General features: G+C 43.2%; 14 protein-coding genes across 27 annotated transcripts; 7 read left to right on the top strand and 7 right to left on the bottom strand.

Annotated features, from left to right (window-relative positions):
* Positions 1 to 39,886: 39,886 nt before the first annotated feature.
* cd248a (CD248 molecule, endosialin a) lies at positions 39,887 to 43,690 on the top strand. Its single transcript, XM_040182474.2, has one exon. It carries the CDS (start codon positions 40,100 to 40,102, stop codon positions 42,323 to 42,325), a length of 2,226 nt encoding a protein of 741 aa, XP_040038408.2. The 5' UTR covers positions 39,887 to 40,099; the 3' UTR covers positions 42,326 to 43,690.
* Positions 43,691 to 62,579: 18,889 nt separating this feature from the next.
* LOC144410345 (uncharacterized) lies at positions 62,580 to 68,600 on the bottom strand. The gene is made up of 4 exons (XM_078106540.1): positions 68,327 to 68,600; positions 68,128 to 68,189; positions 62,800 to 62,877; positions 62,580 to 62,694 (listed from the first exon to the last, which is right to left on the bottom strand). Exons 1-4 carry the CDS (start codon positions 68,483 to 68,485, stop codon positions 62,685 to 62,687), a joined length of 309 nt encoding a protein of 102 aa, XP_077962666.1. The 5' UTR covers positions 68,486 to 68,600; the 3' UTR covers positions 62,580 to 62,684.
* Positions 68,601 to 86,458: 17,858 nt separating this feature from the next.
* On the bottom strand, positions 86,459 to 88,813 carry sstr1b (somatostatin receptor 1b). The gene has a single exon (XM_040182831.2). The coding sequence runs from the start codon at positions 88,631 to 88,633 to the stop codon at positions 87,527 to 87,529; it is 1,107 nt and encodes a 368-aa protein (XP_040038765.2). The 5' UTR covers positions 88,634 to 88,813; the 3' UTR covers positions 86,459 to 87,526.
* A 27,873-nt stretch (positions 88,814 to 116,686) lies between these two features.
* Positions 116,687 to 123,162, bottom strand: znf16l (zinc finger protein 16 like). The gene is made up of 3 exons (XM_040181916.2): positions 121,270 to 123,162; positions 120,514 to 120,720; positions 116,687 to 119,666 (listed from the first exon to the last, which is right to left on the bottom strand). The coding sequence occupies exons 1-3, from the start codon at positions 121,994 to 121,996 to the stop codon at positions 118,963 to 118,965; spliced, it is 1,638 nt and encodes a 545-aa protein (XP_040037850.2). The 5' UTR covers positions 121,997 to 123,162; the 3' UTR covers positions 116,687 to 118,962.
* A 1,668-nt stretch (positions 123,163 to 124,830) lies between these two features.
* sh3tc1 (SH3 domain and tetratricopeptide repeats 1) lies at positions 124,831 to 141,952 on the top strand. The gene is made up of 19 exons (XM_040181915.2): positions 124,831 to 125,027; positions 125,318 to 125,389; positions 126,942 to 127,072; positions 127,447 to 127,552; positions 128,047 to 128,187; positions 129,637 to 129,835; positions 129,921 to 129,997; positions 130,548 to 130,743; positions 130,829 to 130,959; positions 131,451 to 131,489; positions 131,583 to 132,944; positions 133,471 to 133,611; positions 136,817 to 137,038; positions 137,125 to 137,305; positions 137,720 to 137,870; positions 138,294 to 138,416; positions 138,824 to 138,974; positions 139,388 to 139,584; positions 140,081 to 141,952. Exons 1-19 carry the CDS (start codon positions 124,922 to 124,924, stop codon positions 140,330 to 140,332), a joined length of 3,978 nt encoding a protein of 1,325 aa, XP_040037849.2. The 5' UTR covers positions 124,831 to 124,921; the 3' UTR covers positions 140,333 to 141,952.
* Positions 141,953 to 145,885: 3,933 nt separating this feature from the next.
* On the top strand, positions 145,886 to 158,890 carry htra3b (HtrA serine peptidase 3b). The gene is made up of 10 exons (XM_040181807.2): positions 145,886 to 146,694; positions 150,441 to 150,540; positions 151,827 to 151,959; positions 152,594 to 152,683; positions 156,087 to 156,281; positions 156,402 to 156,434; positions 156,670 to 156,784; positions 156,875 to 156,932; positions 157,435 to 157,530; positions 157,625 to 158,890. Exons 1-10 carry the CDS (start codon positions 146,280 to 146,282, stop codon positions 157,791 to 157,793), a joined length of 1,404 nt encoding a protein of 467 aa, XP_040037741.2. The 5' UTR covers positions 145,886 to 146,279; the 3' UTR covers positions 157,794 to 158,890.
* Positions 158,891 to 162,452: 3,562 nt separating this feature from the next.
* On the bottom strand, positions 162,453 to 176,717 carry acox3 (acyl-CoA oxidase 3, pristanoyl). Of its 2 annotated transcripts, none has more exons than XM_040181808.2 (19): positions 176,535 to 176,717; positions 175,637 to 175,800; positions 175,184 to 175,281; positions 174,615 to 174,750; positions 173,659 to 173,733; positions 173,481 to 173,570; positions 173,259 to 173,402; positions 172,731 to 172,819; positions 171,143 to 171,239; positions 169,920 to 170,102; positions 169,680 to 169,802; positions 169,469 to 169,589; positions 169,278 to 169,400; positions 167,864 to 167,977; positions 167,619 to 167,734; positions 166,050 to 166,224; positions 165,900 to 165,967; positions 165,661 to 165,747; positions 162,453 to 163,629 (listed from the first exon to the last, which is right to left on the bottom strand). In XM_040181808.2, the coding sequence occupies exons 2-19, from the start codon at positions 175,754 to 175,756 to the stop codon at positions 163,510 to 163,512; spliced, it is 2,079 nt and encodes a 692-aa protein (XP_040037742.2). In that variant the 5' UTR covers positions 175,757 to 175,800; positions 176,535 to 176,717; the 3' UTR covers positions 162,453 to 163,509. The 2 variants fall into 2 exon arrangements, with proteins under 2 accessions (XP_040037742.2, XP_077961865.1); XM_078105739.1 differs by having other exon boundaries at positions 175,119 to 175,281; positions 176,535 to 176,640.
* A 5,675-nt stretch (positions 176,718 to 182,392) lies between these two features.
* Positions 182,393 to 212,846, bottom strand: nat16 (N-acetyltransferase 16). Of its 2 annotated transcripts, XM_040180453.2 has the most exons (6): positions 212,625 to 212,822; positions 199,364 to 199,549; positions 193,530 to 193,755; positions 191,868 to 192,092; positions 191,371 to 191,711; positions 182,393 to 191,157 (listed from the first exon to the last, which is right to left on the bottom strand). In XM_040180453.2, exons 2-6 carry the CDS (start codon positions 199,417 to 199,419, stop codon positions 190,929 to 190,931), a joined length of 1,077 nt encoding a protein of 358 aa, XP_040036387.1. In that variant the 5' UTR covers positions 199,420 to 199,549; positions 212,625 to 212,822; the 3' UTR covers positions 182,393 to 190,928. The 2 variants fall into 2 exon arrangements, with proteins under 2 accessions (XP_040036387.1, XP_040036388.1); XM_040180454.2 differs by lacking the exon at positions 199,364 to 199,549 and having other exon boundaries at positions 212,625 to 212,846.
* Positions 212,847 to 216,051: 3,205 nt separating this feature from the next.
* Positions 216,052 to 235,010, top strand: mtm1 (myotubularin 1). Of its 4 annotated transcripts, none has more exons than XM_078105737.1 (17): positions 216,056 to 216,179; positions 217,113 to 217,202; positions 222,558 to 222,639; positions 223,406 to 223,478; positions 223,855 to 223,949; positions 224,691 to 224,801; positions 225,003 to 225,104; positions 225,728 to 225,811; positions 225,980 to 226,129; positions 227,317 to 227,502; positions 227,615 to 227,797; positions 227,916 to 228,071; positions 228,213 to 228,260; positions 228,399 to 228,491; positions 229,478 to 229,591; positions 229,678 to 229,854; positions 230,416 to 235,010. In XM_078105737.1, exons 3-17 carry the CDS (start codon positions 222,583 to 222,585, stop codon positions 230,596 to 230,598), a joined length of 1,812 nt encoding a protein of 603 aa, XP_077961863.1. In that variant the 5' UTR covers positions 216,056 to 216,179; positions 217,113 to 217,202; positions 222,558 to 222,582; the 3' UTR covers positions 230,599 to 235,010. The 4 variants fall into 4 exon arrangements, with proteins under 4 accessions (XP_040039027.2, XP_040039024.2, XP_077961863.1 ...); XM_040183091.2 differs by having other exon boundaries at positions 230,413 to 235,010; XM_040183093.2 differs by lacking the exon at positions 217,113 to 217,202 and having other exon boundaries at positions 216,052 to 216,179.
* Positions 235,011 to 235,673: 663 nt separating this feature from the next.
* On the top strand, positions 235,674 to 248,213 carry mtmr1a (myotubularin related protein 1a). Of its 4 annotated transcripts, XM_040183086.2 has the most exons (19): positions 235,678 to 236,021; positions 237,267 to 237,369; positions 237,487 to 237,510; positions 240,180 to 240,248; positions 240,947 to 241,034; positions 241,300 to 241,394; positions 241,527 to 241,634; positions 241,715 to 241,813; positions 242,335 to 242,418; positions 243,004 to 243,153; positions 243,586 to 243,774; positions 243,873 to 244,058; positions 244,136 to 244,294; positions 244,387 to 244,434; positions 244,738 to 244,830; positions 245,829 to 245,942; positions 246,023 to 246,066; positions 246,144 to 246,276; positions 246,941 to 248,213. In XM_040183086.2, the coding sequence occupies exons 1-19, from the start codon at positions 235,915 to 235,917 to the stop codon at positions 247,100 to 247,102; spliced, it is 2,055 nt and encodes a 684-aa protein (XP_040039020.2). In that variant the 5' UTR covers positions 235,678 to 235,914; the 3' UTR covers positions 247,103 to 248,213. The 4 variants fall into 4 exon arrangements, with proteins under 4 accessions (XP_040039022.2, XP_040039020.2, XP_040039021.2 ...); XM_040183088.2 differs by lacking the exon at positions 240,180 to 240,248 and having other exon boundaries at positions 235,674 to 236,021; XM_040183087.2 differs by lacking the exon at positions 237,487 to 237,510 and having other exon boundaries at positions 235,680 to 236,021.
* Positions 248,214 to 248,222: 9 nt separating this feature from the next.
* cd99l2 (CD99 molecule-like 2) lies at positions 248,223 to 260,426 on the bottom strand. Of its 2 annotated transcripts, XM_040183094.2 has the most exons (10): positions 260,192 to 260,420; positions 257,769 to 257,819; positions 257,496 to 257,543; positions 257,117 to 257,218; positions 255,437 to 255,517; positions 253,979 to 254,047; positions 253,833 to 253,886; positions 253,603 to 253,722; positions 252,902 to 252,967; positions 248,223 to 252,784 (listed from the first exon to the last, which is right to left on the bottom strand). In XM_040183094.2, the coding sequence occupies exons 1-10, from the start codon at positions 260,250 to 260,252 to the stop codon at positions 252,723 to 252,725; spliced, it is 714 nt and encodes a 237-aa protein (XP_040039028.2). In that variant the 5' UTR covers positions 260,253 to 260,420; the 3' UTR covers positions 248,223 to 252,722. The 2 variants fall into 2 exon arrangements, with proteins under 2 accessions (XP_040039028.2, XP_040039029.2); XM_040183095.2 differs by lacking the exon at positions 255,437 to 255,517 and having other exon boundaries at positions 260,192 to 260,426.
* A 1,167-nt stretch (positions 260,427 to 261,593) lies between these two features.
* LOC120822191 (arrestin red cell) lies at positions 261,594 to 272,210 on the top strand. 4 transcript variants are annotated; one of them, XM_040181649.2, is made up of 14 exons: positions 261,594 to 261,753; positions 265,199 to 265,229; positions 265,439 to 265,499; positions 265,841 to 265,885; positions 265,963 to 266,159; positions 268,064 to 268,191; positions 268,305 to 268,440; positions 268,551 to 268,635; positions 268,801 to 268,873; positions 269,491 to 269,628; positions 269,743 to 269,826; positions 270,085 to 270,161; positions 270,256 to 270,310; positions 270,618 to 272,210. In XM_040181649.2, the coding sequence occupies exons 1-14, from the start codon at positions 261,731 to 261,733 to the stop codon at positions 270,706 to 270,708; spliced, it is 1,224 nt and encodes a 407-aa protein (XP_040037583.2). In that variant the 5' UTR covers positions 261,594 to 261,730; the 3' UTR covers positions 270,709 to 272,210. The 4 variants fall into 4 exon arrangements, with proteins under 4 accessions (XP_040037583.2, XP_077961861.1, XP_040037582.2 ...); XM_040181648.2 differs by lacking the exon at positions 261,594 to 261,753 and adding an exon at positions 261,784 to 262,268; XM_078105735.1 differs by having other exon boundaries at positions 269,491 to 269,826.
* med11 (mediator complex subunit 11) lies at positions 272,075 to 275,014 on the bottom strand. Its single transcript, XM_040181763.2, has 3 exons — positions 274,554 to 275,014; positions 274,253 to 274,383; positions 272,075 to 274,130 (listed from the first exon to the last, which is right to left on the bottom strand). Exons 1-3 carry the CDS (start codon positions 274,621 to 274,623, stop codon positions 273,954 to 273,956), a joined length of 378 nt encoding a protein of 125 aa, XP_040037697.2. The 5' UTR covers positions 274,624 to 275,014; the 3' UTR covers positions 272,075 to 273,953.
* On the top strand, positions 274,851 to 286,241 carry pelp1 (proline, glutamate and leucine rich protein 1). Of its 2 annotated transcripts, none has more exons than XM_040181762.2 (19): positions 274,851 to 275,025; positions 275,210 to 275,274; positions 276,432 to 276,537; positions 276,640 to 276,789; positions 277,059 to 277,130; positions 277,245 to 277,304; positions 277,415 to 277,571; positions 278,352 to 278,484; positions 278,584 to 278,671; positions 278,840 to 278,928; positions 279,008 to 279,121; positions 279,198 to 279,348; positions 279,824 to 279,977; positions 280,082 to 280,137; positions 280,232 to 280,365; positions 281,380 to 281,482; positions 281,822 to 283,432; positions 284,669 to 284,962; positions 285,606 to 286,241. In XM_040181762.2, the coding sequence occupies exons 1-19, from the start codon at positions 274,885 to 274,887 to the stop codon at positions 285,696 to 285,698; spliced, it is 3,771 nt and encodes a 1,256-aa protein (XP_040037696.2). In that variant the 5' UTR covers positions 274,851 to 274,884; the 3' UTR covers positions 285,699 to 286,241. The 2 variants fall into 2 exon arrangements, with proteins under 2 accessions (XP_040037696.2, XP_040037695.2); XM_040181761.2 differs by having other exon boundaries at positions 284,669 to 284,974.
* The last annotated feature ends 861 nt before the right edge of the window (positions 286,242 to 287,102 follow it).

Below are 287,102 nucleotides of genomic sequence, written 5' to 3'. Positions count from 1 at the left end.
CAGAAGACGAGACTTTCCTCAACAATGACACAGGATGATAACTTAATCCACCGGGTCTCAGAAACCACGGAGGAAGCTTTAACAGAGAACCAGCATTCCATTGCTGCAACATGTCAGCTTTCTGCACAGCGCTGAATGGCCTCTGTAAGTAGTGTGTCCCAGTGGAACTACCAGAGGGGGCCAAATCATAAAATATTTTATTTTATTTTGTTCCTATTTTTATTTTTATTTTATTCCTTGTACACCGTGTCTTGTCGTCCATTGTCGTACTGTCTGCTGTTACGCACCAACCGCCAAGTCAAATTCCTTGTATGTCTGACATATGGCAATAAATGTTTCCTGATTCCTGATCCTGGGCATACATAAAACCATTAATATATCCATTGCCACATGTACAAATAACAGGCATAACAGGATGAAGCATAAAAATGCACTGCGCACCAGCCACTGTTGATAGAATGAACACCACCCGCAGTCTGGACAAACGCGTAACAGCCGAATTCTTTCACACGGACATTCAAACCATCATTTCAGCTTTGTCTCTGTTGTATATGGGAACTACAAATCCTACAAAAAGTCTTTATTCTGGCTTAGAATTTTTTTGACTACGCGTGTTAACATAAATGGTAAATGGACAGCGCTTTCCTAGTCTTCCGACCACTCAAAGCGCTTTAACACTTGCTGTCATTCACCCATTCCCACAGTGATGACAGGAGCTGCCACACACAGTCCCACCTGCCCATCAGTAACTAGCATTCACACACTGTAGTCACAGCTACAGGAGCCATGTTGGGGTTCAGGGTTCCTGCGATTGAACCGCCAATCCTATGAGTGGAGGACGACTCACCCGCTCTCCACTCACCCACACGCCAACATAAGAACAAAGCCGGATACAAAATTACGTAATTACCGTCTCTGACCACAGAACAGCTGCTGAGCGGTGGTGATGTGTTCATCTCTGGGTAGTGTACCTTGTCTCTGGACGGGGATCAGGAACAGGGGGTTGGCGATGCCGAGGGGCCGGATAGCAGTAGTGTGAGAGGAGACAGTCAGCTGTGGTATAAAAAGATGTCTCTACTTTGGGCAGAGCGGCAACAACGTGGACTTTTTCCCATATCTTGGAGACACATGCGTTCATTCAGAGAGATTAAATAAAAGAGATAAAATATGTTTCTAATCATCATACAATAACAAAACGCCATGATTCTGGGAAAAATGAACTATGACTATTAGATTTATTTGCGTTCCTGTTTGATATTCTCCTTTGACGTATTTTCCTTTTTTTTTTCATGATGTTCCTTTGGAACAGATCATCTCCTATGATTCATCTTTTGAGATAACAAGCCTCCCACCTCTCACATAAGTGAGTTGGAAGACTTCCACTAGTCAGTCCAATATTGCACTAATGTCTCCTTATACAACAGCCTTCTGGTCTCATGGGAAATGAAACATTGTATAGCAGGTTAGTCGGAGTGTCCTTCACAGACACTTGAATTCACTGCAGCGTGGAAGGAAATATATCTTCTACTGAAACAAGGTCGGTCGAGTTTTCAGAGCAGAGGGAATCAGGGCTTGGTGTTTCAAGTACTTTGTTTTCCTGTGGTTCATCACTGTGTTTTCAATTCATCCAAGCCAATTATATTTGGTTGTAAACAGTCCTTAGTATTAGGTTATGTCCACTCATTGTATTCTACAACACACTCCACAATCAAAATGAGTACAGCTGATGGAAGGGCTCTTCTGTTTTGCTTGTCAGACGGCAACAAAGCGTTGCTTTCATTAGACATCTGAGTTTTAAGCCTTGGTGATTCTTTAAATCAACCGTCCCAATGCTGACATAGATTTCTTATATTCTTTGAAGAGTTTTTTCATGACAAACTAACATTTAGAATACCCCTCAAAATCCTCAATTTTCTACAGCCATATACATCAGTGTGGTGCTCTGGACACCCAAAACCTGCTTCACAGAAGAAGTTCTGTCTGGTGGTGCGATGTCACTATTTTTGGTGCAGACACTCGTGACCCTCGCAGATGCAGTAAGGAAAAATCTAGTTTCACAATGGGATCTGCGCAGGCACCTCACCAATACCACTGGTGCTCAGGGTGATGGCGATGACGTGTTGCTGTATGGTAATTGGCCACGTTCTTCAGTTTGCTGCAAGGGGAGTGTGTACTCTTGGAGTGACGGGCCTTGTGTTTTATAGGATGAGTGCGCATTCTGTTGGGGCTGTGGAAGAATGTGCTGAAGGATCAATGGGCTAAACCCCTCATTGGTACCTGACAGTGGCAGACTCACATCTGACACTTTGTTGAGAAACAAATCTTGTGTGTTGGACATTGACCAACTGTGTTACCACAATGTTTTTATAAGGCATTGTTTGATTGTTTAAAAGAATAATCAGATGATTGTGCATATATATTTTTTCTTTTACAATTAATACAATGAAATTCTATTATTTTGCATGAAGAGGTAAAGTTGCTTAGCTCATTCATTGCTTCCTTTGGCAAGTCGGGAGCAAATCTGGGACATTTATAATGTTCTTTCCTAGAATGAGAAAATGAGAGTGGGGTTTGCAGTAGATGTGACTTTGCTATATGTGTGTTAGTGAAAAGAAGAAGATAATTAAGCATTCTTAAAAACATGCTTCATGTTATGTTCTCAATCAGCTATCTTTACAACAATCACAAAGTAAATATTTTGCATTATTCAAAGCAGACAATAAGAGTACAATGATTTTTTCCCAACTACTTCAATATGTGTGTTTTGTTTGAATAACCATTTTGTACAGCATAACAATGATGTTTAAAGATCAATTGTCCAAATCCCTGCCAAATTAAAGATAAATGAAATGATGTTTTAATAGGTTTAAAATGATCATTTAATAGGTGATTTTCTGCAAACTGGTAGTGATGTCATTAATCCTGCTGGCACATACACGTGTTAAACTGAGAGACAAGGTACCTGGGCCCCCTTGTGCTTAATCTGTGCCCTGCTAATTTGTTTTTGTGTGCATTTCAGTGGTCAGCACCATGAGAGGAGGATCTGCCCACTCGTTTCCATAGTTACTCTCATAATTATTAGCAAACTGAGATCAGCCAAGAGTTGCTTTTCGATGGCGAGCATGAAGAGGTCTGGCACGCTGACTTCCTCAGACGCATGGAATCTCCTTCAGCTCCGTAGCGGTTATCATTCATCATGTCCGCTGCTGGCCTGATAGCTGTGACATCTTTATAACACAAGCTCCTACACCTGATATAACAGCATGTCAGCTTGGTGTGTGTGTGTGTGCGTGTATTTGATTTGTTAGTCATGCTGCTTTGGTATTTATTACCAATTGTTTATTGCTGTTTACAAAATGGCAGCTGAACAAAGAAAGGTCCTTAATACTGCAGCGTCTTTGTAAGTATGACTGAGTGATTAAGAGCGCCACTGAATTTCAGATGGGCTCCTAGCAGTGGCACACTCTGACTAATGGCCATCTCTGGAAACGTTTTGTAGGAGGCTGGCTTGTGCTATCTCATCTCCAAGCTCTCTTTTTTGTTCTTCCCACCGTTTTTCATTCCTCCTGTAGCCCGGTACTGATGGAAAGGCAGTGTGGTACTAGGCACCACTTTGAGTAATATGTTTTTCTCGGTATCTTGTGGACACAGTCTTCGACATTGTGTACAGGGCCTTTAACAGCCTCCCTTTGAACTTCATCTGTGTGTTTCATCCTCACTCTTCTCTTATTTTGCTTTCATCTTTCCATCCTTCTGGAGTCTTGTTGTCCTTCTCATCCTCTTAGCACCAGACTTTACTGGCCCAGATCTCCTGATATTAAATCCAGGATAAAAGCTCTATATATTCCCATTACAATTGCACATACATTAGACCTCATCCGTGCAAACTCTAATGCATACATAAGGTGCCATCCAAAAACATGCTTTTAAGAACCCTCTATTAGGCCTTTCAGACATTCAAGTAGCACAACACACACTTCCCTTTTCATTCAATTATCTTCTAAAAATAATCAATTCCTTTCCTCAGTAGTATGACATTGCCTCAAAAGATGGAGCAGACTGTGTCAGCATCTGACAAGCAAGAGACAAAGTGGACAATTTTCTCTCTACAGTTGTGTATTGTTGACAAAATAATCGCATTACAAGGCCCACCTCAGCCCCTCTGAGATACAGTAAGAGGGGGCTAAGGAAGAAAACTGAACTCCAGCACCTCTATTAAATACACCTCAAGGTCAGATTGTTTCTGTTATGAATATCAAGCAGTTTCAACTTCATCAGGAATCTATTTCAACCAAATGAAACAAAAACATTTATTTCACCAAATTCTAAAATGCCTGCCACGGTTCCATGGCCTTGTGTGCGTTAGCTCTGATGAGCAGTCCCTCTTCTGCGTTGATAATGGGAATGCTCACGTCTTTAAGGTGAGACCTTCCTTTCAAATGCTTCTGATGTGGAACGTTCTCGTTTACAAGTATGTTTTTTATTCTGAAGACATTTGGGAGCTCAATGAAATTGTTCTCAGACGAACCGCTGACTTCCAGACCGGACACGATCAACAGGAGTGTGAACAGGCCTTTCATCACCCATCGTTCTCAGTAAGATGCTGGTTCTCCTCCCGCTGGCTTCAAGTTGGTTCAGTAATGTCTCTGTGCAGAAGCAGTCTGTACTTCCTGGATCAAGGAAGGCGTTGACCATTTCCACGGTTTTGTTTCCTTTTGTTGTTTTGACTCGGACAGGAACAATTGAGAGTATGCACTCTTCTTCGCCGGCCCCAGTGACTCCACACATTTTATTTTCTGCACATACCATTGCACTAATAACTGCAAAGTCCAAACTGTTGCAGCTTTGCTTTTTTGTTCGATTGCACCGTCTTGTCATGTGCACGATTGTTGGATGCAAAGAAGAGCATACCTGACAGCACAGCCTTTCTCTGCAGCTCTTGCTCATATGTCCATGCTTTAAACAGCTGAAAAACAGTCCTTTGCCGTCAGGGTAGGGTAGGAAGGCAGGACTCAAACTTTAATAGTCAAAAACTCCAACAAACTGCCAACAGGATAAAAACACACACGAACCGGGGGGAAAAAAAAGGCAGGCAGGAAAGCAGAACATCCGAACAGGGCCATCCGTGACCAGAGACAATGACGCCACCAGTGACAAACAACACACACTGCTTAAATACACAAGGGAGGTGCAGGTGATTGGACACAGGTGGAAACAATCCGACAATCACAGGGGATGACAGGACCAGGCAGGAAGTGAAGCTACCCAGGAACACGAGTGGCAGAAAACTACAAAATAAGACAGGAAGTGCACCACACCGTGACACTTTGCCACGCAAAGAACTCTATTTTGTCTTTGTGTGGCTTCCCTATCAACCCTTTACACAAGTCTAAGCTGTGTGGTCCTTTACAAAACATGCATGTTTTGTCGTAAAAGCATCTGATACGTCTTGCATTCTCTTCCCACTGTCCTCTGCAGTGTCTTCTACCTTGTGGTCAATGTGCATTTTGTATTGCGTAGTGAATGTTTTCTTGCTTCTCTAATCCTGTATCTTAGCCTCTGCGTGCACCCTTGGAGCTGATTTATTTGATTGGTAATCCCTTATATCCCCAAATATTGGATGCATAGCGATTTTTGCTTGTCGGATAAAACCATCAAGCTTTTTAAAGTTGATTTTTCTGTTTCTGCTGTTCCTGAATGTGACAAGCTATTTGCCTCCATCATTCTCTCAGCTTGTAAGGCAGACCACGGCTTTCATATTGGCAGAACAATTCATTTCTTTCATGTGGCTAATGTCCGTCATGGCGTTGTAGCATTCAGTAAGGAAAAGTGTGAACGTGTTTAACGATTCCCTGTCTTCTGGTTTGATAGGAGCCAAATTTAATGCTTTGTCTATGTAGGCCACAGCGAGTTTATATTAATTTCCAAACTGTTCTTTGAGAAGCTGCTTGGCCGTGTTGTATCCTTGTGGAGACAGCTTCTAATTCAATCAGGAGAGACTTCAGAGAGACTGAACTTTTAACAATGATTTATTAAGACTAGCCAAAGTATTAAAAGTGCAAAGTTCTCCAGTGTGCTTGGACTCCACCCAGCCGTAGGATAGACCAGGGGCCGGGATGTCGAGATCAGATGAGGCATATCCCCCTTTGGGAGTCCCGACACTGGTGGTGGTGGTAGAGAATAGGTTGCCAGATTCCCCTGCTGAAGGTGAGGTGTCAGCGGTGGTGGTGGGTTGCGTCTGGTGCTTGCTGAAATGACAACTGACCGCAACAGAGATGAGTACAGCTTTTAACGTTAACAGCCCTGACACGATTGGTTCACTGAACTGTGCCTTTGGGGGCTGACCACTAGTAAACTTCTCCAAATAGTAGAGCCGATCCTTGTTGCTATCAAGTGCGGTCCTCTACACTCAAAAAATAAGTCACTGGAAGAACTCAATTTATTTGTGTGCAGGATTTCCATCCAATAAATATGTGTAGCCACAACTCAATCTAAGAACCCTATTAAGACACATGAAACATAATGTAGTTCAAGCGTTTTTAATGCAAATGCTCAGATTTGAGAAGTCAGAACGTACCATCCAATACAACAAATACAAAATCTCATCAGGAAATTAATTAACAAAAGTCCAACAATGAAGTGCATTGTGTATTTCCATTATTGACAATGTAAATGAATGTCAACCTCAAAATCCAGATCCAAACCGCATTCCTTACACCTCCGCATGCAGAATTCTATGAAGGAGAACAGGATAATTAGCACACATAAACTAAACAAATGATAGTGAAAAAGCATTGAGCATAAAGACTGTTACTGACTATCTTACAGAGGTTTCCTCCAGAGCCTTGGTGATGCTGAGCAAACTATAAAATACGAGATACATTTATTAGAGAAGTGAAATGCTGGAATACTCCAAATTTCACAGGGAAGTCAATGTTTTAAAAAACTTGAACTAAATGAACTTACCTTAATCAAATACAATCATAATTGTACATTGGTATTGTTCTATTACAGTTGCAGAATTACAGTGGTTTTACAATATTGTCATTACTTTATTGATTACAGTTTCAGAATCATGGCTGTATTCTGGTGTACACTATATGCATTTTATTAATTTTATGAACCGGGTGGTCAGTCTATTTCTAATATCCTACAATACGCAAACGAATGACAGTAATCCCCACAACAGTCTGATTAATCAAACATGAAAATGCAACAAGCAACACACTACAAATTTGGCTCCTACAGGAAGGTTTGTTTAAATGGGACATATCAGAAGAAACTTACTGTCAGTATTGTGCGCACAAGCATCCTACCAACCCACAAACTTTGAAATAAGACAGCGGTATATTTTTCTAGCAAGCCAAGAGATGGGCTTGTTGCGACAGACGCTAAATAGACCGTTTAACCGATGGCTGATTGCAAACTTCCATATTTGTACAGTTCAAATAAAAGTGTCTAGCGCTAGTTAAATGTTAAATAAACCATGGAATTACAACCATAGACAGGTATGAACATAGACTATAAGTAAATGGTAAAAATGCTCTTACAATAAGCTTTTTTCACTAAATGATTCACATCCATTCGTACACTGATGGCTGGAGTCACACGGTGACAACTGCCCATCAGTAACTAACATTCACACCATACACAGAGCGTAGTCACAGCTAGAGGACACCTTTGAGGTTAAGTGTCTTGAGGAAGGACACCTTGACACTGGCAAAGCCGGGGATCCAACCGCCGATGCTGATTGAAGGACGACCGTTCTCTCCAGAGCCACAATCACCACGTGTAAGTGTTGGACCCAATCATTGTGATCTTAACCATTGGTTCACAGAATACCATCACCCCTTATGAACTTCATACAAAACCACCATACGTCAATAATAGAGATTTTAAAAATAACACCATTTTCAGTTTTTTTACGTTTCGTTACAAATGTAATATTTCCCTAAAAAGAAGAGAGCAACAGCACTGAAACAAACATCCTAAAGAAACATCTTTAATATGCTTTTAATGGTCGGCCCTGATGAGGAAAAGCTGGCTCTGGCTCCTCCCTCACTCACAAGGGAGACGCTACAATACACATCTGCTTTTTCTCCGAGATGCTCAGATTCTGCTGTGGTTTGGCCTCTTTGTTCAGAAAGCCCCCCCTCTGCCATCCATCACTGTGATTATGCAAGTCGAGGCATTTTGGTCGTAATGACTCACACTAATGAAAGTAGAGGAACCATTATGGATAACAAAAAGGCACAGCTAGCTCCTGGATCTGTTCCAATTGGTAAAAACCTGCGGATGTCACCTTCTTATTCTGTTTTGAAGAACTGGTTTGGTGCTTGAAATATTGTTGTGGAGCAGAGGTTTTTTGGAGTGGACAAAACAGCTTTTAGCCGAATCTAAGAGGTGTTTGTTTCACAGTAGTTAACAGTGGACCACACATGATGTCGATGAATCATGGTTATCAAATGTCCTAAAATTCTAAATCTCAATGTACCTTGCACACAGACCAAACCCTGACTTCTCTCTTTCTAACTCTAGTGCACTGACCGCCTGAGACCAAATCTTCCCCACAGCCACGGTGGTCCTGGGATCCCAACGCACTGTGGGGAACGGACAGGCAAATAGAGAAAAGCCTAACAAATACACAAGATCACAGCTGAACAAATACAGAAAGAGGCAGGTGTAGCTTCAGGTGTTCTAAAACTCAGTCCTTAGTGACAACAGTGGCTGTGACACAAAGCCGGGGAGGCCATTAAGACACTTCAAAACTCGAAGCACCAAAATGTCGCAATTAGTGCCAGAGATTCAACGTGTTCTCTGAGTCATAGCTCATTCAAATATGATTACACACACACACCCTGCACGTATTTTGAAAATCAGTGCAACTGACATATGAGAGGGTTAGACTTCAACAACAATAACAATTCAATAACAATCACCAATATTTGGAAAAGGCCCTTTACCTGAGAATCCTCATTTAGTATCATAATTATGGGAATGTTGCAAACATGAACTGGTGGTATCTATCTTCTCATACTTTTACTGGTGCTGTACAGTTTGGGATATCAATAAAACCGTTTTCATAGTTTTGCTGAGAAGCGCAATCGATTTTTTAAAATCTAAACCTAAAAATGTCCATGACTGTGATCACATATGAACTGGCTCAAATGATGGCGCAAATTGAATGTTTCTAAACTAAATAAGTTCCAACATTGAAAGACATTTCACTGCACATGTTTTTGAGAAATTAAAGGGAAAATCAGCTCAAATAACTCATATTTCATATCTCATATTTTAACTGTCATTGCAAATAAAAGGTTTGCGAAAATTGTTGAAAGTAGTCAGAAAGTACAAACATAAGCTTTTCCCACGCTCCGTAAATGATGTGAGACTAATCTAATATAACAGAGGAAGCCAGTTTGTGTTGATCCTCAGCTACGTCCGCGACTCTCGTCTGATGGGATCTCCATGGGATTTTGTGCTTCCCGTTCTCCTCTCTGCCCCCCAGGGTGACCGGTACAGCTTGTTCCCACTCAGACAGAGCAAAAGCAGCTATCTATACACATGACTACTGGTGATTCAGAGCAGAGGAGTTTTACCCCAAAGTGGCTTCGGGAGCAAGTGAGGTCAATTTCTCACAGAATGAAGAGGACACCCTTTTCTCTTCCTCTCTTCATCATCCTCTTCCCAAAAGGGCAGCCTCTTTTGCTCTCTGCCTTCGTCTTTCCCTCCGTCTGGATGGAAAACACTGCTGATGAACGGACATGGCCCGTCATCTGACGTTTTGTTTTGTACTCCCTCCCTCCCCTTTGGCGTGTCATAAACCTAAATATCCTGCATATTTTCTCTGCGGAAAATCCAAGTCCCAAGAGCCTTGCAGTGGATCAGAGAGGCAGAAAATGCGGCAAAATGAACCGGACGTAGTCTTAGGTTGAGTGATCTTTTTCCACATTTATGATTTAGGGGCAGTGACTGCTAGGAGGGAAATGAGTCTAGCTCCGCAGCTGTCTCTTCTGACTTAACTTGGGGACCATATTTGAAAAGTCGTATAGCTAAGCTGCTATCGATTATCTGTCAAACGATATATAATCATCTCAGCATTATCTCCAGGGCTGTTGAGCCCACATGATTTCAGGCCTTAGTATGCAGCTTGTGTAGATGAATAACATTTCCCTGATATCCCTTTGACTCATTACTTAGTCTACAATGAAATACATCATGAATAATCACTACTAATAATTATCAAATTTGGACGTTATGGAATACAGCTGATAGGTTGATCCTGATGTTCTGAGGCAACCTTTGGCATCTGTACAAGACACACCAGGCTTTCAACTGACTCCAATGCAAACAAGTGTGTAGCATTATTAGTCAGTCAAAGTAAGTGACGTAGTATGAAGAGTGTGAAAATCTGTATAGGATGGGTGGGAACTACGGGACTTACAACCAGGAGACCACTTTTCATGTGGACTTCTGTTCTTTTAATAACGCCAGTTACGCAAAATGTAAGAAACATACGCCCGACGTCCGATAGTAGGACTAACTTAATTACCCATTTAATTTTCTTGCGTAGCTAACCTCTAAAAACTAAATACATCTATGTTGTCAAGTGCATGCATAATATGGAAAATGGACTGTACTTGCTTTGCTAGTCTTCCAACCACTCAAAGCACTTTAACACTACATGACATCATACACTGATGACAGGAGAACCATACACAGTGATACCTGCCCATCAGTAACTAACATTCACACACTGTAGTTGCACCTACAGGAGCAATGTTGGGTTAAGTGTCTTGCCCAAGGACACATCGACATGCGGGTTAGCAGAGCCTGGGATTGAACCGAAAACCCTCTGATTGGAGGACGACCGTGCTCCCCACTCACCCACAGTCGCCCTATAATAGCAAAGAGCTTTTCAAAATGGGACCTTTGTTCATTATCAGGATCAGGAAACATTTATCTTTATACTAACAGTATAAAGATTAAATCCTATAATGAGATAGAAATATACTTCCATTGATGTGCCTGTAATATAATTGCATTTTTGAAATTGAAGATTTCTGATTCTGACATCAAATCTGGTACACATTTGTCAATTAGAAACATTTACACTACGTTTGAAATGAAATAATATCATCAATGACTCTCAAACACACACATGAAAAAGAGCTGGTCTGCTGTGCATACTAATACCTCATCCAGAATATCTCAAATTACTGTATAATCCTCAATCTGTCAACCTTTTTTTGCTTATTCCTTATGTTGTCTACAACCCAGATGTCAAGCAAACATCCGACTTCTACATGAGTCCATGTCAGTCCTCTCCCACTCATCTTAACCTGTCCTTGCCCACAATCCCCTGTGTTTTGGTTCACTTCCTGCAGCTGGGTCGGATTATGTTTTCAGTAACTAAGTGCTTCCAGATAGAAATACATAGAATAATAACAAAGAAAAACCCTGGAGCGGATATTTGCTTGATCAAAATGCTGCCTCTATGAATGCTTGGGACACAAAATGCAAAATTGCCAGCAAAATACCTACACAGCATAACAATGAGGCAAGGGTCACTCTAAGACCGTAAAATATTTCTCAAACGCGTTCCTTTAACCTGGTTAACACTAAATTTTATAAATGCTATTATAAGGGGGCACAATTTCGTGCCCAGATGCCTGCCAGCTGCCAAATATGAGTTTTCTATTCAACAAGAACATATTAGGGTTATTTGTATTGGCTGGATTGTACTAATAAAGATAAAAAATGTCCCTGAGGTTCAAGGCTAAAGTTTAATTTTGGTGTTGTTGTTGTTTATGGCGCCGTGGATACAACTCAGCTGGAGCCAGAGGAATGCTAAAAATACACTGGTGGTGAGAGAATGCAGCTCCCATGGACTGAGATACACAGAAATACAGACATATATGGCATTAAAATACTATATCCTTTCACATTGTTTTTCTAGTGACTCATACAGCCAACCAACTCTGCTTCACCCCTCTCCTCATGGTCTAACCCCTTACTTCCTGTTGTATTTTGGGGAACTCTCAAGGAGCGTGAGAATGCTATCGGGACCGGCGCTTCACCCAGCAGCATTTGAAGCAACATACACACACATAGCTTCAAACAAATCTGACACAGGCCTTGAGATTCATTAGGATTTATTCAAGATTCCATAGCTTAAATCTTATTTCATACATGCTCTGTTCAGACCAAAGACAAAAAGCTTTTATGTCATATGTTGTAAGGCTTTTAAAAATAACAGTTTCCTAACCACTATGGCTAATAGTTTCGTTGTGTATGTGGCATGCCGGGGGGGACGACTTAAAGACATTGAGTCGGCTCACAGGGTCACTGGGACTGTGAGTCAGGACAGCTGCACAGCTGTCAGTCATCAGGCCTGAAGTCAAATAATGTCTCCCAGAAAACCTTCTGAAAGGAAGTTGTTGTGGGGGCCTGAAGGTGGGGTGATAAAGCAGACCCTAGATTGGCCAATTTAAAGTGCGATTTAATGACTCAACCTCCCTGGGGTTTTTTACACTGTAAACATCTCCCATAGTTCTCCCACAACCAAGCTGGCTCACATTCAGGGCTCCCACGCCACCACCCCACAGAGCCGTCTGCCCACTCTGGCAAACGTATGACTTTGCAGTGAAGTTCTCATACAGGCTCTGGATTGGAGCCGCACCACAGTCTGGTTCAATTAGTGGTTGACAAGGTTACGGCTGGGCGCAGTGTTGGTTGTGTTCTGTGGGTGTCAGGAAATCGCTGGTCTCCGTTATGTTCTGTCAGTTTAGGGGCTAAAGGTTTGACCACAACCCCCCCTACACACACACACACACACACACACACACACACAAAGCCTACGTCAGTAACAGTGATACTAAAGTTGTAAAGAGTAAGAATGGTGCATTACATCATGGAAATATCTTAGTACGGGCAAACCAGGCACGGGCCAAGGGGCCCAATGTGCCAGCGGCCTTTGTCTCCAGAACGTCGCTCAAAGCGACTTTTACGAACCAGAAAGAAAGCCAAAACAGAATTACTGAATCCGGAGTTCAAAGACTACATAGAGCTGCAACGAGACATAAAGGAAAGGGACAAAACAACTAGAAAGACCAAAACAGCTTGAAAGAGACACACGGTGACCATGAAAAGGGGCAAGTTACAAAGAAATGCAACAACTATAAAGAGGTATAATAAAATACCAAAGAGATAAAACAATTATAAAATGACCAGAGACAAAAACAAATATCAACAATTCATCCGAAAACATTTACAAAGCAAGAACAAAACGCAGCTATTAAATCCCGGCCTTTTTGTCTCCATTTGCTAAATGCCACCACAAATTTAGTAAAAGCGTAAAAGCAACATTTAGAAAGCCCAATCGTTTGTCTTTCAGGGAATCAACTCAGAAGGCGGTCTCGGTTGCGTACAAAAGAACAGCCTGCTTTGATCATTTCAATCTTTTCTCTTGTTATTACTCTGAGGATAAACATGTATGAATTCATGCCTCTAATGCCGTTTCCTGGATTAGATGCTATGCACAGTAGATTGTTGTTATTCAAGCAGTCTCCAGCCCAGTTTCTTTTCCCTCGTCCCGAGCCATCACTCAAGGAGCTCTGAGCTGACAATCTGCTTTAAGAAGGGCAGCAAACAATATGGACAATTTAAATGTGACAACTTAAAAGATTGTAATGCAGACATAAACCCCCAAAAGATTTTGTGGCCATCAAGACTACACTGCATTGGGTTCTCCCTAAGTGGCTTGGTATAGTGGTCATGACCAGTATGACCAATAGATATATCTAAATAAAATACATTTAATCTGTCCTTTTATTAAAGACATTTTTACATACAAAAACGCACACACAAACGTGAAGAGAAGGCGTGAACCCACTGTGTTATGAAACGTTATTCTTCGTACCATCTGCAGCCGAGCCAGTTAGGTTATACAAGTCAAAAAGGACTTGGTTTTGAAGTCGCAATCTTCAGCTGCGGTGTGGGAACATTTTGGCCGATATGTCGACTTTGTTTAAAAACAGTGGCAACGAAAAGAGGCAAGACAATTAACCTAAAATCTCACCCAAAATTATTGTCAGTTCCTGTGGAGGAACGTGGCGGGAGGGTCATGGTCCCAAAAATACAATAATATTGTTTATCACAATTCATATTGGTGCAATATATTGCAAAAACTAAACATGATTTATGGTGACAACCCCAATCAGTACCCCTCACAGGACAGTTTGAGATTGTACCTCTTTTGAAAATGGGAACCACCCCCCCTGTCTGCCACGCCACATGGAGGCCTACTGTCCCTGAACTTCACTAGACACTGATGATGTCCGCTGGCCAAGTCACGCCAACGATGTCCAGAAGGCAAATCTCATCCACCCTTCCGGTTGAGGAGCTTTCTGACTATCTCAGCATTCTTTGCCAGACATATGGATAAGTCTTTGCACATGGTTTCAAATTCTGCCTTCTCCACGCAGCATGTTTTGGTTGGGTTAAGGCAGGGGTGCCCAACCTTTTTTGAACCAGATCTACTTTTAAAGTTGATAGTGTATCGAGATCTACCAAGCCATATCGAAAGCTGTAGCGTAGCCACAATTTATTGCGCACCTATATAGGACACTGTTTTCTGACACATAGATACAGTTTTAACAATCATAATACATGTATTGAAGTAAATGTGAATGTGCAAAGAATAAGTACAAGTAGGCCTAGGACTGACCCCTAACAACACAACAGACAAACAACCCAAATAATACAATGCCTAATTCTTTGAACTTTTATAAGAACTAATTCGAGTTGGAAAAGTGGTATTTCTCTACCTTAGTGGGATTTCTGGCACTGAGAGGAGGAAGCTAGTCTCTCATAGTCCGGACAGTGAGAGCTGAGTGCCAGCCGTAAGCAGACTGCAAGGTGTTCATCAGTCATGGTGGATCTGTATTTTGACTTGATGATTTTCATATGTTTGCTTAAAAGGCAGACTCACAATTGGACATTCATGTCAGGTGTTGCTCTGGATTTGAATTCATATGTCATTCTTCAGTGTGAGGATCTCATTCTCAACAGCACAGCTATCCAGGTTGAAGAGTAATGCCACTTTGGACGTTATACAATCCACATCTATATTTTCCCCAAATGGAAAACAGAGATAGCTGACAACAGGCTCAATGGATGCAAAGTCAAGTCCTGTCAAATTCTGACAAGATGCTCTGCACTTGCTCATCATAACGTGCACTCTCAAGCTCCGCCCAGTCTTTGCCCATAGCCTGGGCTGCCAACTCTCACGCATTGGCCGTGAGACTCACGCATTTGATCGGTTTCACATGCTCTCACGCCACACCTCCGATTTCTCACGCCAAAAAAACTGGGAGACTACCATTGAAAAAGAGGGGCGCCAGAACACAACAGTAATGTAAGGTTCCCTTTCCTGTCCATGGTGACGTTTACAACGCGCTCGGTATCGCGCTGCGCGGATACACTCCCATCAGTTGGAGCAGAAAGCGCGTCGTCGGTGTTCGTCTGCACCCCCCCCCCCGACCGGTCTCACACCAAGGTTTTTGGAAAATTCGGCAGCTCTGTTTCCCTGTTTCTAAATACAAGAGAGTCGCTACAGTATTGTAGCGATCGGAGCCCGGGATCGACTAGTAGACCGGTTAAGGAGTTCCTCCAAGTGCTCTTTCCACCCACCACAATTCCACAATCTCCTCCCCTGCCGGAGCCGGCCTGACCAAAGCTCTGCTTTCACTTTGTAACTAGTCTAATGAAGCCAGAAGTTCCTTCAGTCTAAACAAAAGTCCTTCTCCATAATCTCCTCAAAATCCTCCCACTTTTTCCCCAGCTACCACCAAAGCTTCAGTCGTTCTGGCCAACCAGTCTCGTTTAGAGCCCCTTTCACCACTGGTGTCCACCGGCAGCTTCTTAGGCTGCTGACAGGTACTGCTGACCTTGCAACCACAGCTTGTGTCTCCTCCCTCTATTGTGTGTGTGTGTGTGTGTACAACTGGGCGCAGGTTTCATCACCTGGCGCATCGTTAAGAGCCCCGGTTTCCTTTCCACTCATCCCTAGATTATTTTGCCAGCTCAGTGGTAGTCGATTCTTGGCCGCTCTACGCTTACGCGGCCTCCCTGCATTCCCTCTTCAACTCCACCGGACATTCCCCGCTTCTCCTGCAAACCATCCTCCATTAAAACCATATTCACCAACTCTCTGCGTATCTGCTTTTGGGTCCAGCTTAGCCGATCCCAAAAAATTCATGACCGGAAACAAAAGTCCAACAACAAAGCACAATCTAGGTTCGTACCAGGCAGGCCATTCCGAAAGGAACATAACTGGTACTATGTTCATCATGTTTCCAGAGTATTACAGCGGTCTGTGCATATAGAATACTTAAAGAAATGTTTTTGTCACCTAAAAGACAAGAACCAAGACCAGAAGAGGATACTGGACTTAGTAAGAGTCAGAAAAGACTAGAAAAAAAATCCTTTGATACTTTTATTACTGTTTTATTAAAGAATCCCGCAAAAATATGAAATAAAGGACATCTTGAAACATTTCACAAAAAACGTATTAAACTAATGTCATAGTATGAAAATGTCATAGCCTAAAATGCCAGCTAAGAATACATAATATGTATGTATGTCATAAAACAAACAAATAGCAAAATGGATGCCCTCCCTTTACATGTTTCGCAGGTATGGGTTTTCCTGGTAAGAACCGGTGGGATGGATATCTTCTCCGGGTTCCCCAGAGTGTTGCTGGTGAGAAGCACATCTGGATCTCCATCCTAAGGCTGATGGCCCCGCAAACTAGAAGAAAATGGCTGCTGATCTCAATTTGAGTCACCTGTCTCTGTCTTGTGTGAGCGTATTGACTCGGCAGACTACTCATTCCCCTCGTTTCTTACACACATGCTATAATTGTATGTGATTTCTCTGCATTTGCTTTAATTAGACTTTTTAAAATTGGATTTTATTTCATGTGCTACATGTACCTTTAACCAAGGAAGTGAAACATACAATTAGAACATGATTGTTTCTCAAAATTAGAAGTTAATTGTTTAGATGTCCATCAGTATAATTACATGTTGATTGTGGAAATTAAATAAACTGAATCAACTATACAAGAACCTTCATATGCTTGGACATGGAGGCTTTCTGATTACATACTATATATTTCATGCAATTGTCAGTCATCAGCTAAGTAGTTGTACACTGTGTGCAAAGAGAAGTCTTTGATGTCTTGTTTCTGGGTAAAAGCCTGTTTGATGTTTAGCATGTTTTTTTGTGATGGTGACAAAGAAAATCACTGGTTTGAGGAAACGGGGGCTTTTATAAACCTTTGGATTGATACATGAGAATTAAGCTCAAGCGAAAGCAAGTAATTCTTATAACGCTAAAACATTTCTGGAAAGGAAAGGTTTTGTGTCTTGGACTTTATGATGAGCTGAATACAGTGATACAGTACGTATCTCTGCTGTCTATTGTCTTAAGTTATATAACAATAACTGTAAATTTGGGGTCCCCCAAAAGGACGCACGACTGTGCCAGAACCAAACTATCACGTAGTCATCACGAACAAATATATGAATGCTTCAACTTGTTCGAAACGTTTGTCTTTGCTACAATATAGAGAATTCTGTTTGAAAATGCTCAAAACACAACTTCAACAAGGATCACAGTTAGAAAATTTGGGAAGCAAAAGTTGAACTATCCTAACAAATAAACTGTTACAGATAGATGAAATCCAGCATTCTGATTGGTTGAGAGTGAATCACAGGGTGTACTTTACTAAAGCATTAAGGTACGAGAGGCTGTACTTTATTGTCCAACAATGTTGTTTGAGGGCGTTGTTAGGCCCAACGTGGAGCGGAGGGCCGGCAAACCTAGAAATGAAATTATAATTAGTAAGTAAATAGCTGCCTTTCAGCATAAAATAGTATTAGCCACCAAACGTTGTGTATCGCATTTCAGTAGTCTAGAGAAAAAATTGTCCCCATACGTGCACGTAAACAGCATTGGGTCCCGCACCATCTCCTTCATTCACACCGCTCATGACGTCCACCTTAATTGTCCGGTTGCAAAAGCTTGCATTGCCTGAAACCGATCATTTGTGGGATTTCCGTTTTTTTTTCGGCGATCGCCACAGAGGTAAAAGCTAAAATACAAACAGTCGCACAAAATCTAACCTGCTACTTTGAGTGCGCAGTGATATGGTCGCTCGGGTCAATGTGAACAGCAACTGTACATTATCGCCCAATAATGTACCCCTCGTGACTCTCTCTTAACCAATCAGAACGCTGGATTTCATCTACCCGTGTTATAATGAGCCATAATGTACTGTACCTGTTTACATTGACTTGAGCGTTTCATATATGCACTCAAAATAACAATTCGATTTTGACAACATCCTTGAACTGTAACATTATTAACAATAAAGTACAGCCCCTCGTACCTTATTGCTTAAATAAACATCATACATCTCACAGGTTTTCCCATTTATCCTACAGAAAAGAACTTCAGATAGGCAAAGTTGTTCCTGTTTACTTTTTATCATGGGTATGCCATTTTCGGACCAGAGACCAAAAATAAGCGACAGAGTAGAACAGGTATGTTGGCTGAGAAAGCTTTCCAGTCACTAACAACCAGTGATGCCATACTGCAAGAAAAATGTAATTTTCCAAGGTATGCAACACTGTAAATTGCCATGGGAGTTCAGGTTAACAGCTTTCCACTGAAATGTATAGGCAGCACAGCAAACTCCCAGGAACCAGCCCCTTGTTCAGGTGAGACCTTAAAACGCAACCAGCGGTTAGTTTCATTACTGCTGTAACTATGCATAAGTATAGTTAGTGTCACGACCAGGAACACAAGGGAACCAAAAACAAGACACTCAATGAACTAAGCAGAGACAAAGGACACACATGGTAGAAATACACTGGGACGGTGCAGGTGATTGGACACAGAAGGAAACAATCAGGAACATGGCAGACAATATCAGGGGATAACCCTGATATTGGATAACAATGCAGGAATTGAAGCTATCCCAGGTACAAGAAGATGGAGGAAACAACAATCCACAACAGTGCCAGTTAATAGTGGACCTAACATCTGTGAAGCTCCAGGTACCATTTTTGCATCAGTTTTATATGTGTCAGGGATGGCATTTAGTTTCTGCATGTTACACACACATTGTCTTAAGAAAAAGAACCTGGTATAATTGTTAGGTGGCAGTACTGTTGTATACAGGAGTGTGATCAAAGTGGCAACCCCCACCACTCAGCACTGACCTTCTCCTATTTCATCAGGTCAGAAATACACCGTCCGCTGACTAGAAAAACAAAGCAACAACTCAGTCTGGGTCTTTACCACATTCAAGTAATCAAAGCTGTGTGAAGGGGCGGAACGACTTCCCAAGTAGACGGTGTGTGTGTATGTGTGTGTGCAACTCCTGCCTTATGAAGATCAAATCACAAAGTAAGAAACATACACATGTACTGTACATTTTTACTTTGTTTAAAGCTATAATCCTTGGGATTGCATTATATGAAAACAAAATATCCAACTGGTTGTGTGTTTGCTGTAATTCAAACTGCAAAAATATTTATTCACAAATATAAATAATGAGTGCAAGACACAATTCCCCGCTGTGAATGGCACACTGAGCTGAAGATCAGAGGAAATGGGATGCTTAAAGGTACACGCTTGTACACAGTGTGGGTATTTTGGCAGGTTGCATCCTCCGGGTCCAAAAACTGAAGCCAATGGTCCTGAAAACGTAAAGCGGTGAAATATATCATTTGCTCTTTATTGTTTTCCTACCCAACATTTTTTGGCCTCTGCTGAGAAAATGGCATTCCAATGATAAAAAGTGTAATTACTCTGGAACTACTTCTGCCTATCTGGATATTTTTTTCTGTAGGAAAAAGAGGAACCCCTGTGAGTGTGCTGATGTGTAAAAATAAGTCTGTGTGTTACTTTAAAGAGAAATAAATGCATATGGAACACCAAAAAATCCTTTGGATTTTGAGAATCACCTGAGATGAAATCACCAACCGGGTGATTATCCAGCCCTATAAAATATTTATATATCAACCTAAATACACCTCTAGATCATTATGTAGACAGAACACATGGAACGTTTTACGTTGATAGTCAGGATTACTAGTCTAGGACAGGCTTTTGTGATAGAGAAATGGGAGGACTCAAAATCTGGATCTTTAGTCTGTCTGGTTGGCCGATTTGCACGTTCAAACCCTCTTTCAAGTTGTCTCACCCTATTAGATCTGATTGACGGGGAGAAGAGCGACAGCTCCCTTAGCCACTCAGAAGCCAAAATGGGTGGAACATAAATGACGCTCGGCAGTAACGTTTACCTGTGAAATTTGATCCCCTAACCCCTCTAACGTCACTTAAAAGTGACAAGAAGCTTGGATTTCTGCCCGTATTACAGCGCAGAAAGATTCTTTTCATAATATTGTTCAAAACTACGAAGGTATGCATTTAGGATTTTTACAATACAAGTGATTAGTGTCGATGAACGCAAATTAATTCAGATGCTCAATGAATTCATAGGAAACATAGATATGTTCCAAATAAATAGGAAAGATTAGATATTTCTAGGTTTGAAAACCCAGAATTTAAAATTTTCTTTAATGAAAATCATCCAAATGTAACGAAAATACATAAAAAGGTATCCAATGACAATACAAATCCAGGATGGAGGTGGCTGCAGGAGATAAGATTTAAGGTTTTCAGATTACAAGCAAACCCTGTCATTGCCTGAACTCACTGTTTTGCATTGTAGCCATTACTGACAATGACAAGCACATCCATTCAAATTGGTAATGGGCTGCATTTGTTCACTCACTTTCTCATCACATTGTGCAAATAGCTGCAGACAATGGAATAATTACACTGTGTGCACACAGATAGCCAAGCACACCTAATGTTGCTCCCAAGGGAACAGTCTTGGAGTGTCTACCAGTCACCACTGCTTGTTCTCTGTTCATACTTCCCACTGGAGCTTTAAACCAGTGGGTCTCATGAGCTGAGAAACCATTTAACCATCTTAAGGCCCAATGAGCACCTACATGAGTAGGAGAATGGCCCCTATGCACATTTTTCATCGTTCTATGATCATTTTATTTATTTTCTCCTATTTTGAAATGCAGTCCATTTTTAGCTAGTTAATGAGATAACATTATATATATATTTGTAGTCATACGTATATGTTCTGTTCTTTGTTACATGACAATAAATATTGTCAAAGTTTTTGAATCGTACTAAATTTCATATGATCTGTTAGTCGTGTATTGATTGCATGCAGATTTTGATACAACTCTATTCCTCAATTTAATCACACTAAATATTCACATTCACATCATGATCTTCCAGATCTTTGCTTCCAGAAATTTTCTTTAACCGGACAACTTTATGTTTTAGTTGAATACCCCTTATGTAGATGAATGAAATTATGGAAATTGGATAAAATAATGTTGACGAAAAGTCATTGGTAAAAAAGAGTGTAGTCCAAGATCTACCAAAATAGAAATAGTAACTAAAAGTGTTTATTTAGACCGGTAATGGTCAGTAGGCTCTGCTGAAACTCACAGACAGAAGTGAAACGTTGTTATGCTAATCAATCTTTACTCATTTACTCAGGCTGAGGCAGTTTGCTTTCCTGCTGCGTCGTAGTTCTGATTGGCACCACAGGAACCTACAGTACATCATTTATCAGTGAAATAATATTTACTTGTTTTAATTTCCATCAATTTACATTCCTTCAGACCTTCCAACAAAGGAATATAACACAATATGTGCATTATCTTGTACCTGTGTACCTTTATTATATTGGAAGAACAAACGCTCCTGCTCACCTCCCACCCTGATGTTCATTAATGCAAATAGAACGTGTATCTTTGAGGCCGGTAGATTTGTCGTTGAAAGCTATCTGTCAATTGTCGGTTTTCACAAATCCTGAGCATAATTCAATCAGACCCTCAGCCCTTCAGCTGACAGCACAATTACTACCATGGCGACTCTGTCTGACCCTGCCATCAACACTTGTGACCTCGGGCGGGGAGACACTTCTGCCACATATCACTTTTAATTACACTATTCTCTGGTTTGAATGCTAAATTGTCTAGTTTCCTTATTGTGTTTTATTTGATAGGAACTTATTTTACTATTAATATACTTACCTCTCCATGATGTTGATGAAATCAAATTGAAAGATGAAAACAATATCCTCAAAGGCTATTTTTGGTGGGCAGCACTGGAATATAATAGTACACCTAGTCTGGTTTAGTTGGCCTGTTGTAAGTGAAGAAAGGAGTTATTGTCCTTCATAAACCTTTCTCTTCATTTTGATTTTACCCTTTTTTTCAAGGGTGCATTTAGGTCCCAGTTCCTTAGGGTCTTGACCTTGGACCAGTGGCTGACATGCATTCGTTCTGCTGGTAGCGTGGCTAAGAGCACAGAGCCATGAATGAACGTCAGTCAGTCGCCCTAAACCTCGGGCCTCCACTCTGACTCAAACATTTGAGCTGTCATTCATGTTCCAAATCAATGCAATAGAATATTTTAGCGCAGTAAAAACAGCTTTGTTTACTTCCGGTGTGCGTTGACCCAACACAAAACTGCCGTGTACTACAGTCATTTAGTTGACTGTTTTTCTTCCATTGCAAAAAGTTTTCTCAAACAGAAGGGGGATGAGTGGCAGACCACTTTAGGACTGATGGTGCCCGTAACTATTAGGTCTCTAGCAACCACATGCACAGGACTCACTGTCAGGGGACAGCAGACTCAGGCAGATGTAGTCAGGTGGAGAATATATAGTTTTACTTAAGAAGGTGTCAAGGATGTAGGTCCTCGGGGCGCAGAGACAGCACGACACGGCAGGGTTGATTGCAATACAATCGTTCTTTATTTGAAGCTTTCACACACACACACACGGAGCAGTGAGGTCTCCGCGTCTTCCTCGTCTCTTCCCCCCCCCTCGTCGCCGCTCTCACTGCTCTTAAAAAGACATGAACAAAGTTAGAGTGGCATCAGCTGTGCTGATGCCAATTGCTCCCACCTGGCACCGTTCCCTGAGCCACTCCCCCCTCTCTCCCGCTGCAGACGAGCCAAAACCACGCCCGCCACCACATACCCCCACCGCCCGACTTAGGCCGGGAAGCCCACCGGCCTAACCTACTCCCCCCGCCCCCCCCCCCCAAGAGGGCGGGAGAGGAAGTCTGCCACGACCATCTGCGCCCCCGGCCTATGGACCACTCTGAAGTTAAAAGGCTGTAGCGCCAGATACCACCGGGTGATCCGGGCGTTGGTATCCTTCATGCGGTGGAGCCATTGGAGCGGGGCGTGGTTCGAACAGAGGGTGAAAGAGCGTCCCAGGAGGTAGTAGCGCAGGGAGTCCACCGCCCACCGGATGGCCAGGCACTCCTTTTCCACCGTGCTGTACCTGGCCTCCCTCTCGGACAGCTTCCGGCTGATGTACAAGACTGGGCCCCCTCCTCGACCCCCTCCACCTCCTGGGACAAAACGGCCCCCAGCCCTCTGTCCGATGCGTCAGTCTGCAGAGTGAAGGGAAAAGAAAAGTCAGGTGTATGGAGGAGTGGTTCCCCACAAAGAGTCTGTTTCACCTTCTCAAACGCCTGCTGGCACTGCTCCGACCACTGGACCGGATCTGACGCACCTCTCCGGGTCAGGTCGGTCAAGGGGCTGGTGAGGTCCGCGAAGCCGGGAATGAACCGCCTGTAATACCCCGCCAGCCCCAAGAACCGCCTCACCTCTTTTTTCGTCTTGGGCCGCGGGCAGGCCGCAATCGCCGTCGTCTTGTCTACCTGAGGACGCACCTGCCCGCCCCCCAAGTGGTACCCCAGATACCGGACCTCCCTCCGTCCAACTGCACACTTCCCCGGGTTGGCGGTGAGCCCCGCCCGTCTCAGGGCCTCCAGCACCGCGCCCACCCGCCGCACATGCTCCGCCCAGGTGGTGCTGTGGATAATGACGTCATCCAAGTAGGCGGCAGCATATGCAGCGTGGGGACGCAGCACCCGATCCATGAGACGCTGGAACGTGGCCGGGGCCCCGAACAAGCCAAAGGGAAGTGTGGTAAATTGTTGTTGGTAATAGAGTGGAGAACGCCGTTTTTTCCTTGGACTCTGGAGACAGAGGAATCTGCCAGTAGCCCTTGGTTAAATCCAGTGTCGTAAAGAAACGTGCAGAGCCCAGCCGGTCCAGGAGTTCGTCGACCCGGGGCATTGGGTAGGCATCAAACCGTGACACATTATTCACCCTGCGATAGTCCACACAGAACCGCACCGACCCATCTTTCTTAGGCACAAGAACGATGGGGCTACACCAGGCGCTGTGGGACTCTTCTATTACCCCCATCTCCAACATACTAGCCAATTCCCCCTGAACCACTTTTCTTTTGTGTTCGGGCATCCTGTAGGGACGTGATCTCACAGTCACCCCCGGGGGCGTCTCGATTCGGTGAGCTATCAGGTCGGTCCGGCCTGGCAGGGGGAGAACACGTCAGCAAACTGCTTCTGCAACTGGGCGATGTCCGTTCTCTGGTCCTCGGAGAGACGGGCCTCGTACGGGAGCGGGGTGGGATCAGCCGCTTTTGGCACCTCCGGCCCCAGCTCTTCTCTTTCCGGTACCGCGGACACCAGGGCAACAGACTCCGCCTCCCTCCAGGCTTTCAGGAGGTATATTTGCGTCGCTCCGCCCCGGTCAGACCGCACCACCTCATAGTCGACATCCCCCACCTGCCATGTGACCTCAAAGGGCCCTTGCCACTTAGCCAGGAGTTTAGAGTTGGAAGAAGGAAGTAACACAAGTACCTTTTCTCCCGGCGTGAATTGCCGCAGCCTGGCTCCTCTGTTGTACAGCCGTTGTTGCCGTTCCTGGGCCTGGAGCAAATTCTCTCGTGACATTCTACCCAGTGTGTGGAGCTTTGCTCGCAGGTCCAGGACGTACTGGATCTCGTTGTTGCCAGGTCTCGGACCTTCCTCCCAGCTTTCCTTAATTAGGTCCAGCACCCCCCTCGGCGTCCTGCCAAACAAAAGTTCAAAGGGAGAAAACCCCGTGGAGGCCTGGGGAACCTCCCGCACTGCAAACAACAGAGGGTCAAGCCAGTTATCCCAATTACGTTCATCTTCGCTAATAAATTTACGGATCATGGACTTCAGAGTCTTATTCGTACGTTCCACCAGCCCATCAGTCTGCGGGTGATACACGCTAGTACGAATGGACTTGATGCCCAGTAACCCGTAAAGTTCTCTGTGTGCGCGACATGAACGAGGTGCCCTGGTCAGTCAGAATCTCTTTAGGGATTCCGACTCGGGAGATGACCTGAAACAGAGCCTGCGCGACACTCTTTGCAGAGATATTGCGCAACGGCACTGCCTCCGGATATCGCGTTGCGTAATCCATGAGGACTAACACAAAGCGATATACGCGTGCGCTCCGGTGAAACGGCCCGATGAGGTCCATACCGATCCGCTCGAACGGAACCTCCACCAACGGCAGAGGACGCAACGGCGCCCTCGGGATGGCCGGAGCGTTTACTAACTGACACTCCGGGCAGGACGCGCACCGGCGGCGCACGTCCCCCCCGGATGCCTGGCCAAAAAAATAGGGTCATTATCCGGTCTAGCGTTTTTTCGTATCCCATATGCCCCGCCATCGGATTATAATGAGCCGCCTGGAAAATCATTTCCCGACGGCTTTTCGGCACCAGCAACTGGGTGTTTTTCTGCCCCGTCAGAGTGTCACGACTCACTCTATACAGTCTGTCCCTAATCAATGAAAAGTGCGGATATGATTGCGCCGCGTCAGGGCGCACCAACTGACCATCAATCCTAATCACTTGGTCGTAGGCTGAGCGTAGAGTATCGTCACGAGACTGCTCGAGTGGAAAATCTTCCATGGAGCGAAACCCGGGAACCGGCGGAGTCTCTACGAGAGGCTCCGCCGACTCGCCCTCCCCGTCTGCAGCGTCGGACGACCTCGCGTCACCGCTGAGCACCGCGCACATACCGCATAACCCTGTCGGTCGTGAACGCACCCCCGCGGCCAGCCCCATTAGCTTATCAAACCCTGGCCAATCTGTTCCCAAAATCACAGGGTGCGTCAGGCGGGAGCTAACCGCTGCCTTCACACTATGCTTTTTCCCTCTATGCCTAAATTCTACGGACACTATGGGATACTCCTGAACGTCCCCATGCACACACCTTATTTTCACCCGTGACGCCTCCACCAATGCCCCGGGCCGAACCAGGCCCTGGTGAATCATAGACTGCATGCAGCCTGAATCAACCAACGCCTGGCGTATACCCCCCTGGATTCTTACCGGAACGCGGTACGTCGCTCCCGGACCGGGGGAGGGTGTTGGAACGCCGGCAACCCGAATCACCTGCCCCACCTCCATCAGCGGACACTCTCTCCGGAGGTGTCCGGGCTGCTGTTAGGGATTTAAGCCAGAAGTGCACCCCTAGTCATAGAATTGTAGTACGTGTAATGATGTTTAGTGTTAGAATTATAGTTTGTGTGTTATTAGATATTAGTTATTACATTAACATGTTAGATGAAGTCAATGCAATTTCAATCAAACACAATTCATAGTCATTTAAATCATATAAACACTGTACACATTAACATTCTGTTACAATGTGATGTTAAAACCTGGGGACGGATGCCAATTGCCGTTCTTTATGGATTTCTCCCAATTTTATCCCCAAGGAGGGTTTTTTGGGAGTTTTTTCTCCTGTCAGGTAATAAAATGAACAACTTATTGCAAGGCAGCCGACTGAGGCAAATGTCTTGAGAATTGAACCACATGAACTGTCTTAGATCTTATGATGAAGTGTGATGAACGGTGATCATTAATGATGGGTTGTTGTAATGAAAGTGTACTAGTTATAAGATGAAGACTTAAACGATGTATGCTTTGTTAAATTCACTCATTGGGGCATAAAGCCGACTGTATCTACATTGAGTGCATTGGAATGTGAGGGACAGCTAGGACAGAGAGGTTTCAGGTTACAGCTGCAGCTTCACACCTCGACGTGGAAGGGACAATGGAGGAGGAGACCCTTTGGAGAAGAGGCCAATGACATTCAAATGCACCAAGGAAGACACACCTCAAGAGTTTTCAAAGGGCCATGGCGGGGGAAAGACTGTTAGAACTTCTCCTGCAGCCGCGTTGATAAGTCACTTCAGACTTGCTCAGAGGATTCTCTATTTCGCGAAATATTCCACTGTTCGCTTAGTATTTCACTTTGTAATTGTAATCCCTACTACGTTGTTTAGTCATTAAATACTTTTTGATTTTTGAATTTAAACGAATTGACTCATTCATGTCCTCGTTTCCGGCCGGGACGAGAACAAAGGATTGAGTCCTCCCTCGAGAGCTTCCGCAAACCTTAACACTGCCCGCACCTCCAACATTCCTGCCCCGGCGTTTGAGAACCCCCCTGTGGGTCGGGAAGGGCACCGGAGCGCTCTGCGGTCGGCGGGTAGCGGGCCGGAAGGAACGATGTCCGTGGCGGGGCCGGCACGGGTCATTCCACCGGCTGCGGCTGCCCCCCTCACCGTCGCGCTGGTCGGGCCGGGGATGGCGTACCCTCCTCGTCCCGCTGACCGCTGGGGTGCACCGCCAGGTGATCCTCTGCGAGGGTGATGGCCGCTTTGAGGGTCGGTGGGCGGTGGTATTTCACCCACGCTGCCGTCCGGGCCGGGAGCCCCTCCGCAAACTGCTCCAGGACCACCTTCTCCATTACGGCCTCCATCCCCCCGACGCCGTTAGGCAGCAGCCATCTGTTCGCGGCGTCTTTGAGCCGCTGTCCGTACGCGAACGGCCGGTCCCCCGGCTCCAACCTGGTCTGCCGAAACCGCCGGCGGTGGTCCTCCGGCAGCAGCCCCAGCCCGCCGGCGGCACCTCCCCGGATAAGAGAGGCAGAAGCCGGACCGACCACTCCTCCGCCGGCCAGCTGCACGCCTCCGCCATCGCCTCAAAGGCCTCCAAAAAGGACTGCGCGTCATCCTCCGCTGTCATGCGATGGAGCGCCAGTCCGGTCAGCGCCGCGGGCCCGGGCGTTCGCTGAGCGTCGGCCGGTCGCGCCGCCAGTTGCTCCAGAGCCTGGGCCTGACGCGCCGCCAGTTGCTCCAGAGCCTGGGCCTGACGCCCCACCTGGGCTTGGAGCGCCCCCAGGAACTGTCGATTGGCCTCTGCCTGGTCCCGCTGGATGGCCGCCAGCTCGCCGATCATCTGACCCAGCGCCAAGATCGGCTGAGCCGGCATCCCCTGCTGCTGCTCGTCAGTCATTCCGCCGTTCCCCCGCTACGTTGGGTGCCACTATCAAGGATGTAGGTCCTCGGGGCGCAGAGACAGCACGACACGGCAGGGTTGATTGCAATACAATCGTTCTTTATTTAAAGCGCACGCACACGCGCACACGCACGCACACGCGCACACGCGCACACGCACACGGAGCAGTGAGGTCTCCGCGTCTTCCTCGTCTCTTCCCCCCCTCGTCGCCGCTCTCACTGCTCTTAAAAAGACATGAACAAAGTTAGAGTGGCATCAGCTGTGCTGATGCCAATTGCTCCCACCTGGCACCGTTCCCCGAGCCTCTCTCCCGCTGCAGACGAGCCAAAACCACGCCCGCCACCACAGAAGGTTTCGGTACACGGATAATCAGTCAGGCAGGCAAAACTCACAGGTACACAGAAACTGTTCAAAGCACGCAGAAGACACACTACGAAATAATCGCTGATAAGCTCACTAGTACAGACTGAGAGGAACTGGCAGAGGGGATTGACACAGACTAAATACACAAGGCAGGTCAAGCAACAAGACACGGGTGGAGACAATCAGGGAGGTGTTTGCAATCACACAGTGAGAGGGGTGCATGAAACAACAAGAGTCACAGATAACACAGACAAGCTACATAGAAGGACTTGGCGTGACAGTAACGTGTTGGTAGCTGCTAGGCTCGTCCATCTCAACATCTACCCGGCACAAAGTCTGCAGAGGACCACCGCTGTGTCCCTAAAAGACAATGGTTTGGAAATCGTCCTGGTTAAATGTGGGAGATTTTTGGAACTTCAAACACAGCCGTCAAATGATGGCGAGTTGAGAGGACGTGGAAAGTAGAAAGATTTGCTAGTTTAACATGTTTCCTCCGGTGAAATTCTGCCTAGAAGATGATCAAATGTGTGTAGTCTTGTGTTTAAAAAAATACAACTAAACAACAAAGTCTAAAATACATGCTAATTGTGCTAATTAAATGGTTAATGTCAAATGGACTAGTACAGGGTCTTTCTAGTCTACCGATGACGTAAAGCGCTTACTGTCATCACGTTACTGACTGAATGCTAACTGACTTTCTTTGAAATAATAAACTATGGATACGCGTAATAAGGACCAAGTCTCTTCAGGATCCCCTGCACATTCCAAACAGGCCAAACAATGTACATTACATTACATGTCATTTAGCTGACGCTTTTATCCAAAGCGACTTAAGTGCATTCAACCATAGGGATACAAACTCAGAAGAGCAAGAAATAAGAAAGTGCAATTTCATCAAATAAGCCAATTTACAATTTGCTATAGATACGTGGCATTATAAGTACAATTAAGTGCTACTCTTTTAGTCGAGGTAGAGTCTGAAGAGATGTGTCTTTAGTTTGCGGCGGAAGATGTGAAGGCTCTTTGCCGTCCTGGTGTCTTCTGAGAGCTTGTTCCACCATTTCGGAACAAGGACAGCAAAGAGTCGTGATCTTGTTGAGTGTTTCGCTCTCAGTGAGGGAGGGACGAGCAGTTTTGCAGATGCAGAGCGGAGAGTGCGGGTCGGGATGTAGGGTTTCACCATGTCCTGGATGTAAGCTGGACCCGATCCATTCACAGCATGGTACGTGAGCACCAATGTTTTGAACTGGATGCGGGCAGCCACCGGTAGCCAGTGAAGAGAGCGGAGGAGTGGAGTAGTGTGGGAGAATTTAGGAAGGTTAAAGACCAGTCCTTGTAAATTGACTTCCCTGATTGCACTCAGACTTTCTCCCACAGGTCAGGTTATCGGCATGAATTCTGGGCTCAAAGTTCACCAATGTAATCTCACTCCACTGAAATGAAGTCCAAATTCCTCAAAATCTCTGGTATTCTTCTTGGATTTTGTGTTGATGGTGAAAGTGACCTTCACGTTAAGGTCTTGATGAAAACTTTTTCTGAAATGACGTGGCGCATCAAAAATAAAAAAATATTGAATTGAATTAATCCGTAAATATTTTAAAACTCAAAAAAAACTCCCACTTCATGTAATGCCTAAAAAACAATCATACTGTTAAAATGTCTTTAACTTTAACATACTTTTTGCATACATTTTTGAGTACTGCAGACATGTTTTAATTAGTAAGGTTATAGGGAGGATGGATGCATTTGGGAACAAGCGAACTGGAGAGCGAGACTTGCGATGTAAACACATGATTAGACACAGCACACAGAGCAACTGTCAAAGGTGGCCCCCATTTACATCAATTCATTCAACCGTTTCTCCGACTCATGAGATAAAAACTTTGTTTTCAATGACAAATCCAGGTAATGCTGGGTGAGGTATTGATATATAAATGGTCATTGTGTGGGTGAGGTATTCATTTAAGTCACCACTGTGATAACTACATAAATCTTGGAAGTCAAGGTCCTGAAGTAAATAACCTCATTAGAGATAATCTATGCCACTTTATCAGCCTTTAATCTGGTTTGCTTCGAGGCAAAGAGAAAAGCGTCAAATTGTTCCAGCTGCTTGCCCTCAGCTTTCACTTATCAGCATTGTGGGATGTCTTGAGAACAGGGCTTCAGACAATCTCTCATTATCTCAGCCAAGTTTCCTGGGCTGAGCTCCACCCCGAGTGCCTGCAAACCCGGTCCACTTGCCCTCTGTAGGGATGTGGAGTGGCCCAAGATTCTGTTTCATCTTCCAGCTCCCAACCTCCCATCACACATTCCCGGACCCCACATAAGGCGGCCTCCTGAAATGGAAAGTAGCATAGCATGGCAGCAGTTCTCATGGATATGTTACAACAAGGGCCATCTCTTCAAAATGTTTAACCAAACAAACTTTAGCACTTAAATTGTACTTATAATGGCTCTTATCCATAGCAAGTTGTAAATTGGATTTTTTGATGGAATTACACTTTCTTGTCTGTGTCGTTATGGTTGAAATGCACTTATTGTAAGTCGCTTTGGATAAAAGCGTCAGCTAAATGACATGTAATGTAATAATCACAATATCTCTGTACATTCACAACATTATATGTGTTTTTAATTAAAGTAAAATATGTTATTTATCTGTCCATCTATATTCTAAAGTTTTGATGTATTATTAATTGTTTTTTTTTGTGATTAGCAGTTTTTGTTTGTTTCTGTATAGCCAAAACTGTATAAATTGGTTGTCAAACAGTGCTGTAGGGAACCCCCCTCCGGTTTGGTAGTCTAAGCACACTTCTTGCCAGACTTTAGCCAGACACACACACACACACACACACACACACACACACATTCCCAGGAGGAGAAGGTGCAGCTTGGGCAGCCCTGCAGAAGCATAATCACAAATCACTATTCCGCTGTGAAAAAACTATTCACAGTGGAAGAGGCCAGTGGTTCTCTAAACTTTGCAGCCAAGCTATTCATCTTTTCTCTCAGCTGATGGTGTGTGTGGTCCCTGGGTTATTTCACTGCTCTGTGATGCTGAATGCAGAAAACTGATTTTTGCTGTAATGGAGCCAAAGGGGTCAGCGTGGATGAACTTCAGTTTGGGGGCTGTGGGAAAATGTCTCATAGGATTTATCTCCAAATGTTCAGTGATGGACAACGACCCCTCTGAAGCCAAGACCTTGTTTTTATCAATGACTCATTAAAGCAAACCTCAATGTCTGTTGCTAAACCCAGGGGACAGAGAAAGTGAAGTGATACAACTTGTAGTCAAATCCTTTAGGCCAAATGTTTCTTTTTCCAGGGACATCCATGAGATGTTGGAAAATGGCCTGCAGAGCTGCTTCAAATGAATGAGTGGAAAGTAATTGAATAAATACCCATATATTTCAAACTCCACTTCTCCACATATCTCCAAAAATACTGCTTTAGAAAGTCTGCCCAATCAGCTTATTACAGCCCATATTCACATCTATTGAGGAAGAATGGTTGGAGGGGTCAAACAAACCTTATACTTAGACCCTGGAGACCACTGTTCATGTGTGCACTCATGTAGTCGTGTACATAAGTTACGTAACAAACAAACATATTTGATCCAAAACCACAATAATTTATTAATAATTCTAACCAAGTAGTCTCAGGCTTCAAAGCTTCTCTTGAACCACAGAAGAGACCATGGGATTGACTTTAAGTGTAAAATTGGGGGTTGCCATTTAAGGGACAAATACATTTGACATAGCCAACAAATCACACCTTGGGATATGATTTTTAATTTTGAAGAGAGAGCAAAATAAATTGTTGAGAAGGAACAGAATCACACTCTAAAGAGAAAATAACAATTACAAGAACTTCAAAAATCTTCTCTAGTCCATCTGGATTTTCCATTTAGATAAATGAAAGTTGCATGTAAAAGTAAGAGCTATGTTACAGAGTTATTTGAATAGTATTGACATGCATCATCAACAACAAAGTGGCTAATTTCTACCTCATTAGATAAACCACATATCTGGTTCCTTTGAATCTGACAGGATTCAGGAGGTGTTTAGGATCCCACCCAGAGAGAAGAAAAGAGTCACTTCAACTCCTTTTTGATATGTAAACCTAATGACCTCCTGAGTGGCTCAGGTCTGGACAAGCTGCAGCTCTGGTGTCTGAGGAGCAGACTTTACAAAACAAACCCCCCGCCACAAAGTGTCTACTACTCTCAGTTCTAAACTGAAGCAGCAGAGGTAGAGCCATGCTAACTTTTATTCCCTGGGGGTCAATCTTCAAACACACCAGATTCAACATTTCCCATACTGCAACAAATGGAGCTTAGGTAGAAGTTCAGTCTTTACACTAATTTTCCTTCATATTCTCTCCCCCTGTAAATACTGTCTGCTGATTGTGATATTGGCGTTTTCCTAATCCAATTAGGATTTAGGCAGTATAATAGTCCTTCTCCTCATTGGATTGCAGCAACTCTGTTCATCCCCACCACCGGTGTGTGGACCAGGGGGGTTCTACCTTAACTGACCTCGTGTATAGGACTATTGAATTAATCTTCCACCATATTTTGATGTGTTTTTTACATGTAGTAAAAAAGGGAAAACTGCCTTTTGTGATCCAACCGTGTTGTACAATTACAATAATGGAGCTTGTAACACTATCTTTTAATTGAAGTGGTTGAGAGAAAACTAGATAGAACCTTCTCAGCTCTTTTTTCAGGAAGAGTAATTTCAGAGAGATGCCATTCCTATTGGTTCACCTTTTTCTTGAGGCGAAGGCCTTGTTCAACTGTGGAAGCTCCCTGCACAGCAAAACAACCCCAGAAAAGGTGACGGACTTCTCAAAGAGAATGTCACACAATATTGGAAGGGTGTTTCAGCGATGAGAAAATCTCGATCGCTGAAACGTTTGGACACTGTTGTCACCTCAAAAGGCCCAGAAGGTTGCACAGAGGACAGAAAGTTATTCTTCTAGAATCCTTATTCAACTGTTGTCTTACAAGGCTTACCTTATAAGGATTACTCTCACAGGTTCATGGTATGAAACCCATGTATACAGTCCTAGTCAAATGTTTGGACACACTTTCTCATTCGAGTAAACTCGGCCGGCTGGAATTCTGTGGCCTGCAGGCAGACACAATCGCCCGAGGAAATTTAAGGAGTTGATTGGGTGTGTACATGTCAGCCTATTAGGAATGTAATGATGTGTTTTCTGGTTTGCGGAAATTAGTGTGCTGTGCCATTTTACTGTTTTGCATGATCTTTGTGCGTGCACCATGTGAGTTACAGGGACCGACAGACAGACAGACAGGAAACGGCAGGGGCCGATGACCGATGCACGCCTTCGTCTTTCTGTGTCCTGGGCATTCCGCAAATAAAGAGGGGCCATACGTACGGTCCTCAAAACCCAAACATGGTTTTTCATTGCTTGGAAAGATATAAAAAAATTATGGTATTGATTAATTCAGACCCAGACATACTCTGTGCGAATGGATGTGTGGAAGCCCCCTGTTTACTGGATGAAGTGTCCGGCTTTGAGTGTGTTAAGTGGTAAAGAGGCATCTGAACAAGGTCAGAAAATTCAGATGGGGCCAGTACTCCTGGCCCTGACTCGCTCCTTTAGATTTGGTGCTACTTGCACAAGTTTGATTTTCTCTGGTGCCTCGATACAACTTAGAAGTATGGAAAATTCAGACTTCTTCACTAAACCCTTTTTCCGGTTACTTTCTCTTGTCCTGTTTGATATATTGAATGAAAAAGCAGGAACTGAAATCCTCCCCCCAAGGTGACCAGGATTTGGCTGTTTTTCTTGCAAAACGGGAAGCCCAGGCTAAGTTTTCTCTCTGCAGTGAACACACCATGTCCAAGGCATTTTATTACAGTGTGTTTAACTTAACTATGACCTTCCTTCGTAAATAAAAAAGAATTCGCAAAAACCTACTGTACTTTACATTTTTTAACAGAACTCTGTCTTCTGGGAGGGATGAGTCTGAGCGACTGAGGAGCTCCATTTGGTGAGATGTTATAGGTGGGTGTATCTGTGTGTGGAATAATTAGTGCTGTGAGTGTATGTTTTCCTGGTATCCTTGGCTACGGAATAAACTGAATATGTGTGAGTAAGAAGGTCTTCTTCTGACTATACTCAGGTCTGAACAAAAGAGAGCAGAGCTATTTTTAAACACATGCTGTGACACATGTTGCACAGGCGAATGGATCAGACAAAAGACCAAAGGTCAGTTATAGTTGCAGTATCTTTACAATTTGCTGAGACCTTGGAAAGAGTTTGCGATTTGACTGGAGGAGAGAGTGTCAAGACATAAAAGGCTTGAGGGAAGATCAGTCTACACAAAGCCACAGTGTAAGGGATCAGGACTGAGACTCAGGCGCAGAGAAATAAGATGACAACAAAAATACTTCTTTCCAGGTTTAGGATGTTTTACCGGCAAAAACTCTATTAAATAAATCAAAAGTTGCACAGGCAGACTTGACATGCTGGAGAAGGAGAAAGAAAAGGGCCTGGCCACAAAAACAGGAAGACCAAAAATGAAAACTAGGAACACTGCTTGATATATACAATCTCTGGGTAAGACGATGGATAACCATATCAGGTTATCCATCGTGGGGAAAAAGAGGAGAAAAAAGAAAAAGACAGGAAGTAAACTGTATCTTACGGTGACCCTGTCTTTTAACCCTCTTAATCCGAAGCCTTTCGCCGGCGACGGAGTGACATGGAGGATTCAAATTACCGTGACTCCTTTAACTATTTGCACAATCGGATTCTGAAAGGTGAGAAATGCCGCTTTCTAGATATTATGGAAATCAATAAATCAGTGGCTGGAGAGCCTGTGATGAGGGTGGAAGTGAGCGCAGCAGGAGAGCTGCAGCAGAAAGTCACGAGAGATGGCGATGTTTTACGAGTGTCTTAAAAGTGTGATACTAGTGCCTCACCATTGTTTTACCGGTGTTTTGTTGTTCAATTATATTTAGGTGTTGTAAATAAAAAGTAAATAAAAGGGGGGGGCGGACGCTCCGGCCGATGGACGCCGGTGGACGCCGGCGGACGCCACGGCCGACACGTCTCGGGGACCGGAGTCCGATTCCTTGGCGTGACGAATTGGATGTGTGGCGGAAGTGCGTGACACTTGAGAGCCCTGTATCATTTCCTGTTAAAAGACAGACAGTCCGTCTGTCTAATCAGAAGTGTCCGTCCTCTGGTATAAGGCCCTACCCTTTCCGTAAGGAGTTCATTTCGTTGTGTTTTCCTATTTGCGTTGTGCGTTCCTTTTTGCCGTTGTGTTTTGCACTTCAGGGCCACTGTAGTATCACGGTGTGTTACGGCAGTTGCTCTGCTGCGGACGGAAAAATCTCTCCAGAGGGTGGTGAACAACAGAAACACACTCACACAGCAAGTCTCTCCTCTTCCATACAGCTTATCGGAGGATTGCAGGGCACGGTCAATCACAGCCAATATCAGTCAAGAAACTGGGTACACCCAGACTGACATAGAGACAATCATTGATTCCCACAGAGGCAACAAACCTAACCCCCAGCCAATATCTTTGGAATGTGGGAAGAAGCAGAAGTAGCTACCCGGAGATAACTCAGACACAGGAAGAATGTGCTAACTGGACAAAATTGTTTTTTTTAGGCATTTACAACTTGATCTAATCATAGAAGAAATACTGCATTTATGAACCCAAACAGCTCCTTTATTATATTGTAGGATTGTGTGTGTAGAGTCTCACCCACGACACAGGGGCCGATGGTCGTACTGGCAGCAGTCCATTTATTTGTTTTATTCACAACAACAGTGAGGAGGCACCCTTACGTTATCCATACGCTTACAATCACTTCCCAATAACCCATAACTCCTCAGGCTAACTTGACTAGCTCTCTAGTCCACACCCGGTCAAATGGAGTTGCCAAAGTTAACTGTCAAGTCCTGGGTAGGAGAATCTTTTCCCGGAAAGAGAAGTAGTTGATGTTGTTTTCTAGATGATAAGCAGACATCCACTAAGAGATGTCAGTCCTTCCTCCTGCCGTGGTTCTGCCATATGCATAAAATGCGTTGTAACTCATATGATCTTCATTCTGTACACATGATATCTATTGCACAGGTGAGGTTCCTGGGACAGAGGAGGTTGTAAATGTTTTAATGGTAAAAATGCCATAATGTTTTATTAGATTAAATGTCTAAAGCTGATCATGAATATAATAGTGTGAAAGTTCCACGGCCCCAAGTGCGTGAGAACTGTCTGGGCAGAAGAGACTCTGAACACTTCTCCCCTTTGATCGGATTTGTCTCAGTTTCTTTACCATAACAAAGTGTGTGTTATTCTTATGAATGTATAAATAGGCCTGTAATTTAATTATTTATTTATTGGCTTGATGAGGCCAATGATGATGAACTTCATAATGTTTGCGCAGAAACTGCAGCTCCCATTTTGGCAGCCTTGGGAAAAATGCAATGGTTTGTAAAATGAATGATTATCATGTGCTAGAGACACACTTTCTAGAAGTCACTGGTGAATGAGAGCTCTCTCTGTACAGATAACCTAATAAAGCAGCCAGACAGTCTGTTCACAGCTTCTCATTCACAATTCATCAAATACCAAAGATTGGTCATTGGTCAGATTGGTCAGTGACCTCTTAGCTTCAAACTTTTTCTTTATCAAAACATAACCAGAATCATGATCAATCTCATTCATAACGGTGTCCTGGCAAAGATGTACAGGGTACATGCATAGTAAACACAAATAATGCACTTAAACAAACCAAAGGCAAAAATAACAAATGAATTCAAAACAAACAGGGTTGAACAAACTTCATCAAGCAGTTTGCATCAATCAAGAATTCTGATTCCATGTCAGAAAAAGTACACAATCACTGATATGAAAATATCATCAATCGTCTTTAAAATATTTTAAAGTTATGGATCTTGGAATTACTTACAACATTTGTCTGCATGACCAAAGGCCACTGATTAAGAGTCAGTAAAAAAATAAATAATAATAAAGAATGTTCCATGATATGGCTGTATAAGGAGCCCAAACCTAAACCGAAGGTTAGGGCTTTCGTTAGAACACAGAAGTTTATTTTGAAAAGACGGTATACATGTGACGAGCAGATAGTGACACTTGCTTCACTAATGCCACAGGCGTACGTAGAGAGTTTTAGGTCCACTGAACAATCACATCGGGAGTGAGAACGTGCAGAGCAGCAATCTGGTGATAGCAGCCCACATGGTATTTATTCAGTCCCCCTCAGCAGTGGGGACTGTGGAGCACTGTAGAGCACTGATGGATGCTGGTAGTCAGTGGGGCGAAGTTTATGTTGTAGCAGTGCAGGGTGATTTAACAACCTTTCTTTGTTGTGTTCTCTCCATCTCCAGGTGTCCCCGCCCAACATTACATCCTTTCAGATGTATACTTAAACCTTTGAAACCATAGATTAAAGGCAGATTTGCGATTCATGCGTGTTCTTGTAGCTCAGTAGGTAGAGTATAGTGTTCCTTAAGTGCAAGGTTTACGGATGAACTAATGTGATTAAATAACCATGGTAATGTCATCATATACTTCCACCACAATACTTATATATAGGGATAGGCTTCCAAACAAATAGCACTGTTTATGTTTTATTCAAACGTAGAAGAACTAAGCTCTCGGATGATGTGATTCATCTCTTTTAAGCATATCATGTTCCCTGTAAGATTCCTTGTCCTCCCTAAAAAAACAGTTTTTCTACGGTGGGGAGAGGAGGAGTTGAAGAGGTTAACGGTCAGATTGTTTGTTATTGGTCCAAAGCACAAATGAACATGGTTAACATTATTAGAAAAGATTTTTCTTTGCCACCACAAGTAAATCTGCCGATGCAACCGTTATCTTTTTTTAAATGTAAATGTTTATTTAATTCCTTGAGTCCACTAAAATCCAAACTTCTTAAATGCATTTAACATTAATGTTGTGTTAAAATAAAATGCTGTTAAAGAGTTTGCCTCAATAGGGAAAAAGGCATGTTTCAAAGGGGCACACCACCTGATCTTAATCATGGGGAGTGTGACGTTGTTTGCAGACACAGCTGTATAATGTCATCTGTGGCTTGGGAAGAGTTTTAAAGAACATTTCAACTAGTTTATGTTATAAAATCCCCGAGGTTTACCATCAACGTATGGGCCTAGCATCTGAAAATATCTGACTTTATTGAAAAAACCCAAGGTTGCATTGTGGGAGGTATTATGGATAATTGTGCTGCTTATGCAATCTGTTTACTGTAGCTTCAGATGCTCTTTAACTTTACAACACAAAAGTGAGGTGCATGCTACACAGCATGAGCTGTCAAACAACAGTCAGCTGGATTTATAACAGGCTCACAGGACTCCTGCTACTGCCCCCCACATCCCACAACCCCAATTCCTCAACCTCCTGTCCCAGATGCACATATACAAGCCTCTTCCCTTCAACATTCCCGTTCAGAAACATAAGTCTCCATTTCAAAGCAAGGCGGCTTTGTTTTCACAGTGAACCTAGAGGCCCTCTTCCTCCACACCATTGACCTCAACAACTTTCCCTACTTACCCATCACAAGCTGAGACGTATTAGCATGGAGAGCAGCAGTGTTGTTTAGTGTAGTTGCAGACCTTTTGTGCAGGAAACAGATTCTTTTTTTTCTGGACTACAGTTGTTTTCTTAGTGTAGGGTGCCAGATGTGTGGGAAAAAAAGACAATACAATTCAAGCTTTTCATATCACCACTTTTTGTCATCAACAAATTGTGCAGACTTTAAAATGTATGTCCGGTGCTTATTGATACTTGCGCTGTATCAAATCAAATGCAGCAGACAATATACATAATGCCAAAAGCATCAAACTTGATAGCAGGTATGCATGTCAATCATGTGCTGGTCTCATTTTAAGCATAAGAAAACATTGTGTACGTGTGTGTGTGTGTGTGTGCGTGTGTGTGTTTGTGAGTACCAAACTGTGTCAGTGAATAGAGCTTATGAAAACCACATGACTTGCTCTGAAAGAAAAGGAAATTCAAAGTTCTTTGCACCTCCCCCCAATTCTGACACGCACATCCACAAAGCCTCCCCTTCCAAAAACATACAGTCCTGTGCCCCCTCCCTCTCTCTTTTTCAGCCCACCCCTCTTGTTGCTATACCTCCCTCCCATCCCTGCTCTCTGAAATCTTGGGACAATCTGCATGCGCTGAACACCAGCACAGATCTGTTTCAGCTGGGTTAGAGTATAGAGCAGAGCTGGACAGTGTACAGAAGGCGTTCAAATGAAGGAAAAGAAGTTCATATAGAAAACTAAACAAGCAAACAACTAAAAGAAAACAGGGTGAGAAACAGACGCAGAGTGAAGAGATATATTCAGTTCTAAAAAATGTCCTCCTTAGTGAGCACTGTTGCTGCACTTCTATTGACTTCCCTGTTGGCTTTGTTCTTTGGATGCTCTCGGGTTCTGGGTCAGGATTTAAAAGAGGATGCACTATGCAATGCGGACGGCTGTTTTGTGGTCTACTTTCAACGTAAAACCTTCCTGGACTCATGGAGGGCCTGCAAGGAGAAAGGTGGAAACCTAGCTACCATTAAACGCAGGGAGGATGCTGCCACTATTGCTACTCTCTTCTCCAGCCTGGATTTGAGCCAATCTACCACAGGTGTCCGGGTATGGATTGGCTTGCAGCGGCAACCTCGCCAGTGTACAACCACACGCCCATTGCGGGGTTTCTCTTGGACTACTGGTGACCACGATACAGAGTATACCAACTGGCAGAAAGAGGACTCCCCTAGCATGTGTTCTGTGCCACGCTGCGTGGTAATGAGCTACAGCAATCAGGAGCAGACCAATAATTACAAATGGCTGGATGGCTCTTGCTCAGTCTCTGTAGATGGGTATCTTTGTCGTTATACCTATAAAGGAATGTGTCCAGCCCTATGGAGTGAAGGTGCAGGCAATACCCTATACAGTACACCATTTAACCTCCTAAGCACACTGCTGACCCATTTACCCTATGGATCTGTTGCTACTATTCCATGCCCTGCAGGCACCAAGGAGGACCAGTCAGTTTTGTGTATGCTGAAGGAAGATGGCTCAGTTGGGTGGTCAAGAGATTCCCCCCTCTGCTCCGATCCTCGGATATCACACGACTGGTGTGACCAGGAAAACGGTGGATGTGAGCATTTTTGCAGATCCGCCGGTGCTCATGTTTACTGTGATTGTGCCGAAGGGTATCAACTTGGAGACAATGGCCAGAACTGTGAGTTGTCAGACGTCTGTAAAGGGGCGCCCTGTGAATTTGTGTGCCTGCCCCTCTCAGATGGGTACCAATGTGCATGCCCTGATGGATACATGCTTGCACCAGATGGACGTGGCTGTCTGGATGCAGATGAGTGCCTCCACAGTCCTTGTGAGCAGCTTTGTGTGAATGCTCCCGGGACATTTGAATGTAGGTGTTGGGAGGGCTACCATCCGGATGATGAAGGTGGGTGTGAGGATATAGATGAGTGTGTAAATGACCCATGTGAACACGCCTGTGAGAACACTCAAGGCTCTCATATCTGCCATTGTCATCTGGGATATTCCCCAGTGCCTGAAGAACCCAGCCAATGCCAAGACATTGACGAGTGCCAAATCCCAGGGACTTGTGAGAAGATGTGTGTGAATTACGAGGCTGCATTTGCCTGCTATTGTGAGGAAGGCTATGAACTCATGCCTGATCAGTATTCATGTCGCAAGAGAGAGGAAGGAGACCAATCTGCTGTCACCCCTCCTTTTGCTTGGGTCACCCACCAGCCTGGACCTATATGGAACGATATGGACTATGACTGGAACACACGGCCCACTGACTGGCCTACAGAGGGGAAACAATCTCTGGACTGGCTGACTGACCCACCCAGAGTTTTGGGTTCTGATATCATTTGGGTCACCAGTGACCCTCAGGAGGAGCTGCTCTCTGATTTAACACCGGGCCCTCTGACACAAGAGGCTGAGGAAGATGAGAAACAAAAAGACAATGAAGGAGATGACTGGTTGGAGCTAGAAGTTTTTCCCACCACCATCTACACCACACCTACGGCCACCACCACCAGCTCCGTCAATTGGTGGGCAACGCTCACCACTTCCAGTCGGAAACCAACAAATCCAGAGGATTCAGTTGTAGACCGCAACATGCCCGCAAAATCAAGCTATCCCACCGAAGCGGAAAAAGAACACTACCCGCCAAGTGAAAACGTTCAGTTCCCAAAGGAGGAGTTAGGGCGCGAGGTGAATGAATTTGTGGATGTCACACACCAAGACCCAGCAGCTCCCACACAAAATATTCCTTCCCAGCCATCCCCAAGCGAGGATGGAGAGAATGTTGACATCCTGGATTCTATCCAGGAAGACAAGGGACAGACGCAAAGCAACACTTGGCTTTTAGTGGGCGTACTTGTGCCCATTTGTTTCTTAATTGTAGTAATGGTGGTGCTTGGCATTGTCTACTGCACTCGCTGTGCTGTTCATTCACGCAACAAGAATGCCACTGACTGCTACCACTGGATTTCTGGGGCTCATGATAAACAGGGAGCTCCTAACCCCTCAGCAGGGGTCAATACCCATGTTTAGACAGAGAGGAGAGAAGCTGACATTTACATAAACCGATCCTGCTTCAGGGGTAAGCAGGAGTGAATAATGGACCTAGTGAACTGCAAGCTAAATGTTTAACCCGCTCTGATTGTGGAACTCTTTGAACATGTGTGGATACTTTTAAGTATGAATTGATAGATCTGGGGAGCTGACCTCTTTTGGGATGGGGTTGCTATGTAATACAAACTGCTTTCATATTTCATATACAGAGCACACAACACAAGATGTGATAGCTTCATCATTGCATGATGTAATCTAAACACATCTGCTTGAGAATAATGTGTGAAATTGTTTATTCATTTTTAATCATTTCACAGCTGCAGCCAGATTCTGTATAGAGCCTTCAAAATGTATGCACGGTAAAGATTCTTCTTTATTCTGGTAGTAATACTTTACAAAGCGTTTTTTTCCACACGCCATTCTCAGACTCAGTTCCTTTCAATAGCATACCACTGTAAATAACTGTAGCTGTCAACTGTGCCAAAGAGATTTAGATTAATTGTTAGCTCACATCAGCAGTAGAGACATTCTGCAGTCACACGATAATGCTGGAAAAGCAGTCACTGTGTTGAATGCTAAATAAGAGACCAAAGCCTTATTTGTATATAGTGGTTAGATTGTATTTATGTTTGTCCCATACTTTTCATCAGCCTTTTTGTTTAAACTTTTTAACAACTGTAAAAAAATCTTTTTGTCCTAGGACCCCATAAAACCAGTGAAATTAAATGTCTGTCGGCATACTGGAGTGGTTTCCCCCACTCATGTCCCGTTTAAGAGCCCTTCTCTGTTTTTCCCCCCCTTCCTTTTTTTTAAAGAGGTGAACGAGCAGATGTTCACATTGCACAGGGATTATTGTTGGGGCTGCTGGTTGGCATTAGTCTTGGTTTTGCTTCTGACATGGCCACCAGTCACCCTTTGTAACCCTGATTGATTGGTACAGCCTTGGAGGTTTTGTTTTAAACCGGCCCTGAAATGTTTCATGGCCTTGTGGGATTACATTGAGCTGTGTAACGCTGTGCAGTTGTGTGCAACTTCAGATATATTATCAGTCAGTAGTTCAAAAAGATTGTAAATCAGCAGGAAGAGGGCACATTAAATTCCGTGGGAAATTTCTCTTTGGATATTAGGGTGTATAAATCTTTAAGATCAAAAAAAATAAAAATAAAGAATATGAGGCACTTCAGTGCTTAAATTACCTTACATTTGTGGATTAATGGCTATTTAATGCCACATGTCGTTTACAAAGATACATTTGTGTTTGTTTCATTGATAGACTGTGACATATGAGAAACAACTGTTTGCTGTTACATGTTAAGAAATTGTGAATTAAAAAATATGATGAGAGTTGAGCATCAAAGTGTATTATTGACCTGGAAATGGTACTTAAGTGTTGCAGTGTGAACACAGACCGAACAAAGGGGCTATTGAAACATTGTATCCTATTAATTTTGAATCAAGACAAAGCAAAAAAAACTGCCGCAAAGTTTCAATAAACTCCAGTTAGGTCACTTTAAAGGAGCAATAAGAAGGACGAGGACACACGCACAGGCTATTCTATCGCTTCGGATTTCTCCGTCTCTCTGTCCCTCTCTAGCGACTGATAGCTCCAGATCCACTTGACTGTTTCCCAACTTCCCAGCCAGTTCAGCATGTCTTATAAATGTTGCTGAAAAATGTTACTGTTAGCTGCACAAACGTTAGATGGTGTCTACGTAAAAGGAGGAGGTGAAGTGTATTTATTTATTAAATTGTACATTTTTAATTTAAATTGTAATCTTGCAAAGTGTAGTTTCATAATTCATGTCTATTTTGTGCTGATGGATGGTTGTTATTGTTTTTTGGATGACTTCTGATTTATCTCCCTGATGGATTTCATTCTGTCATTAATTTTTTTAGAGACACAGCGGCCATTTTAAAACCACGAGGAGTCACCACAAGTGGAGGAATGAATGTAGGTGGAGGAGTTGGTGTGTGACAATAAGGATACTGTAATTTCAAAAAGGAACATGATCTCACCAAGCACCCTCACTTAGAACAAAATAGTTGTTAAGGAAACTACAACAGGATACTTAAGCACAGTCCCCACTGGCAACAAAGAAGCATTGTGATCGAATTGACTGAAAAAACAGGTTGTGGCTCTCAGAGGGGGTCTGTCTCTTTGCCTCTCTCTCTCTCTCTCTCTCTCTCTCTCTCTCTCTCTCTCTCTCTCTCTCTCTCTCTCTCTCTGGTGTGCGTTGTGGGGTGAATGCGTGTTGGTGTTTATGTGTGTCTTTTGTCTCTTTCTGTGTTAGTTTGTGCGTGTTTGTAGGTCGGCATGTCGGACCTCACAGGGCTGACCCGGAAGCACGGCGTGAAGCTCGCGCCGGGCTTCGCGTGCTCCGTGGAGGACTGCGGTCTGGCCGTGGGGAGGTTGGTTGGGCACGGGAGTGTGAAGTCCGCCGCGTGGATGAACCGCGCGGTGGTCATTTTTGTGGACAGCGTGGAGAAGGCGCGCGAGGTGGTGGCGAGCGGCGTGGTGGTCCGCGGGGCGCACGTGCCCGTTTTTCCGCTCGCGGTGCCGGCCGTCAGGGTGACGGTAGCGAACGTTCCGCCGTTCGTCCCTGGCGGAGTGCTGCTGGAGGAGCTGGCCAAACATGGGAAGGTGGTGTCCCCGCTTAAAAAGCTGTCATCGGGGTGCAAGTCGCCTTTAATGAGGCACGTGGTGTCTCATAGGAGGCAACTCCACATGGTCCTCACCAAACCCCAGGCCCTCGACCTGGTGATTAAGGTGAGGATCGAGGGGTTTGACTACGCCATGTTCGCCACATCGGACGATGGGAGGCGTTTCCGTTGCGGTGGAGAGGGACACCTGGCGAGGGGTTGCCCGGAGAGGAACCCCTCGTCCGCTCCGCTGGATGTGGGGGCGAGTGTGGGAGGGGGTGAGGCCCAGCCGGTCGGTCAGGTGGATGAGGGGGTGACAGTAGGGACGGGTGAGGGGGTGAGTGTGGCGATGGGTGAGGCCCAACCGGTCGCTGAGGGGGTGAGTGTGCCAACGGGTGAGGGTCAGCCTGTCGGTCAGGTGGGTGAGAGTGTCGGATTGGGTGAGAGCCAGCCGGTCGGTCAGGTGGGTGAGGGGGTGACTGTGGGGATGGGTGAGGGGGTGAGTGTGGGATTGGGTGAGGGCCAGCCGGGCGACCAGGTGGATGAGGGGGAGACTGTGGGATTGGGTGAGAGCCAGCCGGTCGGTCAGGTGGATGAGGGGGTGACTGTGGGGATGGGTGAGGGGGTGAGTGTGGGATTGGGTGAGGGCCAGCCGGGCGATCAGGTGGATGAGGGGGAGACTGTGGGATTGGGTGAGAGCCATCCGGTCGGTCAGGTGGGTGAGGGGTCAGAGGGGATGAATGTCGGAGTGGATGGGAGGTTGAATGTAGCCCAGCGGGCAGGTGTGTGTGACCGAGTGAAAGAGGGGATGGGGGCACTTGGTGGTGGGGGAGCTGTTCGAGGTGGAACCTCGGACAGCGAGGAATATATGGAAGAGGGGGGGGTGGACTTTAAGGCTCCCCGCCTGAAGAGGAAGACGAGGGCCAACAGGGGAGGCTCTCGGGCAAAAAGGGGGGTCGCAGAGGAAAGGTGGGAGGTGTGGAGTCAGGGTCCTCTTCAGGGTGGGCCTCGGAAGACAGCGTCTCCTCAGGGGGGACGGTCACCAGCAGGCACGGGGTGGGGCGGATGAAATCGTTTCTGCTGGCCACCAAGAACCAGAGAGGAGTGGAGCTGGAGGAATACTTCTCCGACTTGGAGAAGTTTGCGCGCTCCGTTCAACACAGCTGCACGAAAAAGGGTGGGGCAGACTACACCCAGCGGGAGGTCTTCCGACTACGGAAGATCAACCTCAAGATCACCAGGGATGGAGGAAATGGGGCTGAGTGAGGCGTCTGACCGGCGGAGGAGGATCCTGAGCGAGAAGACGGGCAAATGAGATGAAATGATTGTAATTGTTTTTTTTTAATGTAAAATAAAGGTTTTTCAAAAATCAAATCTCTCTCAAATCTCTCTCTCTCTCTCTCTCTCTCTCTCTCTCACACCCATTTTCAATAGTCATACAGATGTAGACAGACACAATACTGTTGCCAGTGAGCTAACCTCTGCTTATGAGAGAGGCGCAATGGCTGTAGGATCACCAAATGTTTGAGGGAAATTAATCAGGGTGTGTTTTAACCACTAAAGCACATTATGTACGGAATGCGGCAAAACCGTCACCAACATTACAGAATAAAAAAATATGGTTTTATTTTTGTCGCTGGCCTCTTTACTCTTTCATTTTTACCTCCAGATAATATAATTTATGTGGACAATTTGTCGGCTTGTTCCAAACATGTCGGACAGTCCGATCCTGTTTCTTGACTCGTCTGTATATATTGTAGGATTGACACTTCATTCCCACATTTAGACAGATACATTGAAAAGTTCAAAATCATAACAACTTATAGGAACACAAATCAAATAAGACCTTAATGTAGAGTAGAAATACACAATGAAATTCCCCAAGAGAAGCCTTTTGTTATTGACCTGTTTTAAGCTCCTCGAGAGGCTTTTTTCATGGGGATAAAATATAGCTGAGATTAAACAATACTGATATGGTACATTTTGGGATTCGTTGCCTCTTCCGACTTAACAACGATAAAGTACAACCTCTCATACCTTATTTCTTTAATAATGTAATAAAACAGAACCTTCCTCCATTAGCGGTTAGTGGTGCTGTGTACCATGGAACATTATCAGAGATCAGTGACTGGAAAACCATAAACTGATGTTCTGTTTGCGTATTTTACTTAATATTGGCTGATAATAAGTAGAACAAACCGGAAGGGGGCACGGAAATGTACTTAAATGTATTTTCCTTATGTCAATTAGTTGCATTTAAACGTAATTCATAGATAAGATTTCTTCAAATCACTCTAGAGCAACAAAGAAAAAGATCTCCATCTGCTTCATATTTGAAAAGACAAGAAAAAACTGACTTCATAAGAGAAAAAACACATCTGAATACAATAACACTGATAAGCAAACGTAGTCAGTGAGCCGCAATCGCCACGTGCATGCATACACAGACAGATTTCTTTTTTGCATTTCAGGGGCGCCCCCCTCTTGGTAGAGGAAATACTGTGTTATGTTTGAACTCAGAGTGGGGGAGGCTGGGACCTGTGATTGAGCCAAACAAAATAAATGAAAGAGAGAGAGACAGAGAAGGGAAGACAGAGAAATATTGAACGGTAGAGAAAGAGAAAGACAGCGAGTGAGTGATTAGGAGCAAGGGGGAGTATAGGGAGGGAGGTAGGGACAAACAGGGTTTGTAACTTGTTGGTCTGTTAATTGCATAGCTGCGTCATGTGACTCCACCTATCAGCGAATACCAACAGACATTCTGACGCTGGTCTCCACTCTAACATTCTAATCCGCACTCTTGGCTATCACATACACACCCATGTAAATCTCAGAAACGGTCTGAAAAACTCATGAAACAGAATCAGTGATATTAAAAAAGTTAACTGGATTAAAAAGCTGCATTTAAAAATAAATAGTTTAACATGTTCATGTTAAAGTGTGAATTTTAAAGTTTAAGTGAATTTGAAAAAAAAATATGTCTAAAAACTTAATAAATTTGGTTCACATCAATTCAAGCATAATAGGTTGCAAGTCATAGCACCCCTCTTCTGAATGAGCTGAATTTTTAAATATTTGAATGGTTTTAATAGCTGAAAGTGAGAAGAAGTTGAACACGTTAAAAACACATATGGAAGAAATAGAATAAAGAGCGGAATGAAGCTTAGAAGAAAAATAGTTGGAATCCTTGAAAGCATTTAAACAATGAGCCAATTTATTTGTCTGCAATCCCAAAAGAAACAACAAAAATTTAAGAATACTGGTGCAGAATTTAAAGATTAACACATTTAACACAGCAGTCTCCGAACTCCGACAGACCAAATGCACTGCTTTTTGAAAGTAGAGGGGAGAATGGAAGATTATGGACTGAAACACTTTAACCTACGGTGGCCCTGAAGTGCAAAACACAACGGCAAATAGGAATGCACAACGGCAAATAGGAAAACACCACAAAATGTATTTCTTACGGAAAGGTAGGGCCTTATAGCAGATAGCAGAGGACGGACCCTTCTGATTGGACAGACGGACAGGAAATGATACAGGTCTCTCAAGTGTCACGCATTTCGGTCTCTTGTCACGCATTCCCGCCACACATCCAATTCCTCACGCCAAGGAATCGGACTCCGGCCGAGCCATGTCGGCCGTAGCGTCCGCGGTAGCCCCCTGCCCCTCGTCGGCTGTAGCGTCCACTGGCCGTGTCGTCCCCCCAGTACTTTTATTTACAACACCTAAATATAATTGAGCAACAAAACACGGTTAAAACAATGGTGAAACACTAGTAGGACACTTTTAAATGCGTGACACTTGAGAGCCCTGTATCATTTCCTTATCCGTAAGAAGTTAATTTCGTTGTGTTTTCCTATTTTACGTTGTGCTTTGCCATTTGCCGTTGTGCGTTCCTATTTGCCATTGTGCTTTGCACTTCAGGGCCACCGTATTAACCTCTCTACAGCCAGCTGCTCCGGCCCCTGGGCCTCCATCCCCTGCTGGTGGTCGTTGTCCGCCGCTTCCATCCCCCAGTCACGTTGGATGCCACTGTAACGGGTGGGTCTGTGGGGGTCCGGGAATAATGGGGATGCGGCTGAGGGTTTTAGTGAACAGTAGTGAATAGTCTTTATTTTATCGTTTTTTACAAGCGCGACCGGCTCCAGCCTCCTCGCCTCGCTCAGCTCACTCGCTGTCGCTGGATCTCTCCTATTTCAAGGAGGAACACAAACAATGATTAATCTCAGCTGAGGCTGATTATTCAATTTAATTCAATTAATTTTATTTTGTATAGCCCAAAATCGCAAATTACAAATTTGCCTCAGAGGGCTTTACAGTCTGTACACATACAACATCCTCTGTCCCGGAACCCACCATCGGCACAGGAAAAACACCTCAAAAAATGAAAAAAACATTTTGAGAGGGAAAAAAGGGAAAAAACCTTAGGGTGGACATCAAGAGGAGGGATCCCACTCCCAGGATGAACAGACTACAATGGATGCCATGTCTACAGAATGAACAATGTATAATACATGCAATTCCTATGACAGAAATGATTCAAGTAATTGTGAGTAGTAAGCCAGGCGCACAGCAGGACCACTGCAGGGGCAACCACCATCACATAGAACCACCATCTACAGAAGCCTGTGGGGAGGGAGAGCACAGAGACTTTAGGAGAGGGTAATTTTGGTTTACGAGTACAGTAATATGATTAATATCTAAAATAATAATGATGATGATGATGGCAGCAGCAGGCGTCAGCAGGGCCACGGCAGGTGTCAGGACCAGGGTCCAGAAGGAACTACAATCTACGGAGACCTGCTAGGGGAGAAAGCACAAAAAAAACAACTCCCGGAAACAAGCTGAATTAGTCATGTGCATTAATAAAACGTGAATTATGGTAGAACGAGAGCGTGAGAGAGGAGCTTGGTGTGTCCTAAGAATTCCCCCGGCAGTCTAAGCCTATAGCAGCTTAACTAAGGGCTGGTCCAGGCTAACCTGAGCCAGCCCTAACTATAGTCAGAATCAAAGAGGAAAGTTTTAAGTTTTACTTTAAAAGAGCTGACCGAATCTGCCCCCCGGACTGAAAGTGGAACCTGGTTCCACAAAAGAGGAGCTTGATAACTGAAGGCTGTGGCCCCCCGCCTATTTTTTAAAACTATAAGAACAACAAGTAACCCAGCATCTATGGAGCGCAGCTGCCTTGTAGAGCAATACGGTGTTACAAGCTCTTTAAGATACGACGGTGCCTCACCAGCAAGTGCCTTGTAGGTGAGGAGAAGTACCTTCAAATCTATTCTTGATTTAACAGGGAGCCAGTGCAGAGAAGTTAATACAGGAGTGATATGATCCCTTTCCTTAGTTCTTGTTAATACACGTGCTGCAGCATTCTGAATCAACTGGAGAGGCTTAAGAGATTTACAAGAGCAGCCTGATAACAAAGAATTACAGTAGTCCAGTCTGGAAGTGACAAACGCATGAACTAATTTTTCTGCATCACTTTGAGACAGGAAGTTCCTGATTTTTGATATGTTACGTAGATGAAAATAGGCAGTCCTTGAAGTCTTCTTTATATGCGAGTTGAAGGTCATATCCTGGTCGAAGAGAACTCCCAGATTCCTGACGGTGCTGCTGGGTACCAGAGCAATTCCATCCATAAAAACTGTATCACGTGACAGCTGGCTTCGAAGGCGCTCTGGGCCTGGGTTATCAGGATAACTTCCGTTTTTTCTGAGTTTAGCATCAGGAAGTTGCCGGTCATCCAAGTTTTGATGTCTCCAAGACATTCTTGAAGTCTAACTAGCTGGTCCGTCTCTTCTGGCTTGATCGACAGATACAGTTGAGTATCGTCTGCATAACAATGGAAGTTTATGCGGTCTTTCCTGATAAGATCGCCCAAAGGAAGCATATAGAGGGTAAATAAAATCGGTCCAAGTACAGAACCTTGTGGGACTCTGTGACCAACATTGGTGGTCTTTGAGGATTCACCGTTTACAAGCCCAAACTGGGATCGATCCGATAAGTAGGATTTAAACCAGCTGAGTGCAGTTCCTTTGATACAGATTAAATGTTCTAGTCTCTGCAACAGGATACAATGGTCTATGGTATCAAATGCGGCACTAAGGTCCAGCAAGACAAGAGATGAGTCCTTGGTCCGATGCAAGTAGAAGATCATTCGTAATTTTCACCAGTGCTGTTTCTGTACTGTGATGTGCTCAAAATCCTGACTGGAAATCCTTGAACAAAGCATTGTTTTGTAGAAAGTCACATAATTGATTTGCGACGGATTTCTCAAGGATCTTAGAGAGGAAGGGAAGATTAGAGATAGGTCTGTAGTTAGCCAACACCTCTGGAGCAAGAGTAGCTTTCTTAGGGAGAGGTTTAATTACAGCCACCTTGAAGGACTGTGGTACATGTCCTGTCAACAAAGACAGATTCATAATATCTAATAAGGATGTGCTAACTAAAGGAAAAACTTCCTTAAGCAGCTTGGTCGGAATCGGATCCAAGAGACAAGTAGAAGATTTAGACTTTGAAAATAAAGAAGTCAGTTGATCAAGGTTGATGGAAGAGAAGGCATCCAAACAGGCATCAGGGCCCACTGCTGCATCCAAGGTTCCTACATCGGAGGACAGGTCGGCACTGGTTGAAGGCAGGAGACCATCAATTTTCTCTTTGATAGTCAGAATCTTATCATTGAAGAAGTTCATGAAGTCGTTACTAGTGAGGTCCAAAGGAATACACGGCTCAACAGAGCTGTGACTCTCTGTCAGTCTGGCTACAGTGCTGAAGAGAAACCTGGAGTTGTTTTTATTTTTCTCTATTAATGATGAGTAATAAGATGTCTTGCGTTATGGAGAGCCTTCTTATACGTTTTATGGCTGTCTTGCCAAACTAGCCTAGATCCTTCTGATTTTGTGGAACGCCATAATCGTTCAAGTTTCCGCACAGCTTGCTTTAGGTTCCGTGTTTGAGGGTTATACCACGGAGCAGACCTCCTTCTTGTTGCTATTCTTCTTTCCAGAGGAGCAATAGCGTCCAGCGCCACTCTCAAAGAGCCTGTAGCAGTATCGACAAAATTATCGATCTGGGACAGACTGAGGTTCTCACAGGAGTCTTCTTGTATCTTGAGGCAGGGCACTGAATTTAGAGCAGAAGGAATGGCTTCTTTAAATAAGGCTACAGCGGTATCCGATAAGCGTCGACTGTAGAAACCCTTCGCAGGAGGAGGTGGTTCCGATAGTAGAAATTCAAAAGTTATCAGACAATGGTCCGACAGGAGAGGGTTCTGTGGAAAAATTGTTAAATGTTCAATCCCAATCCCATACACAAGAACCAAGTCGCGAGTGTGGTTAAAACAGTGAGTCGGTTTATTTACACACTGACAGAAACCAATTGAATCTAACAATGAAAGGAATGCAGTACTAAGGCTGTCGTTGTCGACATCCACATGAATGTTAAAGTCACCCACAATAATTACCTTGTCCGTTTTAAGGACTAAACTCGTTAAGAACTGTGAAAAATTCAGACAGAAATTCTGAATGAAAGGACCTGGGGCCCTGTACACTATTACAAAGAGAACCGGCTGGATTATTTTCCAGGTCGGTTGCGAAAGACTGAAAACCAGGCTTTCAAATGAGTTATAATCCACCTTAGGTTTAAAGTTTATTAAAAGGCAGGAGTCATAAATAGCTGCCACCCCCCTCGGCCCCTAGGCCATTCAACAACCACTTTTCAGTAAGACAGAATACACCAACATGGTGATCTGATATTAGTTCATTTACCAAAACAGCTTTAGATGACAGAGATCTGATATTCAAAAGACCCCCTTTAATTCTCCTATTTTGTTGCACTATTGCATTATTAGGTTTAACTTTAATTAGGTTATTTACTATAACTCCTCAGTTGTTTACCTTTAACTTAGATAACTGTGTCCGTGGGGCAGACAAGGTCTCTATAGGGTTAATTATGCTGAATGACTGCTCAGATTGAAGCGCAGAGAAGTGTGTAAGACTCTATACATGTCGCTATACATGTCGTCACTGGTCAAGTTTGGGAGGGGGCCAGAGAAAACTACGGTGTCCGACATTGTTTTAGCGTATGTACACACCGATTCCACATTAACTTTTGTGACCTCCGAGCAACGTAATCGGGAGTCATTACCGACGACATGTATTACAATCTTACTGTATTTACGTTTATCCTTAGCCAGCAGTTTAAGATAAGACTCAATGTCGCCCGCTCTGGCCCCCGGTATACATGTAACTATGGTCCCTGGTTTCGCTAACTTCACGTTCCTCAGAATGGAGCAACCTATCACCAGAGTTGGCTTCTCAGCGGGTGTGTCGCTGAGTGGGGAGAAGCGGTTTGAAACGTGAAGTGGTTGGTGGTTAACCGTGTGCTTCGACTTGGACTTATGCTTACTCCGGACAGTCACCCAGCCTCCCGGCTGCTCGGGGGTTGCCGGGGGACGGCTAGCAGGAGCGAACGCTACGTCTAGGTGGCCCGCACCGGCTACGGGGGTGGGCTGGGTAACTACAGCGGCTAACAACTGAGCTTCCAAGGTGCGGAGCTGTGCTTCTAGCTCACTAAGCCTCGCCTCCAATTTATCAAATATACTACACTTCTTACATGTACCATTATCCGTAAGGAAGGCATAGGAATAGCTAAACATGTGACACACCGAGCAAGAAAGAGCAGGAGAGGTAGGGAGGGAAGACATCACCAGGTTAGCTGCTAAGCTAATGCTAACGCTAATAGAAGTAACGTTGACGCTAAACAACGTCTAAGCAACTATTCGATGGAGCAAAAATTTGCTAGACGGTGAGGTGTTTAACAACGCCTCACATAGATAAGAATTCACTGTTTGTGATGAAAATGATCACGCTACAGTCAACTCAGTATAGCTAGAGCTGTGAAAAGTTCGATGACATCAAACACGCTGGCAACAGGAAGTGACGCAAGACGCTTACCGTCAGCTGATCGCTCCCTCCCCTGGCACCGTTCCCTGAACCACTGCCTTCTCCGGCCCCTCGGCAGCCGAGCCAAACCATGCCCGCCACCACACCTCTTAAAACCCGCCCATTTTTAGGCCTCTGCTCAGAATTTGCATACCCATTTTTAAAAGAGGACACAGTATCTCTCAAACCATTAGGTCTTTTTAATAATTTGTGTGATGTAATAGAACTGTAATTACCCTAGACCAGTGGTGTAGTCTATATTTTTGTTGTATGCTGTGATTTCACCCCCCCAGCCTCATACTCGCCTGTCCCAGAGAAACACCCATACACCAGGAGCGCCCACACTTTTCAACTAAGCAAGTCATGGCGATCTAACTCGTCCCCCCCGAGAACCAGCCGGCTGACAGGAGATTTTGGTAATCTCGGTAGACTGCTCATGAGTGACATCATTTTTTTATCGATGGCACGCAATCGACTAGTACTGCCTTCAGGCGCGGTGAATTTATGAATGAAAGTTAGAACGTTTTGTCCCAACGATGTTGTTACGTATTATCGCACTTTTGTTAGTGGGTATATACGAAATTCCTTGACTTTTCCTAGTGGATATACGCGTATACCTACGTATCACGTAGACTACATCACTACGCTAACTTTGCAACCCATGAGCCCATTCAAGTGACTGAAATCTCATTTAAGCGTTAGCCAATCGATTTGATTGATGATTGACAGAACTGTTGGCCAATAACATTGCAGATTCTTGACGTCAAGGAATCGCTCATGTGTACATAATCTGTGTGTTGTCAGTTTTCATCTGAGATATTGTGAGTCTTTAAAGCCTGACGTGTAGAAAGGCGAGTGGAATGACTTCTGGTAATTAATTTAGTTGTTTGGTTTAGTTGTGTTTGGAGCATGTAAAATGGCTTACATCAACTGCTGCTTAATTGGATATGTGACTTCAACTATAACTTCGTTATTAGTGAATCCATTAAGGCAGTTATTTGCTATGTCTTCTCCCAGCCCCCTCGGTTGGCCCAGATTGCCATTTTGCTCCTTTATACTTGTAGTGTGACTGCTCCTCCGTTTGTTGTTGCTCAGGAATAATCATTACTTATGCAAGCATCTGATTAGTTTTCTCAACCATCAGACCTGTAATTTATCTTTTGCTGAAGCCTTATTGTCTGGACAAAGGATGAAACAGTCACACAGGGAACACTCTGTTATGGAGACGTGCCATCTGTTTTCCTCATTAGACATTCCAGGAGATGCAGTAAAGTCACAAATATCTTCAACAGAGACGGAAAATCTGAATTTGTGGGCGGCAGGTACAGAAGAATGTGTTTCTGGAGAGCATGAGATGCAACTATGCATGTTGGACAAACAGTAACTGTAACCTGGATAACTTATTTTTTCTGTGGACGAATTGAAGAATCTGCAGTTGATCTTTTAGTTGTGTTTTAGCATTGCTCATCCCAAGACTTGCGGATTTAGGGCAGACTATTTCAAGTCAGTCTGACTTTGTCTTTATTATTCCATATACCTTTTTATTACTTATCAAAACCTGGCATCTACATTACCCCCAATACAACACTGCCACTGACATTCAGGGTCATGCGACAGGAGCTGATTTTGTCTCAAGCCTCTTGCAGAAATGAGAACTACACAGCCAGAGGTGTCTTCATTTTTTTAACATATATTCTTCAGACCCAACTAATGCAGTCTCAAGTGACAATAATCAGATGTCAGCCAGCTTTAAAGGCATTACATGTCAGGCTACAATGGCAGACCCAAATGAATAGTGCAGGCAACGGTACAGGTCCAACAGGCAGGTAAACGTGGTCGTAGGTACAGGCAATAGATCAAGGTACACGGGAAGACAAACCAAGGGAACGCTGGAAAGTGAGTCGACATGGAGCTACAACAATTTAGCAGGGGACCAGTGAATACGGGTGAGTCTATGTATACTGGGTAGGGAAAGACAACTAGACACAGGTGAGTAACATCAGAGTGGGGACCGGCGATCAACAGTGAGGAACAAATAATGGCAGGAAGACAAGTGACGTGAATAGAGACGAACAGAAGATGCAAAATAAGACAGGAAGTTCATCTTCAACAGACAGAAAACACAATACGAGCGGAGGCAGATGTTACATTACACAAGTTAGTTCACATTCAAGGCACCAGTAATTTTATCTGTAGAGCTTGATGATAGAGACTTGTCATACGTATAGCTTAAACCACATATGTCAAACTCGGGGCCGCGCTGGATCGAAGTGGTCAGTATCTGGCCCGAAGCTGAAATGAATTTGACACCCCTGGCTTAAAAGGATCTGAAACAGAACAATTTAAGACTGAGAAAATGCTGAAACTGCTGAGCAGAAAGTTCACCAAACCCGCCCTAAATCATGCTCTCCTTAATGGTCTATTTTACTATAAACTACAACTATAAACAATCATTCATAAAATAAACATCATGCTATGTTGAAAAATGTGTACAACTAGCCAATAACAACAAACTTGTGTCTTGAACTTATAACAACTTCTATCGGAGTTGCCCTGCTAGTCAGTAGAGAGAATGCACGTTTTAATCTGCATGGACTTCACTCGGGCAGGTTCTTGTCTGGTTTGAGGAAGACACCGAAATCATTCTGTCGGAAAACCCTTTTCTTCTCACAACCCTATTGTTGCCTTCCAAATAAAGTATATAACTACGGTTCTATGAATCCTGGATGACCGCCAGAGGATGTGCTTCACACTGGATTATCTTCTGTCTCGCGCATGTGCAGGTCGAGTCTTTATACCAACAAAGTCACCTGTGACCCCGGATGAGCTCCCGTCACGTATAAAGGCTGGCGCATGCTTCTGCGACTTTACGCACTGTTGTGTCGACGCACTCGTTTCAATTCGTGGTTCTAAAAGGATTGCGTGTGTTGCAGAGCCATTCACCGCCAGAACAATAGGTGGAGTGACGTTTTTTGTTAGGGTTAGTCTTTGTGTGTGAAAGTTGTTTACTTTATTTATCGTATACTTTATTGCCCCGTGCATCGCCACTGTTGCTTTTCATCGGACACATTTGTCCTGTATTTTCCTCCACAACTTTGTGCACCTCTCGACCGGCAAACCAACGTTTGCGGAGATCTCCCTCCATGAATCAGAGGCCATCCGCGCGTCCTTATAGTCCGCCATCGACGGTTTGTAGAAGTGGTCATATTTACGCATTTCTTCCGACAAAAGCTCTTCATTCTGATCCGTTCTCTCGTAAATATTATTTGTTTTAATAGTGGCGGTATTGTGCTATGAAAACGGAAACGTGAGGCTCCGTAAAGAATGTAGTTAGCAGACCAATCGCAGCCTTGTGGCCTGCAGGAGAAAAATAGAAAAATGGGTCTACGCACGCAAGGAGGTGTAAAAAGGTACACAAGGGACACGCAAGGGAGTCTTGCGTCTGCGTGTCCTTGCGTCTCTCTGAAAACGCAGAAGCATAAACTAGTACCGGTGTCATCCTGAGATCAGTCCTATGGAATCTTCTCACGAGTTCACAAGATTCGGAGTGACTTAAGAACTCTGGCGGTCATCCAGAACTCATAGAACCGTAGTTACATACGTAACTTTCGTTCTATTTCATCCTTACTGACTGCCAGAGGCAATGCTTCACACTGGATTATCTTCTGTCTCGCGCATGGGCAGGTCGAGTCTTTATACCAACAAAGTCACCTGTGACCCCGGATGACCTCCCGTCACGTAGAAGTACCGGTGTCATCCTGAGATCAGTCCTATTTCATCTTCTCGCTACGCAGGTAGCTACTCTGGTAGCTAAGCTTAAACAAGCTAATTCTCTAATATTGAGATATATTTCAGCTTATCGCGTCTTGCCTTGCGCCCATCGGTCGGAGCTGCGGACCTCCCGCCCTCCAAAAGCTGCGACAAGCTGCCCCTCGAAGAAGGAATGGCATGCTTCGTCGTGGGTCTATCGAGGACCACCTGAAGCGCGAAGACTGCAATCGGTGAGACTGATTCAAATTGTTTCTAACGCCGTTTGTTTTACGGTTGGCAGCACGCTGCTGCGCTCAGCTGACCAAGGGGCGCGTTAACGAGCGTGTAGAGAAAGCTACGCTGTCGCACCACCCGTCCCAGTTAGCGCCGTCTGCTAACTTGTGAGATATTAACTTAACGTTAGAAAACCAATCGTGTACATTGTGTAGTATCTTGGATACTTCCGGTTCAGGTAACCGTCATGTTTTGATGAGCTCATCAAGGTGCACGGTTATGCGCAGAAGTAAAAAAATATTAATAAAGATGGACGCACACAGAGCCGACTAAAAAGAAACTTACTAGTACATGTTGTACTTGGACAATTAAATGTCAGTGCATGTACACGAATATTACACATTGTTATAAACATGACAGCTGTCCCAGTTAGCCCAGACTAACTGATACGGTACTAACCTTGGTTGACTCGGTCAACCGTAGCACGTTGTATATTTGTTTTATAAACATTGCGGCTATCACAGTTAGCATGGCTAACTTGGCTGATGTGTTGCAGGCTGACTAATTAGGTCAGCGGTAATGCTTTGTACATTTGTTTATAAACATTACGGCTGCCATGGTTAGCATTGTGTTCCCGCCCAGACTAACTCGGCTGATGTGATGCTAGTGGACGAATAGGTCAACAATAGCACTGTGTACAATTGTTTTTGTTGACGTTACAGCCTCGAAGTTATCAGGGTGGTCCCGCCCAGACTATCTGATGTAGTAGTAGTTGACTAGATCAACAGTAACATGTTGTACATTTGTTTTATAAACATTACGGTCGTCAGTTAGCAGGGTGTTCCCGCCCAGACTAACACTGCCGATGTGGTGCTAGTTGACTAACTAGGTCAACAGTAGCACTGTGTAAAATTGTTTCTATTGATGTTACAGCCGCACAGTTAGCAGGGTGGTCCCGCCCAGGCAAACTGATGAGGTACTGATTAACTCGGATAACAGCAGCATTCAGTACACTTGTTCTGTAAATATATGCAACTATCACAGTTTGCAGGGTGCTCTCTCGCCCAGACTAACTGATGTGAGGAGAGCTAGTCCCCTCTCACTGTACAGATAGGATATTTTCTGCCTGCTTCCACAGAAGCAGAAGTGATCTCACTCAAGCCAACTGGTGGGACATTAATATTTGAGTCATTCTACGAAACGGGTGCCATTTCCACGTTGCAATTTTTCCAATTTTCATTAAGAACTAACTTTTTTTTTTTTTACTTACAACTTTAAGGATATGTTAATCTTCCAAAAAAACATTTTCCCACCTCAGGCACAAAATCCTTAGTAATATTATCCTTTTTATTAAGGCAAGGGAGTCTTTCTTGTACCGCCCCGTCACGAACAATATGTGTGCCAGTAGAGTTGTAAAACAAGAAATTTATTTTTTAAATATAATGTTTTCCTAATAGTAAAATGTCCCTTTTATGTAAACCATCAATCTCAAATCAAAGTCTGAAATTTAATACATTTTTGTATTCTTAGTTTTTTATCTTGAAATACAAATTCGACATTTCAATGGCCTCATTGTTTGTACTGAAAAACAAATACACTTAAAAAAATTGAAATAAAGTTTCATTAATTTTATTAGTTCACACAACACGAACATTATTAAACATTAATTTGTGTAAAATTTAATTTATTTTACATACATTTTTAACAACATTATCCCGTGACGGGGTGGTAACTGATGTGACGGAGTGGTTCACTGTGACAGGGTGGTATGGACAAACTGTTTCTGTTTTGCTTGTTTTAAACTTTATACGACTGGGGGAGGGCAATTATTAAAATAGGAGATTTAATGGAAAACATTGGTCATGCTCTGAAAAACAAAAAACAGAGCATCATATCAGTGACAGGGAGAGTCGCATCCACACAACCCTCTGTATTTCCATGTGGCGGGATGTCACAGGCTGTGGTGCTTGAATGATTTCGAGCACATCATCGAAGAGATACCACAGAAAGTCATCTCTTGGAGGCCAGAAGAACCTGTTGGCACCAACAAGGTGCATACACGCTTACAAGGGCATGTGTTTCATCTGTTTCCATGATGATCCCAGGATAAAGGTCACTGTCATATTTAAGAACGCACCACTTCCCAATAAGATCTCCACTTTCCCAAGCAATTGCTTCTGTTGGCACCTTCTGGGCTGTTTTGTTAAAAGTGAAATGCTGTGTGTTGAAGCACTGACATCTCAGCTGCTTTTGCGTGGAGCACATGCAACTAACTTCCCGGTAAAGGATTTCTCCTGGAGTGAATGTGACCACTTGGTGGGTTTTCATTGTGGATGGCACTGGTAGAATCTGGCCTGGCATCTTTTCCATTGCCTGCTCCACTGCTTCAGATGCTACATAAAACAACTTAACAGTTGTAGATGTTTCAGAGAGGGCCTTATTTAGCTCATGGGCATCGGGTACAACACCGCCAGGGGCCCCCTTGCCATGGCTTGCCTCAAAAAAGTTCCATGTTCCACCTTTCAGGCCTCTTCTTCGCATCTCATCAAACGTTGTGGACCCAAATGGCACCCGTTTCGTAGAATGACTCATCTACATGAACTATTCTAGTGAAGGCAGTGTCTTTTGGCCTGCTTTGTGCAGGGCCAGAGTGCCCTCGCTCAAGCTAACTCAGAAGCCTGCATTGACCAGTGGCCACGTTTAACTCTCCAGGCTATGGGACCTGTATAGCTCCTCTTCAGCCTGAAGGCTGATGACACAACAGGATGGTGAGCCTCATCAGCATCTCCCTTTTCCACCTCATGCTTGCCCTCTCAGCTTTGCTGCAGCAGGCTACCTCTTGCCGCTTTCACCGGTGACCAGGATATGACCTTCAACTCTCATATAAAGAAGACTTCAAGGACTGTCTTTTTTCATCTACGTAACTGTGGTGGCGGGCGTGGTTTGGCTCGGCTGCAGAGGGGACGGAGAAGGGAGTGGCTCAGGGAACGGTGCCAGGTGGAGGCAATTGGCCTCAGCTGAGCTGATTGCACACTAACTGTTTGTATTGTGGTTTTAAAATGCAGTAGCGGAGAGCGGGAGTGGAGTTCGACGGCGAGAGAGCAAGACGCCGGGAGAGCTCGCAGATTCTGCATAAAGAAAACCAATAAAAACATATTGAATCTGTAACCGCTGTGTCGTGCCGACTCTGTACGCCCCCCCAAGAATTCTTTGTTATCAGGCTGCTCTTGTAAATCTCTTAAGCCTCTCCAGTTGATTCAGAATGCTGCAGCATGTGTATTAAAAAGAACTAAGAAAAGGGATCATATTACTCCTGTTTTAACTTCTCTGCACTCGCTCCCTGTTAAATCAATAGATTTTAAGGTACTTCTCCTCACCTACAAGGCACTTGCTGGTGAGGCACCATCGTAGCTTAAAGAGCTTGTAACACCATATTGCCCTACAAGGTAGGGTAGCCCTACACCTCTGCTGTGTTGACGCCAATATCAGGGGGGGCAACTGGTTATGCTTACTTGGGCAGCCTTTGCCTGCTCACACGTGGCCAGAGAATCCTCTTCAGGCCTTTGCCTCTGATCTGTTCTTTACGACGAGAGGAACCTCTTGTTGCAACTGAAGGACTGCGTTTGGCATCCCAATCCCTGACGCCTTCAACTATGGATCTGGCCACAAGAAGAACCGACCGGGCGCTAGGTGGTTGCAAAATCATCAAACCGACTTCTGAATCCCAGGGCGCGATGTACCCGCCCGAGAGGCAAAAAAACAAACGGATGGAAACTGTTTTCTGACCGGTGTGCCGTTCTCAACAGGACCCCGCACTGCATGAAAAGTGAGATTTTCGTCCCCGTAAACGCCCGGAAATCTCCCTAATTTCCGACAATTTGCAACCCGCGCACGTCGCGTTTGTCTTTGCCACAAATTGTCGGAAACGAACCATGACGTAGGTGGAGAGCTGGCGGAGGTGCGAATGGCCCGAATTAGCATATAAATGCAGCAAAACCGCGGGTGGCCGAGCGGGCTTGAATATCCTTACTCCTTATTGGATGAAACCACAACTTACTAACAAATAAAATCACTCGTGATTGGCAGCAAAACCACACTGGGCTGACCAGGCTTGAGTTTCCTCGTTCATGATTGGATGAAACCACAACTTTCAATCACTCGTGATTGGTTGGCAGATCTGTCGCTATTGGTCACCCGCCTCATTTTATTTATATATTCATATTATGCTGTATATTCATTTCATGGTTATCCTATGTAGGCTACTACACTATTATTAGGATACCAACCAGGACATCAATGAATTTATAGAGAAAATGAACATTTGACACATGTTTATGCAAAGAAAGAGCTTTATTAACAACACACAAACAACAACTACATACAAAGTGAGGATCTGCCCACACTTGGGTAACGGCGGTTTAAAAACTACAGCTCAGTAAACTGTCCGTTTGCCTCCTCTGGGTTGTTGACCGTCACTGGCGCCGTGTTTTCCGAGGCAGGTCTGTTGTGCAGGCGGCGCGTGTGCGTGTGGCGACCGTACAATCCACCCCGAGACCCCGCCAACAACGCCGTCCCCTCCGTCCGACGTGAGCTCCACGGTGGCGGAGTTCCAGAGTTCCTCGTCATCAGCCAGCACACTTTGTCTCGAGCAAATAAACTCTGACCCGCTTTCTTCTCGCTCGACTCCGCGCTGAATCCTTCGCAGCTTCAGCTCTCAATGAGTGTTCCGGCTGAACCTGAAGCTCCTGCGTCCCGTCTCAAAATACGTCTCACAGGCGGCTGGAAAACAATTAAATGAGTGTGGTATGAATACAAAAAGAAAATCAAACGCAAGTCACAGTAACATTTAACAAGGAAGGAGAAACAGTAAACGGTGTCACTTACACACAATGACGTCGTCTAAATCTGGACTTTTCCCGGAGCAAATACGAGGTCACCGCCTCATTATGAGGCGAGATTAGTCTGTGAAAACAAAATGTACAGTTATGATCGGTATCTATACGTATATATTTCCTTGTAGCTGTCACAGGGTCACTTGCCCTTCCTCATGTCACCAGTCGAATCGTCTCCCTGTTTCCCATTACCCTCATGTGTCTTATAGTCTGCGTCTTCCTTTGTCTTGTGCCTGAGTGTACCACCGTGCGTTCACCCAAGCCTCGCCACAGGATTTGTTTATACCATTGCCTTGTCTCGGAATGATTACCCCTTTTTGTTTTTCCTCTGAGTAAGAGTGACCTTTCGTTTGAGCTTCTTAGATTTAGTTTTAGCGCGCTTTCGAAGCCGTTCGTTTTCCTCGTTTAAGAGAGATTTTAGTTTGTTAACTTTCGTCGGAAACACTGATAGCTCATAGCCGTTTGTTTGTTTTTTCACGACGCGAATAAAGACGCCAAACCCTCTGCATCTGAGTCCTCATTTTAATCTGGTCCTGACAGAACACTCAGGCCAGTATGGACTCAGCAGAGGCAGAACAGATGGCGGCAGCCCTGGGTGCCCAAGATGCCCGTCTTTCCCGTCAGGAGGAATTCCAGACGTCACTGGCTTCCCACATAAGCCTACTCTCATCCCAAATTCAGGGTCTGCGTGACCTTTTCGTCCAGGACACCACAGCCCCCAGGGCCCCGACAGTAGAGGCTGCTCCTCCCCCGACAGCGGTTGTCCATGGGTCTGGAGGAAGGTTAGCCCCCCCTGAGAAATTTGCGGGGGAGCAGGGACTATACAAAACCTTTCTCATTGACTGTTCCATTCATTTTGAACTGACTCCTCATGCTTTCCCCACCGAAAGATCCAAGGTAGCATTCATTATGACCCACCTGACCGGCAGGGCCAAAGCATGGGCCTCGGCAGAGTGGGCTCGTGACTCCCCACTCTGCTTTTCCCTCACCGACTTTAAAGCAGCCTTACAGAGGGTTTTTGACCCAGTGTCGACCGACCGCGAAAAGGCTCAGGAGCTGAGCAGGTTGAGGCAAGGCGACAGCTCTGTCTGTGACTACGTCATACACTTCCGCACCTTGGCTGCAGAGAGCGGGTGGAACTCCACCGCCTTGTACGATGTGTCCCTGTTCAAGACCTCCTGGTGCCTTTGGATCTACCCCCAGATTTAGACTCTCTCATCGCGCTTGCCATCCGGACGGATAACCGGCTCCGCCAACTCAGACGGGAGCGGAGCAACAGCTCTGCTACGGCTGAGGGGTACCCACGCACCCGTGCACCAGGCGGGCCAGACCCCCAACGCGCTCCGCCCGACCAACCGGGGCCTTTCACCACGGAAGGGGGGGAACCTATGCAGCTGGGGAGGGCCCGGCTGACCACGGGAGAGCGACTGCGACGACAGCAAGAAGGGCGGTGCTTTTATTGCGGGGATTTGGGCCATCTTGTTGCGGGCTGTCCAGCCAGGAGACCCACAGTGGTGAGACAACTCGCTGCTCCAGGCTCTGCTTCCCGAACCCTCACAGCAGTCAAGGTAATGCACCACACCACCACAGAACTTGAGGCGCTATTGGACTCGGGGGCTGACGCGAGCTTGTTGGACTGGGGACTAGCGGAGAGACTCGGGATAAAGTCCGAACTCTTGGTAAAGCCTATCCAAGCCAAGGCCCTCAACGGAGCAGAACTGTTCACCATCACCCACACCTCCGAACCTCTCGAAATGCACATAAAGAACCATAAAGAGATCATTCGTTTTTATTTATTTCAATCCCCTTCTCAGGCACTGGTCTTGGGACAGCCATGGCTGTTTCGCCACAACCCCCATGTGAACTGGAGAACGGGAGAAATTATAGGGTGGGGGGAGGACTGTGTTGGGAACTGCCTCGACGTTTTTAGTCCGGCAGAGGATATTCCAGTGCTTAACCTTGCTTCCGTAAAATCTACCACAGACTCAGAGTACCCGGACCTGAACACCGTGCCCTCCTGCTATCGCCACCTTCGGGAGGTTTTTGACAAGACTAAAGCCATGTCTCTTCCCCCACATCGGACATATGACTGCGCTATAGATCTGCTTCCGGGCTCTGTCGTTCCCAAGGGCCGCCTGTACTCTGTTTCGGGGCCGGATAAGGAGGCCATGCGGGAGTACATCCAGACTTCACTCAAAGCGGGGTTGATCCGTCCCTCGTCATCCCCAGCAGGCGCCGGCTTCTTCTTTGTGGCAAAGAAGGACGGGTCCCTGAGGCCCTGTATAGACTACAGCCCTCTAAACGACATCACAATAAAGAACCGTTACCCTCTACCCCTCATGTCCTCTGTGTTCGATCAGCTCCAGCAGGCTAAAGTCTTTACTAAGCTAGACCTTCGCAGTGCCTACCATCTAATCAGAATAAGAGAGGGTGACGAGTGGAAGACAGGGTTTAATACCCCAAGGGGACATTACGAATACCTGGTCATGCCGTTTGGGCTAACAAACGCGCCCGCAGTGTTCCAAGCCATGATTAATGATGTCCAAAGGGACTTTATAGACCATTTCGTGTATGTGTACCTGGATGATATCCTCATTTACTCACCTGACCTTGACACCCATAGAGAGCACGTAACCAGAGTACTTCAAAGACTGTTGGAGAACAGACTCTACGTCAAAGCAGAAAAAAGTGTATTTCATGCCGACACCATCTCCTTCCTGGGCTTCATTGTAGCCCCTGGAAGGGTGCAGATGGATCCGGCAAAAATTAGCGCTGTGGCAGAATGGCCCACACCTGATAGCCGTAAAAGGGTTCAGCAATTCCTCGGCTTTGCTAACCATTACAGACGGTTCATCAAAGGCTTTAGCGCAATAGCTGCCCCTCTCCATGCTCTTACCTCCTCAAAGGTGCAGTTCCAATGGTCTCCACAGGCGGAGACAGCCTTCCAGAACCTCAAGCGTCTTTTCACCTCGGCCCCCATTCTCACCATGCCAGACCCCCGGCGACAGTTTGTGGTTGAGGTAGACTCCTCCAACGAAGGGATCGGGGCAGTCCTCTCACAGCGGTCGGAGCAGGATGGTAAAATGCATCCCTGCGCCTTCCTGTCACAGCGGCTGTCCAAAGCAGAACGCAATTATGATGTTGGTAACCGGGAACTGCTGGCGGTCAAGGTGGCCCTGGAGGAGTGGCGACACTGGCTTGAGGGGGCTAACCACCCATTCATTGTCTGGACTGATCACAAGAACCTTGAATACATTAAAAAAGCCAAAAGACTGAATTCTCGCCAGGCCAGGTGGGCGCTTTTCTTTAACCGGTTTTCCTTTTCCCTTTCCTACAGGCCGGGGTCCCGCAACGTCAAGCCCGACGCCTTGTCTCGACTCTTCGACCCCGAGCCTGTTGCCAAAGAACCAGAAACCATCCTTCCACTAACCTGTGTGGTTGGAGCAGTGACTTGGCAGATAGAAAATGAGGTAAAGCAGGCTAATGGTGAGACCCCACCACCTAGTGGGTGCCCCGCAACTCGGTTGTTCGTTCCGGTTGAGTTACGCCCACAGGTGATCCACTGGGCCCACACCTCACTGCTTTCTTGCCATCCGGGAGTTCGGAGGACGATGTTCGTCATCTCCCGGAGATTCTGGTGGCCAGCCATGGAGCCGGAGGTTCGGGAGTACATTGAGGCATGTTCGGTCTGCGCCCGAAACAAGACTTCTTCTACGTCACGCATCGGACTCTTACAGCCACTACCCATCCCCTCCAGACCGTGGTCAGACATCTCTATGGACTTTGTCACGGGGCTCCCGGTTTCACAAGGTAACACCACTGTCCTCACAGTTGTGGATAGATTTTCTAAGATGGCTAGATTCATTGCTCTGCCAAAACTACCCTCCGCCAAGAAAACGGCGGAGGTAATGATGAACAATGTTTTTAAGATCCACGGCTTCCCCAAGGACATAGTTTCGGACCGGGGGCCCCAATTTGTTTCCCGGTTCTGGAGGGCCTTTTGTCGGCTCATCGGAGCGAAGGCCAGCCTGACCTCAGGATATCACCCAGAGGCCAACGGCCAGACCGAACGCCTCAACCAGCAACTGGAAACCAGCCTCCGGTGTCTGGTGGCCCAGGATCCCTCAACATGGAGCAAGAACCTGGTCTGGGCCGAGTATGCCCACAATTCATTGCCTACCTCAGCCACTAGTTTCCCACCATTTCAATGTGTGTTTGGTTACCTTCCCCCCGTGTTTGCAGACAATGAACCAGAGGTGTCTGTGCCCTCCGCCCTTGCAATGATTCGTCGCTGCCGTCGCATCTGGGCAGCCGCCCGGCAGGTGCTGATTCGCCAAAGGGACAGAGTAAAGAAGGCTGCAGACCGCAAGAGACGACCCGCCCCTGCCTACCAGCAAGGTCAGAAAGTGTGGTTGTCAGCTAAGAACCTCAACCTCAAGGTGCCTTCAAGGAAGCTGGCTCCACGGTTCGTGGGCCCGTTCCCCATCACTAAGACCATCGTCCCTGTGGCGGTCCGTCTTCGCCTGCCTCGATCCCTTCGTGCTCACCCCACCTTCCACGTCAGCCAGGTCAAGCCTGCGAAAGAGAGCCCGATCGTCCCTGCTGCTGCACCCCCGCCACAACCAGAAGTTATAGACGGCGGTCCGGTGTATAAGGTCAAGCAGTTGTTGGCGGTACGCACTCGGGGCCGGGGTAGACAGTACCTAGTAGACTGGGAAGGATATGGACCGGAGGCGAGACAGTGGATCCCATCGCGTTTCATTGTAGACCCTAACCTCATAAAGGATTTTCATAGGGACCACCCTGAACAGCCTGGGCCGTCAGGAGTCGGCCCTAGAAGGGGGGGTACTGTCACAGGGTCACTTGCCCTTCCTCATGTCACCAGTCGAATCGTCTCCCCTGATTCCTGATTGTGTCCACCTGTTTCCCATTACCCTCATGTGTCTTATAGTCTGCGTCTTCCTTTGTCTTGTGCCTGAGTGTACCACCGTGCGTTCACCCAAGCCTCGCCACAGCCACAGGATTTGTTTATACCATTGCCTTGTCTCAGAATGATTACCCCTTTTTGTTTTTCCTCTGAGTAAGAGTGACCTTTCGTTTGAGCTTCTTAGATTTAGTTTTAGCGCGCTTTCGAAGCCGTTCGTTTTCCTCGTTTAAGAGAGATTTTAGTTTGTTAACTTTCGTCGGAAACACTGATAGCTCATAGCCGTTTGTTTGTTTTTTCACGACGCGAATAAAGACGCCAAACCCTCTGGTCCTGAGTCCTCATTTTAATCTGGTCCTGACAGTAGCGCAGAATGAAAGCATCTTTAAATCTGACCCTTGCTCCGGTTCGTAGCGCCTGTAGTTCGTCTCGGAGTTGTGAAGACGGCGCACCGCTTCCTGTAAACGACACGGCAAAGAAAACACACTTTAATAAAGCTGTCTCTGCTCACTTGTAAGGCTACTAGGCTACTCTTAGCTTAGCTTGAGGCTACGCTACTTTTAGCTTAGCCTGCAGTCATCGAACGTATTCTTACCGCTATCTTGGGATCGTGCGCCCGTCTCCTCTTCTTTGAGTCGGTTCCTCTCCTCCGTGGACACAAACCCGCAGAGTCCCGAACGCTCCAGTGGAGCGAACCGCTCGTTGATATCGGCAGTTTGTTGTTGGAGTTGACGAGACGATCCACTGAGAGCATTCAGCAGCTTCTTCTGTCTGTCTGCGGACTGGCCGAAAGTTGGTGACCGCGGAGAGGAGTTGAAGGCGAGTTGAACGCGAGACGTCGTCCCGCCATTATTCACGAACCAGCAAAAACCAAAGGAACTGGAGATACAGCTCTTCTGAATATAGTAACACACGTGTCTGTTTGTATGCTCGTCTTGCAAGTACTGCTGTATCAGTCATGCCTATGACCTCACACGTGATTGGACGAGGAGTCTAAGGGTCCTCCAATCACATACGAGGTTATTGTCATACGGAAGGATCAGTATTTTAGGAAGACAAATGGTTGGGACTTTGAAACAGCTGATATGCTTTATGTAAAGCAGTGTTTTGGTGTCAGCAGAACGACTTTCCCTAGAAATCTGTACAGTGGTGCCTCTTTCTCCATTCCACCAGACAATGAGTCTGACAGACATGCAATGTTGACAATGTATCATCAGATGTACCCTTGTGTCACTGAGGTTGAATGTTTTGCCATGACATGTAAACGGGTAACATATATGAATGTAACTTACTCAATCGATAGATGCAGAGCATAAAGGTCAGCATGTGTTCATGCTAAGTGGTGTGAAAACACTAACAGTTTTGAGGAACCCGTCCTTGACCCTCTAGCAGAACTACGACCAGCCATTATAAAGCAGTTTATAGTTGTTAATGTTGTGTCAAAGGGTACGGCATTTAAACATGTTCTTGCACAAGTTTCCTGGCTTCATCTCCACCCGGACAGACATTTTTATGGAAAGCCAATAGAAGTTTGGGGCTTGCAGGGAACAGATACGTCATACCCAGCATCATTTCTGCCAGTTGAGCGCATTGCTAGAAGATGTGTGGTTAATACATCCTCTGTGCATTTAAGTAAGACCAAAGAAAAGGTCACTGTAGTCCTGCCACTATGCACTGTAGTTGAGCTCTAGGAGACTGTGATCTCTGCAGACCCCTCATGCTGATTCAAATGTTGTTTGCATGGAATGCTCATTTTACCTTAATCACATAAGAAGTTATTTTGTGTATCTTTTTTACATAACATTTGCCATTGCTAATGGCGTACACAGTAATCTAGCATATTTGAATTAAATAAATCAATTCAAGCCAAAATGTAAGAGTGTATAATTAGGCTACTGAGCCTGATCTATTTGTACCAGAGATTTTCTAATCTTTTAAAAAAATGTCACCTGGGCTAAAACTCCCTCTGCGACCCTGATTTGCATTTGTATAGCTCACAGCCTTTTCATTTACATGTCAAAGCCTCCCCTAGAATTAGGAGGAGGGGGGTCATGGGGGGACAACTGCCAAGGGAGGCCCACATCAATTTCTGACAATTTACGGCAGTTTTCGGCGTTGCCCGCAAATTGCCGCAAACCTGAAATTCCACGATAATTTACAGTGCCGCATACTGCCGAAAATCCCACTTTTCATGCAGTGGCTGGTGAGCAAATCATATCTGAGGGTACCTCAGATGGCTCTGCCATTACTCGGTAGGGCTGTCAAAATTGGTCAAAAATGACGTTCGAATATTCGTTTAAAAAAAACACATTCAAATATCTGGTTGCGCATTAGTCACGTCAATAACAGGACAAATGAATACAACCTTGTATAGGTAATTTATTTAAGTTTAAACTGATTTAACAACATATTACCTACACAAAAACCAGCGAGAAGATACCGTAGGACTGATCTCAGGATGACACCGGTACTTATATGTGACAGGAGGTCATCCGGAGTCACAGGTGACTTTGTTGGTATAAAGACTCGACCTGCGCATGCGCGAGACAGAAGATGATGGCGGTCATCCAGGATTCATAGAACCGTAGTTATATACTTTTTGTTGTATTTAGAAGGCAACAATAGGGTTGTTGTAGAATGCTTTTCTGGACTTTTTGTCTTGACAATCAAAAAACTGTGAGCCAACACTAAAATTTAATAAGTTGACTTAAAAAAAGGAAACCGATTGCCTCAAAATTTCTAAGTAAAGTCGCTCATTAAGTTGTTAATACTGAAAATAAGTGAGTTTAGACAACTCATGTAACTGCAGTAAACATTAGTATAGTAACTTAATATAGTAACTTAAAATGATTGATTATGTGGACAATAAATAGTCCGTTCAGACAACTTAAAGATCTGAGTTATCTTAAGTAAGCAGTACTAATAAGAAAAAGTTAACTTTACTAATCCAACTATTTCCTTTAATAAGAAATAATCAGGAAACCGATTGCCTTAAAACGTTCAAGTACGCTGAACTAGAAAGCTTCGGAAACAAAAACAGAACAGTTATAATGGAAGACAAAGTTTATTTCTAAGGAAGTTCCTCACACATTTTCTTAATCTAAAACATGATTAAAAATGAAAAAATGTAAAATGACATGTTTTGAAATGTGGACATTTTGCTCAAACTTTTAAAATATCTTGACATCACAAAATAAACTAATTGCCTCTCCTTTTGGTAATGGCATTTGAAAGAAGCCCAGTGAAAAAAGGCTGTCCTATCCAATTTCACTGTAAGACTATAGGCAATTAATCAAATATGAATCAATGTTCTGTTACTTGTTTGTTGGTTTCAAATTTTAGAATTAACTAAACTTTTGCAAAAAACATGCAATTACCCACAATATGAAAAAAACATGCCTTGCATAATGAAAAAGTAAGACTGGTTTGTAACAAACGGATAAACAAATGCAATAGTCAACTGGACAACATGAAAAAAACATTTTCCATAGTAAGGGTGAAGTTCTTAGGTCTAACGCAGCATGTCACAGACAATAAACATTAGGAAGACAATCCCTCACTGCATTAGTGGCTTTTTGAGTGATTGTAGTTTGGGTCCAAGTGTGAGAGAGGCACTCTTTGAACAAACCCAAAGATGTTCCTTGGTGTCTGAGGGTAGCAGGAACATGGGATGTGGCAGATTTTGATGGTAATTTATCACCAGTGTTCCTTAAAAAATGACTGCAGTAGTTGTGGATTCAAGGTGCAGTGAGCGAAGAGAGGCGGCATCGTCTTCGGCGATCACGGTCAGGATCCCCATTGAGGTGTGCAACATGTCCGGAGAGTCCTAAAAACAATAGCAGCATTAAAACCACAATTGCATGTCAAATTCCATTTCTATGGTGGAACACATAAGTTTATATGTTTATGCCTCACAGAAAAACAAGGCTCCACAAAATCCACCAATCGGAGCATTGAAGAGACACAGCGATTGATTTAGATATTATTAGATAATCAAGAGAAGATACTTATTCAGAGTGAGTAGAGAAAGACAGTAGATACTAAAAGGCCCCGATCTTGTATCAAAATAAAGTATAGCTGCACCAGGAGATCGTATACCAAAAGATTACCAGAGGAAACACATTAGATAATAATTTTGAGTAAAGTCTACTTACAAAGCATGTCTTGAAGAAGTCTGTGTTCTCATCTCCAAGGATGACAGGAAGGCCACGGAGGACTGCGGTTTGCATCCCAGTAACATCTGTACTCTAAAAATAATTTCAAACAGACATAATTACTAAGATTGACAGCTATGCATGTGGTGGCATTACTTTGGTCACCCCAAGATTATTATTACTCACTGCTGGAGTGACTTGTTGCAGATATTCCTGAAGTTGCTGGCAAACACTTCCATTTACAGTTGTTCTGCAAAGCTGCAAAAGAAACAACAAAAGCAATCAGTCAAACTTCAAATAACCCATGCAGATGCACGTTAACAGCTAACTAGCCTTCAGTTTAATGGAAGATTTTAACATTTGACTCATTTTATCGGCCCCCTGACGAATTGTCTGCAGGACGATGGGATAGCTTAAAAGTTCCTTCTTGCATTTGGTTAAATGTTGTCATTTCCAGTAAGAATTAAAATAGAACCGTTAACCATTATTACGTTAATAACCGCTACCGTCCTGTCGCACATTTAATAAGTTAATACATGTTTCGGTTAACTAACGTTAACATCAATTGTAATAGCGCTAAGTGAAACGTGACGTTGTATAAGTGCAGTGCAAGTTAACGTTACTAACGTACAGTTGTTATATTTAACGTTACATTTATTCTAGACGGTTCGACACTTACTGTCAAGCTAACGTTAGCTTTCAAAATCGAAGAGATAAAGTTAACCCCCCAAAACTAACACGTGAAGAATATGGCAAAGGGACGAGTAAGTTTGCTCGGTAGAACGGTGCCAGTAAACGGTAACATTTTATCGCGTAACGTTAGCTGAAACTTACCTTCTGCAACGAGCAGCGCTCGTTCCCGCTTGCAGCAGCCTCCTCAAAGGAAATCACTTCGGTGGTCAAGTGCGCATGCGTATTAGAGCAGAGTGCTGCCGAGTGCTGCAGAGTATCTCCGGGTTTTGGGGAAAGTTCTTCGACACTTTTCTTTTAAGTAAACGTTACTTGAAATCATAAGTTTCATAACTTTCCGGAGCAGAAAGTGTACTTTACTAAGTTTCCTTCAGTATGGTCAACAAATTATGCATATACTGGAAGGATCAAGTTACACCGTGTATGGTCAGTGTATTTCTCCTCAATGTCCTCTAATTAAAACAACATTCTCTAATAACACTCAACTTCTCACATTCTAAAAGCCATGTGTGTGAGGTCAAAGACAGATGAGGTCTGTTTTCAAGTTGACTGCGTCAGTCCCTGGGGAAATAAAAACAGCTAGTGCTTGTGTCAGAATAAGACCTAAAAGATTGTTGAGACAATGATTTCATGTAGATGTTTCCCTCACAAGGCCTGAGCATGAGAAACAGTTTAATTCCAAAATGACAAATGCCATGTCTTTACTGTCTGTTTCTTTCTTCCCCCCAAAGCTATGAAAGCTTTGAACCCTAACTTTCTATGAAATTGTTTTTGTTTATCTATTCACATATGGTTTCTCCGTTGAAACCGTTTTTTTGGGTCTTTTTTCAAACTAAATAGCAAATTATATTTACTGCGGCTCAAGATGTCCTACCCGCCCTACTGCCCTCTCGAGCAGACAGATATTGCCTCATCAGTGGGTGCGTTCATTTTGTTAGTTCATCTCATTTAGGTGGTTTCTTATTCTAATAATTTGATACCACAAGGGACTTTTAGCAGGATATGAGCAGAATGTTGCCACGCGGTGTTGCTAGGAACGCTGCTGTTTTGCCTACGCTTCTTTTCTAAGTACCGAAATTGTCAACTAGAAACGAGTACCGGTTTTTGATCTGATTTTTTTTTTTTTATTTGAGTCTGGCGCCGCTCTCACCAACACTGCGCTCCTGCCGTTGCATGTTGATGTCCCCAGCACTAGGGTTTTTAAAGAGACAATTATAGCTTGACCCATTTCATTGTGCCCTCTGACAGGGGATCTTCACCCCTGCTGGGTCTCTTCACCACTGATAAGCTGCAGCCCTACACCTTACAAACATATAATCTGTAAATTAAAATGCACATCCTGTCCATGCCTGGTGGAGGTCAATGAGATAGTCAAACAACTGTGGCAGTGGCAAAGCCCCAGGGATTGATGAGATCCGTCCGGAGATGCTGGATGACACGCATCTTCAACATGCAAGGAAGTTTGGGACAATGCCAAAAGAGTGGGAGACCGGGGTGGTGGTACCTCTCTTCAAAAAGGGGGACCAGAGAGTGTGTGCCAATTATAGGGGTATCACACTACTCAGCCTCCCTTGGAGTCTACTCCAAGGTGCTGGAAAGGAGGGTTCGGGCCATTAGTTGAACCAAGGATTGAAGAGGAACAATGCGGTTTTCGTCCCGGGCGTGGAACGACGGACCAGCTCTTTTCTCTTTCAAGGATCATGGAGGGGTCCTGGGAGTATGCTCATCCAGTCTACATGTGTTTTGTGAACCTGGAGAGGGCGTATGACCGGGTCCCACAAGAGATAACGTAGGAGGTGCTGCGGGAGTACGGGTGAGCTGGTCCCTACTTGGGGCCATCCAATCCCTGTACGCCCAAAGCAAGAGCTGTGTTCGGGTGCTCGGCAGTAAGTCCGAGGCGTTTCCGGTGGAGGTTGGCCTTCACCAGGGCCGCGCCTTGTCACCAATCCTGTTTGTGGTTTTCATGGAAGGGATATCAAGGCGTAGTCAGGGGGAGGAGGATCTACAGATTTCATCGCTGCTTTTTGCAGATGATGCTAATGGCATCCTCTGTCTGTGACCTCCAACTCTCACTGGGTTCAGTTTGCAGCCGAGTGTGAAGCGATTGGGATCAGGATTAGCACCTCTAAATCTGAGGCCATGGTTCTCAGCAGGAAACCGATGGATTGCCTACTCCAGGTAGGGAATGTCTCCTTACCCCAAGTGAAGGAGTTTGAGTACCTCGGGGTCTTGTTTACGAGTGAAGGGAAGATGGGGTGTGAGTTTGGCCAGAGAATCAGAGCAGCGCGGGCGGTATTGCACTCGCTGTACTGCACCGTTGTGATCTACCGGTCATGGATGGGTCATGACCGAAAGAACTAGGTCACGGGTACAAGCGGCCGAAATGGGTTTCCTCAGGAGGTTGGCTGGCATCTCCCTTAGAGATAGGGTGAGAAGCTCAGCCACCCGTGAAGAGCTCGGAGTAGAGCCACTGCTCCTTTGCGTTGAAAGGAGCCAGTTGAGGTGGTTTGGGAATCTGGTAAGGATGCCCCCTGGGCGCCTCCCTGGGAGGTGTTCCAGGCACAGATTACATTAAGAGATCTCTACACTGGCCTGGGAACGCCAGTCAGAGCTGGGAGATGTGGCCCGGGAAAAGTTTGGGGTCCCCTGCTGGAGCTGTTGCCCCCGCGACCCAACCCCAGATAAGCGGTTGAGGCTGGATGGATGGAAGTAAAATACAATTTAAAATGTGAATTTAGCAATTTTACCATGTTCATCTGTTAGACCAGCAGTAGTTAAATAAGAGATCGTAAAGATTTGCGGCTTTCACCAGCCGTTTTTATCATCTTTCTGAGTTATGTTGTGACATGCAAACCCGTTTGCAAGTACCCAATGTAACAAGACATGTCAGACAAGACGCTTGTCTCAACATAGTTAGCCGTTGCCATTCTGTCACGCTAAGTCCGGGCATATAATGACACAAAAGGACCAAGTCAGTTTTTCTGACATGTAACATGGTATCATGTTGCCGAGACAAAATGTGTGAAAACGCATGGATTAATTTACATTAATCCATGCGTTTTCACACATTTTGGCTTTTCAAAATAACAGATCTTTAGATTCTGATCATTAATAAAACAAAGTACAAAATTACCCTGCAACTTTTGTTCCAAGGTCATGTCATGGTTTAAAAAACATTTAAGCACAGACCAAGACCTAAACCCGAGAGATGAAAATCTGGGCCAAAGACTTGAACCTGGTTTTAAGAACAAAGAATAACTCCATATGAAAATTGGATGTGTATAAAGTGCAGCCTTCCAATTTCTTTTGTCACCTAAAATTATGATCTAAATATCCACGAGATAAAATGTGGTGTGTATTAGTCCATCTTCGCTCCCCTGTGAACCGTAGGGCTGAAGCTGCAATCAACCATTGGTCGAATGACAGCACAGCGGCAGACAGACTGGGTGAGGGGAGATTAAAACCAGATGAGGGGCTTACGTCCAGAACCTCCCCCTCCACTCAGATAGTCCAGTTTTTTCCCCCGACAGAGTAAGACAGGAGAAGGGGGAGATGGCAAACCGGAGGGATCCACTCTGTCTTCGGTCTTGTCCTCTATGGCTCCATTTCCAAATGAGATGGAAATGACAGAAGTTAAGAAAACTTCCTATGCCAATAAAATATTTTTACATTCTCCTTGGAACTGATTTTTGCTGAGGAAAAATGCAATAAGTAGCAATGGCAATACATTTGTTGAATACGTACTCTGAAAAAGTATGTAGCTCCATCATGGTTTCTTTTTTATGTATATTTGTCAATGTTTGAGGTCAAACTCATTTTTATATTAGACAAAGATATCAAGAATAAATAAATGTGTTTTTAAAAATAATGATTTTATCTGTTAAAGGAAGTTATTAAAACCTACCTGGCTATAGTTGAAAAAATAATTGCGCGCCTTGAAAAAACAGGAATGAATTAAATTATTTTGCAAGGTGTGGTTAAAATTCACTCACCAGAGCCGGGCTTGATAATAACCACACCTGTTGAAGCAAGAAATCAAAGTAGAATAGAATCTGTCTGACAAAGCGACGTAGGCTAAAAGATCTCAAAAAGCAACACATTATGTTGTCATGTGAAGAAATGAGAAAGAGAGTAGTTGATACAGGGTTATGCAGCCATTTCTAATGAACCAGAGACCCTTATTTAGAAATGGAGTAGTGGTGGGGACCGTCCCACCAAATTGAAATTGAAATCATTTAAAAACTGCATTTTGGATTTGAAGATCCGAAACATTTTAAACATTCAAGTGTTAATAATATGCAAAATCCATATATATTTTTTCACTTCACTATATCGCGTAGCAAACATCAGGGGTGGTTTTGCAATTAAAAACATATCTGACCCAAGAAAAAGAAGGAAAATCGGCCACAATTTCAGTTACCCAGTGCATTTAGGAATGTAGAGGTTAAGAGGTTAAAAGAAAGAAAGGTGAATTAAGAGACCATGAGCACCGCATAGCTGTTGGTGCCAAATGATGCATTCTTAACAGGAAAACTAAACAGTGAGCGGCAGTTGTGTGGGTTTCTTTTTTGCTTTGTCTGTAGTGGTGTTTTTAATAATCGCCACGTTCTCCATACACAAGACATACTAGTAGGATGGTCATAGGAAGACTGATCATTTAAGAATCGGTTCATTCTTGATTAAAAGCCCTGGTCTCGCTGACCATATTTCTCTTTTGGGAGAGCGCTATGTAAAATAACTATAAAATATTTATAAATATTTATTTATTATTAATAAGTATTATTCAGACTGTTCGGTCTTCGTGTGTCTGTTTACAGCTCACTCAAGCCGGATAGTTTATCATAATAGGTTGTTTGGCTAAGCAGCATCCCGTGATGTGATCAACAACACATGTAATTGGTTGGTGTGTTTCTTCAACTGTTGAACAAGTGCTGTAAAGACTTGAAATGCTGCATAGAACTCAAAGACACGTTTCTTTTACACACTACATGCCCTTGTCAGAAACAAATGGTTTGATTTTGTCTTACCAATGTTGTAAGATTGTTGGACGTGTTGAGTACCATAGAACCCTGCGGGTTGTCTTTAACAAGTTTAGGTGAGGCAGCCTCGAAGCCCAGGACGCATCTTAGAGGACTGACCTCAATAGAACCCGAATTATTGAAGATATTTGGATTTCAACCACAAATTTATGAATTTCCAGACAAAGCCACATAGGTATCTATTTGCTGCTTACAGCTTAAACATATGCCCAAGCAGTCACTGCTGTGCTTGCTCTTGATATATGGGGTAGTTTGTCATTTATGTATTATTTGAAACTATTTGTAAGTTCTACATATTTTTTGTTATTTAATACCATTGTCTTCCATTGGTCCTACTCCCGTGATTACCTGCTGACGTGTGTACTTATGTTACATAATATAGGAAATATCTAGAATAGTTACATTAAAACTACATTAAAAAAGGAAACAGGACTTGAATTCTTATTATAATACACATTATACAATTGTGCCAAAAGGATAGATGAAGTCACCAAACTGTCCATCTGCTTAGCAGCAGCGAGGTATAACATTGTGTGTACTGTTAATTCTGTTATTGATCCTGAAAAATTTGCAATTTGCCTCAGATGGCTTTACAGTCTGTACACATGCAACATCCTCTGTCCCGAAACCCTCACATCGGCACCGGAAAACCACGAAGCCTTCAGGAAAGAAGCAAAGTGGGTAATGTTGGATTATGATGACAGTAGTAGTAATGTAATTAATAAGGTAGGAGGCAGGAACAGGGTCTGGACAGAACCATGATCAATGGAAACCTGGGAAATCATTCATAACATTAACATCTCAAAGCGTGAATAATAAACACCGAACAAAGGAATTCTTGAGTTGACAACTGTAGAAGCCGGCATTGACCGGATGCATCATCAAAAAAACAGTGGGATTATTCCATTGGATATCTTTTATTAACAGAGAGATTGGATCTGGTCTTCACTGTCTTCTTTTGATTGAAAGGAGTAATAAAGGTTGTATGGACTTGGGCCCAATCCCACTCTCCCCCCTAAACCTTAAACCCTGAACCCTCGCGGTGGGCCACGCCGTCATCACCCAACCTAAATAAAACCTGAAAGAAATATAAGATGTGTGTCTGCTTCAGAAAAGGAATGCATTGTTTTTATGATGAAACTGAAGTGCACGAGGGAGTTCTTCCTCACCCACCACAATTAAATAAAGACACCGTCACTGGCATCTTTCCTCAATGTTTACCTCAAAGGCGGTAACAAATGTATTCAATAAGCATAAATGTGTTGTATATAATGTTGTAAACCACATAAAAAATGTAACACTTGAGCATTCTCCATCAAGGCAGTTCAAAACCACTGGCTATAGTTTTCTGGAAAAATAATACGAGAATCATTCTATAATGAGTCACTTTCTATTGCTGTTACTGAATCATGTCATCTTTGTTGTATTCCTGTTCTTTTATTTATTACTGAAAACATATCTAATTTATTTTCAATATCCATATTTAAAAGACCAATAGCATAACATTCTTATTGCAAAGGTAAAGTGGGGTGATCCTCCAGGAGAGAGGAGCACTTTGTCTATTTTATGGTTACACTTTGGATGAACAATTTCAAACTTCCGTTTTCCATCGCTGGAGGCTTCAGTTCTGTTGTAGAAGGAATGCATTGTTTATCCTGTGTGTTAATGGTTGAACACCTCATTAAAACGATGGCTTGGAGTAGGGTGGTGGTTCTGTCATGTTTTACAAGCTACCATTACGAGTTTCCTACTGACTGCACATTTGGAGTGCTACAAAGTGTGTCTCTGGGGATTAGCATCTAGTGGTTAGCGTGGTTATCTGCTGTGGTAGACCAGGCCTCATTATCCATTATTATTATCCATTCTATTTTGAGACCCCAAGCATAATGATGTGCAACAAAACAAGCCTTCTTTTCAGCAACACTTTTTTAAACTGCCCCCCCCCCCCACACTCTTTCCCTGCTCTTGTAACAGGCTGTAGATGTAGAACATTATCCTTAAATTAGTGTAAATATTTCAATACAGTTTACTCGGCTGTGTATTTAAGAGCTTAATTTATAGCCCTAACTTTGAATTCTCGTTTAACATTTCAATACTAATCATTTTTTACGAAGTTGTAATAGTTGTAATATAAATTGTCTTCTGTGAGTTTCCTAAAAAAAATCAGGCAATGGGGGATACTGGCTGTATGCAGTCTATGATCCACCAGAGCTTTGTTTTCCCTGGCATGGGTGGAGGCATAGTGGGGTAAATTAGATGTGTGCATGGTGATGTTAATGAGTGTCCCATAGAGTCAGTAGAAATTAGATATATGGCTAAAAGAACATGGTGTGAATGTTGTGATTCACACCATGTTGTGAGTCCATGCGCTGCAGATGCTGCCCCACCTACTTTGATGCTGCCGCCTACTTGGGTGACGTGGTCATTCACAGCACCACCTGGGCGGAGCATGTGCAGTGGGTGGGTGCGATGCTGGAGTCTGAGAAGAAAGGGAATGGTAAAAGCATTCCAAATAGCTTTTAACTGTTCTTCGTTTCAGGCATCACATGTGTAAATCGGTAGCAGAGAAAGTATAACGGGCAGGAAACTGAAAATGCGTTAGTGGCGGTGTAGCGGTGTAGTTAGTGGTCTCAACCAATCCCTGAGCTGATGACTTACCGAGGTTCTGGTCACAATATCAGCTAATCCCTGGGCTGAACGTGTATGAGGTATGAGCAAATTGGCCCGAAGTACACTCAAATATAAACACTGGACTGGAGTGCCTTTGGGGTCCTTATGCTTTGACCGCGTGGAGACTATTAATTGAATATTTTTGTTTTTGACTCAACCCCTGACCGCACTGGGTTTTGTTTTAGGTTTCGATATAGAATAAACAGAGTTTATTTTACTTGAACAATCTATTTGGCTTTATTTTGACAACAGGCCTCAGAGAAGGTCCTGCCTCGCGAGGCAGACCGGACACAAATTCCTCAAGTCCCCGGGGCAGGCCGGGCTCATCACCAACCCAGGGAAGAGGAAAGTTGGATGAATGGAGGTACGGTGTCTGGGGCCCAACTTAGGTGGCGCCGCCTAGTGGACAAGACTACGGCATACTATGGCAGCCTGCACCGCGGCCAAAGACTAAAAAAAGAGATGAAGCATTTTTGGGGATAGGGAGTTATTACATACGCTTCGTCCCAAAATAAGCAATGTACAAGCTCAGCCGCCAGACACTCCACATTGAGCCCTTCATCCTCCAGATATTATCTTATTTTATTCATATCACATATTTGAAGATATTAAAGAGTGAAAAGTACAGAAATAGATTTCTAGGAGCAAAAGTAATGATCACTCATTTTTTATTCAAACTTATTCAGCATCTGTTTATGCTTGTGTGCAACTGCAGTTTCTGGTCAATTTCTTATGTTAATTACATGAATGAATTAATTGGAGAAGACAACTGTGGAGAGGACAATAGTTCTGCTATGTGTTCTACGACAAACATTTCTAACACCGTGAAAAATCACCAGGACCTACATCTCAAAACCACATTCCTAGATTTCCATCAGAAAGGTGTCTTGAAAAAGCTTTCATGACAAAAGGCCTCAATATAACAATCTGCCATTTTTCACAGAAAGCATGCATTTTGAATACATAAGTAGGTTTGAGGATGTGTGTGTGTGAGAGAGAAAATCCATCACAATATCATGATCGACTGAAAATCCATCACAATATCATGATCGACTGAAACATGCAGCAGGTGAACAAAATACAAGCATTCAGGTAAATGGAAAGCTTTGTTTTTAGAAAATGCTGTGTTCACAGTGAGGCCTGGCAATACTTTTAATATCATCTTTCCGTTTTTTTGTGCCGGGATTTACTTTAGCCAAAGTGTTTTGATGAATTATAAATATCTTGCAGCATTAGTGTTTATACAATATCATAATGTAATTGTGGGGTCATTTTACATAGTGGTATACAGTGAGCTGCAATCTGTCCACATCTCCTGCAGCAGCACAGCGTCAGTCCCTCCTTCTCCATTAGCAGGCAGGAGTTTGTTACTATGGTTACAAGCATCAACGTTGCTAGGTGGTTGTGTCAGGGCTGCAAATTAATTCAGAATGAAGAAGTCTGTTTGGAGCTGAGAAAACCTTTTTACCTTTTTTTCATTGTAGCATTGCCTTAACTCCAGACCCATCTGGCTCCTATTTAGTCCAAAATGGGAGGGACGCCTCAGTAGTTATCTACTGCTTTCACAGCAGCAGCGTATTATTCCCGACATTTCCATGAATCCAAATTGCCAAGTCCAAAAGTCAACATGTACATAAAATAAATTGAATTGAACATGTGACTTCAAAATTCACATGGTTTTAATCAAACCAAATGTTACAATACTAACATTTTATCCATATTAATTTGCGTTGCGCCTTTAAAAGCGACATTTTTATTTTAGGCATACAACTGTTAGGTCTGCATTAAGCACGCACTGACAAGCTGTGTTCACAAAGTTAATTGGATTTTTTTCAGACAAAATCACTCACATTTTAATGGATTTTCTAATCTTGTTCATGGTGATTACAGCTACCTAAAACATGGCGACAGACCTCAATGAAGAATGTTATTAGGTACAACTTTTTGTTGACCAGTTGGTCAGCGATGGGAGTGAAGTCTTCTCAAGTAACACGAAAACCTCCCTTCTTTTTCCATCAAATCGCCTTTAGTGTTGTCATTTGTTTTTAGTAACTTTGTGATCTGTGTACAATCTGACAGCTGTCAGTGGTGGGCCACCACCAGCAATATGGGATAGAAATTGTGGGGAAGAATGGACCTACCAGCTGCAGCACATAAATATAAACAGCCCATCTGAATAGGTGTCTCAAAAATGTCAATGGGGTACTGAGCATGGTCTCCACCCCCTATCCCTTAATTTATTGTTCTTGTTTAATTCGGGACAGTGCACAATAATAATATTTCTGTGAATGCAATTTTTAATTTGTAGTCTGAAGATATTACAATCCTAAAAGATAGGTAAGATATGGTTATATATGAGAGTTGGACAGACGTGCAGTTACATTCTGATGCTGACAGAGTTGGGTAGTAATTCACTTTTTTCTTAAATGAGCTTTACATTAACCTTGTTTGTTGTGCTCCAATGGTCATGCTGACTGACTGAAAACCCTTTTCCGGAGCCTCAGACAAACCTGCAGCAGTGCCTACCATTACATTAACATTAACTGGAGACTCTGCTCCAGCACCTGTAGTCCGCCCGGGGCGTGCTGCAAACTGGCCTACAGACACCCGTAAGATTCTGTCTGGATAACTAGTGATTGCAAGAGAAGGCAGCGCTCTACCAACACCATCAGGTGAGACGGATGTAATCTGTGGATCAACTGCATTGGATTTGTCTTCCTTCTCTGGTGTAGTGTTTAACAGTAATGTCTACAGATAACAAATTGCCCTATCACTAAAGCGTGATAGTTATATGACTATATCTTTACACAGTCCTTTGGATTTTTATTGAAAACTGCAAGGCATTTTGAGTTGCAAGACCTGGATAGTAGAAGGCAGACAGGGCAGTGCTCCATAGTATGGTCTGCTTCTCCACACTCACAGGTGGTTGGGCCAGTCTTGTATGTAGCCCCATTTGGCCAGAGCAGCTTTTGTTTGTCCTGTTCTTGTTCTTTTTTAAAGTTTTCCATTGAGAGGATGGTGCTTCTGGGCCAGGGGGAAGGTTTTCAGTTGGGGGTATTTCCATGACAGTTGCAGAAGGGTCATTCTCAAGATTTCCCTTCCACAGTTGGATTCTGGTTTCCTCTAGAAACTTTGTTAGGGGATGGACATGGCTAAGAAAACCTCCTCTTGACTTGATCCATTTGGCCACAGGTTGACATCCATGGAGGAGATGGGGTTCATCACTGGCGATCGTCACTGGTTTGCATCACTTTTTAAAACTTTGTTTTCTTGACTCAGCTGTTCCTGTCTAATATCACTAGAGGACAATGGCAGCGAGGAGGTAAGGGGTTGCTTGTGTTAGTGGGTTTCGAGCAGCCAGTGATCACCCAGCAGGTGTTGTTCAGTGCTGGATCAAGTTTCTTGGCATGGGTTGATCTTTCCCAAACAGGGCTTGCATATTCAGCAGAGGAGTATCACAAGGCCAGATCACTGCAGTAGGTCTCAATGTGTGTTCTGTGGCTCCCCAATAGATATCCATTGAAATTGTAAACATATCCTTAAATTGCCTCAGTGGGCCTTCAGTTGGTTCCTTTTAAGATTACCTTCCTTTAAGTTCAAGTTGCTTTCTGTCACAGTCCATTCAAATAGTCAGTCAGTTCAGTAAAAACAAATCAGCACTGTTGCTTTCTTAGTTCTACCACACAAGTGCATTGAAGAAATGAAGAAGAGTTCTCTTCTCCTCAGCAACAGAGAATATCTTGGTCCAACTCCTTGAGGTAAGGAGATGATCGGGTTCAGTGGTGACTCGTCATCTCTCTCGTCAGGAGAGTTTAATATCCAATGTCCTCCCTTAACAAATTTGGAATCACATTGGAAAATGGCTTGAGTTTACAGCACAATTGTCACACCTGTATATCTAGTTGGGTTTTTGTCCTGTCTCTACGTTTGTTTTCGTGACGTCCTGTTTCATTTTGGCGATTAGATCTCCATTCGTTTCAGGTTCCTTGCCCTTCCTGATGTGTCACCCGTCTGATTATCTTCTCTGATTCCTGATTGTGTCCACCTATTCCCTCTTCCCCCATGTGTTCATATAGTCTGCGTCTCCCTTTGTCTTGTGCCAGTGTGTCATCCTACGTCGTCATACCAGCCAGTGTCCATAGCCATAGTTTGTATAGCCTCTGATCGCAGTTTTACCTCGTTCGAGTGATTTTTCTTTGTAGCTCTTTGTGTTCCAGCGTCAGGTCTCAGTTGGTTTTAGATAAGAAGCGTTGTTTTCCTCCCTTTGGAGTGACCTTGTTTTTTGGATCTATTTGCACTCCTGCCTCCCGACCGGTTCTGACAACAATTGCTTGTAAACAATGTAACTTCAAGCAGGAAAACAATTACAAGTGGCAGTTCTTTAAAATATTCACTCTAGGTTCTTATCGAACGTTGTGGGGATTTCTTTTCTCTAGAAGCCTGTTAACGTAACGCACTGTAGTCCCTCCAATCCTCCCTTGGAGCAATGTTTAACTAATTTTGGCCAATCACAGATTAAAATGAAGTCCGCCCTGCAGATGTCACGGTTGAAAGCATTTGAAAGCAATGTTTCAATAATGGACTTTTTTTCTATCAATGTATATTTCCTTTTTGCCTCTCAAAAAGAGAAACCTCTTGTCAAATCAGTCATTATTTGTTGGAGACAACACACACACATGTACCTTGAATCAGTACCTGTCGGGCCTACTTGCACTCTTTTCTCTTGATTGTTCCACGAACATATGGATTTCTATAAATGTCAGTACCCGTATGTAGCTTCACTTCCTTATTAATTCACTGAACTGTTACTTTATGTCCATCTGCATGTCTCTTACTCAAATTGTCCTCAAATCACTACAATCTGACCCAAAATAGACCCAACTGATTTTTTGTGGGTTTGTTGTTGAACCAATTGAGGTGAATCCATTCATGCCATTCAGTACCTGCCAGCAAGTGTCCAGCAAGCCTTGGCTGGTGAATTGGCTGCCTGGATATTCAGATAACTCATTCCAGCATGCGCACGTTCCGCCAGCCGTTAGAAGGGCATCGAGTTTTATCCTCCTAGCCTCAGATTTGTAGGCCCATCGCCTGCCTGTCCTGATCCAATATGGCCAAAACGTTAATGGCCTTCCACGGAATTGTTAACGAGCGCCGTGATGTTCGCCAGCTATCGGTCATCAGAGGACGACACGATGTCCATGACTCTTTAGGCCATGGGCTATCTTTGTTGGCTAGCTCCTTTGTCAGATCTTCAACTCCCTTGCCACCCTCCCGTTCACCTGGTAACCCTCCAGAGCATCTCCGCCCATCTGCACTTCAGGCAATGTGCTGGAGGGTTCTTGCCGTGCTGATCTTTGTGATCAGATAGAAAGAGTTTTAAACATTTGGTCCCTGCTTACACACCTCTTCACAGAGCAACACCACAGAATAGAACATAGCATAAAGATTGAATAGGAATCCATTGAAGGAAATATAGAGTACAGGTCACGTACATAAGTCAGAGCTATTCTGCCATGTTACTGGTCCCAGGTCTCTGTGTCTTATTAAAAAACACACCAAAGCCCCCTTTTAAAAAGACATTTAGAAAATGAAGTACCATGAAAAAGTGTAAAATTGAGAAACAACACTTTGAGAATTGAATGATCCTGGATGTGTCTCTTTGGACTTTTAGCTCAAAATATGTGTTTAATTTCTGAGTCAAGAAAGCTGCAGTTTGTTACTTTTACAATACTTTAGAGGTTCCGACTGCAATGTGCCCTCTGGGTCGTAAACATAAAACGGCACATGGACTCCAGCCTTTGAGTGATGTTGGATCTGTACAGAGCTTCACTGAGGAGACATTGTCATTGATGTGTCTGTTATCCGCTGGTGAGGAGGTGATTCATTCAGGCAAACCCAACCTTATTGCAATGTTGACTTTGAAAGTGTCTCCTGACTTCTTCCAAGTATACAAATAAATGTTTAGAAGTGTCATGTTAGTTTAGCGCATGGATGGAAACATTGATAATTAATTGAGCATGTGAGTAATTGATCAGGAAGGGTTTTTGATCCCACGTACTTTTTAGTTATTGCAATTACTTTTAAAGGCAGAATTAACACTTATTATTAACATTATACATCAAATGTGAAGCTTTTGGAAACTACAAAAACAAATGACAAAGATCACATGAGGAAGGTTTTTAAGCCTCTGTAATGTACATAAACATAAACTCAACACATACATTTTATAGCCATATTTGACACAATGTGCAACTGAAGTAGAACCACTCTGGCTCAATCTGCAAAGACAAACGTAAGTTAAACGGAATCACCAACGAACAATTAACAAATATTAATACAGCAAATTCACAAACATACAATTATGTATTAATCAAACATTACATAAAAAGCCTGGACAGACTGACACACAGTAATCTGACATTACTGTTATCTCTGGGATATCTAGGGCCAACCCAGTACATTCCCGTCCGTGTTTTTTAACACATCTATTCAAGAAAAAGTAATACACAAGCAAACTTTGAAAATAAGCTTAGTCGTACTTCCTCAGAAATAAAAAAAATTACAGCAATTTTCAATGGTACTTTATGTTCAACAAATCTGCAGTAACTAAATGTTCAATAGACAAGATAAATTACATTGAAATTAAATTAAATCTTTATTTTGAAACGTCTCAAGTTGAATAACCTGTAATAACAGTGATTTAAATAAAAATGCAAGTAATTGGAAATCACTTCTGAATAAAAACATTATCTTGTTTAAGGATTTGAGGATTGCGGGGGTTCCCTTCGGTGGTTAATAAGAGTGTGTCCGTAAATAAACAATTACAATGAATGGATAAGGAATTTTCTGTTTGCAATAAGTTAATGGGGTTTCCTAAGTAACCTCTTATGCCTAATCAGAAAATAAGTCACAGAATCAAACTGGTTTAAAGCCTTACGATTTTGTGCCTACATTCACTTGTGCTTAACATCAAAAATTGAAAATTTCAGGAATCTTGATAATTATGTACAGTATTTTAATTGTCTGTTACATGAAGCCAAATCAGCTGTTGAAATTTTTCTGCTCATACATGAGTTGCTCTTTAAAGTTTCTCAGCTTCTAGACTTGTCCCAAAGTCAAGTCAATTATTATATGGCACACTCCAGGTTTTTAAAGCACATACATATAAATATCTGTGGCATAAGCCAACGATGGGAAAATTCTTGGTTAAGGTGTCAATACTTTTTTAAACCCTGGTTCTGGTTACACAGTGGTTGTACGAGAGGTACATGTCCCATTGCGAAACACAATATCAGAAGCCATACAGTCCTTGGGAAAATCCAGAGGGCTACAAGTTTCTTGTCTCTTTAAAGCTACAGCACAGTAATCCACCTGTTCCGCATCCAACCCAGACTCCACCCACCGGAAACACACAATGCGCTGGAACGAACGGCGGAAATTGTCAGACACAAAGCCGTACAGAATAGGATTGGCGCCGCTGTTGGCGTAGCTGAGGATGACAAAAAGCTGAGTGACCATTGGGTCTGGGGGCCGGTGGAAAACTGTGACAAGCTGGACAATATAGAAGGGCATCCAGCAGAGAACAAACACTGCAACGACTAGCAGCACCATGCGGGTTATCTTCTTCTCCGAGCGCCGCCGTTGGAGCCAGCCTGCTTTCAGCCCCACTGCTCGCATCCTGGCCACCATTAAACAGTAGCATAAGCATATTGCTCCAACCGGCAGAAGAAACCCCAACAGAAAGGTATAGACCATAAATGCTTGTGACCACGCTGATTCAGGCCACAAGAAGTTACAATCCACACCACCGTCCTGCGCAGGGACAGTGTCTGCGAAGATGATGATGGGCAGGATGACTATGAGTGAGAGCCCCCATACACACACATTGACTACTTTCGCGACTGTCGGCCTGCGGTAGCGGGCAGCCTTGATAGGGTGTACAACTGCTACGTATCGGTCAACACTCAACACAGTCAGGCAGAAGATTGACGTAAACATGTTGATACCGTCTACACTCAGCACCAGCCTACACATCAGCGACCCGAAGGGCCAATGACGGATGGCAGCTGAAGTGGCCAGAAAAGGAACACTTAACATAAACAACTCATCAGCAATCGCTAGGTTTAGGATGTAAATGTTAGTGGCTGTTTTCATTTTGGCATATTTCAGAATGACATAGATGACCATGGCATTGCCAGTTAGACCTACACAGCAGACAAGAGCATAGATGGATGGAATGATGATTTTACTGGCGTCTGGGTCCTGATAGTAGTCCTCATAGTCAATGCTTGTGTTATAGGGCAGCCCAGTTGGATAGGACCCATATTCCCGGCTCTCATTGAAATCCATAGTCACCTTTTCTGGGTATGCTCCCTGTTAGCTGGAATTAGGCTATCCGATGGAGCTAATGAAGCTAGAAAGGAAGCCAAATTTGGGCTTGTTGGAATTTAAAACTCCTCAGATCAACTAAAAAAAGGCCCTACATATAATCCTTATCAATAGTTTGTAATCTGCCACTCGATTCCATACATTTGCCTGGACAACAATAGTAATACACCTTACCTTAACCAGTAATGCAAATATTTATTCAACAATTATGTTTTAGCGACCTTTGAAGAGCAATCTTATGAGACCAAGTTCATTAAGTGGCTACAGATATGTGAACAGACAGGGAGTAGTGATACTCTGGAAAGCGCAGTAGTTTTTAAAATACTTACTTATTAATAATTGAGTATCAGCATGTGACACACAAAAGTCATGTGATTATCGATCAACATGACAAAATTTAAACATTTACTTTTACTTTCAAACCAGAAACAGCAGTGCCTGGGACAAAATTCCCTCGCTCCCTGTGTGAACCATTGAGCTCATTTACTCTGACCGTGTTTAAATGTCAGATATTGAGGAGCACTTAAAACAAGGACGGGTTATTTATTGTTTTTGTTACTATACCCAAGAAAGAAAATATGCATCATGGTTCATACATCATTAATTCTTTTGGGTCTATTTGCTCAAAACTGAATACTAGTGAGAGTATCAACAAAACCTTTATCATTCCTTGTATCTACAGCGAAGCAGGGTATGCAGCCAATGCTTTCCAAGCTAACTACTATACACACTGATTCACAGGATTGTTAGTGTGCAATCATGTAGCATTACATTCTCTTTCATGCATCATGCATCTTATTGCCCATCTGTTCCAGTTGTGCAGAGTTCTGATCAGAAGCAAGGTGAGACCTTTTGGACACACAGTAATTACACAGTGTTCCATCTGTTGATGGAAACAACGCGCTGCGGAAGGTCAAATCACATTGAGTGTGAACTCAAAGGTTGTGTTGCATGGCTTTAGCACTCATGTTGTCGTGTTGACTCTCACCCACAGCAGTGTGGAAAAATCACAAGGTTCCTTTTGAAGCTTTCCTGCGGGATACAGTGAGCTCCCATTTTATGTAGGTTGAGTCATGAAAACCTGTGAGAAAATAGAGAATTCACTTTAGTCACTTAATTTCCCTCTAAGAAACATTGAGTTCAAACATCAAAGTACAAATGAGTCATAACACCACATTCGTGTCATATGATGTGGAGCTTCACAACCCACAAGTGTTCTTGTCACACGACAACTCTAGACCGTCGTATGACATTAGAGTTGGAAGTGTGACATTTGTTCTTAGCAGTGAGTGAAACAAGTTGTAGAAGGACTGGTGAGGAGCATAGAGTTACAGGTGAAAATAAATAAATATCTTGGGATCTTCATAAAGTGGAGGAATGAAACTAATCAAGCAAATTAATTTGATTTATATATTTAATATAGTTTTGATCAGCTGGGAGAATAAAGCCGGCAGGAAACCCAAGCTGCCAAGAGCAAACATAACTCAAATTGCCATCTGTTGTGAACAGAACCAGATCCATTCTGCTGTAATGATTTGTCCAGGCCTGCGCCTAATTGATCACCTGCAATTGTCGAACAATGCAACAAACATATCTTGTTTGGTTAATAATAAAAGGGTATTTATTAAAACTCACATCAAAATAAGCAGAAATAATAGAGAAAACAATACAATCGTTTCACATATATTCACACATGAACACACAAATATAAACTACAGTTAGTTAAAGATGGAATTAATAGGATGTATACTAAATTCTAGACCCGGCAGAGTAATACTATACTACCTGAATATTCACTAAAAGACGCTGATGCAGCTTCCGTAAAATTGTGTCTGGATTTACACAGAACAGGAAGATCTACTAACTGACTACTCCTAGAATCTGGCATCTCGCACATCTTCACATAGCATCACGTCACAAGATAATGGTGGTAGGCATACACTGGTTTGGGAAGGCATCATAGGTAAAGATAAAAGATGTTGATATGGAATTGATGACCTGACTACACTTGTTTGAGAAAGAGGGGTAAAATGGGTATATAAGAACAATAATACAAGTTTAGAGGTCACTTAAAGGTTGACAGTGTCAAATTTAAAAAGACTAAATTCAGGAAGAAACATGAAGGAGATTCAATTCAATTCATTTTATTCAGTATAGCCCAAAATCGCAAATTACAAATCTGCCTCAGAGGGCTTTACATTCTGTACACATACGACATCCTCTGTCCCGAAACCCACCATCGGCACAGGAAAAACTCCCCAAAAAATGAAAAAACCCTTCCAAGAGGGAAAAAAACGGAAGAAACCTTAGGGAGAACGTCAGGGGAGGGATCCCACTCCCGGGATGGACTACAATGGATGCCATGTGTACAGAATGAACAATGTATAATGCATGCAATTCCTATTACAGAAATGATTCAAGTAATTGTGAGTAGTAAGCCAGGCGCACAGCAGGACCACTGCAGGGACAACCATCCCTTGTCCAAAGGTTCTGTGCAGAGAGCTGAGAAGGATGTTAGAAGGCGTATAAATGGCCAAAATTCATTGCAATTGAACTTGCAAAAGTGAAGAACAGAGAAGTAAAGCTCTGCATATTGATACAATCTCCAAATCTGAAATGAGAAAGGGAGAAAGATACGTTTTTAGTATGTAAAGAGGTGAGGAGACTAAGTACATTTAACGACTGATGGTGAGGGACTCTGATAATTGTGGGGTTAATTTCCAGTTCAATAAAGACAATTGTGATTTTGATTCTAGAGTTCAGTTCAGATGTATTGAACAGTAGTTTGGAAAATATCTCATCTCCTGTATATTCTTAGAAACTCTTTACCAGGAATCAGGAAACATTTATTGCCAAAATATGTCAAACAGGTTGGTGCGTGAACTGGGTTTTACCAACCCAGAAACAGCGACACCCCGGTTTAAATTTGTCAGAAATAAGCATGTTTTAACCAATGAGAGGCAACTACGCCCCATGTCAAAATGTATAAAACATGTGTTTGCCCTTCATTCATGGTCCACTAGCTGGAGAAAACTGTGAAAGGTCCCTCAATTGAGAAATACACACTTTTTATTTTTTTAAACCGCTATATTATAACTCAACTCCTGAAGTTCTTCGTCTAAGCCTAAACATTTTTGAACGCAAAACTAGAGCTAGAATAAAGATAAGATGTATGAGTTTCCCAGTAAGACGTTAGGCTTGTCCTCCACTTTAATTACTTACGACTTACAATCCTAGTGCTCACTCATCTCAAATAAGGGTTAGGGTTAGCATGTAGTTGGTAGCGTGGTCCTTGGTAGTGAGATAACAGTTTTATACAAAGTTAATTCTAACTCAACAGCACAAATAACAAAGCCTATTAAGGCAGTCTATTACGTTACAGGCCAGAAAGGATCATCATGGACATCCGGTTGCCAACAATCTGTGCCGTTTATCCCATTTTGCAAGGTCACAGGCTACAGTTAATCTCAGGGCTGACACAGAAAAAAACATCCATTCACACTCACACACCTGTGTGCAATTTAGAGTCACTAGTTAACCTAGCCCCAAGAACAAGTCTTTAGACTGTGGGAGGAAGCCCTCCAGACACGGGGAGACCAAACTAACTCCACACAGAAAGGTGCTGCGTTGTTTCAAACACAGGAGCTTCTTTCAGTAAGGCGACTGTGCTAACCACTACTCCATGTGCGGCCCCAATGATATAGCTATTAATCTGCAATATAAACAGTATCTCTCCAGAAACATCACTGATGGATGAGGAAGAAGTGAGAGTTTGAAGTCTTAATTAGTGTTCCACTCAATGAGGTGCTAGCTTGATTCGTTCACTTCTGCAAGTGTGTGTGTGTGTGTGTGTGTGTGTGTTTTGACAGGGAGAGTATAGGATTAGATTGTGTTTATCCTATAGGATAAATATATGATACATTCATATACAAATGGAGCTGTCATTATTGATATTTTGTCAGTTCAATTTTATGATATTAATATTAATAACACACAAATACACATGAAAGCCTTGACGCCTTTGAATCTTTGTTCCGTCAGTGGAATGCAGTCTATTTTTGAGTAGAACATTTTTGTACAGTATCAGCGATGCAGAGAACATCAGGAAAGCCGCTGCACACCGTGCTGTTCAAGTTTATTGGGCACTTAAGAAACTTGTGTTGTGTGTTCATTATGTCCAAGTAAATGCAATCAAGATGGCTTTTGTGGGATTTCAGTTAATTGAGTTATTCAGTATTTCACCATTTAATGGAAATGCATTCCTACCAAAATTCATTACGGAGCTTATCATTAAGCTTATTATTAAGTTTCCCAATGTATTATTTGTACACCAGAGCATATCATTATTGTCAAAGTATTAAAGTGGACATGATAAGAATAGAGAGAATCACATGCAATTTCTTTATACTGCTTCAATTGATTGAAATTCTGCAGTACTAAATACAACACATACATAATTAATACTATAATTATAATTATTTTTGCTAGCAAGATATCATTGACCTTAATGGAATGAATTAATTCATTGAATTCATTGCATTAAGCCGACTGCCAGCACATTTAAAGCAATATAATCTGATTGTGGTGAAGAGGCACTTAAAATAGGCCTATACATATTCCCAACGCTTATGCATTTAACTTGTCTGCGATATTTTGTCATGCTTCTTGTCTAGCCGTCGCAGCGGTGGCAGGGTTAGATTTTATGTCATTCACCCTGCCTCTCGTTTCAGACACCTCCCTTCCTGTGTCCCGCCGCCCTCGGTGATTGAAAGCAATTGTTTCCACCTGTGTCCCGGTCCCCTGTGTATTCAGTCTGTTTCAACTGCTTGTTCTGTGCTAGTTTGTCTTTAACGTTTCATGAATGTCACATGTCAAAAATGGACCGCAATCCTGGAACAGTCATACTTACGTGTATAACACATTACTTAAATAACTGCATGAAACAAGTGTGTAGAACCACACTAAGAACAAGGGTGAATTATGAAGTCACATTCACTACACACCTCCCCCCAGAATTCACCATATAAGAAAAAAATCATCGGCGAGGTGGTCGTATTAACCGGCCAGAACGGCTGTGTTTCACAGGGGGTCGAGGAGCCACTACCGTGGCAGGTGTACCACCATGACACGGGCGTGGGGCATGGAGTGTGGGAGTTTTGGGAGGGAGGGAGGGGAGCAGGGGGTGGGTGCAGAGCTGGAGGACGCCCGCGTCGTGGGGGCTGGGCCAGTTCAATGGGCCTGGCAACATCCAAATGAGCTGGTTTGAGGCGGTCAATGGAGAGTCACTTCGGTTTACCCCCCATGTCCACCACATAATGTTTGTCTTCTGTCTCAAACACAGAATGGGCCCTCGTAGGGCGGGCGTAGAGGCCCCCTGTGAGCGCCGTGGCGAATAAAGACGTATTCAGCCGTCTGAAGCCCAGCAGGGATGTGCGACTGAGGGAGGCCGTGACGGGAAGTAGGGACAGGTGCGAAAAGCCTTGCATTGTCCAGTATTGCGGCCCGCTGGAGAGTCGCAGACGAGGGAGCGGTGGAGGAAGGAACAAAATCCCCTGGAACCCGCAGTGGCTGGCCATAGACAAGCTCCGCGGATGAGGACTGCTGGCCTTCCTTTGGTGCCTGATGCCAAGCATCACCCACGGGAGCTTGTCGGCCCAGTTGCTGTCTTTAAGGCCGGCACGAAGAGAAGCCTTCATCGACCTGTGAAATCCCTCACAGAGTCAGTTAGCCTGCGGGTGGTATGCAGTCGTGCGGTGGAGTTTCGCTCTGGGTCACCGCGTTCCACAGCTCAGACGTGAACTGCGTGCCCCGCTCAGAGGATATGTCCAAAGGGGTGCCAAAACGGGCAACCCAGGTGCCGATAAATGCCTGTGTCATCTCGACAGATGCCAACGATGTCAGTGGCACAGCTTCGGGCCAACGGGTGGTCCTGTCAACCATGGTCAACAGGTAGGTGAAACCATGAGAGGAGGGCAGAGGGCCAACCAGATCCACTTTAACATGGTCAAAGCGCCTCTCTGACACCGGGAGCAACTCTAAACGGCACACTAAACGGAGCTATATTGTGGCGGTGTACTTTGGCTTGGCCATGGCGAAAACCAGCGGCTTGTGGTCGACAAAGGCGTTGAAGTGTCGACCTTCCAGCAGGAAACGAAAGTGTCTGATGGCGAGGTAGAGACCCAGCAGCTCCCGGTCGAAAGTGCTGTACTTACGCTCGTTAGCACGCAGCTGCCGGCTGAAGAAAGCAAGCGGCAGCCAGGCCCCGCCTACCCACTGCTCGTAGACGGCACCGACAGCGTAGTCCGAGGCGTCCGAGTTGATGGCGATGTAGGCTGTGGCTGAAGGATGTGCCAGCATGGTGGCCTGCGCCAGGGCTGCCTTAGTGTCAGCAAAAGGGCTGCATGAGCTGTGCGGCTCGAGGGATGAAACGGTGGTAAAAGTTCACCATGCCGAGGAACTCCTGCAGGGCTTTCACGGTGAGCAGGCGTGGAAACTGTGTGACCGCCTCCACCTTTGATGGGAGAGGGACAGCACCGTCCTTGGTGACTCTGTGTCGCAGGAAGTCAATGATGGAGAGACCAAACTGGCACTTGGCAGGGTTAACAATCAGGCCATGTTGGTTGAGCCGCTCGAGGTGCGACAGGTGCTGAGATTTGGACGTGCTCGCTACCAGAATGTCGTCCAAATACACAAAAAGAAAAGGCAGGTCACGTAAACCAGAGTCCATGAGGCGCTGAAAAGATTGGGCTGAGTTTTTAAGGCCGAACGGCATCCTTAAGAACTCAAACATCCACCAACAGTCCATGCGCACACAAAAACTCAGCGCCAAGGAGGGGAACGGCGACTTTTGCCGTGACAAAATCCCAGCCAAACCGATGCCCTCCGAAACACAACTCAATATACCTTATTCCATACGTGCGGATGGGGTCCCATTAGCAGCTTCCATCGGGGGGCCATGGCTGTCGGTTACCATGTCCAAACGGGATGCAGGCAGGACACTCCTCTGTGCACCCATGTCGCATAGGAAAGGTTGTCCGGAGATGCTGTCACGGATAAAAAGCAGCCTGCCTACGCGGCCGACACTCATGGCCACTAATGAGCCCTGGCGTTTCCCAATCCGCCGAAACTGCATGGAGAGCGGCATTTAAGAGCCTTCGGTTCAAACTTCTCGTGATAGAAGCACAAGCCTGAAGAAGACTTCTGGGGGCCTGAAGACTGCTCACGACCTGAAGACCGCTGCGACAAGTGTGGAATTCTCCATTGTCACAGGAGCAACGTCTGTGGAGAAGCGCAGCCATGACACAGTGCCCTTGACATGCCAGGAAAGATTTATCAGCCACTTCAGTGATTGTGGTGTTGGCCAAAGCAGCTCTGACTTGGGAAGGCAGCTGACGCAGGAAAAGTTGAATGAAAAGAAAATTGGGTCTGTGCTCACCCAGGAGATCCAGCATACGGTCCATGAGCTCAGACGGTTTGCTATCACCCAGTCCTTGGAGGGAGAAAAGCCTGGTAGCTCTCTCAGCGTCGGACAATTCAAAGGTCTTTAACAGGTGCGCTTTCAGCGCTGCATATTTCTCCGTAGCTGGAGGATGTTTAAGGAGACTCACCACTCGGGTCGCCGTTGAGTTTACCAAGAGCTGACACAACGTAGTAGTACCGTGGTGTATCAGTGGTTATCTCCCGCAACGCGAACTGCGCTTCAGTCTGGGCAAACCATGCCGACGCTGACGATTCCCAGAATTCGGGAGTTTGAGGGTGACAGCGTTTGCGGTCATGGTCGAGTCGTGTTTGCGAATACGTCAAGCAAACAAACGTCGGGGTCACCAGTGTGGAAGTTGCATTTAAACACAAAAGGCAATTCCTGAAGTTGAGTACACAAGTATGTCCATCCATCCATCCATCGTCAAACTGCTTATCCTGCACACAGGGTCGCAGGGGGGCTGGAGTCTATCCCAGCCAACTTTGGGCGAGAGACAGGACTGGTCGCCAGCCAATCGCAGGGCTACAGAGAGACACACAACCATTCACACTCATTCATAAACATTTTTAAATTCATTAATTGATGAATGTTGTTGTTTTTAGAAGAAAAACTCATTCATTAAAGACTAAATTTTTCAAGTAATAAGTAATCACTTTAGAAAACGTACTTTAGACACTGTTGTTTAATCGTTAATATTAAACACTACATTTTTTAAACACAATATTTGATTATCTTGGAGGCAGAATTCCACCAGGTGAACCATGTTCAACCAGCAACTCCTTTAAGTGGTATATTTGCCCCTCACCCACCTTCTGTTTGACACATGGAGGAATTCTATATTGTACTTGCTTGAATATCACACTTTGCTTCCACAACATCCCAATTTTACCATTACCGAGATGTTAAAGCTGGAATTTGCATGTTACACAGTACACTTTTTCTAAAGTTTAATGTAACAGAGCAGAGGTGTAAAGGGCCAAGTTACTTCTTTCTGTACAGGGAACATTTACCAGTTCCATTAGCTTTAGGTGTGGTTTGATTTCTTCTCTTTTCTGAAACACTGATTCCTCCTCTATGACTGCCATATTGATCATTCAACAAAGCTGGAGGAGCTTTTTGAAAGACTCACACAAAATTGACGCTTAGAGCACAGATGTAATTGCCCACCTTCGTATACCTACATCCTATTTTCATAATAATGTACTGTAGCTGACACAGTGCAGGAAGGGAAAAGAGCTGAGGGAGAGAGTGCTTTGAAAAGCTCTCTTTCATTTGCATTTCATTCACCTTCAGCACGAAATCTACTATTGACATGCTAGAGCCCATTTTCATCTAATTTTATGTGACATATCTGAAGCCTACATTCTGGAGTGCAGCCTGTTATTAAATATGCAAAAGGCTTCAGCTATGTCTGCCAGCTTCTGTGTCTTTTGAGGAGCATCCGATGGTGAACTGAGAACAGGGTTCGCTCTCACATGGGGGTTTTGGACAGAAATACTTTCTCTTGTTTTAGAAGTTGATAAATTATGGCTTCAGGATTACGACAAAAATAAAAGTAGGAATTATTTTGGAAGGCAATACATCTCAATCATTCCCCGGGAGGCTGGCTGTTAGTTGAGGAAGCATCAAATTTGCTATTTAGCTATTTAAATGTCAACAATTGTAGTCGATCATGTTTTCTTTTGTTGTGGAATCAATTATGAAATAAATTATATATATATATATATATATATATACACATTCCTGAATCATTCAGTTAAGATGCTCTCACTCGCCAGCTTTGAGTGAAATCTAGAGAAACAAAAGGCAGAGATGACGTCGGTTTCTGTGAATCAGAGTTTTTGCAAACTGAAAGGTAGAATAGTGAATATTTACTTAACAGTCAGCAACAGGGCTGCTTTTGTGGGGAGAATTTTTGAGGAATCTATTTTAATGCTTTGGCACCTTTATTTACATTTTCATTCAAGTAAATGTATTCAGTGAGACATGTCACTAGTCAGGCAAAATCATCTTTATTGGAATGTGACTCTGGTTACTCTTCAGTCTCAATATACATTGACTGTACGTACAAATAAATAAGGAATATTCCACCCACTGAACATTTTGCACTTAACTTATGCCACATTTGCACTACCATGCCATTCATATTTACAACCTTTGCTGATACATTTAAACACTGCTCCATGTATATTTCATACTGTTCATATTCTTCTTATTTATATAGATATAGGGCAGATATACACCTTGAATGCATGCATCATGAAATGTTTTGTAAAGTTTGCTTGTAAATACAAATTTGTTTTGTATTTTTGTTTTAGACATTAGAGACAACCGCCGTTTTCCCCTTACCTATAATATGGTAGGCTTTTCTATAAGTCAATTGCGTAGGCCTTTTTAAGTTAGATTTTTGTGTGGGGCTTTCTTCTGTGCTAAAGGGGGTGACACAGTTATAGAGCAGCCATCTTATTTGCTGTGATTCGATTTAGTTTGAAGTGTTATTCTGTTGTATTTTGTGACAAAATGCTCCTGGTAGTTTAGTCCCACATGTTCTATTTCTTCTTGTTTGTTTTTGAACTATATATGAAGTGAACAGTACTTAATCTATTTTTTGAGACTCACCTGTAGAGTTAATTTATTATGGTATAGAATTATGGTTTGTGTTAATAAATAGTAGAATAATTTGTCACAGCTGTCACTTCTACCCTGTCATGTCCACCTCTCACTCAATCAGTTCATTGAGTGCACCTGCTAGACTCACAGTAAAGACTCACAATATCTCAGATGAAAACTGACAACACACAGCACATGTACCTCGTCAGCCCAATCACACTCGCACGTCTACCCTACTCACTCCCTTCAGTATTTAAACCCCAGTTACACACTCGTTCACTTCCAGATCGTTCACTGCAGTATGCAAGACTTTCCTGCATGTACTCTTGGACTGATTTCCCTTTGCCGACTCTTCCTGATTTGGATCACCTGTCCCCTGCGTCCAGGGACGAAATTTTGATTTCAGAAGTGTGGGGGGGGGACACAAGTATTTTTAATTAAACTCTAACTGCCGCTACCAACGTTTTTTGACAGTCACTTCGCTACTTTTTTCAGTTACAGGGCTACTTGTGACAGAGAATATGTCCAGTAACCAGGGGTTACACAATCCTTCTAGCTGACGTGACCCAGGCAAAACAAACGCCCAATTTACAGTGGCAGAGAACCTGGGACTCCTCGGCAACTAGCAGACTAGTTTACAACCTGCTGAAGTGACAGCGGGGACGGCCAATCACACAAGCAACAGCATAGCCAACCGAGGAGCTTGTGGGCGGTCTAAACTAAGGGAAATAGGCTTCAGCTTGAGCGGCCGTTTTTTCCGCTTGGTCCTAGTGCTTGACCCCTCTGTTTACCATAGCGTAAAATTGTTTTTGGACGTTAAAAACAGCACAACGAGCTTTTGAAAAAGTGTAGGGAACATGTCCCCTGTGAGCACCCCCCCCCCCCCCCCCCCCCCCCAAATTACGTCCCAGAAACTCACCCAGCCTTTTGTCTCTGACAAAGTCTTTTCCTGGTGAATCTGGAACCGGTTGGCTTGGCTTGTGGAAAAGAAGACTGATTAGAACTGTTGCGGTTTGAGTTTTGGGACAAGGGATGTTGCATGTATGCAGATTCACAGGCTGTCTCTACTGTTTTTTTAGACTATATATAAAATGAGTTAAATATACGGTTTATGATATGATGGTGTTTGACATGTTATGATTAGTGTATTAACTAATTAAATGATCTATTTAATTGAAGCTTTAGGCCGAAGGAGTAACCATTGAATGTATTGTTTAGGTTGATGTGGTTAAGGTCTCATTAGGTGAGTGAGGGATTCCAGGTGCGTTCAGAGAGGAAGGTAACAAACTGCCTGCCTGTGGCCGAACAGCAGCTTTGACCAAACTTGGTGGAGCTACAAATGGCTGTGTAGTCAATCACATTTGACGAGGCTGTAAAATAATGGACATCCCCTGCCAAATCCAAAAAGACGAATATATTACGCTATTCATAGCGTATTTCATTGTATTAACTTTTGGGTCCAGGCGGCACGGTGGCGTGGTGGTTAGCACTGTCGCCTCACAGCAAGAAGGTCTTGGGTTGGACTCCGCCCAGTGGCCTTTCTGTGTGGAGTCTGCATGTTCTCCCCGTGTCTGCGTGGGTTCTCTCCGGGTACTCTGGCTTCCTCCCACAGTCCAAAGACATGCTCTGGGGATCAGGTTGATTGTGGACTCTAAATTGCCTGTAGGTGTGTAAGTGTGAATGGTTGTGTGTCTCTGTGTAGGCCTGTGATTGGCTGGCGACCAGTCCAGGATGTACCCTGTCTCTCGCCTGAAGTTTGCTGGGATAGACTCCAGCCCCCCCCCCCCCCCCCCCCCCCCCCCGCGACCCTGTGTGCAGGATAAGCGGTTTGAAAATGGATGGATGGAACTTTTGGGTCAAAGCAAAGTGTGCTAGTTGTTGGGGATCAACCAACCTCTCAATAGATAGTGAATGGAGTGAAATCCACAGAGCACTTGCAGATCACGTTATGAAACTTCATGTCCACAATATGCGACTGTGGGTGAGCGGGGAGCACGGTCATCCTCCAATCAGAGGGTTGACGGGTCGATCCCAGGCTAATCAGCATGTCGATGTGTTCTTGGGCAAGACACTTAACACTTAACATTGCTTGTGTAACAGCGACTACAGTGTGTGAATGTTAGTTACTGGTGGGCAGGGAGGCACTGTGTACGGTAGCTCCTGTCATCAGTGTATGAATGGGTGAATGATGTCATGAAGTATTAAAGCGCTTTGAGTGGTCGGAAGATTAAAAAAGCGCTGTCTAGTCCATTTACCATTAAACAGAAATAATGGTTTTCTTCTATGTTTGATGGTGGAAATAATGCCTGAGTTGGGGTGAAGCCATTCCTGCTTACGCAAATTCATTTAATTCCACAAATGATTCTGCAAGGAAGTCAATTCATTAATCTTATTTGGTAAATGGCTCGCATCAGTTTAAACCATTCTAAACGTGCAAGGTGCTCCGAATGCACAGCGGCACCTTCAGAAGAGATTCTTTCTAAACGTTGGGTGTCTCAAGAAAAAAATCAAGAAAGAGGAAGTCTCCCTGCATTGTGCTTATTTAATTAACTTGCCATTGCTGTAGAGGAATAAATTAAATATTGCTTAAGAATGAGCCTCGCCAAAGACCCCTGTATGTTCCTTGAGAGGGAAGATTGTGGATGTGCAGTTTAGTTTGTTTGTTTGGTCGACTCTGCCCCCCCCAAGCCAGGTAAATCAGGCCTGCAACTGCTCGACAGAAAAGACGCAGATTAAAAGTACACATCATTAGTTACAGAAACTTAAAAAAATTCTTTCCTCACTGATTTAGAATTTGATTGAGATGGCCAGTGACTTGAACCGTTCCTTAGCTGTCAAAGCTATACAGGTGCTATTCACCCAGTCAACACCCCTCTACACCAAACATGTTCCTCTTCCTTTACTCAACCTATTTCCTAAAAAAGCAAATGTTCAGGGAGTCTGTTGTGGATAGAAGCTTTCCAAAAAGGAATCACAAAAAGAACAGTAAGCGATTTAGGTCTGACAATTCCAATTGTCTGCACGGTGTGGAGTCAGAATGAGGAACACGGCTTTGTAATTTGATACCAAACAGTGTGGGGACAAGACAGATTCATGGAATAATCATGCTGAATAAGAGAGTGATCTGTTAAAACACACAATTGCTAAATGTGCCAAGGCTGCTTCCTGATGTTTTTTGAAATGTTGAAAATCCATCTAAAAGCCAACATTAAAATCAAAAGCCGATATTACTGGCAGAGAAAGTGTTGAAGAATGGGGAGAAAAAAGCTCTCCACAACAACAAGCAGCTGTATCAAGTTCTGTAGAAGACCTTATGAACCTAAAATACATGTATAAACTCTCCTATTTCAGTTTGTTGAATAGAAACACAAATCGAAATCACACAAACAGCTCTAGAGACAAAAACAGCGCAAACCTGGGGATGGAACAGAAGGACGGTGGTTATGTTTCAGCAACAACGTGGCACCGTCATTGCGGGTCATATCATACAAATTTGTCAGATATTTCAAGGGTTAAATAAAAATGATCCTTCATACATAATTTAGTCTAGTTTAATGGTGTGCTTTGTCGGACGACTGATTCATAGTTTTCAGCACTATTCACTGAAAATAATCGTTGCACACATTAGTAAATGTTATAATACATTCATCGTGATGAATATTTGTGAGCACTTTGAGACCAATGTTACTCTTCTAGAATAGTGCACCTGCCACAATGTGAATTGAAAGAAAGTTGAAGCCAACAATATTCTGTTCTTCCTACCACTGAAGTGATTCACCCCCGCAGGTACCGCTGCTAGAGAGAGGGACTTGATTGACAGCTGTTTTAGTAGGAAGCCTAGAAAATAAACATGTTCTTCTTAGTAATATGCCTAGTAACTGGCTCTTTTGTATTAACTAAGATCCCTAGTCATCACTACTGGCCTCTCAACAAGAAAGAAAGCTTCCTTTCACCGTTTGGAAACAGCTTGCGTGTTGGAGAGCACCAACAACTTTTGCGTCACCAAGAAACCCAACAGTTCTCATGGTTTCCAGTCGATCCGCACAACAAAGGGCCGAGTTAAACAAGACTCGAGGAAACACAGCAAACCTTATAAACGGACCGTAAGGCTATGTCTGGGCAGAAGTTAGCATGTGTCATTATTTTTGTTCTGATGTTTACTGCATTGTTTCACGAGCTGGATGCCTTTGTGATGAAAGTATTGTGTGCCACTGTGGTCAGAGAAAATACATTAAAATGTATTTTGATATTTACCCGTTAAATAAATGTATTAAAATAAAAAACACGATACTGGTGCCAGAAAATGTAACAAAATACAGTATCCTCCACCTGTCCCTCCACATAAGAGAAAGGTTTAACTACATATATTACATACAATACATTAAGGAGCACTTTTCTGTGCATGTGGAATGGAGGCTGGAAACCACTGGTGGGTAGCCAGGGTTCAAACTGAGACCTTCAATTCCTTGCTCTTAACGAGTGAATATCCTTGATGACACTTGATTTATAGTTTGGTTAGATGTTCACCTTTAGGGTGGTGCCCCGTTATATATTTATTTTGTGAATTATCTGATTATTAATAATTCTATTGATGTCAATGATTTAATTTCACACTAGCTTTGAACCTAAATAATGCCTTCACCTTTCCCAACACTGATCTACTGTAATACCATAACACTCATACAATTATACAGAAATACCACTACACCGTAATTCAGTACTGCCGCAGCAGCACAACACTTTTATTCTAACACCGCCCATGCCTGTTTTCAATGATCTCTGACAGAAGGCGAGGGTCCTAAAAGACATGAATACATGTTGTCTGTAATGTTCAGCACTCATATAATTGATATCTGGTAAATATGTATTTATTTTCTCCCTGGCCTCCACAAGCTCCATCATTTTAAATGTATTTGTATTACAATTTCATATTATGTCCAACAAAAGAAAATTTGGAAATCAAGATTATTCAGCATTTCTGCTCAACAAAACGACTGTTCACTTGAGCTGGCTTTATTATTAGATACACACTGTGAACATTGACCCTCTCTCTGAACATGTTTCCCTTACTGTCCAGGACCAGAACATGCACTGGAGGAGAGACACTAACAGCCACATGCTTCAGGTAACACAGCGAGTGCTTCATTGATCCTGTACTGCCCCAGGGTTTCTCCTCTCAAGCTGCCTCCAGTCTGCTCACTATACAAGTGTAGTTATACCCCTCCTGCAATAAATCCTCTTTCCATTATTTTGTCTGCCCCATATATATTTGCAAGGGTAGGCTAAATAACAAAAACACCTCTTGCATGACAATACAAGTAGCAAGTAGTACACCAAACATTCCACTGTCATATGTATATATTTTTTGAAGGTTTATTACCAGAGGTTACAAAATTCAGCTTCAGTGTCCCTCCTTAAGACATGCACATTAACAATACAGATGTTTGCATTGCAATGTTGTTTAATTTATTCATGTACTGTTATTTTGTAAATCTTATTTCATCATAACTTTTTATTTGTAAGATATAGATGTACTGCGTATCCTCGCAGGTCTAATATTGAAACACAAATCCATGTATTGACATATATATATATATATATATATATATGTATGACATATACACACGCATACAAACACATTGTTAAGTTTGGGTTCCGCTGACGTCCTTGTATTAGAATGATTAATGACTTAATAATTCAGCAGAGGAATTTCTTTCTTTTTCTTTAAAGAACGCTACAGTCCTACATGGTATAGCAGCTACAAGGATGCATTAGACCTGTAGTTACCAGCTCCTTGAGGTAACGGTATAGTAAATATTGGCCATGAAAATGACAAAACTAGCATCATTGTTTATTCCTTTTGAAATATTTGTCGGGGCTGGTATTTGTAGAAAACATTGGATGAACTGTTCACTAACACGTGATGCAATGCACTGACCTTCACTGAATCGGATGAGACACTGGGATGCTTGCAGTTGTGCGTTGATAACTTACCGTCTATGTAGCGCTGCAGAGATGCCGCCGTCCTCCCATCCCGGTCACCGTGACGATGAGCGTGGACAAGGGAATCTGCTCCTCTGCTCTCTTTCTGCTCTGCTTCAAAATCTTGCCTCCGTCCTCCCATAAGCCGCTGTCTGTCTGTCAGCATCCAGTGATCGGTGAACTGCTTAATGCCGACAAGCTTTCCTCTCAGCCCGCTCTCCCTCCCCCTCTCTGTGCTGTCAGACACTTGTTTTCGTTGCAGGCTGACAAGCCCTCTCTCTCTCTCTCTCACACACACACACACACACAGACACAAACACTCTGGCTTTTACCTCTGATTTCTCCATTCTTTCAAGTATCATCTCCACCTCTGGCTTGTTGCATTTCTCTAAGGGAGACGCTACCCGCTCTCCCCCCCCTGAAAAATACATCTTGAGGCGATAAGAGGAGAAAGTTTGTTGCAGGAAATTGCAGGATTGTTGCATTGAGTTGGAAAGGAAAAGACTGGGTGAGGAATCAAAACGCACTACTAGAATTGCTTATTAATAAGGTTGAAAAAAAGGAGGCTCCAAAAAGGAGGCCAAAGCGTGTACATTATAAAGGTCATGGATGAATCACAGAAAAGCTAACTAAACTAAAAGACAAAAATAGAATTACAAGTTCAATTCCCTTACTTTGATATGGGGAGGAAGCAAAAAAGGTTGTCCATTAACGTAGCATTAAAATAGCAGCAAACATGGAGGCCTTCCGCGCTTTTTATGCATGGTAATGTATGCATGGTAGTGTATACCAGTGTTTTCCAACCTTTTTTGCATCAAGGCACACTTAAGACACAGAAAAAATCTCACGGCACACCAACAACCGGAAATGATATGAAAATCAATCCCAAACATAGTTTCAGGATGAGCATAATATACTCTAAGAAATCAGGGAAACGCGTGTTCTATTTGTAGTGTTTTATTAAACTTAACATCATCCTAATGTCAAGATGGCACAGGCTTTATGCCCAGGCACAGATCATTTTGGACAGGCTGCATTACCGCCACACACCTGTAGAACAAAAGACATGCAATTAGAACAACAACTGTCATGGTATATGAACATCGTTAAGTGCTAGCACTTTACACACAGGACATTATGGGAACAACTATGCCGCCACGCGACAATACATTTATTATGAAATGACATAGTACTTACTTAATGCGAAATCTGGGCCTGTTTAGATGCACACAAACGTGGTATCCGGGCAGGAATTGATGAGAGGCACACACGTAATTCCTCATCAAGGGATTGCAGACGTTCTCTATGTTTAGTCTTTATTGCTGTTAAACTTGAAAATCCGAGCTCGCATAAGTATGTTGTGGAGAAGGGGAGCAATGTTGAAACAGCCCTGTTTGCCACAATTGGGTATTCCTTGGCAGCAGTCAGCCAAAAGTTATCCATAGGTACATCAGCATGGAGCAGTTTTAATGTGCGGTCTTCTTTGAGTTCAATCAATTGTTCTTGCTCCTGCAAAAAGTCAAATTTGTGTCATCCAACACTGCCCTGTATGGGTCCCTGACCCAGTCAAAATCGTTGTAGGCTGAGGGGAAATAAAAGGAAATTTTCTCCTCAAGTGTCGTCAGGTGTTTCTCGATCACTTCGCACAAAGCCGCGGTGTTGACTTTTTCTTGCCATTTTTGAGTGAGGGGAAACATCCAAAGAGTCCCCCTTCCGAGGTGTTGTCGCCAGAGGGAGACCTTTGTCCGTGCTTGTGAGTATGTGTTCGTCACGACGGGGGTCGTCGTGGCGCAGGGGTTAGAGAAGGTGTGCTGGGAAGCACAAGGTTGGTGGTTCGATTCCAGGCTGCCCCTTGTTCCATGTCGAAGTGTCCCTGAGCAAGACACCTAACCCCTAATTGCTCCCCGGGCAAAAATGTGAAAAAAGCCATGGGTTTAAAGTGTAATGTAAGTCGCTTTGGATAAAAGCATCTGCTAAATGACATGTAATGTAATGTCACGGCCTTGCATTCTTGAGTTGAGGTCATTGAGATATCTGAAAATGTCTGCCAGGTACGCAAGTATTGCGCACCACTCGTCACTTCCAAGCAGCTTGGAACCATCGAACTTCTCATCTGTCAAAAATATTTTCAGTTCCTCCCTCAATTCGTAAACGCGAGCTAGAACTTTTCCCCGTGACAACCATCGGACCTCTGTATGGAGCAATAAGGCACTATGCTCTGCATCTCCTCACATAAAATAGAAAACAGGCGGCTTTTTAGTGGTCTTGTTTTAATGTAGTTAACCATGCTCACAACTCTTTCCAACACACTGGTTAGCTCTGCTGGTAGCGTTTTAGCAACAAGTGCCTCTCGGTGTAGAAAGCAGTGGGTGACCACAACATCAGGGTTTCTTTCTCTCACTGTGCTCACAAAGCCTTTGATGCGCCCGACCATGGCTGCAGCTCCGCAAACACCCACACAACTGTCCCACTGAAGTCCTCCTTGGTTGAGATACTCGGATGTCACTCGGAATATTTCCTCCCCCTCTTTTTGGGCATTGCCTTGCAAAAAAGGAAATTTTCGCGTATTGAAGCTACATCCACATAGCGCAGGTTAGCCAAGAGTTGGGCATGGCCACTTATATCTGTCGACTCATCGAGTTGCAAAGCAAATTTCCCGCTGCAGCGGATCTTCTCCAAAACAATGCTCTCGATGTCAGCAGACATGTCATCAATACGTCTCGCTATGGTGTTATCTGAGAGGGGAACTTTAGCAATCTCCTTCACTGCATCTGGGCCTAGCATGACATTGACAATGGCTTTGCAGGCGCGTAATATCAATGATTCCCCCACAGTGTAGTCCGCTACTAATTAGCTAGCTTCGAGGGCTCTCTCGGACACCTTTGTGACCTTTGTCATCATAGTAGCCTGTTTCATAGTGTTGTCACGAAAACAAACAAAATAGTTTGGATCCTTGTCTTGGAGCGCAGGGTGTTTAGTTTGCAAGTGGCGTTTAAGCTTGCTAGGGACCATGGCACTGTTAGCTAGCTTTTCCCCACACACAACGCACAACGGACTTGGTGCGGTGGGAACCCCAGTGAAGGAAAATCCAAATGACAGATACTCATCACTGTACTGTCTTGAGCTCATCGTTTTAGCCTTCTTTTGACACCCACTTGTACTGGGCTCATCATCTGGATCTGGATGAGGTGTGGGGGGATCTTGATCAGGACCTAGTTTTCTTTTAAAAAATTTCTCCATTAGACTTTTATGCGTGTACTGTACCTATGTCTTAATCTCACTTTTTTTAAATTGTCGCCTCAGCAAATCTGCCTATTAATTACGCTGCTTACCGCCACCCACAGGCAGAGGGGAGTATTGAGCCTTCATTCCACCAATAGCGCGACGACACACACACACAAACACACAAGTTGGCGTAAAGTGACAGTATGTAAAAAATGATTTTTTTTTAAAAAGCGCCTGAAAACGCTGTCTGTGCCATTAGCTTCTATCAGTTGAGAGCCTTATTTGGTATGTTGGGGACATTTTACTGTCACGTCCAGTGTCGGCCTAAATGCAATTTGTAAAATACATTACCCAACATTACAGCTAGTTGTGGACCTTTTTATTTTGACAAAGTCAAACCCTTGCTTAACAACCTAATCTCACTAAACATCCAGACATGGTATATTATAGAACATTTTACTTATTTATATAGTAGCATTGCATATTTAACTAAAGCAATTGACCTATACTGGGAAGCTTGTGCTTCTTTTCAACCTCCATTGTGAATAAGCTTTTAGTCAGTCATACATACTTTGATAATACCAAACAAGCAGTCATGTTACTGTCAAGTGATTCATATTGAATGCTAGATGAACCCTCCAAGGTCATATGGTGTCAGCCTAGGGGGAAGTGGGAATGGTTATTAATGTGAAATCGCTGCGCACGTGGCTCAGCTTTGAGATGAACAGGTTTACAATAACAGTCTGGCTCTTCGAGGCGGGATCATACTTGTTTCCAGGTTCCACTTGTGTGTGTTTTGGTGAATACTTTTTCACAAAACGGTTTGGTAAGAACGTCATGGATTTGCCCATCGCTGTTTCCATGGAAATCATTGCAAATCTTAAAAGCACACACCTGGCCCCTTTGAGTTAATGCATATCTGTATAAGGGGGGGTCCTACGACCTCACTCCGGTTTTTTGACCTTTTCTAAATTCTTGCATCTGGCCTTTGTGCTCAGTAATTCTCCACCGGAAAATCTATACAGGAAGTCTGCAGATGAGCAGAGCTGGACTGACAGAAGCAGAGAGGGAAGGTTGATGCTCTAGATCTATTGTTTATGGAAAGCTTGTGAAGCCAGGTTCCTGTCACATGGGACAGAAACACCAATGTAGACCAGTAGTTTTAAGTTGAACAGGAACGCCCAGCCTTACATAACCGTTATTTGTGACTTTGATGAAACATATACATTTGGCAAATAATCAAGCTCCTTGCTCAGCACAACACAAACATTAGCCATTTTGTACCAACTCAGTCTTACCAAACCCAGCTAACCTGTGAGCTTAAGAGAACTTGTTAACCGTTAACCATTTTGTGGGCTTAAGAGAACTTGTTAACAGTTAACGTCTAGCAATCAATTCAACACCCAGTAATGCAAAAAATGAAATAATCCCCTCACATAGCCTGCACAAGAATAAGAAATCTGTTGACCAGTGTTGAAACATGCCTTCTCATACCCCACTATTTAAATCTGACACCACAAAGTCTTGTTCGCAATGTTTAGTTGGGGAATACTGTATATGAAGTGAGTATTCATTTTCTTCTCAAAGAACAGTTGCCCCCTTACGGCAATTAGAGAGAATGCAAGTTCAAGGTATTTCCTTGGATTGGTTTCAGTTTTCAGACCTGGAAGTTCCTATCTTCGACCTTGCCTTAACCCGTAATTAAATTAAATTAGTGACCTTACAAGACAAATCCAATTCCAAAATTCCAGCTATATGCTTATCCTTATGCTTTGATTCTTTTAGGTAGGGTGCTGGTCAGCCTAACTGAGCATAAAAGCGGGAAGCAGGAGTGAGTTTACAGGTTGGAACTATTTCTCCAAGAACAGCAGCCGCAACAACAACAACAAGGTAAAGCTTTTCTAAAGTAGATGACTGTTTGCGGATCTAAGAACAAACAGAATGAGAACAGCCTGGTGCGTGAAATGGATCCAGGGATTAATACACATCTGCCTCACCAAATGTGTAGTGAAACTAGAAAGAAACAAAAGCTTGATTTCCTCTGGTTTGGGTTTGACATCTCCCATGTGCAGACCCAAAGCAACAATGTGTATGTCCTTCTCTGAATACTATCATCATACTGCCATCTCATTACGCTTGTAATTCCCACACTGGCCGCATAAGGACATTAAATAAGAATTAAAATCATGTTATCTTGAGTGCTAATTATTCTGTTTTCCAACCACCTGTGTTCTGGAGGTAAAACAAGTCATCAACCTGTTCTAGTCATAGTATTCAAAATAGTATGATTTTGTGTTACACAATTAGTATTCTTCACGTGATCATAACCGCGCCAAATGACAAAAGTTCAGAGGGAGACAACCAACTGCACCAGCTTTTATTAATTAACTCATTTCTCACTGTTCTGCTCTGTTCCATCTTAGTGCGACAGAGAGTCTGTGCTCTGCCACATAGAGGCACATGGTGTTCTGGGTCATCTGATAATCACGATGTTTGTGCGTCGATGTTTATAATCTTGTAGTGCCAAAGATGATTGTCCACATCCGAGGATGACTACCAGCACCTGGGTTTTGCCCACAGCCGCCCCCCTGCTTTAGCATGTTTATCTTCCAACTATATATTTCTGCTCGGAAGAGGAAGACCTTTGAGTAGAATTTGCAGATGACTTGTATGTGTGTCAAATCTGTCTCCTGTTTGTGAAAACATTAAATGTCCTGATTTTACAGTGAGTGAGTGACTCTTCCAGCACTTTTCCCCCCTTTTTAAATGATGCTCGTTTAACAAAAACTAGATTATATATTTTTTGACAATAACTTCTCATCTACTTTTTAAGATTTTAAGTGTTTTCGTCAAAAAGAAAGTCAAATATCAGTGAATCGGAATTGTATCAAGCACGTTTTGGCGTAGTCAAGGCAACGGGATATATCACAAAGGGCAGTTTTTAGCGTCGTGCCCTTGCTTCCTAGCTCACTGGCTGACATCAAGTTAATCCTTGAGGCTTCGCACTCAAGCTCACAGGCAAAACCACAGGCACATATACAGTCTGAGAGGGACATTAGCTACTGAATGTTAAGGCCGCTCTCTGCTTTAAAAAGGCTTCTGTTGGGCAGCTCAAATCAGGCCTTTGCTCCCTATTGTGCACCGATGCAATGAAAAGGTCAGCATGATAGATTACCCATCCAAAGAAAGTCTAGCATGCTGATATCAATAGTGCTCTGAGGTGAGTGGAAAGCAGATACAGATACAGGGAATCAATTGTAAACATATGGAAAATGTAACATCTATAAATCCCTTATAAATTAAAGGGGGTTTGATGCTATGAGTAGAATTAGTGGTAGAATTTTCTTTGATTGTTACATAGTAGTTTTGGGGCAATGGTGGGGAAAAAAAACGTGTTGCTTCTAAGTACGAAGTTATAAGGATATTTGAATAACATCTTGCATAATTCCAAAAAAGAGGTTGCATCAAGAACAAATCCATTTTCAGACAGCTGAACAGGCAAGGCCGTGCAAGGCAAGGCTGTTTTATTTGTATAGCACATTTCAACAAGGCATTTATTTATATGCTTCACTTGGAACCATTTAACATCCAAACATAAAGTAAGGAGATTAACAAACTTAAAAGAAAAACAGTCATTAAAAAGATAACAATGTTGAAATGCAGAAATGGTCAATTAAAGGCAGGAGCAATCAGAAAATAATTTAATCTGGATTTAAAAGACCTAAGGGAATCTGCAGACCTGCAGCTTCCTGGGACTTTGTTCCAGATATGTGAAGCAGAATAACTGAATGCTGCTTCTACATGTTTAGTTTTAACTCTGGGACCAGAAAGTAGACCAGTCCCAGACGACCTGAGGGTTTGTGGTGGTTCATAACGTATCAGCAGACCAGAAATGTACTTTGGCCCTAAACCTTACAGTGCTTTATAAACCAACAGCAGGATTTTGAAGTAAATTTTTGTTTGACAGGAAGCCAGTGTAAAGACCTGAGAACTAGAGTGATGTGATCCACTTTCCTGGTACTAGAGAGGACTCGAGCTGATGCGTTCTGGATCAGCTGTAGCTTTCTGATTGACTTTTTATAGAGTAATTTAAACAGTGTTACAGTCAAAGGCTGGTTAAAGTCCTTTTCTTATTCACGGCCAATAAAGTGAACAGAGATTAAAACATGATGCATGGTGCAACGTGGTTACCTTGACAGCAGAGGTGCATCAAGGACTTTTACCATGGGGCAATGAATAAACATTTAGAAAATCTATTGTGAGTGTCTACTAACTACCAACAGAAATAGGTACTGCGTATTGATAGTCCTCACACAAAATATTGCACACAAAAGGAAACGGGATACGCTGTTGTCTTGACAAAGCGCTCTTGTTGGTGCTCTTTCTGAAGCCCTTCCTCACCAATAGGACTGTGGCCGGGTTATTTTATCAGCAGCTTGTCCTCCGGGGGAGTTTTTGCTTTGATGCACGGAAGCACATTGCATAAATCTCTGTAATTGGTGAATTTGATACCGTTGACAAATCGCTCCCAGCCTTATACGATCATTGGTTACAGGGTTGCACACGCATGTTCGTGATTGCCCTGCATTTCTTGTTTTCATTATCAAAATATTGGACTTTATTGTCAACTTCCTTTAACCAGTAGTCACAGTCTGTATCTCCAGGCTCCCTGTCCTCTCCTGCATGTTTCCTATTACAAAAGCTCTGGGAAGCAGGTGTGCGTTGCACTACTGAAGGTGAGGAAGTTAACTTTAGTGGGGACAATAAGAGATGGATGCTCGAACCGAGTGGTTGAAGATAGATTATCACAATTATTATTTTCACAAGATATGGCGGTTGGTTGGTCAGATTTGATGTCTCGCCAACTTTGCATCTAAAAAAGTGCAGAACCACTTCTACCACTAAATTGTGTCTCCCCCAAAGCAACCTGGTCTCTTATAAAATTACATTTCAAGACTACACTACATTCTTATTTACGTGTGGTTTTTAAGTTTAAATGTGGAAGTTAAACCTGTTCTTTTGATGAAATAACAAAGTCTTGTTATACAGTTGCCTCCACTTCCTTCTAATAATCCAGGAACTCACCCTTACTCTGAGCAGCCCTCCTACTTTTTTGGCATTTTTAGGGAAAATATCACTGCATATAAGTAGTGCAAGCTGCCGGTGGTCATCCATCTTGGCTTTGCCATAAGAACACCTGGTAAATATGCTGGATATGGAAGCTACAAAGCTTTTTCAACTATTTAAATTTCTGGTCCCTTAAAAATGACATTCCCCTGTACATTAGCGTGTGAAGAATTTGGGTTGAAAAAACATGGTTCTACTGTTTGAAACCAAAAGTCAATGTTAGTAAAGCCTAAAATTACAAAAATAATAATAACCTACTTTACATTACATGTCATTTAGCTGACGCTTTTATCCAAAGCGACTTACAATAAGTGCATTCAACCCTAGGGTACAAACTCAGAAGAGCAAGAAACAATTTCAAGTGCAATTTCCTCAAATAAGCCAACTTGCTATAGATACGTGCCATTGAAAGTACAATTTAAGTGCTACAATTTGTTAGTCTTTAGTCGAAGTCTGAAGAGGTGTGTGTTTAGTTTGCGGTGGAAAATGTGAAGGCTCTCTGCGGTCCTGGTGTCTTCAGAGAGCTCGTTCCACCATTTCAGAGCAAGGACAGCAAAGAGTCGTGATCTAGTCGAGTGTTTTGCTCTCAGTGAGGGAGGGACGAGCAGTTTAGCAGATGCAGAGCGGAGAGTGAGGGTCGGGATGTCGGGTTTGACTATGTCCTGGATGTAAGCTGGACCCGATCCATTCACAGCATGGTGGAAGTGGAGTTACAGTGAGGTTAGTGGTAGAGCAGTTTCTAGTGAAGTAGTCATGGTGATTGCCGGCTTTGTGAGTAGGAGGAGAGGGACTGAGTGACAGAGCGAAAGAAGAAAGTAGGAGTAAGAGGTCGATGACCTCTCTGTCTGTATGTTAAAGTCACCCAGAAGGATGAGCCTCCGCTGGGGCCATTTTCAGGGATTTTCAGTTGGACAGGAGAATGTCCAGTTCAAGAAAAGAGCCTGGCGGACGGTAGAGAACAATAATATTTAATTGTGCCGGGTGAGTAACTGTTACAGCATGGAATTCGAAAGCCAGTAGGGTGGACGGTGGAAGAGGGTAAAGAGAAAAGCTCCATTTGGGTGAAATGAGTAGACCTGTGCCACCACCCCTACCAGTGGGTTTGGGTGTGTGGCTGAAGGAGAAGGCGGAGGAGAGAGCAGCTGGGGTGGATGTGTTCTCTGGTGTGATCCAGGTCTCGGTGGGAGCGAAGTAGTCAAGCGACTTCCTCGTGAAGCGACCTTCAACGAGGAGAAAAAAAGGAAGAAACCTTAGGGAGAACGGAGGAGGGGGCCTTCCTCTCATGGGATGGACATAATGTAATGGATGTCATGTGTACAGAATCAACAACAGAAAAGATGTCCAGTCCGTTCAATTAACACGACAGAAATGATTCAAATTCTGATGGTAGTACGACAGGACCACTGCAGGGACAACCACCATCAGATAACCATCAGATATAACCAACACACACAGAAATCGGTGGGGAGGAAAAGACTTCAGGAAACAAGCAGAGTTAGCAACCTTGGTTTATGATGGCAGTGATAGTAACGTGACTAATATTAATAATGATAGCAGCAGCAGGTGTCAGCAGGGCCGTGGAAGGAGGCAGGACCAGGGTCCAGATATAACCAGGATCCATGGAACCTGTGAGAAGAGAAAGCTCAAAAACCCTGAATTAGTGGTGTGCATTGATGAGACGTGAATTATTTTTGAAGGAAAGTGAGAAAGAGAAGCGAGAGAAGTTCACCCTCTAGGCGTATAGCACCTTATCTGGACTGGTCCAGGCTTACTTAAGCTAGCCCTAACTCTAAGCGTTATTAAATCGAATCTATACTGCAGGCATCAACAGGATGCATTTTAGTTTGTTTAGCCACATGAAATCACAATAAGCTAATTTTTGCCTTTTCAACCATTCATATTATTTCTCCGTCATCCCCCTGCTCTCTGACTAAAGCATTTAATAATTGAATTCGTGCCGTTTGATCTAAATGTCAAATAATGTTTAGTGTAAATGTGAAACCTTACTTCATGTGGGTCATTTTCTGGTTGTTTTCACATGAAGCCATTACGAATCAAGTTATTTTTGTATCAAGGTTACCAATAGGCGAGTTTCGTTGAATCTGTACCACACAGTGATGGACTGTATCTAAAGCGTTCATAGAGCACATAGAGCTGATCCCAGGCTGGTCCAAAGAGGAACAGCGCCCCCTGCAGGCTGGATGCATAGAGCCCCTCTGCAGGATGTCCACACAATAGAAAAGAAATTAAACCACGGTGGTTATATCCAATGTTCATCTTCTCTAACGCGGAAAGAATACTTCACCCTTTTCTAACCCACCTCAGACTATGAGTACGGCAAGATCAGAATTAAGTGTCCTAACCCGGCTTCCAGCCAGTGACAAAGATGGAGAAGGACAAAGTGGAAGATAGTAAATGAAAAGTATCTATTCAAATTAAATGAAGAAATATCTACTACTGTGATGTCTGTGGGTATATGACCGCTGCTTTGTGGGGTGGGGAGTTGCTCAGAGGCAGCGAGGAGGACAGTCTCTGTTGAGTGGCCTGCCTTAAAGCCTGATGGGGGGGTCAAGAAGGTTATTATGCCTGAGATAGGAGGAGAGTTGGTAAAAGATAGCTTGCTCTATAGTTAACCTCAGACGGATTGAGACTGTGTTTCCTCGGGACAGGGTTCTCTCTCGCCTCTTTTAGAGGGTTAGAGGCTTGAGACAAATATTCCCAATGTGCTGCACACATGTCCAAAGAATATTAACCTGAATAAAATCTGCGTATCCAATATATTGTAATCGGAAGAAGCTCTATGGAGAATAATATGTTTACATGAATCATATGACACATTTCGATTTTTCTGCGGATTTACTTCCCACAGAGGAAACAGTCCCTTTGAAAAGTGGAGAGCGTTGTCTGTGGAAACAAAGTTGTACAATGAGCCCCCCCCTCCTCACAAATACATCCCCCCATCCTCATGAAGGATGGGCCACAAGAGGTGTGACACCAACATAATTATGCGTAATATAAAGAACTATTCTTTATTACTGGAAAATCTCCCCATGCCATCCTGGACTGTGGTGTACATTCATCCTGCTTAAAAAACACACACTTTTTCTAAGAACTCAAAACTCAGAACTCAAAGTAGTTTGACAAGTAATTCATCAGCTATAGAATGACAGCCACATGAAATATGACTCCCTTTTCTCAGCCACAATGGGCCACCCACCCAACAGAAAATGAACCTGGGGGAGGACATAATGAAGGATGTGCTGATGATTGCTCCTCAATGTGAAAGGAGCACGGTGTGACTGGACAGAGAGACCTATGGGTGCTTGAAAGTTGAATAAAGTTATTATTCAACTTTACATGTTTTAATTTAATTATCACTACAGATGCCTTAGCATTTAATCTTGTGCTTTGTCAGTTCATGTACTGTACACAGGGAAACATTTTCTCTGACACTTGGTAAAGTATTCAAGAAATATTGAGGTCATAAGATGAAAGTGTTAGTATTGGACTTACAGCAAGTGCAGTATTTTATGTACTTAGTTCCAATGCACCAGTTATTTGTTAAAAAGAAAAACTCACTCATGCCATGACATTAAGACAACTGTTTATTAGAGCAGATTATTGATGCTGTCTTTTTGCCTTTAGTCCTGCACACAGGCTAAGTGTCATTTTACAATCGAGCTCCTGTTGGTTTCCTCTAAATGTCTTTCACTAAATCAACAACTCGGTCATCACACCTGACGCTTGGGAGGCTGTTTTCCGTCGAGGTTATTTTTCCGTAAGTACACAATTTGGCAATTTGGATGGTCACACAGGCAAATGAACAAAAAAGTAAACAATATATACTGTGTAAAGTACATTACACTGGTTAACAAGGACACACAGCACCACGCAGGGCGATCAGAGAGGGGCCGAGGACCAGTTCACATGTGGGCGGAGCAGGGGGGCGGGGCCAGGCAAGTCCCAGAGGCTCTGCAGGTTAAGGCGGGAATGAATGATTGAATGCATGGATGAATGAGTGAATCAATGATTGAATTAATGAATGGACGAATTAAAGGATGAATGAATAAATTAATGGATGGATGATTGAATGGATGAATAAACCCGTAGACCCGTGGTCAGTGCTTCCATTGTTTCACAGTGATGCTTCCTTTCGGGATCAGTGTGAAATGTCTTAATCTCACACAATCTCACTTAATTGAACAGTTTAGTTCAGTGTTACTTTTTGTTAATTTACTGAACCATAATAAATTCATTAATAAACCCTTTGATTTTGAAGCAGTGCAGTGATTTGACGTAAATCATGTGACCATCACTATAAGAAAGCCACCTTACGCAGTGATAGTAAGTAACGCATCTGATGCAGGTGTATGATCAAACATACGACCCACAGGCTTTGATGGCTGGTCACAAAGGGCTGCCGGTATGGTCAACTTGCTCCACAACTGCTCCAGTACATGCCAACGAATATTTGAGCTTATATGTTTTTGAGGTGGTATGACTGGATGCCAAAACACAGTGGTAAGGTTAATTCGGTGGTTGGTTGAGGGATGGCAATCCATAACCTGTTATTGACACTAAATGTCCTTATTGATTCAGTAAAGCAAAGTATTGATGGTCATTCACTCCGGTTCCCCCACTTGGCCTTTCCAAGCTGGCCTACTAGACGGCAGGAAATGTACTCTTCGAGGGCCAACCAGGGCTGGGGGGCTCCTCCCACACACAGTGCCCCAAGCCCCCCGCCAGCGACGTGCCAAGTTGAAGCCCACCGGGCAGATTTCCTGGACCCCATTTGCGGGTGTATAAATTAAGTATTGAAAAACTAAAATTTAAATGAATGGGAAAAGACTACCACCCTAAGCGTTAATAGAATGCCAGCACCAATGGAACGAATGGAACCTCTGATGGATCAAACCGTTTGGAACTGGTTCAGGTCACAACGTGCCCTGCCTTGAAGCAATGCACCGGTTGGCTGAAATGTAGTGCTTCATGAAAAAGACCCTCCAGAGCAGCGACTCAAGCCTACATACGATTCTGACATTGTGCGGATCTCTGCTGCGTTCCTACGCTGACGACGCGGTCAAACCTACGTATCCGTGTCCTAAAGCCAGCAAGTCTGTTGTGATTTCCAAGATGAAATATGCTGCTTTCAAAAATAGAGAAAAGGAAATGGCACTAGTAGTCCTGCACTAAACAGACACACACAACACAGCAGGTGGAGCTGGTCAACATGTGTCAGTGGGATACTCTCCCAAGCTGCACTTGGGAGTATAAAGGTCCCTTTGGACCACTGGCATCGTCCTTCCACGAGTCTCCACTGACGCTCTCCAGACCTACGTCACCCCTGACAGGCTCCACGTGGTGCCTGGTGGCTTCTGATACAACTTTTTAACTAGAGGTCTCCATCAGCAGAAGGTTTGCTCTGCTGTTATGGGACTGGAGGTGGTTCTGGTCTCTCTTTGTGGCTTTGCACAATCATGGACAAGATGCCCTAAAGGTCCTCTGATAAATGTGGAAAATGAGACGTCCGCAGTCATGACAACTGAGCAGACTCCTTCTGCTGATGAGCAGGAGACCATTTCCTTCCCTTTTGATACTAGCACTGTTACCCATGGATACGACTCCAACCAGGAGTCCATGACGCACCGAGGTCACCGGTTTCAACAAGCTGCCGCTTCCGAAAAAGCAGCTTTTCTTGATTCAGGTGTGAAATGCCATGAATGTTTCTTAGAATACCGTCCCTGCTCTCCACATCCCTACCAGCGCCCCCCAGTGTTAACAGAGTCCCCTACAGCCACCATGTCCTGTCTCTGACGTAGGTTTCCCGATATTAGAGGTGGGGGGGGAAGTGAAGGTGGCGGGCCGGTTACTGCGGCGGGGTGCAGCGGTGGCTCTTGTAGGTCCCCAAGTGGCGGAAGCTCCGCCCACACTGCTGGCAGCAGTACGGCGTGGCCCCGCTGTGGATCCTCTGGTGGGTGTACAGGTTCCCCAGCTCTTTGAAGCGCCTGCCGCACTGGGGGCAGGCGTACGGGCTCTCGCCGGTGTGCACTCGCTGGTGTCTCTTGAGTCCCGACAGCACGGAGAAACCTTTCCCGCACTGGGGGCAGGGGAAGGGGCTCTGGGCCCCGCTGTGCACCAGCCTGTGGCTCTTTAAGCGGGCCGCGTGGCGGAAGCGCTCCCCGCACTCCGGACACATGAAGGGCTTCTCTCCCGTGTGGATGCGCTGGTGCTGCCGCAGGTTGCCAAGGTAGTTAAAGTGCCGGCCGCAGTCCCCGCACTCGTAGCCGCCTTCGATTTTAATCTCCTTTTTTATCGCGCCGCCACCCCGGCCGAGGCCCGCGGCGTCCCCGACTCCGGCGTCCTCGTCCTGAGGCCCTCTGCCTCTCCTGGGGTCAGGGCCTCCATCCTCCACGGCAGGCGCGGCCGAGCAGCTGGACTGCAGCGCCTGAAGGGCCTGTGGCCCGGCGGAGTCTGAGTGTATCAGTTTGACGTGTTCCTCTAGGAACATGGAGTCGGGGCAGAAGGTTCCGCACAGAGAGCAGATATAAGTGTGGCCGGGAAACTGCTGGCCTGAAACCACAGACAGACATTTTTTCATCAGCTTGACAAAAGCAGAACTACAAATCACACAACTCTCCACCAGTCCGCCGGGCTTTATTCAGCAGAGTGGAGTCACAACCAGTCCATCAATCCCATCGTCGCTTATAGATAATCAGAGATTCAAATTACAATTGCAAAATTAATTAATTCATTTTAATTATTCAAACATAAAAATAACAGGAACTTCAAGGTAATAAAAGCATAAAGGAATCATGATGTATTTGCAAAGAGTTTTACACAAATATTTGCTTTAATATCTGCATGAATTAAGTCTAAATCTTTAGTTTATGATGTTATTCTTTCATATTTGTTGTTACTACAAAGCACTTTGTTTTGGGGTTGTTTTTGTAATGATACAATAAAGTTCCTGAATGTATCATTAAGATTGTATTATATTTATGCAAAGGGGGTAATTACAGCTGCTGGTGTTTTTTGAGAGTTATAACACCTTCAATTTCAGCTAATACCTAGTGGCTTCATTGAGTTGGTTTCTATAGTAACAGTATTGGAAACTTTATGCAGCATCCTTATTAAATGTCTCCTTGACCTCAAATACATGCGGTTTTGAGGAGAAAATGTCTTCATTTAAGCTGCTGTATAATTTAAATCAAGAACATATTCTTACAAAGTTTCTTTTTTTAGCTTCAAATGAATGTGAAAACAAAACTATTTTGGTGTCGTCGACCACTTAAAGATTTGCTTAAGTCCTCTGGGTAAACTGTGGCTGTTAGACTTTGGAATCAAGCGGCAGATGGAAACAAAAAGTTAATTTCCAACATAAGTTCCGTTGCTCGCCCCCCTCCTGCTTCCCACCAACCTGCCACAGGCCGGTCTGTGCTGCCCTGCAGCGGACTGCCGCCCTCCCCTGCCGAGCTCTGGGGCTCCATGCTGAACTCAGCGGACTGGACGTGTGACAGCGGGGCCTGGTCCTCCTCCCTCCTCGAGGACACATTTCCCTCATCCTCATCATCATCATCTTCTGTCTCGCCGGTCGGGGTGTCCTCACATTCAGACTCCTTCATGACTGGGGGAGAACATGATGCAAATGGTCGTCATTTCATGTAGGCCAATTTCACTAGTGAAACAATACACATACATACAGTTGTGTTAGTTTACATGGGAAAAAAGTAAATGCTTTAATATCAATGTCATATATATTTTGTGTATACATCAATTGAGTTCTCACGTATTGTGAGAAACACGGAGAAAAGTTTCATAATATAACAACATGCAAAAGGATGCGTTGTTGCAGAAAAATATATTGCGCAAAATATCTTGTATCGATCTTATCAAAACTAGACTAGTTAGTTGCCATAACAGCAAGTCATTTTATAAGATTAAAGAAGTGCAGTCTTGCTCACTGATTTAAAAAAAAATAATAATAATTATGACGCACAAGCTAAATGTAACAAGTAGAGTCAAAGTTACTCAGAGTTTGGACACGCCTTCTCATTCAGTTGGATTCTGACTGGTAGATACTGTACGTTAAATAGGAATGTTAAATATGTAATGCTTTTAACTTTCCTAACTTTTCCTCCCTCCCCATGGCAATAATGGGCTTGTCCCCCCCTACCCTTCATGTCTGGCGTGTACTCCATCGGGGCGATCCACTCGTAGTCGTACATCCGCCTGCTGCCGGAGGGCAGCATGCTGAACAGGTCATCGGTGGCCGACTCGGAGTCCTCGTGCGTTGGCCCTGAGCCGGCCATGCCACCGTCCGGCCACAGGTGCAGGGAGTGCGGGTCTGGATCCGGGCGAGCCTCCCTCTCGCCGCTGGCTTGGCTGCTGTGGTCTCCGTCCATGTCCGCGCCCCCCCTCGAGTTCTTGTCTTTCATCAGATAGTCACAGATGGCGTCTATGTTCTCCTTCTTCACCCCCGGCATGGCGGGCTTGGCTCTCCGGGGATCGCCGCTCATGTGTTTGACGTGGGAGCAGAGGTCGTGTTTTTTGGAGCCGATGTCTGCGGGGAAAAGGTCCCTGCCGTCCCTCTGAGCGGTGTCCAGTCTCGACTTTAACACGTCGATCTCGTCGGTTTTCTCGCGCAGCTCCATCTTCAGGACTCGTATCCTGATGCTGACCATCTTGCGGATGTCCGACAGCGCTGTCTCCAGCACCGCGGCGATGTTCCTGCCGAGGTGCTCGGTGATGTCGCTGACCGAGAACAGCAGCTCTTCGTCGTGCTCCAGCTCCAGAAAATCACTGTCGGCTCGGCTCGCCGACCTGTGGGGCTCCACGAAGGCGCCGTGGAGCTCGGGGGACATGCCGGCATCAGCCAAGCTGTGGTTTCTTTTGCGACTCATTAATCAGTTTTGCTGTGAGCTCAATTATTTCTGAAGAGTTTGTTAGCTAAAAGCTAACCAACAAGCTAATGTTTGGGTGATGCTGAAATACTGTAGTTACGTGTGCCAGAGTATCGGCGGATGTGGGAGGAACCTGGCTTCACAACAAAAGCACAGTTATGTCAAACAACTGACTAGACGTATCTTGGCCAATTAGACTTTTATTTTGAAAGGAGTAAATGGCAGTAACGTTGGTCGGCCTGATAACTTGATAGAGACGCAACAGAGTTGCAGTAATGGCTGGACGCTGAGTTGGATGTTTCTAATCGGTAGCGCCCCCTAAAGTATACAGTAGGAAACCAGGTGTGAGAGCAAAATGAGATAAAAAGCGCCTTCATATAGGACAAGGATGTTTACGTTGTAACTACGTGGCGGTTGTGTTGGTCACTACAGTATTTAATCGTGTTTCATGGCTTAAATACTATGATACATTTATAAAATATCTTCTGGGTTGTACGGTCTTGTCAATTCCTGTTTGGATGTGTTCATCTTCATTGTTTTCATCCTAACAAAGCTAGAGATCTATTAATACTCACGTGTTTCTCACTTTCTAAAAAGAATGTTTAAAACGGGTTTTAACAATATATTATAGTTGTAAATAGTTTGAGATCAGAAAGCTATACTACACAGTCCCTACCACTAAACTCATGACAGCTGATTCTGAACAGAATGGAACTGAATAGATCACAACTAATAAACTGAGCATAAATAGAAACGAAAAAACAAAGGACAATTTGTCCATCTGTTCAAATCAATGCAAAACCAAAATAAAGGGTATTTTATTCTAAAGAAATCATCAGCGGCTGCCGGTCCACCAAGCCAATTCTGAACAGCCTGGGAACTCAAAAGTGGTTTTAATTTATTATTGTTGGCGTATAACTAATAAATCAATCCCTGAACAAAGCATTATTAAACCCTTTCGAACTTATAAACACTTATATAAAGAGATAATCATAGTCATCATAGTAAATAAATATCAAAGGCTAATTCACCAAAGTTATTCCAATATAGTTTTTCATGTTTTAAAAACACCTGTAAACTACTGCTAAACTAGCAACAGAAGGATTCCGGGATTTTTAAAGGCGCACTATGTCATTTAGAAATGTGAAAAGTGTAATAGTGGCAAACCCATGAACAATTATCCCCTATTCTTATTAGCAGCTATCTGTCCATCCTACTGTGCACTATCTATCACTTTCTATGCTCTGCACCAAACCCAGATCTCAGAAATATGTTTTTCTTGACAATACATTTTTGTTCTATGGCAACATCATTTTTAAGAGATCAGGCTGCAGCAAGCACACAGTTACGCCCCAGTTAAACTCCTAACAGGCCATTAATGTGATGTAATGTAACAAGCCATTACTCCTAGTACATTACTAGTGCAGATGAAGATTTATAGAAATAGCTGGTGAACATAGTGCAGCATTTAGCAGCTAAAGACATGGATTTGTTTCTCTGTTGTTGGTGGAGTCTAAAAACATGAAAAAAGAGATGTTGAGATTTGTTGTCATTTTGCCCATAGTTGGAAAATATGATGATGCACCTTTAAGTAAATGAGCAATTTGAAAATTCAGTTGAAGCTCATGGCGTCTAAAACGTAAAGCAGGGATCACAGTTTGATGCATTCACACGCATACCACTAAAGAATGCTGTAGTTCACACTCCTAAGTCACCTGACAACGACGTGTGTGGAGTAAAAGTGTAATAAAACAAGTAAGTATTATATGACGCCTTAAAGAACTTAATTGCTGAGCTACCGAGTATCTTGTGACTCTGTTCCTGTGATTGTCTGTTAGCTGCTGTTAAAAACGCTCCAGTTTAGGAGCAACGCTGCTGCTTCTTGGCTGCAGTGCTGAGTGGACAGAGGAACTGACTGGAGGAAAGGAAATGCTGAGTCGGTTCCTGGGTTGTTTGAAGGGAAAGCACACACACACACACACACACACACACACACACACACACACACTTTGGATTAAACACTCTCTCAAACCTACACACACAATAACCAAACAGAGAGGCAACTTTGACGGAAACGTTGTTACTCTTTCTAGGATAGACAGAGTACGAAAATACAGGTATATAAGTAGGAAATAATTCCAGCTGATCTTTATGTAAGAGCAGGGACAAAAGTAACCCGGTGTCTTTTACGGTCTGATTTAGAGATCAGGCTTTATTTGCTCAGTGTGTGATAATTAACTTGAAAGCTGTACACTTTTTGAGGAGGGATTTTGAGTCAAGTGAACCGGAGTCACACAGGAAACTTACAGAAAGCAACTTTCTTCTATATGGAACTGAAAATAAAATACTATATAATAATATAATATATGGCAAACCACAATAAATAGGTAACTGCGTAAATGAATGAACAATAGTAATTTCATAAAATCATCTACAAGAATATTAGAACAAGATAATTACATAAATAAATCTGATGAAAGAAATAATAATTATATTAATAAATTGAATCTCTGTGTCCACAATGTTTTTTTTAAGTTGGTCTGTTATTGATTCGGGTGTATTTTCATTGGATAATAGTTAATACAACAATCATTTAGGAATATTTGGAATAGAATAGAATATTCCAAAATTATATGAAAACAATCTCCTTCTCTAACTTGTTCACTTTAAAATCCACTCTACCAATTTGTTGGTTGACTTAAATGTGTGCCAACCACAGACGTCTATGTCCTTCAACGATATATTATTTATCATTATGTTGAGAGAAAAGGAGTTTTATTTTGAAAAGAAACCCGGAGACAATTACAGCAGTAAGCTTGACGCTGCTAAGGGACCTCAGTGGGAGCGGACTGCGCGGAGAGCATGTGATGGTGAGGTGGTGACTGCTCACTGGGGACGGGGAAGACTGCACAGTTCTGCTCGGACATGTCGGCCAGGTCAGACCGGGCCGGCGGGTACCGGGGAAAGATGTCTGCAGACGGCCTGCAGCACCGGCAGGTGGCAGAGAAAACAAACGGACACAGCAGAAAAGGTATTTGTACTACTAATATTAGAATGTATGTGCAAAGGCACTTCAGAAACACAGCAATATAGTATCATCCTCTTACAATACCAAATTATAAATGTTGTTATTAAGCCATAGTCTAATATGAATATGATTTCTTTCAATTATGTGTTGATTTCAAAGACAGTTATATAATATATAATTGTATTCATAAAGTGGCATCTCCTACTTTATTATTAATGCGCTCATTTATGTACAAGATCTCACCAAACTGTTGAGAATTTTAAATAAAAGTGAGGTTCTCCATGTTTTAACAGTGCACGGTTTCACCAGAGATTCTTCATGTCTGAGGAGAACTGTGTCAACATGTGAGGAAAAAGTCCCAGCAGGTAACTCCTGCTTCTTCTGTTTGAGAAGATTGTTTGTTGATGTCTTTTATTTGGTGGAAGTGCAGAGGCAGACTGGGAACGTGGGGTAAGTGTGGTACAATGTTGTAGTTTTGAGGCATTGGCTCTAATCAAATGGCATTGCTGTAGAATCGGTACATTTCTTTATGGTGCCCAGAAAGTAAATCCCAAGAACTTTGGTCAACTCTTGGTCAACTCATGAAAAATGTTTTCATTTTGACATGAACTCCAAACCTTCAAAGCTAATGGCATTCAGCCTCAGCTATACCAGTGTGAGGACTAGCAAATGTGATCATTCTAATATGCTAAACCCAAATTGTTGTTGTTCAGCATGTTGCATTCGTGCCAAGTCAAACATTTTCTGTGTTTGGCTGAATATTTAGCTGATTTTGATGTGTATTATTTCAGAACGACACTTCTGCAAGCCGGCAAATAAATTAAGATTCCATACATATTAAGAGTAAAATATTACCCAAAGCGGGTCATGTTTTAAGGCGTGGCTACCGACAGGTAGCTGCACCATATCTTGCATCCCTCCACATTCCAACATGTGGTGAATTCATGTACACTGTTTCCCAAAAATCGATATGGTGAGTGCCAAAATCTAAGCTGGTGCTTCACTCCAGAAAGCGATGGGTAACATCACAACATCCAAGTCCCCTTTTTCAATACTGTCAAGAGCCAGAAAAAAGGATTTATAGTTTGGAATATCTAACAATTAACAGTAGCGAGGCCACTGATGACTCTCAGGCAGTGAGCTGAGCTTCAGCTCCATTAATGATCCACCTCTTTACCTATTTTTTTTACTTGCTGAGAGTTAAACGTCACTCATCTTTACGTTTATTGAGGCCCTGCCAGCTGCTGCTTCCTGTTTTTTTGAAAACAAAAGCTTCACGGTAAAGAAATCCTTCCTTAACCGTTGCTTCAAATTGCACCGTCCGCTTTCACGAGTCATAAGAGAACACATGACTCGACCTCAGTGAAAAGTCATGTGAGCGATTCTTTTACACCTTGAACCTGTAAGTTCCTCTGAAGTCACTTATTAATCGCTGAGTCAGTCACACTGCCATCATCGCCTCAGATCACCAGAAGATCAGACGGAGCTCAGTGTCAAACCACAACATCCATCCGTCATCAAACTCCAGATAGTTAACAGACTGATAATTTTCTTTCTCTTCTTCAAAAGTATCGTCCTACTTTCTGTCCTTTAAGCTCTACTGTATTTCAGGTGATAAAGGACAATCTTGCTTCAGACCGCTTTCCTCCAAATACCTAAACTTTCATTTCACCTCAGCAACAGAAAATGCTGACCTCCTTTTTTTTTTAGCAAACATTAAAAGGGGAGGAGATGTCCTTTGTGTTGTTATGGAATTAGTAAATTAAAATAGTACTACTTACTGTAGGGTGTTGCAGTTGACCATTTAAAAGATATCTATATTATCATATATATATATATTTATATGCTACGTGATCTGGTCATGCCAGAGGACAAACATGGAGCGTTCGCCATGGTGATGGTGTGCCTTGTCTTCAGCTCTGCCGCTGCTGCTGGATGTGGTGTGGGGTCCGGAGCGTCTTCCTGCAGACAGGGACTCACAGGAAATGCTGAGAGGGAAACTGCGCAATCTGCAAGCTGACAGCACAGAGGTCAACGCTCTGTTCACGGTAGAGCTCATGACACACACACACACACACACGCACAAACACGCACACACACAGATACACACTGACGTGGCTCCTACAAAATTCATCTCCTAGCATTTTAAGCTGTGCAAAAATTCACTTCCTCCATGAATTATGAATGAATCAGGTTGTCCGTGTGCTCAGTTTGCTGTTTGTTTGAAGTTTGAAGAGTTCTGTTGCAAATAGTCATGCTAAGGCTAAAAGGATACTTCACCCGAAATATATCATTTTCTTCAATGTGTATTTTCTGAAAATACAAATAATACAAAAATGTTATAATGATTAGAAAGCTTGAATGTGAAGCATAAAAGTTTCTTTTTAAAGTGAAATTCATGAAATCTTTTATCTGTTTATAGGAGCTGTCTACTCACCTCATCTCCATCGACAGTGAAGAGAAAGTCATTTATGTGACATTCAAAACCTTTGAGGAGATATGGAAATTCACCACATATTATTCAATAGGTGGGTTTGGAAGAAGTTTGCGAATTTAAATGTTTCAAAGCACAGGCAAAAATGCAAAAGATAGTAATTCTATTATTATTTCCACAAGGAGGATTCTGCGATCAGTTGTGTGTGAGTGTGTTCGTGAGTGTGCGTCTGTCCAAAGGTCATCTCACATTCATACACCAATTGCCTGCATATATATTTTTTAGTTTGAGTTAAGTGGGTTTTTTTTTACAACAATTTATATCCCTTTTGTTGGCTGGACTGTGCATGGGGCCCACTTGTGGCAATCACACCAGGCAGAGATCTGCATTCTACGGAGTGCATAGACTCCGTAGAATGCAGAGACTTATATTAGACTTAGTATAGACGTAGACTTATATTATGGAATATTTAAATAGTTAGGAATGCAGAAATGTACTCGGATAGGTTTGCTAGCCCAGCTGGTGTTGCTGTTTAGGGCTTGCCACTTTAGAAGATGGATGGATTCATTCACATCTCCTCTCCTCCAGGTTTCCTGGGTCACTGCATGGAGAATCTGTTGTGGGACCAGAAGTTTTGGCTCAGCTCTTTGGAGGAGGACATTGAAATTAAGGTCTCTGTTCAAGAGGACACACTCCACCTGATCTACAAAGGCATTCTCATGCAAGAAGGTACAAAGGAATTTTGTGGAATTTAGGTTTAAAGCCTGCTGGGCTCGCCTACTGAAGTGGTTCTTAAGTTCTGATGTTGCCCCAGCATTTAATGCACCACTACAGCAAAAAGCAGGAAACATGTGTTGGGCATGGTGAAATTAAATCATTGATGTCAATAGAAGTATTAATATTCACTAAGATAATTCACAAAATAAATAAACAACAGGGCGCCACCGTAAAAAGGGACTAATAACCAAATTATAAATCAAGTCTCATAATTGATATGCACTCGTTAAGAGCAAGGAATTGAAGGTTTGAGTTTGTACGCTGGCTATGTTTCCAACCAGCACTACAATACACATATACACAAGAAGAGTCACAGAAAACTGCTCCTTAATGTATAACAGGGTTTATTAACTTCCAACAATACAAATCAGATCAATACCATTTGAAATCAACAAAAGCTATTATACGATAGCTGTAAAGCTAACATACTGACCACATGGCAAGCCATGTTGCTAGCAGGCTGTGTTTGTACACCACGTGTGTTTCTCACATAGTTGCCCAGTCATAGCCTAACTGTGTGTTGATAGGGTTTGCTGTGTTTCCTCGAGTCTCGTTTAACTCCGTCCGCTCGGTCCTTTGTTGCGGGAATCGATTGGGGATCATGAGGACTGTTGGGTTTCTTGGTGGCGTAAAAGCTGTTCGTGCTCTTGTAATCCAAGGGGATGGAAGAAGTTTTCCTTCTTGGTGAGCTGCTTGGGCCGGAAGTGAAGACTGAGACAGCCGGACTTCTCTGAAGCACCTAGAAAATGCATTCGAAAATCAGTCTTGGTTTTATGGTGGGAGATCATTTGACATCAATTTCACTCAAAAACATGATTGATGAGAAAACTGAGCAGACCATCTTATTAGTGAGGACGAGGACAGCTGTACCATGTGCTGTATTCTAGTCTCAAGGTACAAAAGCCCCCCGCCCCAACATAAAACCATTGCCGAATCAAGAACATCATTCTCTACGACTAGGCAATCAAACAGCCTGGTTGGGTTCGGGAAAAGATTTTGATTTGGGTACGTTTGTGTCGGTTATATAAAAGAGAAAATATAAAGAGGATCAACATGTTACAGTGTCACGGTGTCACCTTCCCTGTATTTAAGCCAGGTGTGTCTCTTGTCCTTTGTCGAGGTTTTACGTTGTATGTGTTTTCCATGTCAGCGTGCTCCTGGTCTGCGTTTTTCCTCCCAGGCATTTTTGATAATAAAGTCGTTATTATTTGCCAGTCTGCGTTTGGGTCCTGATCCAGCCACCCCGTTGTGACGTACAGTGACCAAAAGCTTTCCATCCAGGTCCCTCCGAACACAAAAGTGAAATATCCCCTCAAAATGATTTAGTGAATAACAAAAACCAATGCATTTTAGAATATCTGAAATACATTTCACAAAACAAACTCCACTCTGTATCCTTAGGTTCGTTGTTTGCTAGATGTAGTACCAACCAGATGTTTGACAGCTCTACCTCTGGAGGTGATCTGTACCTGGAGAAGGGAGACATAGCCCAGTTTGAGCCTCCCTTCCTGGGCTCAGGGTGGACTGTCCTCTGCCTGGCCGATGGAGCCCGAGGTACTGCACCCAGACCTGGGCTCGAGCTGGTTGTCCCTTTTCATCAGTAAGTCCTATTCCAACACAGAGCTACTCTCTCTGATCTGAGTGCCCACAATATGAGGTGTTCACATCATCCCATCTGTCCACAGATGGTTTCTCAAATCCTGCACAGAGAGCATTTTAATTGGTGATGGTAAACCCTCCTGTGACTTCCCTCTGCAGTTTGGTAAGTGCAGTAAAATATATTGAGGATAGTTTCCCAGGAAAGAATTCAGTAAACATACATATGAGAAACAATGTTTCATGAATTACCACTTTGTTGAAGTCTCTTTTTTTATTTGGTATTTACACACTAATAATCAAAATATTGAAGTCATTTAGCACTGCCCCTACAACTTACAACAGTACGTTCCTTTAGAGTGGCACTTCAACTTTAACGTTTGTCAATATTTCAGCTATTTCAAATGTTTCAACTGCAAATGTCATGTGAGCAACAAACAAGTACAGTGAACATGCAAGTTCAAAAGAGAGAACGTTAAGAAATGGTTCTCTGAACTATTAACCTACTTTCAATGATTAGATGCTAAGGTAAACTTCAACAGTTTACACAATATTTGATCTGCTGACGTCCAGCTGACGTCACTTTTATTATTGTGAACGACACCTACTTTAGGTTTCCCAGTGGTGTATGGTCAGTGTGTAGTAAAGAGAACATTGGAAGCCTTACAGAAAGTTATGGGATGTCTAGTTTCATATGGTCCTTCTTCCATGTGAAGCCTCAGGAAGCTGTCTGGCCACAGCAGGGTATGATGCTGAGGGCCCGGATGAGCTGAGTGTGGCGCCCGGTGATCGCATCGTCATCATTGGAATCCTGGTGTCTTGTTGTGATTGGTTCACAGCGAGGAAGGAGGCAACAGGAGAAGTAGGTTTGGTCAAGACAAGCCTAGTGAAGCCATCCACTGACATCCACAAGTGAGTGTATTGTGTGTGTAAAATTGTTCTACAATAGTGTTTGCGGAAATAATGTAATCTTATTGTCTTCTTGTCACTTTTCTAGCTTAGCAGATGTCTTTCTGGATGGAGAGGAAGGGACATTTTTCAATCCGCAAGAGGACAAAGTCATAGAAGAAACAAAGGCCTTATTGAAGAAGAAATCTGAAAATGATACTGGTCATAACTACAAACTTGGTGAGACAGAAGGGATTCATAGGTCACACTAATCAATACAGTTTTGTGTCATGTGTACAAAAAATCCAAGAAGTTATCCAAAGTCAACAACAAAATAACATATATTCTGTCGCTGCTCTTTTAGGCTCGACGGATTTGAAGAGTATCACGATTAGCATGTTTGCCAGCCAGTGTTGGTGTGAAAAAGAAATAACACACAAGAGTCAAACAGTCTCCTATTATATGTTAAAAATGTTAAATATAAATATTATGTTAGACTTTTATTGTGAGAGTTTGGAAAGGAAAGAGTAGATCTGGTCTCTTTGTCAAGGTCAAGAATGGAAATAAAGTAAAAATAACAACAAATCAGCAAAATAGCTTGAATTAATACTATGCCTCTAAAGCTTTCGGCACGAGTGCTACAGCATTCAGATTGACAGGCTGTATAAACCAGTTGTTGAGGTTTTAGGGTGTTTTTATTCACTTTCTGCTACTTTGTTGTTTAATTTCAGATATGATCAGTTACCAAGATGCTGATAAAATAATACCATGTAAGTATCTTCACCTACAGTACATGTCACTATCATGTATTATTTATTTTGTCCTTATGTAATTCTTTGCCCCTTGAAATTACGCTTTCACAGTCAGCTCTTCAAGCAAATCTCAGACTCAGCAGACTGACTTGAAGACAAATATTCAGAGGTTTCTTGATCAAGGACAAAAGTCATTGCCCCCATCCATAGTGACAATGAACGGGACTTTAGAGGACGCTGACCTCAACTCAGAAGCCAAAAAACCAAGTCCTCCCTGTTTCATTGTTCACCCGGTGGTAGAAGGAGACAACAACACGGAAATCTTCATTCTGCTTTTCGCTTTCTTGGAGGGACGAGACTACAAGATAGAGTTTGGCCCCCTTTATGGACTGAATTCTGAACTCCTGGCCTCCTCCACCTTTACTGGTCACTCGGAAGAGGATGAGCTGATTGCTTTCCTGGGGGTTGCCAGGGAAACAGCCAGGAAGAAGCGACTCCTTTGGTCACAGACTCGTTTGTGCTTTCTGCTGGGCAAACTCTGTGCTGGAAGATCAAAATTCAGCCAGGCCCGGGTTTACTTTGAGGAGGCCCTCAGTGTGCCACGAGAAGGCTTTGCGGACCTCAGGCTTTTGGCCAGCATCTACTCCAACCTGGTCGCTATATACCTTTTGCAGAAAAATACCGAAAGTTTCTTTGCTATGACAGAGCGACTTGTTGCCTTGCTATTTGGGACCCCAAACTGTCTGGAATGCCTAGTGGACAACTCTGCTCTTAAATACATCCTCAAGAAAGCCATTCTGTCCCACAACGGGATGGCAGAGGCACGGGCTTGTCATCTACTGGCGAAGCACCACTGGACTCATGCTGAAGGGGTACGAGTTGTTCCTTATCTTGAGAGACTGCTTGTTCTTTGCACTGAAACACAAAGAACATGGGGCATCTCGACCAGTCACGAATACCTTGCCCTGGGAAGGCTCTACAGCGAACTCGGACTTCCCCACCTCAGTGTCAGTTCGGCAAGGAGAGCTTCTCAGCATCCCTCTGCTACACTGACAAACTGCCTGAGCAGCATGGCTCTACTATTGAACAACGTCAACAGACAGAATGGGATCACAGAACAGGAAGTAACCCTCCCACCTCAAGTGGCTCCCTATCTACACCAAGCCCTTTCTTCTAAAAAAGTTCAGGGTGGAGGAAGTGATCAGCAACATGTTTTGAGCCATCAGCTCACCGTTAGTCTCTGCCAACTCTATTGCAAGCACAGGATGGTTGGACACGCTATCAGCCACATACACACTCTCATTGACAGTAATAGACTCCCACAGCGACTCCCCATCTCAGTCCCAGAGAGAAACGGTACCCTCATCTGGTTGGCATGGCTTCACATTGACAACAAGCAGCCAGATGTTGCCTTGGATATCCTGGACTCTGTCCTTTCTTCCATGCCTGAACATTGCACTACCCTTCAGGAAGGTTGGTGGATTTCTTTGGTTGTTTTTGTGTTCAAATAAAATAACATTTAATGTTTCAGCGGCAAATATTTCCAGAAACTAATCATGAACTAACATCAGATACTCCGCAAGGGAAATTTAGATTTCCCTGATTCAATTTCTGTTATGGTTTCAGTTTTATTGTTATTCAGTTTTATTGCTAACAAAGATAATCTGAGAAAAATGTTCCTTGAAGATATTTCTACAGTGGAAATGAGAGTGTGCTCTATCAAGAAATTATACTACTAGTTAAAAAACAAATAAGTCAAACATTGAAGTTGTTAGCTAACTTTTAAATTTTAACTGAACAACTTCCAGATTCAAAGCTCAATGTATCATGAATTGTGCCTCTGGAATGCAATTCAGGCCTCAGTAGGACTTATGTTTGAGCAGAAGAAACTCTGAAACTTTTTAAAAGATGTAAACATATGGTTGCTTAAAATACAATAAGTGTTCATCAGGAGGCTAAACCCTATGTCATCAGTAGATGTGTGTGATTTAACACAAAGGTGTGGTCCTCAACATGCGTGGCGTGGCATTTCGGTGCATGGGTGACCTCTGCAAGGCGGCACAGAGCTACGAGGCGGCTGTGGACGTCTGCCAAGAGTATGAGGACATTCCAAACTGGGCGGTAGCGCAGGCTAACCTGGGTAAGTAAATGTTGCTTCAAGGAAAACACTTTTATTTTGATTTATTGAACATGTATTACAAAATCATTGCAATAGTTACATTTTTTATGGCTGTTGACATATTAGGTATGGCCTAATATGCATATTTTAACATAACATTTGAGAAAACTTGTTGTGGCCGTGATAGCGCTACCACCGCCGGGATCCGTAAGGACGCACAGACACGCGTTGAGAGCAATACGACTTATTTTGTAAGGGATCAGTGGGCAGGATTGAGGCCGCTCGTCGCGCTGTTGCTCGGCTCCGCTCTGTCCTGCTCAGCTCTCGTGCTCTGCTCCACTCTCGTGCTCAGCTCTGCTCTGCTCACGTCCCTCGATCCGGATCCTGCTCACTGTTTTTACCAGAGAGACAATCAGTGCAGATTATTTCCACCTGTGCTTTCTCCTCACCTACCGTCCCCTGAACCAATCCCCCGCTCTCCCCCTGCAGCTGAGCTAACCACGACCCGCCACCACATACCTCCACCGCCCAACTTAGGCCGGGGAGCCATCCGGCCGAACCGACTCCCCCCCCCTCCCTCCTGTGGGCGGGAAAGGAAGGCCACGACCATCTGTGCCCCTGGCCTATGGATCACCTTGAAGTTAAAAGGCTGTAGAGCCAGATACCACCAAGTGATCCAGGCGTTGGCATCCTTCATGCGGTGGAGCCACTGCAGCGGGGCGTGGTCCGAACAGAGGGTGAACTGGCGTCCCAGGAGGTAATACCGCAGGGAGTCGACCGCCCACCGGATGGCCAGGCAGTCTTTCTCGACCGTACTGTACCTGGCCTCCCTCTTCGACAGCTTCCGGCTGATGTAGAGGACCGGGCGGTCCACCCCCTGCACCTGCTGGAACAAAATGGCCCCCAGCCCTCTGTTCGACGCATCAGTCTGCAAGACAAAAGGGAGAGAGAAGTCAGGTGTATGGAGCAGTGGTTCCCCACAGAGGGCTCGTTTCACCCCCTCAACCGCCCACTGGCACCGCTCCGTCCACTGGACCGGATCTGAGGCACCTTTCCGGGTTAGGTCAGTTAAGGGGCTGGTCAGCTCCGCAAAGCCCGGGATGAACCTTCTGTAGTAGACCGCCAGCCCCAAAAACTGCCTCACCTCTTTTTTCGTCTTGGGCCGCAGGCAGGCTGCAATGGCTGCGGTCTCGTCCACCTGCGGGCGCACCTGCCCGCCGGCCAAGTGGTACCCCAGATACCGTACCTCCCTCCGTCCAACTTCACACTTCCCCGGGTTGGCGGTGAGCCCGGCCTGCCTCAAGGACTCCAGCACCGCGCCCACCCGCCGTACATGCTCCGCCAGCGTGATGCTGTGGATGATGACGTCATCCAGGTAGGCGGCAGCATACACAGCGTGCGGACGCAGCACCCGGTCCATGAGGCGCTGGAAGGTGGCCGGGGAGCCGAACAACCCAAAGGGAAGTGTGGTGAATTGGTATAATCCAAACGAAGTGGAGAACGCCGACTTGGACTCTGGTGACAAGGGATTCGGCCAGTAGCCCTTGGTCAAATCCAGTGTCGTAAAAACTGCGCGGTGCCCAATCGGTCCAGGAGTTCGTCGACCCAGGGCATCGAGTACGCGTCAAACCGTGACACCGCATTCACCCTGCGATAATCCACACAGAACCTTATCGAGCCGTCCTTCTTGGCGACAAGAACGATGGGGCTGCACCAGGCGCTTTTGGACTCCTCTATTACCCCAATCTCCAGCATAGCGGCCAATTCTCGCTGAACCATTTTCCTTGTGTTCAGGTAACCTGTAGGGCCGTGTCTTCACCGTCACGCCTGGGGACGTCTCAATGTGATGCACTATGAGGTCCGTGCGACCTGGCAGGGAGGAGAACACATCATTAAATTGATCTTGCAACCGGGCTATGTCCGCTTGCTGGGCTGCAGAGAGACGGGCGTCGGACGGGAGCCGGGTCGGATCGGTGGACTTTGGGACCTCTGGCCCCAGCTCCTTGCTCTCTGCGACTGCAGACACCAGGGACACGGACTCCGCCTCCCTCCATGCTTTAAGGAGGTTTAGGTGGTAGATCTGCGTGGCCCCTCTGTCAGATCGCACCACCTCGTAGTCGACGTCCCCTACCCGCCGTGTGACTACAAAGGGCCCTTGCCACTTGGCGAGTAGTTTTGAGCTGGAAGAAGGAAGTAATACAAGCACTTTTTCTCCCGGTGTGAATTGTCTCAGCTTCGCCCCTCTGTTGTACAGCCGTTGTTGACGTTCCTGGGCCTGGAGCAAATTCTCACGTGACAACTCACGCAGTGTGTGGAGTTTGGCTCGCAGATCCAGGACGTACTGAATCTCGTTCTTACCGGGGCTCGGACCCTCCTCCCAGTGTTCCTTAAGCAGGTCGAGCACCCCCCGTGGTCTCCTGCCGAACAGCAGCTCGAAGGGAGAAAATCCTGTGGAGGCCTGGGGAACCTCCCTTACTGCAAACAACAGAGGGTCGAGCCATTTATCCCAATTACGCTCATCGTCGTGAATAAACTTACGAATCATCGATTTCAGCGTCTTGTTCAGCCGTTCCACCAGGCCGTCAGTCTGGGGATGGTACACACTGGTCCGAACGGACTTAACCCCCAATAATTTCGTACAGTTCCCGTAGGGTGCGTGACATGAACGAGGTGCCCATGTCAGTCAGAATCTCTTTCGGGATTCCGACTCGGGAGATGACCTGAAACAGCGCCACCACACTTGTAATTCTGAATAAAATTGTATCCTAATTTAATTAATCAACTGGGGAAGTTCCATGGTGGAATCTTCTAATGTTCATTCATCTGTAGTGTCTCCACATAACATGTGATTCTTCCCATTCAATTAAATTTATTTGATAAATTCCAAAATGTCTCTACATACAGTCTCTACACATCTGAATAGGAAAAACTCCACCAAGAAAGAAATCTTCAGTGGGCAGAAAAAGGAAGAAACTTTAGGGAGTACGGCAGAAGAAGATTGCTCTGTCATGATGGACGGAGTGTCATAAATGTCATCTGTACAGAATGAACAACTTAAAGGGATATACAATATTTTATAATTTATAATTACTACTATTAATAATAGCTGCAGTGGATGTAGCAGAATAACAATGATAACAAAAGTAGTAATTGCGTTATAGCAATAGTAATATCCATTTCCAATGATATCAGTTCTTTGAGATGACTTTGCTTCTTCCTCATGCAGGGCTGTTATGTCTGAAGGCTAGAGCTAAAGATCTGGCACAGAGACACCTGACTCAGGCCGTGCAGCTCTTCTCTGAGCTGGACGGAGAAGGTCATGAGTCAAACTTCATCACAGTACTGCTGGAGCTGGGTCAGCACTATGTGAAGCAGCACCAGCTGGACTTTGGGAAAGGATGCTACGAATGGGCTCTACTGCTGGCTATCAATGCTAACCTGTTAGACTGTAAGTATGTAAGTCACACATTGTGTGTCCTTTTTATTACTTGAGCTCCCGTCAATTAACGACACTGGATTTTCACAAATCGCCAGGCCAGCTCACTGCAACTAGACACCTGTACCATCTGTATGGGTGTGAGAATCCAGACCAGGCCCAGTGTATAATCTACAGCCAGCACCAGGTCCAGCTGCTGAGACAAACAGGAGACAGAGGACAGGAGGGAGAGGCACTGGAAGCCATCAGCCAGCTCTACCTCAGTCTGGGAACAGAAAGGTGTGTATTTGTGTTTGTGTGTGTGTGGTGTGTGTGTACATTTATATATTTGTGAGGACCAACGTACATTTGAAACCCAGGGTTATGGGGCTTGAGATTGCATTATGTCACTGTTTGCTCACAAAGTGTGTGTTTAGCTGGAATAGAGCAAATCACAAATGTGGTTTGGCCCCGTCAAAGATTGCTTTTGCAATAAAAACACTAGATTTGATATTTCAGATGACAGTAAACAAAAATATAAGCCTTAAAGCCACTTCCTTTTAGTAAACTTTGTTTTTTCAAAATTCTGAAAATGCACCTCAGCTGTTTGACATTATACGCTTAACCTGCCACACAAATCTGCAATGCCACCTGTCGTCACATTTGATATAAACATTATAATAATTAAATACAAAAGTCTCTGAATGTTCTCAGGGCATACAGGGCAGCCCTCGACGCCACCAAGACCAGTCTTGGTATTTTCATAGACCTGGGCCAGAGGGAGAAGGAGGCGTACGGCTGGCTGCAAGCGGGAAAGATCTACCACCTAGTGGACCAGACTGAACTGGTGGACCTTTACGTGCAGGTCTGAGAGTAGCTGTGTCAACAATCATAACTATTGGGACTGTCTACAAAATGCTTCTAACTCGACTGTAAACTTGTTCTGAGATGGTTCATGTCGTAACTATTTTCTTTTTTACCAAATGACACCCGTCGGCGCTATCACCTCTCAGAAAGAAGAGTGCATCTATAATCAATACTGCTATCTCACCTCGCACACCAAGCTAGCTTACGTTTACAGCTCAGCAGAGGAGGACTAATAGGATTGATGTTTCCTTCCCGAGCAAGAGTCCCTTGTCCGCTAGTCGATGAATGACGAGGACATCAGAAAACTTGACATTTGTAATTTGTGTTTTTGGTTCCCTATTCAAGTGGCTGCTTAGTTATTTGCAGGTTTGTGCTGCCTTTGAAGGATACACTAAAAACTCAGTGTTTATGTCGATGTCAGGTAGCTCAGGATGTTGCTCTGAGTACAGGAGACACCGGCTTCATTCTGAAGCTTCTGGAAGCGGCAGGAGACATTTTCTTCAACAGCAGCCAGGACCGGGACAAGGCTATCACCTTCTACAGGGTATGGACTGGATAAAACACTACGCAGCTATTTAAACATGTTGATTTACCATTACTGTATCATTTATCATCACTACTACTGTCAACTTCCAGCGGCACGCATATGGCATCCTTTGTTTAAATCAAGTTGGTTCTAATGTAGGATTAGACGATTTATCCATGTTTCAGAGCAGGGGGAAACTCCTCCAGTTGCAAAAATAATTCTAAAATTATGGAAGGTAAGATTATGTCACATATGGACACAAACCGATGTCATTGTGACTACATGCACATATTACATACAGTCTATGGCCTTTCTTTGCTATCACAGTATTTCTGTTATTGTTAGGAATGATGCCCAAAACTGAATATAAATAAGCAGCCTACCGTAAAATTCTGTACATCTCTGTATGTGTATCCACCATTTAGGACCGGGCTCTGCCCATCGCTGTGAAGAGCAGCAATGTTCGTTCCAGGCTGAGGTTGTGTAATAAATTGACGGAACTGATGCTCAGTCTCAAGCTTTACGGCGAAGCTATGGAGTTTGCTCAGACCTCACTGGACATCAGTAAAACTCTGGGTAACTGAAAACCTCCAACCCAAAGTTTAGAATTTTCCCTGTTCAGGATGTCAATTTAATTTAATTTTTTACCCTTTATTTAAAGCAATATCTGGTCCAATTGCTGTCATATATTAGTACTACATTGCTTTACCTACTTTGGGGGCTTTGACAAGCTGACATTTAGTCAAGTTTGATGGAACTGTGATGGGGTTCACTTTTGCAATTGTGATGTTTGCTTGACATCTGGGTCAAAGACAACATAAGGAACATGTTAAGCACAAAATGATTTATAAAGTTTATAAAGTTTTTGGTATTTGTTGATCTAAACCAATGATGCACAGGCAAATTGATAATTGAATTTACAGATACAATGAAGTCATGTGTGACACCAGAATAATTGTATCTGCCGTTGTGTGTGGTTGTACATACAGGTGAGTGTCTGAATGAGCGAGTGGCTTGCCATCGTCTGGCCTCTCTGTACCACTGTCTGGACCAGTACGAACTGGCTGAACACTATTACCTGAAAACCTTGACCCTGTGTCCAACACCTCTGCTGTTTGATGAGGAAACACTGTACTATGTTAGGGTGTACCAGACGCTGGGGGACATCATATTCTATGACCTGAAGGTAAGGGGTTAAATTATTGATATGTCAGTCTGATCATTACTACAAGCACAATATGACATGCACAGATGTTTAAAAGTATCGTCCTCCTCTATTGTGAAAATGAATGCTTTTGTTAAAGTTCCCTTTTGAGCTTTGAAACATTGTTTTTTAAATCTTTGCCAATATGTGACATTTTTTATTTTTCTTTGTTATTATTATTGGATAAGAGCTCACTTGGATGTTGTAGTAGGTAGGTAGGTGCTGGGATTGGTGGGGCAAGGTGTCATCAGCACCAGCCCAAGCACCACCTAGCTGGCTTGGTTAGCAAGGAAAGCAAACATCTGTAATTCACATTAGAGATAAAAACAGGGCTGTATGTAATGCAATTATCTGGAAAAATTACCAGCCAACTTTTTATAGCAGGGGAGGCCACACTTCTTGTTTGAGCTACAATGACGATAATGTGACTAAATCACACGTTTTTAAGGGGACGTACATTTTGCTTTTATCTCGATAGGATCCATTTGATGCTTCAGGCTACTACCACCTGGCTCTGGCTGCAGCCATGGATCTGGGTAACAAGAAGGCTCAGCTGCAGCTGTGCACTCGCCTCGCAACCATCTACCACAACTTCCTAATAGACAGGGAGCTCTCTCTCTTCTTTTACCAGAAGGCACGGGCCTTTGCCGCAGAGCTGAACGTGAGGAGGATAAATATCTCACCAGATCAGCTGAATAGTAGCACCTCACAGTACGAGACCACCGAATAATAGTATGGACACTGGGGAGTCAGGTCTTTGTTTTACAGGAAAACTTTAGTGGATGGATAAATGTTTGTGTTGTGGTACAGAAATGATTTTTCATAAGACGGTCATCGGTTCAATTTCACCCAGTAGCCTTTCTGTGTGGAGTTTGAACGTTCTCTCTGGGTACTCTGGCTTCCAATAGAAGAAGAAAGAAAATATTCTTTATTAATCCCTGTGGGCAAATGATTCTCTGCATTTAGCCCATCCCAGTGGGAACAGTGTGCTGCCACAAGTGTGCTTACCTTAAGGACACTTCGACACAGGAGCAGCCAGGGTTCAAACCATCAACGCTACGGTTACCGGCGCACCTTCTCTACTCCATACGTTTAGGTTAATTGCTGATTCTAAATTGCCTGTAGATATTTTAGTGTGAATGGTTGGCCTGCAATCCAGGGTGTACCCTGTCTCTCCACTGACGTTAGCTGGGCTTGACTCCAGCCCCCTTCATCGCAACCCTCAAAGGGGCACACTTGCCATTAGATCACCTGCTATTGAAAAATAATGATATGTTTTCTGACACACGGGTCACATGCACGGTCGACCGTGGGAGCTAATGGAAGACTTGGTGGTGCAAATTAGCGATCTTTGTTTACTATTGAACACATTTCATTTCATTTCAAAATGAGTAGGGTTGCTGGACCAAGGTGTTGCTGCGTACGTTAGTGAGGAGAAGGTGACTTTCAGACTTACATTGGAAGAGATAATTAAGGTCTCAAGGTGCCCAGGATGTCCAATCTAATCATTTATTGCATTTGTGAAACTATGTTCAATTCAAATTTACAATTCTACTTTACTCAGGCCTCAGGAAAAGATAAACATACTAATCAAGAACACTAAAAGCTTTAACTGATTATCTGTTATTTTGTTTATTGTAATTCTTCTAAACAATGAAAAAACGGCCTAACTGACAACTCATAAAAACAAGTACATGAAATTGTGTATGTTCTGGTACTTTTGCGGTTTACTTATTTTATAGCGTTTATCACTGAATCAGAAAGTAACAGACAGGACACAACCCTGTTCTGCACTCCTGTTGGGAATAAACCATATGACTTCCATTAAGCAAAACAAACGTAAATGCCCAATGTAACATCACTCTGTCACTAAAACTCTTCCCCAAGCAAATGTTTGCATCGTTAGTAATAACCCACAGTCAGATATCTGACAGTATCCCTCGTGTGATGGTATGTTCTTTCCATCTGAAAGTTCATCAGAGTTTCATCAGTGTGATCAAATGTTAATTATATTATATTAATTATATTTTCTTTGATCTAGATTGAATCTATTTTTATATTTGTGATAATAACTAAACTGAATTGCAAATAATGGACACAAAGCGTATAAGTATGATGTAAGATTTTTCCTCTTTTCGTGGCAGAATGAGAAGATAAGTTGATAATTTATGTGGTCTATAAGTTTATAAATCAACAGCAGCTGATTAACAGTGTGTCACTGTTTTTCTCATCAAAAGGCCATCATAAATACTATATTATTTTAAAGTATTTCAGAGCATTATTATTATTATTATATTAATGCTGTTACTACACTGCTGCATTTGAATACCAATAAATAGTATGATACCAACTTCTGTTAGTCTGTTTCTGTCTCAGCACAAAACATGAACCATTTGAACAAACTATTCTCTTCAATTAATAATGTATTATTTAATCTAGGTTATCGAGGTTGTACCAGTATTGTCACGGTGTGGTTTTATTTCCTGTCTTATTTTGTAGTTTTCTGCTTCTTGTCTCCCTGGGTAACTTCACTTCCTGCCTTGTCCTGTCATCGTCTGTGATTGTCTGATCGTTTCCACCTGTGTCCAATCACCTGCACCTCCCTAGTGTATTTAAGCTATGTGTGTCTCTTGTGTCACTTGTCGCGTCATTGTCTATCGTCCTGGATGTTCCCTGTTGTTTGTCCTGGATGTCGCTAGTTCCTGCCTGCCTTTTTGCCCCCTGTTCCTGTCTGCCTTTTTGCCCCCCGTTACTTGAATGTGTTTTTGCCCGTTGGCCTTTTGCTTTGTTTCTGCCTTTTGACTATTAAAGTCTTGTTGTTTTCTAAAAGAACTCTGCATTTGAGTCCTGCCTCCCACGCAACCCTGACAAGTATAGGAGCAGAAGCAGGTCCAGCCTCTTCAAAGAGGATGAAATATCATCATAGGATTATGTAACTTAAATGACTCTTTAATGACCATAACACCAATGCTAACTGAATACGTTGAATTGGCTGAGGAGTCCTCTGTGTTAGGCCATGGGACCATGTGAAGTCCCTTTTGTCTGCAGAGGGCAAGTTGGAAAACCGGAACCAAAATGGAATCACAGTCTGCTGTCATTGGTCACACTGTGCCGACCTTAGTCACCGCAGCACATTTCCTACTCTAGTGGAAAATAATGTCTCCCTCGTTAAGTCAAAATGTGTAAACACACTGACATCAAATAAAATGTGTTTCAATCATGTGACTTACATCTCCCGATTTAATATACAAGAGGAAGGAAAAGGAAGGTAATTGTCCGTCCATCATCAAACCGCTTATCCTGCACACCAGGGGGGCTGGAGTCAATCCCAGCCAACTTCAGGCGATAGACGGGGTACATCCTGGACTGGTCTTCATCCAATCGCAGGGCTACACAGGGACAAACAACCATTCACACTCACATTCGCACACCTACGGGCAATTTCGAGTTACCAATCAACCTGATCCCTAGAGCATGTCTTTGGACTGTGGAAGCTGAAGTACCGGAGAGAACCCACGCAGACACGGGGAGAACATGCAGACTCCACACAGAAAGGCCACTGGGCGGAGTCGAACCCAGGACCTTCTTGCTGTGAGGCAACCACTAACCACCATGCAGCCCAGAAGCTAATTGTACCTGTAAGTATTACTGGAGTTAAGTCACAATTGGGCATTCATTTGAATTTCAAGACTTAATAAATGTATCCAGGCATCAGCCTTCTTTTCTTTTGTCCAGGCGATGGTCAGGTAAACAGCAGGAACACGGCTTTCATGTGACAAAGTGGTACCAGGACACTTGTATTTGTATCTTTGATCGATCCTTGCATTTCATTTTCTGCTATTTTATCTTTGAAATTATTCAAAAAAAAATTTTTTTTACTATTTTATTACTCATCACTGGATGGTGCAAACATTTGCACAACAAAATTTGGGATTTAGGCATGTAGTGCTTAATTAATGAGTCATAATGTGTCAAATAGTTGTATAAATATTACCAAGTGCTTTCTGCATCCCTCCATTAACTTTATAAACGGTGTTCCCGCTGAACAAGGAGCTCAGTGTTCTCTCAGGTGATGAACTGCTTCAAATAAACACACCCACGGCTTGGTGAGAAAAAACATTTCTCCGTGGACACTCCTCTTGTCTGTCCAAACAAACTTGGACGCTATTCTTTCGGTATGAGGCGTCCACAGCCGGCCTCCCCTCAGCAAGAATTAAAAAGAGCTTGAAGAAAGCGTGTCGGTGGGAAGGTTCGATCCTGATACCGCTGTCCATGTGACAAACAGTGAGATCAGTAGTGATCATATTCTTTTTTTTTTTTATAACCTGAGTACTGTTTTTGTAGTTTTGGATGTTTTTCTTGGTTGCAGCAACACAAGCTTTATTAACTTTCAGGCAGATTGCATGTGGCAATTGAAAAAACGGCTTATGCATATTATCTAAACCATTTTAAAGTGAGACCTTCAACTCAAAATAGAAATAACACAGTATTTATTTTGGAAATATAAGCAAGAAAAAACACACCTTTGTTAAATTAGATCCACTCCGCTGTTTTGCTTCCACAGCTTGCCTCTTCAAATTGGTACATTGCCACAACACTTAATTCCGTCAGTAAAACAACAGTAATGTCATACTCTCCGCTCTGCTAGGAACAATTTCACATACATATTGATTTTTACCCAGGCCAACATCTTTTCCAACTTTGAAGCATAGTACCAACAATTAAGATAGACCCAATCAATATTTCTCTTCGTGGCCTTAATGAGTGACTCTTTTTATGTTCTGGCCACGCCCCTGCCTATACTTTGAATTCATTGTTTGATATTATATGTACTGTATGTTAAAAATGTGATCCTAATGTAAAGTTGTTAATGACACGAAAACTCTCCCGATGCCCATATTGAAGTGGCAATACAAATAAATGTAAATGTTCTTGAGTTGCTATTATATATTATACATATACTTATTATATATATATATATATATATATATATATATATACACATACTTCTAAAACGGAGGTGTAAGAGCAAATGTCTCTTAGTGCCCTACAGGATTTCTTCATATTCTGACTAAATATAGCTACAATAGTATCTTGAGACAACGGTTCGTAATATTAATGTTAAATGAACAAACATTACCTATTTTTTTTGAGAGGGTAAAACGTCTTGTAATAACATGGTGGAAAAGAAATATACGTTTAGGTTTCCTTTTCTCTCAGGAGGTGCAATCACCTCTGGCGCAAACTCCGTACGTTTGACAGCAGTGAGACGTGGGTTTATTTGTGTATGTGTGCGTGCGTGTGACTGCATGGTCTGGTCGTCTTAAATTGCCCTTACAAGGGGGCAGTGAAAGGACGTCCACAAGTCCCCGGTCTGCCACAAAGAATGACTTCATGTTTTGGAAAGAAAGGGGAGAGAAAAGTAGCAATCCCATGGAGTTACTCTGGGATTCCAAAATCTGTATAGTGTAGGAAGGCTTACAGTTCTACACCATCATTTTGATCCATGGACTGCTGAACGATGCTCCCGAACAGAAGATCCACCAAAACAATGAGAAATAAAGGAAAAAATGTATGTTGCTGCATTGACCTGCCAAGAAACAGACGAAATCTTAAATGGTAAGATTCAAAAACATGCATCTGCTGACTACGTTTCTTCATTCATGAAAAGTGTTTGAAACTTTCATTTTCTAAGGATTTTGCTGGTCCTTATGGACAATGGTGTTCTCTGATTACCAGATTCCCTTGAGGAACCTTTATCTCACATGAGGTCGGGCAGTGTTCCAGGCTCAGTCTCGGTTCTGGTTCTTCCCGCTAGCAGGTTTGCTAATATGGCCTCTGTGTACGCCAGCTTGGGTCAGTGTGGGCTCACAGCGGGGAGCGGAGGAGTTTCCGTCCATGGGATTTTGGCTGGAACCCTACAGCACTAAGAATAACCACATACCCCAAAATCTCTGTGATGGTCTCCTTCACCGATGTATGTCATAGACAGGATCCAGATAAAACTGAGACTGTTTCACAACTAGTTAAACACTCCAAACACTTAACTTTTAAAATAAAACACCTTACAACAATCAATCCAATATGAAGCTATACTAAGTAATGAAAAGTTGAAACGTTGCTTTTGTCCAGCTTAAGGATTCACATTCAAAGAAACTGTTAGCGCATTTAAGGAGACCTCAGTTTTTCTAGACTTTTAAATGTTCTCACTTGATTCGCCAGACATGTATGACGGCCTGATGTTACTTCTCAGTCTGATTCTGAGGTCATCCGGCCGGCAACAGCAGCATTTACCAACATCTGCGTCGGAGCTCCGTCCCCACGCCTACAGGAACGCAGCTCCCTCCCACATCTCCTCCCTCATGCTGCCGTCTAATGGATGTGCGTCTGACGGGTAGAACGCACGTCTCACTGCTCTGGATGCTCGCTATCTCCAGCTGCGTTGTCCCTGGGCGCACAATTACGCACGGCTTAAACAATTCCAATAACAAGCTCACCCTCCGATATTCAATATCAGGATCCGTTCATTCTGATGTATTTTTTGCATAATTAAGCGGAAACTTGTCATATCCGTGTGTGCGGATATCTTTCTGCGAGGTCTCCAGAAAGTGATGAGTGCGGAGCAGGCGTAAACTTCTCTTCGGCTTCCTTCGTCTCCATTCAGTCTTCCATTAAAGATGCACATCCTCTTGTACGCAGCTGTGTTCCTGTACCTTAAGGAGTCCGCCTTCGCAAAGCCCAAAGACAAGTGTCCGACACGGTGCGATGTGAGTACCTGTCCGAGCCCCGGCTGCCCCAGCGGCTACGTGCCGGATCGCTGCAACTGCTGCTTGGTGTGCGCCCAGGCGGAGGGAGAGCCGTGCGGCCGAAAGGACGACCTGCCTTGCGGCGACGCGCTGGAGTGCAAACACCCGGCGGGCAAGCGGCTGTCCAAGGGCTTCTGTCGGTGTCGATTCCGCCAGGACGTGTGCGGAAGCAACGGGAAGACGTACGGCAACGTGTGCCAACTGAAGGCCACCAGCAGAAAGGCGCTGCAGCAAGGACTGCCTGCATTCAACCTGGCCCACAAGGGACCGTGTGACAACAGCACAGGTACGATTTACGCATTAGTGGCTTCATTTGGTAAACTGGACAGGACCGGACTATGTATGTAAGAGAAGCCCCTTCTAAAATGAACTTACGTACTATGCTGTATTGTCTCAAGAATTATATTCATAAACCTAAATTATAAAAGTTGACAACACTTTAAAGTAATAAAGAAATATATGTTGCAGAAAAGCAGTTCATCCACAGTGTTTCCACTGCTGGTGTCTAAACCAAAATGTTTCCTCACATAACTGTTTTGATGTTGCCATTTAAGTACAGTAAAACAGTTGCTTTGTCAATAAGCCATGGCTCCCACTTAAGTTTGAACACAACACAGGATACCGCTGTTTTTGAGGAGAACATTGACATGTGTAAAATGACAAGTTTTGAAGTTACCAAACTTTTCTATCTAATTTTCTACGCTAATTCCGTCCCAAAGCTATGCTACTTCTTTAGCTAATTCAACCCAAGCCATGGTCTTTTCCCGAAACCTGACCAAGTCGTTTTTTCAACTTAACCATGAATTTCTTTCCAACATGCGTCCCATTGTGTGACAATAGGTTGCCTTAACACCAGAAAGCCCTGAATACCCAACGTGATCTCCAAAACCTGTTTGTAAAAATGTATACGAAAATCTTGAACATACAAATTCGTAACAATACATACGGTGGTTAACCACGCCCCTTGAGTGAACAACATGGCGGACCGTGTCGGATTCTTGAGTGAACGTCTCTCTGCCATGTTGGATTTTTTGAGGGGGTTAGGGTTAGTATTGTATTCTTACAATTTAACATTGATTTCTCATTAAAAATGCAATCATAACACGTTTACTTTACATCGTTAGACTTCACGAAGTGTGTTTACGGGGTGCAGGTCCCCATTCACTTTGAATAGGGTGACGTCATCAGTTGCGGTCCGTATTTATTTAGTATGTATCAATACGAATTTGTATGTCCAAGATTTTCGTATACATTTTTACGAACAGGTTTTGGAGATCAGGCTCGAATACCTGACAAATCTTTTATGCGAAACTAATTATTTTATCTCTCCTTTAAGTGAATAAATATGTGCCAATCTTGCCACTTACGTATGTCTTTGTTGGCGGTCGGTTAGCGTTGGCGCCCCTCTCCACCAGGAGAAATAAACCGTAACACTAGTTTTTAATTAAGGCCAGAAGTGAACCTCAGTCTGATGTTAGTAGAAATGTATTTCCTGCAACCATGTTGACTCATCGTGAATGTGTGCGGTCCGGTCTGTAACCCCCACCTCAACAAACCCCCCTATGGCTTTTCTCAACTGTCCACATTAGTAAGATCCAGATTAAAACGGTTTTGTCTCCAGAGTAATGATTCACAGGAGCAATAAACACCTTTTTTTAGGGCAGGTGCAGGTATAACTGCTTGTTAAAGCGGACCAGAACCAGTAATTGGAGCACGCAGCGGGAACTAACCACACCTCTTGTGGAAAGATGTTGTTTTGTCCTGCAGACTGAACTAGATCATCCCTCAACCCAAACAAAAAGTTCACATGCACGCCTTTCTCTGTAAACAACGTCCCTCTCGTATTCTACATTTTACAAACATACAGTCAGTTCAGAGTAAAATATCTTGGCAGCTATTGGATGAATTGCCATGAAAAGAACCTTTTTACATGCACAGGGTGTCCCATGTCACCAGAGGATGAACCTTAAATATTTTGATCTCGCAGGATTAGTTAGCACTGAGAAAGTGCAGATTTATACATACCATTTTGTGTCTCAACCGCCCAGTTAAGAAGAGTGAGGACTCCAATGACAGTCAATGACAAAATCTAAAAGCAGAAAGAAATCAATCTAATCTGTTAAAAAAAAATGCGAATAACTGGCATGAAAGGAGTACAAAAAATATCAAGCTGATAGGTTAAGCAGTCCAGGAGATAAGCTGGACAGACACAAAAAAACACACACATGATCTCCTCGCTGGCTAAGACCTAGCAGAGATAATAAACATGGGGCGCATGATGTCTGAAACACACACACACATCGCCAGTATCTGGTGGACGGATTCCAGCATCTGCTGTTTTACGGTTTTTATCCTGTACACACTCCTGCACATGTTTCTTATTTCCGTCACACTAATATATAAATGCTTCTGCCCGCAGCTCGCCAGAGTCTATTACAATACTGTCTTCATTCAAAACCAAAAGGAGAAAAGTTCTTCTTCACTAAATGTTGTTTTACTCTGTTTGTACACATTCACTCCATCTCTCTCTCTCAAAAGCTTCACTTGAAAAAGTAGAGCCTCACGGCTGCTTGGAGGAAGCGTTTCAGCTGGCCTGCAGCCAAACACATTCACGAAACTGTTCCAGACAAAGGGAGACCCGTCTAGCCATAGAGGGCATCTCCGCATGCAGTTAAAGTCTTCGTACAGAGGCTTCTCTGCCTTTTGAAGCTAAAAGACACAACTTTTCCTTGTCAAGCTTGTTTTTTCTTAATTGGAATAATTTTTGAATAACATTTAAAACGATTCGATTAGTATATGTTTGACCATTTTTCAGACAATCTGTCTTGTGCTCAAAACGTAACTATGTGTCATAATTAATTGTTACATTGTCTTGATACTGATGCGAAAGGAACAATCGAGGGGGTCAGAGAAAATACCTATCCACAGTACAGTTTACGGACTGACAGACCTGTTTGGTGCTGATGAAAGAAACCCATTCCTGCAGACTATTACAATCATCACCAGAATCCCCTACTCACAGGGTTACAATCATCAAAAACAGACACAGATACCCATAGAAGATATCAACTGAGGAAACAGGAAGTCCCTGCAGCACAGAATGGTGGCAGACTTTATTTACACTTATCTTTTATTTGTCTAGGTCTTAAAGGGTATGTGGAGGGCACACACACACACACACACACACACACACACACTCACACACACAAACTATGTCACTGGAGCGTTGCATGTCTAAGGGCGGGGTTTACCCAAAATATACGGGTGATTGACCTGCAAGTCCCAATTCCCAAATCGCTTGTGGTAAATACCATCATTTTTCCTTCACCAAGAGTTCACCAAGTTTCTTTTCCGTGGAGCAGCTTTAACACCTTGATTAGTCAACCTAATTATGTATTGTACAGTTTCTTTTGTAGGTCCTTCCAAATGACTAATTGACAGTATTCAACCGCCGATCTGGTCATTTATTTGTGCTTTCTCTCTGTCTGATGGGAGTTACCATTTTACTACCTTTTAAATAGAAATAAATACTCTTTTGGACGGTATGCTCTCCTGCTATGGGGATATACAGCCATTTAGAAATTGAAGCTGCACTATCAAATAATTGGGTGCGAGGTGACGGCTTGTAGCTAAAAAATCAAAGACTCTGCAGTTCAGCTTTGTGGAAGACCAGTTTCCCACTGGCTACAGCATTTGGTTTAGATTCTGTCATTTGAAAATCTTTCTGCCTAAAATCACAAACCACAGTCTCCTCAAAGGCCGACTTGGCTCAACAGTGCAGAGTGCAGCTGTAGGGGCAACGTGTAACTCAACATTACTGGTGGAGACGTAAAGGAGGTCATGAACGTGGCAACGCAGACTTGGTTTTCCATGATTGCTGCCAGGTTTGTGCCATCAGGTGGGTTCGTTAATGATTGGGTAGTGGAACACAGGGGGCTGCTTTGCGATGTCTTGACCATTATGATAGTCTGTTGGATGCAACATTCAGTGTTGACTCTTTATTAAAATACATAATTCTTCTTGCCAGTATAGGTCCTTCTCATGCTGACAGTCCTCGTTACAAGTTCAACTTCATAGCTGACGTAGTGGAGAAAATCGCCCCTGCTGTGGTCCACATCGAACTCTTCCTCAGGTACTGGCTGTGTTTCTGTGGGTTTGTAAAGGTTATGTTAGCATTTTAGTTTGGAACATATGACTCAATTATAATTATAATTAATTATGTGACAAACTCCCATTACTACCGTGGGGTTCCCTCAGCAAAAGGAGGCCAGCTTCTACTTACAGGCTGGATTTGGGCTGGATTTCTGCACTGTCTGCAGAATTCCTTTCAGCAGAGGCTGATTAATCCTCCTCCCGGCACCATTCCCTAAACCACCACCACCCCAGCCAAATGCCATTGAGTGATCCGAGGGTTGGTACCTTTCATTCGGTAGAGCCACTGAAGCAAGGGATGGTCCAAACAGAGGGTGAATGAGCGTCTCAGAAGGGAGCGCAGGGAGTCGACCGGCCAGCTACTCCTTCTCCACTGAGCTGTACCTGGCCTCCCTCTCGGATAGCTTCCAGCTGATACACAGCACATGGTGGTCCACTCCCCGTAACTGCTGGGACAAGACGGGCCCAGGACTCTGTTCAATGGGTCAGTTTGCAGCGTAAAGGGGAGAGAGAACATAGCGGTGCAAAGGAGTGGTTCCCCGCAGAGAGTTTGTTCTCCTTCTCAAACACAAACTGTCACTGCTCCGTTGACTGGACCGGATCCGAGGAACCGTTCTAGGTCAGTTCAGTCAAGGGGCTGGCCTGCTCTGCAAAGTCTGGAATGCACCGCCTGTAACAACCGTAACAAAACGCCTCAGCTCATTTTTAGTCTTGGACGCGGCTAGTGATGTGACTTGCATGGTGACTTATTTTTTCGCTTGCGGATCTGTTGCAACAAATTAGCAGTATTGGTACAAACCAAAACGGAGTGGAGAAACACAACAAACTGTTCTTGCATCAGGGCGATGTCTGTTCTCTGTGTCCCTAAGAGATGGGCTTCAGTCAACCAACCCGGCATGTGGAGTTTTGCTCGCAGCAGCACCTTCTCCACTCCCTCCTGAGCTCCTCCCGAGCTCCCGGACGGTAGCCACCTGGTCAGTGCGTAGGTGAAGGTCGGGTCCTTGAGACCCAGCCTGGCCTCACAGAATCTCCACCAGTGAGACAGGCCCAGCAAATCTGTGGCTCAACGCTTGTGTTCTACTGTCCCACACCGGATTTTGCCATACGGCCTCGGCTATGCCCCTGAGGGAGGCCACCATGTGTGCTTTGCCTGTTCAGACTCTTGTGTCCAGCACACCACCAAACATTATAATAATAGTACAACTTTGCTTTAAGTTTTCATAGGTAGGTAAATTCATTTAATGATTGTTTTTATTCACACCTCAGACATCCACTCTTCGGTCGGAACATTCCTCTGTCCAGTGGATCTGGGTTTCTGCTGTCAGATAACGGACTGATTGTGACCAACGCCCACGTAGTGTCCAGCACCACACCAGTGTCCGGTCAACAGCATCTCAAGGTAATGAAATGCTGTTTTGATCATTTATGTATCACTTTAAAGGTGTGCATATTTTATTTAATGAATCCTTACTAAATTTACTCATTGTATTTAAATTGGTTGGCAATGGTATTCTTTTGATCAAAGGAGATTGTGAGGATGTGAAAACTGAACTTGAGTCAGGACATGGTCAGTCTAACCTGACTCCATCTAAAGAAAAGAAATACACCTACATTACCTACACCTACACCTGTTTTTTAGACCCTCAGTACTCACAATCTCGTCCACACAGGCTTTTTAGCATCGTTTTCGAGATCTGCGGCCCATGCTCTGTGTAAATGTAGCAAAACATATGCGTTTTAAGACTGAAATGTGGTAGTGTGGATGTGTGGCCTGTATTTTCCTGCTTCTTCAACTTCCTTATGCTATGCTAGGGTAACCATGTCCTGACCCAAGTTTCGGAGTTAAAACACGGCGTTAATATGGATCATGATCAGAATCAGCACAACTTAGTTGTTTATTTAGAAGTGGGGCACTGCAGAAGATTGAGTATTGGATATACTATATCTCACACAAAGATAATGTTTTAACCTAATCCTATTTTATGAATTAGATGGAATTTGAGATGTTATGTTTCTTCCAATCTTTCTTGTAGGTTCAGATGCATGACGGTCATGTATATGAAGCGAACATCAAAGACATTGACAAAAAGTCGGACATTGCTACTATCAAAATCAATTCACAGGTGAGTACTTAATGCGATGTTCTAAAAAGCAGTAATTGTTTTTTCGCCACTTCAAGTCTGAAGAAATTGAATCGTAAAAGAAATTTAAACTCTGGGCTGGATTTGAATTGTCAAACTTGCTGTGGAAGGTTTCTAACTGAGTGAAATGACCCGGAAGTAGTGTAAGCGGCCACTTACACTACTTCCGGGTCATGGCCGCCATGATAAGAGCCATTCGAATTCTCTAATTCTAAGGAACGGAGCTGCAATGCTTCCCTACTTAGCTCCTTCAGCATAGGAACCACTGGACCATCCTTTATGAAAGGAAAGGAGATCATTCCAAGCGCCTCAGTGTTTGGAGTGTTTAAGACGTAGGTCATAATAATATAATAGGGGAAAAGGTTGAATGTGAGCGTGAAAACGGTGAGCTGTGGGGTTTCTATTGGGCTGAATTATTTAGCCAATGGAGTAATCGCAACATCTTCAAACGCATAGAAAGCTAACAAGACAGAGCCTTCACTGAAGGCCCCCCCCCTAAGAACAGGCCGTGTCTGGCGCAGGCTGTGATACGATGTCTGGATGTTGTCCTGCAGCAGTGACTTGACGCAATTGTGAGAAATAGCCAAGGATGGTAAGTCGAATGCAGACAATCAACCTGCACGCGTGTCACCCACTCATTGCTTCCCACGTCAGGGGGGAATGAAGTGGATGCGTTGCATTGGTAAACCTTATTCTGGAACAGTTATGTTTTGCCTACTTTTCCCTACTTTTCCATTAATTGTTTTTTGGTAAATGTTCCATATTGACAAATGTTTTGGAAAATAAACCAACCCTTTTGCAGTAAAAACCTGTTTCCTTGGTCCACGACAAGAGGGCAGAATTAGTATGAACTGTATTGTAAAAATGAACAGAGCAGAACATATGATGGGGTGTGGATATAAGTGGTTTTGCATGCTGGGTTGATGTGTGTGTGTGTGTGTGTGTGTGTGTGTGTGTAAGGGTGTTGAAGGTTCATAACAATAAGTTGTGTCACCAGGCGGTGACTTCCCAAATGAGTCAGAAATTTGTCTGCTTTGTCCTCGGGCCGGACACCTAAAACAAAGTCAGACTGACGGAAGAGATCACATGAGTAAAGAAGATGGAAAACATAAGTGTGAATACAGATCACGAGGAGTAGTTTAAATGCCCGTCAGGTCAGTGATTGCAAACTACAGTTGTTAGTTGTTGCAGGGTCGGCAACAGGGAATCAGTCCAAAGGGAAGTGCTGGAAGGCTTAAACGTGGAGAACGATCTGGCAGCGAGTGAGTGACTGTGGTTTAAACACTGAAGGGAGTGAGTAGGGCAGACGGGTGGGTGTGAGTAGCAGGTGTACAGAATGAACTGATTGGGTGGAGTGAGAGGTGGAAATGGCAGGGAAGGACTGACAGCGCTGTGACACAATTCGCATGAATCTCATCATTCGCGGCAGACTTGCCGGAGAGTGGGGCGTGGCTTATCACCCAGTTTAACACCCCGCCATTGTTTTTCCTCAGCATCCACCGTAGAAGCAGGGCATGACAATAAAACCTGCCCACCCGCCAGATGCGGTTAGAATTCGGCTGTGAAGTTCCTCTCACTAGCTACTTTGGCCGGTGGGATTCTATATATCTCTGTTTTTTCTAAAATAATAAACACACTGCAGGGTTCTCTTGTCCTGACAACGTTGTATAGTGCACATATCGTTTTCCCCTCTCGGCCACCGTACGTTTGTTACTAAGCCACATAGACGCGCACACACGTGACAGGTGGAGGCTTTTGATAAAACCTGAGACCCGTTGCGTCAAGGCAAGGATGTGGGGGCACATTGCAGGTGTAGGAAAACCTGAAGAAAGAGAAAAACTGGTGATGAAACCAAAAAAGGAAGAGGAGACAAATAAAAGAAAAGACTGTTTAACAAAAAGTGGAGGTTCAGTCGAGAATGGCTAGTTTATGATGCACTGATTGTAGGATGTACGGGAGTGAAACGGTTAAAGGGGTTTCTTTTGTAGTTGGGTAGTAGAAACAACACTAGTTTAGCCTAGTTTGGTTATCTTTGAAAACTGTAATGAATGTATATATCACTGAACCATCACTGGTCAACTTTTCGCCATACAAGATGTGTTTGTAGAGTTGAGGACACCCTTGGGTGGGTTATTCAGTGCAAAAATATGTGCTTTGAAAACCAATAGCAGTTGAACCTCAGTTGACATCTCTGCGCTAGAACTGAGAGCTGGAGAGGGATCAAGACAGGGAGGAGTGAGAGAAAAAGAAACCCGATCCGAAAGTGCTCCACCTTAGTGAAGCCCCTTTTGGCCGTTCTCCTCTCCGTTAGTCACACCATCTGCCTTCGGCATGTGTTTCTGTTCAACTCTTTTCCTCCCTTTCCCTTTGCCTCGTCTACTCTTCCTTTTTGTCATACCCCTCCTTTTTCCCTTGTGTATCCTTTTAACTTGCTGTTTTTTGTATAAATTACTCAGAATATTGCTGCATAGTAACACTAAAGGTTATGTTATAGATAAACCTTTATTGACTGCATGGTTAACAGCCGTTATCATCAGTGGGAAATGTGTAAATGTACAGCCTTCGGGCACATGGTCATTTTGGGTGTATGGTCGATTATCAGCATTGGAGCAGCAGTCACACAACTGTGAAAAAGGTTTGACAGGGTGGATGCAGCGCAGATAAACATGGAGTTCAACTTCTCAGAACTGGGGCCATATTTTTGTTCTTTTCCTCTATAAGCATGCACATTTTATAACCCGGCAGTATGGTTGAAGAGATGCACTCCTTTAGAAACACATGAAGCTGTAAGTTTGAATTCCAAATAAGAAACTGAAGGTTGCATTAACCTACAGAAACGTTGACCATGACATTTTACATTTAGGATTTATAGATTGTATAACAGAAACATGTTCATATTATCTTAGGATAGTAATTTGCTAATACAGCAATATAACCAACAATATAACGAAGGAAAAGACACATATTTATTCTGTAATAGGAACATATTATTTAGTTATTTTATTTGAACTTAAATCATGTACCTAACATAAAGTAAATAACGGAAGTCAATTTACTACATGTACTCAACTTCTCATAACCCAAACCAGGATTTATTCATAGACCTGGCCAAGTGCTTTGGTTGCCTAAACCCAACCAAATCTGCCACCGTTTTACATTAACCAAATATCTAAAACTGCTACATGTGTGTGTGTTTGCAAATAAGACCTCCAAGATCTCCCCCGTTCAGTGGGACACTGATTCAGAAAGTGTTTGTGTGGGTTCAAATAGACTAGAGAATAGGAATGAACTTCAGTTGCATGGATTGGACGACTTCTTGTAAAGGATTACCCAAATATTTTATATCCTGCAACAGCGTTATCTTACCTTTTGTGCCTCTTTCCAGATGAAACTGCCGGTATTGTTCCTGGGACACAGCGCAGACTTGAGGCCCGGGGAGTTCGTTGTTGCCATCGGAAGCCCCTTCGCCCTCCAGAACACCGTCACCACCGGCATCGTCAGCACCGCACAGAGAGATGGCAAGGAGCTGGGCCTCAAGGACTCAGACATGGACTACATCCAGACAGATGCTATAATCAATGTGAGAATGCAACAATGCAGAAAACTGTGCTTCACTCAATTGATTGTTTAGCCGTCCAGTAGGTTGTAAAAATGTCACATTGTAAGTCACAAGGTGTTTATTTTGTGTTTTCTTTCACAGTATGGGAATTCAGGAGGACCTCTTGTCAATTTGGTGAGCATTTGCATTCCCACCTCAAAAGTTGTTTGTTGAAAAATATTATTATCAAACTTCAAAATACTTCAAAACTGCTATTGGCTATATGCTGGTGGCTTTGCACTGACAGATTATCCTTGACAACGAGAATCTTTCCCACGGTTGTACTACCTATAATTTGCCTTGAGTAAAGAATAACCCTAACATTCAGAAAATGTAAATGAACATGTCCTGTTATGTCTCTGTGCTGGAGGATGGAGAGGTGATTGGCATCAACACCCTGAAGGTTGCAGCAGGAATCTCATTTGCCATACCGGCTGACAGGATCACTCTCTTCCTCAATGATTCTCTGGACAAGCACAACAAAGGTGTGTCTGACAGTGATGTCATTGGGCCAGGATTAAACATCTTCAAGTATCCCCCTGAATATGCTGAAAACTAACTGGAGTCTCTTTCAGATGTAAGGTCAATAAAGAAACGTTTCATTGGAATCAGTATGCTGACCATCACACCGGCGTAAGTCTAAATTAATGATAATTATTGTGGTGATGGGAGATGGGTGGTGAGTAAATAGAGAAAAGTGATGACAATAGAGTGATAGCATGCTATGTTGTTAACTAAATAACCAATTTTTTGGCAAAATACTCATCTGCTGTCCTTTTTCAAAGCAAGTTACGTATTAAAATCACAAATTTGCAGCTCAAAGGAGGCTACATCCAAATTCAAAGCTTTTGAATGTAGCAACGGTGTTCCTCAGGGATGTATTTCGGGGTCCTCTTTTCTTTTCTTTTTTCTCTTCTTGTCAAGTCATATCTTGGCTTAATGGTAGTTTGTTTCAGCAATTGTGTTGGTCTTTGCCTCATCGTAGGATCCACACACATTTCTGGTTCTGGATATTGTAAACTTGGTAAAAGCTTAATTTATGACGCTGCCTCGATCTGAAATTGTCTTTGTTTAGAAATTAAAGTCAATTTACCACTTGCTTTGAGAGACGAATTCATTTTTTTGTTGATTTCAGGTTAATTGAAAAGCTTAAACAACAGAACCTGGACTTCCCTGATGTTACCAGTGGGATTTATGTTCATGGAGTTATTCCTCACTCACCTGCACAAAAGTATGTTTTTATTATTCAGTCATTACAATTTTATGAATTAAAATGTCTGCTTTATGTTTAACAGGCTCTATTCATTCCTTTTTTTTGTCTCCAGAGGCGGTATCAAAGAGGGTGACATTATTGTGAAACTGAATGGTAAACCTCTCATGGCCACAGCTGACTTGCAGGAAGCGCTGCAGGAGGAGACAGCCCTACTGCTAGAGGTCAGGAGGGACAACGACGATCTGCTATTCAACATTGAACCAGACGTAATCATGCAGTAAACAACGAAAGCGCCTCAGTGATGTGGCGTTATATCATCATGTAAGGCCTTATTTTTGTGAGAGGACACAGTGGATGGTGGAAACGCTGCATCAGTGCAGTGGAACTTTTGTCAAATGCGCACGTATTCTGGTACTTTGTCACCCGGCTATTAACTGTATCATAGGAAAAGAAGCCTGTGGGTGACATGGTACAATGCATGGATGTTTCACCATCCAGGATGGAAAGCTGTGCCATGCTTAGACCGGGTCAATATTGGAACAGGTCCATACATGTACACCCTAAAGAATTTCATAAACACAAACCGTGATAAAAATTGTTTTCTTACAAAATCACAAATTCGCCCTAAATTGTTTATCCGTAATAATCTGTTTTTGTTTTTTTCGGTAACTGCCAACAAGCTAAAAACTGAAATGAACACGAAATGAACACGTGCGCACTGATATGGAACGGTCAATGTAAACAGATGTACAGTACTTTATGGCTCCATAGAGTACACCCAATCAAAATGCTTGATTTCATCTACCCGTATTATCATTTGTATTATATGTACTCTGTCATTTGTGTGATCACAATAATCCTTCCAGGGTGTTGCGGGAGGGTTTGCTTTACATTGGAACCGGATTTATTTTATATATTAAAATACTTTTTTAAAAAGATAATGAATTTAGGAGCTTTCATTACAAAAATGCTGAACTTTTGGGACACTGGGTTAATTTACTTTTTGAGAGATCCTTGCTCGATTTGTTTGGAACGATAATTTAAACAAACCATTTTTTCTGTGTTTTGCCAAATCCCCCAAAAAGAACTCGATCTCTAGTGTCTTGTTTTTGGTGAATATTATTAGTTGAATTTGATTTGCAGGACTTGACTTTTGCTGGGTGTGGTTTAAGATTTTAGATCATATATCATATACAGCGTAAGAGTTTAAATTGTCGCTGTGATTATTGCTTGATTATTATTATTATTATTTTAGTGTGTGGAGTTATTTCGGTTCAAAACTATTTTTTGTATAAATAGAACCATAAAACCAAATGTTTACATGTAAGTTGCCCTTGGGCTGGTGCTTTATCCACCAAATAAAGTTTTTACAAAGTAACGGTCTAAAATGTTTTATTTCTTCTGGAATCTGGAATCGGGATGCACCAGAGTTTCTCATTATTTAGCACATTTTTTCTCCTAATCTAGGTCGCAGGCAAAGACTCAAGATGTTTTTTCTGTACAGAAGTACAATACTTGACTATGTGGAAACAAGGCTGAGCTCTCCTCGCGGTCATAAACATTCCTAAGTGGAAACAAGTCATGCTGGAATGTAGGGGGGAAAGGAACATGAAGGAAACTCTGTTCGGGGTTCAGTGATAAAGTCACAGCAGACAGACGCTGATCGTTTTGTCAGACATAATCAATTTTGCCTTCCCAGCTCTTTTTTCCACTCAGTGTGATGTCTCGCACAGCGACGTGGCCAACATTTTGTGTTTTCATTGTGGTTATTAAAAAAATAAAAAGACAAGACCTCTAAAACTGAGGACCATAGTTATAAAACAGAAGCTCATGTTCTAATGACTTACCGTTCATGGAACTTTCTCAACCTTATGATTATGCATTTACATTGCTGACAATGTATTTTTTTTAATATAGCCTGAACTCAATATGTCAGAAATACCGCAGCTAAATACATTCAGCATTCTGGTCGAGAGAGTTATTCACAAATGTTGGGACCCGGAGGAAGCATGTTCAGTTATCAACAAGTATGAAAAAGATTAATAAAACAATTTACTCAATAATTTAATTTAATAATATTCAATACAATTCTTAACAAATAATAACAATGACTGTGCACATGGGATCAGGAACCAATAGCCAAACTATAAAGTAAATAGTCAAAGTACTATAACACATTAAAAGGGAAGAGTGAATTTAAGCATCTCTAATTCAATCTACTAATATTACACTTTGGCCAAATTAAAGTTAGTGTAAAAGCTATCTCTGATAATCCCATCCCTAGAGGTTTGGTGGGTAGATCTTACTTCGAGCATTGCATTATTTAGTGTAGTATAGTATGCTGCTCGCACTCAAACATCATAATGAACCTCATACTAAGATTAGGAGGCCAGATGGAAACAGAAGGCCGTTTGGAGGGTTGGTAGTTGACCCATTGAGATATTTCATATCCTTTGGAGGAATAAAGACCAAAAGAATAAGTTCATGGAACAATTGACTAAACTAAGTATAGATTGTGAGTGGCTTGCTCTTAGAGACTGGTTGAGGGGCAAAGCCATGCTCAATCACATTGATGGGAACCGGTTCAGGTGGCTTTTGATAAGATGTCTCAGAGGAATGAAGGTATCCAAGGCGTTTAACTTCTGTATGGCCACGGAATCTTTGTGATACCTTAGAAACGGCTGGAGGATGCTGCAGGGGAGAATGGAGGACCATGAGAATGGTGATTAGAAGCAGGTGAAATGGTTTTCCTTTGCAGGTATCTGAGCTTGCCTCTAAGAGAAGGGCGAGGGGCTCGGACATCCTGAAAGGAGTTGATCTGATGCTTCTTTGTACTGCTGGGAATTCGCAGAGGTGGTCTGAGAATCTGATCAACATGCAACTTTGGAGGTAATCTGGGGGCAGCTAAGAGACCCAGAACATGCTACGATTATGCCCCATCTGGCCCAAAGACATATCCGGATGTCGCAGAAGGAGATTGGGTAAATACTTGTGGAGAGGGACATCTGGGCTACCTTGGAAATCTAGAAGTCTATTTCTGCTCTCCCTTGTTTCCATGAGCCAATATTCCCTAGTTAGAGACCACATTAATCATCTAGATCTAAAACAGATTTTCAAACATTGACGATAACCTCAATGTGGGGAAAGCCAACATGGTTGTGCTTACTCGTCCTGTGGTGGGTTCAAACGGGTATTATGTGGGGATGCAGTAGCTATAAATGTGGTGGCACATAAGACCATGATAACAGGCCTTCACGTTGGCTGTGAGCCTAGCAATCTGCCTATGTTTTAAAAACAGCCGGGCACCAACGAGTAAAATGAACTTCTAAATCAGTCTTTTCTCGTCTACTTTGAAAGAAAGTTACTCACATATGGGAGAGAGTGAAAACATGTATAAGATTAGGAGAAGGTGGAATCTGTGCATATCTTGAAACCAGCTAAGCACACGGACTGTGGGGTGTTGATACAGCCAGATTGTATCGCTAGTTGATGATGCATCTCGTGTTTTGTTTCATTGATTGCGTCGGAGGAAGTGTGAAATAAACTTTGGAATGCAGCAAGTGACTCCTGATAAGTTTATTTTGGAAAGCTGTGCAAATCCATCCAAAGTGCAGAAAACAATAATATATCCAATATATTTAAAGGAAACCTGTTTTTTTTTACTCCCAAACAAAGGAAGACCGTCTTTTATTGTCCACAGTTAGTAAAGTGTCCTTTGCAGAGCTCATTCTGCTGCTAAGCAGAAATCGGACCACAAAACCTTTTTTCCTAAAATCTTGAAAGTGGAATCAGCCAAAGTTTTCAGATGTAATAGCTCGTTTATGTGGTTTGGTTAGCTTCCATTTGTCCAAACAACAGGGTGAGAATTTGTGACATACTCGGGACAGTTTCTAGGGTTGCTATTCTTGGGGTATAAAGCATAGATGTCAATGAGTCATGGTAAATTCAGCATAAACATTCCAAAAGAGGATGTTAGATGTGTTCTTCCTTGGCCCCCCGTGCTTCACCCTTCCACCAACTTTAATAAAAATTGGGCCAGTAAATGAAAAAACTAACTAAAAACCATGTTAATAGCAATCCAGTACCACCATGAACGTGCTTTTAGTATATACCTTTTCTTTTACACTCCACGTTTTGGGGTTTTTGATCCATAACCCAGCTCTGAAAGAAGGGACTGCACTAGTGAAGCAAAAGGGTGTCTGTGTAGGAGGGAAAAATTTGCTCAAGACGGGCCATTAAATATTTTGATATGAATATGCCCCCTTCCTTAACCCTCCTCATTCTTTCCCTTTTCACCCAAATCCCCCACACACACTTTCCATGCAACAACCTAACTTTAGCCAGCTGTCACGCATGAGATTTAGTTATTTGGTTTTTGGGGCAGACCTCTAAATGATCATCTTGCCTCGACGAATCAACCTCAGTAAGATAGATAGAATTAGTAATTTAGTTAGTTAAATCCTGGAGATCTTTTGTTTCCTTATTCTTCTCAGTATATTTATAAATGAACAAGGAAAAAGTAAACCATGATAATGGGCTGTCAATCACCCTGAAAGAGCTACACAACCCGAAGGTTACAGTATTTGGTACAAAACGACCAATAACAGGATTAAATATATGAATGCTTCACAACGCAAAAATAGCCACCAAACATCCAGCATATGAATCGTAAATGCCCCTTACCTTGAAAAAGTGGTTGAAAGGGGCAGATCTGCAGAACACATGCAGTGTTTGTGGAGAGTAAAATCACAATTTTGACTGCTCTCGTTTCTGGGCCTCGAGGCCTTCACGAGAACTCTTCCTAGACTAGTAATCCTCGCTCTATCAATGTAAAACCTGGGATGACACTTGGATGGGTTTCTAGCCTGATATCTCCATTTTTTTCGGACTTATAGGGCTGTTGGTGATTTTATTTCAGGCAAATCTCAACATTAAGATTATTTTGTGTTATATTGATTTATTTCTTCACCAGTGACATATAAACTGCTTTTAACACATCAAAACACCCACAATGGTTCTCATGTATCCCAACAGAAACAAAATGTCCACATAGAGAAAGTAGTATTACACATTTTTATTATGAATATGCCATTTTCGGAGCAGACGCCAAAAATCAGTCTCAGGGTGCAACAGGTTTACAAGATTTCATTTCATGTAGATTTTACAACATCCATGCTGTTGTTGTTCCTATTCCCTGTTTATTTTCAAAATATCATAACATTATGGATCCTACAATGCATGGTCCTTTTTAAAAGGACATATAGGGTACACATCTAGTAGTCATGTTATTAAAACATGCAATCGGCACGGTGAAGAATGAACACAATTTTAATAGTTCATCAAAAAACATTTTCAGAAGGTAATATCCTTCTTGCTGCATTAAGGATTGAAACATGGTAAAGCAGTTATTCCCATGTATAATTTACATAATCAAGATTTCTAACACACTAATGATCCCTAAAATGTGGTTTCAGCTGCTCTTTATTACCTTACAAAAGGTTGTAGGTTTGCTGACATACAGTTTAGCCAATAGAGACAATTTGTACTCCTTTGAGAACAACTTATTGGCTGAATGGATAGGACAAAAAGGCCAATGCATATGAAGCAAGGAAACTAGAGGGTGCCCGTTGGTCCCGTCCTCCTGCATTTATGGTCAAACTGATACATGAAAATCGACAGCATCCTAAAACTCGATTGAATTGGTGAGTCCGTCCCTTTTCATTCTTTCCTCAAACTGTGGCTTAAATGTCATCTTTTATTGTTAAAGTTTGGTTCAATATGATTTGAAGTTAAATAATTTCATCTGGTTATAAAAATGGATCCATGTTGATTTAATTGAACCCCAATAATAATCATCACAGAGAGCAGTGTAGTACTTTCTGGCAATAGTTTGTGATCATATAGTCATTTAACGTGCAGAATTTCTTTAAGGCCACAAAAACACATGTTCCTCTTCCAACTCCCTAGTGTCCAGGAGTCCAGAGCGGGTTGCGGGTTCTAGAGTTTTGGACGGAGGGATCCGACCACTGGCTTGTCGGAAATGAACTCTTTCCACCAGGAGGGCCGTTCCAGCACCTGGTTGCCCTGCATCACGGTCGCCCACAGGTTCTTGTAGAGCTACGTGTGAGAGGAACAAGGGGTTCGGATTAAAAAGGTCCTGCTCCAAAGATCCAAGCACAAACACTCTGGAACCACTTTCCTAACAGGACTGATGGATACTCTTGTACACATATAAAAGGGGATTACAGAGTGTGTGTGTGTGTGTGTGTGTGTGCGCACACACACAGACATCTGTTTCATGCCTTGCCTCCTGTCTGACCAGACATGCAATCAAAGCGTCCTTTGGATCCGGTCCAACCAAAAGAAGCGGTCATCTGGGGGATACTGTAAACTTACACTAGCCCCTTCTAAATGTCACATTTCTTTCAGATTTCAGACACCTGATCACATTTGGTGAATTACGGGTCATAGCCTCGCAATGTTATTTGTACCCGAACGCAGCTGAACAGGAAGTTTGTTTCTGTGCTTACATTTCAGTTCCCAGCAGGACTCCTGGCTGAGTGACGACGACTTTACGCTGTTTATCTCTTGGGATTAGTTTGATGACGTGACTCCTTTTGTTGTTTTTATAAACGAAGGAAGACGACCGAATGAGATTTCTCCCTTTGTGTGTTTGGCTTTCTGGTTCCTGGTAACGGTTTTAAACTAAAGAAACAGTTCGCTCAAATCAGGCGAGGAGTTCATACTAGTGATTTAATACCCACATGATATACTGTAACTGCTTTGACGTCTAATTCCTTTTGACTTTTTTTCTTCTCTTTTACTGACAGTGCAGACTCATGGGTCATGATGGTGGATCCCTTTAACCATTAGGTTACACATACAGAGTACCAACACAAAGAGCTAAAACAATGAATGATTACCAGTAACCCTGGGGTGAGGGGTGGAGAATTCTTACTTTCTGAAATCTATTTTATATTACTATCAAACCAAACACTTTTAGATTTGTAGATTCAAACAGATTTAATTTACTTTTTTACTTTTGTGTTGTTAGCACCGTTATTTAGCCGATCAGCAGCGTGTCGCCCACCGGCTGCTGACAGCTGATATTGTTAAAAGTAATCCTATTAACTGAAACCCCAGTGGAACCGTTAAACAGTGAAAGTCAAACCGTATGTTTGCTTTGAAATGTCTTTCTTTTTTTTGTGGCTATAAGAACATTCAGATGTTCATATCTTTCGTATAATGAAGACCATCCACGTCATGCCAAAAGTAATACAGCAGAGACACAAAAGGAATTAAGCGGTATCAAATCGCCATATTACAGATGGATCGTCAAGAAACCAATTTCTCTGCGAAAATAAACTTGAGCGACCCCGAGGCTGAGTACCACGATGGACCGTGGTGCTTTACTATTATTCAGGAAAAACAAATCTTAGTTGAGTCTTTTTTGTGAACAGGGAAGTGCAGAGCACAGAGTTAAAGACAATTTATGAGCAAAGCCAGCTAAAGCTCCGCACTCATCTCCCAGTCATGGGGGGCCAACGACTAGACGGCTTGGGGCGGAGTCACTGAGGTGGGTATATAATAGTAATCTTACCATTTGAAGAGGAAACTAAAATATTATTCCAATATAAAAGTATTTAGATCAGTAACCATACATAGGATAAAAATACAATCATTTATTGTAAAAGTGTAATAACCTCTCTCTATTATTTATTCGCCTAGCGATGGTAGAGTGCAGGCGTAAATAGCTGGTTATCTGGAACCAGCTATTTATTGAAACAAAAGCGTTCTTTTCGAACGTTACACTGCTGATCGCACTATGGATCACTAGGGGCTGCATGTCACCCATCGACTAAAATGACACCACTCTGCTAAACAATGCGTATTGTCACGAGATATGAAAAGTCATGTTTTCACGTTGGACCCTTGCCTCTATTGGCTCATCCAATCACAAACATTGCATTGATAAGACGAAATGGAACCATGGAAATAATGTCTCTGATCTTATAAAAAGTGGAGGCACCAGTTCACCATTCAAAGCTCTCCAAATGTCTTGGCAGGACAATTCTTTGACAACAACTTTGACTCCTGAGGTATAATTAGGCTCAATGTGTGTGTGTGTGTGCGTGCGTGTGTCTTTACCTGTCCATCAGCGTTGCCTATGGGCGAGTTGAGGATGAAATCAGAAGGTGCAAAGACATCCACCAATGATACAGCATCCTCCTTCAACTGGGGGAGACAGACAGAGCAGTTTAATGTCGGGTAGAGGAGCAGAATCTACCGCAGCTATAACTTTGCAAATACAGATAGAGAAGGACACAAAAACCCAATCCCAAATAACCATACACACTATAAAATAGTACAGGAGGATGTTTCTGTACCTGGGAGCAGAGGGTGAGAATGGCCATTTGGACCAACTCTGTCGGCTTCCTTCCACTCAAGTACCCACCTGTGCGGTAACAAATGTCAGAAATATCAATACAATGTGATGTCTAGATGGATGTGTGCAATGTGTCGAGGACGGTGCGCACCCTGGTAGAGTGTGGCCGTGTGGCTGCTGAGGCTCCACAGCCCATACAGGGCGCACAGCTTGCTCAACACAGGTCTGAGACCAGCAGGTGTGTCCTGGTCAGTGGTCAGATCATGAAATCTCTGGAGGCAGTTGTGTTCTATGTAGGCGATGGCCAGGGAGCGGCAGTAGTAAACCTAAACACACACACACAGACAGACCATTTTAAGCTGTTGTCAGAATAGATTAGAATTTCTGATTTATTATCCCACAAGCCCGAGATCTGTGTGGGATAAACGAGGAATGGGCGAAGCAACCTTTCGATATTGTTTGTTCACAGTTTTTTTGAAGTCTTAACTTTGGCTTTGACAAAAGTTAGTTTTTTTTTACATCCAGTGATGCCGAAAGTACCATATTCTGTTGAGGGATTACTTACAGATGTACAGCTCATGTAGTGACCTGTCAATCATAAGGTAGCCCTGCCCATTCCATGATTTGTGGTCTATTTGACTCCAAAAACATTAGTTATTAAATGAATATCATGGTGTATTGAAGAAGATCTGAAACTAGAATGAGTGCAACAAAAAGTGAAAAGTCATTTTCTCATCGATTTCTATGCAATCAGTCAATGGTCACCGGCAGATGACATACTTGCAATATCTGTTCGGTTATAGTAATTGAATCTATTGTACATCTTATACAATGTTCATTCTGTACACATGGCATCCATTGTAGTCTGTCCATCCCGGGAGAGGGATCCTCATCTGATGTTCTCCCTGAGGTTTCTTCCCTTTTTTCCCCATGGAAGAGTTTTGCATTTTTTGGGGAGTTTTTCTTGTGCCGATGTGTGGGTTTCGGGACAGAGGATGTCGTATGTGTACAGACTGTAAAGCCCTCTGAGGCAAATTTGTAATTTTGGGCTATACAAAATAGAGAAAGAAAGAATAGAGATTTTAGTTCTGCATTGGCTTCACTTTTAATCCCACCTGGAATAACGATCAGCAGTCACAGAAGGCCGCTCTAATGATGCACAAGAATGGGAGAAAGGCAACAGCTTTCTCTACAGTTTAGGTTACAGCCATTTAAAGTAAGTGAATTTTCAGTTGTTCAAACCAAACGACAAAACCAGGCCTATCTTTTATAATTTTACTGCAAACCACGTGTTTTAAAATAACTACTTTATTTAGTGCAAATTGAATCACACAGAACATGAAACTAAGGGAGAAACTGGTACACAGATACATAATAACAAACGTACTGAATGCTTAATTCTCTTGAAACTAACATTTCTACAACAAACGTTAAAGTGTGGTAAGAATTCTAACCAAAACAAGTCGATGACGTAATCAAGTGACACACACATTTCCCAGAACCACAACATACGCCCATGTGACACTGTGAACTCCAGCCTGCATCATATTGGTTTGTGACATAATAACGTGAACCAGAAAAAACTATTTGTTGAGCTGAACATTCGTTCGGTTTCTGATTCGCTTACTTGGAAACATTAGATAAGTAGTGTATTTGAAAGAAGGGACAATGGAAATGAACACATGGACAGCCCAAAAAGGAAGGTTTGTGTGGATCTCACCTGGCTGCTGTTGCGGGCCTCAAAATCATCCTTCCCCGAGGCCCTCTGCTCTTCAAGCTTCCTCCTGCTCTCCTCAAGCAGGAAACACACCAGCCACTTATAGGCTGCCAGTGGCACTGATGTGACAAAAACAAAACCAGTATAGTCATTTGCTTTTACTGAGAAACACATGTAGTAATGCTGTGTCTCCAATATTAAGAAAAAATGTTGATTTTGGGAAATACAACCTTCTGTTTAAGGAGTACCTGCAGAGTCCATGCACTGCTCCATTGTTCTTGCTGTGAACTTTCCTCCCAGTATGTTGAGGGAATCCTCCAGGAAATCCACAGTGTGGAGAGGAGACTCGATCCGTACACCGTCTGAAACCACACAACACAGCAGCTGACCACCAACTCTGGCAGGAGAAGCAATATGGAACAGAGATTTTACCATGAAGGTCTCAGGTGTGAGAAAAACGGCCAGCTCTTCACTCTTTCCAGGATCATAGAGGGGGCTTGGGAGTATGCTCATCCAGTCTACATGTGTTTTGTGGACTTGGAGAAGGCGTATGACCGGGTCCCCCGAGGGAAACTGTGGGAGGTGCTGCGGGAGTACGGTGTGAGGGGGCCCTTGCTTGGGGCCATCCAATCCTTGTACGGCCAAAGCGAGAGCTGTGTTGGGTGCTCGGCAGTAAGTCGAAGGCGTTTCCGGTGGGGGTTGGCCTTCGCCAGGGCTGCGCCTTGCCACCAATCTTGTTTGTGGTTTTCATGGACAGGATATCAAGGCGTAGTCGGGGGGAGGAGGGTCTACAGTTCGGGGGGCTGCGGATCTTTTTGCAGATGATGTGGTCCTGATGGCATCTTCCGTCTGTGACCTCCAACTCTCACTGGAGCGTTTCGCAGTCGAGTGTGAAGCGGTCGGGATGAGGATTAGCACCTCTAAATCTGAGGCCATGGTTCTCAGCAGGAAACCGATGGATTGCCTACTCCAGGTAGGGGATGTGTCCTTACCCCAAGTGAAGGAGTTTGGCCGGAGAATCGGAGCAGCGGGGGCGGTATTGCACTCGCTTTACCGCACCATTGTGACAAAAAGAGAGCTGAGCTGGAAGGCAAAGCTCTCGATCTACCGGTCAATCTTCGTTCCTACCCTCACCTATGGTCATGAAGGATGGGTCATGACCGAAAGAACTAGGTCACGGGTACAAGCGGCCGAAATGGGTTTCCTCAGGAGAGTGGCTGGCGTCTCCCTTAGAGATAGGGTGAGAAGCTCAGCCATCCCTGATGAGCTCGGAGTAGAGCTGCTGCTCCTTTGCGTCGAAAGGAGCCAGTTGAGGTGGTTTGGGCATCAGGTGAGGATGCACCCTGGGCGCCTCCCTAGGGAGGTGTTCCAGCCTCGGCCAGCTGGGAAGAGGCCCCGGGGAAGACTCAGGACTAGTTGGAGAGATTCAACCCCACCTTAACAATATCCTCCTTCCTTTCCATCCTTTAACAGTGGGGCACATCAGCAATGGGAGACAATTGTGTCTATCAACAATAAGTGATCGCCAGTCAATTGTTAAAACAGAACTCTAATTCCAAGTTGAACCTTTTTGCAGTCATTTTGATGGAAGGCCCAGGTCTACACCTTACAAAGTGGTAACAATAAAAGCTTGTAACAGTGCTCATTGGGTAGTGTACTGACCGCGGTGCTTAGCGTGGAGCCAGCTGAGCAGGTAGTTGCTGGTCTGTTGCAGCAACACGTTGTTGTCTCCTTCGTATGTGCAGTTTGGATCGTTGTCATTACGCAGATCACCAAGCCGGTTCACTGAAGGAGAGTGTCAGTAGTTAAGTCTCCGAGCGTACTCTGTGTGTCTGTGTGTGTTGGAGACTCACTGGCCAGGTATCCGTGTCCACCGCAGGCCTCTCTGCACTCCTGGATCCCCCTCTGAGCGGTCCACGAGCCCAGTGGCTTACTGGAGCAGCCTATGGCATGGATCTCCCTGCCCATCTCTGCCTGCATCATACACACAGCACAGACGTTGATACAGAAGAACAACTCTTGATATGGACACACACACACACCTAACCCGTCTTCTTAACTCACTTGTCGGCCACTCTTGTCCCTCATCATCTGTCCAAGCTGAAACTCAACAAAGTTCATGAAGATGGATTTGGAGAAGTGTTCGAGAGCATATGCTGCTGCCAGGTACGGGATCAGACGCCATTGCTGCAAGGAATACGGTGTCACATTCAAAAAGTGACGTGGATTCAGATGCCTTTCGACAATGTAGTTCTACTTTGATAAGGTACATTTTCTCTCATTACCACTCCCTCGCATCCTGACCTGTAACTGGTACTCCAAAACAGGAATCTCCTCCATGTCTTTGGGTCCAAACTGTCTCCTGGTGGCTGAGAAGCGGATGGCAACAATCAGAGCCAACTTTAGGTTGACGAGGGCCATCCTGGTGATAGAGATCCTGCCGCCTGACAGGGCACCAAGAGACTCCCCGAAACGCTTGTTGGGATCCTAAAAGGGCAACAAGATATGTTGGTGGGGCCATTAAAGAATAACGCTGAAGATAAGAAAATGTAGAGTCTTTATTCTCATAAAGAAGGCAAAAACCTGCATAAGAACAGGACAGAAAAAAGACTGTTGCTCTTTCCAGTGTTCAACAACTTTCCCATTTGCAGGTGTGCTTGTGTTTATTCAGCTGTTCCGTTCAAGCCTTTGGATGGAGAAAAATGTAAGAACATTCCCTGCATGCACTCATCTGCAAACAGACATTCGACATTCAAAATGATCTAGAGCCAATTTCCCACCTCAAGTACTGGAAAACATGAAAGGCAAGACGCTGGCCCGACAGTGATGGGAATCACACTTTAGTAAAGAACCAATTCTTTATAGAAGGCTTTATTCATTGTTTTATCTGGCAAACTTGTGGGATTATAAATACATGACAAGAAGATTAGAAGCTTTTCCAAACTGTATTAGGGAGAAAAAAAAGAAAGTACTTTGACCGCTAGAATGTCTCATAGTTTCATGTGTGCAGGCCTCCATCTCGCAGACAACAGGCTGTGGCTCGGGTTGTACAGATGATTGTCCATTAGAGAGAGTGGTTTGATCTTTTTACATACTTCATTTTAATGGCTCAAATCAGCTCAAATATAGCCAAACAAAAATGGTGGCCTTTTATTTTCAACAGCATATAAACAAGCTTGTAGACCACCTCTTTGTAATCTTCAACTAATTCTGACTTATTATGACTTGGCGATCTGTTGTGGGTAATCATTTTGGACAAAACAATAGCTGTTTTTTTATTATTACTTTAGAATTGTTTGTCTTGTAAAGTATGCATGTACAATATGCATATATTGCATTACTTTTCAAGCAGTTGTATCCTATTGTGAGACTTGTCTGTTGAGTTTGATCGAGTCATCTCTGCAAAGCAAGTCTGTGGCTCAACCAATGATCATTTGCCAGAGATTAAACACTTACACAAACTACCTCAACAGGCTTGGAATGTCAATCGAGTGCTCTCCTACGCCACTAGTGGAAATTTTACGAACCTTGAACGGTGTAAGATATCGGCCATCGGGAGCGACGTCTCCAGTCTTGTTCAGCAGGTTCTCCCGAGGGACCCTCACATTATGAAACAAAGCGAACCTGAAGGGAAGAAGATGGAATGGCTTTGTGTTACAAAGACACTGACAATATGTGCACAACCACAAGGCAGGACGCACACTTTGGAATCAGTGTTCTTCCATTTGTACTGGTCTTGCTTTGTCTCTAGCAGAATGTCTCACAGTGCAGCAACATTTTTGCACAGAAATTAAAAACAAACTCACAAAACATATACATCAATGAAAATGTATGTGGAACCTTAAGGTGTGTCGGTGTCATTAGTTATGTGCTACTTCCACTACGCTATTAAAATAAGACACCTAAACAAACAGGCCAGAAACTAACAATTTTGAACCTTGAAACAGCTCAAATAAACATTTCAAAGACCTAAAAGATTAAACATATCTTATAGAGTTTCAGATATCATCATCATCTTTTTTTGTATTCGGTTAAAGGCTACATTAGGTTGAATCTTTATTTACAACAAAAGTCAAAACAATAGAGCACAGGTACTGGACGATTACCAGCATCGACCAAAATGTTGGAACGTTTGAAATCGAAATAACTATTTTTGTTAGGTTTAATTGCATCCCCATTTACTCTTTTCAGGAAACCCAATGAAGCCAGTCCAATGCTGCCTGTGCGTCTGCTGTTCCGCTTCTTTAGACTATGAATGGAGCTCCATCTAGCTGCTTCACTGAAGTACTGGCGCACACAGGATGCTGAAGGTACAGGAGGGAAACGTTTGAAATAAATAAAGATGTATCCAGATGTGATCCAGATGTCTTCTTAACAGTAGAAAGGTAACCAGAAGCAGACAGTCGGAACTGTTCCGCCCCCCCATCACTTACAATGAGGCACAGACCTCATTTACACTACAGCAAATATTAAATAATCCTAAAAAGCTCAGAGACGAAGGAGCGGTATTAAAAAGAAGAAAAAAACAAATGGAAAGAAATTTATCACATTTGACCTGAGAGCGGGCTGGTCAAACATGGTCAGTAGAGTCCGACTCTAGTGCTTTGTAGGTGACAGTGAGAAACTAGATAACTTTATTTGCTATGGGGGGGGGACACATATATCTCGAAAGCTGCTTAACATGGGAGACAAACAACAATTGGTCAAATATTATATTAAGCTGACGCAGGTTGAGGACAACAGCAGGGGACAGTGGACCGATACTCGCAGAAACAAGACAGAGGGGCAGCATTTACAGAGAGATGATCACTGATCAGTACTTTCTCACAAACGATATGATCCGCCATGTGAGCGACACGGGATTCATTAATAGTAAAGAACTCAGTGGCTACGCAATCTGTACCATTCATATGCAGATTAAAATCACCAGCCAACAAAGCTTTATCTAGCTTGATTATACTGTAAAATAAATGTGTTAAGTTAGTCCCTGTGTTTCCTCAGACATCATAAACAGGATGTAACAGTTTCTGATAAGCCCACATTAAAAAGACAACCACTAAATGCTAGGCTGGATAATGTCATCCGTTCAATCACTTGAGAAGGGGAAGCGCCTACCCGTTGTCCAGTCCGTTCTGGCCCAGCTTCTTGCCCATGTCTCCAACCAGCACACCAGGCAGAGCGAGCAGCGTCTTGGGATCTCTCACCTACAGTACAACGGTTATAGAGTTAGGACCTCTAAATGTGTATGGAGCCTCTATGGGAAAGAGACGTCCCATCTTACCTTTGAAAGAAAAAAAGCGATTGGTCAAAATCGAAAATTAAAAGAAGGACCCCAAGTTTCAGTAGCTCTCAAACTATGTCAATAATTGTAACGTTTTTTTATGTCATCAAAAAAAAAGTTTCAACTGCCTTCATTTCATTACTTTGAAAAACTTCCAACTGCTTCCATCTTTTCACTTTAGAAAAGACAAACTTCTCTGCGATCATTTTTTGTACAAAGTGCAAAGCTACTTTTTCCAGCGTGCACCTGTGAACTCCAATAACGCTGGGATTTATTATATGCAGTTGCACAACATCACACCAGATAGAATTGACAATAACCGCCTGTAATTGGGTGAAGGAGCTGAAGCTCAAAGGTCTCACCGGCACAATAAAGGAGTGCAGGCCGTGGCACGCCTGGTCCGGGGTGTACAGCTGGGCGAACACCATGGCGTGGGTCGCCGTCTTGCCCAGGTTCCCCACCCAAAACTTGGCGGCCTCAAAGTCCGGCGAGTTGATCACAAACTCCTGCCGAATACAACGTTAGAGCTAGACTGCTGCCAGGGATGTGGCCGGACATTCAGACACGTGTACATGTGTGCTGACCTGGGTCTTGGGGTCATAGGTCGCCGTGGTCCTCATGGCTCTGGTGTTGCTGCCGTGGCTCAGCTCGGTCAGCGCAAAGCAGCCGAACGTCTACAGGTGGAAACGTGACGAGGATGAATATCACCCGAGTGAGATTGGTGGGAGCTGTTGGTGGCTCAGAGCCGTCCTGAAGTCTTACCGTCATGTCTTCGACATCTGCAACGTACTTGCTGTGTCGGGCAGATCCTGTGTTGGCAATAGTTGCTCCGAACATCTGAAACAAAAGAGTTTTTTTGCACTCTTGAATAAGACAGCGACTGACAAAGCTGAAATGAACGCTTGTTACACCACAAAGGTTCCCACAGTTCCAATATATCAGTGGACTCCTCTGAAAGCTTTAGTCCGTCCCAGATTGATCATGTCGATAGTGCTACAGGTTCTTTGAGAGTGGCGCTATTGCTCCTCTAGAAAGGAGGAGTTTGCTCCTTGGTATATCCCCGTTTTAACCATACTGCCCTACTTAGGGAGCTGTGCTCCATAAATGCTGCGTTACCAGAGTCCTTAAAAGTAGGATGGGAGCTTCTCCTGCCCTTCTCCGTAAGGTTCCCCCAGCATCGAAGGGTGTTTTTCCTGTGCCGATGTGAGGGTTTGTGAGGGTTTCAGGTTCGGGCCAGATGCTGCACACTTTACCATTACGGTCAACGGGGGGGGCGTTGACGGTCCGATCAACAAAGGCCGGCGAGGGGGTGGCGCTGACGCTACGCCAAAGTCATCCACACTGGGCCGGATGTGGCCCATGAGCCGTTGGTTTGAGACCCCTGGCTTAGCCATAAGGGTTGCGAGAAATTAAGCCAATAAAGAAGTGCCTTGAACCTGCATCATCTCTACCAGCCACCAGGAGGTGACTCCTCTGGTCCTGTAGAATTCTATGAGAAAATGACTACTTCTCTCTTGCTTTCTTTCTTCCTCAGTAAACATTATAAAATATAAGTTTATGTTCTCAATATCTAGGTCTAAGTTGTCTACAATACAGCATGATGTTTATTTAGTGAATGATTTCCACGTAGAGTCAAACAGGCCATAAAGCAGTTTTAACTCGTTGCAACTTTGTGATTGAGAGTTCCTTTTGCTCCACAAAATGAAAAATGCACTCACCCCTTTGTTGAGGAAGTACTTTGCCGACATGGCCCAGTCATACATGCCCAGACAGTCACTGAGAATCACAGTCTTCCAGGGATTCGACATCACCTCATCTCTTGTCAGAAAGTCATAGCGGAACAGCTGCTTCACCCTGCCGACGTTTTATCGGTCAAGAAGCAATAAATAACGTAGGATAATGTTAGAAAAATGTATTCAACACCCGTATAAAATCAGTGAACAGAAAACGTATGCTTGCAAGCATGGAGCAGAGGTGAAACACAACACACACCCTCCGACAAGTGGCTGACAATAACGTAGCCAATCAAGTAATACTACGCAATACAATAAATATCCGGGTCGCTTCAGGTTTTTGGTTCACAAATTCCACCCGGCAGTGATGATATAGAAGACGATGCGCAGTGTGTGGGATTCCACGCTCAGTGAATGAATGGTGTGTGTGTGTCTACTCATCAGCTGGAATAGCCTTTAGTGAGCTTCTGCTAGTAGCAATGAGCCTACCTCACAAACACCATACGGCTATAAGGAAAGCAGGTTTTTGGTCCAATGTTACGGAGTGATGATACCTGAGGAAGGTCATCGCTCTCATTTTCTCGATGGGGACGTCTTCCCCAGGCTGACGTGCAAACAGAGGGTCATCCTCAAGTGTTTTTAACACGTGTTGCTGCAGGAGAGAAAAGAGATCAATTTAGAAGATGAGTGGAGAACATTTAGAGAACTTCAGACACCCAAAATGCACTCCTGTTACAAGAAGTCAGGGGGTAAAAAACAGCATGTTTCTTGCGTACATAACTTTTATTCAGTTAGATTTTTGGGATCAACAGGCAGGAGCACCTTTGTGACGGCAAATGCTGCATAACCACGAGTTTGATTTCTAGCCTTGATTTCTTTTATCGCATGTCATTTCCTATCCTCTTCTGTCCATTTCCAGCCCCTAAACCCTGTCATCCAAAATAGTGGGGGAAAAAAAACGAGAGATATAGTCTGACCTAGAGAGAGTGTTACATGCTGACAGCTACCTTAAATGCCACGATGTCCTCTCCCTCTAAGAAGAAGAGCATGTCCTTCCAGTTGAAAGAGGCTTTTTTCCGGTAGAAATCCAGCGGGCCACTGGGAAGGTCAGCCACGTTGTGAGCCATCTTCTCGAAGCTGCGACGGAAGCGGTTGCTAGGCACTGCTCGCTCTGGAAACCAACGAGGGAGGAAAATCAGATGACAACAACCGTGGAAGAAGAATCCAGATCGGTTATCCCAAAACCCAGAGGTTTACCTGAGGTGGTTTCTAACAATTTGATTAACTTTAACTTAGTTTGAGAGTTAGGTATTTCTTGCCTTAGAAGAATGGTTTCTGTGAATTAAAAACTAGCTTTTTGCTTACAATTATGGCAAAACCATAACCGTGTTTATTTGTTATTTTAAATGCTATCCTTTGTCTTGTCTCGTCTGGACCCTGAGTCTGAAATCAATTTTGATTGAAAGACCTTCAGCAAGACAGCTGATATAAATTATAAATAACGTAATACGGGTATTACGTTATTACGTTATTGCACAGGAATTGAGGGTGAAATGTGAGTCCAGTCTGCGCAGACAGGTTGGTTTATGTGGCTGTGAGATAAGAAACTGTCCTGCAGAGTAAACGAACCATCAGAGAACCTGAGCACACAGTGCAAAGGTGGAAAGCGGCAACCTCACTGACATACATGTCTGTCTGTCTGTCCGTCTGTCCCTGTCCATTGGGACACAGCGTTAACTAAGGCGCTGATGAAGAACGGGATTCCTAGAGAAAGTTAAGTTAGCTGCTTTGTTTTAGCTTCAAATTAACCGACAACATTAACGTTACTGACGTAATTTATATAATCACTTACAAGTGTGTTTTATTGGATCTTTAGCTTCCGCACACGGACACAATGAGTCTTACCTTAAAGCCCCGTGTATAGTGTCCCTGTCTCTGTCGGGGCATTGGTGTCCAGCTGGGTTTGTGTGTCAGAGGTCCTGCTGTTCCTCGTCTTCTTCTTCTGTGATGTTTAACGGCAGCTTGCATCTCATTGGTCGCATTACTGCCATCTTCCGGTTTTCTGCTTTCGTTGTCCCATCCATAGATATTATATATAAAGGCTACATGTCTCATCCGCGCTGCCGGCCAACGGCCACACATGGCGGCCATCTTGGGAGGGGGAGCTCGCTCACCCATAACCTTGTGTTGGTAGTGATACATGTACTTTTTTAAATAACCATAACTTAAACGGTTTGATTTGTTTTAAACGTCAGAGATGTAGTTATGACACTGCATACATAATATGAATAATTATGTTATGTTCTAAAAAACAGAATAATGTTGTAAAATAGGTACAAGATTTCCCTTTACAAATATACATCAAGAAATGCTGTTGAAATCGAAATTCATACAAAAATGATATTGAACAGAACATTATTCATAAGTATGCAGTGTCATAACGACATCTCTGACGTTTATAATAAACCAAAACATTTAAAAATCGGTTGAAAGTGGATTATCTATTTATGAAGGAAAATTTGAATAAAAGAAAAATATATAAACAGTCTTTTTTTTCCAAATAGTTTTAACTGTACATAACAACCATGGAAACTTGTACTGACTTACAGGCTGTGGAAATTGTAATGGCATGCATTGTCTGTGATTTTTTTCTCTCTTTCTTTATATTATTTTCTATTTTCTCTTATTTTTTTATGCTTTCATCTTTGTCCATCTCACTTATCTTCTGCGACGGCCCCCCTTTTACATTATTTTGATGTATTTATTTTGTCGTTCCTTATTGAATATTTGTGAACATGTACTTGTTACAATGTTGTTGCTAAACTTGATATTTGTTCTTTATTATTTCCCTTGGTTTAACACTAAGAAATAATCAGCTCAAGAATCACTATGTTAAACGTTAAATAGACCGTACTTGTATTTCTCTTTTCTAGTCGTCAAGACCACACAAAGTGGATCCTCTGATTGAAGGACGACAATGCTCTCCACAGTCACCTTTGGGTGTGACTGTTTTGTTTAATTTTCCTTTTGGCCAAAGCTTGCACAACCTGTTCAAATCATGCCCCTCCTAGAGGTGTTAGCGAAAAGTGCGTCTGGAGTGTCAAAAAGATATGTGAATACAACCAATCCAAGCTCCATAAAGGAGAAGACAAATTAAACATCATGTTGCAATATGCAGATGTCAAACGCAAATCAAAGTTTATCTTATCACATCTTCCCCCCAATCGCTTATCCAGGGTCGGTTTACAGGGGCAACAGCTCCAGCATGGGACCCCAAACGTCCCTTTCCCGGGCCACATCTACCAGCTCTGACGGGGGGATTCCAAGGCGTTCCCAGGCCAGATATAATCTTTCCAACTAGTCCTGGGTCTTCCGCAATGCCACTTCCCAGCTGGCCGTGCCTCGAACACCTCCGGCGCCCAGGGGGTTTCCTTACCAGATGCCCAAACCACCTCAAAGGGCTCTACTCCAGGCTCCTCACGGAAGGCTGTGCTTCTCACCCTATCTCTAAGGGAGACGCCAGCCACCCTCCTGAGGAAACCCATTCAGACCGGTTTTACCCGAGACCTAATTCTTTTGGTCATGACCATAGGTGAGTAGGAACAAGAAAGCTGTAGTGCAAAACCGCCCACAGTGCTCCGCCTAACTCACACTCTATCTTCCCCTCACTCCGGAACAAGCGAGCGGGCAATCCTTTGGTTTCTTGCTGAGAAACATGGCCTCAGATTTAGATTGCTCCTCATTTTGACTGCTTCACAGTCGGCTGGGAAGCGCTCCAGTGAGAGTTAGAGGTCATAGACCAAAGATGCCATCAGGACCACATAATCTGCTCCCTCCTCCCACCGACTACGCGTTGACATCCTGTCCATGAAAACCACAAACAAGATTGCTGACAAGGCGCAACACTGGCGGAGGCTCACCCCCACCGGAAACGAGTCGGACTTACTCCCGAGATCCCAAACACAACTCTCGCTTGGGTGTACGAATCAAACATAATATAAATGATAAGACAAACGACAATTTTTTGATTTATCATATTATATCATATTTGTGGTCTGGCAAACAACCAACACACTCTTGCCAGGTCTTGCACCTGGAATCTTCCACCCATGGGATGGCTGTGTTCCTATTACACCACAAGAGTTGGTTTTTATTGTTTTTTCGAACACAAATACAACATTAAAACACATAATTGTTTTTGAAATGCACTTATTGTAAGTCGTTTTGGGTAAAAGCGTCAGCTAAATGACATGTATTGTAATAATGTGATGTAATAATGATATAGCCTCAATAACAGACAATGCTATTCGCATATGATGTTAAAATACTCCATGTAAGAGCATGGCTGCATAATAGCTGGCTTATTTAAATCTTCCCAGTTTAACAAATTGTGAAAATTCTGCAGTAAAAAAAAGCATAAAATGATGATTACAGGGAGATTTGAGAGAGACTTGTCAATGGTGACAGTCAGACTGATCTGTGTCCACACTACCGCATAAATGCTCCTTTCCCAAAATAATCTTTGTGTACTCATTGACAATGTCAACTTCAGAGTTAGTCGGGCACAGAATAACGTACTCACATCACCACTCGAACTCCTAAATGTTTATCTGGATGTCCTCATACAACCAATTGAGTCTTTCACTGCCCAGAGCGAGCGATTAGCTAAGCTCAACAGCAAATTCCCCCTCCGCTGGAATCTCAGGAATCTTTCTTTGCCATGGTCTAGAGATTTCTGGATATCATTTTTGTTTTGTCTAGGCTTAAACAGCCTTAGTGATCCTCTTTTTTCTGTATAAGGAAAAATGTCAACATTCTTTTAGTTATGAGTATCCTTAGGTATGAGCTCTTAAAGCATCTTCCTATTATCTCAGTCCGGCTACCATGGGGCAACATGGTCCGGATTTGCTTGCAGTCCCCACTGAGCCACTACGTGGTGCCTTGAAATTGCCCGGCCATTGCTTAACATCGTTAGTTGTGCCAAAAACATACACTTTTAAGTTGCAATGGCAGAGTGGCGCTATTCTCGTGAGGCTTAGCGCTCAAAACCATTGACTCCTTGGAAATGCGTAAAAGTTAGGTCGGTTGAAATTCATGGAGCCCCAGCTACAGGCAAAATCCTACACCCAGCAGCCTAAGTTAACTGAAGTGAATAAGCCGGGGTCAACCGCTGCAAAGACATGCAAAGAAAACACAGACCGAATAGAACGTGTTTGGCATTGATTGTCGAGCTGAATCAAAATGTGCAGGAAATATTTTTCCCTATTCCACATATCTTTATAACTTTCATTCCCTTAATTGAATCTGTCTTTTTTTGCCACCCAATTACTAGTTATAACCACCGGTGAGACTCAAGCCGATTCCTGCAGCGCCTCTGGGTTATTAGGTTACACCGCTCCTCTTTGCCCCAAACAACACTGACAAGACTGTGTATGAGAAGTGGATGTACCAATTGTGACGGCCCTCATTGGTTTGTACTGTTATTAAGACCTGAGTTTGGGACTTTTCCGTTGCCAAATCAAGTGAGAAGTAGGGTCCTTTTGCCCCCCCCAATCGTATCAGCCTCCAAACACCGGGCCCTTACTCTGCCTCACCCACAGCCTCACTCACCTGCCACTTACGGGCAAGGCCAACTATCTTAGGCCCATTAACCCTGAGGCCACACAGGCAAGAGAACTGATGTCTGTAGACCACCTTGTTATGGCTCTTTCTCAGAAATTTAGATTCTCACTTGCCCAACCATTACTTACCTGGAAAGCTCCACATTACAGAGCCATGAAAAGATTCTGAGTTGTTGGAGAAAGCGATGAATAAAAAATATGTATATTGGCTCATTCGCGTCTGACAGGCATTGCTACGAGAACATGTGTGTCCATCTATTCGTCATCATTATGCGACTGAAATGCAATTAAACTAATAAAAATAGCTGGAGAGGTTGTATGGTAAGGTACATTACCAAAGCCTTTAAAAAAATACAATCATTGAAGTCTTTTAAACGTAACATGAGACTCCAAATTGGATTTTTGGGTTGCAGGAGTAGCCCATATTGATACTTAGTTTCCGAGGTGCGTATCAATCTTTCCTTTGAAGCCATGCCCTGAGTCATACCCGGCTTTATCATTTAGTTTACTCTAATGACGGAAGCCTAATTGAGTAATGAAATGGTGTCGCACTGAGGTAGCCTTAAAACTAGTGACTGATACCATAAACTCTGTCTAGTTAGGTAATAAATCAGGGGAGACGTACAATAATTTTCTTCAAAATGACAAAGTGTGTAGTGAAGGTAGGGAGACAGATTTGTTCCCACACGAGTATAGGAATTCTTCAATGCAAGGCAATTAGAAAACTATACTAGCTACTACTACTATACATAGGCTATGGTGACTCAAGTGTCTAAATTTAACAAATAATAGTTGGGCATCAGTTTTGTAGCTTCACATCACCTGCTTTCATTAACAATGGCTTATAGTTTGTTGTCGCTGGTAGTCGGTAGTGTCTACAGCCATCTTGCAGCTTTGTGAAGCTTAATAGGACAGCACAGTTGTCTCTGTGACTTCAAATGTATTGATATGCTCAGGCGAATATTTCCTAAAAATGCTACATGCGACTGGACAATTCAAGTGTTGTGCTTCAAAAATACTTCCATATCAAACTAGAAATGAAAACTATGTTAGGTATGCACAGAATGAATAAGCAGTAGTGGAAAAAACCTACGACCTATATTGTATATTTGAGTAGAGCTATACTGCATTGAGAAATGCCAATTTAAAAGAAATCTAATATCAGAGGTCATCATTAGATTTTTGACGAGGAAATGGAAACAGGCCAAAATGAAAAAAAACAAAACTTAAATTTGTCTTCAACCTCACCAGCACCACTAAATCTTACTGATTAACATTTTGTAACTTAATTGTTCAATTTGAACAAAAAACACTGATTAATGAAAGTTTAACCATCACAGTGTGATTCCTTAAAATATGCTTTTGGGACATTGGTATTCATGCTGCTGTAGAGGCCGATCTCTCATAATGTTACACAGTGAAAGACCAATCCGTGTGTAAATTGACTGAAGAGTCGGTAAAGTTGGAAGCTTAGCTAACAGTCAACGGACAAAGGTTCTGTTGAGTGACATCGTGGTGCGTTCAGGCTATGCTCAAAGAAAAAAGTCAGTAGTGGACAAAGGTAAGTTATAACGTTATTGTGATGTGTTCACATGTAATCTCATAAAATGTATGTGGGAAACTTTGAATAGATTTGAAGGAGATGTTTTAACAACAACATACATGTATATTAGAGAGGAATTATGACTTGTTTACACTAAGGTTTACAACAAGGAAATATGTGTCTGCCAATATGGTTGGATAATAGCGTCAGCTAAAGGACATGTAATAATAATAATAATAATAAACAAGTAATGTAATGGATCATCAAGGATTGCCAAGTAGTATCAGCAGCAAAAAACCCTAATCTCTAAAAGTTATATTTTGCTGTCTTTTTTCCTTTTCCGATCTCTGATCTGATTCTGATCCGTGATACCATCCAAACCGTTTTATGACCCGTTTCACCAATTATTGTGGCTGTACAGAAATAACCGACACTGCACAAAAGAACAGAACCAGGCTTGCCGTTTCCTCCAGTCTTTTTGCTGAGCTATACTAGAAGAGTTGAACCATTTTTTAAGGCACACACGCAATACTGATAGGCCTACATATTCTCAGTTGACTCCAGATAGAACGGAAACAAGAGTAATGCAAAAAGACACGGACGCTTCACTTGTCTTTACTTAAAATACAACAAATAAGGAAGGTTTGTTCATGTTCCCCCTTTTGGAGGTCCAAGGCATTACCAATCAAGCCATGATAAAGCAATCACTACAAATAAAGCACAGAGAAAGATTAAATGTACAGAGATAAAGATTTGCATCACCAGGTGCATATTAAAATAAAATATTTGAAGCCTAAACATTTCTATCATCACACTAGCTAGTTTAATCTCTAGCAGTGCATCTTCTTAATATTTTGCTTGTAACAATGTTAGTCTTTAAAGTAACTTGTTACTACACCTGTCAAGTAAATGTAGTAGAGAAAAAAAGACAATTTGTCATCTGCAATGTAAAAGTCTCACTAAATGGAATTACTCACGTAAAGTGAAGTACTTAAAAACTAGGACACTAAATGTACTTTTTTTTCTTCATCTCTTGGCTAATCTAAACCAAGCCCACATTACTCCCTCAGAACACAGCCATTCCAACCTCTTATTGTGTAATTACAGTTGTTAAAATATATCTTATTTTCAATGGTATACTGATGTACAAACATGTCCTTTGTCAAATGGTTCAGCTTTGGTGAAACATTTTCAAACCAACAGAGAATATCTGTCATGAGGCTTATCTCACATGGCACTGGATGATTGTTTCTGGACATCAACATTTGCAACAAGAACATGGGTTTTTCACTGAACTCAATGCTACTTTACAGGAAATGGTGAGCTATGTTTATTATTGCCAAAGACAACTAAAGTGCATGCTGCTTTAACCACTAACTCAATGGCTTGTACAGTTAGTAATAAAACATATATTATAACGCTTGACCCTATAATACCTATAGGGTCTGCAGCACAATGTGTTAGCATTTTATACACTTGTATACAACGTATACAATGATGATACCTTTTTTAAAGCAAAGTACTATAAGCAACCCCCAAAAAATCTATAATTAAACTCAGCGTCAAATTCAACTACTGGTTAGATTAGCTTTGCATTTTGGTTTGTGTACTATGGGGCTACAAAAAACAAACATTTAACCCAACCTTTCAACTAAAACTTGTGTTGCAAATTAAAAAAATGTTGCTCTTTTTTGTAAATATTAGTGAGCCAATTAATAAACATGGAAGTTTAGCAGTCATGAAAATTGGCACTTATTTGAGCTTCCGAGATGCCTCCACATCCAGTGAAGAAAAATTATGCATAAGAAATCCAGTGTATTGACTGAACATATTGTATCATTGTGCACTATATTGTCAAAATATGTAAGCATATGCATCCAGTACTCTCAAAATGTGAAAACACAAGGTATTTTCCCTGATTAATGGGATTGGGTGGCACTACTGGGGTCTGTAAGCGAGATGTTGAAGCCTTTTTCCTTACCTTATTTTCCTCATAATCAAATACATACACTGTTTTTAGAATTGTACGTGCTGGTGATGTGTACCCCTGTTAGCTCTATGGTAGCATAAATAATGCACTCATAAATGGTACCCTATCTAACCATGGAGGCCAGTGTTATAAGTTGTCACTAATGATTTTGATAATGATAAATGAATCATGTTTATATGCTTTATAAAGCAGTAATAAAACAGTTAAGACTGTCCTCCCATAAAAAGGCTAAGTGAATTGTTCAAATGCTGAATAAAACATATAAATTATGACTTCACTTGGGAACAATTGCAGCGGTAGCTTTGATCATTGGTATTGTACAGTTTGTGAAACCTGGATGTGTGGAGGTTGGCATACTAGTGACAGCATATTTGTTTCCCATTCCCTTACAAATTTTCTTTTTGTTTAAAAAAGTTCCCGTACATTGACAAAGTACGTGTTTTTAACACAACCATAATATTTTGACCCTAACCATGACGTTTACGTGCCTAATTATAATCAAACCCCAATCATTTCGGTAGCTCTAAGCAGAAAGGGGAGCACCACTGCCTCTAAAAATGGAAAGATAAACCACGTTAATGTACCACAAAGGAGTCTAAAAGACATAACAATCAAACCCCAGTGAAGTGTGTTTCAGCCTTCATCTTTTAACAAACATTAAGTCTAATCAGATTGCAAATAAATTGATTTAATATTATGCAGCACCAGAAAAAAACTGAATAACTGCTATTTCAAAATACGGAATATTTCATGCTGACAAATAAATACCTAAAGTTTTTTTCATTCTTGTAGCTTGAATATGTTAGACAAAACTGCCCTTTAGAAAGGTAAATTAAATTGACTAAATAAATTCCTTAATTATTATAAAAAAATAATAAAACTATGAGTTTAAATGTTTAAATTTAGAAAAGAACTTTAAAAGCGTTAATCCAAGACCCCTGTTGGCCTAAGCGTTGCTCAGTCAAAGACAACCACACGAAAGTTATGGAAAGTCTAATTACAAACTCTGGAGGGTAAGCAGAAGTGCATCCGAGTACTAATAATTCACCACAGTTCTCCCAAAAACTTTTGTGTGAGTTCAAATAGTTAAAAAAGACGATCACTGAAATTCATCAAACCACATCTGTTGGATTAATCACAATCTGCAGAAGTCTGTGGCAAAAACGTTTTCAATAAGTGAAGGACTTCAAGACGAAGACCTCGGAAGTTTGAAGGAGTCTCATTACCTTTGGCTCTGGTGTTAAGAGGGAATTATGGTATGGTAATGCATGTGCATTGAGGATTTATAGATGACAGTTAACAATTTGGATTATTAATAAGGCAAAGAAACACAAAAACAAAACGCAGAGTCTCTGCCAGATTCATTTAAAATAGTTTGGAATGTCAAAAAACTGATAATAAAAGCATCCAAAAGATGCTTTCTTTCACATGTGATGAAGAGTGAGTCAACTCCTGCAAAAGGAGAACAGCAATAGATCTATCTTGTGTACTAGAATTAAAAAATGACAAAAATCAAAATGGCAGCACAAATTGAAACTGACCAGGCCAATTTATTAAGATTGCCATGACCCTAGCAACTAGGGGGTAAAAAGAAGTGTGTCGGTACACAAAATATTTCATGGATTTACAATTCAACTGAACTTAAAAGCCTCGGTATGCTTTAAAGAAATGACTTTTTTAAGCGTCTGAAAGCCCTTTTCTGATGTTGAGACCAGGAGGGACGTTAAACGTATCGCTATTTATGTGAGTCATTACATCCCATTTACAAAAACACACAAAAGACAGATTAATTGAAAAGAGATGCTATGATGCAGGCTTTTTGGCCCCGCCTTCAGGTGTCGCCATTGTTAACAGCTATAAACACTTTTCTAGTACAACCTACTTTCTTTGAAGTATACTGAGGCCTTTAAATGGATAAAAGCTTTACAAGGCATTGTCGATTTGTTGATGGGGAAGAAAGCCTAGAAACAATGACCACTCTCCCCCGACTCAATAAATTACAAAGAAAAAGGCCAGAAATAGCTGAGCCATTTACTAGATTAGTGGACAAATAGCAGATGTGTCTTTTGTCTGCTGTGAGGCTGATAATAGCAGGACTTAAGAGAGCAACACATGCTGTAATAGTACTCAAAGTGTGAAGTGGCAGCATGGGTGAACATTGAAAATAGAAACTTTTATTTATATAAAAAATGAGGTGATCATTGATCGGGTCGACATGTTCTCGGAGACAAAATCCTGACTGACCACCGTTTGTTTCCTGGAATGAGGCCATCATATGCTTTCTGGCCATTTACATTTTAACGTTTTCTTCCTTCTGGCATCTCATTAGCTCCAATGGCTTTCCAGCAAAAGTTACAGTATTTACATGTATCACATTTTATTAGGATAAGACAACAAAATATAATTTAATGAGTATATTTATGTGTTGAAGGAAAACTGAAGGAAAAGTTGTGTTCGGGTTAGGGGTTTTGTGAAACTTAACTGTGTCTTCGAATGTGAGGAAAGTATCTAGCTAATTGTACGGGGTTTGTTTCAAAGATAACTCAGCTGGTTAGCGTTAACTATACCAACTAGTAGTGCATCCTCATGAGGAGAAAATGCATGCCCACGTAACATAAATTGTTACACGTGAGGGTGAGGACTTGGTTTAAGTTTAGGCTTTATTAAGGGTTGGGATTAAGCTGCTAGATATTGTGGTTGGGGCGAGAGTAAGTCTCCAGGAAATAAAAATAAGTCAAAAGGCAATAACCTTAAAAGTGTTTGGGTTGGGAGAGGGTCTCATAAGAACATCTTTTCATACAGAAGGCAGTGATGAACATGGTTAAAGATGATTGTTGTTTTGTTTCTTGAAATTACAAGAAACAGATTGAGATAAACAAGCTTAGTTTTTTCATGACAACAAAATTAACAAAACCTAGCAAACTAACTTCTCATGATCATTTAAAAGGGAAATGGGGGAAATTCCTATGTGGCAATTCCACTACGATTACCAACTGCACATTAAGTCTTGGTATTCTACTGCAAAATGACTGATTGCTCCCTCTGGGTTGGGAGTAATGAGCTGTCAACAAGAAAAGAGAGAATCGAGTGGCTTGGAGTATTGTTTTCAAAGTGAGGTGGACTTAGTGTGTCCTTGTCTTGGTGAAGACGGACATGAACCTGAAAGTTAAGCACTGGTTTCAAAGGTTGATCTATAATGCTATCTTGACTTGCTTAAGGACTGAAGAGATGGAACTCAAGATCCACAGATAAATCAGTACTGCATCAACTGGGATGTTAACACTGCACCAGACTGTCATGGTCCGGGCATTTCCAACCAGGAGGAGACTCCAGGTCACACAAAGAAAATACTGATGGGAATGCATATACCATCAGACAGGTGAATGCTTTAGGATTAACGGGGAGATGTTGCTAATGGAAGCAAGTTTGGCTAACCTTGCTTAGCCAGCTGTCAATGCAACCGGGGCGGATGGGTAAATAGTAATGATCCATCAGCTGACACAACGTCACTATATTGTGTCACTATGTCACTATATTGTGAACTGTTTCCTACCACTAGTAAAATGTCTTTATCACTAGTAACAGTATCAGGGACATTATAGGAGAGAATTATTAATGACCACACTCTACAGTAGTAATAAAGTAATTCCATCTTTTTTGGATAACTCCAGAATTTGAGCAATCAAACAGAATATCAACTGACAGCTAAATACTACAATTTAATGATCTAATTTTGAGGCCTCATGAAGTGGGACCCTTAAAATCCAGTTATAGACCTTTTTACTTTTAGCTGGTATTGTGGAGCCTGAGATTACATGTGTGGTTAGTCAAACTGCCACAACAAAACTGAGGCCTTGGCTTGGTCAAGTATAGTGGAAGGAACTGGGCTGGTATGGGCTCAGCTGCAAGTATTAAACCCAGGGTGCCTAAGTAGGTAAACCCTGCTAAAAAGACATTAATAATTAAATGTTTGTGGCGACCCTTGATTACAAAAATTAAATCCAAATCAGAACCATGAGAACAGAGTTTGGGTTATGCTCGAAATAATGATTCCAAGAGGCAAAAAATATTCTGCGATCATGAAAAACTAGCTCTAAAAATAATTACACCCTATGCCTTCTAATCTGTATCTCCTCTTTACTCCTGGCAGCAAATTATAGGGCTTCAGTTTAAATGAGTGGTGACTTTCTTTGGTTACAAAATAGGGTAAAGAGATAGTTGCCATCCTATTTTGTCTTGCAGCGTGAAATATTCAGAGGATTATGAACACTCTAAGGTCCTTCCTAAATATTAACTATTCTAAAAGATTGAATCTGTTTAATCATTCAGTTGCCTTTTGTTAAACTTTTGAAGAATTAGACTAGTTATTTACCTTTCTTCTGAAAATTGTCAACCTCACACTTAAAAAATTGCATACCCAAAGAAGATGGGTTTAAAGTCAAGATACAAGCTGGTCAAGGCAAAGGCGAGGTTAAATAGCTTTGTACAAACTGAGAATTTTTCCAACAAGATATTTTGTTCTAGCTCAAACTAATGTTTAGTCCTGTGTAACACCCTCTACAGTGACCTTTAAAGGGAGTGTGCTCAATATGGTGCCATTTTAATGCCAAATAAGCAATTAATCCCCAAAGAAAACTCAAAAAAGACATTTTAAGGCCCGTACAGCGCTCATACAGCAGTTACCGCTGATAATGGTGTTCCCCGAGCCAAGGTGGCTCTACTCCCCTGGTTACTGTTAGCTCTAATGTTAACGTTAGCTCTGTCGGCACTTTTGCCGTTGTCGGCAGTGTTAGCCGTGTGAGCTGCCAGCTGATTGGCTGCAAATAAAACCACACAATAAGTATCAATTGCATGTCTGATGGTGCAAGCAGCTTTGTGAGGCTTTAGTTTAAACAGCCAATCTTCGAGCGTAACGCTAATGTATCAATGTAAAAATAAAAAAAATGTATTTCTAAGTTAAATGTTTACCGTTATTGCCATTTTACGTTAGCATATTCGCATGCAGGATTAGCATTGACAAAATAAAAGTAAGGCAGATGAGAATGTTCGCAGGTGTTTGACCATAAACTAAAAGAATTGGACAAATGGAAAAGTAGACTTGATGATAGAGCTAAAGAAAAAGTAAGAGGATCACCAAAGTCAATAAAAATGACTCTGAGGCAAACATGAATAAGTTAAGCTAAATTAAACTAAAATCTTATGAACTTTCGAAAAGTCAGTAGACTAACAGAGTCATAAGGATTGATCTCACTGGGGCCATTCATGTCCATAACACATTTCATGGCGATGCAGTAGTTAGTTCAATATTTTGTTCTAGAAAAAAGAAGAGGACCACCGGCATCCCCACAGCTATGCAGCTATCATAATGGAAACTGCCTATCAGCCATGGGATCATCCACATTATTATATTTACGTCTGGACAATAAACTGGAGCTTAATTTGCTCTAACATAGCCATAGCTTGTATACTCATTGTGAAAAGCTGTTCATCAGATCATTTTAGTAATCGTTTAGACATATAATATATGTATAACCCCGTTAATTTTAACTTAGTTATTTTTCATTGTACTTCTTCTCTCTGCATTAGCTGAAGCCATTTATAAACTGCACAGTAGGCTGTTAAACATTTAAAAGCATTAGCATTTTGTTTGGCATTATGCTAGCAATCTCCAAATGTAAGCCTAGATATTACTTACAGCTTCAGAAGTTTATTTATTTATTGGTTTATTTGATAGGTGGACAGTGCACATTAATAAAACATTGCTGTAAATGTGCCAGAGTTAGCCAAAAGGCTATTTTTCATCTGTCGTCCCAAGAGACAGAAGATAATATTAAGGTTAATCATTTCTGTTAAAATCTTACTGCAGCATTTAGGTGAAAAAATTAAATTAGTAACATATATATACAGTAAAAGCTTTGAAACAATAAAAAGACATAAGCTTGACCATAACTAAGGATAAATTGACAGCCATTTTGTGATTGAGCATATTCATTTCAATAACAGGCTTTGCTTGTTGTTTCTGCAGAGATTTGTTGGTAATGTTCCTAAATAAATTCTAGTTATTAAAGGGCACCCATCGACATTAGAGGGATGGGATCTGAAACTTACCCTTATTTGATCCTGAACTATTTATTTTTATTCTGATGTTGACACTACTTGTCTGTAATTTTAATAAAGTGCCTTCAGAGTTGTGCAGATTTAGTAACCCAACTCAAGTTTGTGTACATATTTAGAAGGTTCGTATTTACAGAAAGAACAGAGGTGAAAGGTTTGAGATCACCTCAGGGTACTTCATTATTTCTCTTTAAAGAATAGCATTTGCTTGTTGTATGTTTTTTTTTAGGTTTTAGGTTACATCACTGCTACCGGTGTGAGAAAGCCTCCTCAAGCTCATCAATCTTGTTACATTTTCCCTTGTCATACGACATACAGAGGGAGGACATTAAACACAACCCTGTAATCATTGTAATACAACTTAAGATATGCTTATATGGTGGTGATGTAACTCTATAGTGATTTTTGAGGCTATAGTTTGTAGTGATGTTGAATTCGACTGGATTTGAGTCACATAAGCAACGTTTTGGTCCTAAACACATTAACACGCAAAATGTACAGTCTTAATAGTGCTTTCCTAATGATCAATGGTCTATAAGAATTGTTTCTGACTGCTCTTGGAGCCCATTTCAGATTGGTTTTAAGTATGAGTTTGAGATTGTGTTATTGTTTACAGTGTTACATAACAAAACACCTTGTCGCATGAGGGTGTGGTCTCACGGTCAGTGGCTCATCAACGCCTTCTAAAGGATGATAATCCTATTTAGTTCCATCTTTTTAAACACATTGGGGGTCCATAATATTCTGTACAATTTAGCATTACAACATAAAATAGTAATTCAAAATGACCATAAAGTTACATCAACACCTCTAATTGATTGAATATTATAATTTTGAAAAATGTGTACATTTGTACAACACCTATTGTAGAGGATTACAGGATGTTTTAATGGTTTTATGTCCACTCCCTGTACTTGTTTATGTATTGTTAAATCTGACTGCACTGTGATCCATTCCTTGTTGTCTAGACCCTTGTCTTCGTTCCTTTCTGGCTCCTTCATCTTCTACTCATTTCCCTCCACCTTCTGAAACTAGACAACGTCTGACTCCACCACGCATTGCTCGGTGTACTCCTTCACCAGCTCAACTCTCAAGGTGTTGCGACAGTATTCGGCCATGGACTTCCAGAGTGGTGGGTCCAGGAACATCTGGCACATCACGTGACCCTTCAGGGTGGCAGTGTGGCGCTGCAGGTGGCACAGGAACTGCTGCCGAACCAGGTCCAGGTCTTTACCGAACATGTCAATGTTCAGGTAATACCTGGTCAAACAAAAGTGTTGCAATGAAGATCATGTATTATTTTGAATAACCATTACATGTTATAAGTTATCTTAATTCACTATGTGTGTCGAATGAACAACTCTGACATGCCCATGGTACCATAAAAATATTGTATGGCACAAAGCAGTGCATCCAACTACATTATTAAACACTTTCTTATTCACAGTTATGTAAAAATAAAAAAAAAATTACCAGTCATTTCCAATGGGCACTCTGAAAGGGAAGGTACAGAGACTGGCCACGATAGGGTTGGACAGATCATCTACCACCCAGTCAATGTCCTTCTTCAGTAGTATACCCATGTTACTGGGCAGAAGCTTGAATGGCTGCCAGTCTTGAATGATGGTGGCATTAGGAAGGATCCCCTGCATCAGGCCAGTGGTTAAATACAGCCGTTCAACAGCTGTGGGGTCAAGACGCACCGGAGGAAGGTTGGAGGAGGTAGACAGAGAGGATTGGATGTCTCCACCCAGACCCAGCTCGGACAGACGTAGCTTGAGGTCTTCTGCTCGGAAGCGTACCAACAGAATACTCTGTGAGAATGAAGCCAATGTATGAGCTGACAAAGTACCACAAAAGTAAACAAACAGACTGAAAGCAAGCTTATGCATCTTGCATGTTGATTATTAACATCATTCAGTAATACTCGGCACAGAAGGAAACACAGAGTCTTATTTTTTTGTTGGTACCTGCTTGGTTATGAGACGATACTTCTGGAAGTCCTTGGGTCCAAGTTGATCATCACGGGTCAAGCGGCTTACTTTGACATCAGGGTACTTGGTCTTGACCAGCTCGCAACAAAAGCGAAGAAGAACTCCTGCCACGCCCTTTCCCCTTTCCTGAGGGGCAACACGTAGACCTTCCACCAGCATAGTCTCCCCATCATCAATCACACAGACAGACTCCAGAGCAATCTGTTGAGTATCACAGAAAAGAACAGAGAAAAGAAACAATGATATTGACACGTCTTTTTCAGAACTTTACCTCATTCCTGTAGGTGGGACAATGCAGCTTAACCTGTGTCACGGTGTGGTTCACTTCCTGTTGTATTTGTAGTTTTCTGCCACTCGTGTCCCCGGGTAACTTCACTTCCTGCCTTGTCATGTCATCCCCTTTGATCGTCTAATAGTTTCCAACTGTGTCCAATCACCTGCACCTCCCTAGTGTATTTAAACCATGTGTGACTGTTGTCACTTGTCGCGTCATTGTCTTTTGCCACGCATGTCCTCGTCTATCGTCGTGGATGTTTGTAGTTTCCTTCCTGCGGTTTTTCCCCTGGTTCCTGTGTATTTTTGCCCCTTGGCCTTTTGCTTTTGACTATTAAAGTCCCTTTTGTTTTTGAACTTTGCGTCTGAGTCCTTCCTCCCCGCAAATCTCTGACAACCTGTTTATGAGATTTCAGGGACTAAAAGATACTCCGTGGAGCCGCAATCAAGATCCCATTTCTTCTGTCTATTTGTTTCGCGGTGAAAACAGACTAAGCAACATGCCCTCTTTTGTTGCCATCAGACCCTAATTGCACACGCTGGCTTTCCAAAATTATTCTTTGGTCATGACCTTTGGATGTAAATGCTCAGAGAAGAACCACAGCTTTTTAGTGTCAAAGGGATTCAGAGATGCTTCAGGCACCTAATCGGGATGCTTCCTTGACGTCTTCCTATGGCAGTATTTTGTAAATGAGAGAGGAACCCAATGATATCTGTGGGGTCCCCCAAGACAAGATGGAAAGACACTAGGGCTATATCACTGGACATCATGTGGACTATCTTGGCTCAACGGACACCAAACACATAGTTTCAGCTATCTGCCCCTGTTCCTGCACCAATTTTTTTACTTCCTTGTAGACCAGGGGTGCCCGCACTTTTTCGGGTCGCGAGCTACTTTTCAAATGACCAAGTCATGGCGATCTACCCCCTCCCCCCAGGGGAAATGGGGGGGGGGGGGGGCGCAGTAGTGTAATAACTAGTGGTAACCAAACAGCGATGCAGGCCGGGGAATTGTCACAACAATTCCACACATTCTTGGTCATTATCTTAATTGCTGATTGGAGTCAGACATGGTTGCTTTTGAATGAAATTAAATGTATATACAAGCAAGGATAGCTAATTAACATTAGTTTCTGTCAACTCCCGTGGTCGACTGTGCATGCGTGACATGACGTGATTTATTTTTATCGATGGCAGGCGATCTAGTCATACTGCCTTGCGATCAACTGGTCGATCGACCTATTGGTTACCCCTGTTGTAGACCATCAAACCGGAAGTCATGAAAATCATTACCATGACATTGAAATAAAACTGGTCTTAAGAATATTACACTTGCTCTGACCTCATGCTATTCATTTTACTTACCACTTTTCCCTGCTTGCGAGCCAGTATGACTGTGCGGTTGGTCTCCTGCAGCCAGTCGGTGTATCGAGTGGGAAGGTAATCAAGGCCACCATAGATGTCCTGGCTCATGGCCATGATATCATCAAAATCCTCCTCTGTGGCCACAGAGAACTGGAGGCCTGCCTGGGACAGGGCCTCTGGGAGCTGGAGCATAGTCAGGCTGGTATCGATCTTCATCTTGAAATAACTGATGAGATACAAAGTGGGGGAGAGATTATTGTAAATTGTGTTTATTTTTATTAAAAACAGGATTAGGACAGCCCAAGAACTGTTCTAACCCAGGAATTCCTCACAGGAGGCCAATTCTGGGATGTGCAGAAACACAGAAAGCTCATATTTTGATTCAACAAACAAGCTTCTTCAGAGATATAACACAAAGGACGATACAGCAAAACAGCATAATTGGATGCATTGTGTTCATATGTATTGCACAATGTGAATTAAACATACTGTAAGCAGTCAGTAAAAGCAGTTCAGTGGTAAAGCATAGATTGTTAAATTAAGAAAATATAAGAATATAATTCAGTAATGAGAGAACACGGCATCCAATGCTTAGACCCCCTAAGCATTCATTTATGTCAAGTCAGAGAACATTGCCAATTAGAATAAGACCTTTTTTGGTTTTGGTTGAAATATTTGTAATGGTCAATGTTTACAATGGGATTGAAAAGGAAAAAAAAGAGTAAAATGGATGGGATTGGTACCGGATTTCATAGCAAGCAGGACAGGAGGAGAAAAACACTGCAGGTGGTCATATTTGAATATGAACGCAAAGACAGACAACAACATTTTGAATCAATCCAAAAGAACTGAACATAGGGGAGTTGATCACAGATGATTGCGATTGAGAGACAAACCATGCAGCTGGTTTAGATTAACGGCGCTTTCACAGGTCAAACTTAAGTCCATATTAATGTAAATCTTGTATCATTTGTTTGGCCAATTTTGAGTAACTGATCAATCACATTCTGGTGCAGACAAAAAAAATCACCTAAAGGCCAATTGTGAGAGCTGGTCTTGGAAGGTTTCCTACAAAACCCTTGTGTGGTTTTATTGCAGCAAGATTAGAGTCTTACCCATCTGCTCCTGTGTGGTTGAATACAGACAAATGACATGAGTGGAATAGGACTGACTTGGAACTCTGCAGTTCCAGTCCGATGTTGGCTTGACATCTCAACCAACAAAAATAGCGATTAAAGTATACGAAAACATTTTTGTTCACAGTGAAAGTAAATGTCAAAACAATTCACAACAATATTTTAAATTCCACCATTTTATACTTTGAAATGGCATTTCTTGAGATTTGGTCTGCTTTAATTTTGTCCAATAACTAGACTAGATACAAAATGAACCAATAACTTGTGAGAGCTCCCTAAAGAATAGTCCAGACAGAAAGACAGCAAAGGGAGCAAGATGAATTAAACAGAGGAGCTAAGGAAATGCAAGGCAGAGGGAAACAAACTACATGAGCCAGGCTGAAGTGGCAGAAACGGACATCAAGAAGGGCCAAAAACAGATTAATGAAAAACAGAGACAGGAAGTAGAAGACTGGCACCTATCTTAAACCCTATGTCTTTTCCCATCCATCCGGTAAATCCATAACCTCAGTCCCCTAATCCTTAAACTAATACCCTCTGACACCTACTCCACATTACACACATTTGTCCAGAATGTGGCTAAATAATTCAAAGAGTTTATACAGACAATAGAATGGGTGAACACTGGGAACAAAGTTGTTTCATATATCCTGAAACCCCAATACTGTAAATTAATCCAGATAAAATATCAGGGCAAATAACAAATGGTGTTGGGTACTCAAATAGAGTCTGGATCACTGGAGTTCCAAAGTGTTTTGCATTTAAAAACCAATAAGGGAGCGGGATTCTGTGTAATTTAGTTTTTTCTTTAAACGAGACTAGCCAGACTAAAAGGACACACCATAAAAAGCAGCTGCCAACATCACAAAAGAATACGGCAAAGAATGACCACAATCCAACATTCCAATCACTGAAAAGATATATATGCATGTGTCCATGCATAAAGGAAAACTGAAACTGGTAACCATAGGACCAAGCACACCAGTCTTGAGTACAGCCTGAGTCTGCAACTACCTTTCAATTGAATGCAATGCACATCTACTAATGAATATCTGGCAGTGAATAGAGTACCGCCACACTGAACGTCCAAAAAGTGTCCAATTCATATGAGAAAATGGCTTATGACGTGATCATGTCTGAATCTTAATAACAGAGCCATCACAGTCATAGCTGTCACCATAAAACATGACCATGGTCACCGCCATATCCAATCATTTATGCTACTCCCAATCAGACACAGATACAGGAAACCGTGCAGTTGCTGTGGGAACAAATTCCCCCTTGAAGACATTAAAGTCTGTCTCTATCTGAAGCACTGCTTTTCTGCATTAGCTTCGAACTCCCCAGTTGGTTATTTTGAGTGATGATTGTATGATTACAGTTCAAGAATAGAACTACTATTAACCTCCATGGACCAGATGTGCCCAATTGTGGTTGAGAAGACAGGGAGGATTACTGTGACTGAATGGCTTGACCCAACAGATGGCCACACATACACGCAGGGCAGCTTTATCCCTAAGTATTTCACAATAAAAATGGGGCCCGGAAGCAAAGCACACAGAAAAAGACAAGAAATACCCCATTAACAGGAATGTAGATTCAAGCCAGATACACCGGTTGTCGTATAAACATTATATCTAGTAAGGTGGTACAAGTCCAAACATCAAGTCATAGATAACAAGGTAAGAAGGAAGGATTCCAAAGGAGAGTGCGCAACCATAGGATAGAGAAGAGTAGGGCAAGAACACCGCCATGGTGAGTATCCTGAGAACCAGCTATGAGTACATCTAAACGGCTCCTTCCACAGATGAACCCAGTTTACACCAAGTAGGAGCTATGGAAGAGGGAGGTAAAGACAGGTTTAGTGTTTCCATTGGCAGATAGTTGACGATAGAGGAGACGGCTGGACTAGGAATGTACCAAGTCACTAAGAATTCAGAACGAGAGCAGGCCCTTAACACCAGACAACAAGAGAGTCCACACAGGATACTTCTCTCTGCAAACAGGGGCATGAGCAAGTTGAGAAAAACATTGTGTAGAAAAATAATCACATTGAAAATCCTCGAGCAATGTCGCACTGAAATGCCAAGAGGGGAACTGGGGGAAGGGTCATGAGAAAGTATGTTACACGCCTTTAGAAAAATCCTACTTATATGATCATACCAATTTGTCCAAAAAGGTGACAAAATGATCAAAGGTTTTGAAAATTCACATTTATTGAAGAATCTAGCATCTTTAACATTTAAAACACAGGTTTAAGCTCTTTTTTTGTGAATACATGGGGCACATCTACAAGTCATGCTGCCAAAATAAATAACAATAGCATACTAACCATGGCTGCAAAATGCAACAACAGCATCATTTGAGTAGTGCTGCAATGCTTATAACACTCCAAAACAGAACGGGCAGTTCTACAACATCAAACCGGACACAACTAAAGCAATGCTTAGAAATGTATAAATATAAATATGGCAGTCCACACCTTCAACAGAAGTGCATGCCAGTATTTAGCGAGTGTACATAGAAACATATTAACATCAATGGAAGACTTCAGTGGGAAGGAAAAACTTAATATTCCGACTGAAACATGTCTGGTGTCAGCCCCTTATCTCTCGCAACGTGCCAAATATGCCAGCTTCATCTGTGACCCTACGTGTCAAACTAAAACGCTCCACCATAGTTATTGCTAGAGCAAAGGGGGAAGTACTTTCAGAAAGTGTAAAGAGTGGTAAAGTCTACATATCTTGGGGATTGTTGTGATCGGTTGGGTCTACAACCTGAGTACTTTCACCCAGGATTGTCAGGATTGACAACATTGACTCACTTTAAGTTATGCACTGCTAAGTAGCATTACCATTGCATAACATTAGGTAACTTTAGGTATTGTAGCCCAGTAAAAAACATTGCTGTTTGAACCCAAAACAGGATCTTTTCCAAAACCTAACCCAAACGTTTTATGTACAGGAATTTCACATGACACAGGACTTTCACAGAGGAGACATGTGTTTGGGTCCCGTTTGAAGTCAAAGTTGACTTTTTGGAGTTTAGAGTTAAGCAACATTACTACATAGTGTGCACAATGTAGCCTACTTAAATATGTTACATAACTGACGACATTACATGAAGTAATGTCGAATACTTAACTAAGTAAGAAGGTTGTTTTTACCCTAACCGCCGTCCTTTTCTTTCTTCTAATCTGTTTTGTTTAACATAACTTTTACAATACACATAACTTTTACCTATGAGACCAGCAAGAGTTTCCATTAGGAAACTAAAAGTCAACAATTACCTAACCCCACTACTTAGCGCCAAGATAACGTAGACTTGTATTCTACGTAAAATAATTGCTTATTTTATTCCAAACCACAATCTTTTCCAAACCTAATGTCAATGGTTTTCAAACCAAACCAAGTAGTTTCCTGTGAAAATGGAAGTTGGCATTAAAGGCGTCATAGTTTGAATTGTAGGACCACTGACCAAGCAGTGGTATTTGATAGAGAGGACATGTTGCCAGTGTAGACAAGGGTTAAGTAACTGTTGATGGAAAAGTGGTTCTACAAGGAGACTATAGAAGTAGTTGTATCCTTTTTATAAAACATTACCCAACATAGAGATTTATCGCTGTATGAAAAATGTTTAAACATAGTATAAAGAATGTGCTTGTTTATATGAAACAAACTTTGTTATTGTAGCTGTACAGTACTTGGTAATTACAGGCCCTTTTTCACAACCGGTTAGCCTGTATTGTTTGTGTTAAAGAGGCTAAAACAGAAATGCTAGATATGTTCCAAAAATCTATCAATGGGCCATGTGAGCTGTAAGGGCATCTGTAGTGAAAACACTGTCTGGTCACAGCCGACACACACATACACACTGTGGACTCTGGTATTTTTCCATCATGCTTTGATGCTTTGAGATGAGGTGTCAGGCCTTGCTGGATAGTTCGGTCCTGCCAATGAGAGGGATCATTGAGTATTGTGCTCCCCTTTCCCGCTCTCGCTCTAAAACACTTATCGATTCATTATTCGTCTATTCAGTCTCTCATGCTCTTGCTTTGTCCCGCTATTTGACTGGCAGTGTACTCAACACAAAATGGAATTTGGCACATTTGCAAAACAACTGTTGAACTGCCATCACATACACCACTGTGGGCAATTGCCAGTATGCTGGCCGTGGATTTGGGTCGGGTCATTTGATTATGACCCGTGCCAGTTGGAGGAGCTTGGAAATTTTGGTGTGAAAAGACACAATGAGTTGGAGGGATCTGAAATCCAAATATGCAAACATATAAGCAAATTCTTTCTGGTGACTTTTTTCAGTGAATCAAACAACCCTCCTGTGTACTTGGCACATCTCCAGATTTACCCATTTTTATCTTAAATCTATGATTGGTGATTAAGTTTCCAGCAATGCCGGAAAAACTCCAACCCCAGGAGGAAGCATTATAGGAATTATATGATGTAACCAAAGAGATTACTGATCTGATGGTTTCCGGGTAGGATCAAAACAAAGGACGCTAAGGCAGTACACAATGTCGCACATAAAAAAAATATAATTTTGTCTTTTTTTAACCAGCCAGATTAGATTTATTTGGAGTATGTTGCCAGCTCTCCTCTACGTCTTCCCACACAGAAAAGAAACATTCCAATGCAACAGAAAAAAATATCCTGAGCACCTGAAGAACACAAAGGAACACACCATGTCTTCGGTAGATTATCCTGCTGGTGTGACGAGAACATGGACACCAAAACCATTCATGTCTCCTGGGAAGATCCTTGGCTCCAGTGCTTCATGCCAGTAGAATCGTTGCGGACGTAAAGACATAAGCAAACCGCTCTGTTGCGCGATAGCAGGCTCCATGTCATTTTTCCCACGCAGCCCCGCCTATACATGAAACAAACCATTGACACAGAGGCACCAGAAAATGATTAGTTGGGGAAATCTGTCAATCATCACTCCGTGTTCGTTCCCATTAAACGAGACAGCAGTACAATATACTTCATATTATAACCTACACTGCTTTGCTCTGTGTAAGTCATGCTTTCAGAAAAGGCAAAGCAAATGAACCTATTACTACACATGCTGAGTGTATTTGTGTTCTGCTCTGGTTATAAACTGTGGTACTGTAATTGCCGGAAGATGGCACGCAGTTTACCTTTATTTTATCAAATATAGTGCCATTTTTGTAGCAGAGACATGTGTCTCTCCATAGAAAACTTTAATTATTTTTGGATTATATACAGTACGTCCCTAAAGTCATAATCTGCATGGCTCTTAATTATTATTTCCTTTTCAACAAAGAGTGCTATATCTGATTAACACAGTAACTACAATACATTACTCCTAACATCTGTGTCCAGTATCTAACTGACACTATATATCCTAATTTCTCCCCATGTCACAAAATTGTTAAGCTCTCCAACAAAAGCGCCACTTCCAAGCAAAATCCGGGTTTTCCTTGGCGCTCATGAATCACAAATCAAGTTCTATATGTGACAAAAAATGTGAGCCAGGAACCAGCTTCTAAAATGACCTTGTAGAATGATATAGAGAGAAATCTTATTATTGATGCTCATCCATTTTGGCGTAACGGATGATTCCATAGTGGGCCATCGTAAAGACAGAGGTCATGGTTAATGCTAAACTTTAGATGTATTGCTTTTAAAAGAGTCCCACCCTATCCCAGAAATGACCCCTATTGCAAATACATTTTTACGAAAGAAAGCTAGTTGAATGTAATGTAAAACTAGCATAAAACAAACTTCTTTATTAGATGTTAGTGGTTAATTGTTGATCTTTTGACCAGCCATGCATTCACTTACTCACAGCATTAATTGTGAATGCCAAAACTAGGGACCATAAATGGTCAGCGGCCCTCTGCTAAAATGTTTTTTTCGTCTTTTCCCATTATTACCCCTAATGAAAAAGTGAATAACTTCCATTTTGAGAGAGGCATGCCCACCGATACTGGGTCTCCTTCTGTTTAATAGGTCACAGTGCTGAAAGTGCCTTGTGCTGAATTAAAGTCTATGATCAATAACACTGCTCTCATCAGTAACTTTGTTCACTTGTGCAGGAAAATTTCAATTGTAGTCATCGACCCGATAAAATAATTAAATGGGTGGGAGCTTGACTCAAACATAACATTGATAACAATACTATACTAACTCTAGAATTACATTAGGTTTATTTTGTATTGCACCACCTCTTAGTAGAATACTCTCAAGCAGTGTTGAGGTACTAGAGATGGGCCTTGTTCTCAAGAAAATGTTTTAAAAGTCTCGTTGGAATCTAAAGCTATTTTATTCGATCCCCCGTTCCTCTTCACGCACACAAAAAAATGAACCACAAAGAATTCCTCTGCAAAACAGGATCCAAAAAACACACTGAAACATTACGAGGACTAATGGGCCTGGTCTTGGTCTAGCTCAGTGGTTCCCAAACTTTTTTGTCACGGCCTCCTTTAAGGATATAGGGACATTGTAATCCGATTATAATATATACATTATCAAAAAATAACTTACATATGGATTTACTTTTCCACTCAACAGTTTTACATTTTGATAGCATATTGTCAAATAAATTTACATATACAAATATTAAAATTGAAGGTGGGAACAGTGAAAACAGTAAACCATTTTTTCTTTGTCGCACCGTGTCTTTTTCAATGTCTTTCTGATGCTGCGTGTCTCTCTCTCTCTCCCTCTCTTTGCTGCACTCGTCCGCTTGAAACCTGAGCTGTTCTGGGGGGCCCGGTTCGAACACAACACACGCGAGTCCTCCTGTCGGTTTCATGAGCACACACAGCCATGTTTTTTTACCCTGGCTGTGTGTCAGGGTTGGCGATGAAGCCGCAACCCCCAGTTTGGGAAACACTGGTGTATAGCTTAAGGTGGTCTTGACTAGATCACTGCTCTCAAATGGCTAGCCCCTATCCCAACCACCCCATCCCCCCGACCCCAAAAACACACGCGCATTTAAAAAATCAAATGAGTTGGTTAGTAGTTGTCCATTTGGACCAGACTACCTAAACTATTTGACATTTGGGTCATAGTGGAAGACAATTAACTAGCATTCAGGATACCATGTCCAAATATTTCGTCTACCCTTTAGACCGCTGTAGTAAAGTGGCAGAAGTGAGCGTTCTCCCCTTGTTGCAGTCAATTTTAGGTTTGCAGAAATTAAAACTGCCTGCCATAGGTGGAGAAAAGCCAAAATGACACAACATGCTTCCCTTTGATGCCAAACGTGGGTTTCACAAGTTGATGCGACAACGACAAAGCTTTGGTGAAACCTCGAAGATATCACAGCAGCAACACGCAAGCAGGGTTTGAATCATAGCACAAATGTGGTGGTAGCTGGATGATCTGAATTCAACCCTAACTCTCATATCCTCAGCAAGCTCTCCAAGCAGCCTGAGACACAATATATTTCTCTGCACAATGCGGTTTACTACTGTAAAGTTATTGAGTTTTGCTTGCTCTTGGTCAACTGTTAAATTAAACCGGTCAAATTTCACCAAAGTTCCACATTTAACGATTCAATCCAGTGATTGTAGCTTTTCCATTGAAAAAAAAGTTGTGTAAGAGGAACCAGGGTGCAGTTTCCTAGGACGTCTGCCTCTTCCCAGGATCACAGCTGAATTTATAGTAAGAACATGACCATGGAGAAATGCATCAAGATAATTATCGTATATTGTGATTAATAGATAAACATCCCCCAGTTGATTATAACAACATTAATGGAGATTGTTTTCCAAGAAAACCGGTTGAACCAAATAGCAAATAAAAAATTCAAACACCATTTAGTCTTTACAGTTTTTAATATGTAGAGCTTAGTATTGCTCTACAATGTACAAAGTGTTAATGCTCATTCACTGTTCATCATTGTCCCCTCAGGTCTATTCTTCTGTGCCTTTGGCTGATTCCGGGCCTGTCAGCTGCCCAGGAGATGGGGAAGAGGTGTCCTTCCTAGAAAAAAAAGGGAAGATATGAATTTTGTCATTAGTGTGTAGTTAACTACCAAATTAAAAAAAGGTTAAAAGAAACCCATAGTATATTATGTTGCCCTTACCTTGGCAAGAACTCTTAGAGTCCGTTAACCAGCACCAGAAGAAGCATTACCCCACTACTTGAAGCATCGCTTTCTTCAAGCATTTACTGAACCGCTTCAGGAAAAGTACTTAATGGTTTAAGACTTCCACCTGTTAAACGTAGCATCGGCCATAAATAATGCGTTATCCGTTCTCGTGAGCTGCAATCAACTGATGAGCTTTTAACCAGATGATTCTACAGATTTTTACTTTATGTATGTTAATTATATACATTATTTATTTTATATAATTATATTTATTTATTATTTTGCAATTTCCTTTTATTTTTAAACCATAAAAATCAAGTTGAATGTGATTTTGATAAAAACGTTTTAGACCTAAAATTGCCCACTGGGCATGGGTTGGCAGGGCTCAACGTTAAGGGTTGATTTTTTCTCGGAGTTTGATTGCCTGCCGTGTTCCTGATTGTTTCCTGTTGTTTCCAATCACCTGCACCTTCTCAGGGTATTTAAACCAGGTGGGTCCATTGGCTTCTTGTTGGAGTTGTTAGTCAATGTTGTTGAGTGTTTTCGGTGGTCGTGTTGTCCTGGTGCCTGTTTGCCCATGCAAGGCATTTTGTTTGTTTTTGCTTAAATAAAGTATTTTTGTTTGCTGAGTCTGCGATTGGGTCCTACTTCCGCCATCCAAACCTGACATGATTACCAGCATGTTTAAAATATGTAAAATAGTTAGAGTAAGCATATTATTGTCCACCCTGGTCTCTTCAGCTGAACGTGAGAGGGAATTCAGAATGTCTCTGCCAAGTCAAGACAGGCTGGAGGTCATCTCTAAAGGTAGAGATGGTGGTTAGCTGACATTGGTGTCACTTGAGGGACCCACAATCGAAGACCCACAATGGACTTCAATGCTGAGAGGACAATGAGTTTGTGGTTAGAATCAGTGACTTAAAATGGCAATCAAACGTTGATCCCTGATCATCAGTTGTGCAACCATATGAACGTTTGTTGGAGGCCTGGCTGGGTCACTGCTGTCCACTTGGTTGGTTTGTGATCCATCGCTTCTTGCCGCTTCAAATAGCCCTTAAGCCTGATGGGTGGACACCGGCTGCAGTAGGCACCGAAATAATCAGATGAGTAATAATCTGTGTATGAGGGACCATGCTTTAAACAGAGCATATTTCTATTAAAAAGCTATATATTGGGCTCTATAGTTGGTTGAGTGAATGAACAAATTGTTTCTGCTATTAAAAATGGGATATGCAGTATGTCCTTAGTAAGGACCAAACAACTCAGTGGCTTGTAGTGTAACTCTTGTATTGGTACAGCTCACTTGGAACCCAGACTGCGTCGATACCAAAAAAAGGTATCAAGCACTGTCCATAACCTTTGGGATTGTGTAGAGCCGTGCCGTACCATTCTGCTGCCTTAAAGGTAGGGTTGGGTACCGTTGGTCTTCAAACTTCAAACTATGAACATTCTATTAACGGTTCATATATTGTTCATAGTTTAAAAACGTTTGAAGCTGTAGTTTGAAGCCAAGTGTTTTGTATTTATTTATATTCCTAGCATACTCTAAGCAATTAATATATTGTTCAATTTGAAGAAAATAATTAGCCCTGGCAATAAAAAGCGTTATTTGTTGTTTCGTGCTTTTTTTTATTAAAGTATTGTTTCGGGCACTGTTTAGGTATTGGGAAAAATCCAAACAATACCCATCCCTACTTAAAGGCCAGTCGGAAGAATTGGCTGCTTCTAGCACAGTGTAGTAAAACTTTGGTGGCTGATGGTGGGAAGCAGAAACCTTGTCCTTTTTCCCTTTATGCTAAGCTAAGCAAACCATCTCCTGGCTCCGGTTTCTAATTTAACAAACTATCATGGCAGGGATGCTGGGATCTGTACGATGGAAGAAGATAACCACACTTTTTGGATTTTGGTTTTAACACTGTGGTGTCACTGGACATGGGCTGTAGACACTCCGGTGGTCTGCCTAACGTCACTGATACTATAAAAACAACCTTGTCTTCCAATTCATCCCCTTTCCGTCCGACTTAAGCTTGGTGTAAGGAAGGAACAACGTTGCTGCTCTAAGGAAACTGAAAGAAAATTTCAGAATTGTATCTTCAGGAACTTCAATCTGCAGAGGAAGATGCCATTCTTCAGAGGAGGAAGACGCCATTCTTCAGAGGAGGAAGACTTCAGAGGAGGAAGACAAGGCTGTTAGTGTTGTTTTGCTGGCTCGTTCACCTGTAACTTTATCGGTTAAAAGAAGAGAGGGTGATCTTGCATTGACAAACGATCTGGCCGACGAGGGGGCAGTGCGGACAGACGTGCGCTCTCTGTCCGCTGGTGCACAAGTGCGCGCGTGCTGGAGGGAAACTGCCATGCAAAAGCGAGGAGTTATAGTAAAAAAAAATTCCACACTTTCTTATGGGGGAAACACTGTGTTTCTGCATCTTGCTGCAGTGGTGAATATCTGCTTTGCTTTGAGTTTTCCATTTCCCTTTTTCCTTCATTGTTTACTAATCACTCATAAAACTACCCAAAAGATGGCCGATGTACACCAATAGATTGAAGTTTTCTAGCTTCTCTCCACCTCTTTACTCTCTTGCGATCCCTCTCGCTCTCTGTCTCTGGAGCTGGATATTGTGGCCCATCCTCAAATTCAAACCTTCAATGTTGTATTGAGTGGCAATTATGAGACTTTATAGTTGGTGTAGTGGTTTTTGGTCCCTGATCCCAGGTGGTGCCCCGTTAATATTATTATTTGTGAATAATCTTATCAACAATAATAATAAAATTGATATAAATTATTCAGTTTTCACATTTGCTCATTAACACTGTATTTGGAAATATAAAGGGTGACATTTTTTAAATATCAAAAATGAAAAACCGGTCACATAGATTCATTGTTTCTTTATCATAAAATGCTCCAAAAATTCTTCCATCCCGTCTCTCTATTTTTTTAATGAGAGAGGAAAGGAGCAGTTATTAAGGGACTATTTCCTGCTGCGGATTAATAGAAATGTGTTCTATTATGATGACTGTGACGCAATAATGTGTCTGAAACCCTTTGTTCTGAAAGTATTATACCATTAAACCATGTTTCCCCTGGATAACAGCTGCCGTTTAAACACACAAATAACGTTTTCCATTGCAAAAAGAATCCAAACAAGTCTAGTGTTTCTTTCGTCCGACCTCGGCAGACGAGGATTAGAAAGTTATTTCAGAAACCTGAGACAATAGGTTTCCCCTCAAAAGACATTGACAATGCCGTTAAAGTGCATGGCAACATTATATGTTCATTTTACCTTTTTAATAACTTGGAGCTTAATGGCACATTGTTGGTTGGTCTTTGCACCTGGGATTTCAAATATCAACATCATTGCATTTGAATGTAGTTATTTTCTGTGGTACGACAGGAAGCATTGATTGATCCTTTTTCATTCTGCTTTCATTTGTCCCGGGTCGTCATTGCGCAAAAGTTAAAATACCCGCTGAAAACGCTTAAATGGCCGAATAAAAATAGCTTTCAGAACCGGGGTTTTGCTCTGGATTCCTGTCTGCATGACGTTTTAGAATTCTTGATTCTGACGTGGGACACAAATCCATGTGAATGAATCCAGTAAAATGAGGGTCATGAGCAGGAGGAGGGGGCCGGGGGATGGGCGGGGATTATATGTGTGTCATTACACCCACGGACAGCTGCCGGTGTAATAAATATGATGAAACAGTGGAGGGAAGATAAATGAGGGCTTTGTGTTTTCTCCTGTGTCTGCTCTGTCCGATTTCATGGAGGGAGAGTGAATGCATCTCCAACACTGAGCAAGCCCGCGTTGACTTTGCAGCAGTTCATCACGAGTCACGCCTATCTGAGGACAAAAAAGCTGCAGCATTCTTCTCCTCCACCTCCTCCTCGTCTCCGTCTTGACTCCTCCATTTCCTCCTAGGCTTCTCTTGGCCTCTCACCTCTCCTTTGCCTCCTTCTATTTTAGTCCCGACCCTCCTCATCTCCTCACTTCCTACTGGCCCAATACACACTTCATTCAGCCTGCTCTCCAGCTTCTCCTAACCACCCCCCACTCTCCTATTCTTCATCCCTACCATCCCCCCCTCCTCCTGACCCTCCCTGCCCCCCCCCCCCCCACACCCCACTCCTAAATCTATCCCTCCCTCCTCTTGTCCTCTCCCCCTGGCCTCCCCTCTGCACTGCAGCACCTATACAGTCATTAATCTCCACGGTCCCTGTGGTGCGACACACAATGTGTGTGTGTGTGTGCATGTGAGTGCAAGTGCATGTACGAGTGTTTATGTGTAACGCTCCCTGTAAGGCCCTCTTAGAGGCAGATTTATACGTTTGTGACGTCAATGTAATTCTGCACAATAAAACTATTTGATTAAGATTTGTATTATTCCACATCAGGGACTCGATTTGCCAAATACGTTTTCCATAATTAAAAGTCCTGATTTTCAAGCAAACCACGATGAGTACGCAAGAGCCTCGAAGGAATCCAAAAAAAACGCTTGCGCAATTTTTTTCCAGACATGATGCGGCCATTAGCCACCGAGCGTCCTCGTCCTTTTCACTTTCGGTAACACACTGGCTCTTAAAGCAGTCAGATGGATTAGCATTTGTTTTTGGCCATGACACCTTCAGAAACCTGTACAAACCTGTCAAAGCTAGGAACAGATTTCAAGAAACTCACATATTCATTATTATAATACAGACGATCCACAATTTAACACCTTAAAGACGCAAATAACAAGCAAATGGTGTTTGGTTTCCAACTTCCATTAATCGACTCATTGCCTCCCAACCATCGACTGTTGCTACGAAGAGGACGTAGTCATTATGACGGCACTCACTGTTGTTGCTGTTTTGAAGCATTGGAGTTATATCGCCATTACCGTGTTGGATTATGTTCGTCGTTTTGGATATATATTGTTCGTTTGTAGCGATTAGTGACCAATCATGTTTGAGCGGAGTAGAATACAGTCATTGGCAGCTTGGAACGCATCGGCTATTTGCCAATGATTCAGATTTCTATCGTTTTGAAAAGTTTCTTAGAAACAAGTCATTCAGGATGAATTAAAGTCTTGATGGCAAAAACAAAAACAACTTGTGACCCAAGACATCCCAGCTAAGCAATAGTCACATGACACCCATCAAGGCAGCTAGCAGGAACCGTAGCACACACAAGGGCCACGTTAGACGTCCCATGACCAGAGACAGAAACGTGAAAGCAGCAGTTAGATTGTTACGATAATGCAGCTAATATTCAGCCAGCATACAGCAGCCGACTAGTGTGACAACACACATAACAGACCAAAGCCCACGTGGAATGTAGAGAGGCACCACAGGTTACCCCGGCCCTGTTTGCATGGGGAGAGGGAGACAGAGACTGTGTGAGGAAATGTGTTGACAAAAGTGTAGAGAATGGGATGTCCATGTAGTGATTTCCTATTTGTTCTCTCCCTTCCATGATTAATACAATAATGCCTCCGTGCTTTCAATTCCAAATACCAAACTGTCAAAAGGCATCAGATCACATCCTCTCCCTCTTTCTGTCTCTCTCTCTCTCTGTCTGTCTACTTCTTTCTGTCTCTCTCGCTCTCTATGCCTCTTTCTTTCTCTCCCTCCAGCAGCTGTGCGAGCTTTCATGACAACAGCAAGTATTTCAATTGTGAGTCACCGCTCAAAAGAGCGGATAAAAGTGAATATGATGGAGAAGAGTATCGGGAAGGATGGCCGCCCATCTGTCCCATCACTAATTAAAGCTGCACTAATAAGATGTTGATTAAGCTGCAATAATGACAACTATTAAGTGAATTGCAGACTGTTGCAATGTTGTTGTTGTTGTTGTTTGTCACACCCCTGTGACAGTTACTAAACTAAATATATTTGAGTTGGGGATAAAACAAGAAATCTTGAAAAATAGATTGACATTTTTCACTATTTTCTGTCATTTTATAGCCAACTAGAAGTGGAAATGGCCAGCAGATTAATCGACAAAGACAAATAATTGTTAGTTGCATACTTATAAGAAAGGTGCACACAAACCTGCAGAGAATTATCTATCCGCTCTGCAGTTAAACCGTGGGGACCAAAGCTAAATGGGGACAAAATATTGGATGGAAAGGGACTTTAAAAAAAATCAAATTCAATTACTCTCTTTCTTCAAATATGACAACACACATTTAAAGCTTCGGTGGAAAATCCTAGTTCAGCCCTAGTTGACACATTTATTCAAGATATCAATGTTTAATTCCATAAATCAGTGGAGGATGTTTGAGCTGGTTTGCTGTCCCCACCTGCCAAATCATAAATTATGCCTCTTTAAATCTCTAGAATGTGTGTGTTATTACTGTCATTGCACCTACAGAGCCCTGCCTCGCAACAAAGATTCAAACACCGAAAGGCAAACTGAAACCAAACATTCATGCCACAAAAGGCTTCTAACATTAGCTGTGCATTAAATGGAAATCCTTTCATAGCTGTGTCTGGTTTAATGTGACTACTAAGAGTTATCTACACGTAGTCTGGATCCTATCCCTCCATTTTGTGCACTCTCGTGTGTGTCCCATTTTTGTTCGGGATGAAGGGGTAGTAGCTATCTAGAGTCCATATGGTGCGCCAAATGGAGCATTTCCACATGCATAGTCAAATTGTGTGAGGGAAGAATTTATTCCAGAATGCATTACAACAGTGCCTCAAGAATTTGTGCAAATGGAGACCTAAATGTCTTTATATAACGTCAGAAATGTCAAATCAGATGAGCTATTTTGGAGCAATTGCAGTTGATTTGTTACTAATTCTTCATGATGATTTGTTTTCTTGTGTCAATAGAAGATGAGCTGCACTACAGATTCTTTGTAATTGTGATCCATTACTGTAACCAGCATCGCCCCCCCCGGTCGTCACAGCTCCACTCGGAAAGGCCCTTACACAATCTGAGACGAGTGATAGAGTTACAGGAGAAGTAATGCAGGAGGTGTCACTTTCACGTGAGTATATATATCCACTTACATTCTTAGTACAATCGGTAAAGCTGCGTAGGCGACTAGATTTTGTCTTTGGCAGAAACATTTGTGAATCGTATTTCTTCTAAGTATAACATATGTTAATAAGTAATATGAGTATAACATATGTTAATAAGTTGGCACGCTAACCGCATATGACAAAGTGTTTTTTGTTTGTTGATTCATTTAGATACAAAAAGGTTTTTCATATTGAATTTGAGCCCCAAATTCAGAAGTTGTTTTGCAGTCGTCCCCGCCTGGTAATAGCAAATCACCAAAATCTCAGATTCATGTTGACATGATGTAGAGGCTGAATGAACAAACGTGGCTTAACATTCTGTCGTCGTCCGTGTGTGATGAGAGGAAGCGATAGGAACGATGGCTGCGGCCCAACTAGAGTGAGTTCACGCCGTCATAAAGTTGCAAACTGTAAATATCGCTCGGGTTCAGAATCTGTTGATCCTTTCTTTGCAATTATTATTATTTTTATCAGATTACTCGATTAATCAATGTAATATGGTGTCAATGGGACTAGACTGGAAATTAGAACCATGAAATCATAAAACATGCAGGCGGTATCGGCATTATCAGACCTTTCTAACACATAAAACAGCATAAACAGAGACCTGATTTAAAATATTGAACCCTTGGAGATCATACTGAATGATTATGGCATTTTATCATATGTTTATGCTGCCAAGAGCTGGCATGATCAATCAACGAGTTGCATGTTGAATAGGAAATGAGTCGACAACACACAGTTAAACATTCCTCACACCAACGGCTCACGGTAACATCATTGGGGGTTTTATCAACGTTTTCTGAATACTTCAATACCCAACATTTTTGTGCACTGATCATTTTTTAGGATTTGTGCTGTTTTGCTTTCATAACATGTCTTCTTTCCGACTAGTGGAAACAAAAAATCCAAGAAACAGGTGGTTACTTTACAGTTTGTGCCTGTAGATTTGAACTAAAATCACAAAAAATAGCATACGGTAATTCCTCGCATATATAAAGATGATACATTAGAAAGCTTGTAATACAAAAAGTGATTGTCTTGATGTAAGTAATTAACTGGAGAATTTTCAAGGTGCACGGGTTCTTCTTTTTCTTCTGTTGACCTGAATTTTCAACGTGATCTCCAAAACCTGTTTGTAAAAATGTATACGAAAATCTTGAACATACAAATTTGTAACAATACATACGAACTGGCGGTGGTTAACCACGCCCCTTGAGTGAACAACATGGCGGACCATGTTGGATTTTTTGAGGGGGTTAGGGTTAGTATTGTATTCTTACAAGTTAACATTGATTTATTGTTAAAAATGCAATCATAACACGTATATTTTACATCGTTAGACTTCACAAAGTGTGTTTACGGGGTGCAGGTCCCCATTCACTTTGAATAGGGTGACGCCATCAGTTGCAGTCCGTATTTATTCAGTATGTATCACTACGAATTTGTATGTTCATGATTTTCGTATACATTTTTACGAACAGGTTTTGGAGATCAGGCTGGAATTTTACAATTCAGTTTTTTTTTTCTCAGCCAGAAATCCCCACTTCAGCAGCACTTACAGGGCTCCTCTATGTTCTGAAGGTTTTTACTGTGGGTCTGTTCATGCATCAATCACAGACCAATTAAAACAATAATCCATTTGAAATGGCTGTGTGATTTGTGTAGTGATTTAAAGAGTCCAAATATTTATCTGCTAAAACATAAAGAAATACACATTTTTACCTGGTATTGTCCAATAGTTTCTGTTCAGGAAATATATTCAGGAAAGATATTGAATGAAGATATAATACATTTCATTCTTTCTTTCTTTTTTTAAATGAATGTCTTATGTAAAACATCAGTTTCAAATGTATTATATCAAGTTCAAATGTTCCATATTCACCAGGGATGACTCCTCTTAAACAGAAAAACCATCATCGGATGTTATTTTGTCCCTAACATGTCAGAAAATAAAGGCGGCTCATCACAATGCCCAAGGTCCAAAGACATTTTGTTTGCAGTGATTTTTTAATAGTCTGTTTTATTTCTTTTTTTCCCTTGAGAAGTGACTTAGATGGATAAAGCCAATTACGAACATTGATGAAGTGAAGGGACGAATTGATCAATGGGCCCTTGCTCTCCGATCCCTCTCTGACATGCACCCTGTTCACAAATAGCTGCACACTGCATCCTCCAGGCCCCTGCTGGTGTTTCTGTTATTTTGTCCTAATTTACAGAACACTTTGTCCAATTAAATTCTGCATCTACAGCCATTTTCTGACACAGCCCCCAAAAACAATTTCAAATATGAATGGACCAAACCCATGATTATAAGTAGAAGTTTGAACCACACATATTCTCTTGGTTGTATGTTGTATGCATTCCAAGTTGTCATGCATGTTCTCATCCGTCGTCATGTGAAGTGAAGGATGAATTGAATGGGACTAAACATGGCCATAATGACCGTAATGTCCTTAAGCATCCTAATATGTTCAGCGCTGTGTTCATGTGGCCTCCTCGGGAGGGAAAAAAAGAACCAAACAGAAGGAAACAGAATGATGCTGTAAGAAGTGTTGAAGGCATTCAGCGGCGGCGTGTGTCGTCATCAGTCATAACCGAAGCACAGCAATCTCTGCCCGAATAATTCCACAAGGTCACCATGCTGTCACCGGCGAGCAACATTTAGGCAGATTATATAATGCCAATGGACATTTAGAATTCAAACCATACTACACGAGCCGATCCGTCACGATGTCCCCTGCGGGCCTACCGAGCACCGAGTAGCACCGCACAGGGATGCTGTAGATCCGGTCATTTTCCTTCGCGCAACCCGATAGGACGGCACCGAGCCGCGCGCTCTCCTCGGCCGGCTGCTCTCGCAGGTCTTACCGGAGATGATGGCCGGCGGCGGTGTCCTTGGTGTCGGCGGTCGGAGGAGACTAGATGGCAGGCGGTACCGCGGGCTTGATGCACGAGCTGCACAGTTCCGGTGATGAATGAAAGACGGGGCCGACCGGCTGCGTTAGGGGCGACTCGCTCGCGACTCGATGCCAAACCACAAGCCCCGCCTCTCCCAGTTCCCTACGTCAAGCCCTCCGTACTGGACTCACTGGAGCAGCTCATCTGCGCAGACTCCCCCCCCCCCCCAGCTACCTCACTGTGTGCGGGCGTGCGTGCCTGCGTGCGTGCGTGTGGTATGCGCGTGTAGGCGGCTGTGGGTGTGCGTGTACGTGTTACGCGTGTGTCAGCGCGTGCGCGTGCGTGTGTTAGTGTGTCAGCATCAAAGGGACGTGGGGAGACTTCCAAGGAGATCAAGTTGCATTTCATTTCTGGCTTTTTTTCCAGAGTAATTTTGTGTTAGAGCTTCAGGTGTTATTTTTCAAGTGGCTAAAAAATGCCATCAGACCTACTAAAATGCACTACGGGATATTACACGGTATGACTAGCTAGATACTAGATACTTGGTTTAATTTTAGATCCTGTAAAAGCAGCTGGTGCTGATCGGGATACCTAAAGAAGGCTTCTAAGCTATAAGGGCCGGGCACGTTAACGCATCAACGTATGGCAATCCATTAACGCTGACAATGACTTTATCATGCATCATGCAATGGCATTTGTTTGGGTTTTTTGCATTGGGAAGGTCTTAACACTGCTGCAGTGCACTGCTACTGTTCTTTTAAATGGCGATACAAATATGGGATTCAGGATGTTAGTCTATGTTGAGGGTCAGCAATTTGTGTTCATGAGATTCCACAAGGAACTATTCTTAGCCCACTTATTTTTTTAATGTAAAACTGGCCCGTTCCAGTTTCCAGTCGTTTTGAACGCCTACTGGTTCGTAGCTCATCCGTTGGCTTCGCACCCCAAGAAGTGTTGTCGAACCAACCATTTTAAAATGCATTAATAGCATTAATAGATAGAATAGAACAACTAAATTTGAAACAAGAAAATACCAGAGATACCCAGCCCGGATATTTATAGGTCTCATTTACAAAATGCACCTGTTAGCCACATTGGGGCCCCAGGCTCCAGGAATCCGCTTGAGTTGCACCGCAAGAGAGGGAGGGGTTTCAATAGTGAACGTGCAGCAAAAAACAGGAGTTTCATGGGGGCGTTAAGTTACCAGTTTAAGGTGACCTACAAAAGGCCTTCTGAAAAAAAAGGTTTTGAGCGATACAAGAGGTTGGCTCTGATACGTAGTGGGGGGGCCTTTATGTTTCAGTACCCAGAACCCACTTATTTTCTAATCCGTCTGTGCACAATGGAGTTCCTTGTCTCTCAGTAGGAATTCGACGGATAACAGCTGCTAAGACCTCATTTTGAAACACAGCGGAAACACAGACATATAATCACTCTTTCATGTTTTTCTTTTGTACATATTTGAGTTATGACAACTATTGACTTATAGGTTGTGTGATTCTTCATTTTATTAACAAAGGTATGATATCACATTTCGTATGATTCATAGCTTAATGAATTCATTTAAAAGAACACAACCTCCCTCTTCGACCCCTCTAACAGCATGTGGGACATCATGTTTTGGCATTAACAGAGAGATGTGTCCCCGTTACTGGAATCAATGACTCGGCACCGGTCCACATAGCTGATGAGACCTCATATTGATTAAAAACAAAAACTAATTTGTGCTCTCCTGATTCCCCTCAGCGGAGAGCTCGGACTTCCTGGGTCAAAGACAGAACATGTGCTCACTGATTATGCCCTGTTTATTTCTCTATGTGCCCGCCTCTTTTTTTGATGTTTCATCGCATATTATTTATCTTGAATATCTTGGCATGAGTCAAATAGTGTTGCATGTCATAATAAGTGGGTCACAGGACATCTCATTTGCAAACGTCTTATGATGGAGTACTTCTTACATTGTTCTAAAGAGGTATTTACTAAATGTTTTAAAATAAAAAAGCAGCTTTAAGATCTCCAAAAGAACAAAGGAATGCTGCCTATCTATCTTTCCTGTTATAAATCAGTAAGACTTGTCCTCTACTGACACATAATCTAAAGTTGCTATTGTTTATGAAAACTCATAACACAATCAACATAAAAAGGAATGACACTTTATTATTATATAGACGCATAATATGCCCAGCTAAAGTAACCATATTCATCCTGCTTGCAGCATATGTATTCTATGGAGGACCATAGAGGATATAATAAAAAGGAAAATGCAAACCTGAAAACACAATGTTACAGAAGCAAATTGCCTTTCCTCACAGGAAAAAAAATCTTTTTCTGACTTTTGATGAGTAGTCAACTTAAAAAGGGTCAATATTAAATACAATCAGTAAAATATATCTTTAAGTAACATGAATCCGCAAACATCATAATAGTAAAACTCAGCAAACATTTACCTACATTGCCTTCAAAGGGGAAGGAAAAGTGGTAGGAAAAAAAAGTCCTACCTTTGAAGGTAGGACTTTTAGTCCACTTTTAGTGCAGTAGATCATCTGAATATTATATATTATAATAACTTTACAATTCACTTATAATGAAAATGTTATTATTATCATCATCTTATATAACATAAATCATCATTATTAGTAATTAGTAATATTATTACTACTACAAATAATTTATATATGAAGTCCACCTTTTATTTTACAATTCACTTAATAATAAAAATAGTGGACAGAATATTTTGAACATGATTCTAGAATATTTGTTATACACTGAATACAGTGGAAATATGACAGGATTTACTTAAGAGTATATGATATAATTGATTGAGGCACTAGAAACCATATAACTATTATTCCTTTTGATTCCAACTTCAAACGAGACCTTTTCACCTCATCCTTTTGACCACATTAGTCTCATATTCTTCAACCATTCACAGTTCAAGTCTACAGAAATAAAGACCACCATGAAATCGTCATTGGGGGAGTATTGTTCACTAACACAATCATTTGCAGCTTTTATAAAAGTCCGAATCTAAATAATCTAACATTCCCTCTCCAGTAAGTTGATCATGGTCAATCAACAACACCGTTTTTCAAAACTTGTTGAACACCTGTTGAAATAGCATCAAAGACCATTAACCATTTCCCCCTTCTTTTACAAAAATGACACTTAATATTGTGCCTCTTTCTAGACAAAATATCTTTACGCAGTTATTGGTGTAACTACAACTGTCCTCATTGATGTGTAGACTGAATATTGTTCAATGCAATTCATCATGTCTTGCTTGTTTCGTCTGATTTACAACTGCAGATCATACATGCAGCGGACATGACTTCAAACTATTCCAAAATACGGTAATATGGCAACCCACTTTGAAAACTACGTTTCCCAACATTCCCTGCGAGCTCCGATTTGACAACCAGCCAATCCACGCCATGACAGCCCGGCACGTGACGTTAGGGCAAGTTCCTGCTGTGGCTTGAGGGAAACAGATCCGACATTCAGCCACGGGAGAATCGCGCTTTGCGGGTAAGTTAAGATATTTCGCTACGGCGAGGACAACTTATTCCCTATCGAGTGTCCTTCGGAGGCGTTTGCCGGAGGTTTGTGCGCCCCGTTGATCAGAAACCGCCTCAATGTCGGATGGAACGAGCTGTCGTAGAATCTAGGCCTTCGCTATTTCCTGGTGCAACTCCACAGCTGTGTCTATTGGAATGGCTAAGTTGGAAAAGTTCAGTCCAGGCTTTTTTTCTTCTTGGTAGCGCTTTGTTCTTCTTCTCCACCTCGCTCGTTAGCAGTTCCGTGAGCTCGGGTTTGTGCCCAAGTGGTGCCCGGCTGCGACGCCCGCTGCGCGCCGGACGGGGGGAAAGAGTTGAAGAGCCAACCTGTGTGCGCTCACTGCAAACCTCCGCTGTCCGGGTGTGTTAGCCCGCCAACGAGGCTAGCAGACCGGATCACCAGGACCACTTCTTCACCCCACTAAAACCAGCCGGTCCAACTTCCCCTCCTCGCGCGTTATAGTATCGGCTTGTGGAGAAAGTCAAGTACTGGCAGGTATGATCTGTGCCATCGGAGTGAAGGTGTCTAACGTCGTTGCAGTGTGATTTTTTTATCATAAGCTAAAGAGGCACCGGTCACCGGGTCACGGGCAGGTTTAAAACAGAGCCAGTGTGTGGGCTCATTCTAGTGTAAATTATAGGGCGGGGGGGGGGGGGCATGAACAGCTTTAAAGGGGTTTCTGTTAGTGTGGGCATGCGCAGACTCACCTGCTAGCTCGGCTTCTGTTTAGGGTGGTCAGGTCAACTACAGATGTATTGCAGATGTGGATCTCGCCCTCAGTACATAAGGCGCTGTCTACTTTAGCGGTCTCGGTATTAACTTGTTTGCAGACTATTGTTTACATTATATTTTGCTGGTGATTCAATCCAAAGGAGGACCCATCAACTCCTTCTCCTTTGGCAGGTTAGGTCAGCGTTTGGCTTAAAGTTGGTGTTTCCAAAACCTGCACCCGGTGGTGCTTGCGGAGGAGCGGTGCAGTGTGGGAGAATATGGGTAGGTTGAAGGACCGGCCGCTGGACTGCTGCATTCTGGGTGAGCTGCAGAGCAGGCACAGGAGCCAGTCGTGTAGGTGGGAGATCACATGAGCACCGGAGCAGAACCTGCTTTCCGGGTGAGGAACGGACATGAGAGCGGGTCTTCCGGGGTCGCAACCTGGTTCTCTGCAGGCTCGGTTGAGGACGCCACAGGGTTCCTAAAGGTGATGGAGACGCTGTGAACCAAAGCGAGGGAGGGCGGCTCGGCCTCGTCATTGGTTGCAAAGTTCCTGGTTAATAGTATGTCCATTTAAGCCCGTAATTTGTATACACCAGACACACCGAGATCGGTACTGCTGGGTATCAGAGCGGGGGATTGGCAGAAGAGGTGGAGCTGTAGCTCAGAGCCCCTCGCTTTCTCGAACATGGAACAGCAAGCGGCTCACTTCAGTGTCTGCGTGGGAAGCTTTGAGTTATGGTGCCAAAACCAAAATCTTTGATACCTCGCTTTGTTTTTCTGCAAAACCCCTTTCATTTGATATAACTTAACAATAACAACTTTGCCGTAATAACATGCAGTCTAAAATGAGCCAAAACATTATTGAATTCAGAAATGAAATCAGTAAAGATTCAAAACAAAGGCAAATGTAAAATGACCAGATACTAAAAGTTGTATCATATATCATGGCTTCTCCCTTTTAAGACAAAAGGTGGAAAAACAAGGTTGCCGTTAGTTTTGAAGTGATTTTAACATTTGTTAGTAGTCCCTGCTGCAGACAGTGCTGATGTTTTATACCTAAAATACAGGAAGCTGTAGTTGGTTCGCTCTTTAAGCTGCACCCTGCAGCCCTCCACGCTGTCACAGATGAGGAAGCGTCCACCGCTTGTAGATCAACGCACTGTAAAAAGCACCACATGATGAGGGAGACAGGACCTCTTATTCTGATCACAACCACACAGCTGTGTTTCCTCTGCTGTGAGCCACAACCAACAGCAACCCCTTTTCTAGTTGTCACAATCAATCACACACATTTGATCTGTCTGCTTGTCTCCATTTTACATTTGTCTTTGGCAGAACTAATATCTCTTAATCACATGCCAGGATTTACAAACAAATTTTCAGTTTCACTTCTCTTCCACTTTCTCCCTGTTAAAGCTCCTGCCTGCTGACTCACCACGGTTTCACATACTGGGCTTGTCTCACTCTCCCCCTCCTGCAGTTCAAGTTCATTGCGTAGCACAATAACCTCATTTAAAAAAATGGATTGAATGAGTGCACTTGTTTAGAACCCAGATTGCTAAACTTATGAAATTGTGATTGTTACACTCCTTGGATTCGACTCTATTTATTTTGTCCAGCTCCAAAGTCACACAAGAAAGGAAGAAACGTTAGGAACCATTGTGTGTCATCAAACTGTCCCAGTTTGTATAATTTTCTCCATGAAATTAGTTAAGAAACCCGTCGGCCGAGCAACTTACACGGTTTATGTGCATGTGTGATTGGTGAGACCTGTTTTTATTTTTATTTGTAACACTTCTGAGACTCAACTCAGTGGGAGAGGAGCTACCTTACTCTCCACTGCGTAAACAACATGACAAAGTCATATTGTCATATATCATCACCAGAACATCACCCATTGGAATCATTTTGGCTTCGCCATCCTGGTTTTTGTTGTTGCGGTCTTGGTTGTGCTGTAGCCGTCTTGTTTCTTTACAGACAGAAGTGAAGGGACCGGGTGGAGCAAAGAACAACGCTGACTCGCATCCCAAGGTTCTCCCATGTTTCCCTCACATGCGTCTTAGTCCGTGCTAGGAGAGAAACAACCAGGGAAACCTGTTTTAGGAGACACTAGACGTCCTTTCCTTAGCTGTGCAATGTGAAGAAACGTTTTTGTTTCTGAAGATGACGGCTGGTAATCACAGCTGGATCGGTGGATCGCAACCTATCTGACAAACCACGTTCTGTATTTCTACTGTGTTGTGTCTCCTGGTTATAACCACAGATGTCTGCCGGCAGAGTGCGTTCGTCTTGCCTTATTCATTATTAATGTCTGTTTTAAAATTCTGATTGTGGCGCCATACTTAAATGAATCCCGGAGCATGAGTAACAATAGAATTAATAGGGGTGGGAATCTCTTGGCACCTCACGATTCAATTAGATTCCGATTCAGAGGTCAACGATTCGATTCTAAACCGATAAAACGATTATCGATGCATTTTTGATTTTCTAAATTTTCTCAAATCTGAGTTTGCTGCTCAGAGGTTGCTAATCACTTCCTACTACCTAAAGAAAAACAGATGAATTACCTTCTCTCATTTTTTTATAAGAGAAAAAAAAAACTTTGTCACAAATATGATTTTCTATCAACAATGCAAGAACCAATGCAGCTTGCATTTCAACATGAAAGTATGATATGAAATATGAAAGTAGCCTATGTAAAAAAAATATTAAACAGATTCACTTTTCTTTTAGATGAAGAAAAAGCTGCTGTTAGTCTCAGATCGGTCCGTATTTGTAAAATACCGGAATAAAGTCAAAATCTGTGAATATCTTGCCAACTTTCAATACGGATCGACTTTTTGGAAAATCAAAATAATGAGGTAAGTGCGCAGGCTCCTCCATATTCGGTAAAGTTGGCAAGATATTCAGATACAGACTGACGGACCGGTCTGCGAGCTGGACGCATTGCTCTTAATGTGCTGGTAATGATGGTAAATGAAGGTTATAGCTGGTTGTCATCTACGGTCCACTACGATTGCCGAAGGGGGGCGTTTGTGTTTTGACATCGTTTTATCTCAAAATTCCCTTACATTAGTGCGGAAATGGGCTTCTATAGTTGTGTGAATGCATCACTCCAGCCAATCCAAAGACGGGGTTTGTAACCAATCAGGTGTAGAGACCATGGTGACTGGCTCCGCCCCCTTACTGTCAAAAAGAAAAACAGCGAGCGCGTAGAAAACACCTTTGAGCGCGAGCAGATACTAACCTCGCGAGCGAGGAAGTTCACGCTTCGCGAGCGAGCAAATATCTCGCGCGAGACAGACTTTTTTTTTTAATTACGATTATTAACTTTTCTGAATCGAGACCGAATCGTTCTAGAGAGAATCGAGAGATATCGAAAAATCGAGACTTGTGAACTATTATCTTCACATGACTGAATGGAAGTGAGAAAGGATGTAAAAAGTATTTCCTGTCTCCTGCTGTTTCTGACTAACTTCATCCATAATTGAAATTATTGGAGTGCTTAAGGGATCACAAAAACTTTGTTGTTGAAACCTATAATTTATATTTTTGAAGCAGAGAGTGAATCAGAAAACCTATCAAATTTAATCTGTGACCTGTCTTCACTCTAGTATGAAACTCCAGTCACGTCAAATAAGAGACATCAGTGTTTCCTCTACAATTGAACATGGGGACAGTTTTTTTTTTTCTCTCACGTGGACTATTTGTTGAATGCAGGTTTAATGCATCTCTGCAATAAGTTTACAGAAGCGGCGGTTGGCGTCTGGCAGTGTAGCTCACCGTGTTCCCACGTTAGATGTGCGCCATCTTCATTGTACAAGAAATGTCGAGCTAAGCCTGAACTGCTTTCACTTAATGACACGGGTTTCTGGTCCTTTTTGACGATGAGCCTTTGGTCTCGAGGTGTTTCCATGACGACGGCTGAGCGACAGCTGAGATCCAGGGCCGCATGGAGATGAGCTGTCGCTGCCCCCAGTACATTGAACACCTGTTACTCACCTTACCTTTCCACAGCTCGTGTGTACGTTTACATGCAGTAACTCAATATAAGAAGAGGGCTGCTTTGTTCATTATTCATGATCCATACTGCAGTATCACACGTCGGATAAGGAGCTCCACAGTGGACATGCTGGGGGTGGTGATTGGCCCCCAAGGGTCCGCGGCCCTCTGTTAGCGTGCCGCAGAGATGATGAGCTATAAATTACTAAATGGTGGTGCATCTTTAAAAGGTGCAGCTCCACTGATTTATCACATTTGCAATAAACCAATAATTAGTAAGTGAATTATTTCTAAGTTGAAGCACCCACCGAAAGTCCCCTCTATACTGTTTAAATATCTGGGTTTACTATGTTCATTTGATGAAATGTTTTCAGATCAGTTACTTCAGAATGAATAAAGTCAAAATGTAATTTTCCAATGATATCTTCGTACAAATGTTAATATTCACTTACTCTATTGCTGTTAGGATCGTTCGTTGTTTCAGTACCCTATTTTAGTGCATTTGAGAGTCTGTGAGTGTCTTGTGTGGGGAACATAGATGGGCTCTGATCTCCTGACCTTTTAAAGGTAAACCGTTCCAAGCCCGCTCTCTCTCTCTGTCTCACACACACACACACACACACACACACACACACACACACACACTCAGAGGAAGGAAGCGATCCTTCGATTCAGTGTCCGTTGCTTCTCCCACTCCCTCGGTCAGTGAGAGAGAAGCAGATCTCTGTGTGTCAGATATCCAGCTGCAAGGGAAGGTGTTTTCCTGCCTCTCCTGGCCGGTTGACTAGGAACAAAGATAACTACTGTTCCCGGGTGTCATCACACAGAGCGCCCTGTTACAGCCACGGAGCTTGAGCCCGCAGTAAACGCATGCATTATAGAGCCTGAACTTTGATACTTTTGTCTTTTACTGTGCTGATGTTGTTTAATGAGAGACGACAAACAACTTCAAATATTTTTCCTTTTTACAGAGACAAAAACTCTAAACTCTAAACTTAGAAACTACTCTAAACTACAAAGTGTGCAATAATCAGTCCTCACGGCTCACATGCTCCTATCATCTGGTCTTCTATGCAAACGATCCCACAGATAGACTGTCTCCTACGGGAACGTATGAAGTAATCTACTTGTCTGACTTGAGGCGCCGTGTCTCTGGATGTGCTTCAGTACCTGGGACAGCGCTGCGTCTCTGCGCCTGGAAAGCAACACTTAGCAATTCCTTTGATAAGTGATTGTAGTAACTGTAGTGACAGTCTAATCTTCAGGATCAGCCTTGGTATGGATTCTTCATATGCATGAGCTGTGCTTCTTCTCTTTCTATTCCGCCCCGTTATTTAACTGACCATGAAGGCATCAGGACGATGCCTTCATGGTCAGTGTCACATTCATAGCGTATTGTCATTGTGTTCTTTTACACACTTTTACACTTTTTCGGTTAAAAGAAATCAACTGCTGCCTTGGACTCTTTTTGCTGACGCTATCAGCAGTGTCACTGACAACTTCTGTCTTATCTGACATCCTGTAGGCTATGAAAAAGTTCTGGTGTCTCTCATATACGCTGTTGGATCATTACTGAAACTATGGTGTTAAAGGAGCTCTACGTTGGAATAAGTGTGTGTGTCTCTTCCTCAGCCTGTGGAAGCCCCCTCCCTGAGCGATGGCCTCACCAGTCTCCGTCTACAGCCCCACCCCCATGGCGGATCGCTTCTCCAGTGTAAGTGGGTCTCTGTGGTTCCGTTGGCTATGTCTGCCTGTGAAACAGTCAATTATTTGCCACCCGACCACATTCACACGCACAGTGTCATATTTCACTTTTACTGAAAATATGACTATTTGTAGTGTATCGTTGGGCCGTTTTGATGCTTTGTAAGATTGTGTTCATACTGCATGGTTTTTCTCTTGTCAAATTGCTAGCAGCGTTTCTGAAAATGTCCACTGGAAGGGCTCGGAGCATCCACACAAGAGTCAGAACTGTTTTGGGAGAAAAAGCTACAAAAAGCTCAGCCTAGTTATTCATATTACGATTGCAAGCTGCAAGTCCTTTTTAGGAAGAATTGTAACAAGCATTCCTAAAGCTGTCAATGCAAAAAATATTTGAAGCATAAAACATATTTCTTGTGTTGCTTGTGAAACACTTGATTAAAAAAGCCCTGTATACACTAAATAGAACTGCAGGTGAAGAATGAACTAGTGAATAATGAAATTAATAGGGGAAAGGGAAGTTCCTAATAAGGATGAAGAGGAGCAGTTGCTGAGCTGCTTAATTCCTGAGTGTCACAGCTCGTCAGCTTAACGTCTTAAAAAGGAGACGGGCTGTGTTGATGATGTCTCGTCTCAGTGGGTCAGACACTCGTCACTGCCGAAAGTACAGAACCCCCCCGAATAACATGTGACACGGATGGCCTTCAAATCCACGTGTTTCCTCCATTTTCTCTGTTGTTTAGTTGTGTGTGTGTGTGTGTGTGTGTGTGTGTTTGTAGACGTCCAGAGAGTCTCTGAAGATGGAGCTGTTAGCTGACGTGTCTCTGCTGCCGGGGGAGGAGAGAATCATAGGTGAGTACACGGCGCTCCATCAGTCCCTGGGAGCAGCTGGTGGGGCTCAGAGAGTGTGTAAGTGTGTGAGGGCAGTCCACCACCAGTCAGAGGGACAGCCGGCCCGCTGCCAAGAGTTTGGACACATTTTCTTACTCAATTCAATGTGAAAGTCTAGTCCTGATGGCCGCTCTCTGGACATTGCGGGCCGAGAGGCAAGAGAAGAGTTTAACCCGCAGCTGTTATTCTGCTTCATTTGGTCCCTTCCACTGCTCACCAACAATATAAGATAACCAAAGGGAAGCGGTCCTCAGCCAATCGGACGCTGTGAGAGCCGGTAGAGGAGAATGTGGGGGAGCAAAAAGCCCCAACGACGTGTGTATTTATCTGCTTTCAGATAAAGACATCATCTACGTCTGTCCGTTCAACAGAGCTGTGAAAGGCAAAGTTTTGATCACCAACTACAGACTCTACTTCAAGAGCTCCGAGGCTGTAAGTCCCATCAAACCCTGTTGCGTGTGTGTGTTTTTGAAATTAATTTAAAAATCCCAACCTTCTCATAAGACACTGTTTGTGACTTCCACACATATCCTTATTGCAGATATCAGTCGATGATAAACATTTACAGCTCAGCAACAAACAGCTCAGAAAGCAAAGAATCTCCCCTTTAGAAATTTATTTTTCCCCCTTTATTTTTTATATTTTGTTACTAATGAGATCCAGTGTTGATCCATGGGTAACAGGACGGATAGCTGATTCGGCATTCTTTTTAACTGGCAATTTGCCTAAATATAACACACAAAGCTCATTGAGAGAACATTCATCTTGAGAGACATATAAGTTTGTGTGTCTTTACTTTCCCATAACCTGTATTAATAGTACTAGTAGACCTTTTTGTTCCACACTGATTTTTATGATAACTTTTTGAATCATGATGCAAGACATGCACTTTTAGCCAGATGGATATCAGAATTTATTGGAATGGAAAAATATGTGTGTCCAAATGAATACACCTGCTTAAATAAAGCGCACAAGCCAAGCGGTTTGAAATGTTGCTGACATTCCTGACTCCAAAGTCATTTTTGTGTGTTTTGATTCACTATTGACATTTTCTACTGTTTAACCCTTTTAATAGTTAATGCAGATGTTGGCTTGAGTCCTTGTTTTTGTGTGTGTCACACGCCTGTGTCTGGCTTCTGAGTGTCCGTGATTGTAACGACGTGGTCACTCTAGGATGTGGTGATGGCGCTGGACGTTCCTTTGGGTGCCATTTGTCGCGTGGAGAAGATGGGGGGGGCGTCAAGCAGAGGAGAAAACTCCTACGGCCTGGAAATCACCTGCAAGGTGGGTGTGGGGGGGGGGGGGGGGGTCTTGCCAGATTCATTCATTCATATATATTATATCTATATATTTATATAGATATAATATATAATATGTGTGTGTGTGTAATTAGATGTTGTTATTATTATTTGTATTTATTGAAATAAAGTTAATGGATATTTAGTTCCGGACTGGTTACAAGCTGTCGTGTATTGATGCGAGCAGGACATGAGGAACCTGAGGTTCGCCTTGAAGCAGGAAGGTCACAGCAGAAGGGACATCTTTGAGCTGCTCTTCAAACACGCCTTCCCTCTCTCACACGGTCTGGTAAGGGCAGCGCACTCGTCGGCCTCCTTAATAAAGAGCCTTGCTTTCTCACTTTTGATCCATGTCGGTTGGACAAACCCCAAGGAACGCCTGCCCAGCTTCCACAATCTATCTGTTCTCAAGCACGAGCTCCTCTGATGATAAGCTGTGGATACAGCCGCTCTATAGTTTCAGTTTCCTCCTTTGCAGGTTTATTTATTTTTATATGAACAAGCAGGCACACTGAACTGCAAAGTGCGGTCAACCTCAGGGCGCCATGGAAACACCATCAATAATGAGCCAACGGAACCACCGAGTTCCTTGAAAAGTAGCTGGAGGTCTGAATAGTACCAGGAAGTAGATCTTCCCCATGTGTGATATTGCAGGACCTGATTTCTCTATGAGCATGTTGTTTTGACACAATAACAAACGGAACAGAACAAGTGGAAAGTAATTAAGGAGGTGTGATTTCTTTGTGGGGTTCCATAATGTTGTCTGCTATAAATCAGTCCGAGCCTTTCAAGAGTCGTTGTCTGAACGTCTCACATTACAGCCAGTTTATAGCACATGACAAGGTGGCTCTTTAAAGCCCACCTGTTGTCTCTACGGCTCACTGATAAGTCTCCTTCTCTCCCTCCGTCCAGCCGCTGTTCGCATATATGAGTCAGGAGAAGTACGGGGAGAACGGCTGGAACATCTACAAGCCCATGGACGAGTTCAGACGGCAGGTAAGGAGGAGCTGAAGCACAGAGTATACTCTCATGCTCTCATTGCTACAGCTGGACATCATTTCCTGGTGTCATTGTGTCACTAGAAGTTAAAGGAAAAGTTTGAATAATTCTTTGAGTTTCAGTGAGTTTCAGTGAGTAACCGATGGCGGTGGTTGTCTTTCACAGGGCTTACCTAACAGCAAGTGGCGTGTCACGTTCATCAATAACAACTACGAGGTGTGCGACACGTACCCCACCATCTTGGCGGTGCCAGTGAAAAGCAAAGATGAGGACCTGAGGAGAGTGGCTGCCTTCAGGTCAAGAGGACGCATCCCGGTGAGCACAACGCCAAGCTTTCACCAAAGTAGCCATGGCGAGCAAATATTTGCTCTGCAGAGATCAGTTTAAAACAATTTTGGTTCGGAACATTGAAATAAAAGGGTAAAAGTGGTGGTATGTGGAAATGCCTGTGGCTCGTCAGGCTTTCTTTCAGTCGTTTAGCTCTGTCAGCTCTTTGGCTGTTGAAGCGTTGTTAGCCCTGTTAGCGCCGTGAGAGGCCAGTTCGGTGTCGCCATGTTGACAGCCAAGAGAGCCAATTGAAACGCTCCCCATTTGGCATCTTGCTTCTTTTAGTTTTAAAGGTCCTGTGATTACTGATTGCTGGATGTAGTATTGGTAAATAGTCTGATTGAAGCCTTCTGTTTATCATGACATTTACATTGTATATTGAGTAAGGGCTGGGCGGTATGGCCAAAACATTACGGTACTCTGTAAGATTCTGTATATCACTGTATTTTTTTCCGAGTAAACATTCATTGATGCTGAAAGGACCGCCGGCCAGTGAGTTAGCGTGTTAGCTGTTGTTGCTGCTGTGTTGCCACCATAGGCAATACCAGCAGCTCGACCAGCCTTGCAATGAATCGTTTTCTGATCGGACTTATGTCAGATTTTCCAGAAACAAAAACCCTCCAAACAGACACAGCTCCTCCCTTGGGCACAAGTTGTGTTGTTGCATCTCTGGTCTCTCGTTGTTCCTCCTGCATTTCCTTTTTCAGTGTTTCTTCTTGCTGTGATAGTGGGCAAGCTGTACCCAGCATGCAGTTCAGCGGGGTAATTTCAATAAAGTACAACTGTTGTGTTGTGGGGTTTTACCTTGTTAAATTTGGTGTGGGTTAATAATTCCTGTGAAATGTTAAAATCCTGATTCAATCTTTATACACGTACGGCAAGTAGCTCCAACAGTGTGCTCTGAGGTGAGGAGTAAACGTCACGCCCGACGGTGGGGGGGCGAATCGATATAAAAGGAGCAGAAGTGACTGCTGAGCACCGCTCTGTAATTCTCATAATAACAAAAGTCATCCGGCGGGCTGCACTGGTTCGGCGGCGGGCCGTCCAGACTCCGTTGGCGGTCCGCACCGGACGCCCCGGCGGGCCGGATTGCCGCGAGTTAGACATTATGTGATTTAGATAGTTTAGCGTGGTCAGCCTGAGGGACGCAGCACTGACCCCTGTCTGTGCCTCAGGTGCTGTCATGGATCCACAGGGAGAACCAGGCGGTGATCGCCCGCTGCAGTCAGCCTCTGGTAGGCATGTCGGGGAAAAGGAACAAGGACGACGAGCGCTACCTGGACATGATCCGGGAGGCCAACAACACCGAGAAACTCACCATCTACGACGCACGGCCCAGCGTCAACGCCGTTGCCAACAAGGTCAGAGAGGGGACTATCTTTCAAAAAATATTGTGTCATAGTATAGTACCAAAATGTTAATCGTAAAAAAAATAAAAACATTGTGAAAATAAATATGAAACCCCACCTCCAGGCCACAGGAGGAGGCTACGAGGGCGACGAGTACCAGAACGCAGAACTCGTCTTCCTGGACATCCAAAACATCCACGTCATGAGGGAGTCCCTGAAGAAACTCAAAGACATCGTCTACCCCAACGTGGAGGAGTCTCATTGGCTGTCCAGTCTTGAGTCGACACACTGGCTCGAACACGTCAAGGTGAAGGGGAAAATATTCCAAATGTCATCATTTCTTCTGGTATGACTTTATAGCTTCTGGTCTGAAGTAAGTGTGTGTGTGTGTGTGTGTGTGTGTGTGTGTGTGTGCGCACGCGCAGCTGGTGTTGTCGGGGGCCATCCAGGTAGCAGACAAGGTGTCCAGCGGGAACTCAGTGGTGGTGCACTGCAGCGACGGCTGGGACCGGACCGCCCAGCTCACCTCTCTGGCCATGCTGATGCTGGACAGTCACTACCGCACGCTGCGAGGGTTCCAGGTCAGTGAACATCAGGAAACGTTTGTGAGCAGCACAGTAAGCTATAATATCAGCCGCGTGGAGGCTTTCGCTGTGCCTACTCGTAATTGGATGTCAGCCGTGCAGCAAAGAACGGATACATTGTGATGGCTGTCGTTTCAGGTGCTGATTGAGAAGGAATGGATCAGCTTTGGGCACAAGTTTGCCTCCGTAAGTAACTCTTAAATATTTTTCAAAGTAGGAATCCGCTTTCAGATATTTCTAAAGCAACATTTGGATAGAAATGCCCCTGGAAACTGGAAAAGGTCCCTGTTAATTGTGTGTGTGTGTGTGTGTGTGTGTGTCTAGAGGATAGGCCACGGCGACAAGAACCACGCAGATCAGGACAGGTCACCCATCTTTGTACAGTTCATCGACTGCGTGTGGCAGATGACTAAACAGGTATGTCACTTGCAAGTCAGCCAGCTGCACTCATGTGGGACCGTCTACATTAGTCAGACCTTCACATCTAGTGCTAGAGGCACTAGCTCAGGTTTAATTCAATTAAATCAAATCACACACAAGCCCCCGAAAAGACTATTTCAATCCCATCAGCCCTAGCAACCAGCGCAAAGAGGTTCTGGGTTGCACGGACTATTTATAAATATATAAATCAGAGATTTTACTGATCAAAAACCCCTCAACCAATCACATACACATTATGTGACGACACGCTGAGCTCAATGCTTTGTGACTGCAGTTTACAAACCAACGACTTCGCGATGGCCTCGTCCATGTCTCATACACAGTTTCATAGCACTGCCCGACCAAGTCTCAGCATGCTTTTGACCGCTGGTTCTTACTGCAAAGACAAAAACAATTGAAAAGCTCTAAACTAATGTTTTCACTCACGAATGAAACGGCAGTCAGCAATCCATGACTGCGGCATCATGGGAGCCACCACCTCAACACATTCGAAGATCAGAATAGCAGGTTTATAAAATATGTTACTCATGGCCTTTAATGCAAGGCTTAATGGTCAGCGTATTCCACCTCTGAGGCTCGTTGGATCTCAAGAACAGACGGTGAGCTCAATGCTTCCACTGCTGGGGATCATTTCACATTAGATCTAAAACCCTAAACTAAACATAATGTATGTATAACTTTCATAGAATAACACCAGCCAATTGCAATGATCTAATGGCTCAAAATCCATATTGGTGTTTGACGTATTTAGAGAATGGAATGTATTTATTGGCGACCTTTTATTGGCTGGTTTGTTTTGATCTGCAAGCAAAAGTCACAGAAATTGAGAAAACTGCAGAAAAAAGTAAATCTGCACTGTGAAAAAAGGTTTTGGATTATAACAATTCTTTTTTTAAACTTAAACTTAAACTAAATTTCTTTTTGTGGCGGAATTGGTAACTTTGCACTACTTCTGCTCTCAGTTTCCTACAGCCTTTGAGTTCAATGAGCGCCTCCTACTGACCATCCTGGACCACCTCTACAGCTGCTGCTTCGGGACTTTTCTCTACAACTGCGAGAGCGCACGAGACCAGCACGTAAGACGGGGAAACGAGCGCCCTCGGAAAACTCTCACTTTTCCTCAGGCGGCGTCTCACAACCATGCCCTCTTTCTGTTGAGCAGGAGGTGAGGTCGAAGACGGTATCCCTGTGGTCTCTGGTGAACAGCAGGATGGAGATCTACTTGAACCCCTTCTACACCCCTGAGTCCGGCAGGGTGCTGTACCCCGTCGCCAGCATGCGCCACCTGGAGCTGTGGGTGACGTACTACATCCGCTGGAACCCGCGCATTCGACAGCAGGTAGGGCCTACGCGGAGTCTGTGCATTTATGTCTGGTTTGTGGAACTGATTTGGCACATCACAGTCATGTGATATGCTGCAATAGGTCAGTCTCAACTGAAGTGTTGGGGCATAGTGAGAACGGGTTCCGCAATACAGTTGGAGTATTTCAGAAAACGGTCCTACATGAGTATTGATTCGGTGCGGAGTAAACAGTACTTTAGAAGCTGCAGGGCTAAATCCCCTCGGAGACGGCACCGTAGCAAACAGACTCCGACAGTACGGTGAGACACTTATCAGGACAGACAAAAGTGTGGCTCCATGTTCCTCCGGAAGATGCTGAGAACTCTCTTCACAAGTGAGAGGAACCCGCAGCAGTTTATCATCTTTAACATGTGACCAAAAAGCAGAGGATTCCTGTGCAGAATGCTGCTGTTTGTGTAGCAGCAGGTAGACTTAGTGATGATCGGTACAGATTTTAATAACAGGAGAATCAGTGAAAGACAATCACTCAGATCGTAGTTTGGCGTGCATTAGTAAGCATTTGTGTGTGTGTGTGTGTGTGTGTGTGTGTTGCAGCAGCAGAGTCCGGTGGAGCAGCGCTACATGGAACTGTTGGCCCTCAGAGACGAGTACTTGAAGAAGCTGGAGGAGCTTCAGCAGTCCGACTCCTCCTCGTCCCGTCTGGCAAACACGCCCAACACCACCTCCTCCACCTCCTCAACGCCGCCACAGCCATACACAGAGCTACACACTCCCCTCTGAGGGCTGTCTCAACCCTCACACACACACACACACACACACACACAACCCCCCACACTCAGACATACCGATTGACTTGCACTTAATGTTCCCCTTCACCCTGAGTTCTGTCAGCGTCTCACACACGCAGGGAAGGACTTAGTGTTGCAGTCCTCACTGTCCTAACAAAGAATGCTAACACAATTTTAGATTTGATGGGTAATTCTAACATCATAGTGGTGATGATGGTGATTTATGCAATATGCCACAGTACAGCCTTGCCTAGAGACTTTTCTAAACCCCCACACACACACACACACACACACACACACACACACATACACACACACACAGGAAAGCCTTAAAGACATTCCCTGGCTTTCAGTCAAAGGGCTCGAACATACTGGACACACAATGGGTGTGTGTGTGCGTGTTCACATATGCGTTGTCGCACTCTTGATTTGTACGAAAGCCTTGAGAAGCAAGAGAGAAAAGGAGTTTCCTGTGTTTCTGACTCCAGGACAGGTGGGAGAAAAGACATAATTTTTCATCTGTGAAAACGTCAGTTGCAGACATTAAAACTCACCTGGGCTTTTAGGTCCCATTTAGAAGAGCTGGTACACATCAGCCTCTTGTGGCCAAGATGAGAACAAGAAACAACAAAGTTTTTACAGATGATAACCATTTAAACTCGAGGTATGCTTACTAGCTATTTCCCAAGCAAACGTAGGAGTATTTACATAAAGAACGGGTGTTAAAATGGAGTGCCATGACAAAAACGTTTCATAGTCTGACACCAAAACTCAGCTAGCTGACACGGAACAAAGTGCTGATCCAGATGTTGTACATATGTCACTCCTCCCACTTGTTGCTATCTGTACTGACCGAGTGTCGCCCTCTCCCTCGGGGAATTGGACAGCGGTGTTGGAGGCTAAGTATATATATATATATGGAATCTGACATATTTTGTATGGATTGATGTGGATTTTGTTGCTGCTCCCCCTGGGGATGAAAAATAGGGCACATTTGGATGTTATGCAGGCGCCGTCAGCTAAACTCAACTAAGCAGTATTTCCCTTGCACCCAAAGTATATGACCCACAGAGTTAACGCACAATGGAGTTTGGTTGGAATGAATTGGCTATTTTCCTTTTATGAATGCAACTTTGACGTGGTTTGAAATATATTTAAGGTGCTTAAGATACTCCAGGGACATGAAGTGGTGCTGGCCTCCGATCCTGCTTCTATGTTGTCATTGAACGCAGTCGACCCGACAGAGAGAGAAACCCAGGTCCATGCTAGCCTCACCATGCAGCAGCACACAGGTTTAACCAGCTAGCTCTCACTCCGCCTCAAACAGACTGTTTCTGCATGACCCCCCCTGAGCCCCTCTGCCTTTTGGACAGGTATTGGCTTTGTATGCAAATTGTCCCCTCCCTGCCCCCCCCCAAGTGTTTCATCTGGATACTATACTATATGCTATATCAGGTTGTTTACATCAGAAAAGACCGTTTAGTTGGTAAATACAACTTTTTTTGCCAATTATCTGATTGCTGCTTGGTCGTCTGACTACTCATGGTTTTGGACTCTGGACTTTGGAGATTACAGTTCGCGTGTAGCAAATTGGCTGTTTGGTCTGCACAGACAAAGCACCTAGTGAGAAGTGTGACTTGTCACTTCGTTATGACTTAACTCCATTTATTCATGTAACCTTTTTGGTGAATTCCCTGAAGAGACCATCCTGTCCAAAAGGCCCATTCTTCTCCAATTTCTCTCTTTGGGTTTTGGTGCTGTTGTCGAGCTGGTGTGTGTGGTTAAAGGGAATGTAGGGGGAAAACAATCTAATTACCTGATGAGAGGTTTTTGCTGTTATCTCCAAGGGCTCCCATTTTGGTTCATTTGAAAATGTATGTTTTCATCTGCCTGTTAATTTGGGATTCCCCCGATTTTAGTGGGCTAGTTTCATGAAAATCTGGCCAGTAGTTTATGTAATCCTGCTGACATACAAACTAAATGAACTGGAGCAAAACATGACTCGGGCTTGATCACAGGAGTACTGTAAATTGAGGATTTGAGTGCGATACTTTATTGTCATAAACTTATAAAACAAATGGATGGCTATTAAAGGGAGCTCCAGGTTGCAGCGGAGCTTTAACAATGCAGCAGACCCGAGGGAAACGCCTCTGAATATTGACATTAAAATAAAAACAGGGAGAGAACACTGTACAACATGCATAAAAAAATTAAAATAAAACCTTTACAAATGAATATACGATCACAATACCCAAGGAGGTCTGGGTTCTGCCATCGTTGAAGCGCTCTTTCGGAGGTGTAGTCACCTCCCCTTTTTGTGATGTCGTAGAGGGAGCTTGGCCTCTGAACCTTCTCTACATTTTCGTCCCACTTTACGTCTTTATGCGGCCTAGCAGGGAAAGAGAATTCTGACTGTTAGTAAGGAGGCTAGTGGAGATAATGTATTAAACGTACAATTTTGACTAGGTTCAATTGTGAATAAGCAATAAGTCACAATTCAAAAGGTTATGTCCTGATTTGTGCCTTGACTCCTATCTGTCCCGAGTCATGTTTGAGATTGACTGCTCTGGGGTTCAGGTTCTGGAGCAGAAAGCCTCGTGTCCTCTGATTGGGGAGGATGCCATGCTGATGATTAAGGGTATGTGGAAGGAAGCTGGTGGTCACCTTTCACTCTGTTTATTCCCTTTAAACCCTGGGCTTCGTGGCTCAGGAGCAGACCACATTGTAGCAAGGGACCCCCCCCCTTCTTGATGCTCTTGCTACTTTGCTCGATGTCGGCCCCGCCGCCAGATAGGATAGATAAAGTTTTGTACATTTACATTTGGGATACCTTTTCTTTATTGGCAGATCTTTAAAAACAAGATAATGACGGCAAAAAAGCCGTGCTCAAGGCTCCTAAACGGCACACCACAAGCCAATGGTTGACGTCACAACAACTACTCTCATTAACCATCTGCGGTTATTAATTCACAGCCAGGCTAATCCTTTGCTAATGTTGCAGCCCTAAAATAAGGTGGATTCATTGTTTGGAGTAAAATGAATCAAGTAAGTCCGACAACCAAACTTTAGCCGCATTTTTTAATCATTCTAAAGCCAATAGTGAGCACAGGACGTTGGCCGGCACGGCCAATCCGCTCTTATAACTGTAAATTGGGCATTGCTATTATTTAATATGTGTTGTGATCACAAATTTTGGCCCTAGCATCCAGCCCCATGTTTAAAGAATACCACTTCTTCTATTCTGTGACGGCTGGATTGTCAAACAACTTTCCAGTGTGGACGTTACGTTCCAGAACAACATTACGCTCTTCAATTTCCACAAAAGATGGCCAGAGACTACAAAGTATTTTTTTTTCTTTGACCGTAAACCCAACCCAGTCTCCTTCCATACCCTCCAGATAAATCTGAGCCTTGGCCAGCTGATGTCCCCAACGCCATTGCCATGGCAACTGTAACGAAATGGAACCACAGAAAACGGTCTGAATTAACTGAGGTCTTGAAGTTTCGTTTTCCAGGGGAAAGGGACTTTGGCTGCTCCAAATCTCAAACATGAGTCAGCGGATCAGTCAGTGTAGATCAGAGTGAAGCCTTATTCCCAGGTTCTACCACATGGACACTCTTAAACTGTTTGACTTCTATCAAAGGTCTCATCTCATTAGGGTTTGTAGGTGGAACGAAGGAGACAAATAAGAAGTGACGACAGCGTTAAAATATGTGTATTGGTCGGGTGGCTGTGTTTTTTGGGAATAACAGATAAAAACTATTTTTATTATTTTTTACTTTGTACAAGAACCACGATGTAATTACCTCAATCAAAACGTATTTTACTGTCTAAAGCTCTATTGTTGTAAAAAATACAAGTATTTTATGTAGTGTAAAATCTTAGTTTTTTAAAAAAGGTAATGGTGGTCTGGACTTTCTTGGTATAAATTGTGTATTTCTGCTCCATTGGTTTTAATTAGAGACTGTTGTACTTTCTTTGGGCATTTTTTTGGTTTGTGCTCGCTAACCCAGGAGGAGAAGACTGAAGCTCCTGGACATGTTGGCCTGTCTAAAACCATGACACCTTCCTCTCACTTCTCCATTGGATCTCCAGCTTTAGGATTCCGTCTGGCTCTGCAGCAAGGCTCCCCGAGGAGCACCGTTCATTTTTAATGTACTCGTTCATTAATGTAGGAAGCTGTAGGTTGAGGGGTTTCATGTCATAATATAGCTGGCTTTTTTTTTTTAATAAATACACATGAAATGTGTCACAGGATCTTTTTGTCATTCACAAGGGAAGACGAGAATCGGAGTACATTTCAAATGTATTTCTTTGAATCATGTTATATCCCCTTTGCAGTTTGTTCAATGGGTCCTGTTATGTAAATATTACTGATTAAATTAATTTAAGGATTTCTGAAACTCCTTGGATGTTGTTTTTTTAAGTCATCTTTCTTTTAAAGGTGTTTCCTGCTCACTTCATTAACACACTACAGCACGACTACAGATACTTAAAAGTGTATACAATTGTTAACATTTATACCTTTACACTACCAGTGTTCAATATTTTCACAGGTATGTACTCTGACATCGAGAGGAACCCCGTGACATGGTACAGCTGAGCATGTCCTCACTTTAGGGAAAAACCAAAGGGACCTATATTACTTTAACAGTGTGTTATGTATTTATTTAATTTAAGAAATCCAAGGTATATTTACTATATGTACTAGCACGACTGTTCATACAAGGGGTACATATACATAGTAGAACCCCCCCCCCAACAAAAAAAAATATATATATATATATACACCATATAAATATTATGAATATGTGATAAATATGAATAGTTAAATGTATATTTATACATGACGAGTAATACAAATTCTAAATGTATTATTATTTATCAAACACCACCTTCGTATTTTTTATGTTTCTTAGATTGTTGCCATATATAGATTCAGTTCTTGGAGAGAAAAAAAACGAAATAAAAATGCTGTCGGTTATTTATATGGTTTGAATTGTTCGCCCTGTTGAGCATTTACCCCAAATATTTGGCCCCGTGTCTTCCTCGCCCCTCAGGCGCGTCATCGGTGGGCGGAGCTACAATGCGAGTCGGCCGGCAGGAAGCACAAATTCACCAAATGACAGGAAGCTTTTTGAAATAACTAACGCTATAAAACCCAGAGACACCCTCAGCTGGAACGCAGAGGAGCCAACTGCCGATATTGGGACTAAACCGAGGTCTAATTTGATCTCCATCCTCGTATCAAAGGGACTCGTTCGCCTCCTGCCGTACTCACCCATAAAGTCAGCAGTTGTCTGGCAGATGGAGAAACAGGCCGGAGCTGCCGGAGCGGCAGACGGAGCTTTGCCAAACAGAAAGCCCAGAGCCCCGCCGACTTGCGCACCGGCCACGGGTGACACCCTGGACAGGTGAGTGTCCTCGATATTACAAACTGTCTTCATGCGTTGTCCATTCTCTTTTTAAATGTTTTTGCCTTTCTCCAATATTGTATTCGTCATAATATAATATTCCAAACGTTTCCCGCATCAAAATAACCATTTCTTAAAATCGGCGTAGCTCCAATGAATTATTTTAACAGAAAGTAGAGGCTACATAATGGCAATATTCAACCGTAGTTCAGTGTGACGGTAATGTAACAGTGCTGGAGCCTTTGATAGTGTAGCTAAATGCTCAAATCTGACGAACCATGAGCAGAGAACAGTGTAACATATGTTACCAGGTTAACATACAGCTAATAGCTAGCTCTGTAAAACAGATGTTACTAACGTTACTACCTAGCGTTACTGGCTAACTGTGTTATCGTTACTAGCTCACTATGTTATCGTTACTAGCTAGCGTTACTAGCTAACTATGTTATCGTTACTGGCTAACGTTACTAGCTAACATTCCTCGTAAGAACCACACACGTTCTGTGGTTGACGCTATTGCTAAACAGCTGTGTTTGCAGATGCGTTTTGTTCCAGCACAAGTTTAACAAAAAAAAACATTGTAATTTTATTTTTTAATCAAGTTATAAATGTGTTAGAAGTGTTTAGTCGTCTTCCTGAATGTGAGATTTCGAAACTCATCTGACTGGAACAACGTCTTAGTTGAGTCCCCTCATATTAGTTTAGTAATGTTTGGACAGAATTCCTATGTGATCTAGAATAAAGCCCTGTGTGCTCATAATATTAGCAGAAATGTTATAATAACGAGGTGCCTGCACTCCATTCAACCACACAGGTGTTACAACGTATTACCTTTAGGTCTCAAGACTGAGGTAACTTAACTTGGTTAGTTTTATTTTTCCACATGTATTACTGTTCATAACAAGATAAGTGTAATACGGCATTTCAATATGATTTCATTTTCTTGCAAAACATCATGTTAAAGCCTGCGGAAATAAACGGCGTCGCCAATAAAATGTGTGTACAAATATTTTCTCTAAAGTGTTTGTCGTCAGTATTACGTGGATTGCTGTTGCACTTATTCCATCTGCATAACTGTTTCAACTTATGTCACTTTCTCTTCTAAATACAAATACTGCTTTATAATTTTCGTCAATAGTATTTTAATACAAGATGTTTCACAGTAAAAGCGTAACAGAAAATATCTTGTAGTGGTAGTGTGGGGATTAAAGGGCAAACTATATCAACTTTTCCTGCTCTGTTCAGTCCAACAGGTTCTCATGTGGAGTGGTGTAAACAGCTGATAGCAGCCACAATCTCCAGTCAGATCTCCGGATCAGTCCCATCTGACATTGCCAGGGATAACAAGGTAGCTAACACACACACACACACACACACACACACACACACACACACACACACACACACACACATTTCAACCCTGTTTCCATTATTTCTCACGAGTTTGTGTTTTGTAACTCAATAGGTTAGGAGAAGACCGGTTCTCATGGTAAGCCTGGCAAACGTGTGTTTGTGCGTGCTGGGGGGGCAGAGCTTTGTATGTTGAGTGAAAGTGTCACAGCTGCTGTCGTTGCTCAGAATAAGCGCCTGCTGAGCTGCTGTGCAGTTTGTCTTCTGCTTCAGCCTCTTAGCAGCCTGCAGCCCTCCACCAAAGCCCATGTTTAAAAAAAACAACCGAATTGTCTTTTAACAAGCACATTGGTTATTGAGTCGTGGTTTTTGTGGTCGGCCATATGGACAAAACATTCGCTGCTGAATGCTGTGTAATGAGTTCACATTAACATGTAAGAAACGACTATTCTTTAGCGTGACAGTCGAGTTGACCACCAACGCTGGAGGCGCCTGCAACTTGCTTAGGATTCAAGAACTGATTCAGCATTGTTTTTTGGGAGGTCAAAGTCATTTTAATGTTCGCCCTTATAGGCTGAATTACCACATTACGTAAATCTACAGAACTTGCTAACACACATTGAGGCTGTTTTTAGAAATGCATGGAAACATTCTGATACTGACTAGAAAACCCAAAAAATCATTCATTGATAAGTTTGATGAATAACAAAATATGTAATGCCACGCACTAAAAGTGACCTGTTTGATATCACAGCCTGAATGTAGTCTATTCCATCGTGTGTGTGTGTGTGAGCGTGCCCGTCTGTCAAGAGGCTGACTCCCAGGGTAAGAGTTTTAGTGTCATCAGTCTGCTGTTGTAGATACGAGACAAGAGAAAGTGCAGCTTAGCTTCAAGCTTAAGCTACAATCCAACTGTTTTCTTGCGTGAAGGGTAAAACGAGAGGGGAATAATTAAAACTGCGGGTTATAAAGATCCTGTTCTGTTTCATGTAGAGAAACAGGATGTGATGGTGTGCCTGTAGTCGTGATGTCAGAGGTGCTTCCTGTGTCAGACAGATCCAGCTCAGTCCGCCTTCTTCTTCTCTCTCTGACTTCACCCCTTCACACTCCATCCCTCTTTCACAGTTCATTATTCATCGGTGTGTAACCTTTCCACTGTTAAAGGCTTGTGTAGAGATTGTAAAGCCCCCTGAGGCAGATTTGGGTTTTGGGGTTTTTCAACTACATCTAATAATGAATTAATTGTCATTACATTTTGTTCAGACGTCCATGTCCCTCTAGTGATAAATCCTAAACTCAGACTTGTGTACTTCTTGTGATGTGTTGTAGCTCGGGTTGCAAAATTCCTGGAATATTTAAGTTGGAAACTTTCTATGGGAATTAACTGTACATTCTGTGGTAATTAAACCGTATTTACCCAGTCATGTATGACAGAACAACATTTTGTTTTGTCATAAGCAGCCATGCATGCAAACATTTCTAACACACGTTTTTATGTGTAGACCGTTATGATTTCAAAAACGTTGAATAAAATAGTATGTTTCCATGATCACCCCCCAAAAAGTCTACTTCTAAGTGAAGTGTTTTTAGTGTTGTTCCCTGAATCCATTCAGGTCAATGTCTGCGTCTGCATTGAGAGGAAAAAAGCTTAGATTTACAACAGCAAGCTGCATCCGTTACTAAAAAACACAGCATGTGCTGTATTCCATACAACTTTAGGAGGTATGGGCCGGCCGATGGAGGGAGATGGGGCCGCCCGCTGGACAACGCCATCTAGACAGAGATCAGTGGCTGCTGGGGTCCATCCACGCCAACATTGAGAGACGGGGTACCGGAGACGGGGTACGCCCTGGATTGTTTGCCAGTCAACCGCAGGGCTGACACAGACACAACCATTGTCCCTTAGTTTCACCTACAGGCAGTTTAGAGTCACCAACTAACCTGAACCTTAGAGGCTCCCTGTGTCTTTGGACTCTGGGAGGAAGCTGGAGTACCAGGAGAGAAGCCACGTGCACACAGGGAGAACATGCACCCACGGAAAAGCTTCTGGGTGGAGTCGAATCCGATACATCCATCCTACTCTCACTACTGTGGATGTTGGCCTTCTGTATAAAAATTAACTTGGTATTAAAATGAACATGGCTTCAGTTTACCAAGTAATCAATACGCTAGGTAATGACAAAGACGCTCAAAAACAACAGAACATTGTATGTTTCTGATAGACATTGTTCCCAAACAGCTGCATTCAGGGTCCAGCTGGGCTCGGCTTGCATAGTCTTGTTCCCCGTTAGGGCTTTAAAAAAAACCTTTGCAAAGAAAAAGCAATTGCCCAAATTCCCGAGCTTAACTTTGGAAATTTGCAACCCTAGTTGTATGTGGACAAAGACTTCCTTCTACGTGTGTATTTACAGCTTCAGACTCTAAACTGGAGCCGGGGTTGAAAGACTGTGTCTTGTTGCACAAGTAGCCGCTATAGCTAAGCTAATTGAAAGCTAAATCATTGGAAATGCACCGCCTGTCGTCTGACAGAGTATTAATATTTCGGAGGGGCAAACTGGAACGCGTCCGATACCGGATCCTTCCCTGTCGCATGGACTGTATGCTGTATGATAAAAGCGGAGATGTGGAGATTATATTCCTTTTTGGTTGTGGGCTCTAACCTGGACACCCCCTACGAGGACACACCAGCTCCGCCCAGGGGGAGAGAGGGGAGGTGGTGCAGATTAATCAGTACATTCACTGTATGACGGATCTCTGTCTTCTTTTTCTCTGTCTTCTCACTTTCTCCACGCTGCTTCTCGCCGGCAGCAAGATTCACAAGAGGAAGGGCTTTGTTACCATGGAGATATCTATTCTGAGCTTCCCTCCAGTGCTTCGGCAAGTTTCTGTCTGTCCTTCCTCCTCCTCTGTCTGTCCTGATCTGCATGCCTCGTCCTCTCCTGTCTCTGCTCCTGAAGATATGACAGCAAATAACATGTGTAACATGCAAGTGTAGAATTTGAGAGACCGGAGTTAACCAGACAGAGAGGAAGAAGCTGTTGATTCGCATTGTGGGAACGCTGGATATCTCCGTCTCTCTCGTATCAATGTTCACCACTCTGTGTTTTAGGGAGAATGTTAGAATGAATTTATTTAGTTGTGGATTTTGAACTTTTGAACATTTTTTGTTTGCAATATTTTGAAATATTCCATTAATATTTCTCTGTCAACAGTGTTGTGTCTTTGCCTTGTGATCTGTATCCACATTTATATTCATTCATTTTTCTATTTACTTTGACTAATTAAGATTAATGTTTTGTCAAACCTCTTTAAAACTATACTTATATTAGTAAAATAAATGCATCCGAGAGAAATTGCCCACGTTGCCGCTGTACAAAGTTAAAGCTGCTATTAGTGCTTCCTGTTGTTCCCATCGTGGGAATGTCCAACTGGTCGTCTCATGCTACTCGCTAGCATTAGCCACCTTTGTTCTCACAGATGTTGTCCTCTGAGAACAGACCCATTCCAGCTATTTATTCCGTGTGAGGTCTCAGTGGTGCAGGATGGTCCCACTGACCGCTCCGTGCTCTGTACAGAACCTTCCAGCTTTGAGATACGGGGCGCCGGTCACAATGTTCCAGAACCAGGTTCCTCTGCTCCCAGGAGAGACCGTCCAGACGACCGGTGAGTTCTCAGCCGTCCAAACGACCCCTCAGTTCAAGAAGGACAAGCGATTCTGATCTGAACAGCTTTACCTCTGGTGTTTACAACGTATAGGTGCCAAATTCCATATTCAGGTCAATAATATAGAAGCCATTTACAGAGACCCTCTCCTTCTCAGAGCTTCTTTTGTAGTGTATGTTTGGGCAAGTGAGTGTATATTACTGGGTAATATATACATATATATAATTATTATCAACACCTGTTTGTTTCTTTGTGTGACACGCAGTGAAGGATGTGATGTACATCTGTCCCTTCAGTGGTCTGGTTAATGGAACCCTGACCATCACAGACTACAAGCTCTACTTCACCAGCGTGGAACGGGTACTTCACATCCAACTTATCACTTATCAACTTATTTATTTACATAAACCTCTACTTGACCCTCACAAGCAGGGCTTTGTACGTGTGTTTGTGTGACTTTGGAACTGTGTGTGAATGTCTTTGCACATCCAGGAGTGTCCATTTGTTCTCGACGTGAACCTGGGAGTCATCAGCAGACTGGAGACCATCAGTGTTCCCAACCAGGGAGAGAACACCAAAGGACTGGAGCTGGTGTGCAAGGTACCAGAGAGTCAGCAGAGTCATCTCAGCAAAGAGTCTGCGTTTACGCCACCATTCCTGTTGTCTGTCTCTGGCATCAGGACATGAGGAGTCCCAGGTTTGCCTACAAGACGGAGGAAAGTCATCCGGACGTGGTGGAGCTGCTGTCCAAACATGCCTTCCCCCTCTCCCACAGTCTGGTCAGTCTCACTGACTCACCTCGTGTGTGTGTGTGTGTGTGTGTGTGTGTGTGTCAAGTCAAGTCAAGTCAAGTCAAGTCATTTTATTTTGTATAGCCCAAAATCGCAAATTACAAATTTGCCTCAGAGGGCTTTACAGTCTGTACACATACAACATCCTCTGCCCCGAAACCCTCCATCGGCACAGGAAAAACTCCCCAAAAAATGAAAAAAACCCTTACAAGAGGGAAAAAAGGGAAGAAACCTTAGGGAGAACGTCAGAGGAGGGATCCCACTCCCGGGATGGACAGACTACAATGGATGCCATGTGTACAGAATGAACAATGTATAATACATGCAATTCCTATGACAGAAATGATTCAAGTAATTGTGAGTAGTAAGCCAGGCGCACAGCAGGACCACTGCAGGGGCAACCACCATCAGATAGAACCACCATCTACAGTGTGTGTGTGTGTGTGTGTGTTGATAAAAACAAAGGAGGCTGTGGATGCTAACACCCGTCATGTGTTGCTCTCTTTCAGCCTTTGTTTGCCTTCCTGTACAAGGAGCAGTTCCCCGTGGACGGATGGAAGGTGTACGAGCCGACGGCAGAGTACAGGCGTCTGGTAACACAACCTCATTTCTCCCCGCTAACGTTTAGCATAGCAACACTTCAAAGAGTCCACTTGTTTGAGTACTGTAAATGAAATACAACAGAATAGGCCACCTGGAATATATTAGTAATAATATTTAATCATAATCCGTTATATTAGTATTCCAGCAGTAGATGGAGCTTGAAGCACGCTAATTTACTGCTGTGTTAAGGTGTTTGCTATATTAAGACAATTTTCCGACAGGAAATGGAGCTGAAAGTGAAACTTCTCTCTTTCTGTTTGTTGTCAACGGAGTCCGGAGGCTCTGAAGGGATCATAAGCTTCTCTTTAAGTTCAGCTTCTAGTCGAGAGGCCCGTCTGACCGCAAGATGAATACACTGACTACAGAGTAGTACCTTATCAACACCACTTCAAAACATCCAAAAACAAAACAAAACAAACAAAAAACATCCATTTATACGTGTATACTTGTGTGTACTGCTGACGGTACTGCCATGGAATACTAGTTGATGAATGTATGAACACTGCTGTCGTGCCACAGGAAACGCTGCATGGTGCTACTGTATGACGTACTGTTTGTAACGGCTGTTTCCTCAGGGTCTCCCTAATGAGAGCTGGGCCTTCAGTAAGATGAACAGCAACTACGAGCTGTGTGACACGTATCCCTCCATCCTGGTCATCCCCACCCACATCGCAGAGGACGACGTGAGGCGAGTGGCTGTGTTCAGAGCCAGGCATCGCATACCGGTCAGTCCCTTTGTTTATTCCTGGCACACATTTCAAAGAACAAAGAGAATAAATGGATACATCATTAATATAGAAATAGGTGAAAATAAAACAATTAAATCAAGAAAGAAGATAACACAATATAAAAATAAAATACACAAATTGGTAACCATATTTGAGACTTCCACATGAAACGTAGATTTAATTTGGCAATAAATGTTGCTGATTCCTGAACATCAGCAGGGTCAACCTGTTTCTAATTTTGTACCTATTTGGGGCCATTTTTGTTCTGCTTCTAATCCAGCTTTGGGTTGCCTAGAGACCTCCGCAGGAGGCTGCTGGCCTATTGTGCTCCAAATGGAGCTTGGAAAGATTTAGATTTAGAATTTTAGCCTTGAGTGCCCACATTGTGGTTTGCTGACAGAAATGCGCCCCATCCTGCTCTTCCTGCAGGTCCTGTCCTGGATCCATCCAGAGACTCAGGCCACCATTGTGCGCTGCAGCCAGCCGTTAGTCGGCCCGTCAGACCGCCGCTGCAAAGAGGACGAGCGCTTCCTCCAAATAATCATGGACGCCAACGCCCAGTCCCACAAGCTCACCATCTTTGACGCCCGCCAGAGCAGCGTGGCGGTCACCAACAAGGTGCGGCGCGCGCGCACACACACTACCCGGTCTCTCATGTTACACGTTGACTTATTTTCATCTCTCTCTCGCCCCTCAACACCTCCCCCTCCTCACAGGCAAAGGATGGAGGGTACGAGAGCGAGAGCGTCTACCCAAACGTGGAGCTGAACTTCCTGGAGATCCCCAACATCCACGTCATGAGGGAGTCTCTGAGGAAGATGAAGGACGTGGTTTACCCCACCATCGACGAGGCCCACTGGCACTCGGCTATCGACCAGACGCACTGGCTGGAGTACATCCGGGTGACTCTCCGCCCCCGACCGTTGTTGCTTCATCGCTGCTGTGTTTTACTAACGATACACTCCTGTGTGTGTGTTAGCTGTTGTTGGCAGGAGCAGCAAAGATAGCTGACAAGCTGGAGTCGGCGAAGACGTCGGTGGTGGTGCACTGCAGCGACGGCTGGGACCGGACCGCTCAGCTCACCTCTCTGGCGATGCTGATGCTGGACAGTCACTACCGCACGCTGCGAGGGTTCCAGGTCTCACCAACACTGCACCAACGATCAGCTGTGTCGGCCCTGCCCCCCTCCACGCAGCATGACCGTTCTGTATCTGTGTGTGTGTTCTACAGGTTCTGGTGGAGAAGGAGTGGGTCAGCTTCGGACACAAGTTTGCCGCTGTAAGGGACCTTGTGTTGTCATTGAAACTGAATCAACCTAATATGTTTGCGTGTGGGGCCGAACTGGGAACACGTTGATTCCTGCTTCCCAAAGAGAAATGCTCAGAATGTAGATCTGAGCATGAGATGTTTGTTGACTCTTGAAGCCAATAACAAACTGAAGTATCAATGTAATAGAAATAGGACTGGCGATTAGCACATCAATTAATAAACACTGACAATTTTACTTTTTATGACACATCATCTCCATGTTGAATGAAGCAACACACATTAACACTTCTTAACGTTTGTTCTGTGCCGCAGCGCGTGGGTCACGGCGATGAGAACCACGCCAACTCGGAGCGCTCGCCTCTCTTCGTCCAGTTTATCGACTGCGTTTGGCAGATGACTCGACAGGTAACACAACTTCCAACACCTCATTACAGCGCTTGGAAATGGGCCTGCGACAACATCCAGAGATCCGTGGTATCCGTAGTACTAAGTACTGCATCTGGCTTCTACACCTTTGCCCTGTCGGCTGCTCCGAGACAGTAATAAGCTGTGTCTCAAAGTCGCTAGGCTGCATCCTTGTAGGCTGCATCCTTGTATCCTGCAGCCTTGTAGCCTGCAGCCTTCGCGGTGGACCTGGGCTGGGTCCTCCAACAACCGTACAGGCTGAACCGAGCCGTCTCTGAAATGGGACGGTCTGGCCTACGGGGGGGCCTTCCTGCTTGCGTCATCGGCTTTACCTCCGCTGCTCCTGTTGCCTGGCAACCTGCTGCACTTGACCGTAAAAGTCTTAAAAGCCAAACAAATTACAAAGTATAGAAAAAGAATATCTTATCTTATTTCATTCAATTTAATTTAATTTAGGAAGAAAAGCTTCTCCTCCGGAGCATGATAGATTTCAGGCTGAGAGAAGAACTTGAAGAACACTATAAGTTTATAATCACACAACAAAAAGTTTCTTTGTGTATTTATTCTGTAACGTTACTGACTTAGAAAGTGATATTTCAGGTTCATAACTTCACTAATAACTACGGGGGGATGCAGGCAGACGAGCGTGTGTGTTTGTTATGAATGTGTGTTGGTACATTGGTGTTCATAAAAACAGTACATGGACCCCGGGGGGTTCAGGTGAGAGTCTGGGTCAGGCTGTACGGGGTTGGGGGGGATAACGGAGTTAACGTTACCACTAAGAGCAGCTTAATCTAGCGTCTTGTGTGCATTTAAAACACAACATCGATTACCAACGTCACGTCATATACTAAGATGTGATGTTATATATTATATATCTATGTACATATCTATATATGTCGACGAATGCGTCCTTAAGGATGCAGCCTAGCAACTTTGAGACACAGCCATTGTCTCCTCCCCACCCCCCTGATCCCTTGTGTGCCTCTTGACTGCAGTTCCCAGCAGCCTTTGAGTTCAACGAGCTGTTCCTGATCACCGTGCTGGACCACCTCTACAGTTGTCTGTTTGGTACGTTCCTGTACAGCAGCGAACAGGAGAGGGCGGCTAAGGTACGTATCACCCTTCCTGTGACGGGGCCCCCCGCCTGATGGAGCTGTGTCCCATTCAGCTCTTCTTTTGTCCCGTTTAGGAGGTGCAGACCAGCACCGTGTCACTGTGGTCCTACATTAACAGGTAAGCTGCTCACCTCCCTGAGAGGATCAGTAGAGCGTCAGTCTGTGTGTCTGATCTGATGTCTTCGTCCCCTGCAGCCAGCCGGAGGACTTCACCAACCCCTTCTACGTGGACTATGAGCACCACGTGCTGTGCCCGCTGGTTTCCTCCAGACACCTGGAGCTGTGGACGGGCTACTACGCCCGTTGGAACCCGCGCATGAGACCACAGGTACGCAGAGCATTCTGGTTATGGACGTTACAAATAATATCTGCAGGCTTTCAACCCAAAGCCCGGCTTAATTTGTTCCGCTTTGTGACGTTTGCCCTGTGGGCCCAATGCGTGCTCTCCTCCGGGATTCCACTGGGGGCGCTGCTGCTACGGAGCACTCGACGTTAATGTCGCTGCAAGTCATTGCCATATCCCAGACTGTGACTAAATAAGACATTTGGAATGTAAGAATAGTTTAAATGGTTTGATGTGGATTTGATGGAGTGGACAGAACAGAAAGCAGCAAGGCTGCTGACTTTTGTTAAAAATGTACATGTTAAACCTACACTAGTAAAATAAGACTGTTACTTTCTCCAATGTCCAAATTTACTTATGATAGGGTTAACTTGTCAAATGGAAATCTCATGATAAAAACTATTACTTAATTGTTACTGAAATTGCAACTGTATGTTCCAGACATTAGTACCACTAATGCTTTGTCCCAGTGAGCCCATAAGGTTCCCTGTACGGGCCTGCGTGTACATGGAGGCATGTGCACAAACAATATATTTTTTTCAAATAGTAATCCGCTTTCAGATATTTCTAAAGCAACAATCCGGTTCATCAAATGGCCCTGGCGTCTGCTGGAAACACTTCCTGTTAATCCTGTATGCGTTTTCTTCAGGTGCCGGTGCACCAGACGCTGAAGGAGCTTCTGTTCTTAAGAGCAGAGCTGCAGAGGAGGGTGGAGGAGCTGAAGAGAGACGCCACCTCCCGCTCCTCGTCTTCCTTCTCTGAACATTCCCCTTCACACACCGTGGGAACTCCTCTGCATTCTGCTGTCTGACAAACACACACACACACACAGTTTAATGTGTGTTTCAGCCCAATTACTACAAGGTGATGTTTACAATGGGAAGGAGGCTTTACAAAAACATTTACATTTTTTTAATATTCTTAAATACAATTTTAGCAGTAAAATAACGTTACCACATGTCAGTTTCAAAAGTATTACATCTGTACGGAGCTGCTAAAGGGAGGATGGAGAAAAAAAAGGTCAGAAATATGAAAACTGGACACTGAATATGATTATTTTAATATTTAACAAACCACAATTTTATACAATTTAATAATTTTTAGTAAGTCTCAGAGCTACCGAGCGCTAGTTAGCTACAGACAATTCAGTGCCCCATATCTTTATTTTCCGGGCTCCGATCGCTGACTCCAAATGAGAGGAAACAACTGATCCTTTTATAGTCCTCTTAGAGGCTCCATAGAAACGAGCCGCACACAAAGCTGTGCTCTGCCTGTTTCATATTATTGAGAAAGTAAATCTCCTAATAAATAAATCGTGGATGCCAGCGTCACCGTTCCTGTAGGAATCTCCCCGCTCTGTCAGAGGGGCCATTGAGAGCTGAACTTCCACCACCTGCAGACTCGCTCACACGTTCTCCTCCTCCACTTTGTCATGTGACTGATGCCACAGTCACATTTTTGAGGTGGAGGAACGAAATATACAAAGATCATATTTTTTGATATTTCATCGATATCCCTCACTTGCTGCTTGTTTTCTGTATTTGTATATAAAAGTATTTTTTATTTAATTTATTTTCTCTTTATGTTGCCTTTCCATGTATCAACCTTGTTACTGGTACCCCCCGCCCCCCCCCGCCCCCTTAACAACTTGTACTGTAAATCATTTTCACAAATGAGCCACTCACTCTTGCGCAGACATGTAGAGCAGCCCAGACTAGTTAGAAAAGCAAACACCGTTTAATTATCTGAATGCTATTTAACCTATTTACACACTCTACCTGTGGCATGTGATACAGTAAAACTTTTTTTAATTCTTTTTTGTACGTAACGTGTCTAACGAGTGATGAGCTAAACCTCCAAAATGAGCCATAATCACTTCTGTCATTTCATTTAAAAAAATAATAAAAAAGTAAGAATTCAAATCTGCAGTCTTTGTTGTCTTTTGAATTATTTTATTGAATTGGTTCATATTAGTAACAAGAACTTTTCAAATGACTTGGACCACCATAGACTTGTCTTAGTGAAATAGAGAAAGCCCAGTTTAGCACTATTACACTTCACGCAATGAAGACTGTCCAACATTCGGAGATCAGGAAGACACAAAAGTCCGACACTTGTAAGCTAGAAGTAAAGAGTGTGTAGAGAAAAGCATGCATTAAAGTGTGTGTGTGTGTTTGTACAAACGCAGTATGCTGGAGGTGTGTGTGTGATGTGACAGGTAGCCCAGCAGAGTAAGTGGGGGAGTGGGATTTGGGGGCATCATAGAGGTCAGTGTCACGTGACCTCACACACAGCTGTGCCGTAGCACCACGCAGGTACAGTAGACGCTTTACAACGCAAGCTAACAATATAATGCCAAGAACTAGGAGAATAATCTGAAAAATGTCTTTCCTATGGGGCAAATAATTGAAAAAACAACTGATCTGGTAAATTCATGTGAGAGCACCTCTTTCACTCCCCTGGAGTAATGTCAAAAAATGTTGGGGCACTTCACATGTCACAAAAACATAGCGGTTAAAAACAGTAAATGCTGGGTTGACTGTAAAAAATGTACTATACATTCACGAATATCATATGAATTTAGTTTTTAGCGTGCCTTGTAGAAACATGTGTTATCTGTTGGCACCGCCTCTTCCACTCCCCCAGTCCACGCAATCCCAACCCTGTTTACACGACCCCATTGTGTCTACTACAGTCTGGAGACAATAATGTCCACACTGAATCTTAAAGCATCATCAACATCCACGTGATAATAATAAACATAATCACGGAGTCATAGGTGCAGTGTGTTTTTGCAGTATACTAGTCCTTACACGTTATTTATAAGACGTACTGTAATCCATGAAATGCTCATCGGAATAGCAAACACATTCAATCTTAAGGACATTTTATTCAATCCTTTTCCTTCACGTTTATTCCAAAACATTATTCTCATTTAGTCCCAATGCATAAAGGCACTGTGGGAGACGTACAGGGTGTAAGGCAGAGAGGAGCACTATTTGTACTACAGCTGACAGGGCATCCATGCACGACCACAGGCACAGCCAACGCTACTCACAGCTCATATGACAGACGCTACTCAGAGCCCTGCTGATACCACGGGGGCTTCCACCAGCCTCTTTATGATCAACACCTGTAGAAATAGTCTGATGGTTTTTTAAAGATGTGGAGATTGTAAAGACCAAACAGAATTGTGACTGGGAAACAGTTATCGGAAGAATCCCACTTGGAAAAGTAAGATAGTTCCAGCCAGCCAGATGTGCATCCTTCCTCCATCCCTGGGGAGGTGACCGCGCCATTGTTGACCGTTGGCACACTTCCACTGCGCAGTGCCGCGCGTCCACACTCGACTCAGCCCGCTCTGTTCTGGTTTGGGGACGGTCCATGCCACCTTTCTTTTGGTACCACCTCGGTTCGAGGTTCCATGTGACCTTAGCCAATACAAACAGGCGTGGGTTGAGACAATGCAAACCCCCCATTGGTTGGGGAGAATCGTCACTGGACAATTTGCATCAATGTCCTCAATGGCAACTGCAATTTCTGAAAGTTACTCAACTTTTTTTTTATTTTTACCACCGCAGGACTGCGCTGACAGTGCATCCACTACGCGCCTGAGCGTTCTGATGGAGCCGAACCACGCGGTGGAAGTGAGGCACGTGTCACATTGTGGGATAATTTAAGCACATGGCTCACACAAGGCTCGGTAATTGTCAGCAGAGGTTCTGAGCAGTGCTGTGCAAGCATTATCAGACCGTAGAGAAAAACGGTGAATGATTTGAGATAAGCAGTAAGCAGTAAAACTATCTACAAAAAGTTAAGCTACGTTATTAGGAAATTTGGGTAGAAAGATTAAAAAGAGCAAGGCAGAGTGTGAACACACACTAAAGGGTATAATATGCAACGTAAAACACGCTGCTAATAATACAAACACAGAAAAGCTCACAGTAATATGTTGAACCATCACAACCTTCCAAAAGCACTCGTCACGACACTATTCAAGCTCCTAAAGCTAACTACTGCTGCTAACTTCATCTACACGGCTAAAGAACACTAGATTTGTACCTTTTTCTAGTAACTGGTTCAAAATCTCCTTTAGACATCATCTTTAACAATTAACTCAATTCTTCACTGTTAAAAATATTGTTCCATTGTGGCCACTTTGTCCTCAAAAACGCGTCAAAGTCAATGCACCGATGCAAATGCTCCAATACGCTTTAGTTTAAATGGTTCAGCGATAAACATTCGTACCAATTATTGCATTATTTATGAGTTAATGTATTAAGAGATACACAGTTTCTTACTGGAGCGTGACCCCATAGTGATAATGTATTTTACATGCAGATTATGCTCTTATTAAACGACGTTTGGTAGTCAAAAGAAAGGCAGCTATGTGTGACTTAGCTAGCTTATTTTTTACATGGAAGGGAATGCATTTATCATGAATGTTAACAGGGAAACTCACAAGGATTGCTTTAAATTGTTGTACGCAATTAATGGCCCGGCTACAATATCAAAAATCTGTTTTGTTTTTTGCGTAGTGCTACTTTCATACATCTTAGCATACCGCTATTTTCCCTTATCACACTGATGTTGATCTGAAATGCACTGTGGATAAAGATACATTTCACACCTCTTCTGCAAACATTGACACTTCAGTGCTAACACAATAAAACACAGTACACACAGTATTCTGTAGCAAAATAGCGGTAGCGTTAGCTAATCATTTTACCGACCTCACCCCCCCACCAAAAACAACTCATTGAATCTACACGATTCACGTAGGTCACCTATTTTGGTTTCAAAACGGCAAATTCCGCCGAAAGGTGAGGGATTTTCATGCCTGCAGAGAGGTGCACGATGTGCCTTTTTGAAAACTAACTGCAGTGGAACTGGTTTAGTTAGCATTGTTGTTATGCGTCATGCTACCAGTTTGGTGAGTTGTTAAAATTCTTTTGAATTTAAATTATTTATTAATTTCTTGACTTTGGGCTACTCTCGATGCAAACTATCTCAACATCCTCCCTTTCAAAAACCAAGCCATGCTCCCTTCATAAGCATCATCATTTAAATTAGATATTTACACTATAAAAAGTCACAGGTTGTTAGTAGACAGAAATGTTTGGACGCCTTATTCTTTTCCCGCTGCAAAAAGATCCATTTCTGAATAAGGCAACTTTGTACAACATAGACCAAGGGTGTGCATGAAGCAACATGTACCAATTAATGATATAACTGTCCTATGATGTGACCAATAGCTACCAGCAGGATGTACCACCAATGGAACCAACGGAGCCCATTTAAGGGCAGCATACATTGTCCAAGTGGGTCAAAATATAAAAAACTTCAGTGATTATTTTTTAGCATTATCATCATTATCACAGATTTCAAACTCATCATGATTATACACTGAAACTTATAATAATAAAAAAAGAATAATGATTACCTCTAAAAAAGTTTGTCAGGGAGACCACAGAAAAACTACTGGGCGGATTTTCATTAAATTTGGTGGAAGGATCTATCCTTGGCTACGAAAGTATGGATCTGAATCACAGGACAAATGTCCGCAATTTACGTTACTTATGGGAACAGGTGAACAGACTATGTTTAGTTATGGTATGTAACCTGAGTTCTATGAGTCCAAGCTTTCCCCTTAATTGAATGTGTTACTTTCCTTTTTCTAGTAACACTAACTGTGGTTATGACACATTTTATCACCACATTTCATAAATACATGATTAGCTTGCTTAGCTCTAACTTCCATCAATAAAAGTAACATCGATGATCTACGACAAGTAATCAGTTATTTGTAAAATAAGGGAGAAACGGCTGATTTCCATTCCAAGTAAGAAAATTAAATATTGTTGAACTTTCATTCATTAAAAAAAAAGGAAAGAAGACTGGGCGTGTCTCCCAACGCCCCCTGGTTCACATGACATTCAGCTTCAATCACGCTGCGAATCACAGATCATTCTAAATTCAATCAAATCAATCAATAAAGTAACTGACTCCCTGTGAAGCCAGAGACGCTCGACACACACCTGGAGAAGCTTCAGACCAACAACTTTTTGTATCTTCTTTTCCAGTATTCCAACTTCACTGTGTGTCTGGAGTTCAAAGTCATCTGAACACAAGCTGTTTGCAGTGGTGCTTTGAACAGAAAACAATAAGTAACTATTTACACTTACATTTGGCAAGGTTGGATACACTGTCAGCCATGTTTACAACTTCACATTCATTGAAAAGGACTTAAAATCCCAAAGTGTACAGAACGGAGCTCTAAGATCAATCAGGACATGCTACTCAACATCCTGTAGCGCGCGCGTGTGTGTGTGTGTGTGTGAGAAGAGGGCTTACGTGGGGAATGTTTGGGAAATAGCAAATGATGGTAGGTGTGTGTGTGTGTGTGTGTGTGTGTGACGCATGTGAGTGTGTTACACAGCATTCTCCTCAGTAGGGGGTTCAGCATTGGGGGGCTCCAGGAGAGTCTGTTGGACTGGAAAGACAAAAGAAACAACAGACAGTCGAAATGGTCAGAGATGCTGCTTTCTGTCGAAGCCACCCGGCGGGTCTGGGTCTAGAGAACAAGAAGGTGCAGTAGACACATGCTTACCTTGTGGTTCTGTAGCAACCACGGCTTCGGGGTTCTCAGTCTTCACCATGTCAGCATTCAGGCTCTCTGTAACATAGCAACATTCAATGAGCATCAACAGACGTGTGCCACCACTGCTGCTAGCGGCTCTACCTCTATTAACAAAGCTGACATCTCTTCTGTAGTACTACTGATGAGTAGATCTCCCTGATTGGGTTGCAACAACAACGAGCCAGTTTCAAACTAGTGATTTATTAAATATGTTGGCACCAGTTTCAAGATATTTATTGTCATGTGTACAGTTTAACAGATTACTCTGTACAATGAAATAAAATAAAGTATAGAGCGTAAAAATAAATAAATAAATGCTTGCTTCATTCGCCAGAGTAGTGGCCTATCACTATGGAAACCGTCATCAACTAAGCCGTTTGTTTCCACATTGAGCATGTCAGGAATAACATCTCTTTCTGCTTTGTACGTGTTGTCCCATATATCCTGAAATAATGAGCTAAAAGAGGCCAAATAGCTCAGTAGAACTGAGGACTCGTTCGTTTAGCATTGATTTGATGAACTGGGCCAACTAAAGAAGAAGTTTAAAGTTACGTGGAACCTGCCAACAATCTTAGTGACAGACCTACTTCTAGTTGGAGAGACACAATGCAGATATTTGTGCCCTGGTGTGGCTTAATTTCATGTGTAATAAATACATCTAAAAGCCTTACGCTGGAGACCAAAGCACAGCTTCTTCTTCTGGTAGGAAATGTAGCTGCTGACAGCGCCCACCAGCGCCATAGCAACCGCACTAGCGATCCCCGCAATGGTGCCCACTTCTGCAGTGGTATCTGTAAACACACAAATGATATATAAGTATATACTATTTATAGTGAAGTCCTGTAGCCAGAGAGACGGACGGGTATTTATGAACAATCACTAGAGAGGAAATGAAACCCACCAGAGTTTTCATCGTACTGGTCCAACTGATCTTTGCTACCACTGGGACGTCCCCCTGTTGAAACAGAGTGCGGCAGTTTTAAACTCCCTCAGCCACCAGGTTCTACCTGGGCTTTACCGCAGGTTTCTGAAGAGGTGCAGAATTACCTTTGCCTTTGTCAGGATGGTAGTTTTCGTCTTTGCTGACATCAAACAGATCGTTGTCAGAGAATCCACCTGAAAGAGGCCAAATAATCAGTGAAGAAGAAGAACGGCATCTCGAAATGATAAACTGCAGGTTAAACGGCGATCCATAAAGGTACAGTAAACTAAAGCCCATGAGGGGGACCAGCTGCCCTGTTTGTTGAGACAGAAGTCTGCTTTGACATCTGCCCCTATCAGAATCCAGCGTGAACTTGTCACCGCAAATGATCGAGCAGATGATGAGCAGGACGAGGAAGAAAGAGAGCCACGTTTACACTGATGGCTCCTGGTGAGCAACGGCTGATATCAATTTCAATTTGACTGTTTCAAAATTGAAATTGAAAATGTAATTTATTCTCTTCAAACTGTAATGAGGGAACAACTTTCCCTTTTGCATACAGTTTCTGACTGAAACATCCATATGCTCCATCTGAACTTCCATCCCCATAGTGCATGTGGACAGCACATTTTTAACATTACGGTTTGTAAATAATGTTTCCTGTACCTTTAAAGTAAAAAGGGATTTGCCCACGACATGATTCCTGCTCAATATAACCCGGCCAATATGATTTCTGAGGCCAATCATGGTTCTACATAATCCAATAGATTAATTTGTTTTTAGTTTTTAGTGTCACATTGGTCTTAATATACACAGTCAAATGTAGGTAGTGGAGTATTTATCATGCATGACAATATATTTTAAGGTTGATGACGAGCAGTCTTCATTGTGAAATTATACATGAGAGTACATCTAATCAGTAATAACAATCATTCCTTTCATTTGTAGAATCTACACACAGGAATTGAGGAAATACAGAAAAAATACAAATGGAGAATGAAATATATGAAAGGATTTTAAAATCGTATGGTGATGGACTGGAGCAGTTAGACAGTGTGGAAACAGCATGCAAGCTTTATCAGCAGGGAGGGGGTGGGGGGGGGGCTGAAAACAATGAGCTCTCCTGACATGTTGAGTCCTTCTACAAGCACACTGTGGCTTCAATTGTGCTCATACTGGATCCACAAAAACTTTCTAAAGTTCTAATTCTTTTTTGGGGGGGCGAGGGGAGTTTGTACAATACTGCAGTACTCGGAGAAATGGGAATGTGGATGGAGACACGGGGGAGAGGATAGCTTTGGACTGCAGTATATTCATTAAGGGCGATCTGATCCCGAGGATCTGAACTTAAAATTCCCAGTTTTAAATATACTGCAGAGGATGACTTCCTGTCTTTTAAAGCCGCTATGTCTACAACTTGTACGTGATTGGAATGTCTGATCATTATCTGTTTTTATCTTATCTGTGATGTCATGTCAGGTTGTTGTTCTACACATAGTGGCTTTAATTCCCTTTAAAATGATGATTGTTATTTTGTGTGTTTTTTAACAAATGCTAGTCCTACGGGAGAAACTCCCACCCACCTCCCTGCCCCTTGTTCTTATCCTTGATACCAATGTCATTGTTGGAGTCCAGGGCATCACTCAGGTCAAAGTCATCCGCAGCTGTTGAGGTCAAAAGGTCGGTGGTCAATGTTTTTGTAAAGGGGAGAGCAGAAGTCTTAAGTCGCATTAAGACTGTGACATAATGAGTGAAATTAAAAGACCTGCGAGCCTCTCCAGGTGAAGAAGTTATACACAAATACACTGAATATAGAAAGGGAAGACATGGCGGCTGGCCAGAATTGAAGCCAAAATATCTGGATTGCCATGCAGGTCATTAACCCCGCCAAGTATTAAAATATAAACATGCACGCTTACGCTAGAATTAAATTACACTTGAACTATAAATGCATAGTAATAATGGGTGAAGGCCGCTTAAAGGCCGGATTGACTGTAATCCAAAAAGTGAGCCAATGTAGAATAATCTAACATACAAACGAGGCTGGGTGCAGCTTGATTTCCTTCACATTGCGACAAAAATTGTTTGGCCATCACATCACATCCACCTCGTGTGATGAACCCTCAAGCTTTTATAACCACGGCCTTTTGACTGCTCTGATCAAAAGCAAAAGACTCGACAAGTCACATCAAAGAAAACGAGGAATTTTGCCAAGAAGAAACACGTTTGCAGATATGGAGGCACGTGCAAGTCTTTCTACAAGCTTGGTTTGAATTAGTTAGTGTGACACCATGATTGACAGTTGCCTGGGCCAATGAGACTTGGCCGAAGGCTCAAGAATTGTACGTAGAGTAGAAACGTTTTGAGATGTTGGGATGAAGGTAAAGCTAAAGATCTGACTCTGAGTCTGAATCCATCTGTATACAAATATATCTAGTCTGACCGTGTTGCTAACTAGCTTAGCAAAATGTCAGTTATATCCAAGCAGATCTGCTGCTAACATTTGCAAAACATGAGTATGTGTGATAGCGCATGCGTTACGCTCCTCATATGTGCACTTATAGAGATATTGTTGTTAGTTGTGTCTTTCTAGCCAAACGGTTACAGTGGTGCTAAAGTAGCAGCTGGGTGGCTCTCACGTTAAGGAGTTGTGGCCGCGGTTGGCTTGTGATTGGGTCAGGTGGAGTAAAGGCGGGACCTCGTCTCTCGCTGAAATGATGTCAAAAGCACAGGACGTCAGCGGCCATGTCTGGGATGTTCTGGCTTTGTTTTTCTACAATGGATCTGTGTCGTCCATCTTTACAGGTGTGAATTAGCTGACATAATGTGTTGAGCCGATACCGTGGACAGTTCAATACAAATATAATTAGTGATGCATACGTGTATTGATTCTATTGTGCTACAAATAACATTTCTACTTTTCTACGTCACTGTTAACCTGTAGCCTATGATCCAATGACTCCCAGCTCTTTTTTTCACAATAAAAGCCCACTATCCGTTTCTATGTTAAAGGACCAGTGTGAAGGATTTGTGCAGATTTATTGTCACTGATTTAAGTGAAATACAATATTCATAACTAATTCTTCATTTTGTCATGTGTAATCACCTCAACAGAATTGTTGTGTCTTAGTTTATTTAGAATGGGCCCTTCAAATCTACATCGAGAGCAGGTCCTATATGTGATGCACAACCATGTATCTACAGTAGCACAGATCAGAGACGTGGCCTCAGAAGGAAACACGGAGGCCGGCGCTGTCTCTCACCTGGTTTGGGTTTAGGCTTCACTGGGGTAGTCACGGGGGCTTTTGGCGTGACCTTGGGCGGGGCTTTGGTGGTGAGGTCAAGGGAGTCCTCCAGATTAAATCCTGCACAGGACACGGACAGCACAAATGTGTCGAACCACTGATTTCAGTGCACTGTAAATGATTCCACACAGCTGGATGAGAATGCTCAGAGTTGGGGTTGGAAAAACAAAAGTAAGGCGTGTGTCGTATGTCAAATGTAACATTTCGGACAACATCAACGATTCCTATTGGTTCACACTTCTGGATGATGCTGTCTATAGGTTAAGCGAGTATTTTATTACCTCATTTTATTATATTTAGAATTATCATAGAATGAAGTGATCTGTGTGGGCCTTACCTCCGCCTTTTCCTCCACCTGGTGCTGCTGGCTTTGGGGTAGGGGTCGCTGTAGGTTAAGATTATATAGTCATATATAGTCATAGTCATTACTTTAACCTCAATCAAAAGTAGATATTTGATTGTACATTTAGAACAGATCTTCTGCAGTATTCTATGGCTGATTTGGCGATACAGATCTAGTATTTCTAAGATGCTGCGTGTAGTTAGGAGATGTTAGGACGTGCATGGCCATGGAGGACATAAAAGACAAATGGTGTTCTGTCGTACTTACTTGGATTAACCTCATCCAGAGCGTCGGCCAGGTCAAAGCCCTGAGACAGAACTACAGTCCGGAGAGGACAGAAGAGACACGTTACACTTAATCTCACACATCCAACCAAAAGGCGTTCAAACAGGTCTCTTTTGTTTTCACTTTTTGTGGAGGTAAGGGAATGTCATGGATCATTTTTCCAGGGCCCTGCTACTGTAACTGTGGCACACAGATACAAAACCGCAGAGCTGGTGCCAAACTGGGCCCCCTGTGCACTAATCTGCTCTGTTTGTTGTCTGAGCAGCAAAACAGATCATTTACGAGATGGGACAAAAACAAACCTAAGCCAACCTCATTGACTTTTTGGAAAGAGAGGACATTTTGACTACTTTTTTAAAGGCCTGTTTAAGTTTAAAATTAATATTAGATTGTTCCGTATTAATCAACAACGATACAACTGATTTCCTGAACACTACATGAAAATCTGGGTTTTTGCTGTGGTTGCTTCTTCATTTTGCTTTATTCTTTTTGACTTCTTTGAATCCGATCTTGTCTTTGTCACTTTTGTCTTTGTCACTCCTAATTTCCCCGAGGAAATCTATTTTGTTTTTATGTTATAACTTGAGTACAACTAAGCTGCTCTACTTATTGATATAGGGATTGTCAGGAAACGTTAGGAAGAGATACAACTAAGGCAACCAGCTAAAATGGGAGGTCTGGTAGAATTACGAACTATAGGCCACCTATGGAGCCAACTCCAGGTCAAAGGTTTTGTTCATTTGAAAAACAAATGTGAACCTGAAAGTTTTGTTGTTGAACATTGAAAAATACAACAATGTATTCAAAATAAAAATAAGGGGACGAAAAATATTTTCGAGATGAATATAGTTTTGACTCAGCTCTATATTTTTTTTGAATGAAATATTTTTCTTATATATATTTTTTGATATTCACTGTATTATATTTTTTATAATATATATAATTTTATAATAATATTATAAAATATACAATACCTTATAATATTTTCAATTCCCATAGATCCCAAGTGTTGAACTTCATGGCCATTTCTTTGTGGTTATTGGTGCATTTCCTTATAATGTTCATAGAATTTTGGGGCGAAGGGGCCTTCTGTGAGGCTAATTCTACACGTGACCTGCTGACCATTGTGTGTACATTGGATTATGGTCTGAATGACCTCATCTCCATCAATTTCCAAGTGAAACGTTGTTCTATGAACAAAACCGTACTAAATCCTTGCATCCAGGATGCCTGCCTGGCATGTTAGCTTAGCTCACTGTACTCAGAGTCGGCTGCACATTTGTTTTCATGGGTAAATAATAAACAGGCCTGTTTTCCACTAATAAGCAAACACACACCTACGTCTATGTTGAACTCCACCACATAGACATATTCCCAATAGGAAACCTGAGCAGTGGTCTCATTCGTCCTCCAAGCAGCTTCGCCCGCCTACGGTCCAGCGGTGAAGGTATCGACACTGCCGTAACCCCCCAGTGATACAGGATTGTCAGTTTGGTCACAAGGTTATGGGGAGGAAATGAGCTCCAAGGGAGGTATCCTTAGTCTACACGGGGGAAAGGCAACGCTGCTGTTGGTTGTACGCTCTATAATGACGGTTAACAAGAGTCCAGAAATCAGGGAATAAACCCCCCCAGCATGAGCAGAGACTGAATTCCCTCCTCGCCCTCACTGAGCCAAAATTAATTCCCCTCATTTGCATCTCATTTGCATGATGAGCGTTAGAGCATTGCAGTCACTTGCCTACAACTGGTGTTATAAATGATTTTTTTCTAGTTGGTTTACAAAATGTACAGGGTAAATTGCACCGTAAGATGAAATGCAAGAAACCTGGGTGTGTTGTGCTGTAACCCTGGAGACCAGGGTGGGGGGGGGTCAGGACAGGTGCTTCTTCTTAATGCTGCATACAATCATCTGCTTTTAAATTATTTATCTTTTTAGGTGTCTAACTTTTCATATTAATCATCATCGAGAGTGATATCATCGTAAGTGTGGCACGTGCCGCTGCAATCCAGACAGACAAGATATGGTGGGTGGTGCCAGTCTGACCTACGATAACTCATTTCACATTTCATATAAATAAAGGAAATATCTGGATGTACGGAAAAATCCTATAGACTAATTCAACTTAATGTAATAATGTGTAATTACTAAACCAATCACTGCTGGCTACATGCATCAGTTATGCCTGGAGCAAATGCCTCCAAAATTAACTAATTTAATATCACACAATATACATTGTTGTATCCTTAATGGTTGTATTATAAATAACAAAGGGGTACTAATGTGAACGGGCACGTAGTGGGTGTCTGCCTCCGGGCCGGTGGACCGTTAATCGGCCTCTATTTAAAGGGCGGCACAAAAGGCGAACATGTGGAGCCGCGGAGGTGCGCGGGACAAAGCCTTACCTCCGGGCGGCAGCAGCAGCGCCAGCAGCAGGCACAGCGACCACAGGCAGCGGCGGGTCATGGCTCCGGTTTCCACGCACGCGAACAGCCGGTACGGAGTGATAGCGGGGCGGATAAAACTAACGGGGCTGTCGGCGCGCGGTTCGCGTGTGGCCTGCAGTCAAGCACCGTCCGGAACGCCGCATACAAGGCGTTCACTACGGCGACACTCCCACACGGTCACACTTCCTGCCAGGCCTTTCAAAATAAGGTCCTCTGGGTTGCTCAGGCCGAAAATGTAAAGGGGGGGACGCCAGAAGCACTACTTTTAACATAAGGATGACGTTTCAATCATGTCCTGCAATTGAAGATCTCTTCCACTCAGATATATGAAATAATAGCATACAGCATTAGCTCAGAGTTGGCGCTTCTTATGAAGCATTCTTGTTTTTTATTTGTTATTAATGCGTATTTATAATAATTTTGTGATCCTGTTTCTTGTATCCTGTAAATTCCCCCGCTGTGGGACTAATAAAGCATTCACGTGGCTTTTTTAATCTTTCAAATATTATTTAAAAAAAGAACAGTTTATCTAATTGGAAAAAGGTTGCTAAATGACACCTTCTGTATTTTCCATCCCTAAAGACTATTCAACCCGTCTCAATGAAAAATAAATGTATAACATGTATTAAATATGTGAAAGCGGAATAGATGAATGCACGGTTTAAAGTTGTGCTGTGGGGGCAGAGAAAGAACTGGAGGGGGGCTTTGAATTCAGTTGTTAACAGAACTGCAGTCGGCTCCGCTGTTAGTCAGTGGTTGAAAGGGACGTAGATGTCATTTGAGACAAAGTCAGAGACTAAGTTAATACAATCCTGAAGTGTTTTTACTTTATGCTATTTCATTTTTCTGCTACTGCTAAATCTATTGCACTACACTTGAAAGGAGATAGTATTGGGTATTTTAACTCCACTTTTTGGGGCTATAGTTACTACTTTTCAGATAAAAATAAAACATAATATAAAAATATTATTACCAAAATATGTCAGACATACAAGGAATTTGACTTGGCGATTAGTGCATAGCAGCAGACAGTTGGACAATGGACAGAGAGACAGATAAGACGATCTCAATCTCAAGGCAGTTTTACACGTTTCATTCACTCACACGCACTGATGACACCTCTGTGAGTCTATTCGAGAAGGACTTTAAATGGAGCTCTATTGTGGTTTGGCGTCGTGGTGATGGCACTTCAGTAAAGGACTACACAAGATATTTTGAGCCGACCTCATCAATGAATCGATGTGGAACATCAACACTGTTGATCACTGCCGTTACTATTACTATTATGTGCCCGACAGCAGGTGAATAGAAGTCCATCGGGGGACTGCGAGGTGTCCGTCACGCTGCAGGTGGGCGTGGTTTATCAACCAACTACGGAAACGGGCTGAATTTGTCCAAAAATCTGTCCGCAGCAGCAGCAGCAGCAGCGGACACACGGGAGCAGACAGACCTCAGACCAGCGCTTATCACACCCACCGTCCACTCAGCGCGGAGGACATGGGGGACAGAGCCGGGACCAGGTAAGACCACCGTGCAGTCGGCGTGGGGTTCAGTCACGATGTGGGGAAGACGAAGCTACTCGGGAGGAGGAAAGGGAACTGCATCCTTTTTTTTTAAAACGGACCTGGCTCACGTGACTCTGCAACTCTCTGCATTTCAGAGGACTTGGATTTTTAAAAGCTATTCATCGATGAATATCGATCGCTTGTAAGGCCGAATTGAAGATTGAATGTCCAAAATACGAAGAAGTTGGAAGTCGTGTCCAAGCCCCGTTGCAGCGCGCAGCGCCTCCGTTGGACTCGCAGCACAGGCGGCGTCAAATGTGCCATTAAATGGCATTTTTTAAGGGGTCTGGCGCAACTTCCTTTTGGGAGAAAAGGAAGCGTATCGGGGGGGGGGAAGACTGCAGCCACAGCTGCCTTCTACCGGGCTAATAATCGATTACACTTTTACGAAGACGACGTGTTGGCTCGCATATGGCTGACACGAGGCTACAAGACACAACAAAGATGTCAAACTTTGTTAAACCGGACAGGTGTGTGACGACGCTATTTGTTTGCCGTTCGCACGCTTTTACGAGGTGCAGGTGGACTTGGCATCGCGTTAGCTCACTGGTAGCATCCAGAATTGGCTAAAATGTGGCTACTCTGCTATTATGTGTCATTATTGGCACATCGGAGGAGTCGAACCCCGACGGGAGGTCGGTTGTCTCCAGACTGTCTGAGGAAGACGCACACTGTCGATGCAGAGGTCTCAATTATGAAAATAAACGAGGGAGACATGGCGATGCCAGAAGGTGCAGAAGAAGCAGAATTTGACAGTTGTTTTTTTTAACGGTTTTTTAGTGTAAAGCACCACCAGGGGCCGCCAGAGGCAGAAATGAACGTCCGGCGTCACGGCGCGTTTCCGTCGTTCCGCCCAATAAACGTGCGTCCTGCTCTGCGCAATTAGTGAAATCTGACACTGATTGTTTGTCATAAGAGTCTTGACATGATTTACAATTTAAATAATATCAAATCATTTGAGATTAAAGGTGTTTCTCCGAAAACCAAACTACTGAAGCTTCATGTTAGCTTCTAATCTAATTTAGATGATTTATTTTTCCTGGGTGGGTCTCATGTGTGCAGATGGTAAAGCCCCCTGATGCCAATTTGTGATTTGGGGCTATCCAAAATATATTGACTTGAATTTGAAGGATAATTTCATAATCTGTCAAATCTGGCGAGACTTGATTTTTTTGGTTTTCATGTAATTCTCTTTGGGACTGGAGACATTTGTAGAGGTTACTTTTGTGAGTGTGGACATCTTGTGTGTTAGATTCTGTCCTCAGTACTGACCTCATGGCCGACTGAGTTGAGTTTTATGATGATTGCGTGTGGGTTTTTTTCCCCTTGGATAAGCGGTTGACAGGAAGGGGTTCACGTGTTCTCTGTTGAGGAAGTGATGGACATTTCTGTTGATGATCAGGATGTGGATTTTGCTCCTTGCACCCGTTGTATGTCCTCAGTATGTGAACGCAAGCACATTCCGACTAATGTTCTTCAAACTGCTGCAGTGTGCATAAACTTCACGCTGACATGGCTTCCCAAATGGACTTAACGACAGCTTTGATCGTGAGCCAGTAACAAACGTCTTGTGCAAGAGCGGAAATGACAAAGCCACAGTTTTGTGCTTTTTGTGGTCGTGCACATGGACTGATTGGCTGATCTGTCGCAACAGTTCATAGGCATAAATTAATTACTGGCATACGCATTACCGGCGTACACTTTCCTTCACTACCCTTCACCCTCTTCCTGTTGAGCTCCAGCACAGACACGGCTTGTTTCTCTTGGCTTTGCTTTTCACCGGCTTCAACTGCCGGAAATCTCTTCCACTCTGCAGAGCTATGTCTGCACAGTTTGCATATATTCAACCCCTAAACTACGACGTGAGGCTGTGATGGGAGTGACCAACTACCAATTTGACATCCTCTGTTACTCCCACAAGCTCAGATTGAGTAAAACCAGCATCAAAGCGTATCATAATTAGCCCGATGAGACTCAAATGTATTTACAGCTTGTTCATTTTTTTTGATGTTTGCTTTGTTTTATGAAGCAAAACTTGCAGGCCGGGTCAGGAAGCTCCAGGTGGAGATCCACTGATCCCGTTGACCTATAAGAAGTCAGCAGATGCTTTTCATTCTCTATGCAGAGAGCGACAGATCCCGGCCACGAGATGTGGCTCGCCGAGGTTGCCCGACCATTCGCCGTATCTGAATTTGCATAATCAGTCTAATAAACCTCAATTTTATGCCAATGAGGTCTGCCAATCGCAATGCACAAATTTGATTAAACTGTTAAACAGGAAGCTTTGATACAATAAGAACCGAGACACTTCATTGCCTCAAATGTCTTCAGAAAATGATTCAGACAAATTGTGCAAAGTGAAAACGTTTGTAACGATTTATTGTGCAAGTTAAAGCCTGTTGAAATGCCTTCTAAAGGTCCTGTAAAAACAATATTTCTATTTGTTGATATCAGAGGGTGGAGTGGACTTCCTTAAAATGCGTCCTCAATTGTTCCTGGAGTGTGTTCCTCTAAAAAGGTTTTCCGCCATTGTTTCTCGTTAAGTGATATTGTGATTTTTCCATCGCGATGATTGATTCCTCCCTCCGGATCCGAAAGATCCGTGGCCTGTACTGTAATCTAATCGGGCCACAAACGCCATGCTGCAGTTGTATCCGCTTTATCCTTCTACACATATAGAGGCTGCTGAGAGGAAGTGCCACCGAGGATCAGTTTTCAGCACATAATTGTCGTTTTTTGGGACGTTCTGTCCTTCAGTTCATTGTACAGTGAGCCGTGGCTGCTGCTCTCTTTTTGTTTACGCAAGTGTGTGTGTGTGAGAGAGTGTGAGTGAAGGACAGGAAATGTGACGTGAATATACAGTGGCATCAGTGTGTATTGGAGTGTAATGAGATCCAACACTAACAGCTTGTTGTTGTGAATCCAGGACACTAACCAGGCCTAAATGATTACTTTGAAAGGCAATATGGACATAGACTATCGTTGGTCATGTGACCAGCGCTTGTGATGTGTTGTGCTCAAAAGTGCACAGCGCCGTCGTGACGTCATCCATTGGTTTGTGGTCTGCCGATTTGAAGCCTTGAGTTGACAGAATGTGAATTTCTATTTTATTCTTGTTAATTCCCATGGAAAGCTTCCTTCTTGAATAATCCCCACAATGTTACTGAGCTCACACCGCGATGGGACCACGGAGTCCTTTCAAAGGGGCCGTGAAGCAGCGCCCGCTCAATCACATCTGCAACTGTTTGAATAACTTCAGGGGACATTTGCAAACTCAGGGCTGCTACAAATGTGTTTGGCTTCGCCAAGGCTGCTGATATCAATTGGTTAATGCATCTCACATACACACACACGTACACACTCTTTGTTTACAAAATATGCTCTCCATCTCTTTTAACAGAGTCTTTAAGAAGTCCAGCCCCAACTGCAAGGTAGGATATGTGTGTGTGTGTGTGTGTGTGTGTGTGTGTGTGTGTGTGTGTGTGTGTGTGTGTGTGTGTGTGTGTGTGTGTGTGTGTGTGTGTGTGTGTGTGTGTGTGTGTGTGTGTGTGTGCGCGCGCACAAAAGTAGTTTTCTTCATCAATAATTCTTCCTCTATCTTGTCCTGTTTTATCCTAATTGCTCTCTCTTCTTTCCTCAGCTCACTGTTTATCTGGGGAAGCGAGACTTTGTTGATCACTTGGACCAAGTAGATCCAGTTGGTGAGTTCAAATCCACACACATGCATCATAGTGAGTATCTTACCCTCAAAATACCTATGTTTCTCTATTCAGAGTTTATAATAATAGCTGTGACACCTAACCTCAATTGGACACCAGACGCTGAAGGCTGCAAACGGCGGGAATTTTGTTGCGCCTCTAAGATGTGTTTAGTTTAAAAACCGCCTCTGAATTGGGGCTTAAGTATCATAAACACCATGTCAACTCATTTTCTTCCCACATACACACACAACTCCATTTCTTGAGTGACACGTACACCCACGATGTCTTGATCTGTCTGGTTCAACATGACAGCTGAGGTGTCGTGCGTGTGTGTCCTCTAGACGGAGTGCTCCTTGTCGACCACGAGTATCTGAAAGATAGAAAAGGTAAGAAAACCAGAGGATGGACACAAAGTAAGGGAGCGCCTGAGTGACCCTCCTTTTTAATGGACGTCTCCCCTCAGTGTTTGTGACTCTGACCTGTGCGTTCCGTTACGGCCGGGAGGACCTGGACGTCCTGGGCCTCTCCTTTCGGAAGGACCTGTACGTCAGCACGGTGCAGGCCTTCCCTCCTCTGCAGGAGACCAAGACGCCTCCGAGCCGCCTGCAGGAGCGGCTGCTGAAGAAGCTGGGTCAGCATGCCTACCCCTTTCACTTCACTGTAAGAGCACACGCCGTTGTACCCACAATGCACCGGGAGCTGCTGCTACAGGCGACTTGTGCAAATGACAAGAAAAGGAGGATAAACAACACTATTTTCAAAGATGCTATTGTTTCTGTTTGTGTTGGTGCTAAAGAGTCCATGAAAAGTGAAGTTGTACGTAGAAAGAGGGGGAACGTTGTGGAATAGTCCAGCAGATTAAGTCAATATTCCACGAGAATTGTTTCCTTGGTGATAGAAGCACCAAATATGGCAAGAATAATGTTAAGTACTAGTCTTTTAGAAACACCAAGGTCTTTTGTTGAGCTAATCATCAAAATGTATTTATTTTGGCACAGGAAATTCAATGGTGCTGCTAAAAATTCTATGTGGCTGCTATTTTTCGATCAAAACAAGGTCAAAACAAGACAGAGGAGGTAGACGCAGAGTGACAGACAAAACTAAAGTACCACATGATTCTCCAATCATCTTTCTGTGAGATAATGACAACAGGACTGAGCTGTGTCAGTTTCTGGCCAACAGAATTGTGCCATTGTGTCTAGAGAATGTTGTGAGTCTGACCAAAGGGGAACATGTTTGCTTCAGGAAAGAAGCAAAGTGGATTCATGTTTTCTTTATGGCCTATGTCCTTGTCCTTATGTCCTTGCAAAGATCAAGAGGCTGACAGCAGAATCTTCCTGCATGAAGTTGAGCAACAGATCAAATCCGTGTTGGTCAAGGCCTGTGATACCGACATACTTGTTCTCGCAGTCAGGGATTTTCAGACTCTCCTGAATGTGTGCTTAGAAGAATTGTGGATTGAATTTGGTCGATTTGGTTAAGTCTTATCGAGTGGTGACCTGTTCTTGACATATTGGTGCATATGGGCCCTGAAACATCTTTTCTTTCACACCGGCTGTGATGTTTTATCGGCCTTTGTGGTAAAGGTAAAAGGAGTGCATGGCATGCTGATGGGCTTGATGAAGACTTGACTTCTTTGCTCAGAAGTAGAAGTCCTATGATGCTATTTGCTACTTCCCAAGCTGTCTGCATCTGGGACAAAGCAACTGTATGACAACTGCATACAGAGAGCCCTGCCAAGTGTGGGGGAAATTTGGCAAGTAGCGTGGACGACACTCCTGCCAACTGCTCAGAGCTGTCAACAACTGACAAAATGTGGGTGCAAACCTGAATGACGTGGGAGATGCAAAGGCTGTCGCTTTGGCCTCAAGTGCACACAGCTGTGTGCCTGCAATTGTGAACAATTCATGATCCTGACATTGAGCTGCCTATCTACTTCCACATTGATTTTATTTGGATTCAATCCGAGCACCTAATACTGACTTGATGCCGCAATCCTTCAGTCAAGGATTTATCAAATTCAGCACTGATCTCAACTGAACTAAATTGTTTTCTCTCTGGTGTTTATTGTTGACAACCAGGGAAATAAAGGGTTGTTTGTTGTCGTCATACACATTTTGGCCACACGAGGCTGAAGTGCACCACTACCCCGAGTCCTGTGAAGGACTAAAAGCATTATTTACATATTTATATTACATTACCCCTGATTTAAAACACATCTAGATTCAGAACGCACTCACTGTATGCATATGTTTAAATTGCAAATAGAGAAATTAAAATTCACCTGCAATTTAGAAGATAAGATGTACCTCCTGTGCCCTAAATGCATTACAAGCCACCAATTAACCTGTAAAATTATTCTTTTCATATAATAAAAAAAAAAAAGTTATCTTGGCTGGAGGAGGTTTAGTGGATGATTTGTATTTATTTTTAGATTTAGCAGTGAGCCTGGTGAAAAAGAATCCATGCGATGGATGTTTTGCAGTTAATCAATATTGTGACTACAGAAACCTTTCTTTTAGAATACGTTTAGCACTGTCTCACCTTGTTTGACCTTGTGTCAGATCCCCCAGAACCTGCCTTGCTCAGTAACCCTCCAGCCCGGCGCTGAGGACACGGGGAAGGCGTGCGGTGTGGACTACGAGCTCCGCGCCTTCTGTGCTAAGACCGCAGAGGAGAAGATCCACCAGAGGTTTAACGCATTCACACCCCTGAGACCTCAACCAAACTAACCGTCCCCACGACCAATACAGCTTGGCGCCCTAAGAAGCAACGTTCTCCTTTTCGCGTGCTTTGTTCCTGCAGGAACTCTGTGCAACTGCTGATCCGGAAGGTTCAGTACGCTCCGGAGAAGCCGGGTCCACAGCCAATGGCGGAGACCAGCCGCAGCTTCCTGATGTCCGACAGATCTCTGCACCTAGAGGCCTCGCTGGATAAGGAGGTGACACACTCGCACCCCTTCATGTGCTATTTGATGGCTGGTACAATCTCTCTCTCTCTCTCTCACACACACACACACACACACACCGCTAAGTCTCGGTTTCTCTCCAGCTGTACTACCACGGTGAGCCCATCAGCGTCAACGTCCACGTCACCAACAACTCCACCAAGAGCGTGAAGAGGGTGAAGGTATCCGGTAAATCCCGCCGCCCTGAGAAACTTACTCTTTATTGTCAATGAACATTTTCACCTCCTGAGACAACAAGTGATGCTTATTTGGATCTGCGTCTACTGTGATCCTACTCTGCTCTGACACTGAAGACGAATGCGGGTTAAAATAACTCTCCTCTCCTCCTCTCAGTCCGTCAGTACGCCGACATCTGTCTGTTCTCCACTGCTCAGTACAAGTGCTCCGTGGCCCAGGTGGAAGCAGAGTGAGTTCTTCTCTCTTTATGTGCTTTGTGTCTCGTTGAAGTTGTTTTCAGTAACTTTGAGTCTTTTATAATCGCTTTGTTTTTTCTTAGTAGTTGTTTTGTGTGTCTTCCTGGTGTTTTCTCAACATATGATGGTTATTGTGAGTCTTTGTATGTCTTTGCAGCTGCCAGTAGGCTTATGTTTCTATTCCTGGATGTTATGAGGCTGTTTGAGTGGCATTTTGTAGGCGAAGGCCACAGTGGCCCTGAAAGTTTGGGCCCCTGGTTCCTTGTCCAGTAGATTAATTTAGGATTTCATCCATGCCATCTAACCAACACAAGTATGTTGGCACTTCTCAACATTGACAATTGGGTTCCACAGGCATCCATTTGATGTCTTTTTCACTTTGCAATCTATTAAGCATGTAAATAATAGTTGATTTAAATAGTATGCAGATAGCACTAAATGATTTGCAACTGAAGATTTTTACATGCCATGTTCTATGCAGTAATGTTCTTTCATGCAAAAATACTCATTTAGTTTTATTGCAAGCATTCAGCATCTAGCCATAGACCGACTTAACTCTTTTACATTTCCTCTGTGCCCCTCTCCCTGACCTTTTAACCCCCAACCTCAGTGACCAGGTCTCTCCGAGCTCCACCTCCTGCCAAGTCTACACTCTGACCCCCATGCTGGGCACCAACAGGGAAAAGAGAGGCCTGGCCCTGGATGGAAAGCTAAAGCATGAAGACACCAACCTGGCCTCTAGCACCATGTACACACCCAGATACACACACCTGTGTCCAACAGAAAAGGCTCCCTTTCCGTGCAATAAAGCTCACGGCTGCAGCCGTTGTTCTTCTCATACCTCCTTGCATGTGTCCTGCAGAGTGAAGGAGGGAACCAACAAGGAGATGATGGGGATTCTGGTTTCCTACAGAGTCAAAGTGAAACTGGTGGTGTCTCGTGGTGGGTAGGTGACCCTTCCTAAGCTTTGTGGGGGATGTAAGCATTGTGCTGGGCCGATTGTGTGGAATCAGAAAAAGGACACCTCTGGTCCGGCTGCATTCATTCGGACTGTAAGGACACGTCAGTGGAGTGATATTCTAACACTTTATTTTTTTACGGAGGAGTATCAACTTTTTAGTAAAAAGAAAAAATAGCAATATTCAAATGTGGTAGATGTTAACAAAGATTTTTCTCATGCATGTTTGTGTGTCTGTGTGTGTAGGGATGTAGCTGTGGAACTCCCGTTTGTCCTGATGCATCCCAAACCTTCAGACCAGTCCAGCTCTCAATCAGAGTCCGGTAGGACGCACACACACACACACACACACACCTCATGACAGCTATTAGTGCTGCTCTGTTAGAATTTAATCACTTAATGTATTCGTTTTTCTAGTCGCTCCAGAGGTCGATGCTACAGTGGATACAAACCTCATTGAGTTTGAGATGAAGTAAGTGTGTGTGTGTGTGCGTGCGTGCGTGCGAGAGATGAGCTTTACCTCGGCCATCGAGGGACAGTTAACCACAAACACCAGTTTCTGCTTTCACATATGTTGCTAATATTACATCTAGATTGTTCTGGTGTTTGTTCAGTTCTCAGTAACTGGCTCATCATTTGTGTAATGAGACGTTGCTGGTGAATTCTGCACTTTGCCCCACAGGCCATTGAATGATCAAACGCTGTCCTCTGTGTACACGTAAGTGCGTGCTGGGTGACGTCCCTCTAATAGTAATCGTGGGACATCTTTTCTCTCGTAGCACTTCGCCTCAGGTCGATGACTTTGTCTTTGAAGACTTCGCTCGCCTGGGCCTGACGGGGATAAAGGATGAGGGTGACCCCTTTTGTTAGCGGAGTCCCCCGTCTGAGTGAAACACACAGGACGCCTCGACCCTCGAGAACCCGAGAAGAAGAAGAAGAAGAAGAAGTCGTGAAGACGGCCTCCTGAGTTTTGCCACGTTTTAATTTATCCATTTATTCTCTGTAGGCTTCTACTTGTACCTCACACTGCTGGTATACTCGGATAAAAAGGAGGAGATGGCCTGACTTGGGCAACGACCGTGAGTTTAAGAAGTGGAGGCCTGAGTGAGAGGTGGTTGCAGGAAGGGCTGCTGCTTGCGTTGTTCTGCTGATATCAGTATTAAACATGCTGCTGTGATTCAGGAATTATAATTCTAACAAGTTAAAACAAAGTTATAAAAGTTGTATTTTTGTATTGATGATAGGTCAGCTGAATGTTTCAGGGGGCCCTCTAACCTTTACTGCTTCCTATTGATTTGTCCTAGTAGATCAAACTAGAGGGTATCGTTTAATCAACAAGAATGCTTTTATTTTTACAGTTATTTTTGGTATTTCATCTAATATCTGTAGGGTGAACTAAAATGATTAAAACTGGTTTTTAGTGTGTTGGACAGCCAGGAATTGTTTCATTCTGGCTTTGGTGTGCAATGTCATCAGTGGTGGAACGTAAGTACATTTACTCCAGTACTTGTGATTTACTAGTATTTTCATTTTCTGTGACTTTATACTTCTACTCCTCTACGTTTCAGAGGCAAATACTGCCATTTTTACTCCACTACATTTATTAAACATTATACAGTGCCAATCAGAGGTTTGGACACACATTCTCATTCAATTCAACGAGAACGTGTGTCCAAACCGTTGACTGGTACTGTACATAAAATATGATGCATTATTACACCACTAATCTACCTAGTAGTACAAAGTAACTCAAATTGCCTCCACAAACTACAACATTAAAATGCTTGTAGATATTTCTCAAATGAAAGAGAATTCCCTAATATTCTATGATCCTGTTGAAACATGGTTATTTAGGAAGATCCCACTTACTTAACGGGTAACTTCATTTTTTACCTGGCCCCTATTCTTCCAAGTTTGTGTAAAAATGACTTACGTGGAGCAATGTGAGATTTCAGAACGAGACTGTTGGACACAATGACAATCGGACAGGTTTGTCTCTCAATAGTGTTCCAATTAAAAAAAATTCTTGTCCCCATTAGTCACCTAGAGACTAGAATGTGGGGAAATGTTTAGGTTACCCTTTAGGTCACATTTTGAATTTGGTAATTCTACCAAGTAAAGGATCTAATTCTTCTGTAGGCCCCTTTACGCAATATTGTCTCATCAGTGCTAGCACTATAAAGTCACCATGTTTCTACGTCATACAAGGGTGCCATTTAATTTCTCAATGCTTATTGGCCAATCTTCATTTTATTAGAAACATTTTTACTTGTCTTTTTTCCTATTACGATGTAAATGTGAGCTTTGTAAGTGAAAGATACAACTCCAATAAGACTGATTTACTCAATAAATTGAACAAATAATCCTTAAAATGGAGTGGTGTGGTTTTTGTCATTTCAACAGCTTTTGTCATGTTATACAAAGTTCAGTAAATTGTAAACATCTGGATGCTTCATTAATTAATGAGCCAGGAAAACAAAACCAGATATACAAGTGTGCAGACCGACTGGAAGGACAATGAGGACAGTTGAGCATAGTCACTGAGGTTTACGGGACAAAAGACCCTTGTTAACAGATTTGTGGGAAGAACAAATCGGTTCCTGTCCATTTGGCCTGGGTTGGAACTATGACACAATCATCAAGGTGGTTGTTCCATTTCAGACACATTGACATGATGTATATGCTGACTGAGAAAATTGGATAGTCTGGTTGTGTGAGGTACTTCCCCACAGACAGTGTATAACTACAGTAGTTAACAGACAAGTAATATACTCCTGTGGATGTATTTTATACACCAGAAACAGACAACCTTTTGATCGATAGGTCGCATTTCAGTTTATGTAATTTCAGTTTGTGTCATAGGAGTCTATCAGAGCAGAGTGGTTGGTCTTCTGCTGGCTCCATTGGCTACTGTGTTAAGCGTTCGTTCAGACTCCCCAAATCCAAAAAATAACAGTAACTAACAAAGCAGCGTCATGTTCTGTGTCGTAGAATGGCTGGTTTTGTAAGAGGAGTCTTGTGGCATTGCAGAGCGCATGGCTGGACTAACTATGGCTTCAGTTCCTCGCCTGACGGCAAAATTAAAGCGCGGAAATGTTCTATACCAGCGATTCCCAAAGTGTGGGCCCACTGGTGGGCCGCGACAGGTCATTTACAATAAATACATTTAAATGTTTTTAATTTTGAAAAGTTTGAAATGAATTTCTCAGTTAAAGAATTATTTGAACAATTCTAGCGGCACATTAGTTATGTGAAACATTAATTGATGAAGCACAAACAATTTAAACAAACAGATTAAAAAAACAATAAGGCTCTCGCTCCAAACGGCTGCTCTTGTCCGCCTGTCGTTATTCAACAAAAGGCGCTGCCAAACGGGGCGCCCTCTTGTAGTATTAAAGTAAATATATATGAGCTCCGGAGAAAATGGTTTACAAAACATACATTGTCAGTTAATACATTTTTAATCGGTTAAATTCTTAAGGTCATTTAATCATCCCTAGTTTATGTTTTGATCAGAGTTGTGATTAGAGGTTTGGGTGGGCTGCAAAAGATTTTTAGATTTCAAAGTGGGCCGCGGCATTCTTGAGTTTGGGAACCGCTGTTCTATACTGTAAATACATCACATCAATTCAACCTATATATATATATTTATTATGCACCTACACTGGAATAGATATTTTAGGTGTCTAAAAGGCCTTTAAAAGGAGAAGCAGCTTGCACGACCTCGTCAGAGCACTTCAAATGACCGTCCAAGAGTACTTTGCAGTGTATTTTTTTACATTGCTTTTTATTCCAGACAACTGAAGAATGCAAACAAACAATATTGTTTTCATTCTCTCTGATAACATTCACCCCTGTATGGTGTCCAGGGAGGACCTGCAGCCTAGCAAGAGGTGGATATGCTGAAACGTTTGGTATCCGTTTCTTTGTATTTGAAGAAATGTAACACAGTCTACATATGCACGTGAATAGAGAAGAAATCCCCTAAGAAACAAAAACATATACCCAGAAATGCAACGTTAATAAAAATTGAAAAGGATCAATAAAATATTGTTACGGGCTGGTGGCAAATACAGTGATTTGGGTGAAATGCTGCAGTGAATGCCCCTCTGCTCTCATGTCTGCTGCTGCTGTTGCTGCTGCTGCTGCTGCTGTTGTTGTTCCAGCATAACTTCACAGGTTCGTCCCAGTTCTCCCAGTTTGACCTTGGCGTACTCGGCTCTGTTCAGTGCCATCTGACAGTCCTTCCGAGCAGAATAGGTGGAACCCTCATGAGGCTGTCCGGTGGCTACCTGCAGAAAAATGACAAGACTAATATGTGAAATCTCCCCCCCAAAAAATCACCTTTGAAGCTAATGTCTTCAATCGAGGCGACACCATCTTGTGTTTGAACCAGCAGCACTTGCTCTCTGACCTGTGTGAGGTACCGGATCTGGCCGCTCAGTTCGCTCTCCACTCGGTTGACGGAGCCCTGGAACTGGACCAGCTGTCTGTCCAGCAGGCTGGCGTTGTGTTTGTCTTTGGACAGCTCCAGCACGATGTTACCTGCACACAAGCACAACAACGTGGTCAGCTTCATTGAAGACGTGTCGTTTTCAATAATGCCCACAACATGATTAGTTACGCACACATTTCATACACGTGTCCCCGTGTTGAATAGAGGCCCGATGTACACTTTGTATTTTAGCTTTTAAAAGGCCGTGTGGAGTCCTCACCGGCGCACTGCAGGATCGTCGCTATCTCCTTCTCCACATCCTCCAGAGCTCTTAGCCGCTCATTCGCCATGAACGAGCCGGCGACGGCGACCAGCTGCAGCTCCCCAACGACGAGGGCCACCGTAGTCCACGCGGTATTATCCCGCGCGTTATTGTCCCGGAGAGAGCAGCTCGGTGTAGGACAGGAGCAAATGTTCTTTAACTTGCCCACAAGTAAAGGACCGCGGCGGGAGGGGGGCTGAGCAGCCGGAGCTGCACGTCAACAAAGAACTCTCTAAATCGACGTCACGTCGTCGCGCTCTTGTGACGTCCCTCTTGGTAGCGAGGCAAGATGGCTACATCGGCTTGGCTGCGTGGTCCATCTGCTATGCGACTCACAGAGGGCTTGGTGTCGGTTCTGAAAGAGCAGCGTCCCGAGTATCTACCCGCCCTGTTGGCCAACTACAGAGAACATGGCGTGTTCCAGACGCAGGTAGAGGAGCGCGTTAGCTCTGTGGCTAGTTACCTGTTAGCCGCATATGCGACGCCGTCGCGTGCTACGCGCCTCTGCTTTTTGTTCGCTGAGCTCACATCTGGAGAGAATGCAGCAGCGGTTCGGTGTTAGTATCTAATAGCGGAGGCATGCTCGTTTTAATCACCTGTGTTTGTCTCTGCAGGGCGCGGGGGCCGTCGGGGGTCTCGTGGGTTTCGGTAACGCCAAACTGGGCTCGAGCAAGACCAGGTGAGAAAATGACAAGCACGATAAATCGAGCATGGCAAAAAGTAATTGACACTGAACATGAGTCTATAATATTTGAGTCATTTCTAAAGGTTTTGTATTCCGTTATCTTATCAATGACATTTTCCGTTGTGTCCAGCAATACAACTAACGTAATTAGTAAAGTAAATCTATCGGGCGGCAAAAACTACATAAAATACAAACCATATTCACGCCAAGGCGTATGGGACTTTTTGAAGACCTGAAAAACAGATTTTAAAGAATATTTTAAAATGGTCAACACCGTCTACTGATTTGCCATCCCTTCTTTCTCCCTGAAGGACCATTTCTGAAGACATTGTAGCTTTTTAATTCCTATTTTGGGCTCTGTGTCGTTCACATTTTTTTGATGCTCTGTTTCAGAGCTTCAGTGTGAGCACCAAAGCATCTTACTGTGTGTCTCCAAGGACATTTGTATGGCTCATGATTGCTCATCAAAAATATCACTTAAGTGTTAGGAAATATTGGCAGAAAAATTTAAATCATATACGTTTCAATATACTGATGATCTACGTCAAACATTAAAGTAAAGTGACATCATTTGGCAAGGATACAAAATGGCACTGCTCCAATGGGTGTAGGTTAATTACCTACAATGGGAATAATACTTCCACCTGCGGTTTACAGGGATGAAATAACCTCCAACAGATTTTTTTTAATATCTTTTGATATCAGTTTTGTCTAAACATAACTTAATGTGATTAATAATCTGACCCAGCATTAGGTGCAGGGTCAGATTAAACTACTCTAATCATCAGAGTGGATGTTGAAGATCAAAATGTTTATATGAAAACAAATACAAGACTGTTTCTAAGCAAAATCACATTAGATCATGTTAAAAACGTTCTTATTGGTTCAAAACTACATACACACACACACATCCAATAGCATTTTCCGTTTTCAGGAGTGAATTTACCACATGTCATCTGCCATATTTTACTGTACAATCTAGTGTGATTTTCTTCTACATTCAAGACCGGAAAGTTTGAATGTTCAATGGTTTTGAACATTCAAGGGCCATATATCAGTATCATTTTAAAACCTTATGAAAGTGATTACGAAATAACACAAATGTGCTGCTCGTGGTACCCTGGAGACATCATCACTTTGTATGTGTGCAGGTTTGAGGGGCTTTGCCTGCTCTCCATGCTGGTTAAGGACAGCTCCAGTGAGCTCTTCCAGCAGCACTGTGTCACCTGGCTGCGCTCCCTGCAGCAGGTCATACAGGTATGATTTCTATAGCGCGCCGCCACTCGTCCTCGTCTTTAAACGCCCTAATTGTGTCTCTCCGTAAAAACCTGACCGCCTCCCCGTTTTTCTGCTTTTCAGTCTCAGGCTCCCGTGCAGACCATCCAGCTGGCGGTGAACATTCTGAAGGACCTGCTGCAGTACTCGTCCCAGCTGCCTGAGCTGGCCAGGGACGTTGGCCTCAACTCCATCCTGGGCATCCTGACGTCTCTGCTGGGCCTCAAGGCCGAGGTAAGGTCGCTACAGAACGTCGTCAAAAACCTTTAACCTCCACAGATTCCCGCTCTAGTCACTACTGTCGTGAGTAGCACGGTGTACACACACACACACACACACACACACACACACACACACACACACACACACACACACACACACACACTGCCAGCATTAGATTTCCATTATTTTTTACCTGTGGGAGATAAATCAAGAAGTGATTTGACAGTGATCAGTTGAAGCAGCTGTGCTATTAGCTACCTTTGCTCCTCTTGTGATGTCAGTGTGAGCTGGCAGCCATGGAGGGGATGACGGCCTGCATGACCTTCTACCCCAGAGCCTGCGGATCCCTCAGGGTAAGGCGCAAAAAAAGATGGACGCCACAAGGAAGAAGTCAGCTCAAATTTGTTTCTGAATGTAGCAACTCTGCGGGGGTAAAACTCTAAAAAGGTCCTTTTTTTTCCCGCCAGGACAAACTGCGAGCTTATTTCCACTCCAAAATGGACAACACCAACAAGAAAACACAAGAGGTATTTGATTCTCACAGCTGGTGTTTTTGACTAAATCGTTTTAAAAAGCTCTACTTGTACTGTTTTTTCTTTTTCTCTTTTTAAACTCCACCTCGTTGTCCTTCTGGCAGATGGCCTGCATGTGTTATGGCCGCCTGCCCTCTCTGGGGGGTCTGCTGGACAGAGGTGTGGGTGCTGGCAAAGCTGAGGGCTGGACCAATCAGATTCACTGCCTGCTGGCCTCAGCCAATGCGATGCTGGCTCAGCTCTACCAGGGCTCTGAAACAGGTACACACTAGAATCTTTGAAGAAGAGCCAGGCGCTTAAAGGGACAGCACACCCAAAATAATTCTCCCCCTTAGCTGTAATGCAATTTATCAGTCTTGATAGTTTTGGTTGATTACTTGGTTTTGGAGATGTCACTCGTAGAGATGTCTGCCTTCTCTCAGGAAGGACTAGACAGCACCTCAAAACAATTTTGGTTTTCATAGTTTATTGCTACCTAATACTAATGGCTACGCTCAACTAGTACTCCATTTATGTTCATTAACTTCTAGTTGTTGTGTGTTTCCTACGGCACTGATGCGGTTGGCAGATGTAATTCTGTACGAAGAAAATGTTTCCTGTATCAAACTGCTCACCTCAAAGTAAATGGGTTTTCTTGAGCAACCAGGTCATGATTTCTGGGGAGACACGTGGCTGTAGAGATTTTCACATTCAATTCTTTGGCACTTTGAGCAATACACTCCATGTGATACAGTTACGTCGCACTAAAACAAAGGCAGGCACCTCTATTCGGAAACAATCCAGATGGATATTTTTAGCTCTAAATAGGAGTGGAAAGTAAACACTTTTAATTCTAGGGTGAACTGTCCCTTTTCAGTAGAATAATGAACCCTTTGCTTTTTGTTTGTCTCTTAAAGCTCTTTGTCGCTCACACAGTGAAACCTGAATGTTTGTCCAACACTGGCGCACACAAGTGGTTCACTGCTCCTGGTAGCGTTTAGCCGCCGGAGCCCGCGGGTGGATGTCTCCTCTACATGTGTGTTGTGCTCCTTGTCGGGACAGATGGGGCGGTGCAGTATGAAGGCCCGGGTGTGGAGCTGGCTTTTCCTCACCTCGACCAGTCGGATCCTCTGCTGCTGATGCAGCTCCAGCACCGATACACTGCTATCTGCCTGGCGCTCAAACACACACTTAGGTACCACACAGACCCACGCTCACACAAAACCTTTTAAGGAGATACTTCTCCCAAACTGCAAAAACAATGCTTGAGCTGTCTCTTTTAATCGCCTTGCAGGGTGGATCCAGCATCCCCCGTCCGTTTGCCTGTCCGACCGATACTCAACCTTGTGTGCCGAGTCCTCGCTGTCAGCGCCAAGAGCATAGTGAGAGCACACACACACACACACACACACACACACTAAGTATTGCACAATGGGGATGCAAGATCCTCTTATGTCTTGATACATGCTGAAGAACTAAATGCATGAATGAAATCCAGACTGAGCACATGCAAGTAAACAATATTGTGTGTGCGCATGTTTGTCTGTCAGAATTTAACAGGCGATGGAAGTGTAAGGTTGCTCGTCTTGCCCGCCATACACACCAACACACTGGAGGTCTTATCAGCTCTTATCACAGCGTGAGTACTGATGTGCACAAACACACTTCCGTATGTATGTTGTCACAGTTGCGATGCCGACACTGTGCGTGTGTTGCAGTGTGCGTGGCAGCATGGTCCAGTACGCTGCTGTTCTACAGAGGCTGTTCTCTCAAACCCTGTCTGCCTGGACTCCTCCACCTGAAGCCAGTTTGGGACAGCAGAGAGCCTACAGGTAAGTCAGTAGAGGATTGTGGGTATGTTTTGCAACTTGCGCCCTGTTCCTCAAGCGTGTCCTCTTCGTCCTTCAGCTCGGTGCGGGTCTCCGTGTACAGGACCTTAGAGCTGTGGGTGCAGGCGGCCGGAGCCTCCGCCAGCATCCTCCAGGGAAGCCCCGGCCACTCCGAACTCCTCTTCGCTCACCTACTCAGTGACATCACACCAGGTGCAGAGTCTGTCAAGGTTGGTTACCCAGTAGTTACTTTGAACGGTGAAAGCTTCAGGTTTCGCGTTTTAACTTTCCTGCATTCGAATATCAAAGAAACCAGAAGACCTATGTGTGGGTCACATAGGTTATTGAATTATCTAATTGTTTCAAACTTCATTGCCAGAAATTTTCTTGCTGGTTTTAAATTGTGCGGTTTTAGACGATGCCCGTCTGGATCTTACTGGTTTTAATCAGTGGATCCGTATGTTTTGGAAAGGTGGTTACGAACCTCCTAGACGATGAACACTGACAGAATCTAAACCAGGAGAGCTCACTCAACGTCACCAAACGTCCTGTCTTTGTTGCTGCTGTTATTGACTCTTAGTGACAGAAGACCTGTATTTAACCACCGTCAACTCTAACATTGGCTTGTAAAGGCCATGGGGAACAAGTATTTTACACGTGTGAAAGTGTTGTCCTCAGCTCTGTCTCTGTTGTCCCGTCCTGCAGCTCCGGGCGGGACTGTCGGCAGACGCGGTCCCGGGGGGGAAGCCCGGCCCACGGAGAACAAAATCTTTAGTCATAGCCGACTCCGTCGGCCCATCGCTGCAGAGAAAAGGAGACCTTCTGGCTAATCAGGATACTTGCCTTTCAGCCCTCAGTGGTGAGATGCTGCCCTGCTTTGATCTCCTCCTGTACTGTGACTTTGTAATGGCCTGGTGGTTCTCTTCATATCTGTGTGAGCACACTGATTCCTTCTCTTTACAGCACTGAGGCAAATTATCCTGACGAGCGGTACGCTGCTGAAAGATGATATACACAAGGTAAATGTCATCAAGAAACCCCCTCGCTCAGTGGACGGCTCGTTCTTTTTTTGTCAAAAAGCATTCATTCTTTGTCTTTTTTCCCCCCTTGCAGCGTCTCCACGACGTTGTGCTCCCGCTGTGTGTGCGTCTGCAGCAGCAGCAGTCCAGCAGCAGCACGTCATGTGAATCTGCAGGGTGCGTCAGTGGGCAGTACAGCAGCGCTCTCCCCCGACGGGAGCTGTACAGGTACTATACTTCTCTGGTTTCTGGTATTACTTTAATGGAAATAAAAGGTGTTCGGTTCATTATTACGATTAGTAACGGTTTATTTAAACGGTGGGTTGCTGATCTTGAGAAACTAGCAATGGTGTGAAAGACTGAAAAATATCAGCTCTCTTCCAATGAAAGTATCTAGCGCAGCGGTGCCCATTAGGTCAATTGCCAAGGCAGTGGCGGTAGATCGAAAAACCCAAATCAAATCACATTACGCGGGCACGGTTGGCGGCGGGGGACTAACAGAAAACAAATGCTAATTAGCGATCCTTGCTTGCTAACGGACACATTTAATTTCAATGAAAAGCAGCCCTAGCTGACTAAATCAGTGCGAGTCATCCGAGTAAAGAATGTGCGGAATAGTTGTGACGGTTCCCTCGCTTCTGATTTTTTAATATTGATTTGTTTTGTGCTGACGATATGCAGCAAGCACATGGTCATACGATCGGGATGCAAGTTGATCAATTTAGAAAATTGGCCCAACTGAAAGCCCTTCAGGCCAAAGCCACACCCCTAAACATCATTATTAAGAAAGTAAAAAACATTACTACCGTTTAGAGCTCACAGCTAATAAGATAGCCGTTTGGGAATGAAATGATCGGACAGACTCGTTACATTCCTACGATCAGCCATAATTAGTTTTTCCTTTTCCCAGAGCGTTTGATTAACATCTGACAGAATGTCTGTCAAAGAAAATCCCCCAAACTTGTTTGGGGAACGCTACATTTCTAAATGAATGACTGATAAGTGCTCTCTGGGATCATTTGGATTGAGTTCAGGTGGCTGGTCAACAACATTGCACTTTTTGATTATATAAAAAGGTGACCAAATGAGCTCTTGGCAGACAGACCATGTGATTTGAATTTGACTGTACACCTGTTCAAGAAGGTGCATTAGAAAACATTAAGCAGGAGGTGAGAAAGATGAACACTTGTTGTCTGCTGTGTAGACGGGCTCATATCTGTTTTGTTCTTGTGGATCCTAAAGGTTATTACTGGCTCTGGTCCTGGTCCCGTCGCCCTGTTGGCCTCCTCCTCTGACCTGTGCTGTGTCCATTCTCAGCACCGGACGCAACGACCACAACCTCAAGGTAAATGCGCTGAGGAAGACACTGCTGAGTGGTACAGGTAGCAGTTTTTATTAACGCTGTCAATAGATTTAAATGATAATCTCACTTTTTGACGGTTTTGTGTCAGGGGTCAACGCAAATAGGCAACAAAGCTCCATTAAAATATTTAGTTAACTTTGACAGCCCTAAAAAATATATCCTCTTTAGCCGTTAGCTGCTACAACATTAAAGTGATTGACGCACGAATACTGTAAATATACTTCTAATACACAGTAGATTGTTATGAAACTTGTCAAAGGCCTGATTGAAATGTCATGTACTATGTTTCAGCTGTTTGTAATGAGTCTCTTCCCCTCTCAGGTCTCCACATTCTGCAGCGAGGCTCTCACCGTCTGCAACTCCCTCCTCCACCCCCGCACTCACTCCATTGCCCTTCCCTTGCCCCCCCTCACTCTGAAGCCCAGCCCAGCTGCTCCAGTTCTCCCTTCCTCCCAGGGGCCTACCAGTGGACTCACTCTGCCGACGCTTCTCGGGGGCCCCGTCCCCGGTCCTCCTTTCCCCACCCGCCATTCCCTTGGCCTGGGGCCCGCTTCCCTGCTGGGTTCTCTGGAGAACCACCTCTCCCTGGTGCCGGGGCTGCCAGGCCAGGCGCCCGCTCCAGGAGACATGCTCCTGTCCCACCAGCAGGACCCTGCCGCGCTGGGCCTCCCAGAGGGGCAGAGGCCGGTGTTCGTCCGCTACGACAGGGAGGAAGCGGAGGATGTGGAGATCTCCCTGGCCAGTGACTCGGATGACAGCGTGGTCATCGTCCCCCCGGGGATGCTCAACATGGAGAACCAGCAGGAGGAGATGGCGGCAGCAGGAGCAAACTCTCACAACATGACGTCTGCTGCACCAGGAGGCGCTACAGTCACACTAGCGGGAGGAGACTCCGTCGCTATGGTCCCCACCACAGCAACCACAACCACAATTGACAGGGTCTCGCTCCCCAACGACCTTGCCACCTCCTCCCCTCTACTCACCAGCTCCACGCCGATCAACTCCTTCCCTCCTCCCAGCTCCTCCGTGGTCTCCCTGGTTTCCCCTTTGAACTCCAGCACACTTGCAGCTCCGCCGGGCGGTCTGGGGGACTCGTTGCCTGGGAGGCCCCAGCTCCAGCAGATGCTGATGCAGCCCTCTGCGCCGGGACAGCCCGGTCCCATGGGGCTGCCGCTCCAGATGCACCAGCTGCAGAATCAGCTGGGCCAGCAGGGACGGCATCAGCCGCCGCCCGCCAGCAACGAAGACTCCGCCGTCATCAACATCAATAGCACCGACGACGAGGAGGAAGAGGAGGAAGACATGGATGAGGATGAAGATCTGGATGAGGAGGAAGGCATGGATGAAGAGGAGGAGGAGGAGGAAGAGGAGGACGTGAGCGACTTCCCTGAAGACGAAATCTACGATGGGGAGTATGACAATTATGAAGAAGAGGAGGGAGAAGAGTTGGAGGAAGAGGAGGAGGAGGAAGATGAGGATGGGGATATACCTCCACTGGAGGCAGGCGAGGACAATGATGGAGAGGTGGGCCTGGAGGGGGGAAAGGTGCTCAGAGCAGCGGTGGATGAAGAGGGGCTGGCTGGTTTCAGTGTGCAGGGAGAAGCGGAAGGAGGGATCGAGGAGATCAAGACAAAAAGATCGCTGTTCGCAGAGGACCGAATGAAGGTGGCAAAGGTGGAGAGCATCGGAGTCCTGGAGGAGGCGCGCGAGGTGGGGGAGGAGGATGAGAGCGAGCGGATGGACGACCCCACCATGCCGCAAATCCTGTGCGTCACCGGAGGGGCACTGGAAGAGAGGGAGGACACCGAGGAGGAAGGAGGGAGAGCTGCATCAGAAGGAGAAGGAGGGCTGCAGGAGCGGGCGAGGTTGTGGGAGCAGGGAGCCAATGAGATTGAGCTGAAAGCAACTCCAGAAGATGTCGAAACCGATCAGGTTGGTACCACGGCCTTAAAATCTGTGCTTTGAGGCCTGCAGGAGATCTTCTTTATTTCAGGCAGAGTTGTATGAGAAGATTGAGCTCATCAGTTTATTCATTAAAATGTCAAACTAGTCTAAAAATCTAAAAAGTGAAAGCGTTAATGTTTAAGCCGGGATAGATAGAAAAGAACTTTAGAGATTGGGGGTTGTAAAGGGTGTCTCTCCATAATCAGTGTAATTGAGTTAGGAGGTATCAAAATAGATCCTAATAGGAGCTACAGTGTACTAAACGGAGCTGAGTTTATACTATATGGTTATAGTTGAACCTTTGTTTTGGAGAATTAGGCTGGTGATAAATAGTCTTGACAGGTAAAAATCTAAAAAGGAAAGAGACCAGAGGGTGAGGACATTTATTTGTATAGCACATTTCAAAAACAAGGCCATTCAAAGTGTTTCACATAAAACAATTAAAGCATCGACACATAAGGCAAAAGAAAATAAATTTCAAAAATTAAAATTGACACATAGAAAAAGTTGCAGTGCTGTTTGAGAAATAAAAAAATACAGTATCTGTCAGTTAAATAAAATACAGTATCTGTCAGTTAAAGGCAGCAGCAACAGAAAAGTCTTCAGTGTTAATTTGGAGCAACTGAGATTCTCAGCAGACGTGCAGCTTTCTGGGTGTTTGTTGTAGATTTGTTATGTGGAGCATGTGGAACTGAAGTTCCTGGTTCTGACTCTGGGAACAGGAAGGAGACTCGTCCCAGAGGCCCTGAGGGGTGCGCATGGTTTGTTAGGCAGCAGCAGGTCAGACATGTATTGATTGAGATTGAGGTCTGAATCCATAACGTTTCAGTTGTTGATTCTTGGCCCCAAAAAGAAATTTTTGTAAGCTTTTGGAAATATCTCCTGCATATGCATAATAGGATTTGACAGACAGGTGTACCTGACACTTTTCACGGTCTCTCTTCATGAATTGTGTACGTTGGTAACAAAGGCCCTTACAGAGGAGCTGAACAAGTGTCGGGTTGACATCGGGCAGAGGTCCAAGCCCTTGTTCCTCTTCACTGCTCAATCTGTCTCTGAGGGACAGGGGGCTGTAACCATAGTGCAGTGAGTAAGACTTTCTCCATACCACGGGAGTGTTTCTCTACCTGCCCCTATTGTCTGTGCTTTTGGTCTGGTAATAGTAGAGGGACACAGCTATTATTTTTACAAAAAAACCAAAGCTGACTCTCTTCACGTCCACAGGAGCAAGTGGAGGCGCCACAGGAGGCCAGTGTGAGCGAAAAGCAGCCGCCTGTTCATCACGAGGAGCCGCCGGCTGCTGTCAGAGACGCAGACTCTGCAGCAGAGGCTCCCTCCACCTCTTCAGGGCCGAGTCCAAAAGAGCTAGATGAGGCGTCTGACGCTGAGAAGACAGACGGAGTCAAAGCAGAGCAGCAGGAGACTGAGGAAGAAGGAGGGAGTGACGGAGAGGAGGCGAAGGGCCAGAAGAGGAAGAGGGAGGAGGAAGGGGCGGGCCGAGGCACTGAGAAGAAAAAGGTAGAGCCACCGGTCAGTCATTTGCGATGCTAATGCAATTTAGAAGACTGGATACCATCACCTCACAGACACCAGCGGTGCTGCAATATATATTATATTTCATTTTAAATATAAATGTCACCAACATTTTAGTTTTGCGCCCAGTCAGCGTTTCCACACACACAGAGCGGACACCGTGAACCCACTGTGTTATGGAGTGTTTGTGTTCTGTAGTGTTTTAATGACATCAAAGTTAGACTGTTTAGGATAAACAAGTCCAAACGGTCTTGGTTTCAAAGCCGCAATCTTCAGCTGCGGCGTGGGGATATTTTGGCTTTAAGCCGTTAGCCAGTAAGTAGGGGTGTAACGATTCATTTTAACAACGATTCGATTCAAATCGCGATTCATGGTTGCCGATTCGATTCATGGACGATCTGGGATAATTTAGAACAATTCGATTCAGTGACTTGAATTCGATTCAGTAACTTTACTGGACAGTGCAGGCAAAGTTTCCGAGATCGCCAACATCTAAGCCTTCCCTTTATTTAATCATCAAAGATGCCATATAAATCCCCTTAAAAAGTGCTTGTCCGTGTCCCCTCATCAGCATGGAACCCGTCTACACCCGTCTCAGTTGCTGTCCCTCTGTCTGTCTGTCCTTCAGATGGATGATGACGCCATGGAGTCCATGTTGGCAGATTTTGTCGCCTGTCCGCCTGACGACGAGGACGGCGCCTCCGGATCCAATCGTTCATAGCAAGTTGCCGACCGGGACCGCTGCAAAGTCACCATGAATACAGAAGATACTGAATCTCTAGGGACATTTCCAGGGTTTAGTTCCCTCCGTACAGCAACCCAGATTACCAGGAGTGTTTTCTTTCTTTTGGCTGTATTGCCGCACTGCGTTCTTACGTCACCCAGTATTTATCGGCAAGAAGTAGTTCAACACAGCTGTCCTTGCATATGTACATGGTTTATACATTGTATGCTCTTTGCTTTGTCGTTACTGTCTCACGCTTTGTTATAAAAAGTAAACGAAAGGAGTCCTACATTTCCCCCACTTCATATTTAAACACGCACAGTTATGGTTTTTAACTTTTTTCCTTGGGATTATTGATTCACTTTACATGAGGTGATCATTGTAACTAAGATGCAGGAAAGGGACTTCATTGGGAATGGAACGGATTTCTTATTTGAGTGTTTTTAGCAGTACAAACTAAACGTGACTCCCAATCAAATTGTTTTTGTGTAGCTATAAATATCACAGTGTGAACCTGGACAAATAAAAAGTCTAACTTGACTAAGTAATGTTTAGACTGTTGATGGTACAACAGCAGTACCTGATCAGTGAGTCCATGTGGGTTTACGGTTTGAATCACCAGAAAGCACCGCACATCACACCTCCTCCGTGCTTCAGGGTGGGAACCACACGACACACACAATCTTTTCACCCGTTTATGAACATAGACGAGAGCCGCAGAGAAATGAGATCGCAGCTGCAGAAATCCAGACTAGCAAGCATCTGCATTGACACTTTCTCCCGTCAGTCTATTGCTAACAAATCACTTTTCACTCTCACTTTTCGTCATATGGTGCATAGTCCGTACAGCGTTTAGGTTTCTATCAGTGTTAATTTTGGCAGCTATTTTTGATTGTCTTAGTCTTTAGACAAAAACGCGTGTTAGTTTTATTCACATTTAGTCATTTTAATCCTTCAAAGAAGGCCATTTTAGTCTAGTTTTAGTCACATTCATTAGCCATGTTAAACCTATTTTCGTCCCTTCTCAGGCGCTGTGTTGTGTCTAAACTGCATAATAGTCTAGCTTGCAGTACTTGCTTGTCCATTAGATGTCCCTCCTAGGACAGGTCTATATCAGGGGTCGGCAAACGTTTTGACTCTCGGGCCACAATGGGTTGTAAAATTTGACAGAGGAGCCGGGCCAAGAACAAATGGTTGAAGTGTTTGTGTGAGTGAATATAAATGACATGTGAAAAATCATTACATGAAAGGATTTGGATTTTAGCAAGTAGCAAAGAATTTATTTGCAAGTCAATTTAACAAATTGGCAAAGATGTAACAACTTCATGAGGACCAGGGATCTAAACGCAACACTGTTGTCTTTGTCTGTTTACTTGCAATGCTTTTGACATGGCCACCGGA

Source organism: Gasterosteus aculeatus, chromosome 7 (assembly GCF_964276395.1).
Source record: "Gasterosteus aculeatus chromosome 7, fGasAcu3.hap1.1, whole genome shotgun sequence".
NCBI lineage: Eukaryota > Metazoa > Chordata > Actinopteri > Perciformes > Gasterosteidae > Gasterosteus > Gasterosteus aculeatus.
The sequence above is the reverse complement of the archived record's forward strand: the minus strand, read 5'-3'. Positions and strand labels throughout refer to the sequence as shown.

Excerpts from the sequence above, each read along its gene's own strand:
- cd248a (XM_040182474.2), top strand. The coding sequence starts at position 40,100 with ATGTCCTCCTTAGTGAGCACTGTTGCTGCACTTCTATTGACTTCCCTG.
- LOC144410345 (XM_078106540.1), bottom strand. The coding sequence starts at position 68,485 with ATGCTCTCAGTGGATCGTCTCGTCAACTCCAACAACAAACTGCCGATA. Across the intron at positions 68,190-68,326 it reads CGCACGATCCCAAGATAGCG|GAAGCGGTGCGCCGTCTTCA; the intron begins GTAAGAATACGT and ends TGTCGTTTACAG. Across the intron at positions 62,878-68,127 it reads CGCTACGAACCGGAGCAAGG|ACTAATCTCGCCTCATAATG; the intron begins GTCAGATTTAAA and ends TTGTTTTCACAG.
- sstr1b (XM_040182831.2), bottom strand. The coding sequence starts at position 88,633 with ATGGATTTCAATGAGAGCCGGGAATATGGGTCCTATCCAACTGGGCTG.
- znf16l (XM_040181916.2), bottom strand. The coding sequence starts at position 121,996 with ATGAGTCGCAAAAGAAACCACAGCTTGGCTGATGCCGGCATGTCCCCC. Across the intron at positions 120,721-121,269 it reads GTACACGCCAGACATGAAGG|TCATGAAGGAGTCTGAATGT; the intron begins GTAGGGGGGGAC and ends GTTCTCCCCCAG. Across the intron at positions 119,667-120,513 it reads CACAGACCGGCCTGTGGCAG|GCCAGCAGTTTCCCGGCCAC; the intron begins GTTGGTGGGAAG and ends CTGTGGTTTCAG.
- sh3tc1 (XM_040181915.2), top strand. The coding sequence starts at position 124,922 with ATGTCGGCCAGGTCAGACCGGGCCGGCGGGTACCGGGGAAAGATGTCT. Across the intron at positions 127,073-127,446 it reads AGGTCAACGCTCTGTTCACG|GAGCTGTCTACTCACCTCAT; the intron begins GTAGAGCTCATG and ends ATCTGTTTATAG. Across the intron at positions 137,039-137,124 it reads CAATGCTAACCTGTTAGACT|GCCAGCTCACTGCAACTAGA; the intron begins GTAAGTATGTAA and ends ACAAATCGCCAG.
- htra3b (XM_040181807.2), top strand. The coding sequence starts at position 146,280 with ATGCACATCCTCTTGTACGCAGCTGTGTTCCTGTACCTTAAGGAGTCC. Across the intron at positions 156,282-156,401 it reads AGACAGATGCTATAATCAAT|TATGGGAATTCAGGAGGACC; the intron begins GTGAGAATGCAA and ends TTTCTTTCACAG. Across the intron at positions 156,785-156,874 it reads TCTGGACAAGCACAACAAAG|ATGTAAGGTCAATAAAGAAA; the intron begins GTGTGTCTGACA and ends AGTCTCTTTCAG.
- acox3 (XM_040181808.2), bottom strand. The coding sequence starts at position 175,756 with ATGGCTCACAACGTGGCTGACCTTCCCAGTGGCCCGCTGGATTTCTAC. Across the intron at positions 173,571-173,658 it reads CAGATGTCGAAGACATGACG|ACGTTCGGCTGCTTTGCGCT; the intron begins GTAAGACTTCAG and ends TTCCACCTGTAG. Across the intron at positions 166,225-167,618 it reads AGGCCCGCAACAGCAGCCAG|GTTTACTACTGCCGCTCCCT; the intron begins GTGAGATCCACA and ends GTGTGTGTTTAG.
- nat16 (XM_040180453.2), bottom strand. The coding sequence starts at position 199,419 with ATGGTTTTGGTGTCCATGTTCTCGTCACACCAGCAGGATAATCTACCG. Across the intron at positions 193,756-199,363 it reads GATAATCTACCGAAGACATG|TTATTTCAAGATGAAGATCG; the intron begins GTGTGTTCCTTT and ends GTATCTCATCAG. Across the intron at positions 191,712-191,867 it reads ATCGTCTCATAACCAAGCAG|AGTATTCTGTTGGTACGCTT; the intron begins GTACCAACAAAA and ends TCATTCTCACAG.
- mtm1 (XM_040183090.2), top strand. The coding sequence starts at position 222,583 with ATGGCCTCACCAGTCTCCGTCTACAGCCCCACCCCCATGGCGGATCGC. Across the intron at positions 228,492-229,477 it reads TGTGGCAGATGACTAAACAG|TTTCCTACAGCCTTTGAGTT; the intron begins GTATGTCACTTG and ends TTCTGCTCTCAG. Across the intron at positions 229,592-229,677 it reads AGAGCGCACGAGACCAGCAC|GAGGTGAGGTCGAAGACGGT; the intron begins GTAAGACGGGGA and ends TCTGTTGAGCAG.
- mtmr1a (XM_040183086.2), top strand. The coding sequence starts at position 235,915 with ATGGAGAAACAGGCCGGAGCTGCCGGAGCGGCAGACGGAGCTTTGCCA. Across the intron at positions 240,249-240,946 it reads AGCTTCCCTCCAGTGCTTCG|AACCTTCCAGCTTTGAGATA; the intron begins GCAAGTTTCTGT and ends TGCTCTGTACAG. Across the intron at positions 244,831-245,828 it reads TTTGGCAGATGACTCGACAG|TTCCCAGCAGCCTTTGAGTT; the intron begins GTAACACAACTT and ends TCTTGACTGCAG.
- cd99l2 (XM_040183094.2), bottom strand. The coding sequence starts at position 260,252 with ATGACCCGCCGCTGCCTGTGGTCGCTGTGCCTGCTGCTGGCGCTGCTG. Across the intron at positions 257,820-260,191 it reads GCTGCTGCTGCCGCCCGGAG|TTCTGTCTCAGGGCTTTGAC; the intron begins GTAAGGCTTTGT and ends TCCGGACTGTAG. Across the intron at positions 257,219-257,495 it reads AGGTGGAGGAAAAGGCGGAG|GATTTAATCTGGAGGACTCC; the intron begins GTAAGGCCCACA and ends TGTCCTGTGCAG.
- LOC120822191 (XM_078105734.1), top strand. The coding sequence starts at position 262,210 with ATGGCTGACACGAGGCTACAAGACACAACAAAGATGTCAAACTTTGTT. Across the intron at positions 265,500-265,840 it reads GGACCAAGTAGATCCAGTTG|ACGGAGTGCTCCTTGTCGAC; the intron begins GTGAGTTCAAAT and ends TGTGTCCTCTAG. Across the intron at positions 270,311-270,617 it reads CTCATTGAGTTTGAGATGAA|CACTTCGCCTCAGGTCGATG; the intron begins GTAAGTGTGTGT and ends TTTCTCTCGTAG.
- med11 (XM_040181763.2), bottom strand. The coding sequence starts at position 274,623 with ATGGCGAATGAGCGGCTAAGAGCTCTGGAGGATGTGGAGAAGGAGATA. Across the intron at positions 274,384-274,553 it reads GACGATCCTGCAGTGCGCCG|GTAACATCGTGCTGGAGCTG; the intron begins GTGAGGACTCCA and ends GCTTGTGTGCAG. Across the intron at positions 274,131-274,252 it reads AGATCCGGTACCTCACACAG|GTAGCCACCGGACAGCCTCA; the intron begins GTCAGAGAGCAA and ends ATTTTTCTGCAG.
- pelp1 (XM_040181761.2), top strand. The coding sequence starts at position 274,885 with ATGGCTACATCGGCTTGGCTGCGTGGTCCATCTGCTATGCGACTCACA. Across the intron at positions 275,275-276,431 it reads CTGGGCTCGAGCAAGACCAG|GTTTGAGGGGCTTTGCCTGC; the intron begins GTGAGAAAATGA and ends GTATGTGTGCAG. Across the intron at positions 281,483-281,821 it reads GCAACGACCACAACCTCAAG|GTCTCCACATTCTGCAGCGA; the intron begins GTAAATGCGCTG and ends TTCCCCTCTCAG.